Source organism: Myxocyprinus asiaticus, chromosome 41 (assembly GCF_019703515.2).
Source record: "Myxocyprinus asiaticus isolate MX2 ecotype Aquarium Trade chromosome 41, UBuf_Myxa_2, whole genome shotgun sequence".
In the NCBI taxonomy this organism is placed as follows: Eukaryota; Metazoa; Chordata; class Actinopteri; order Cypriniformes; family Catostomidae; genus Myxocyprinus; species Myxocyprinus asiaticus.
Genome location: NC_059384.1, coordinates 12,624,961 through 12,893,124, shown reverse-complemented (window position 1 = coordinate 12,893,124; position 268,164 = coordinate 12,624,961). Strand labels below are relative to the sequence as shown.

Below are 268,164 nucleotides of genomic sequence, written 5' to 3'. Positions count from 1 at the left end.
TGTGGCATGATTGTTGGTGTCAGACGGGCTGGTTTGAGTATTTCTGTAACTGCTGATCTCCTGCGATTTTCACACAAAACAGTCTCTAGGGTTTACTCAGAATGGTGCCAAAAATGTTGCCCAGGGTTGAGCCTGGTCAGTACCTGGATGGGAGATCTCCTGGGGGAAACTGAGGTTGCTGCTGGAAGAAGAAGTAGGGAGGCGAGCAGGGGGTGCTCACCCTGCAGTCTGTGTGGGTCCTAATGACCCAGTATAGTGACGGGGTCCCTATACTGTAAAAAGGCACCATCCTTAGGACTAGGGGGTAACCCCGGTGTCCTGGACAAATTCCCCCTGTTGGCCCTCATAAATCATGGCCTCCTAATAATACCCCATACATTAATTGGCTCTATAACTCTACTCTCCACCAACAGCTGGTGTGTAGTGAGCGCACTGGCACACTATGGCTGCCATCACATCATCCAGGTGGATGCTGCACACTGGTGGTAGTTAAGGAGAGTCCCCTGTTCACTGTGTATAGCGCTTTGAGTGTAGTGTTAGAAAAGCACTATATAAATGAAACATTCATTCATTCATTCATTCAAAAACAAAAAACATCCATTGAGCGGCAGTTTTGCAGATGGAAACACTTTGTTGATGAGAGAGGAAAACAAAGAATGGCCAGACTGGTTCGAGCTGACAGAAAGACTACGGTATCTCAGATTACCCCTCTGTACAATTTTAGTGAGCAGAATAGCATCTCAGAATGCACAACACATCAAACCTTGAGGCAGATGGGCTATAACAGCAGAAGAACACGTTGGGAAGTTTATTAGGACCATAGTGTTTTTAATAAAAGTGCTCAGTGAGTGTATCTTTATCATTCAGTTGTTTAAGTGCTGGCATGAGGTGCTATTTGCATGAAAAAATATTAAACATTTGCAATTGAAAAAGGTTGTAACAACTTTCAAGGATTGCATTGTATTAAAATATTTTTGTATTACAGTCTTCCATGTATCTTACAGACCAGATCTAAATAAATGAATAAACCACATATAATGATAAAATTAACAGATTTTGTTTTAAAATAAATATAAAATTTTGAACAATTGATTTGGTAGTGTGCTTTCCACATAACTATCACAAAATCCCAAAAATTATGACAATATTACCATGTTTTTTTGGACAAGGTACAGTACCATGGTATTCTCTAAAGTTCTATGTAAATAGTACATGGAAATTGAGATCATTAAGTGCCATGGTATATTTAGCATTACCATCTAATGCCATCATTGTACCATGGCACTGACACACTATTTGTATTTTAATATTTTTGTAAGGGTGTCCTGCTAAATACAAAAGTACAAAACAGATTTATTATATTTTGTAATCATTTTAAAGCAGTATTTTAGTGTTTAAGACCTTAATTTCCAGTGTTTCAAGGAAGAGTATGGGTTTAATACAAGTTAAGCTCAATCAACAGAATTTGTGGCATAATGTTGATTACCACAAAAATGAATTTCGACTCGTCCTTCCATTACTTAAAAAAAACAAAACAATTGTTGCTTTTTTTTAAAAAAAGGAGGGTCGAGTCGAAATTGATTTTTGTGGTAAATAGGTTTCTTACCTGATGTATTTTTGTTGCCGTTTTCCAAACACAAACTCCTCTGTGATCGATGCCATATTGTTTGATCACGACTCGTGCGTTTAACCCTTTACTGACAGTCCAGAGTCTCCTGAACTGAGAGCAGTCGGTTTAAATTAAATTAAATTATGTGTTGCGTATAGTGAAGCCAAAATGTAATGTCCACGCATGTGGACGTGGGGTCTCAGGAGGTTAAGCCAATATCATGTGAATAATCACTCTGAAGCCACAAGAAAATTACGTCATCGCAATGTTAATTCGGCTAAAAGCACTACAAGGACGTGCACAGTCACACTGCCTTCACTAGCGACTATCCTGAGCAGTGTCTCGAAAGGCGACAGACAAGTTCATTTCACACTTTGGTGGCACTAAAGCTACTTCACCAACCAGCATAAACACCAGCTGAAGAAGTCGCACAATTACCTGACTACAAAGCAGTGTAGTCAGCTTTGTTGATTTACAACAGAAACGTTCTAGTTGTAACATGACGTTGTGGTTTTGTGTTAGTTATGTTTTTTCAAAACCTTTGCTGGGACATTTTCTCTCTCTCTTTTTATTAGAAGACTCTAAACCAGTGGCCAATCACAGAATGAGAATTATGTGGAACATGTCAACAAAGACATAAAAAGACAACTTATCACAAGTGACTCACCCCTAATTGACATTTAAATTTCAGATGGCTTAACTTCCATGAATAACCCTGGAAGGATGTGAAATAAAATAAATCTCTCAATGTCTTTGTATTTTCGGAAACATAAACACACAAAGACATTTCACCTAGTTCAGAGGAAAGCATGGAATTGTTCTGTTCTCTAAAAGTATGTGTAAATGTGTTCATTATTAGAAAAAATAACACATCCTATGGTTTTCTGTACACAAATACTAAATGACACATCATTTCACATAGGCTAAAGGGGGCAGAGGACAGTTCTTGTGTTTGTGTAATGAAACGCTCACCTTATTTTTCCTGACAGACAGATCTATAAAATACTTTCATGTAGACAATCCTATTGAGTCTCTTGATAGAACATCAGTAAAAGACTTCCTGAACTGATAGAGAGTTGCATCCTGTCACTCACCCTGAAGACTGAAAACCCTGATGTCAGGTTACACCTTATTGTAGCGTGTGGTTTGACTATCATTTGCAAAAAGAGGTGTTCCCTTTGCAAAGAGAGGCATTAAATGAGTTAGATGACAACTGCTGTGAAACAGCATGAATTCTTTTGACATAGCGAGAAGGCCTCACCACTCCCCTGCTTTTATTCCCTTTGCTCCAAAATGTCATGTCTACTGTTTTGGTAAGTTATATTTACTCACAAAGCAATTTTGGTTTGTGAGGGGGCGAAAGCTTCTTTTTACAGACATCATTATCCTGAGGGGCGGTATCGTATCTCATTATGTTGTTAGTGAACAGAAGGCCATGGCCAGGAAGACCAACTACACAGAGAGAGAGGGTCACATTCTCAGCATGGGATGGTTACAGATAAAACCACAATTTTAAGCAAAGACAAAGAGTCATTAGCTTAAACACTGGAGGTCGAGACATAGAAAATATGGAGACTGAAGGAGAAAAAGGAATCTAAACATGGAGAGGAAGGGTAAGGTAAGAGAATAAAGATAGCGGGGAAAGGGGTGCCTGACACATCTCGGGGCTCAACCTCATGCTGCGGCAGCTCTGTTTACAGCATACAGAGAAACAGCCTGACAGTGTGTCATTAGATAAGCACAAGCTGAGGCCTACATACAAACACACGCTCACAGTGTTCCTCAATTCATACAGATCTAAGAAATCACTTACAATTAAAGAATACTTGTTTATACACGTTAATTCCTTACAAAAATGTATCATGGCAAATAAATACCACCAAAAATACCAAATTTACCACAATTACTGTTACTACAGGTAAACTTACATTTAATTTAATTTAAAACCCAATGTAAATATTATTTTAATTTAGAACTAAAGTTAATTTAATACTGCCCCCCTCCTTCCATCTGTTTTTTCTTTTATTTCCCTTCTTTCCTTCTTTTCAGTGGTGCCTAAAATCAAGATCTCACATCTTTCGTAAACATTTTATTAATATTTATTTACACTTAAATACTTCACATTTCTGCGTAATTCATAATAATGTACTTTATTATGCACTTCAGTTTAATGTAAATTTGTCATACAATGCATAAATCTTAAAAGCAGACTGAAATATAGTATTATATATATATATATATATATATATATATATATATATATATATATCATGTATATATATCATGTATATATATATATAAGTAAGAATAACTGTATTAAGTATGGTATTTTGATGGAAACTATGGTTACCGTGGTCAATTTTTGTAAGCGATATCATGGCTGAACTCATCATCAGCCTGCCAATTGGCATATCCAAAGAACAATGGTGTCATTTGATTTTTCTAAACTGCTCATACACTGCTGAAAGTTGTGGCCCCAGTGCCTGCTTTAACAGGACAACCCTTCAATTTAGAGGTTTATGGGAGAAACAAGTAGCTCTATCAATCACACAGCTTAGCCTTTGCTCTTCTAAAGAAAAAGACAAAACAAAGATTTGACAGCATGAGATTTTTGGTCCCTCAGTCAACCACACATCCAAACACAAACTCTCAGAAAACATGTGTCATCACCTATACAGCATGTGGCTTCTACCAGCACTAAAAGAGTTGTCTAATGATATGTTTAATGTGTTTTGTGCTTTTCTGGGACAGACAAGTTACCTGAAATAGACACCTTTCCATTACACAAGCATCTGCAGGGACTGACATTTGAGTAACGCTTTTGACATTTGTTTCAGTCTAAAAGAAGACTTTTCAGTTTTACTCTGCCTGTGACTCATTTAGTCTAAGGCATATTCAACCTTGCAGTGGACAACAGCAAGTTTCTCTTACGTTTTTCCTGCACTGTGGTGCCAATAGATACATGCAGTACCAGTCAAAAGTTTGGATAGTAAAATCATCAAATTTAGAAAATAACACAAATGGTTGTATGGTAATTATGCAGTGAAAAAAAAAACAACAACATCTGTTTCACTTTATATTAGGTGTCTTTAACTACTATGTACTAACATTAAAATAAATACAATGCAGTGTATTTATTGTGTAACTACATGTTCACATTTGCTGCTACTGAGGTTGAGGTACGAGAAGGGTTAGGATTTATTTTAGGGTTAAGGGTAAGGTTAACAATGTAACTACAGATGTAATTAAATGCAAGTAGTTCAAATGTAACTACAATGCAACAACACAATGTACATAATAAGCACATTGTATCAAATGATTAAGTATAGTAGGCCAAGACACCTAATACAAAGTGGGTCCAAAAAATCTCTTTACAAATCTAATTTCATGCATTTAAGCATAAGCCTTCATATCAAAATGTCTTTTAGATCATGACAAGGGTGTAGCCAGGAAATTATTTTTGGGTGTGGCTCAATAAAACTGATGGGCCAAATTTTTCACCCCAATTTTTTTTCTCCAAATTTTCCTTAGCAACAGAAAGGCGGCTCATTCAAACATTTCTTTCACACTTTCAGAAAGCAGAATTTATGCATTTTTAACTATTTTATAAATATATATTTGAAGTCAAAAAATAATCTCTAATATTCTGGGTGGGCCTGGGTCGGCCCACCCTTGGCTACATCACTGGATCATGAATAACATACATGGTGTAATAGTGTGTGCAAAATTTGTCAGGTACCAACCACACATTAATATTCTCAACATTTGCGATACAAAAATTCAGGATATGAGAATATTCTGACATTAAAAAATAAAATAAAAAAAACTTTCAAACTAAACATGACCTTTTAAAAGCAAACAAAACTTAAAAAAACTAAAGAAGGATGAATGTAAGCTAATTTAAATCTCAAGGCGGTTTTAGATGGGACGCAGTCACCACACTTTCCCTAATAATTTTCAATGAGAGAGAGGCGGCAGGCGGCAAAATGGATGCGGCAGTTGAAGCGGCGCTGCTTTCCAAGCTTGTTCTTGAGAAACTTGCCACTTTGTTGTGCGCGACTTCTTGTGGCGCACACTGCACAAGATAAAATTATTTTATCTTTCCGCGGCTGCCACTTGTCACTGACTAACTAAAGCTGAATTTATTCACAACCTAACAAACGACACATGGCTTTTATGTAGTCAAAAACAAGATGGAGACGAACATACTTGCTGTTGCTGAATTTCCTGAGCTGTATAAGGTTTCTTCGTGCATTTATAGAGACATAAATAGGAAAACAACCTCATGGAAAGCTGTGAGTGGACGAGTCAGTGTACAAGGTGAAAACAGACTACGGAAACATGTATAGCTTATGTGCAATGTATACAAATGGGTCATGGACTGTATAATTTAATTTTCTCTTCTGCAACAGGTGTCTGAAACATCAACTTCAGATAAGCAGAAAATACAATTGCCCAGGTGGGTTATTGGCAGTGTTTTGTGGATTTTGAATGTTCATTTGAAGCCCTCCCATTTTATTTATTTATGTGATGTTATTTATACTATACCAATTTGCCAATAAAAATATGAAGTAACATGCTGTCTGTTTCTTTAGTCATTAAAAAAAAATGCGGAACTCATCAAATGTGGAGACAGGTTGCAAGACACCATCAATATTTACAATTACATTGTTTAGCCTTGTGTAGGGATGGGGGTGTGGTCGTGTGTCTGTCTGCGGGAGAGGGGTAAGGCTCGTCACCTGGGCTGTCATTATCATTAACACCTGTCTCTTGTTATAGTGATGGCGGAGGGGAGACCTGAAAAGGCAGACAAGCATATCAGTAGGGAGAAAGAGAAAGACTAGAGAGAGACTGTTCCTGTGTGTGCAACAAGAATTATTGTCTTGTTTGTGTGTGATTACTTGGCCACTGAGTGCCCTTTTATGAACGGGCACTGAACGATGCTGAAAAGTAATAAAAGACTCACGTTGACTCTTTCCGCTGCATCCTGACTCCTCCATTTGCCCTGAAAATACGAACTCTGTTATACTGGTGCCAAAACCCAGGTTCCCTCGCCAGCATCCAGCAGAACCAACATCAAGCCATCATGGATTTACGTCTGGACCAGGAACAGCGTTTCCAACTCCTGCTCCAGGCCCAAGTGGAGAATTGGCAGGCGTTCCAGAGCCTGATCACCAGAGGGGGGGCTGCAGCTGCAACCCCGGGGCCCACAACCCCTGTTACCCTCATCAGATGGGGCTGAGCGATGATCCCAAGGCCTACCTCGACTTATTTGAAAAGACGGACGAGGTGTGGAGATGGCCACCTGACCACTGGGCAGCCCACCTGTTACCTTTGCTCTCTGGGGAAGTGCAGCTAGCGGCCCAGCAACTTCCTGCCACCAGCCTCCTCAACTACAGAGACCTGAAGAAGGCGACCATGCAACGAGTTGGCTGTAGTCCTGAGCAGAACCGCCAGCACTTCAGGACCCTGAAGTTTGGGAAGCATGGCCACCCATTTGCTTTAGCGCAACTGCTCCGGGATGCCTGTTGAAGATGGCTGCTGGCTGAGGGAACCTGCAACGACGTGGATATCGTCGACCTGGTGACACTGGAGCAGTTCATCTCTCAACTCCCTCGGGGATGACTGAGTGGGTCAGTGCCACCGCCCCGGTGTCGCTTGAAGAGGCCGTCCAGCTGGCAGAAGACTACATAACAGCATTTCCAGAAGGCAGCGACCCAGAGGCTCTCTCTTCTCTCTCTTTCTCTCAGGGCCGTCTACATCTGCTCCACATCAAGATGATGCAAGAGAGGGAATTCCTGTCCTCAGGGGGTTCCCTGAGGGGGACTTCCCTCTAGAGCAATCACGTGACGAGTCCCGATGAACGAGTCTTCGATGGTCAACAGCTCCAGCCTGACAGCACACTCACATACCTATATTTTTCAATTATTAAAGACTGGTTGTATCAAGTGATGCAGGACACTCAAACAAAAGAAAATACAACCAATTATTAGTGTTGAAGAGCGGTCGGGAAACCACGGCTCATCCAATGGCTGGCCATTTAGGTCACGAGAAAACGCTTAACCGAATAATGGCCTGTTTTTTTTGGCCAGGCGTTCACGGGTACATTCGCAAGTGGTGTGTGGCATGCTGTGAATGTCAGTTGGTGAATCTACCGGCCACCCCAAAAGCGCCATTGCACCCTCTACCGTTAATAGAGGTCCCCTCCGAAAGAATTGGCATGGAACTCATCGGGCCATTAGAATGGACCGCACGCGGGCATCGCTTTGTATTCATTTTGGTGGACTATGCAACGCGATATCTGAAAGCAGTGCTCCTGCGCAACATCTCAGCACGTAGTGTTGCGGAGGCACTCTTCAGAATATTCTCCCGAGTGGGGATTCCAAAAGAAATCCTCACTGATCAAGGCACTATATTTATGTCACGAACTACGCGAACTGTAGGAATTGTTAGGTATTAAATTGGTTTGCACCAGTGTTTACCACCCACAAACAGATGGGTTTGTGGAACGATTTAATAAAACCTTAAAAAATATGATTCGTAAGTATGTTCACGAGGATGCTAGAAATTGGGATAAGTGGCTCGAACCCCTGTTATTTGCAGTACGAGAGGTCCCACAAGCCTCCACAGGGTTTTCCCCATTCGAGCTGCTGTATGGGCATCGGTCACGTGGCGTGCTTGAAATGATGCGGAAGCTTGGGAGAAGGGACCTTCAAACAGTAAAAATGAAATTCAGTATGTTCTTGATCTCAGAGCAAAACTCCACACTTTGGGTCAATTAACACAGGAGAATTTGCTCCAAGCTCAGGAACGTCAAAGCCAACTGTATGACAGGGGCACTCGACTATGGGAATTTGGGAGATAAAGTGTATTACTGCCCACCTCAATCTCTAAATTACTCGCCAAGTGACAAGGGCCCTTTGAGGTCACAAGGCGAGTCAGAGATCTCGATTATGAGGTTAGGCAAATGGAAATCACACATGCAACATCTAAGAGCTGTCCTGAAGTCGCTGCGATGGGTGGGACTCACGGCCAACCCGAAGAAGTGCACAATTGGGCGGGTGGAAGTTTGGTATCTGGGGTTCCACTAGGGTCACGGGCAGGTACGACCCCAGGTTAACAAAACCGCAGCGATCGCGGCCTGCCCGAGGCCCAAGACCAAAAAGTAGGTAAGGCAGTTTCTGGGGCTGGCTGGCTGGCTGGCTGGCAACTACTGAAGGTTTGTGCCTAGTTACTCTGATGTCACCAGCCTGTTGACTGATCTTACTAGAAAGGGTGCCCCTGATCCAGTCCAGTGGACGGAGTCGTGTCAACAGGCTTTCCTAAAAGTAAAGTCCATGCTTTGTGTGGGCCCACTTTTACATGCTCCTAACTTCTCTCTCCTCTTTATTTTGCAGACGGATGCATCCAACAGGGGGCGGGGGGTTGTGATCTCGCTGGAGGTAGGAGGGGAGGAACGGCCGGTACTGTTCGTAAGTCACAAGCTCTCCTTGAGGGAGACAAAATGCAGTACAATTGAGGAGTGTCTTGCGATCAAGTGGGCTGTCCTCACCCTCCGCTACTACCTGCTGGGGCGGGCCTTCACCCTCTGCTCAGATCATGCCCCACTCCAATGGCTCCACCGCATGAAAGATACTAATATGCGGATCACCAGTTGGTACCTGGCACTTCAGCCGTTTAAATTCGAGGTGATCCACAGACCGGGGGCGCAGATGGCTGTGGCTGACTTTCTCTCCAGAAATGGGGGGAGAGTAGGCAGGCCGGATGTTGCCAGCCTGAGTCGGGGGTATGTGGGGATGGAGGTGTGGTCATGTGTCTGTCTGCGGGAGAGGGAGAGCGGTAAGGCTCGTCACTTGGGCTGTCATTATCATTAACACTTGTCATTATAGTGATGGCGGAGGGAGACCTGAAAAGGCAGACAAACGCATCAGTCGGGAGAAAGAGAGAGACCAGAGAGAGAATGTTCCTGTGTGTGCGACAAGAATGAATGTCTCGTTTTTGTGTTACTTGGCCACCGAGTGCCCTTTTGTTTCAGTTTTGTGAACGACGCCGAAGAGTAATAAAATACTCACGTTGACTGTTTCTGCTGCCTTCTGACTCCTCCATTTGCCCTGAAAATACGAACTCTGTTACACCTTGATATTATAATTTTACATTAACATAAAATAGCTTATTACAATATTTATAGTTATAAAACATTTTATGAAAAAATAAGTGGCATTTTATTTAAGTGCAATCACTTTCATGAAAACTAATACAATATTTACAGTAATCGCCTCATAGACGCAGTAACTGAGCTGAAGCAGTGGGTGGCATTATTGCACTTCTACTTGCGTGTTTTGCACCGCTTCTCCTGTGAATGGAAAATGCCTGTACAAACAAGAAGAAGCAAGATCGTAAGCAAAGCCTGCCGCCCACTGTGTCCCATGTAAATCCACCTTCATTCACCAGACACTGTTCTGAAAATATATTTAAGCCAGTAATTAGTTCATCACCCTTAACTATGAGCAGACACATACATAAACAGTCCCGTGGTGTTCTGGGTGACGGTGAGTGGGGAGGAGTCTGGTCGCCCCATGCAGAACCACATCCATGTGTAATTACTATCCTTCTGAAATAGCAAAGACACACAGCCCTATATTTTCCCAGGGGGACACGTCCCGAATGCAACATCAACACGCCCTGCTTGGGAGGAAATGACCCCGCCTCCCACCCAATTTTTTTTTTAAATATGCAGTGAGGGACAGAATGAGAGCTGATTATAGCTGTGCATCTGGGACATATACAGCCAAATATTGCCATAAGCCTCTGAGGAGCCAGGGAGCATGGAGCCTGAAAGACAGATAGAATTATGAGCTCTACACTTTCATCAGTAAAGATTTAACAAAAAATTAACATGGGGCATGTCCCAAAAGGCAAGTAGTAACCAAAATAAAGATAAAGCAACCAAAAAAATTTAAAATAAATAAAAGCACTCAGAATACCTCAGCAACTGCATAGCAATGTCCTGGCAACCAACTACACCTTAGAATTAGTGCTGTGAGTTCTTTTAGTTTTATAGTTTTTATATCAGTCAACTGTTCTCTTCATTATTGCCCCCCTCCCCCTCTAGCTCCACCTCTGCCATGGAACGATTCCTCAAGAGAACTTTTAGTATGTTGGGCCATAAACTTAGAAAATTGTAGTGAAAGATTTAAAAATAAAAAAATGTATACAGCTCACATATACACAATGTTTTATAAGTAATCTATTCATAATCTATTCAGTTGGAGGATAAGAATAAAAGGACCACATCATTGCTAAAGTGGTCAGTTTCCCATAGTCTTGGCCACTGCATGTCTGGGGAAAAGAGACATGCAGAGGCCATTAGCGAGACCTTTATGAACATTTAATTACAAAAACTGATGTTCTTGAGAAATTTAATTGAGACACACACACACACACACAAACCATAAAGCGGTGTTCACCGGGCAACACACTTACTACACCCTTCTCTGTGATGTCTTTTCTTAAATCTGTTCGGCCAATACATAATATTTCCATAGCTGAATCAAAACTTCCATCTCCACCTCATGCAAGCTGAATAAAGATCTGACTGCAATCGGTTAACCACTGAGAATTTCATCACCTTCTACAACATGGCCATCATAATCCTCTCTGGTGTTTCTGACTTGTTTTGAGAACAATCACAGCCAGAAATACACACCAGCTTTGTGTCACCCATAATGCATCTTCCTGCCAGCTTTAACTAATTTTCTTCTGGAGATATCCTCTTATTTTCTACAGTAGCTCTCCTTTGCTGTCATTTCATTTTGGTTGGACTAAGTACATAACAGTAAATGCACTCAGTATTGTTTGCAGGTCCAATTTCTCCATATGACAAACTGTAATGGTTCCTGATGGAAATGTCCATCAGGTTTTTGATTTACATGTCCAGTCTAAGTCTTATCATTTTCTACAGTGATTTTGAGAAAGGGCAAATTTCAATACCAGATGGCTAATTTTGGACAATGCTGACATCCAGTGGTAGAATTTTTTCTACAACATTTCAACAATATATTTTTCCCCCCTCTGTGGGATGATCAGGATAGCCGCCAGATCAGTTATGACATTTGCTACCTTTATGTTCTACAAAACAACTCTATATTCTTCTATAGCTGCTTTTCCACAATGGCTACAGGAACTGTGTCTCACTATGTTAAGAACCATTCGGCCGATGCTGGAAAAGCACTTAGTGTTAATACCAAACTTCTAGTTTTGTAGTGTATGGGATGCATAATATGCACATTTTCTGTATGAACAGAATACCAGGATAACCTACTACATTTGCCTAAAACTGCAGTATACAACAGAGCTACAAGTACAGTTTTCCATAATTCAATGCACTCGAATTGACCTCATTAGTGTGATGAATGAACGATTTTAAACATTTCTCTCGACTCATTATTTGATCAAACTGATAAAGTTTGAAACATTTTTTTATTTTATTTACAGTACAAAAACGTGATGGCACTAGCTGAATTAAACATGCAACATAGTGAGGTCATTTGACAACAATGTGGCATACCACTGTAGGAATTTTTTTATTTTATTTTATTTTTTGCATATTGCATAGTCACATACTTAAAATCTAATTAGTTGACCTTACATTTTTTTTAAAGGCAAAACATTTACATGCTTTTTTAAGTAAACTTGCAGTATTTGGCAATTATTTAAATTGAGTTATAGCAAGTCTTACAAGGGAAATTATGACTGGAATCTTCGTTAGCCATTTGGCACAATAGATTCTTCTCAGTACTTCTTAATGAACATAAATGTGCACTTTTGTAAAGTACACCTGAGCAAGGGCGTAGATTCCAGGGGAGATGGGGAGGAGGAAACTCCCTCAATAATCAAAACAAGCAAGTACAACCCCCCCCCCATGAACTATCAACTAGCTACAACAAAACAATAACCACAGTCATAAGAATGAAAACGATATTCTTTTTTTTTAAATTATTATTATTTTTCTACATAAGTTCTAGTTTTAACAAAACATAATTTATTCAAGCACAAGGGCTTATGGGTATTCCACATAGATGCAATTTTGTATTTGATAATTTTGAGTTAATAGTACTCGAAACCAAAGTTTAGAGAACATATATATTTGTGTTATGATTCCAAAATGTGACATTTCAAGTACTGTTTAATTAGGACCACTTAAAGGTTTTATTATGATAACTTTAGGGTTTAGAGAGTAACGGTTAATTAAATCTAATAAGAGTAGTAAAAAATTCAGCTTAAGTTGAGTAAACAATTTTTTTTTAATATGAGGTAATTATTAGTATTTACAGTATACACTGTACAGTATGCACTAAACAGTTTGCTAGTATTCCATTCCAAACACAACCATTGTTTAACATCTTCCATTCTTCAGCTCAGGAACACATTTTCCTATCTGAGGGGGTAGAGTATGGAAAAAAGAATAGAACAGAATATCAAACAGAAGGAGAGTTACCAAACATCGGAGCAAGACCAACCTCTAGCTCCTCAAACAAATAAGCCAATGACATTAAAAGGCTTTTGTAAATGTCATTTATAAACTGTGTGTACAATGTTATCTTTGATGTCCTTCCTGACCCAAATAATAAAAGGAGATCAAAATACCTTTAAAATTGACCATATTCAACAAGTAATTCCTAGTTTAGTGCAGTTGTGACCAATAGTCTGGCTAATTGTTGTTGGGGTAATCCAAGCTTGTGCTAAAGGCTGCAGTTCTGATCTTCCAACAATGTCTTTGAATATTTCAGTAAAGTATACACATTAAAACAGATCATAACCAGTATTAACACTTCCCATCAGCTGCAATGTGAATACTATTCCACTCTGGAGCATGTTTAGCAACAGGCTTTTCATGCTATGGTGTATGTGTACAGTCAATATTATATATATATATATATTACACATTTATATTCCATTTACAGATGTGAGTTACATTTTTAAGATATAGCCTTTAGGCTGTTAGCACCTGCTGTCCAAGTCTTGCTGCTGTAATGCCCAAATTTCCCTCCAGGGGTTAATAAAGTTTTTAATGGCTTTATTTCTACAGTGCAGTGGAAATTGCTTGGGTGTGCGGAAAAAGTGAACTACATACACAGAACAGAAGGTACCACGTACCAATACAACCTACTATTTGTGAGAATATGAACTTCAGGAAGACAGAGATGTAAAACAGGCAGGAAATGCCTAAAAAGGCCTCCATATATTTGTATATGTTGATACATTGTCATTTGTGGGTTTACACAAAACAGTCACACTTTTGACTCAAATCACTCAATGTGCCTGTTTGAGTGTGTATTTATCAAAGAGGGCACAATTGGTGCAGTCCTGAGGTCTTGGTGTACAGTAAAAGCATGCAGCATCAAAATAATTTTCACAGCTTATTTTTGTTGCAATTCAGACCTAAGAACAAATCGATCAAGCAGTTTGCTGCACAAACTCATTTTGAGGTACAGCAGGTTTCGATCCCTCTGGCCCTTTCTTTGGTGAGTGGGAAAAATTGCCAATTGCAATTTCCACCACTACAAATTACACACCAAGACTATTCATCTGGTGGTACAAGCAGGTTCTTCAGTAAACACGCCCCCCAAGCAGTCTGATTGGAGGAGAAAGCGAACCGTTACCGAGCTGTGACCATCCACAGGCCCAGAGCCACGTTGGCTGCTAGAAGGGCACTGCCCCCGAGGAGAAAAAAGAAGCCAATCAGCTCTCGGTTCTTCCTCTCTGGAATCAGTGAGCTTAGTGTGGCCTCGAGAAACGCAGTCAGCATCCACTGGCCATCCAGAGCAAAGCATGGAACAGAGTTTACCACTGCCAGAGCCCCCGACAGTGATATCAGATATCTCAACACACAGGGTTAAGGCCCAATTCATAAAACATGGAGAAAACAGCCATACACTACTGTCTGATCGTATACCATCTGGTTAAAATTAATGAATAATGTAGTTTGAGGCACACACACCAATGTCTTAAAGGAATATTCCAGGTTCAATACAAGGTAAGCTCATGTAAGGGTAATGCTGATTACCACAAAAAATTATTTCGACTCATCCCTACAAAAATCGAGGTAAGAGAGGGACACTTACAATGGAAGTGAATGGGAGGGTTTAATGGCAGAAATGTGAAGCTTAGAAATTTATAAAAGCACTTATGTTAATTCTTCTGTTGAAACTCATGTATTATCTGAAGTGTAAAGTTGTTGAAATCGTCATTTTTAGTCATGGCAACGAAGTTGTGGCTATATCTTTACACAGAAATGATTAGTAAACTATTTTATCACACTAAAATCATGTAATCACCCATTTTGTTTATGTCTTGTGGCTATATATGAAATACTGAGTATTTTAACGTTTACTGATTGGCCCCATTCACGGCCATTGTAAGTGCCTCACTGGAACCCAGATTTTTGCTTTTTTTTGTAAAGAAAAGGAGGTGGAATCAAAATAAAGTTTTGTGGTAATCAAAATGATGTCACAAATGCTGTCGATTGAGCTTAACTTGTATTGAACCAAGAATATTCCTTTAAAGACCCCATTCAAATTAATTTAAGGTGTTTTGTTCATGTTCATGTCTATCATGTCTATTAAAAGGACACCTTTTTGCTAATGTACTCATAAAAATAGGCAAAATTAACAGAAATACACTTTCTTTTTTTTTTTACAATATTTTCTCCAGGAAATTTTATTGTTCCTTGATGACATGGATGACTATTGATGACATCATCTTCTGCTCGGTAGTGTTTACAAATTGTTGTCCAATAATACTACATGTAACTAAAGGCTACTGACTATTTTAAAAAGGACAAACCATATCATGGGGCTTTAAGAGCACCTGGAACCACAGAGAGATGCGAAAAGTGATTCTGTGAGAAGGATACTTGCAGAAAGTCTCCAGCATGACAGGCAGATCAGGGTAAAGAAAACCCAAACGAGGAACAAAATTGGTGAGACTCACTAAAAATATAAAGAAGTTAACAGTTTTATATGCAGGATCTGTAAAATAGAATAGAATTAAATTTAATAAACTTTTTTTTATAATATTACCATGAGCTGCATGACCCCAAAAAAATATAATATTAACATGACATATGACATACACTGATTAGCCACAACATTAAAACCACCTGCCTAACATTGTGTAGGTCCCACTCGTGCAGCCAAAACAGCGCCAACCCGCATTCCGAGATGATATTCTTCTCACCACAATTGTACAGAGTGGTTATCTGAGTTACCGTAGACTTTGTCAGTTCGAACCAGTCTGGCCATTTTCTGTTGACCTCTCTCATCAACAAGTCATTTCCGTCCACAGAACTGCCCCTCACTGGATGTTTTTTGTTTTTGGCACCATTTGGAGTAAATTCTAAAGACTGTTGTGTGTGCAAATCCCAGGAGATCAGCAGTTACAGAAATACTCAAACCAGCCTATCTGGCACCAACAATCATGCCACAGACCAAATCACTGAGATCAAATTTTTTCCCCATTCTGATGATTGAAGTGAACATTAACTGAAGCTCCTGATCCGTATCTGCATGATTTTATGCACTGCTGCCACATGATTGGCTGATTAGATAATCGCATGGATGATTGTTGGTGCCAGATGGGCTGGTTTGAGTATTTCTGTAACTGCTGATCTCCTGGGATTTTCACACACAACAGTCTCTAGAATTTACTCAGAATGGTGCCAAAAACAAAAACATCCAGTGAGTGGCAGTTCTACGGTAACTCAGATAACCGCACTGTACAATTGTGGTGAGAAGACCATTATCTCAGAATGCTGTTTTGGCGGCACAAGGGGGACCTACACAATATTAGGCAGGTGGTTTTAATGTTGTGGCTGATCGGTGTATATAATTAACCCTTCCATGGTCTTAACGATCACTACTTTGAACCTGCAGGGTCAAATTGACCCCTTCTTATCTTCAATTTCAAAAGCTTGTAATAAAGACTCTGTTTGCTCTCTCTCTCTCTCTCTCTCTCTCTACTTTTGGTCTTAAATCGTTCCTCTAGGTGGAAAACACTAGAAAAAATATATTTTCCTCTATCACCTTCTATCACAATATACAGATCTGAAAGGCAAGTGACACCCCAAAGCAACATAAAAAAATCTTGCAATAAAAAAGCTTCAACAGCTTGAAATAAAGGCTCTTTTTGCTCAGTCTCCCTACTTTTAGTCTTATCTCATTCCACTAGATGACAGCAAACACTACAAAAAAAGATCTGTATATTGTGATAGAGAAAAAATATTTTTTCTATTGTTTGCTGCCACCTAAAGGAACAATTTAAGACCAAAAGTAGAGAGATGGAGCAAACAGAGCCTTTATTACAAGCTTTTGAAATTGAAGATAAAAAGGGTCTATTTACTTTTTTTTTTTTTTTGTAGCTTTGTTTATAAATACATAACATTTAAAAAAAATTACATTGCCATGTTCAGAGGAGGATGTCATGAAGTTTCAGGCCAATGTAAATCAGTGTTAAAAATGGGTCAAATTGACCCATAAGACCATGGAAGGGTTATCATGAAAACTGGCAATTCTGTAAATGCAACAACAGAAGTGTGATTTACCAGCCCAACACATGGAACACATATCCACAGTTTTCCTGAGCAACCACTGGGCAGTGCCATTATGATTCTAATTGCCTGTTTTGTATTTCTGGTCTCGAGACACCAAGTAAAAACTGCCAAAACGAGCGATCCAGAGGAGAACAACAACCATTTAAGTGTCAATTGGTGTAAAAATGAATTTCAGGCTCAACTTGTGCCATTGTTGGCTGTCATAACAACTCAGAATAATTAATTATATCAACATAACTAACCTCTGACCATCTCTTCATGTCATCAAACACTCAGGTGAGGCACTGTCTATAAAAAAATGGTCATCTCGACTCTGTGAAGTATCAGCATGTTTTTTGACAAATTTTACAAATGTAATACCTTAAATATTACATTACCCACTAAGAATAAACACTGATGCGAAAGAAAACACTGGAGACCGGAAATTGAAAACAGTCAAATCATGGAAAACTTCCACGTTCAAGAAAAAAGTGAATAGTTTTAGTACTAAGTGACAGATGAATTTGCAACAAAATAGAGTTTGATTGATTTCACGTCAATAAAAGAAGCGTTTCTTCTCCCTTATAAAAACTGTTTGCTATTCTAACTGTGCATGATTATATGGGTAATTGCGTTTAATTATTGCCATTCAATATTGAGGCATGCCAGGCTACACCAGCTTACATCTCAATCTGTCAAATGAAACCAAATAAAATAATGACCTTTCATCTGACCTGAATACTGGAGGTGTGAAGGGTATCCAACGAACAGCATATCTGCCTGCGGCGGGTGTTTGACCCGAAACAGTCTAGTCTGGTTCTCCAGAGAAGGGATTAAACACAAGCTCGGGATGAAGTCTGTTTGACAGTCTGTGTTTGTACGGCATGTACGGCTTGCTTCAATGGTTTTTCTAACCAGCAGGCAGGCGAACTGGCAGGAGGAAAAGCAGAAATATTTTAAAATGTCAAAAATGCCAAGACTCTTTTTATGGCTGAGAGGGAAAAATATTTATTTTGTGAGGTATAATGGCCATAAGGGCGAATGGCCCATGTTTTCATTTCAATGACCATGCAAAGACTTAAGCCATCAGCACACTTTACATAACCAATTTTACTGGCCATATAATTGTCATTGACAAATTGTTTAGTGTGCTTAGCAATAGGGGTGCTGTTACCGTTTACCCAAATGTTAGTATAATTAGCCTAAAATGCAAATAGCTTTACATAAAATTCTACAGCTAAAGTAGCCGTCCGTAGTTTGATCCAGCATTCCAGATGTGTGAAACAGATGTTTAACATGTGTCTGTGTGCTGTCTTACCAGTTTGCTCTCTAGGTTATTACTGTAAGAGAAGCAGAGGTCTGTCATACTGTTGTTACTACAGCACTCCATAGTGCCATCAAGGCGTTTATATGCTGTGTGGAAGAAAGAAATCAGGAGTTAGAAGCATCATCTAACAAATATTACCTTACGTTCCAAGAGCACTGATGGTCTGACACCATCAGCACTCGGATGCTTCACTGTGTGTGTATCACTCCGCTTGTGTTCATGCCGTTCTAAACTAAAGTGTAAGAGCAGTGCATATGTGTTAAGAGCTACTGTTTGTCTTTTTTTTTTTACATTACATATGTTAGCCAGCAGGTGGTGGCAAAAGATCATTTTTGTGTGTAATATGAGCCAGTTGGTGACGTGAAGTGAATCCGCGTCAGCCACTGTTTACATACAACAGTGCTCCGTGATCGCTACTACACTACTAAAGCTAGGAAATAGCTTTAAACGAACAACTTCAGCATTACGGCTCATCACAGCTGAGAGACACAACAGACTGATTGATTACAGAACTCAAGGCGCTTACCTCTTACCGGAGTTTTCATATTGGATACGCACTGTTTAAAATGGCGGAGGACATTGCGGTTTCTATAGTGATCGACTCTTGCACACTGGCTACCGCGAAATAGATAGGAATTTTACCACTGAGAAAGCTCATCTTCAGAAAGCTGACAGCATCTCTGCTTGGGAGTGGCAACAGGTGATTGCACACGCTCCGTGTCTCTCTTTCTCTCACACACACTCACACACTCTCTCACACACACACACACACACACACACACACACACACACACGCACACACGCACACGCACACACGCACACGCACACACGCACACACGCACACATACCCTTTTTTATCCAATAACTTGTTAGAAACAGCACAAGCCGTGATACTGTTTCTGAAGTGACATTTTTGAATTACTAATGAAGGCTTGGACGCATCATTTGGTTTGAACCAGCAACGGCAGATTCTGATCCATGTAATAAAGTAGTTCCATGCACAAATGCGTTTTTATGACCGTACTCAGTTTTTCCTAATTTTTTTAAATTTACTTGTTCATTGATCTGTTGTATATAGGCAATATCACACTCGAAATCGTGCTATATGGCCCTACATCAGCACTGCTGTGACTCGGCCGCAGGCCGGGTGCCGTAGGTAATCACAGCAGTGCTGATGTAGGGCCATATCGCACTCTTGCTCATGTGATATTGCTTAAATAACGTACAGTCAGATGGTTATTGTCTAAAAATAAACCTTGATTTCTCCTATACACAAATCAAAGAATTTAATGGAATGTGTTGTTGGATTTGTTGTTGTAACAGTCTATTGTGATGTCTGTTTGTTTTTATATAATTAACAATGTAGTTTAATAACTGAAATTTACTTACATGTTTTATTTTATTTTTCCAATATACACTACCGGTCAAAAGTTTTGAAACACTCATTCTTTATTATAATTTTTTTCACATTTTAGAATAATAGTAAAGTCATTAAACTATGGAATAACATAAATGGAACTATGGGAATTATGTTGTGACTAAACAAAATCCAAAATAAATCAAAACTGTGTTATATTTTAGCATCTTCAAAGTAGTCACCCTTTGCCTAGAATTTGCAGACATGTACTCTTGACATTTTCTCAATCAGCTTCTTGAGGAATCACCCTGGGATGCTTTTTAAACAGTATTGAAGGAGTTCCCATCTATGTTGGGCACTTATTGGCTGCTTTTCTTAATTATTTAGTCCAAGTCATTAATTTCAAAAACTTTTTTTAAATTACATTTTAGTTTTATAATGAAATAAATTAATATGGTGGCACAATTATATTTTTGTCTACAAAACTAATTTCAAACATTTAAGCATACGCCTTCATATCAAAAGATTTTTAAGATCATGGGAAACATTTCGGTCAAGTGTTTCAAAACCTTTGACCGGTAGTGTATGTAAAAAATAAACTGTGTAAAAAAATGAAAGAAAAAACATATGTACAGAAAAAACCTTGAAGGGGTTTATTTTGCAATAATGACCAGCTGACTGTACATCATCCTGCTTATTACATGGATTATTAACAAATAAATGTAAAAAATGGACAAGAAAATGTACTTATACAATTTAACAGTCATTACACAAACACATTTAACCACAGAATGCAGCGACTGACCAATCAGAATCAAGTACTCCAAAGTGCTGTGTTATAATTAGGAATATTTAACCTAAGCAATGAATTATCTTTATTTATTAGGCTAGTCAATACCTCTCCCTGCCATCCAGCTGAGTTGTAGCTTGGCAGTATGGACGCAGTAGCCTGTCTGAGGATTATGGGACAGATGTTGAACACAGTTGTGCCAGTCTTGCACACCCCTAACAGTGCAATCTTCCAGCTGGGTGACTAGATCTCCTAAAAACAGCCCACGAGGTCCACTCGAGGGAGAGCCCTATGGCAGAGAGTGACGTCAAACACGGAGAATACAGTCGGATCATAAGAGTGACGAAATTGTGTGATAAATGAGGAGTGTTCTGACCTCCACCACATCAGTGACCAGTGCTCCTGCTCCAGTGTAGTAGAAGGGAAACAGGATGATGGGCAGCAGGAACAGGAAGCTGAGGGCCATGACACATAGCATGAAGTTGTGCCACACACCTATACAAAGATGGGCAACATAGGAGCTAAATTTACACATTATCAAAATCAATTTCTTTTCAGTTCAGTTGTTTAAATTTTTTGGTGAATTCAAATTATTATTTTTTTAGTCATGTAGTGGACAAAAAAAAAAAAACAAACAAAAAAAAAACATGTTCTATAATAGAGTGTGCTGCCATCCAGTGGAAGTTCTATAAAACATTGTGGACAGTCTCACCTGCACAGAATATTCTTAACTGCTGTACCGGGGAGATGAGGTTCAAATGTGTGGTGAAGAGATCAACAAACGCTCCAGGGTAAACCACAAACATGAACATGCCAAAACCATTCAACCTCACCTGCTCTCTAAGAAAGAAAAAAAACAAAAAGGATAAATAAATATTTACAGTCCACATAAAACTAAAATAAGCGATTTTCAAACAGAATACACAACCTTTGTATGATTTTCAGGTATATGTTATTATGGCACAAGCCTTTAGTTATATAAAACACAAACTTCAGCTAAATTTACTAGTCAAATGGATTGAGGTTTGAGCTTGTAATGGAGTGGCCCAACCTAAACACAGTTGACACTCACTTTATCTTTCTTTCCCTCTTTAACGCACATGCTCACAAAAACACATTTTCTTCTGCTATGAAACCTTTTGTCCATTTTATACTTCCGAAGAACTCTAGTATATCATGCTTTATTATGCTTTTGACATACAATTATAAACCATAAAGTACAATTGACTTCAAGTTTGCAATTACATTGCAATTATATGTTGGAAGCATTTATACAATTGAGATATTCCAGTCCTTTTCATGACTAAAGTATAATCCTACCTCAGTGCTGCCACCCCATGGCCAAACTCATGTATAACGCCACTGACCAAGATGGCAATGAAGAAATAAGCCAGCTGACTGACAGGCAGGTTCACACCAGGCACCTGATGATAATAAAACAACACAAATTTATGCAGTCAGAATTATCACTGGAGTGGTAAGCTGAATACAGAGCCAATCCTCTTCTAATCTCACCACCACTTGCAAGATTTGTTGGTGGGATCCCTCCGGCGTCTCTGCCAACATCTGACTCAGAGTCTGCAGTAAAGTTTTGCTCAGCAGAACCACAGACACAAACATCGAAAGAACTCCAAACACCATACCAGCACTGAACCTGAAACGACACGTGTGCAACACACTGAGTAATCAAAGGTGATTTACAGAAGTCTGAGCATGTTTAATGAATTTGCCTGGGTTATACTGAGGTTGCACAGAAAAGTTGGTTTTGATGAATACCTCAGCCAATGGTAAGCTATGCCGCATTTCCATGACAACATACAAACAGAGCAAGAAAGTAGTTCGAAAACATTAAAAGAGTAGAAATAAGTTTTTTTTTTTTTTTTTTTACATTCTTTATATTGAAATAATATACACTGGCAGCCAAAAGTTTAGAATAATAAAACAGAACATCCTTGTAATATGAACACAAAGTTATTGATCTGAGGTCAATAATGATGAACAATCATACCAAATGTACAGAAAGCGAGGGTTAAGATGGGCACATCTGGCAAAGAGACGGTTGAAGATGCCGGTGTGCCATCTGATGTGGAAGGGAGACAGAGTAAATCCATTAGATGACAACCACGATTCATAGCGGTTCTTCACCAAGCTGGACGACTGCAGGAGAAACAGAGTAAAAGATGAATTTTTAAGGACTTTATGATCACCTTTACAAAAAACATCTTATGGTATAGCTTCCTCCAAAATACTATAGTTACCCCAAAAAGTGTTACTATTGTAAAATTGTAATAAATATAAGAGTTCCTTTAAACAATACAGAAATTTTTCACAGCCTTTTTTGCTTATTTTTATTTATTGTAACAATAACTTGTAAATACGCTGTTGTGGCAAAGACTGTTTCCCATTGTAAAAGTTTAGCTTGACCATAAAGCCATTTTCAACGTTTTACATTATTTTATATTAAAAATGCCTTTAAAGATAACTTAATTTTGTAAATTGTGTAGAATGAACAGAAATAAGCTATCTTCAAAGGGGTCATGACATGCATTTAAAAAAAATATATTTTTAATATATTCCTTGTGGTTCACTTATAATATTAGTAAAGTTTTTTTTGCACAAAAACAGTCATATATTTGTAAAACATGATCATTTTCCACTCTCATTCTGACCCTCTGTAAGAAACGCTTGGTTTTGGTGCTGCTTCTCCTTTAAGACTTGACAGAAAACGCCCACTGTTATGATTGGCTCTCTGCTCTTGACTGACCTGCACTCTCTTCTTGCCATCTCACTGATTACCGCTACTGGGTGGACTACAGAAGTGATAAGATAAAGTAGGCATTGATGTGTTGTTGTGGAGGTGGTCAGATGCAAATGTCTACCACAGTGTGACATCACAATGTGGAATAAGTAGAGAACAAGTCGTTTTGGCAGCTTGGTTTCAACAAATGCTGTTTTTGCAGTGAGGAGAAAGTTTTGAGTTCTGAAACTTACAGTATGTTTTTATAGTACAATGACTTTTTATATATCAAAAAATTAAGGAAATTTTGATTCACGTCATGACCGCTTTAAAGCCATTTTATATATAATGCAACTTGAGACTGCATAAAAATGACATTGTAAGTAAGGGTGACTACATTAATTAAATCATACAGTAATAACGTTAACAAAAAAGTACCATATTGTTGTTTTTTTTGTTGTTTTTGTTTTTTTTGGACACTGGCAACCATTGTTAAGGCTTTTTCCATGTAGTGCCATGTTATTTCTTGAAGTGTAATCAAAGTGCTTTGCTATCACCATCTTATACCATTAATGTACCATGCAGGTTTTTATATCATATAATCTCCTCGACAAATGAATCACACTCGATATAAAAAAAAGCATGGATCAATTGCGATCGATTTCATAATTTAAGCAGTACATCTGTGTGTGCTAGGCTATGAATTCACCCTCCACCGGTGTTATGGATCAACTGGGGATTGTGTTAACTGGGGATGTGCACGTGCACGTGAATAATTTTACTTGCATTTTCAGCAGATTCGTTCAATGTGAATTGCCAAGGAGCCAAGAAAAGGCATTCTACACATCATAATTTTTTCTGATATCATTATTAACCCACTTTCTATGATCAATGTCTGTTCTAATTAATTTGACACAGATTAAGAGTGATTTTAACATGGTTTCACAGGGTAACGTGGTTGCCCATGTTAACGTGGGACATTGGTTTGAATGGGAACTGGTGATTACACTTGTCAGAGCAGTAAATCGCATGTGGAAATCTTTTATTTGCAACACTAAAGCATCAAAGGCTTATATGTGTAAACAATAGGCCTACACTCTTAAATTTATATATATATATATATATATATATATATATATATATATATATATATATATATATATATATATAAACAATAGCTTGATAAAGTTGATAAAACAATTGTTATTGTTCACATAGAAGGTCTGTTGGTTTAGGGGTAGTGTGTTTGCTAACCATGCATACAGGCCTGGGTTCAATTCCCTGTGAGTATCTGCATTGTTGTATTGTTATGACTAACCATGACACTGCCAAAAGATCTATCAGAACAGTGCAATATTTTTGGTGGAGAGCAAGTACCAAAGGCCAAATTGACCAATGGGAAAGATTAAATGGTACTCTGAGAAAGCATGAGAAAATTCTTCATAAACATAATGATTTTAAGCAAAATATTAAGATTTTCAATCTTTAACCTTAAAATAGTTTGACAATTTTTAAAAGCCTGTAAACTTTAGAAAATGTACTTTAGGTTTTTTTTTCTTTTTTTTTTTCTCTCAGTCATATTCATCCTTTCTCGGAAAATTCAGTAGTATTTATTTAAAACAATATAATAACTCGTGTATGTGATTTACAAACTTGTTTTCAATAGACCTGTTAAAAATACATAATCTGCAGGAAAGCTACAAATTTGTCCTGATTGATCGGGATTTGAATACAGGTCGCTATGTTTACTCCCAGTATGGATTACCACTGGACCACTGTCCCATCTATAATTATTTGAAATTATTAATTATTGAAAGCATATTACTGACACATATCGGCATATAATGCTTTAGTGTTGCAATTAAAAGACATCCACATGCGATTTAATACACTTTACGACAAATGTAATCACCAGTTCCAATTCAAACCAATGTCCCACGTTAACATGGGCAACCATGTTACCCTGCGAAACGGTTAAAATCGCTCTTAAACTGTATCAAATTCATTATAACAGACATCGATGGAAAAACCTGGTTTAATAATGATACCAAATTGTTTTATAATGTGCAAAACGTATTTTCTTTGCTCCTTGACAGTTCACATTAAACGAATCTGCTGAAACAGTAAATACAATTATTCACGTGCACATGATCCCCAGTTTATCCATAACACCGGTAAACACAAGTTATAATGGGTTGTAATGCTGAGATCCGCCTACCCGTAGCAGTGTGTCCGTCAGATACACCGTACACCACCCGCCCATCACACACACCACAACCGCTATTGGAATCATGGCACACAGGGCTGCATGCGTCTCAATAGCGTTTGATATCCGCGTCAAATGAACGACTTTAATTCCCGATTGTCACTGTGTACGAAACACTGTCTACCTGTGGAACCCTCCACTTCCGCGTTAGTGTGCACTGTGACGTCAAAGCGCAGTACTACAAGTCGAGTCAGATTGTTTACTTTTGTCAGACCATGTAGTGGCTCACAGTCTCGGAGCAATCGAGCACCTTGCCTTGTCATTTCGTAATGCAAACTACCTGTGCTTTTCATTTGCATTCGCTGAAGCATCAGATCTCATTTGCACCTCAGGGGACCATACAAATTATATTTAAACAAAAGGTCAATGCATTATGACTACACAATAATATTTAGCAGGGTAAAGACTGAATTTAAATTAAACTTTATTAATTATTCGCTTATGAGGCAAAAGTGGCCGTCTGAATAGTCCACACACTGTGCTAAAACGTAACTGGTATCCAATTGTTCAACACTACCTTGCCTGTTCTGACTTAAACACTTTTATTTAAAAACATAAAAACAAAACATGAACACATTCTAAAGATTGTAAATTGTATGTATATCTTACACTTTATTTGAACGAATACATGAATACTTAGACATCGCAGACGTTTTAGTGCTGTGGATGGATTTTTTAGATGGTCCCTTACAAGCGCTAGTCCATGAAAGCCCATAGGAGCATGAATGGTATAGTCATATATTCTTTAACCTAACTGTGCTAATGATGTTGTTGTAAAATTGTCGGCTCCAGAGAGGTTGGAGAAATCGAATGTCAAACGAATAACCACAACTGCTGGATATACGGTAGAAGTTCAGCGTTAGTTTTGCATTTTTGGACCTGCCAGCTCCATCCAGTTTCAGTTCTTAATGTAGATTCTGCATGCTGGTGTAAATGGAAGTGTACGTTAAGTTACTTTTACAGCGCAACTTTCCACTTTATTATCACGAAACCCTACCCGATTGAATGCACCTGAGCCCAACACGATTGAGATCGCTCTTATTTTGCAAGCATTCATTATAAAATATTTTTAGTATGTATCTGTTGGGTTTTAATTTCTTGAACAACAGACAGTACACACATGTTATTTATAACAAGGTTTTTCCACTGTCTTTCATTCAGTTCTTTTCATTCAGTGTTTTGCAGAAACAAATGTGTGTGCAACAAGTTAGGCAAAACAAATGACTCTGATGAAACCGCACGCTGAAACAGATGTGAAGCAGAATGAAGAAACAGCAGGTAGCGTTATACGGGGCCTATAATGGCAAATTTATTATGAATACACTTAAAATTGGAACCCTTTATAAACCACCCCACTAAAGCCCAAATAGATAACTTAACTTACAGTGAGAAAGGCTCTTACCATACACTATCAACACACTTCAACCTAATAATATATAATATTAGTAGTGTTTGGGTACAGGTGCAGGAATAAAAAGCAAACGCGCAACTAACCGGGAGAGAGAGAACAAAGCTGTAGAGTTGATCCCGCTGCTTCTCTTGCAAACGAAATGCAAGAGAAGCACTCAACATTTGACAGAGAAGATAACAAACGCAATGTCCTCTTTATGACCACCATTTATCAATCAAATACTTAACACGCGGCGCACCAATCACAAGGGAGAGGCACAAGTGTGCTCAACAGTTGAGCTTAATATTAGCAACAGCATTCTTTAATAAGAGGCGCACACCAATTGCGCTTAATACGGAATGCACATAGACACTGACAGACATAATAATGATACAATTTAAAAAAAAAAACACACATTAAAGCCATCTTATTGGTCACATATAATTACTATGCATGCAACTTTTTTTAAACTCAGTAACTGATATAGATACATTAAAAATGCACTTGTTGCACTGGACCATTTAAAATGAACTAGTGAATTTAAAAATGATCTTAAAAATTCTTAAAAGAATCTTAAAGAAAATAGTGACCATTTACAAGACATGTAGCTACATGCTGATTATAGCCTACAGCTTAAATTCTTGATGTGTTGCCTATCACTCATTTTACCCAATTAGGAATTTTACTGCATTAGTCATTCTAAAGAACAGCATGGCAACATGGCTTAAAGTTTGTGGGTAAAACCAGAATGTTAGTGTGTACTGACTCATTGAAACATTTGTCATGAGCCTATTTGCTTATATATTTTCAAAATGTTTACCCAAATTTGGTGAATCTTTGGTTGTCTTTAAAAAATTGCATGTCCGCAAATATTAAAACAGCTTGTTTTATATGTGTACAGGGGACATTTAAGTTATTATACAGTTGGCCCCCAACAGGCACACCTGAAATATGTATCAATACATGAAATACCTTGTATACTTCTTATATCCCTTACTTTTTAGTGGTGTGAATAGAAAAGGTGGTTTCTAACAATGACCACTGTACCTGAAAGGGTTAATAGAGTTATATCAGGCAGTTGACCTATAAGCAAATGATGCCAGGCAATTAAAACATTTGTTCATTATGCCAGATGCAATGTAGGGGAAAAAGCAGTAAAGCACATAGGAACAAATTATGGTTTCAGAACTGTTAGTCACAATTTTTCATACCACCCAGCGGTAAACCCGCACATATTTTTCCACACATGGTGTTTTCTGGGTAGGAGTGATCTCGTCTGCATGAACTGTATTACCCCTGGGCTCCTTTAGGCTTTATGAAAAGATTTGTTATCTGAAATGAGTGGTCTAGATAGACTACAATTATGGAAGTTTTTCACGCAACCGTGAGAGAGGAGACAGCTAGTTTAATAAAGCCATGTGCCCACAGAGACAGATTAATGTGAAATAGACAACAGACACTGAAAGGAGAGAATCATGCTACTCATTATAATATGCCACTCACCTTTTATGACCTTCTAATGAAATTCAACATTATTTGCATCGGACTGCTGTATTTTCCCCCCACTTTCAAGTTCCACTGTAATGGGATCTTTGCAAATGATTGTTACACCCACATTAGACCCACATAAAATGATTCCAATGGGCCTCAAATGTTCAACTGCAAGATAATCAAGAAAGATAGTCCCTTATGTCAAAAGTATAGAGAGAGCCCCCCCATCTTACTGATGTGATTGTGTTCTGTTTGATGGACTGGTGTCAGTGAACCTGTATGCTAACTGCCAGAATAAACAGAAAGTGTGTGATGCCAGGTGGAGGAAGGAGAGTACAGGTGAGTATTTGCATAGCTCTGCTGAATGTAGAAGACACCTGCCCCATCAGCTGTGAGCTCCAGTAGAAATTAAGTCCTCGGCAGTAGAAGTGCTGTGAGCAGGGTCACAAACCAAGTCCTAGTGGCACCTCCAGGTAAGGAAGGAAATGTGATTTTCAAAACTGCTTTTTCCATTGGATGATTGAAATTTGATGCCTACCCTTTCATGTGTTTAGTTTAGGAATAATTGAGTATTCCAGGAATCTGTCTGAACATGGATGTTGAATGTTATACATTTGTGCATATTGCAAATACAAGGCAACAGTTTGTTAGAGTTCATATTTTATCAGTATATGCATGTCCTGGGAATTGAACCCATGACCTTGGCATTGCTATCCTGCTGAAAAGAACTTCTTATCCCGCATGGGAATTCCAATGCTTGTTAGTAGTGGTTTGGCACTGGTTAGCTGGTAGACCAGCATAGCCGTGTTGTTCACCAGCAAATTTTTTTGACTAGTATGTTTTTTGTTTTGTTTTTGGTCCAAGAAAGTCTTGGCTATTAAGCTAATCAAAAAGCCTTGTTGGAACATCATTATACCAGCATCCTGCGTTGTGGACCAGCATTCAAAACTCAAAATATGTTGTGACCCGCTATGCTGTTTTTTTATTTTTTTGGTTGTAATTTGATGCTTAGCATTTGAAATATTCAGTTTAGTTTAGCTAAAGGGATATTTTCCCCAGAAATTATAATTCTCCTAACATATACTCACCCTCATGCCGACTACAACTCATTTGACTTTTTTTCTTTTGCGGAACACAAGACAGGCATCTTCTAGCTTCAGAAGACATGACTTAAAACACTTCAGTTATATGGATTACTTATATGCTGCCTTTATGTCCTTTTTGGAGCTTGAAAATTTTTGACCTGATTGACTTACATTGTATGGACAAAAAGACCTCATATTGTACATCCTTCATAATATATTTGGTCGTGTTCTGCAGAAAAAGTAAATCATATGAGTTTGAGATGGCATGAGGGTGAGTAAATGATTAACTATTCCTTTAAGCTTATTAAGTTCATTTTCCATTTATGCGTTTAGCTGACGCTTTTACACAAAGCAACTTCCAGTCCATTCAGGGTGCACATTTTATCTATACATTCCTTTTTAAAGAGACAATCTGTGCTGCTTCCATGGTTTGTTTATACCTGTCCAGCTGTCATTCAAAATCAGCTTAGTTTAGGCTTTGAAATGCCCCCAGATTGGCAGTGCTGCTTCCACTGGGAATGGATCGTCGTGTCAAACCGTGGGCCAATCAGAGGACTCCCTGGGCTCTGAATGCTGGAACCTTAATTAGGTCATGATCTTAATAATTATTGTCACTCTGCAATTCTCTGACTGTGTCTCTGAGAGCAGAAGAGGACCTCACAGAGAACAGGCAGGGCTTCTTTTTTTTTTTTACTAGCCTTCATAGGAGAATACAAAGCAGTGAGGGGGTGTGGACCTCACGCTAGCAGCTGAGCAGGTAAGGGCTTGGAGAGGTCATGAGATCAGGGTACGGTTAGTCCTGTGTCTTAGAAATGTCAAGAGTGTACTCCTATCACTATTCTATTCTTGTCTCCTCTCGTTTTCCATCATTCTCATCCTCACCTTGAAGCACTGATGCAGAATACACATTCAAGATCGTGGCTAGTGTAATGCTCTAGTTTGTCCATACTCGCTTACGTTAAAGAATATTTAGGACATTTTGATCTAGGTTATAATCTCCTAAATATACCCACTTAGCACACATTTAAGTATATATGCGGTATGTGCATCCTGCACAGGTATGGTGCCCAGTGTGAAAATGTACATGTTTCCATTGATCATGGTATAAATATTGAGGGGGCTGTACTTGCTTGTTTTGAACATTGGGGGGGATAGATTCCCCATCCCCCCGGAATCAATGCCCCTGATTTTTATGCATGCTGTGCTCATATTAATTGATAGACTGCATGGAATATTTGTTCTTTTAAAATTTGTTATCACATAATTTAAAATGATCTAATGATGGCAAAGTTTGGTGCTCCTTAATTATAAAATTTCCCTTATACATTAATGTAAATGTTAACCTCAATTCTTCGTGTTGCTAAAAAAATAAAGCTCATGGACATGTTATGCGTCACGTCAACTACCCAAAAGGGAATGCAGTGTCACAAATTAGATTATGCTTGTTTTCATATGTGCATTACCTACACTATTCAGTAATGAAACAGTATTAAAATGTGGATTTCTGGTGTGAATATGCTTATATATGGTGACATGGTTGTGCATGGGGCTTCTGAGTAACAGCAAGGGTGAGCATATAGTTATATGTAACATATGTTTTGTAAACGGCTATAATGTGCACAAAGCATACAGTACATACTAAAAAGGCCCTCTGCAAAGTGATGGACGGTGAGCATGGACAGAAAGCGGGTCCCCTCTGTGTATCACACTGCTATTTATAGTGTGAACAAATCCCAGATATGAGTGGAATCCTCTGCTCCTCCATAGCCAGGAGTGAGTGAGAGACAGAGGCAGAGAAAAAAGAGAGAGGGGAACTAGTACCAAACCACAAAAGTCCAGTTTGCTTTGGACCAAATTGAGATAGACAGAGCCAGAAGACAGAAGAAAGAGAGAGATCAGCACTTGTCCTGCCTATCTCACAACGGAGAACAGCAGTTTACTGTTACGGCAGCAGGTATGCAATTTTTGAGGTCAGAAGGAGGACGTGTGCATGATTGATTCTGTTTTTTACTATAACAGTGTTAAAGGGATAGTTCACCCAAAAATGACACCTCAGGTCACTCCAAAACTGTATAACTTTATTTTGTTCTGTGCAACACTAAAGGAGATGTTTTGGCCGAATGGCTGGTCACCATGCAATGAAAGTGGAAGGGGACCAGGGGCTGTCAAGCACTTTAAAGGACAAAAATAGTACAATTAAAGCATCATTAAAGTAGTTCATACAACTTTTGCACTATATTCCAAGTCCTCTGAAGTCATACGATAGCTTTGTATGAGAAACAGATTTAAGTTGAAGTCGTTATTCACTGAAAATCTTACTTGACAGTGGTTGTCACCTAATTTTTTTATTGTATTGAAAAGAGCACCTAAGATATTCTGCTATAAAGAACTCCTTTTGTGTTCCACAGAAGAAGGAAAAGTCATACAGGTTAGGAACAACATGAGGGTCAGTAAATTTTCATTGCTAGTGTACTACTATTTCTTTAAATTTCACAGTGGATATAGAAGATGGAGTAGCAGTTTTCTTTAGGTACAGTACATTTTTCAGATCAGGCCAGGTAACAATATGATTAAATCAGTCCAATAAAAATGTATTTAAATTAGAACAGTTCAAACTTGCACCTCTTTAGATTAGAGGTCTACTCCTCTTAGCCTCTTAATTTCTATATTTGTTTTTCTTCCGTAAATTTTAATCTCTAGAAGTTCACCGCTTTTCTAACTAATTTCATGAGAAAGTATGATATATTAATATGGTTTGTTTGCGGGGCTTTGTAATGACTAAGGCTTCTGGTAGGATATGGACCTATGTAAAACACTATAGACAAAGGAAGGTTTATTTAGAACTACTGTTCACACTTACATGTAGCATTAGCATTGTTTGTTAATGCACATGTAAATTTGACTTTTCCTCTTTCTATCTTGTGGTTTTAGTGCTGGAGCATCAGATTGCATAGAAGTCTGTTGAAATATTTGATGATTTGCATAATAAACTGTGTTTATGCTATTCTACAATTCCCAATAATTCCGTTAATCTGTTTAAGGAGCCACCTGGCACAGGGCAGTTTTGTTGAATATCAACCTCAAATGTCGTGGCATCAAAATACATTTGCTATTGATTTGAATAAAAGAGAAAATCATGTCAGGGTCTTGAACTTCTGAGAGGGTTCCAGTAATAGTGGCCATGTAATGCAAAAATATTGTGCCTGTGAATGAATTGTGGGAGGTTTTGAAAATGTTATATTTAGTGTGAGATATCAGTGTCTGGCTAGATTTGTGGTGGTGAAATTTATAGTTTAAGATGGTGTCGAAAAGAAGATAATTTTATGTGAACCTAGTAATAGTGTTTTCATGGCCATTGGAAACTTGGAAATACTAAGCAGTTTTAAAATTGTTATTTTCAGGCCTGGAAATGTCATGGAAATTTCTATATTGAATGTATTTTTTTCTAGTTATGCTCAGCTCTTAAATATTTGAGAATATTCTATATGAAATTGCTCTTTCTGGGTGGAATCTCTTCAAAATTATTTTTAAAAAGGCAGAAGCTAAGTGTAAATAGCAACAAAACGCATCTTCTTTGCGCTGTCCAAATAGTGGCAGACACTATTTGCACCCCTAATTAAATACTAACATACAGTATAGTGGCATAACTGCATCATGTTTATTCTGTATATTTAGAGTCCCACAGACACCCTACACTAACCCCTACCCCTAAACCAAACCCTACCCTTCCCATACAAATTCTTGTAACCACCAAATTAAACATGGTTACTACATTAAAAACAAATTACTGTAGTAACACCATGGTTAATTGCATTAAAACTATAGCTTCTCTAAAAACATGGTTACTACCATATTACTATAGTAAAACCGTGGTACTGGGATCAGACCAAATCACTGCGAGTAAATCAACAGAAGGTCTTATGCTTCTACTGGATATTGACACAAAGCAGAACACTGAGCACATGGTGTGAGGTGGTTGTATTTTGGACACTGAGGGATTTTATGGTTGTGGCAGTATTTTGGAGCATGTGCTGAGAAGTTTCAGACAGCTGCCGTAGTCTCGTTCTCTGCTGCTCTCTTTGAAAGGTAAATTTAGCTCAGCTCTGGTCCGCAGTCACTCCACACCACTTAAAGTACTAATGCGCCACTGTTGATGTGGACATCCTTGGCTACTGTTGCTAAGGCTGTGAACAACCTCTCTGTGTGCATCTCAACATCTCAACATGAGTTTGGCTTGATCCTTGCTATCCTAATTAGGTCTGTTTCAAAAGGAGAAAAAGTAAGGGAAAGAAAATTTAAACCAGAGAAAAAAGAGAGACTGATTGACCAGAAGAGCACTATAAAACATTGCTCTGTTAGCTTGAGCATGCCGACCAGCCCAAAAGAACAACATTTGCTAAACCAGTGGTGTTAGCTTGGGGCAGTACTGTGTTTTTATCGACTAATGGAAGATGGGGGGTGTATTTAGTAAATGTGTTTGATTATTGTTTTTTGTGATTCTATTTAGTGGCAGTACTGGTGCAGAAATAACACACTTCATCCTTAAATCAGAAAGTATTGATATAAATATTGGAGACACATTACCATAGTGGCTGTAACACACAGGAGGATTCCCCTTATATCACAGGTTCTCTCAGCAGGATATTACATCAGCAGCAGAACTGAGCAAACTACAGCCAGAAACCTTCCCGCAATCACACATAGCTAAAGCGCATCCCATCTGCCTACAGCTGTGGTAATTATGGCACTACATATTTGTGAACAGATTCCTGTCTGAGACACAAAATGAGTATGATGTAACATTCTTACCTCTCCATTGGAAATGTGAAGGTGAAATATTAAATGTCTTCTTTGTACATTTCTAGAAAGTTCCACCCATGGATCATTCTCAGGAAACAGTCCCATTTGCCTTTTCATCTGAATAACTAATTTGCATGCCAATACATTTTAATGAGTTATATAGAATAATAAAACTTAATTCTACCTACATTTTGCTTGCAAAATATCATGCTTTTATTGTCTGTGTAATTTTTTTTCTTAAATGCTTTCTGAGAAAATGCACAATTTGTTACATTTATATTGGCCTCATCATTCGTCAAGCTCCATATTCCATCTCTAATGGAAAAAAATCAGAGTGATTTTGCAGTAGTATACAGTTTCAACAGTTCAAAGTTGCACTTTTGTTTATGCTCATAACTTCTGAACTGTAAGGCTTAGAATCGAAATTATTTTTTGCTCTGAGTCCTTGGCTGATGCCGAATCGAATTCTCCTGCCTACCCCCCCCCCCCCCCCCCCCCAAAAAAAAACTTTTTCAGACTCCTCCTAAGCCATATGTCCGATATGCACAGATTTGTACACTGCTCTCATATACTGCATCAACGAATTTGACGGCAAGCACGCCAAAATAGACGAGAGGCTGTTTCTTCGTAACGCTTTAGTGTATTGACACGAAACGTGGTATATGTCATCACAATCATGGCCCGAGGGTACCTGCACAGTTTTGGCACAGCACCACCTAGTGGTCAAGAAATATGAAAATGGCTATTTTTGCTTATAAGTTCTAAATTGTTTAGCCTAAAAATTATAAGACTGGTCTCTTTACATTCCTTGGGGCATTCCGAGTCAAATGATACCCAATTTTCCTATGCTGGCCATACTGGGCATCGGACATGTTACATTTTGCCTTAAATTGCTGTATATTACAAACGCATTGGCGTATCATTTTCAAATTTAGTATGTGTCATTGGGCCATGCCCTGAGGTACCTGTGAAGTTCGGGGCCAGTGCCACCTTGTGGTCAAAAGTTATAACAAAATGTGTAAAATCACTTATAACATTTGATTAATTTTGCCTGTCGTTCTGTTACTGCTCTCTTTCTGCTCTTCATGCCGATTACGATGATTCCTAATTTGGAATTTCAGCCATACTTCCTGTCCACCATTTTGAATTTTATTGAAAACATACTTCTTCTAACTCCTCCTAAGCTGTAAGTCAGTTTTGCAGAAAAATGTGCATGTATCATTTAGGGACACTCATGACATAATGTTATGAAAAACGTTTTGATAATCCAAATCATTCTCATGTAACACATTAATAAATTTAATGGCAACACACCAATAATGATCTGAGGCTATATCTCTGCAATGCTTTGCCATACTGAAGTGAAAATGTATATGTGTCAATGTGACCGCACACTGACAGCATCACATAAATGTGGTGACAGCGCCACCTACTGGTCAAAAGTTATAAATTATATTATTGTAACATTAGCAATTCTTCCTATGTTTTTTAATGTTGCTTTTCCTAAAGTCATAACCAGTGATGTCCAGTGACACTTCCTTACTCGCCATTGGTGTGCTTGGCCCGTAATTTCATATTATGAATATTTTGCTAGTTAAGGTCTTTGTTAGCCATTTTTGCACAGATCTTCAACCCTGTAACATTCAACAGTAGAACATTTTAAATGTAACATGTTTTGAAAGAGAAAAGGCATGGTTTACATATTTTTTATTTATCACAAGGCACACTGAAACTGAGTGATACCATCTGATTTTGCTCAGTTTACTAAATCTATTCAAATTAAATAAACTCCAAATGTACTGAGATCAGTGGTTAAAATAGTGTTGCATTTTAGAGCTAGGCTTTGGGTTATTAACTACTGTACAGCAACAAGGCTGTAACCACAAATTTTGGATTGGGGGAAAAAAGTTTAAAAAACAGCCATTGAAAACCCCATATTTATTGACCACAGACATTATCAGGCATTGTTTCCTGAAAATGATCTGGTTGCTTATGAAATTTTCTCTGTGCAAGTCTGATCTGCCCTTTAATGTCCATCAAAATTGAACAAATAAACTGCTGAACTTTCAGAATGAGAAACTATGGAGAGATTAAATTGAAATATCAGTGTATACATATCCCACCCTGTGTCCCATATATAATGTGTGGGTTAGTGTGTCCTGTCCTCTCACTCCCTGTTAACATAAATGATTCAGGGGTAACCGCTACTACCCTCTCCTCGCTGCAGGAGTCACTAAGCAACCGAAAGAATATCCACAGGTACCTGAGAGCTGCAGGGGAGCTTCACTTTTCCCAGTCTCTCTTGTTCTCCCTCTCCGTAACATACATACACATAGTCACACACTAAATACATGTATTCACACCCACACTGGGTCACTCTGGCCATCTGATCAATGCATTCAGTCTCTTTCTGTCTTTTCAACAGTTGGAACGTGGGCATAACTGCACAGAATGTCTAAACAGCCATCGACCAATGTAAAAGCCCTGCAGGTGAGTATAATACCAGTGGTGTGTGTGTGTGTGTGTGTGTACAGTACATGTCTTTTTCCTTTACATACAGTAATCTAAGAAAAGTGCACAGTGTATTTTATTAGAGTGTGTGAATTTGCTTTTGTGGTGATTTTCTATGCTTTTGGGTACCTTGTTGTGGTTTTCTCATTCAAAAACACACCTGGGCATGTCAACATTAATAATTTAATCTGAAAAGCCAGTTCCCTATTTTAAACATTAAGTTCTACCTGTAAAAACACATTTCAATGCACATTGCATTACAGTGCCACAACTCATAGCAAGGCCATTGACAAGTACATGAAATATGTGATGTTGTTGTATTAGTAATCCATTTCCAGCTTTTCATCCAAACTGAAACAATGTATATAAAAATAGACTTGTACGCTTTAATTAAAGTCCCTACAACCATTTCCTTATTGCCAACCGGTATGTATATCTGCCTGGGAGAAGAGATTATAACATAGACAGAAAAGAAAGAGGGAAAAGATAGAGAGATATTTTCACAACAGAGCAGAAATATGGCATAGAGAACAATTTACAAACACTGAACACTTCAGCCAAAACAGACACCTTTATCTTTTCATAAAAACTCTCCACGTACAGATGAATCCATGAAAAGTCTGAACATACACAGAAGATCCAAGACCCATCATAGAGCACACAGAGAAAGGAAGACTGGCCATACATGCAAAGACAGGAACACATGGTTACTACTGCACAGCTTAGGACGGCAGCCAACAATCAGCGGTTTCATCCAGCAGTTTACCAGAGAGAGATTAAATTGGTGGAAGAAAAAAGGATTGGTGAACTCAAGGGTTTGATGTAGTGGACCTTGAAGTACATGCAAAACTGCCTGGAGCCAAATCTTTAAAAGTGTTTGTGATTGGTCGAGGCATCTCACATGCTCTGATTGCAACACTGAATGATAAAATTGTAAATTTAAGTAAGACTCTTTGACCATCTGTGGTTAAAACAGCAAAACAACAAGGTATAAAGATGCATAAAATGAGAGGGAAAGCAGTTGATGGTTCTACATGAGTGAATCGTAAAAAGCCTTTCAAGAAAAGTCCAGGTCACATTTTAACCCATAACAAAGAAAATAAATTAGAAATTATAGTTTGCTTAAAGAAAAAGAAGCCAATATTAGGATCATAAATTTTATGCACTGTTTTTTCATTATAATTAAGCACAGTTTCCCCCCAGATTCCTATTATCGTAATTCTTATTCACAGCAATGTGAAAATAATCTTTAAACAGTTAAGTATTTATTAAGGCTGTGAAATTAATTCAGTGCAATTAATTATTTAAAAATAATGTGTTAAAAATTAACACAATTAATCATAATCCTGACCTTTCATAAATTCCCTAATAAGGAATTTTCCAACTATCGCAACAATTCAAGTTTGAAGAACTTTTTTGCTAGTAGCAGTCAGCAGTCAGCACAGGGCTGTTTACCGAGCCCTAGTCAGCTCAGCTCTACTATTAGTACAAGCACACTTAAGTCTCAGGTACTTGAGTAACTTTTTGGAGAAAATATACTTTTAAGAGTAGATTTAATGGTGGGTACTTTTTGAAATTCGAATGAAATAGTTTTTACTCTTCGTTACAATGGGAGACGTTACTGTCATTACATTACTGGTTTAATTAAATAAGTGTAAATAAATGCGTAATTTGAGAGATTTTTTTAATGGACTTTTACGGCACCAGAATTTTACAGCGCCGCTCTGTCACTCGACTCAAGTTCATCACTGCAGCAACAGCAGTAAGCACTCAAAACAAACACTTTCTTTATTTCACACAGTGAAAGTTAAAAGTTACATTTATGTGATGCCTTCATTCAACACCAAAACAAGCGGGAATTTCAGGATACAGAATTACGGATTCAACTAAGAAAACACGTTGCGGTAACGCCGGGTTCACACATCCTCCTCGAGCAGCGCGTTTTCGTTTCGCCGCCCATATTAACAGATGACACCATTTACACTGCAAGTGTGAGTCACAAGTTGACACGTCCCAGATGTGGCAGTGAGCAGAAAGTTTCGGCAATGAGCCTATTTTTGCCACGTGGCTCACACTGAGCTCAATGGCTCTGGTTGCAGTACAACAGTTAAATAATCAGGAGATTATTGAAAAGACACACACACAAAGAAAAAAATCAAAATTATTCAAACCGAACCTAGAGTACACTACAATATATATGTCTGCATGCAAGTAAACTCAATAAAATAACTTAATAAAGTAAAGAATTAATAAACTGCCAGATCTTTTGCCATCCTGTATATATAGGTTTACAGACACAACATTAACCAATCAGAACCAAGTGTGCTGATAAAGATGAAGTGCACATGACTGCCCACTATTGTCCTTGAAGGTGCAATAACCTCAGCTTATTATGACCTTATTAAAGAAAACATATATATATATATATATATATATATATACAGTTGTGCTCAAAAGTTTGCATACCCTTGGAGAATTGGTAATATATGTACCATTTTTAAAGAAAACATGAGTGAGCAGGCAAAACACATTTCTTTTATTTCTTATGGGATTCATATTCAACTGTAGGTTATAAAAGAATGGAACAATCATAAAACAAAACATGGCAACAAAGAACAGTGTGCAGTCTTTTGTAATAGTTGTCTATGAGGCCCCAAATTCTTGCAGGTGGTATAGCTGCCCATTCGTCTTGGCAAAATGCATCCAGGTCATGCAGAGTCTTTGGTCGTCTTGCATGAACCGCACGTTTGAGATCTCCCCAGAGTGGCTCGATGATATTAAGGTCAGGAGACTGTGATGGCCACTCCAGAACCTTCACCTTTTTCTGCTGTAACCACTGGAGGGTCAACTTGGCATTGTGCTTAGGGTCATTGTCGTGCTGGAAAGTCCAAGAGCATCCCATGCGCAGCTTTCGTGCAGAAGAATGCAAATTGTCTGCCAGTATTTTCTGATAACATGCTGCATTCATCTTGCCATCAATTTTCACAAGATTCCCCGTACCTTTAGAGCTCACACACCCCCAAAACATCAGTGAGCCACCACCATGCTTCACAGTGGTGATGGTATTCTTTTTACTATAGGCCTTGTTGACCCCTCTCCAAACACAGCGCTTATGGTTGTGACGATAAAGCTCTATTTTGGTCTCGTCACTCTAAATTACAGTGTGCCAGAAGCTGTGAGGCGTGTCAAGGTGTTGTCGGGCATATTGTAACCGGGCTTTTTTGTGGCATTGGTGCAGTAAAGGCTTCTTTCTGGCAACTCGACCATGCAGCTAATTTCTGTTCAAGTATCGTCGTATTGTGCTCCTTGAAACAACCACACCATCTTTTTCCAGAGCAGCCTGTATTTCTCCTGAGGTTACCTGTGGGTTTTTCTTTGTATCCTGAACAATTCTTCTGGCAGTTGTGGCTGAAATCTTTCTTGGTCTACCTGACCATGGCTTGGTATCAAGAGATCCCCGAATTTTACACTTCTTAATAAGTGACTGAACAGTACTGACTGGCATTTTCAAGGCTTTGGATATCTTTTTATATCCTTTTCCATCTTTATAAAGTTCCATTACCTTGTTACGCAGGTCTTTTGACAGTTCTTTTCTGCTCCCCATGGCTCAGTATCTAGCCTGCTCAGTGCATCCACGTGAGAACTAACAAACTCATTGACTATTTATACACAGACACTAATTGCAATTTAAAAAGGCACAGGTGTGGAAAATTAACCTTTAATTGCTATTTAAACCTGTGTATGTCACCTTGTGTGTCTGTAACAAGGCCAAACATTCAAGGGTATGTACATTTTTGATCAGGGCCATTTGGGTGATTTCTGTTATCATTATGATTTAAAAAGGAGCCAAACAACTATGTAATAATAAATGGTAATAAAAGACAGTTTTTTTTTTTTTTTTTTTGCATGATCAGTCATATTTTCAAAATCTGAAACAAAAAAAATTTCTGCCAGGCTATGCAAACTTTTGAGCACAACTGTATGTATATGTGTGTGTGTGTGTGTGTGTGTGTGTGTGTATATATATATATATATATATATATATATATATATAGTACTGTTCTCTTAGGCACATAAGATGTTTCACAAAAGCATTTGTCTTAAGATGGTTATTTATATCTTCAGCTTTAGTGTGTCAATAGGAAATATAAATGTTAGACTCCCAAGCATTACTTTTGCAAATAGAAAAGATTAGAATAGAAGAACAGGGAGCCCTGCAACAGATGTCATGGCCCCCACAAAGCCCCCCACTGAACATTGTGTCAGTCTGAGATTACATAAAGAGACAGAAGCAATTGAGACAGCCTAAATAGATAGAAGTTCTCCAAGAATCTTGGAACATCCTATCTGCAAACAATCAAGAAAAACTGTGTCCAGGTGTACCTAGGGAATTGGTGCTGTTTTAAAAGCAAAGGTGGTCACACCGAATATTGATTTAGCTTTTTATGTTTATATATATATATATATATATATATATATATATATATATATATATATATATATATATATATATAAAATACTTTTTTATTTTATTCTGGGGTGAAATGTGACCTGGACATGTTTTTGTGAGATATATATATATATATATATATAAAAAAAGAGAGATAAAAAAAATACAACAGAGGAGATGTGGCAAAAATACAGACACTTTCACTTTTAGCTTCCTTGTGTAAACTTGTGAACATATTTACATTTTCGCATTTGGATGCTTTTTTCATAATACATGCTGCGTCAAGACCACCAAATATAGACCAGACTAAAAGAGACAGGCAGTCCATTTCAGGCCTTAGGCAAACAAAGCAATCTTTGTCATCTCCCCCAGTTTTATCTGTGTTAACTGCAGCTCATTTCCATACAGGCACTTTGCTCTTTATGAAATACAAACACTAGCAGGAAGACACGTCCAGCAGGTTTTGTGGAAAGGCTTCAAAACTACACTTGGCCACTGTACATTACGTGAACTAGACTTTGGTACTGTGGGGATTAGATTATTGGCATGGTTACAGGAGCAGGTCAGAAATGTCTGTGAGGGTGTGGCAGCCATGGCAGCATCTCACTTGTGCTTTTTCTTGTCTGTCTCAAAGGCCAACCTCAATATTCCGATGGGGGCTTTGCGTCCTGGGGCGGGACTTCCTGTGAAGAGGAGAGAGGATGCAGTAGAAACAGAGGAGGTTAGATTCTGCTGGAAAAACATATCCATATCTATTTACACTAATTCATTTAAAAATGTACATTATTTACACACAATAACATTTGACTTTTGGTAGCTCTGGAAGTGAAGCCAATAGTAGCACCTCATGAAAACAAATGTCCCGGCCACATTTCTACCCATAATCAAAATAAAAAAATAATAAATAAAGTACAATGCTTTTTACAATATTTTTATTTTATTCAAATCAGCATAAAAAGCAGGCAATACAACATATACTATCATGATGTATAATTACTTTACAAATTAAATAATGCATATATATCTTTTGCTCTACAGAATTTTTTTCCACTTTATGGGGTTAATGTGCTTAAATATAGTCACAATGCAAAAAAATATTAATGGTCCTAAAAATAGGCTTCATTTTCATTAATATATAATTTCTTCTTTATTTCTTTGATTTTGGGTTGAAGAATGACCCCAACATGTTCTTGACAAGTTTTGCGAGATCACACAGTATTTTATCACAATAACAATTATTAATTTTTAATAATGAATTATTTTTAGCAATTAATAAATACTTATTGAATGTCTTTATGTGTTTAATGTGTTCAATAGGGATCCCCAGCCACTCCAGATGACAAAAAGCCCCTGCCTGGTGCTGTGAAACTACCGGGCCCTGCCGTCAACCTCTCTGAGATCCAAAATGTTAAGAGTGAGCTCAAATGGGTCACAAAAGACTAAACAACAGGTAAATCTTACAGTCAAATATACACAAACACACCCATTTTGCTCTTTTCACTATATTTGGTTAGTCAACCATCATTGGTGGTTGGTAAGCGCTTTATCACATTCTTAAGTACACACACACACACACACACATGCACGCACGCACGCACGCACGCACATGCAAACACACACGCACACGCAAACACACACACACACACACACACACACACACACACACACACACACACACACAGACAGACACACACACACACACACACAAACATATATCTTAGGAGGCAGGAATACTTCTTCTAGGCCACATGCAGTGTTCACAAATAACCACATGGTGTCAGTAGCTGTAACAAAGTAGTTTGCATGTTTATGAGTGTGCATCTTTCAGTGGTAGAGCATGTGAGTTTATGTGTGTATTAAGGGGTATGAGGGTGAGTGAGGCTCTATTAATACCCCACAGAGAGCTTGCCCAATCACTGGGATAGTGAAAGTATGTCTGTTGTGTGACAGTCTCAGCATGCCTCCCTATTATAGAGCAAAACATGCGCTCTGTGACCCACTCTATCCATCTATAGCATACATGTGAGTGTGTGTGTCAGAAAAGAGACAGAAAATGAGAGCAAATGTGTTTATGTATGTTCAGGCCAGAGTTGTCATGCACCTTTTTTTAAGGTGCACCAGTAACAGTCCTGGTTCACTATGGGAGATAAGACAACTATAGGAAAATAAAAACACAAGCAATTGAGCAGCTTATGACGCAAGATAATTAGTCCAGTGATAAAGTTTTTATTTAGAATGCAAAAGCTAAAGTTCAGATTATCCTGGATAAATCATAAAGCTTAAAGGGATTAGTTCACCCAAAAATGAAAATACTCTGATCATTTACTTACCCACATCCCAAATGAAGCTTTTTAGAAGAATATCTCAGCTCTGTAGGTCCACACAATGCAAGTGAATGGTGACCAAAACTTTGAAGCTCTGAAAAGCACACAGATGCATCATAAAAGTAATCCATAAGAGTCCAATGGTTTAATCCCTGTTTTCTGAAGCGATTCAATTGGTTTTGGGTGAGAACAGACCAAACTGTAATGAATTTTTCACAAAATATTTTGACAACTGCAGTATCCTTGGCGACTTTCAAGCTTGATTACCATCTAGCACTCTGCGAATCTAATAGAGCTTGAAATCATGACTGTGTCTAGAGGTAGCAATGGCAAGATGTACAGTAAAAATGGAGTTAAATTTTAGCCTATTCTGACCCAAAACCGGCTGGATCACTTCAGAAGACATGGACCACTGGAGCCTTATGGATTACTTTTATGCTGCCTTTTTTGAGCTTTAAAGTTTCACCTGCATTGTATGGACCTATAGAGCTGAGATATTCTTCAAAAAATCTTAATTTGTGTTCTGTAGAAGAAAGTAAGTCATAAACATCTGGGATGGCATGAGGGTGAGTAAATGATGAGAGAATTTTCATTTTTGGGCAAACTATTCCTATAAATACAAGCGTAGTAGCTTACTTAACATACTTAAAAAAACAAACTTTTGTTTTTCTAAGCTGAAGCAAATATGATCTGCAGGTATCAGAGTATCGCATTTCAAGAAATAATGTGACAGTGAAGGAATTTGCCAAGCAAACTACTTTGAGAACATACAGTACATACAATATGTAGATGTAAGCATGTTTTTGAATGCTCTTAAACTCATTAAGCTAATGTTTCTCATATTCACAGGTGACTCCATCCCCAGCCCCTTTGCATCCCAGGCATTGGTTACTCTCTCCATCCAATCAGATTAAAGCATTTACCATAAACTCCCTGAGCATCAATTACAACAGAATCAATGACAAGCCTTAATGACGACACCACTGATCCGAGAATACGAGGGGGTGGATTTTAGCAGAGAAAAGACTGATGACAATTTACCAGTTAGAAGCTCTGGCTCAAGACCATGTCTTTCTAAAATAGGTCTTCTCTGTTTAAACCTCCCTGTATGCTATCCTGTTCTGTATTTTGTGTTTTTAAATTTACTGTGTGTATAGTATAGGAATACTGTATTCTACTACTATAATGTATAGAGTTATATAGTGCTTTTTATCTTGAATCATAGACAATTTATAAGGCTACTGGCATTGAATGGAACAATAATATAATGCCGTAATTCATCCATGCTTCAAGAAAATCACATAAAATGTCTTGAATTATTCATCTTGATCAAATGTGACACTGAAAAATCTATTTTCTTTATAGTTTTCTCTTAAATCAACTCATCTTTTTCCATTCCCTCTCTGTCTCCATCTTTGGCTTTGTCCTCGTGTATTGCAGTATATGAGTAGGCTGTTGCATAATAAAACACGATTTAGCGTTCTCTCCAGTGCAAGCCTGTAGGAGGATGAAGCCAGCACTTGTTTTCCTTGAACAAAAAGAACTGGATTTCAAATGGCGCACCATCAGTTTGTTATGTACATAAACCAGGAGTTGTTTAACAGTGTAAAGCTCCTCTTTTCCTCCCCTGTAAATCACATCGCTTGTGTCTATACTGCTTAAACAGCTCCTAGCAGTTGAAGGTGTCCTGTACTTTGAAAGTGTCCTTATTAAAGATCATGCATTCATCCTTAGATCAGAGTAACTCTGCATTTTGAGCTACAGTTATAGTATCAGTCAAAGGTCTGCAAACAAGCCTGTTGAAAAAGCATCACAGGTGACACTTCATGAAGTTGGTTGAAAGAATGCCAAGAGTGTGCAAAGCGGTAAATGTAATCTAGGTAAAGGGTGGCTGGTTACTTTAAAGACGCTAAAATATTTTTAATTTTTGTTTGTACGTTTTTTGGTCACTGCATAATTCCCATAATTCCACTGTGTTATTTAATAATTTTGATGCCTTTACTATTAAATGCACAAAATAGTAAAAATAAAGAATAAGTGTGTCCAAACATTTGAATGGTACTACATATGGCAAATATGTAATGAGGGACCATTAGTCCAACCAAGGTGTAAAAAAAAAACAAAAAAAACAAATCAAGGCAATAAAGTGCAAATGCTTTAGCTCTTAAGTTGCAGTGGAGTGCAGTCAGCCCCTTTCAAACCCTTCAGAGGGTTTACATAAATGAAAACTGAAAAGTTATTTAAATTATGAAACGTTATTTCCCCTGTTTATTAAAAAAAATAAAATAAAATGCATTCAAGAAATAAATGGAGTGGTGAAGGGGTACCCGTTTTATGCACTGCACTTCCACTGTTAAGGTGTAGTCTGTTATGACTGTCAGGATGATGCTGCAACAGCAAGTCTAAACTAGATAGGCAATGTTTATCAAAACTTTATTATTGCCTGAAAGTTTTAAATAGTTTTAAAAGCTTTATGTTTGAAGGTGATAGATAGACAGACAGACAGACAGATAGTAAATGCATACTTGTATTTGTTTGCAAAGATTAGGGTACATATAAACAGTTCTACAATCAAATTACATTTTTCGGACTAACGAAAATGAGTGCATGTAAAAATACTCAGTGAGGAGTTCAGAAATGATTCAACTCCTTGTGGAAAAGACCAGCATAATGCTGATGCTGGATAGTCTTCAGCACAGGATTCTGATGCGCTGGTGTTCCCAGCAGGCTTCTTAACTTGGTTAATCCAACAAGACTTCCTAGGCCAACCTGCCTCACAAGAAAGACTATATTGGTTGACCAGCATCACCAGCTAAGCTTTGCTCGTCACCCAGCTAGACCAGTACCAAAATAGAAATTCATGCTGGCTTAAGCTGTTTTTTCAGTAGATTTATTGGGAATCAGAGTGCACCAATCATTAAAAAAGACAATGTAATCAATGTAACAATGTAAAGACAACGATGGAACAGGACCTGATCAGGATTAAGCACCTGGCAGGAACGCTGGCACACAGGGAGGGCCAGCTAATCAACAAAGCCTTCATAATTCCACCAATACCCATAATGCAATTCCAGAGAGAGAGAGAGAGAGAGAGAGAGAGAGAGAGAGAGAGAGAGAGAGAGACTATAGCGTAAAACTTCTCACCAACAGGCTTAGCACACTTAAACTTCCATCCATTCCTTAACACATCTTCTTTCAATGCCTTCAAACCTTCACACCAGTTTCTGCCATCATGCATTTAAAACTGTATATATTTATACTGTATTTGCATGCTTACATGCTTACCAGAGAACATCAAACTAATTCACCATGACCACCAGGGTCAACAAAATCCCAAACAGAAAGAACAGACAGTGTTATATTTAGAACGCCTCTCAGGTCTGTCAGCATTCTGGACCAAAGGGTCGAAACTGCGACACCAGAGAACACAGACACACACTTGGACAGTGCCTGGGTGCATAAATCAGTTGTATCACCAATTACATTTTCTAATATACCGACCAAGTGTAAAATGTTCAATACAGAGCTCATCTGTTTTACAAAGATTTTATAGAGGTGAGGAAAAGGCAAGTTCCTGTGAAACTTGAACATACACACTGAACTGGAGTTGGGTTTAGTTGATGACATAAAAAATGTGTAACATAACTAGTGCATCTAATTTAAAGTTGTGATGTGCAAAGAAATGGACCTGCTAATGCAGTGATGCCAGCTAGGCAGAGAGGAAGACAGGGTAGAGATTCTGTGGTCTCTAAAAGACCAAAACTCAAAGGTGTTGCAAGATGAGCCCAACAATTGACATTGTAAACTAGGAGTCTACAAATTGTAAATGATTTCCTTGCGAGACATGTAGCACACACACCCCTTATGATTCATCACACGTCCTTACACTCCTTGCAGAGTGCTAGTGATTTTACAGGTGACTCCAGTTACCAATTAGTTTGTAGATGTGTTGTACTGCAAATGCTCTAGACAGTGGAGAAACCACTGGAAGGAGTGTGATCAGTAGAAGAGGGTGTGAATATGTAACCAGAAGCTCCATCATAATTGCCCCTCGCTCATATACAAAATACCCCCCTTTGCAATCCAGCCTGGTGCTGCCCTGTCTAAGCTCTGAGCCAGCTGCTATTTGGGGAGGATGATGGGTACGGTATTCACGAGGTTGGGATGTGTCCTTTTTGCTGTGGATCCCACTTACACAGACTAATACAGCTCTATAAATCTCCCTCACTCATTTGTAATCTATCCAACATAAACAAGCCCATCCCACGTGGTCATTTCTCTCCTTTTTGTCACACTTCTACACTTCTTGTTTACAAACTTTATTTCCTTGTTGTTTGAATCTCCCTATGGTTCTTGTCTTCCTCTGGGCTGCCTTTGTTCCCTTTGTCAATACTCTCTTTCTCTTCTCTGTCCTGACTCTTTGTCTGATCAACCTCGTGCTCTATTCCTGTCATCTCAGTGATGTGTGTTGAGATATGGCTTCTGGTGGTGACAGACAGAAGTCCTCAGTGCTGACTAACTCTTTTATTTATCAAGTGATGACTTCAGATCTGCTGATCATAATAAAGCCCCAGCCTGATCCCCCCACTCTGTGTTCCTATCTGAACTAAAGGGAAAGGGCAGAAAGCTTGGGGTGGGCAGGCTGTTTACTCCCCCCTGGCACCATAATGTCAAGCCTGCCCTTGCCTCCTCTCTTTGAGAGAGGTAGTAGAACCCATATGGCTATCTTGTTAAAAACATATGGGTGGTTTGAATCGCCAAATGGTTTGTGGGCTGTCCACTGGGTGTTGGAGCAATGGTCAACCCTCCCCTTTTCTCTCCCAAGTTTACGCATTTGATGCCTGCAGAAGACATGAACTACATCCCAACCTTTTTTCTCTTTTGTTCTTTTTTAATTTTAAAGATTCTGAAAGAGGACTAAGCCTTTTCTCTTCATTCCTTTCCTCTAATCCCCTTTTCCTATTCTATGACTTTCTTTGAGACCTGACCTCAGTTTTTTCTGCACCCTCTCCCTTCCTCTTTAAGTGATGAATTATTTCCTGATGCTCAGCAACAGTCATGGAGATGGCATTCTGTCTCGGTACCAGACCTTGCGTCTGGAGGGTCGAATGTGCGATGTTGTTTTGGAGGCAGAGGGCGTGGAGTTCCTCGCTCATCGCACATTGCTAGCCTGTTCTAGCGACTACTTCTGGTCCTTGTTCCAGGACTACACACTGGAGTCTAGAGCCCACACTATTAGCTTGCCAGCCTTGTCTTCAAAGGGCCTGGAGCAGATCCTGGACTTCATCTATACGTCATGGATTGCATTGTCACCTTCCACTCTGGAGGTCACACTTCAGGCTGCCTGCTATCTGCAAGTCACACCTGCTGTGGATCTCTGCACTGAGTACATCTCTGAAAGCATTGCTCTTGACAACTGCTGCTTTTTTGCTAACGTAGCAGCTTGCTATAGCCTTTCTGAGGCATTCACTGTCAGCAATTCTTTCATTGCCAGAAACATGTGCAGAATACTTGCAGCTGAGCAATACAAAGCCGAGCTATTGGAGTTAAACCTTGATTCTCTGCAAGAGGTGCTTGCAGCCAAGGAAATGCAAGGAGTAAAAGAGATGGCTCTTCTACAGCTCGCTTTGGATTGGCTGGAGTACAACCCTCAGTCTGCCCTGCAAAGCAATGCTTTGCTTTGTCATATCCGATTCGGTTTGGTTCCCCCTGATGAGCTGTCTCGACTTAGTGCAATCAAACCTGCCCTACGCACACCCTTCATCCGCAGTGTAGTGCAGAAAGCCCTTAACTACCACCTTCAGGGTCCCCTCCAACCTCTACTTCAAAGTGTCCACACCAGCCTAAGGACCACAAACAGCAAAATCCTGCTGGTGGGGGGAGGACCAGAGGCAGACCGACCTCAGAATCAGATCTTGGCCTACGAACCACGCACTAGGAAGTTCCGCCCACTTTCCACTACATTACTAACTAAGCTCCAGCACCAGGGAGTATGTGTGGTGGGCAACTTCCTGTTTGTGCTGGGTGGTGAGGTGGTGGAGGTGGATGAGGATAATGAGAAGTCAGCTGTGATGACAGTCACTGACCAAGTGTGGCGCTATGACCCACGGTTTGACCATTGGGAGGAGATGGAACCGCTCTTGCAGAAGAGGGCGCACTTTGCCTGCTGTGTGGTTGAAGGTGTTATTTTTGCCATAGGTGGGCGGGGCCAGAGGGGTGAGCCTGCTTTGTCGTCTGTCGAGAGATACACTATGAATGCAGGATGCTGGCGCAGTGGCGTGTCCCTTCCACATCCAGTCCACGGGCAAGCCTGTGCCACTATAGGAACAGGAATTTACATCTCTGGAGGCAACAATGGCAACAGCCCAGAGAGCAGTAAGGAGGTGCTGTTTCTGCATGCCTTTGAGGGTAATGCCTGGCAGAGACGCACAAGCATGTCCATTGCCAGATTTGGCCACCAGATGGTGACAGTGAGGGGCAGAATTTATGCCTTTTTGGGAATGTATGAGCCATTCTGTGACATTGAATGCTACAATCCCGTGCAAGACCTGTGGACCCGTCTGAGGCCCCTACTAAATGATCGCTTCTGTTATGGTTTGATGGCAACAGGAGGAAAACATGTGCTTGTGTTCGGAGGCAGGAAATGGCAAGAAGGACAAGAAGTGTGCACCACTAATGTGTTGGAGTACGACACTGAATGTGACACCTGGAGGGAAGTGTGTAAACTACCATGGCCCTTGTGTGAAACACAGTGTGCCATTATGACTATTCAAGACCCTACAGAGACGTAAAAGCCCAATAGAAGCACCATCCCACTTACACACAGACAAATAGATGGCTGTCACTCTTTATTAAAGGAGAAAGGAGAGTCAAAAGACAAGCGGATCTTTGCATCACTCTGGATCGTAAAGTGAAGTGGCATGGACAACAGGATTTCCAGATGGACTTTGCACAGCAAAAATCATCCTCTTAATCAGTAATTATTAGTCTGTTTTCCAGTAAAAAAGTATCTGAACATCCTTAAAACAAGATAATTTACTTGAGAAGTAAAATTGCATAAAATATTAAGATTTGTTTTCAGGGAATATATTTTAAATTACGCTTATCTTCCCTACCCCATTGGCAAATTGTTTTTTAACCATACATTTCACAAAAACAAAAAACATGCCAGTGGGATGAGAAAAATAAACTTAATTCAATAATTCAATAAATACGACAAGTCTTCTTATCTTACACAATATTGCTTCAAGTAATGTTTTTCTAGATTTAATGATGTTTAGATATTTTGTTTATAAAAATAAGAAAATAATTTTTTTGCAATGTGGTGCTCTCAATAATGATTTACAGCAAGTAATAAGGAGCTCCTGAAAGTGGGTCACTATGAATAGGTAGTGAAAGCCTTGACATTGACAGATGACTTGTCATAATGATGTAGGACCTGAGAAATGGCAGAAAGTTCCTGCATGGACACTAAAGCAAAGGACAGAACTATGAAATATTAGACCACTGTACACTCTGATCACTCTATCTTGAAAGTCACAAAGAATAGGCTGTACTACAACAGAATACAAAAGAAAAGATATTCTAGACAACGAGAGTGGTAAACATAGATGTAAAGTATATTGTTTGAAGCCCGGTTTTTGAAAAGAGTTGAATATTCGGTAAATATCAAACATGATCATCATAATGTGTTATGATGGAGGGACAGCTGCCATAAATGTCATAGACAGACTGTGGATAGTAAAAGACAGCAGTGAAATGGAAGGAAGGTGCACTCACAGACGATGAGATAAAAAGCCAAATTAGACAAAAGTTCATTCTAAAGGTTACATGGAAAGACAAATGGGTAAGGACATGTAGACCACTGAGTGTGTGTGGGATGCAGATAAGCCAAAGCCATTTTGCTTAACAAAACCGCATTGACACATTTAAATCAGACAGCTAAAAAGTCTGGTCCTGCATGGATGTGAAAAATGAGGTCTAAAGTTCTTTCCACAGATAATATTGTGTGATTAAAAAAAACCTTTGAGGTGAATTACAATAGCTGAGCAGACAACTAGTAAAACTGATGTGAAATGCTTTGAAATACCACTCACATCAGTAGTAGTAACTATTTCTGTGTTATGTTTTTTTTTTTTTAAAGCAACATCAATCAGTCTGTACAATTAATATTGTAAACAAATTTTAAAAACAAATTGTTGCAATTCAACAGCAAAAAGAAAATGCATGAATAAAGATCTGAGTGAGCATAAGTTTTCCGGGTTTCTTTGAAAAAATATTTCATTTTCTAGTTGTTGAAATGAGCCAGAATAAGTTTAGTGATTAATGAGAAATGTTAAAAGTGGTAGATGAGATGCTCAAGGGACTGAACAGACCAAGGTGTGATAATTAAGGCAAATGAGAGCGATGAGCTTGTTTGACTTAGGTGGGTTGACAGAAAGAAAGACAGAGAAACAGAGAGGCTTCAGTATGTTTGGAATGGAAGTTTACTACTTACTGGATACTGTACATTATACACTGTATGCTGCCTTCTTCTTTTTTTTTTAAGTAAAACAGTAAACATTATTCCATGATAAACATATCAAACATTATGCACACGTCGTTTCGGAATTACAAGATGGCAACTCAGCGATTCTACTCGGAGTGGTTCAGGTCCAAGGTTTAGGGTTAGGGTTAGGTTAACATCCATGGCATATCAACAAAATGGCATATCAAACAGAAATATATGTAAACTACCTATGTTGAAGCATTGAAGCCCCTGCCATATTGGTTCTTTTTTTACATTTTACGAATGTCAAGTTGGGGCTTTCATAGAATTCTGAGTTCACAACTTGTTACAACGAGTTGAACGAAGACGTAAACGCTTTTTACTAGTCGGAATTTCGTAATTACAGTAAGTCCGACATGATGTAAACACACCATTTGTACGCTACCGTGTTGTCCCAACATGAACTCATTACATTGCATTTTTAATCAATCCAACAACGCCAAAACATACAGTGTATTTAGCTTTTTTTTAATAAAATGACTTGACTATTCTACGGATGTAGAAAATTTGCATACTGTGAACCGTAAACTGCACATACTGTACTATACAGTAGGCACGATTCAATCAACCCCTAGTTAAGCAGTCAGGACACTGACCAGGAAGTCGGTAATTTCTAGGGGTGTCCCAGTCACAAAATCGCTCCAGTACACTGAAACGTTCGCTACCTAAAAATTCCCAGAGTGCAACATAAAAACCAGTGAGCATTGTTGCTCAATATGTACCATACCAAAAAGTTATCATGTCTTCTGAAGTCTCTCAAATCGTTAGAGGATGACCGCAAGTGTAAATATTTGAAGTCAAGGCTTTATTTTGTCTATAAAACAGATTTTGCCTGTAAAACATTTAATCCATAATGTTCATGAAAGGGAAACAAACATTTAAATATTAAATTAGCTAAAGAAGATTTAAAATACACTCCATTGTATTTTTATTTCTTTATGTAATTTATCTTTCATAATAATACTGTAAGTTTTAATATCTACAATGAAAATGTCTGAAGCATATTTGATATAGTTACACTATATTGCCAGAAGTATTCGCTCACCCATCCAAATAATTGAATTCAGGTGTTCCAATCACTTCCATGGCCACAGGTGTATAAAATGAAGCACCTAGGCATGCAGACTGCTTCTACAAACATTTGTGAAAGAATGGGCCGCTCTCAGGAGCTCAGTGAATTCCAGTGTGGTACTGTGATAGGATGCCACCTGTGCAACAATTCCAGTCATGAAATTTCCTTGCTACTAAATATTCCACAGTCAACTGTCAGTGGTATTATAACAAAATGGAAGCGATTGGGAATGACAGCAACTCAGCCACGAAGTGGTAGGCCACGTAAAATGACAGAGCGGGGTCAGCGGATGCTGAGGCGCATAGTGCGCAGAGGTCGCCAACTTTCTGCAGAGTCAATAGCTACAGACCTCCAAAGTTCATGTGGCCTTCAGATTAGCTCAAGAACAGTGCGTAGAGAGCTTCATGGAATGGGTTTCCATGGCCGAGCAGCTGCATCCAAGCCATACATCACCAAGTGCAATGCAAAGCGTTGGATGCAGTGGTGTAAAGCACGCCGCCACTGGACTCTAGAGCAGTGGAGACGCATTCTCTGGAGTGACGAATCACACTTCTCCATCTGGCAACCTGATGGACGAGTCTGGGTTTGGCGGTTGCCAGGAGAACGGTACTTGTCTGACTGCATTGTGCCAATTGTGAAATTTGGTGGAGTGGGGATTATGGTGTGGGGTTGTTTTTCAGGAGCTGGGCTTGGCCCCTTAGTTCCAGTGAAAGGAACTCTGAATGCTTCAGCATACCAAGAGATTTTGGACAATTCCATGCTCCCAACTTTGTGGGAACAGTTTGGGGATGGCACCTTCCTGTTCCAACATGACTGCGCACCAGTGCACAAAGCAAGGTCCATAAAGACATGGATGAGAGAGTTTGGTGTGGAAGAACTTGACTGGCCTGCACAGAGTCCTGACCTCAACCCGATAGAGCACCTTTGGGATGAATTAGAGTGAAGACTGCGAGCCAGGCCTTCTCGTCCAACATCAGTGTCTGACCTCACAAATGCGCTTCTGGAAGAATGGTCAAAAATTCCCATAAACACACTCCTAAACCTTGTGGAAAGCCTTCCCAGAAGAGCTGAAGCTGTTATAGCTGCAAAGGGTGGGCCGACGTCATATTAAACCCTATGGATTAAGAATGGGATGTCTCTTAAATTCATATGCGTCTAAAGGCAGATGAGCGAATACTTTTGGCAATATAGTGTATGTTGTTGGTTAATACCAGCCGCGTTTAACCTCATTATAGTGCCGCTGGTAACTGAGTCACAAATGTCCCCATGTTCAATGGATGAACACCCTTGCCAGTGCCTGAATTCTTGTTCACGGTGTGCTGATTCATGACATAGGGAGCTAGACGAGATCCTGGAGAGAGAGAGAGAGTGATGGGGACAAAGTAAAGGAGATTAAGTGAAGAGTAGGAGAGAAGTACTGAGGAATGAATAGGAATTGATTCCCATTAGAACTTTGTGCCCACAGGAAAATATTCTGATCTTTCTCATCCACAGAACCAGAGCAAACTCAACAGTTCACTTCTATGCTCCATTAATTTTGTAGCTGAGTCCATTACCATAGTTGAACATACTGGAAACCTGCAAGCTGCTGGAAAAAAAGAAAACAGCCTTCTGGGGAATTGATATGGGCCTCCATTCTAACTGCCTATTGGAGAAAGTTGCCCTGCATTTTGCCTGACAGGCTTCTGAGCTCCTACCCCTTCCCCTACATTTAGCATCCTAAAAGGTTGGGCCACCTGTCAGGCAATGAGCTAGGCATCTTTCTCCAATGTGCATTCACACTGGCCTTGGTTAAGTTTTAATATGTTTGACATTTAACATAAATACACACAGAAGCAATAAATAAAGCCTGCTTTTAAAGTTACATCCATAAAAGTTTATTGACTCTAGGTATAACCACATTTAACTCTGGAGAAAGCAAAAACGCTCTTTTTAAATAATGAAATAAATAAGGTTTACCAGGTTGAATGCTAAAACACAACACATAGAATCTGCACTGCCCGTATTACATGCCCTATTTATAATAAAGACAGGCAGCAGCACAGACCAACTAGATTGTTTACAACAACTTTGTGTTAAAAAATATGGCTGCTAAGTAAACAACATGATTTGCACTAAATTAGGAATAAAATGTATATATTAGTAAAGTAAAATATCAATAGACAATCTGATCTAGTAACTATATTTCCACTGTTAATCATTTCCACGCTGTCTTTCCTCTGAGAGCTAATGAAATCACATGGACACATTAGCACCAGCGTCACTCAATGATTATAATAAAGCAAACACTCTCTTAAGTAACATATAGAATGAAATGTGCTCTAATACAGTATATCAAGAGTCATACCTGAAATTTCAATGTACATCATATTATACATATCTTATATTGTACAATAAACTCTCATCTGAACATTCAGTGTTCTTAAAAATCTCACATAAAAAGTCTTCTTTGTGTCCACAGAAAGCCTGAGTGCTTCTTGGTCTTGAACAGCCTTCCAGACTCAAACAGTTCAAATAATGACGTTGAATCATTTTGCAGCTTCGGTTTAGAAAACAAAAAATGTGACTGTGTTGTATCTACAAGCCATGCAGCTAGAGAAGTTTGTGCTCGACTACTTAAATAAATGGATCACCTCCCGAACTTTGTCATTCATTTAATATCAGCAGTTGATTTGCTGCTTCTAAAGATATTGGGTCGAGTTTAGGGCAGCAGCTTTGCTCGGCAGAGCCATGCGTTGAGTCCCTGGGCTGAGACCTGCGATTGTCTTGACCTCGGCTGTCATAAAATCTCAATGTTATTCTGAGACAAATGTTCCCATATTGTCCACATTGAGCAGAACGATTCCATGACAGCTTGTAGAATGGAAAACGCAAGAAGCATGAAAAGAGGTATACAATACTAAACCGTAATACTGTTCTTTTCATTCTCCTGAAATAGCTGAATTAAACACAGTAGTCCATAATCCAAAAAAGTCTTTGCGATGAACAGCAAGTTTTGTGTGTGTAACAGGCACACAATTATTAACATAAGGGTGTACATTTTTGCTAGGAGTACCACCTTTACATCTGAATGCAAAGAGATGCAATTCCGCCTCATAATATCAGGGGATTGAAGCGGAGAGAGAACTTCCTCAATCCATCTCGAGTTACAGAGATAATGCTGCTTCTAGATAATGAAGCATACGCAATTTTCTACCAATCAAACCCCACACATTCTCTGGAAACTCATTTGTTATCAGAGGCTTAGTTTGAGAGCGGTGCATTCAGGTCAGAAAAGTGTTCACGGAAATGCCTGATCTTAAAGGAGTATTCCAATTTCAAAACAATGTGCGATCTGTGAAATGCTCTTGATTGCCACATAAAATAATTTTGACTCGTTCCACAGATTTTTTGTTTTGTTTTTCAGTAATGCATTTAAATTGGAAGACTACAGGGCAAATAATTGCAAAGCCACATGATTTTATGTGTTCACATATTGCCTGTGCAAAGTTACATCCAGTCTTTACACGACAAACACCTCTTATGATGGCGTAAAGTCAGCATACCCTGTAAATTTTGCATGATTTATGCAAGAATACAAGAAAGGGACTGTCTACTGTACATAGAGAAAAATTCACTTTCGTTCATCCACCTAGAAAAGTAGTAAACAAAAATAAAAGCTGCAACTTTCTGTTTTTAAACCCTCCAGCATGCTTTCCCCATAAACTTCCACTGTCAGTGCGTTACCGTAAAAACTTTTCTTTGTTTTTTCAAACTGAGGGATGAGTCAAATTATTGCTGGTGGTAATTGACAACATTTCACAGATGCTGTCGACAAAGCTTTTGTTTTGAACCGGGAATATTACTTTAAATACTTATCACTATGTCCACACACTCTGCAGGAATTCTGGTGAGATAAACAAATTTGTGTTTCACATACGCGCGCACACACACACACCTTCCACACAAATGTACAAATGCTATAAGTCGGGGCCAGCCGATGTATAACAGCAGTTCATAAATATATTGTATAATGCTGCAGTAGAGTGTTTAGTATGGTAAAGTGGCATATAAACATGGTAGCTAACCGCTAAGAGATTTAATTCTTAATGACAGCCAAACAAAAACACTGGTACAGCAGCACAAGAGTTAGAGTCAGTGTGTGTTTCAGTGTTCAAATGCCTCAGGCTTGTATTTGCTCTCCATGTAATCTTAGTGTCCAGTCCGTAGGTTCCATTTCCCAGTCCAAGTTCTTGTCTAACTGTGGAGCCAGGTTTGTCTTGGTGTGACGGCACCATCTTTCCTTGTCTGAGCCATAGGGAGGACTGGTAACCATGGCAACCCTGTGTGCAGAAGTGGTATACACTGAAGTCTGTGGGTAGTGCCTTGGGCCACTGAGAGTTCTTTGTGCAGCTAATCTTTGCTTGCGTAAACAATGTTTTTTCAAGTGTTTAAAAAGCGTAGACTGTTAGTCTGCAATTATAGTCAGGATGTGAAAGTTCAAGCAAAAGTGAGACGTGAATTGGTGCTTGTAGACCTTATTCAGTGTATAGTGGATGCAATATATTACATTTGACTCAAATGAAAATGAAGCTGTAGGGATAGAAGTACAATCAGTGTAAATCAGTGTACTTTTGTGTTCATTGTTCAGCCAAAAACACTGAAAATAAAGTGAGGTGCAAAAGTCTGAGACCCCATTGAAAATCTGGGATTCAAAATCTTATTTAAACCTAGAAATATGTGTGACCTTATTTTATGGTCACAAATCAAATAAGCAAACTTGTGACATTCACCATGTTAACTCCAAAAGCTAAGATTTTCTTGTGTGCATTGAAGCACACAAAACATTGGAACATTCTCAAATCATGCTTGGATAACATGGATTATCGGGTTTTGGACAAACTTGTGGAGTCATTGCCAGCTAGAATGCATGCTGTCATTAATGCAAATGGGGGACATACTGTACCAAATACTGACATTCTGAAATTTTCAATTCAACATTCAACTAAAATTGTTGTGCTGATAATAAAATGCATAATGAAAACACATTTTATTAAAAGAGAAATATGCAAAAGGGAATCATTAATTAGCAGTGGTCTCAAACATTTGGAAACCACTGTATCTCATAGCCTCGTTTTCATTTGTGTCAAATTAAACATGCCGTCTATCCAAACTTCATTTTTTCTGGAACTTTTATGCCATTATTATATTGTCGGTGACAACTACTTCATACAATGTGGCGATATTTTTGTGAAAAGTAACTGACGAAATCAAGGGAAAGTGTGCATTTGTGTATGTCAGACATGAGTCTCGATGTAGGAGTGTGTGTGTGAGAGGGAGGGTGTGCGGGGGGCAGGTTCTGGTGTGGCAGCAGGACTGAGCTCAGAGACGGGGCTGGGCTGATGGTCCCGCTGGGGCTCCCCTGAAAACAGCTCCATGTAAACTTTCTTCCATTCCTGGAACTCTGAGGATGTGAGCTTAGGATTGGCCAGCAGCTTGTCAATCAGTGCTACCTCGCCCTCCCTGTCCTATGGGAGTGAAGAAAGAGAGCAGGAGAGGGTGGGCATTATAGATACAGTCTCTTTCACACAGAAGTTAGGATGTCATACTCAAAGCACGCCACAGGCTGATAGCTCAGACGTAAGGCGATGCGGACTCACCTAGATGAGTAGAGCGGCACACACACACAGATAGCATGCTCATACTTGACTGGAGTCCTCTGGCACTGTGGGCTTCGTGCCCCCAATTAACCTTTCATTCAAGTCTGAGTGATAGGGGATGTTTACAATACCCACAATGCAACAGGAGTCTATGCCCCAACACAACAAGCACAGGGCAGCAGCATGGAAAGTGACACAGGGTCACAGCAGAGGCACAGACCGACTGACCTGACCACAGAAAGATACAATTGTGCACCAGGCAGAGTCTAAACTAGACTAAACCAGACAGAAAAGCAGGGTTCTCAGCAAAGGAGTCAGGAATTTTGGCCACACCCTCCTCCCACACCAGGCAGAGAAGTCCGTCTAACATAAATGGGATTCTGGAACAGCAGTTTGGCTTGAAAACATAAACAAACCTTAATGTCTTCATGTCAACAAACCTAAAGTCTTTTGTGACTATTGGCCTGTCCCAAATGCCACAATTGATGTATACTTGCATTCTTGTGGACTTGTAGTGGCTGTCGTGTGCCTGTGAAGTCCGTAAGACCGCAACGTGTCTCATTTGTCTTTTTAGGTTGCACCCTCATTGCACACTTTTGCCACAGTGGACTACTACCTGACAGTCTTTGTGGCATAACATCACCAAAGTGTAGACTCAGAGGAGGACTGCAAGGCCTTAGGGTGCATATGGGATAGGTCAAATTTCTACTACAAAAATCTTGACAATTTCTGCTGTCCTCAGAAACCCAAAGACATCAGACAGACGGAGGGGAATGGACAGATGGATAGACTGGACAGATGAGACAAAAAGGGACACACGGTGCAATGGGACCCATGCAGCAGCAAAGGTCAAGTACCTTGAGCGTGCTCTGCAGGATGCGGAGATGATGCAGTTTGTCATTTAATTGTGGATCGTTGCAACGCCGGATGAAAAGGTGTTTGTACTCCAGACGGGTGGAAAGGCGGTGCTCACCAATGGGAGACAGGCTGGCACGCTCCAGCGCCCGGTACAAATCACCAAGAGAATCCGCCTGTCCGTGGCACTCCTGCTCCCCGCCTGTGGGAGTCGCCACAAAAAGCCAGTGTTAAAGAGGGATGGCTTTAAAAGTAGCAGACCACATCACAGTGTGTGATTGCACAACAAACAGACAAACAGGTCACAATATTCTGGCTGTTATTTGTCTCTATTGAGTTTCTATTGAGGAGAAAAATGACGTAAAACGAGCACAAGAATTATTTCCTTCTGGCTGGCACGGCTAAATGCTTAATTAATGCTCAGGTTTTCTCTCATCCTTCATTCTAGTTCAAAGAAATGGGTGCTTGTTTTCTTTGTGCCAACAAAATATTTCCCTCCATGTCTGTATGTCTGCAATGTAAAAAGGGTTAGTTTGCCCAAAAATGTTAAACTGTTTATTATTTTCTCCATGGAACACAAAAGTAGAAGAATGAGAGGCTTTGTCACCATTCACTTTCATTGTATTGGAAAAAGATAAAATGACAGTGAATTGTGACTGAGGCTCTGTTCCTTATATTCTGCCTTTTGAATTCCATGGAAGAAAGAAAGTCAGGAGTTTAGAAAAACATGAGGGTGAGTCAATGATGACAGAATTTAAATTTTTTGAGTGAACTATCCCATTAATAATGACACACACCGGCCCTCTCACTGTCTCTGTGTTTAGCACGTAAAAACACACAAAATGGAAACAATTCACAATCTTGTTACAGAACATCAAGGGTTGAGTAAATGGGGACTGCTGCTGTCAGACACCTCAAGAGTGACTTAAACTAGACGGATTTCAGCCCAGTTTAAAATTAATAACCACAAGAGGGCAGCAGTCCCACACAGCGTCTCTTAGCATATGCTGCATATGGAGGGTAGAGTAGAATATTTTTTTTGTTGCATGTAGCAGGGGAATTATGTTTTAATAAATAGAGCAGAATGGCTCTAGATGGAAATCAGTTTAGTACTAAAAATCTCTAAATCATTATCCACACACACACCAAGGACTCCAAAGACATGGGCTGTCTGTCTGCAGCAGTATTTCTAACTCAAATAGCAATTTATGTTTTTTGTGTCAGTGTGGTAACTTGTGGATGGCTGACACTGCTATCAGGATCTGCATTTGTTACGCACTTGAAATAGAATATGTATGTTGCTATATTGGTAAGTTAAAATAATTCTAGAGTGTTTTTTCTACATTGCTTTGCAGTTGCTAAGGTGTTCTGGATGGATGTTTGCTGGTCCAGGTCAAAATTGCCCACTCCAAGTGTATATGATAAATCTGGTCCCTAGATATGTCTTGAGTCCCTCCAATTCAAGTGTATGGAATTTTTTCATCAGTTCTATAATTCAACAGGCATAAAGTTCAATCGCTTAGAAAAGTAATAGCACATCTCTCCTAAACAAGCCACATGATTTGATGGTCAGTATTATTCATGCACAAACAGTGGGACAAGTTATGCTCCAAAGTTTAATATTTAAGGTAAGGGGTTTTGAAAAAACCCTACAACTAATAAAGCTAATACGATTTTAAAGGTCTTTGTGATACTTCTATAAATTATTATATGGATAGTTCACCCAAAAATGAAAATTCTCTCATCATTTACTCACCCTCATGCCATCCCAGATGTGTATAACTTTCTTTCTTCTGCAGAACAAAAACAAAGATTTTTAGATGAATATTTCAGCTCTGTAGGTCCTTTCAATGCAAGTGAATGTTGGCCAGAACTTTGTAGCTGCAAAAATCACAAAGGGAACATAAAAGTATATTATATGACTTCAGAGGTTAAATCTATATCTTCAGAAGCAATGATAGGTGTGGGTGAGAAACAGATCAATAATTAAGTCCTTTTTTTACTATCAGTTCTCCTCCCTGCCCTGTAGGTGGTGATATGAATATGAATAGCCAAAAATAAAAGAAGTGAAGTGAAAGTGGAGATTGATAGTAAAAACGGACTAAAATATTGATCTGTTTCTCACCTACACCTATATCACTTCTGAAGATATAGATTTAACCACTGGAGTCATATGAATTACTTTTATGTTGCCTTTATGTACTTTTGAAGCTTAAAAAGTTTGGTACCCATTCACTTGCATTCTATGGACCTACAGAAATGAGATATTCATCTAAAAATCTGTGTTCAGCAGAAGAAAGAAAGTCATACATCTGTGATGGCATGAGGATGAGTAAATGATGAGAGAATTTTCATTTTTAGGTGAACTATTCCTTTAAATGGCACAGTTCTCACTAGAACTCTCTAGAAGTGCAGCAAAACTCTCCTATTCTGTAAAACAGTCTCTCTCTCCTATTCTGCCGGGAAACACACGATTGAGAGTCACAATCGATAGGCCGTGCCTTTCTTTTCTCTTCAGTATGTGGTACAGCACACATGGGCTCTTTGGATGACTAACAGATGCCCTCAACTCCTCCAGAGAGAGACAGAAACAAGAGCAAGACAAAAGACACACAGATAAGAGGGATACTCATTAAAAGCCACTGGGATTATTTATAGACTGCTGCTGGAGTTCCGTCTGACATGACGAAAAGAAATAAAGGGGAATATTAAAAGAAAAAGCGAAACGGTATGAGAGGGGGCTGATGGGATGTGAGGCGTTGAGATAGTGGACATTGGCTGAGTCGGGAGGGCAGTGAGATGAAGAATATACTGTAGATAGTGAGATAAAGGAAGATGGAAGTGAGCCATGGCATGATCAGTGAGATGGGGTTAGACGAAAAGTAATATGGGTAAGATAAACAGAGTTGTAAGCGAACAGCAAATGGGCAACTTCCTGTGGGTAGAAGAGAGAAGTGTGTCTAACTTGACAGCATGACATCAGATCAAACAGAAAAAAAGGACAGAATATCTTATTCTGATAAGAGACTGTAAAGCATACCGCTCATTCACTGCTAACTGCTGTACATGGTTAAAGCAATAAGCCTGGAGAGCCAGAGCGTTACAATTATTCAAGGGTTAAGGTGTGCTCCTAGGCACGACATAAAGCGGCAACAGCATTTTGATAAAAGACACCAATATCCAAATAGATTTGCATTTCCTAAATCAAATACAAGTACCAAAGAATGGTGGTAAAGTTTTAGGTAAGCTTATGTTTTAAGTTTGGTTCTGGTTTAATGAAATGCCACATCACAGCCATTTTACTGATGTCGTGAAACTGAGCATCATTTCATTTTCAGTTGGCTGTGCACAGAAATCAACACAATGAAAACAGTCAATGTGCAAAGGGATAAATAAATTAAATGGATAGATATATTCAAGGAAAACAAGACCAATCACAATTCAGTATGCAAACTGAATGCAAGAAATAATACAAATGGGAATCAAGTATGCAAATATTATGATGATGTCATCACTGCTGATTAGATTTTGAATGCCAACTATTCTATTAATGTTAGTCAATGAGAGATTTTAAAAATGTAATCTTATTAAGAACACAAACGAAGATTGTTAGAAGAAAATCTCAGCTCTGTTGGTCCACATAATGCAAGTGAACGGTGAACAAATCTTTGAAGCTTCAAAAAGCACATAAAGGCAGCAAAAAAGTAATCCATAAGACTCCAGAGGTTTAATCCATGTCTACTGAAGCGATCTAATTGATTTTGGGTGAAAACAGACCAAAATGTATCTCCTTTTTCACTGTACATCTTGCCATTGCAGTCTCTAGGCACAATCATGATTTAAAGTTCAATTATACCTCCTAGTGCTTGATGCATACAAGCGCTAGATTGCGCTAGGAAGCGTAATCGAGCTTGAAATCATGATCGCCAAGCAGATATGGATGTCAAGATTTAAGGTGGAAAGGTTTTCACATTTTGGTCTGTTCTCACCCAAAACCGATTAGATTGCTTCAGAAGACATTTATTAAACCACACAAGTCTTATGGATTACTTTTATGCTGCCTTTTTGTGCTTGTTGGGGCTTCAAAGTTTTTGTCATCATTCACTTGCATTGTATGGACCTACAAAGCTGAGATATTCTTCTAAAAATCTTTGTTTGTATTCTGCAGAAGAAAGAAAGAGAATTTTCATTTTAGGGTGAACTATTCCTTTAAGAACCAGAATGTTTAAGGAATAACAACACAGTGCAGACTTGTAAACACTATAATGAATATTTACATTTTGGAATAATGATAAGCAGAATCAGGGAATGAAAACGTCCTAAGGAACGAAAACGAAAACCGAAAATGAACAAAAATCTTTGCAGAACGTAACCGAAAATTGGGAACAAAGTCCCTTTCACATTATTTATTAGTTGGTAACCAGTTAATAATAAATGGTTTATTACAGTACATTTTCAGAATTACACCACTTCCCGTTGCCCCAAAAATGCTCTCTTTTTAGTTGACCATGATAACCATTTGCTTTGATTCTGATGGAAACTGCAGCATCACACATTTCCTTGCCTTAATGCACATTGTGGATGTAGCCTTCTGTGACATGCTGAAGACCTTATAGACAACTATATATAATTATTAAAAAGTACATTTCTCAGTTGTTTCCAAGTCTTCACTGAATTATTGTTAGATATAATGCATTAATACAGATTTGATGCTGCCGGGTTCTGACCAAGAAGTAGATCTGTAATTAAAACAAATAATTAAAATAAAATAAAATATTCAATAATTATTACGTTTAAAATAAAATAATTCAGACCGGATAAGATGACGTTTAGTCCAAAAGCGCGCAAGCAGTGTGCATGCATGCAGGAGAAAGTTTGGCACTTAATTGATTTTAGATAGCCAGATGTATTTTTGAAATACTTTAAATATTTTTGGGGATATTTTGTATATTAAGAGTACATTTATTGAAAAGACATTATTTATATAGGCTACTGTATACTTTGCTTGTCATGATTCCTATGCTGATAATTCCCCCACATGGGGAAAAAATGACTTGCTTATTATCACTTATTTTGTTTGAGGCAAGTCCCTTATTTTGAGCGTGTTTTTTCAGACCAGGTCCCTTTACTTCCTTAAAAGATCTGGTAACACTGCAACTGGTACATCACCCACCCTTAGCACAGAGTACTGTAATTTAAAAAAAGGAAGAACTTTAACCTTCAGAACCAGTTACCAAAAAGAAAAGCATTTCGTTTTTAATATCTTAGAAGAATAAACAATTATCCATCAAATAATGTAATTCATTAGCCTAATTGAAGGCTGTTTATTGTTGCCAAGCAACGTTGCAACTTGGCGCAATAATATAGAATTCAACTGATGTGCAATTTCAAAATGACTTTGAATGCGGCTCATCCAATAAGATTCTAGAGTTGGACTTATTCATTTTTAAATTATGGTTAAAAAATGATGAAAACTGTGGTTATGCTGTATTATTTCCTCCAGCTTACAACAAACATAACAATAACTTTATTTGTATGAAACTTGCCTTACTCTTATGGGATTCTCTGTTTTTAGTTATACCTGTCCAGAGACTATAGCTGATAGTCTTTACAAAAATGTATATTAATATGCACTGTTCTTGTAAATCAAACACAAGTGAGGTAATGTAAAGTAGGTCAGGAGTGACAGAACCCCACCTGTGCTTTAGGTTTAAAATGAGATTCATGTAATAGAGCATGCAGCTATTTCTGGAAGAAAATGCCTGCATGTGTATGCGTGTTTGTGTGTGTGTGTGTGTGTGCGTGCACGTGTATGATAGAAAGTGAGTGGACAGATCTCAGTGGGGGACCTAACAGCACAGCTAAAAAAATCCTGCAGCTCAGACACTGTTTATGCTTCCTACAGCATCAACACAAAAAATAACAAGTAAAGAGAGAGAGAGAGATACAGAGGGTATGAAAACACAAGAAGATATACAGACAGAAAAATAAATAAAATAATCTTCTGTGTCTGTATCTGACAAAATGGTATTCCTGCAAAGCTTTATTCCCTGCACTTGTCCCTCTGTGAGAGTGCTGCTCTTAACCATTTAATATTGAGGCTCATTGAATAATTTCACATATGCATTTAAATAACTCTGCTCTGCCTATAGATTTAATAATGTTTAAAACATTTTTATTAAAATCTAATATAGTTGCCTGATTTGAGCTGATCATGTCTGTAGAACCATTTATTTCCTCTCAAGCATGACCACACATTGCAAAGTAAAAAAAACAAGGTTTGATCCAGCAGAATTTGTTTTGTTGCATCCATTGTTTGTAATTTAATTACAATGCATTTGCAGTGGTATCACAATAGATGTTACTGAAAGTACAAAATGTTACTTGAATAAGAATAATACTTATATGTTCAATTAACTTTAAAGTGGAATTGGTTTGCGAACTTGGTCAGTGGTTGTGTAAAACCTAGTGCTTAAAAATTTTAATTACAATGTTATTACATTGTCATTACCAAATTATTAGAAATGTATGTCTAAATATATAAATTAAGCACTGTGGACCCACCATTATTAATGCAGTGACTGCGGCTGAGTTCCCTGCGGCTGGGGTCCCGCTGTTCTGCCATGCTAGCTGAGGGCGTGAGGAGGGCTTGCAGGCTGCTGTCCCGTGGCAGGGTGAAGCTGCGAGGTTTCCCGACCACGTTAGCAGGGTCTCGGTGCCTCACCCCCTCAACCATGGGGAAGGGACCATAATGGTCCTGCATCAGTGTACGCTGAGCAGGCAGAGTTGACTGGCGAAGGTATTCCGGAGACAGACCTGCCCCCGGCTCGCAGAACACGGCGTCCTCTAGGGGCAGGGTTTGTAGGTAGTGGAGGCCTGAGCTGGTCAGGGGAGTCTCAATCAGGTCCTGCCACGAGCGCCGCTGGCTTGCGGACTTCCGAGCAGGAGAACCCCCTCCGCTGCTACTGCCCCCTTGTGGTTCGGAGCGGTACTCCTCGTGAGAGGACCGAGACTGTGAGGTTTCAGTGGACGAGAGGCGGCTGTGCTTCGGTTCCAGGTAAGGACTGGCACAACTTACTTGGTTCTGTGTGAGAGAGAAAAAAAATGATATAAAGGAAGAGAGTGAACAAAAGGTCAGTTAGGGTCCACCCAGGAGCATCCCTTGTTTCTAAAATATCCTCGATTACAATTCAGGCTGTTTTTGCACAGTGCCACTCTCATTCTCCATGTCTTGCCTTTAAGCAAAAAGGCAAGAATAAAGTGTGCTAATGAACAGACTCAAAGAATAGACCAGGCCCCAGATTACCCTCTCTCCTTACTGAGACAGGCAGATGAATAATGAAGAAGAGAGAGAGAGAGAGCTCTTGTTTCTGTGAAAAGTGCAGAATATAGAAAAATGGAGGGATATGGGACGGAGGAGTGAATAAAGAACCTGAAGCTGTGCGGTACAATTAGTGTGAATTGCTTTTTCTGCTTTCACAGAATTGGCAACATTTAAAAATAACAAGTTTGGATGGATGGACGGATGGATGGATGGACAGATAGAAAAGGAAGAAAGACAGATAGAAAAGGGAAGAAAAACAGTCTGTTTCCTACAAGGGAGATTTCAACCTTTTTTTAATGGGCTCCTTCTCTGTAATCTTGTGAAAAACAAGCAAACCACTCTGGAGGTCTTCAGGTTAATGTCAATCTCCCCTCTAATTTGTTTTTCTCTGGGAACAAAGTGTGCCTGTGTGTGCATAAGTGTAGGACGAATGTGTGTGTGTGTGTGTGTGTGTGTGTGTGTGTGTGTGTGTGTGTGTGTGTGTGGAAATGAAAAGAAACTAAACTAAAGAAAAGAAAATCATTTAAATTATATGTCTTTGTTTGCTTTTAAATAAAGCCATGCAACTGTGTTTGGCCCCTGGCTGACCTGCCCATCAGCACTGCACCGAAGAACACACACAAAACATGGTCACTGCTAACCAAAGCCACCCACACACAGACAGACACAAACAGACTACAATTAAACCACACACATTCAGAAATGCACAAACACCAGATCTTAATTGGAGAGACACACACACACGGGGATACAAGGAAGACACACTATATAAGAATTAGCTACTTTCATCTCAGCAGGGGTGTGAAAGCTTTAAGAATTCATGCCTGTTGTTTTTCCTGTCTTTACATTTCATTCAACTTGAGCCCCTTTCACACAGAGATCCTGGGATGAATCCCGGAAAAGTTGTTCTGGAACTGTTTTGGGAGTGCAAGATTTTGTTAATTTACACTGCCTGAGCTTTCCCGTAATCTGAGATTGCACTAACATCCCGGAAAAAATCCTATAGAAACAAAAGTGATATCACGGTGTGACGTCTAATGTACAATGTCTTGAGTTCACTGATAACCGCGTCTTTTCTCTCGAGAAGCCCGCTCTTTCATCCTCTTCTAAACAAATAAATCACAGTACCACTAAACTGATGGTTAATTTCATCTTTTGCACAGATGGCTAGTAGCACCTTAGTCCCTGTATGAGATTTTCATGATACATTTGATTGATTTTATTCCGGCATTTAGGCCTAATTTCATAAATAGCTCATGAGATAATTTTTGTATTGTTCTACCTACTGAACTGCCTCCCAAAGACAATACAGTTTGAAAGTGAAAACGGAAAAAAAAAAGCAAAAAAAAAAAAAAAAAAAAAAGCAAGCATGGTGTCAAGGTGCATTGCAATAATATTAAATAATAGAAAAATAATATTTAAAAAAAATATATAATAATAATTTTCCCTGCAACAGTTAAGTTGTGCATTCGATTCAGTAATTGCTTTTGTAAATTAAGTTTGCTTCTAAACGTCAAATGACATCTTTTCGATCATGATTTCTACAAGTTATACAATTTAAAATAAAAGCTATATTTGGGAGAAAAACACAAATGTATTATTTGGGACCTAATGTGTTGGGAAATAGATATAAATAAATTCTCTTTATCATTATGTTCTTGCCCTTTTTAGGGTTAATAAAATAAATGGATGAACAAACAGGTGGCCTGTCGTAATGCTGCCAGCGCTACCTAAAAATGTATACTGAGTCATTACAAATCTTTAAAAGTGTACTGTATCTGGTTGTGTTTCATACGTACAGTAAGGTGGTCTATAATTTATTAGCTGTATTTTCACTTACATGTATCTTCGCAAATTCTGTGGGATGATGCTCACAGAAATTGTACTTCGAGTTTGGCGTGTTCCCTGCATGACACGGCACTTTTTTCGTCACAATTTACAAACTGGGTAACCATCATCAACATTTTACCCAAATCATTCCTACATCGCAGACTTCAACTGCACTATATACGAGGGGGAATTAAAGTTCAGGCTCCGACATTCGGTATGCTGCACTCTGAATGAGAAATTAGGTTTGTGATGCTGTAAATGTAGCAGATTGTTTCTTAACTGAACTGATATTTACAATATGGAAACGATAATTCCTTTACTTGTATATAAAAAAAATACAAAATCTGAAAAAAAATCCTGACTTTATATAGCCCACATAATGCCGTGAATGAGAAAATGGCAACAGTATGAAAGCTGTATATTTTTTAAACCGCGGTACAAGTGAAACTGTTGATTATTCTGCATACAAACTTTCTCGCGTGATAAACACGTCATCACTACGACACACACCCTTCATGGTATCGGCTCTGCTTTTGTTCACACAGACACGTTCCGGGATAGGTCCCGGCAATGTAACTAGGGTCTGATCCCAGGAACAAATTTTTTGGCATTCCGGCTCTGGCTTGCTTTCACGCAGAAGGCTCCCAGGATCAGTGCTAAGTGTGAATGAGGTTTTGGAAAGTTGGAAATTACAACTCCCAATTTAGAAAAATGCAACAGAATGCTTTGACATCAGACATTTAACTTGGAAACTTGTGCCGAAATCTACAACCCCTCACCCAAACTAAAACGGCAAAAATTATGTAATGCAAAGATTTTTTATTTATTTATTGTTTTTATTAAATCAGCATAAATTAAAGGCAGTACAACAAATGCTACAATGATGTATAATAATATATAATAAACCTCATTTAAAAACATGAGCAGAACAAATGTCTGTGTAAAGGTTTCATAATCCATTGTCATAAATTGTATTCAATTCAATGCAACAATTCACACAAGAATGGTTTTACAAAAATTGTAGGGACATTTGTTATGCTTGTCTTTCATGAATGAGGACCATTATTTTATTTTTTTTGGCAATATAGTACTGAGAATTTGTTTGGGGGAGGGTGGGGTGCTTAATTGTCATGAAAATAATGTAACAATGAAAACAATCTGAATTGTCCTAGGCTACATTTTCTTTATGCAAAACATAATTTCTTTTCTTTTCTTTTTTTATTTTGGGGTGAAAAATAAATAAAAAAGTGAAAAAAAAACAGTAGAAACAAAGACCCACACATATACTTTTCGAGAGCACAGAGTGAATAGTACAGTGACTCACAAAGATCAAGAGATACGGAGAAAGAGAGACATGAGGCGAAGGACTCAGTCTGGTAGCATATCTACAGTGGCCTCTGTACCAGAGAAAGGTGGTCTGACTCATTCACACACACACACACACACACACAGACACACACACACACACACACACACACACACACACATTTAGTGATGTAGTAAGGCCAGGTCTGGGGTACAGCACTTCAAAACAGCTCTTTTACCAATGCCAAATGTCAGGCATTATAAAGCAGTGCCACTGTGTGGGATTACACACTGAGAGAGCCGTGCATGTGTGTGTTAGTGTGGTGGTTAGCATGTTGACTCACTGATGGTGGCCGTGGATATGTGTCATAAGGGGGTGGGGGGCTGTCCTGCTTGGGCGTAGAGGGCGTCTCATTGTCTTCGTGATCACTCTCACTCCAGTAATCTGCTGAAAGAAAGAGAAAGAGAGAGTGTGAGAGAGGGGCATGCAGGGAGTCATTAGCTTGTTGAGAAACATTTCCATAAAGTAAACAATAATTATATTAAAGCCTCTGAGATCATGTGAGGCATACAGGCATATAAAGGTTTTCCCAAGAGGTCACCCAGTAAAATGTGTGGATCTTGTCCAAGAGAAACAGTGGACACACACTTACACACACACACAATGGGTTCTGCCACTGGTCGATGTTTTGCACCAACTGTGGATCACATAACTTCAGTTGCACTCTCTCTATACATTGTGACAGTAGAAGGAGAATTCCTCTGTCCCCAAACTGCGTCCCATTAAACTGTTTACATACTGTCACGTTTTGCAGGCAGAACAGGAGATGATGACGTAGATAGGTTCCTATCCAAGTTCAGTTTTATCAGAGTAAATGCAAAAACAAACTACAAATCAAAACAAGGAACAGGAATATAACGATAACTAAACTAGACTGACACAGACTTCAACTAAGATGTAACAAACTAAGCAGCAAACAGGAAACACGTGACTAAGACAACCAATGACAAAACTAACGTAACAAGATAACAAGACTACTAAAACATGAACCAATGACAAAACAGCACTGATAACAAGTTAATAAGACAATAAACCAATGAGAGCAAAACACATGAAACAAGGGGGTCACATGACAAGGAAGTCCAAGTGAACAGGAAGCAGTGAACTAAACTTCAAAATAAAAAGCAAGAACTAAATAGTGCAATACGGTAAACTAGATAAACCCACATAGTTTTACATAAACATAAACAGACATAACGTTACCCATACAAGCCAAAATTATTGCAACTACAGTAGTCAACTAACACATGCAGGCAGACAGTGTGAATGGAAGTGACGGATGGGGTCCAGACAGTGATGAAAGGAAGTGACTGACTGAGAGCGTTGTGGAGGAGTATGTAAGCTTGTGCGATCAGCATCAGACTCTGCCAGCATTCAGACTCATCATCAGTAAAAACAAAGCTAGTGAATTAAACACAATCTCTGTCCCCATCTCTCTGCTGGGCCCTTAATTTGTCTCCGTGAGTGTCTGAGAGGTAATGAGGTTTGTCTATGAATTTGTGAACCATGTCCATTGATATGTGTTTATTCTCATTGGTTGTTAGGAGAGAGCGCCTGATGCTCTAAGATTTTATAAGGAAGAGGAAGAGATGGAGTAGAAGAAAAGAGTAAGATAAAGAGAGAAGAATGTAGAGAGCATCATAAGATCTGTTTATTAATTAGAAACTTGATCTGAGCTGAGATGAATTCTGATCAACCAATTGTGTTGAACCCCTTAAGAACAAACCAGTTATCTCATTAGATGAAAACACACTGTCAAAATCTCACTTTCTGCCAGGTTCTTCCATCTGTGGGCAATTCTAAGACATATCCTAACTTCCCAAGAGGACTCAAACATGTTTGGGCATGGAAACTGAGCATATTTGTTGGGTGGGTCCACACACAAATAACAGTTAATCTGAACATGCATAAAAACTCAATAGAATTTAGTCAGTATGCAAGATTATAATTAGTGCATCCCAAATCATAATATGCTGAAAATTGTTTGCAAAAGGTGGAATACTACTCCTGGTAGATTTTTTATGTGTATCCATGCATGCTTTTTCAGCTAATACTGCCCACAAGTACTTGCACAATGGAAGGGAAGGAGTTTGTGACCATTCTTGTTAGATATTTCATTTGTAGAAAAACTTCAATTTAAACTTAGTTAACCCTTTAAGCTCTGATGGTGTTTTTAAATATTTCCTGTTTAAGTGGCATACCCACAATTAAAGGCTTATAACTCGGCAAAAACAAGGTGGGTCAAGTGCTTGGTATCATTTTAAAGAAAACTTATTTTTTTAATGATATAGATTATGATACACTCTGAGACTCTCAGCCTAAGAAACATAAAAAACTTTTTTTTCTGATTTGACATTATATATCTCAGGGTGTAAATAAGGTAGTTCCAAAAAACTGCTTTTGTTTTGTTCCCAGTCATGTCACCTGTAACTGAGTACAATTTTGTGTTGATAGGACAAAGCAATCAAAAGTTATAGCATAACAAATATAATTTATCCTAGTGTCCAAAACCGTCTCCAAGTGTCGAAAAGCATATCCAAACAAATAAAACATTGTTAATTTTACATAAGAACTAATTACACAACAACCACTAAAGGTATGCTCTCTCTCTCCGAAGCATACAGGCATGAATAATGAGATCTCATTCAGTTCATTCTGTGTCATTTGAGCCATCACTGAATCTTTGTCATGTACTTGCGGCCATCTCTTGGTAGCCATATGTAATTAGAGTGAACGATCCTCTCTGCCCGTATTTGGATGACTTTAACCTCTTTAGCTTTCCATGACGTTGGACAACATACTACATCATTTCCGATGAAGTCATCTGATCCAGGAAAGCTGACGTGTTTTTAGCCGGATAGCACATTATGTGCTGTGTGCACATTGTGCTTTGTGTGGATTATGTAATGATTTATGCATCCCATTATGCTGTGTGTGGGCTAATTTGAAAGATAATCACCTCCTCTAAAGTAATTGTATGATATTTATGTTCAGTTTATTTTTTGTGAAGTTATTAGCAAAAACATGGCATATAAGCAACACCTGTTTACATGTAACATGTATATCAAAGACATATACTTAGCTATTTATTGCTATATTTTTGTCTGTGAGTAAAACAAATAGGCTGGTTGACATATGACACATGGCTATTTGATCAGTTTGATGTTTTTACCGATTACAATAAAATGTGCAGTGCAAAATTATTAATAAATTATGAAAAACTGTAAAAAATGAAAAAAAAAAATGTTTTTCTTTTGTCAGCAAATTTCAAAGCACTTATTTAGTTTTGGTCATAATGCCTACATGCATTGTAAAGTAAAGCTTCTAAGCTTTAAAACGATACATATTTTGTGTTGGTCAAGACTGTAGTTATTCATATTTTGATATTTTAATATATGATATTATTAATATTTAATCATATTTTTCTCGATGGGCCTGCCAGCGAGAGCTTAAAGGGTTAGTTCACCCAAAAATGAAAGTTCTCTCATGATTTACTTAACTTTAAGCCATCCCAGATGTGCATGACTTTCCTTGTGAACGCGCCATTGCGCTTACATCACTGATGCATCGACTGCAGGCAGGAAGCGATTTTTTAAAGTTAATAAAGTTTTAATTATCAATTTATTTTTTACACAAACCTATCGATTTTCTTCTATAGACATTAATTGATTGACTGGAGTCATGTGGATTACTTTTATGCTGCCGAAATATGCCTTTTAGACTGTCAAACAGCCAGCAGCCTGATGGCACCTATTTACTTGCATTGTATGGACAAACAGAGCTGAAATCTGCTTATAAAAATCTTCACTTCGGTTCTGCTGAAAAAGGAAATTCAAACACATCTGGGATGGCTTAAAGGTAAGTTAATCATGAGAGGATTTTCATTTTTGGGTGAACTAACCCTTTAAAGTGTAAACTATTCATTATTTTTAAGATAATTCATTTAGCTAGATGCTGAGGTATCAAAGAACAATTTCAGGACAGTTTTATCACAAATGCAGGGATAGTGTCTTTCCACATACTCAAAAGTACAGTATGTACTTTTCCTATTAATACTGAAGTATAGAGTTTTTATACCTTTAATGTGTAGTAAGTGTGTGAAATTGGGCCATGTCTATTCTGAACTTTTTTTTGCCTCTCCCACTAAGTGTTGTTTCTTCTCACCCTGTTCCTGACGGATCCTCTCTCTTTCTGTGTAGCCGGCGGCTGCCATGTTGAGGCGACTTAACCACCTGTTCATATCGTCCACACTGTCCGCAGCGAAGTAGAAGCTCTTGATTTTGGGATGGCATGCTTTAAATGCACTGTGAAGAGAGTAAAAAAAAAAAAAAAAAAAAAAAGTAAAAATTCCTCTGGTTTCACATTTACAGTGGCCCCAAAATAGTTTTTCGAATGTCGTCATGTTTGATTGCCAACTATCAAATCAAGTGGCATTTATTTTAACTTTTTAAGCAAAATATTTACAAAAGACGCTTGTTAGACCTTTAATTACAAAATAATATATGTACTGTTTAAAATTAAGATTAAAACTTTTTTGGACACATTCTGGTTGTCAAATATATGTGGAACTTGTCCATAGTTAATGTGATGAACTACACCTATGGTTACTCTGGTAGGATACCTGAACTTAAGTGGAACTGACTTCATACATCCACTAAAAATGACACTGGCACCAGCTGGTTAAAAGTAATGACCAAGAAAACTAATGCATAAAGCATTCTAAATTGTAAATTTTATGTGTGGTTTAAATGTTCAAATACTTATTTTGGCCACTGTGTTACTGCATGCAAAGGTACAAACCAGCACTCTCGACACACACACACACACACACACACACACACACACACACACACACACACACACACAACATATGTGTTTTAAAGGTACTCACTACTTCTTGCGACATTCACTAGCTCTGTCGATCTTGAACTCTGGAAGGCTAACAAATCCTTCAGCCTTTTCATCCTAAATGATGAAGAGAAAAAAGAAAGAAAGAAAGAATAAGCATGTCACGACACTTTACCCCACTTACACACAACTGTAGTGTCATTACATTCTCATTAGTAGTTACACCTCCTCATTCCTTCCCTCCCTTCTCTTTTTTTTCGTTTTCTCGGTTCCATTTTTCTTCTCACATTAAATTGTAGCAGTGCCACTAAAGCCTGCTGACAGGAACTTCACATAAATAAATAAAAAGCATAAATAGTTGCGGCTCTCGGTAAGCCTGCCTGTGTTTACAAAACCAACACAGTAGAAGATCATCAATTATACTAGAACCAGACTATGTTGCAAGTGTCTCAATGGACCAAAACCCAGCCGAGAGGAACCCTCCCTCCCACTTCTTCCTCTGAATCCCCAGAACGGCAGCCAAATGCAGCGGCCCTGGTCGTGATAAAAAAAAGAAGACGTGGAGGGTAATTAATCAAAAGCAAGGGAGAGCGAGAGTTAACGAGAACGAGAGAGGAAAGAGTGTTCGGAGGAGTTCCTTATCTTCATTACAGCAACGCTGTGCGCAGAACACTGTTTTGTTGGGGTAGACCAGCATTAATCTTATTTCCACACAAGAGGGTAAAGCCAGCACCAATTAAAGTCACATCTCTAGATCAATGCAATTTCTGCTGTGCTGTTGGATACGAGAAACAACAAAGAAACTGTATTGGCCAAACATACACTTGCTCACTCACCTCCTCATTCATGTACCAGTATAAGCAGGCATCCTTTAGAACAAACCAGTACTTCTTCCATTTCTGGGAGAAATAGCTCTTTGCGTCCTTCTTCTTCCACAGCCAGCCCTCACAGTCTCCACGGCCCAAGTCCTTACAGGAGATCCTTCGCTTACTGATGGAGGACAGTGGAGCTGCTGGATGCCAAAAAAGTGGACATTATGTGTTAATAATTGTCATTACATAGCTCTCTGGAATAGTTCAATCTGATTTGTTAATTGCAGCATTCTGTGGTTCAACATTTTTCGAAACCCATTTCCAACATATGGTAGTGCTACACTGTAAGCCCTAATAAGTTAGCAGAACTCTAACAAAATTTAGGCAATCAGTTACAACACATTTTTAAGTTAATTAACTCCCAATTTTAAGTTAATAGATCTGTAAGATTTTTATTTTGTGCTACGCATGCATGTTAATTGCTCTTGACTCGAAATACTGAGTAAGCCAACTCAAACATTTTAATGGTACCTAACTTTAAACTGAACTCTTTGGCTGAACTTAAAGTTACCATGTAAGCTCATGTTAAACAACTATACCTAAAAAACAAGTATCCCCTTTACATTCATCTTGCACAAAGACATTATATAACACTTAATTTTAACGTTTCAGTTCAATTTAAGTTCCTGTAAATTTAAAGAGGCAAGTTCAAAACAATAAATCAATTCAGGTTACATAAAAAGTGTAAGTTTAATGAACTCAAAAGAAAGAGAAAGTTCTTAATACTCATCTAGGTTAATTTATTTGAACTAATTTGTATGACTGAATTTTTCCCTACTAAAAACAATTATTTTTTTTGAGCATTAGGGTTTACAGTGTAGTTTTGTATCTTTTCATCACACTGCAGTGTCTTTCTTCTCACATGATAACATTATTTAAAAATGTGTAAAAAGTAGCATCATGTAAAATAAGATGTTATTATAGCAAAATAAACATCTTCAGAGTATTTTGCAATAGTGACCAACTGACTTGACTGTACATCATCCCTTATAAAATGGACAGTTCCAACTCTGATTTTCATTGGACAAGCTCTGTCCAAAGTCATTGTAGAATAGCCAATACATGCACACATGTGAGCACATATCAGCTGAATCCTATATTAATGTGATAGGTTGCAATGCTTGGCAACCTTAAACAACCTCCACTTTGCACCATTCAACACCCATTACTTGAGTTGAAACTATTTGTAATACATAGCATGGCTTATTTTTTTATTCAATTTTAAATGCAAATGAGTGAATGAACACACAGTCTTAGACTAATTTGAAATGGGAAACTTTCCTATATTATACTGAGATGGCTATTAAGGGAGTACACTGAACTATCATTAGACTGCAATTTTCATGGTTCCTGAATGAAAAATCTGAGTTAATCTGTGTGCTGTGTACTTTATGGTGGAAATGCAATGTACTTTCATAATGGTGTTGCAACTTTGGAGGCCTTTCCACTGTTAAATCTAAGGAATGCAAAAAGCAACTTCTAAAAAGTGTCAGAATGCATTTTAAGTAAGAAATTGTTATTTTAACTTCTAGGTGTCTTTTAGGTTTATGTTGGTGACCTATTTTTTGTCTTTGAGTGAAAATATGCAGGCAGTAAACGCATAAAGATACTGTTACCAAACATGAGAATAAGAAAGAAAATTAATCACCTTTATTCTTCTTCTTGGTCTTGGATAGCAGAGAGGATCCCTGAAATGTCTGTAAAGCATAAGACACAACATGTCAGCTTTTGAGTTTATATGAATATCAGTCAGATTGGACCAGCACTGCAATGAGAATAGAATAGAATCATTATTTAGAGCCACACAACTTTAAGACAATGTAATGATAGAATTACAGGGACAATCCTTTTATGGAAATTCCACATATATAATTTTCCTATATCACAGCAATATCTGTCCTGAGATATCACACCTTTCTCTGTGACAGTCCTAACTTTATTTTTACCAGCTAAACAATCAGAAACTATCTGTTTGTGAATCATTTTGCACATTCAGATTTGCTGACAAATCGTTGGAAGCAACTTCTGATTACCAACACTGAGCCTTAACCACTACACTACCACCCTGCAATATCTCCCCTGTTAGAGGCCACAGCTTTTCTTCAGTAATTACATAGTCTACTATAAACTAATTCTCAGAAACCAACTCTTAAGATAATAGCCTGCTGTTAAGCAAGCTACAGCATTTCATGTCTCTTGTGCCTTGAAATCAGTTGCAGTGTTGCACAGCTGAGTGGTCCCTATTAAGGTTTGGCCATATTTTGGAGTGGCTTAATTTCAGACTTACAGGCAGGTTGCTATTGCCCCAAATAAGTCTGGATATTTGAACAAAATTAAGACATTATATCCATTATGGATGCATAGAGACAACCATAAAGACAGACTATAAGAAATCCAGGAAAATCAAGAGGCAGAGAATTAGGAAAAATTAGGCATAGCTGGAAATAAACTTGCATAAGAGGGAGTTATGGAGTGAGAAATGGAAGAAAATATAGGAGGAGGAAGTGAAATGAGGCAAAAATGTCTAGACCATGTCATCGGTCAACACGTCCCATTCTCCCATGTGGAACCACATGGAGGAAATGTGTAAGCAAAACAATCTCTGAGCATCAATCCATCATACGACAAATTAAAATCAGAGGTGACACTAGAGCAGATGAAGGAGTGAGAGACCAAAAAAACGCCTGAGAGAAGGAAGGCATGAAGAGGGATAGAGAGAAAATACAATTTCTAGCATCCTTGGCCCGTGTGTTTATGAAGCAGTATGTCTTCGATGTGCACGCCCAGACTGAGTACACATTTATGATCCGAGCCCTGTGGCAATTCTCCTCTGTGCAGAAACTTCCTATGAGCTTGGGCATTAAATTAGAGCTAAACATGTGTTGCCATGCATCTATTAGCAACAGTATCACTGACCGAAGGAAAACGCAAACTAACACCAAGCTAATCAATTTATTGTTCTGTACCTCAGGATGCAATCTACCCTGCAGCCTAAGAGCAATAGTTGAATTTTAAAGTACATTCTGGACACATTTTCCGTTTTAATGAAAGTAAATGGGGACTGGATCTGTCAAGTTCCAAAACAGCTATAAAAACACACACACACACACACACACACACACACACACACACACACACACCATAATAGTAGTCCATACGACTCCTGTGCTTAATTCCAAGTCTTTTGTAGTCATACGATAACATTGTGTGAGGAACAGCCTGAAATTAACAGTGTCATTTTTTACTGAAAATCTTCCCCGACACAGTAGCTTTCAAATCAAATATGGTGCCATGTCAATGTCAATAACAACTGGTCAAGAGACATACAAAAACCAATGGTGTTTGGCATTAATGGCATCAACAAAAGTACTCCATATGACTTCTGTAGTCCATTTCAGAGCTTTGGCATAGGGCAAGATCAGTTGACAACTTACACTTTGGTCCGATCCTAACACAATGCTATCGTATGGCTTCAAAAGACTTTGAATAACGTGTTTGAGTCATATGGAATAATTGTATGACTCTTTTTTATTTTTATTTTGGAGCGTGACAGATCCAGTCCCCTTTCACTTTTATTACATGGAAAAATTATTTACTCAACATTAGTGTGAGTAAATAATGACATAATTTTCATATTTGGGCAAACTGTTCCATTAAAAATGCTGTTCAAGTGGCCCGTATTTGTAGCAGAATGGAAGTGATTCCCCTGCATTTCACCTCATCACACATCAATGTCAACAAGACAAAGCGCAGTGGGAATTGCCTCCCTGATGGTGTGATTCGCAATCGCTGTGTGAATTGGAGTGAGTTGTGATAAACACTTAGACACAGCAAGACAAACTTCCCCAAGGATTCTACACCTAGACATGAATATAGCAACTTGGCACAATATAGAATGGCAGGACATATGAACTTATAGCAAAGAGACAAAACAGCCATACTGTACTATAAAATGATGACTCAATGTACAAGGGTAAAGATTAAGTACAAGGCACATGGTTCAAGAGAGGAATCAAGTAGGGCACCTCTGAAAATGTAGGGGGTAGTAGTGAAGGGTAACTCCTACAGTGATTGGTAAGTCTTACAAGACCTTAGGGAATCTCAAACATTCTGCAACTGAAGAAGCCACTTTGATGTTAAACAGAAAAGTGCACCCAGATACTCCTTTACTAGAATTCTACAAGACATCAAGATGAGATCTGCATCAATGGTCCAAAGATCTTCAAAAATGCATGACTTTTGCCTCAGGAGTCATTATCCTCAGAGAAATATGGCAATATGAAAAGACTACGAACCATCTGAGTAAACAAGGTGGCTACATCTCAGGACGTGGCATGGACATAAATGTGCACTTTTACTTTACCTGCATCTCTTGTTATTACTGTATAGCTCTCCATTCAGCGTAGCACTTTCTTTCTATCTTTTATATATAGTATGTCCCTTGCTTTTTGAGCCACTGTTTCCTAATTTCTTTCTATTTTGTCCACTGCTTTATCCATCTCTTGTTCTTACACCATGTTTTCTTCTGAAATGGCTCTGTCTATCCATTCTCATCCTTGTTGCACCAAATCAGGACCAGCCAGCATAAACCAGCCTGAAACCAACCACTGGTTTCTCTTTTTCTCTGTCTCTGATGTGGGTAATACAAATTGCTCCAGGTCTCTTGGCATCATTAAAGAAGTGAATTACTTCTCTGAACTATTGTTCTCCAATCACATTACTCTTGGAGGAAGCATGCTGGGACCATCAGGCAACAGCTTAATGCCACATGGCGACAGGCTCTGGGTTCACAAGACATATGATGCAGACGTCTTCTGCTGTGACAGCTGACATATGCTGGCATATGCTTTCCATGATTGCCACAAAGCATGTGCATTTATCACTTTTGTAAAGGTGTTTTCAAATTAAACCTGTAGGTAATTGTCACTTTTGATAGCTTTCTGTCTCAAGGGGTCTGTTTCTGACTGTGGTTTTCTTATAATGGGAATTGATGAAGTCAGGGAGGTTGCACAAATATTGTATCCGGCACTGGGCTATGTTTAAAGTGTTGTGACAGGCTATGCTTTTGTGTGTGTGTCCAGTGGTCAGAGTGCATGAGCATTCTCCTTGAGAGTGAGGTCAGGGTGCTGGCACTGATTAAGGAAACTTAATTTCAGACTGCAACGTAGGCAATAAAGCTCCACTGTCAACAACAGCAACTGATGCATCTCCAGACCACATACCAACAGAACTTTTCTTACCACTTCTTGTCTCCTCACGTCTTTTCTCTTGGTCTGATCTCACCACTTCTCGTCTCCTCTCTTATCTTATCTTCTCTTCTCATCTCACTCACCACTTCTTGTTTCGTCACATCTTGTCTCTTCTCATCTCACCACTTCTTGTCTCATATTGTCTTGTCTTTTCTCATCTCATCTCATCTCTTCTCTTTTCTCTTCGACATCTACAGGGAGGGCAATAGCAAGACTGCTAGATTGCTGAAACCAGCACTATGATTCTGGTACTGGTCCAATACCACGTTGATGGAGTGGTCAGCAGAGTTCTCGAGCACACCCATGCCTCCCCCCACTCCCAGCAAATCAAATGAGGCAGGACACCGTGGTGAAGTGTCTACAAACAGAAGCTGCAGGTGAGATACACTGTGAAAGTCACCCTTATGCAAGACTGTGACACCCCAGCTGGGACCTTAGAGTGGCATCACATTATATGTTTCTATATTTAGACTTGAGAGAAAGAACCAAACCAACACAATCCCTTCTGATGCAGTTGGTGTGCATCAGGATTTTAAGCATATTTCAAAATATTAACATGAAGAAAGCACATGGCTGAGTCCTGGATCAATCACAGCACTGTAAAAACACTCATGCATGCAGCTGCATATGTTTCAGATGGAGCTTAGCCAATCACGACACTCCATGCCCTATGACAGATGATACTATGACAGAGCCCCACCCACCCCTGCAGAACCACCATCTGCATACTCAGCCTCCAAATGCACACTGTGACACACCACAGCAAGTCACTTTTTCCCAAAACTATTAGTTTTACCTGAATATCTATTTTAATATTTCTTGTTTTTGCTTGTGTGGGTATGGTTATGGCTTTGTGTGTACAGGTTTGACGAAACTTGTGAGGACCACATTTTTGAATATATACTAACAAATATAGTGAACATTTGAAATGGTCCTTACTTATTGAAAGGCTCATAGATCAGCCAAATCATGTTTTGCTTTAAAAATACTGATATTAACAGTTTGTTATGAGAGCTAGTGTTAGCGGTAGGGTTAGGGTATAGTAAATATCATTACCTTCATTTAAAAACCATTGCATCTTTGAGATCTTTGTGTGTGTTGTGTGTGAGCGATTATGAAGTAAGAACATCCGCTGCAGCCTTCCCTCCTAAATACAGCCAGATACAGCCAGATCTCACATCCACTCTTAATAACTTCACACACAGGAAGTCCAGTCTCACTGAGTAAGCCCACAAACCACAATCAAGTAATTTTCATGAGATCAGACTACAAAATTACATGAATGCTCTATCAAACAGCTGCAAATAGGGAATCGTTGGAAAATAGTCTGAGATTGCTCATATGGCATTTAATTATTCAGCTAAATCTATTTTTTAATAAAAAAATATGACTAAAAAATATAATTTTACATTCCAAATTCGTTATAGGTTTCTGTCAATTTCCCATGATGGCCACACAGTGAACTGACTTGCCTTTAAAGGACAACTCACATGGTAAAGAGAGCTGGAGTCTGGATTTGGTGTGTTCATGGATTCTTGACGGAGTACCTCCATTTGGAGGGTGGGGAGGAGAGCGTAGTGGGTGGGGCTTCCACTCTTTTCGCTCTTTTTCTTGCCTCGTTTCCCAGTGTCTCTCTTCATGCTCCGAGCTGCCATATCCGCAGCCTTCTCCTCACTTATGTACCGCAACAGAGAGTTTTCTGTGACAAGGAGAAAGAGGAAAAATGAAAAAACATTTTCAAAATGATTTGTCATGTAGCAGGCACTTTTATTACAAAGCAACGTAAACTTACTACAAGTGTTATTATTATCTCAGGAGTAATGTTGGGTTAAGCGTCTTGCTCAAGGGCAAAATGGTGATAGTTAATGTATCACCATATGCTGAGTTTAAGCCTGCAATTTTTCAGTTACCAGATAACATTTTAACCATTAAGCTACACCATCCCTCATGCAGTGAAGATGTTTTTTCTAAAAAATTACCATTATGCACAGTTTTTCAGCCATAAACAAACTTGTAAATGGTCTAATGGTTGGCATTTGTTGAGCATTTCAGTAAAACTATATTCTTATGTAGCCAATCCTTTCCTAACAGTATTAAATTGTTTCTCACTCTAGTCACTGCAGTGTCAAATCCCTAAATGGTCTGGCATCAGTATTCCTATCAATCAACCAAACCAAACCCCTCTCATAATACTCAAACCTCAAATCACAATGATTAATTCCATTTAAAGAGGCCTATCATTAGCACTATTTAAGCCTGTACACTCTTCCCAAATCAGTCGAAACCAATCAAACCTCTATAGGCTTATTCTTGTCTAATGGGCATAACAAGCTGATTGGTCACAGCCATATTAAAGAGCCAAAAGAACAGGCTCCCAGTAGCCCTGATTTGTGCTTGCCTATTCATTGAGGAACCACCACAGCCATTGTTGGGCTTCCCTGCTCCCACGCCCAAGTCCACCGTTGCCCGGCAGCAGCCAATGGGACATGAAACACTCATGAGAGCTCCTGTGAGTCTCCATGGCAACATCATGCTTCCAGAAGAAGTTCCCTCTTGTTCCCCTTGCTTTCCTTCTCACTGATGGTTAAGTTAAAGCAGTGGTAGGTTTATATTTTTACATGTCTAGCTAGACTGGTTATACAACTTTGTAGAGTCACAATAAATCATAATTTGGATAAAACCCTAAACCTAACCCTCACACTTTGTAATAAGGGTAAATTAATAATCATGATTTGATACCAGAATTAATACTTCAGAATTGATTAATGATGAGTAAAGGAACGGACTAATCAAAACTAATGAAGAACTAACCTTAATTATGACTGGAGTCATATGGATTCATGCTTGAATAATGGCCACCCTTAATTTCCATTAACATATTGGAATGAACTCAATCAAACAGGCTTTATAAGAAATAATGTAAAGTACTTCAACCTTGAATTAAACAGAAAGTGAATTGAGTGGTAGGCTGAGTATGAAGTGAAAGGGACAGAGAATCAAACAAAATGGGTTGAGATCAAATTATTGGTGGTAGTTATTGGTGTTTTTCTACATTTTATAAAATCCTGAGCCATCCAAATTTATAGAAATATTTAAATTATGACAATATTAAATTATGTACATTTAATTAAAGGTTGAAGTACTTCAAATTTTTTCTTATAAAGCTTGCATTAACTATCAAACATGTATGTAATTAAGGTGGTCGTTATTCATGCATGAATCCATATGACTCCAGCTGTAGTTGAGGTTAGCTCTTCATTAGTTCCTGATTAGTCCTTAACTCATAATTAATAAGTAAATATTAATTCAGGTATTAATTCACGACTATTAATGTACCTTTATTATAATGTTACTATCATTTCTACTATATTCTACTATTTCTACTATAATTGTATTAATTGTAAGTTCATGAGTTATTACAATTAATTTACCTTCTGCATTAAACTCATTAAAACGGACAAGAAGTGAATGCATCTTAAGAAACCAGTTGCAATATGCAGACAAATCCATCAATAACAATGTTGGTTTATGTTTCTTCAAACCAATTTTGGGGAGTCATAAATAAATGTAGTGATGCTACTAATCTAACTTAATTTTTTAGAAGCGTGACCACAGCTCAGGTGTTTTCACCAGTTATTTTCCAGCAACAAGCTAGCAGTTTAGCATGACAAAATGCAACTTGCAATTATTTTTGGTCATATTGTTTTGCACATGCAGCTTTTACAGCAGAACAAACTGAGGTTGTAAACATGCTTGTCGAAAATGTCCACTTTTTCTCTCATATCTGATTCAAGTCAGATTCCTTTTAGTGAATCGGTTCGTTTGTTGGTTCATCTCAATGCACCAGTTCAAAAAATATAATTCACTGATTTATTTCTAAACGTGTGCAGGCATCTACACCACTTTTTAAAGTTTTTGTAGAGATATACATTTTAATTACAAAAATATCACAATTTATTATAATGTTTATATAAATGCTGATATTGGTCACTGTGTTATGAGTTGTACAAATTATGATATGGTATGTTTTATGGTATAAGTTTTATTGGTGATATTTAGTGTACATTTTGGGGACATTGTGCATTCTTATGTATCTTTTAGAGATGTCTACTGTTCTATGTTGTCTGTTTGTTTGTCTTATTGTCAAAATGGCCTCATTAGAAACTCATTGAAACAAAATTTCCCAACAGGTATAAATAAAGACTACTACTACTACAAAAAAGGTTTATTTGTGGTATTTAGTTGTGGTATAAATAAATCTGTTCAAATGCTGTTTAATACTGTTTACCTAATTGAGATCCTCATTGTTTTAAGCCAGATAAATACTGCTCTGATAGCAAAATAATAAATACATTAATAATATATTAAGATGGGTTTATTAAAGAAGATATATAGTTTCAGTATTGTTAGTTGCTGCTTTTTAGTAACTTATAGAATATAGAGTAACTTTTTTTCAGAAGGGTAGCTTTACTAAATCACAGTCAACTTCAATTAACTTTTTTCAACTATGAGCAATTAGCAGCTTGACGAGCTACAGCTTTAAAATAGCTTCCCCAACACTGCTTCAAACTTTGTGGAAAGAAATGTCTCAAAACTGACATTTTGAATGCAAAGCATGCATTTCAGAGATTGCCTTTGGTAGGACGACTGTAAAAAAAAATTCACCATTACTGGGAATAATGAATCACCCAGAGTCCCAAGCAAAAACGACAAGCTCGTTTTTGTGTGGGTAACCTTAGTACATCTTTATCCTTACTGACCCTCCTTCAGATCTCTCACTCTCTCATTCTATCACATTCTTTTCCAACATCACTCTATCCCTGCTCTCACAATCTCCTTCGAGTGCCTCTTTCTTTTTTAATCATCCTTCTTCCTCTAAACACCATCTGGCAGACTTATCACCTGCATTTTCACCCGGAGTTTTTAAGGAAAAGAGAGAGTTAGAGAAAGAGAGGGCATAAGAGAGCTATCAAGATGCTAATCTCTACACAATACAGAGAAACAGAGCTGCTTAACAGGATCAAATAGCAGCTAGGAGACACAGCCAGGTGATCAGAGCATCCACCCCCTCACTCAAACACATAAACACATATAAAAGACACACAAATGGCACAAAGGAAAGAGAAGACCACCGAAAGAAAACAAACACTTTAGCGTGGGAAAGCAGTAAGACACGACATGAGTGAGTCAAAACAAAGGCTACTGCCCACATAATAACCACATAGCAAATGATGAGGAAGACTTTGACATAATGATAAGGAAGTGATGAAGATGTCTATGGGACTGACTGATGTCAAAACCTCAAAACAACTAAAAAATAATTAAAGTTAATCTGAATCACCATTCGCAACCCATTTTACTTCTGTAATGTGATGCATTTACAAGTAAACAAGAAAAAACGTAGGACAGGACTTGATTTTATCCACCAGAAATTGATTGGATTCTGAGATTTTTATTGGAATATCAATGTAATATAAATATAAATATAAATGTTCATAATTTAGAATTTTCATTTTTGGGTTAACTATTTCTTTAATGCATGGTCTTGGTTTTAGAGAAGTTTGTTCACAGTGGCTCGTGTGTTTATGTGAGAACTTTTCACTGTGATTTTCACCGAAAAATTACTTAAATTACAGGTTGTTTCTTACCAAAAACTATCATATGCCTTCAGAAATTTGGATTATTTGGATGAGTCAAATTGACTATTTTAATGAGCCTTCTGGCTACTTTTTTAAGCTTTAAAGTAAGGCACTACATTCCTTTAAGAAAGTAAATATTCAGATTTCTTGTTGAATTTAAAATTAAAGAAAAAGCTGGCTTTGAAACAAAATCATGAGGTCACCATAATCTGAAGGTGTACTATCTTGCAGTCCAATCATTTCTGTTGGGTGTTGTGAACTGTACTTTAAATCAGATGCCAATTGAGACAGTGTTGGCCCTACTACACACTGGCTCTGTTTTAGTGTTCAGAGACTGCCACTGTTATCCTGGCACTGCATGTAGTGCTGCCACAGGAAGTCATCAGAGATTCCCAGCACAGTCCAGAGCCACCGTGCAGCGAGGAGAATTGGATCCATGGAAAAGAGCTCAGCTGAACATCACTGCTGAATAAGAGCCATGAGAATGTAATAACAAAGAAACACTCTGAGTGTCTGAGTGGAAATCCAAAAGAATGTGACAAAAGAGGAGAAAGACGTATCGATCCACAAAGATCAATTTGAAAATGATGATTAAATATTAAACAAGAATATTTCCCAGATATTGACTTGAAAGACAAAATGCATTTAAAATTGATGTTAATAATTATCTAAATGGGTTTTACTGTGCACATTATTCTAAAAATAATTTTACATAAAAAATCTACTCTCTCCTTTAATGTCCATTATTTTGTCTGTTTCATTGTCCACCCAGAGAAAATCCTTACTTTCATGTTCCAATCCCGGAAAATTTTTAAAATTGAGCACAACTCTCCTCGATAATCCATAAAACCATAGCTTACCACTAACAACACCATAGCTTACATTTTACAATCCAATCAAATTCCAATAGTTAAAAACAAGCCCATTACATATTTTCCCTCTCAATATTCAGTTTAAGTTCTCATAAATATGAACAAGAATATGGATGTCCCTGTGGTTCAACTGGTAGAGCATGGTGCTATCAAGACCAAGGCCACAGGTTATTTTCCCAAGTAATGCACATACTGATAAAATGTATAGCATGAATAGACTGTAAGTTGCTTTTGAAATAAAGTGTCTGCCATGTGCATAATTGTATATATATAAAATATATATAACAAATAAAAACAGGACCCCTATTATGGATTATTCTTTATGGCTGCTGATCTACATGTCCATAATAACTTGTGGAATAAGTTAAATGGAAAAAACTGGATAAAAAAATAAATTCTGCAGCCTTTGACACAGTCAACCATCAGATCCTACTCTCCACCCGCTCTACTCTGGGCATCACAAGAACTGTGCTTGACTTATTTAATTCCTATCTCTCAGGTAGGTCCTTCAAGGTAGCCTGGAGAGGTGAGGTGTCCATGTCACAACAGCTACTTACTGGGGTACCTCAGGGCTCAGTGCTTGGGCCACGTTTCTTCTCTATATACACAACATCACTGAGACCCATCATTCAGGCACATGGTTTCTCTTACCACTGCTACACCAATGATACACAGCTGTACTTGTCTTTCCAGCCCAACGACACCACTGTGACTGCTCGAATCTCTGACTGTTTGGCAGACATCTCGGCCTGGATGAAGGTACACCACCTGCAACTTAACCCAGCCAAGACTGAGCTCCTTGTCTTTCCAGCCAACCCTGCTGTTGAACACAACATCACCGTGCAGCTGGGTTCTACTACAGTAACATCTTCCAAAATGGTAAGAAAGGGTAACCATCGATAACCAACTCAGTTTTACAGACCACATCTAAAAACAGCACGATCATTTAGATTTATTTCTACAATATCAGGAAGATAAGACCCTTCCTCTCTGAACATGCCACACAACTGCTTGTCCAGTCACTTGTCATAACTAGACTGGACTACTGTAACGCTCTCATTGCAGGCTTCCCACAATTAGACCCCAGCAAATGATCCAGAATGCAGCAGCACGTCTGGTCTTTAATGAACCAAAGAGAGCACATGTTACACCACTCCTTGTCTCTCTTCACTGGCTGCTGGTTGATGCACGTATCAAATTCAATAATAAATTGAAGCTGATGCTGGCATACAGAACAGTCACTGGGTCTGCTCCAGCACACCTAAAATCATTTCTGCAGAGCTATGTTCCCACCAGAAGCCTGCGGTCGGCTAAGGAACAGCGCCTTGTTGTACCAACACAAAGAGGCACCAAAACACTTTCCCAGTCTTTCGGTTTCATCGTACCACTTTGGTGGAATGACCTTCCCAACTCCATCCGTAAAGCTGACTCACTTTCTGTCTTCAAAAAATGGCTAAAAACATCTTTTCAATGAGCACTTAACCAGTCACAAAAAAACAAAAAACAAAAAAAAAAAACATTTATTGTTGCACTTTAATCTGTCTTGAATACTGCTATTCTGATGCTAATGAAATTTAGTAATACAGCACTTTTCGTACCACTGTCTCCTTAAGATGATTCGCTTATAATGTATTCCTCTTTTGTAAGTCGCTTTAGATAAAAGCGTCTGCCAAATGAATAAATGTAAATATATAAATATTTGCTTCGAAAGCCCCTCAAATAACAATAATTCAATAAATAATGATTAAATACTTATAAATAGTTATATTTAAATCATTATCAATAAAAATATATTTTATAAAAAAGAATAATATAGATAATTAAAATGTATTACATCATTGTGGCACACGAGTAAATCATTAAAAAGACGGTAACACTTTACAAATAGTTTCTATTTGTTAACATTAGTTAACAACATTAGTTAACATGAACTAACAATGCACAATAATTTTACAGCTTTTATTAATCATAGTTAATTTCAACATATACTAATACATTTCTCAAATCAAAAGTTGTGTTTGTTAACATTAGTAAATGCATTATGAACTAACATGAACTTACAATCAACAATTGTATTTTTATGAACTAATATTAACAAAGATTAGCAAATGCTGTAAACAATATATTGTTAACTGTTTGTTCATGACACCTAATGTATTAACTAATGTTAACGAATGAAACCTTATTGCAAAGTGTTCCCAAAAAGACAATTCAAAAAGTGGCTTTAGTATGCAATATTTTGCTTATTTCCATATTACGGAACTTATGTCATCTGCCTATCATTGGCCTACAGTTCACACAATCCATTTTGCAACTGAATTCGTCAATCAGTCCGAGATATATTTATTATGAGGGCTTTTCTAAGGACCCATCAATGTACACCTGTGTCAGACTTTTTTGGAGCGTCTAGTTTGCGTCGCGTCATAAAAATGCAGTTTTTAGGTTGCTGTGTCAAGTTAAACATAGTTTGAAGCTTAGAAAAACACGTCTTAAGATTCCTGCATTTGTATTTGCGCTCCATCAAGCTGTGTTTGAACGCAAGAACGTGTTCTCATCTTGTTTTGTCTGCTGTCGGTGAGTGTGGTTTGTTCTCTGTATAAGCACGTTGCCCAAACAGCTGAAGTTTCGCTTCCCTGGAAAACAGGTGGAAAACTAATCGCACTGAATTAACAGCCTTAATATTTATATATATAGAGAGAGAGAGAGAGAGAGAGAGAGAGGTCATATGACGCCATGCGAGGATCGGACGTGTGAACGGCGAGCTCTGCGCACTTTGCTAGTTTTAACACTTTTAATGACATAAACCGGTTAGATTCGATACACCCTGTTCCATAACTGTTCTAAGAGGCCAATATGTCAAACAGTTCAATAGAAAGGAGGAGGCGGGAGCTGGCTTGAAAATATAAATGATAATTTAATGATAAACTTTACCAAAAAGACAAACACACACACAGGTGTCGGACAGCTGTCCGTAACTCTCTCTCTGTCGCACTGCCATCTCCAGTCAGCCTTATCCCTCTCAGGCTTAATCAGCCTTATTAGGGGCCAGGTGTGCGGAATCATGACCCGGCCCCGCCCTTCACCCTGCCACAAACTCGGTATGGACAAAAGTGTCCAAAGTGTTTAAGTTTATTTCTTGCACTCCTTGAATCGAATGTTAATATGAGTGGATTGTCTCTCTCCATGTGGAATGTGAATTGTGTGGGCACCCCATAAAAAGAAGGAAGGTTATTTCTCTTCTTAAGCGTAAGAAGTATGATATAGTTATTCTTCAAGAAACGCATCTTTCTCCGCAGGAAGCTGAAAAATTTGGAAAGATATGGGGAGGGCCTTTTTTTATAGTGCTGGCTCGAGTAAGAGCCATTACACTGATAAGCAAACATCTACAATTCAATGTCTCAAACAGAGTAAAGATAAATTAGGAAGAGTCATCACTGTTTTAGCTAAAATTCAGAGACAAAGTCTTATATTCGCTAATATTTATGCACCTAAAGTTGATGATCAGGGCTTTTTTATAGATCATGAAGGGATGTTGCAAGCCGCTGGCACCCCTCATGCTATCATATTGGGAGGAGACTTTAAGACTCTAAGTCCCTCTTTTCATCTGTCGTTGATTGCTCAATTGGAAACATTTTAATCTCAGATCACACCCTGATGTGTTTAGAGGTGTTGCCACATATGAAGAAAAGGAAATCAAATAGTTGGCACTTTAATGTATCCCTCTTGCAAAATCCTGAATTCCAACAAATGCTAAAGGCTGAAATCAGTGTCTATATGGAGACCAACTGGTCCACAGTATCCTCTGTGGGCGTGGCTTGGGAGGCACTTAAGGTAGTTCTTAGGGGCTGTATCATACAGTACGCCGCATTCACCAAAAAATCCAAAGCACAAGAACTCGTGAAATTGGAAGGGAATATCAAAAGTGCCGAAGCAGAGCTGAAGCTCCTAATGTCATCTAATGGCCTCAGAGAATTGACCCGATTGAAATACAGATATAATACTATCTTGTCACGGAAGGTGGTGTTTTGGCTATTCAGGGCAAGACAGTCATACTTTGAATTGGGGGACAAAGCAGGGAAGAGAGAGAGTCTTTTTCTACCATTCCCTCTGTGAAATCTGCTGTTAAGAATTGCTTTTAAAGAATTCTATATTGATCTTTATTGTTCCACATCTTCGTCTACTGAAGAGGATATTAGAAACTTTGTATAACCATTAATACTTCCTAAACTGTCGGCTGAGCAAAAAAATTCTCTTGATTCTGAGATAACCTTGGAGGAGCTTGGTGAGGTAATTAAGGCCTTGCCTACAGGCAAGGCTCCGGTGCCAGATGGCTTTGCCGCTGAAATTTTTTAGATCTTATGCTACAGAACTGGCTCCACGTTTGCTAGAAGTTCATATGGAATCATTAAAGAATGGAAAGCTTCCGCCAACCATGACACAAGTCCGGATCAGTCTGATTCTTAAAAAGGACAAAGATCCAAGCGAGTGTAAGAGTTACAGTCCAATTTCCCTGATCCAGCTAGACATTAAAATATTGTCAAAAATTTTGGCTAACCGATTAAGTAAAGTTATGACATCTCTTACACATATAGATCAGGTGGGGTTTATTCGGGCCGTAGCTCTTCTGAAAACATTAGGCGTTTCATCAATATCATGTGGTCAGTGGCACATGATCAGACTCCAGTCGCTGCCATCTCACTTGACGCCGAAAAGGCGTTTGATATGGTAGAATGGGATTATCTTTTTAAGATTTTGGAAATGTATGGGTTCAGGAATACTTTTATTGGATGGATTAAGTTACTTTACAGACACCCGGTATTGGCGGTACAAACAAATGGATTAATTTCAGATTATTTTACTCTGGATGGGGCACCCGGCAGGTTTGCCCTCTTTCCCCATTATTGTTATGTCTTGCCCTGGAACCATTAGCAGCCACGATAAGGAAGGAGGATGATTTTCCAACAATGTGAGGTGATGGCAGGAGGTGATGGTGGGAGGTGTGGCGCATAAGCTTTTGCTTTATGCAGATGATATTTTATTATTCGTCTCCAACCCCACTAGATCTATGCTTTGCCTCCACAGAATTATTAATTATTTTTGTAAGTTCTCAGGATACAGAGTTAATTGGTCTAAATCCGAAAATTTGGCTCTGACAGCGTACTGCCCGGTAACGGCTTTTCAGCCAGGCCCAAACAGGTCATTAATATTTAGGTATTTTATTCACAGCAAATTTGTGTGATTTAGTTAGAGTTAATTTTGAGCCTTTAATAAAAAGGTTTTCGAGCGATGTGGGCAGGTGGGCTTCATTACATTTATCTATGATTGGGAAGGTTAATGTTATTAAAATGAATAGTAAAATGAACCGGAGAAGTTAAGTTATACCCCGTTATCTCGCATTTGCACTCTGTAACACAGTTCAATGGAAAGGAGGAGGCGAAAACTGGCTTGACAATATAAATGATAGTTTAATGATAAACTTAACCAAAAAGACAAACACACACACAGGTGTCGGACAGCTGTCCATAACTCTCTCTCTGTCGCACTGCCATCTCTGGTCGGCTTTAATTAGCCTTATTAGGGGCCGGGTGTGTGGAATCACGACCCGGCCCCGCCCTCCGCCCTGCCACACACTCGGTATGGACAAAAGTGTCCAGAGTGTTTAATTCGGATATTTATTTAAATGTAGCCTCGAGCATATGGCTGAACCCAAAATTATGTATTAAAAAGTCCCCTTTTTGCTGGACAGAGTGGATTGAGAGGGAGGTTAATACGCTCAGTGACCTATATGAGAGTGGAGTGTTGAGATCCATTGAAAATATGGTTCAACATTTTGGGATTCCCAGATCTCAATTCTATAGGTATTTACAGCTGTGCCACCTGCTCTGTACTATTTTTGGGAGTAGCATACCCCCCACCCTAAAGCGGCAGATACTCTGGGAGTGGTGATCACTGCTTTTGCAAAAGGTCATGAGGCATCAGTGAATTACTCCCTGCTAATTCAGAGTCTGGGGGGTCGGAGCTTCGGGTTCTCTCAAGAGATTATGGGAGAAAGATCTAAACTTGGTATTGGAGGAGGGAGTGTGGGCTAGTATTCTAAAAAACATCAAGTCTACATCTAGAGATGCAAGGGTGCGACTTATGCAAATTAAGATTTTACATAGATTCTATTGGACCCTCTCTAGATTGTATAGGCTTGGTCTTAAAGACACACCCAAATGCTGGCGATGCCAATCAGAAGATGGGGACACAACCCATGTTTTTTGGTGGTGTGTTAAGATCCAAGAATTTTGGTTTAGGGTTCAGAGTTTTATGTGCGACGTTCTGGGCACTCAAATTTCATTTTGCCCCAGACTCTGTACTTTAGGCGATGGAGCGGTCATTAATATAGGGGATAATTATATAAAAAATTGGGTCCTAGCCAGTGTTATGATCGGCAGAAAGATTGTTCTTAGGGGATGGAAGTCGCCTGGAGCGCCCTCATTTCAAGAGTTGTGCACAGAGATGGAGTGGGTTGCGGCATTCGAGGAAAAGTCATATAGAAGGCTAGGCAACTTAGATTCATTTAATAAAAATTGGAACAGCTATACGGCCTTCTTGGAGGGCTCTCGGGAAGGGGCAGTGGAGAGAGAAGTGTAGTTTTAAATGTGTGTGTTTATATATATTTTATTTGTGTGTGTATACTCAAGTGTGACCACATGGATATTTGTTGAGGGTCAGGGTGGGGTTGGGGATTGGGAGGGGGAAAGGGAATAATGGGGGTTAAATGTTGATTCTGTGAATATATGTTCCCTGTCTGTCACTCATTCGACATTGTGTCGATGTAGTGACACTAGGGGTTCGATCTTGAGAGCCCCAATCACCTTTGCTTAAATAGAAAAGGCCAATGAAAATTGGCATGCCACTCTCCGCCCCGGACATACGAGTATAAAAGGGGATGGCATGCATCACTCATTCAGATTTTTTCTTTGGAGCCGAATGCATGTGTGTTCGTCCTCTCACTCTTTGCTACGCTTCTGGATTCTTACGGCGCATATCAGCGGTCACCCTCATATGGTTGAGTGCTGTGTTTCCCCTGGGTGCTTCGGCAGCCTGAGTCTGCAGGTGCTAAAAGAGTATATTAGAAAGAGTATATTTCCTTCTAAAAGAGCTCGCGCAAACGCTTGGCATCTTTTTAAAGATGTCCTTCTGCGTTTATGCTACTGGATGTGGCCGTTATCTCTCCCCTCCGGATACCCATGAAATCTGCCTCGAGTGTCTGCTGATTTGGGAGAGATTCAGGGAGGCACAGGTAGACCTGTTTGCCTCCCAAGACTCCTCTCACTGCCCCCTGTGGTACTCCCTGTCCGAGGCCCCCCTCGGCGCAGATGCTTTGGCACACAGCTGGCCTCGGGAGCTACGCAAGTATGCATTTCCTCCTGTGAGCCTCATTGCACAGACTCTGTGCAAAGTCAGGGAGGACGAGCAGCAAGTTCTGTTCGTTGCGCCATACTGGCCCAACCGGACTTGGTTCTTGGATCTGATGCTCCTGACAGTAGCACCTCCCTGGTGCATTCCCCTGACACTGTCTTCCTCTACCCTGAAAGTGTACATGGCTGCCATAGCAGCTCACCACGATACACTGGACGGCAGTCCCTCACAACAGCGCGACCTGATCAACAGGTTCCTCAAAGGCGTGAGGAGACTGAATCCTCCTAGACCGCTCCTGATCCCCTCTTGGGATCTCTCTGTGGTCCTACCTGCCCTACAGAGAGCCCCATTTGAGCCCCTGGAGCAGGCCGAGCTCTGCATTCTGTTTCTGAAGACGGCCCTCCTGGTGGCGCTACCTTCCATCAAGAGGGTGGGGGACCTGCTGGCGCTCTCTGTTACCAGCGAATGCCTGGAGTTCGGGCCGGCACACTCTCACGTGATCTTGAGGCCCCAGCCCAGTTACGTGCCCAAAGTTCCCACCACTCCTTTTTGGGACCAGGTGGTGAAACTGTAGGTGCACCCTTCAGAGGAGGAAGACCCGGCCTTGTCGTTGCTGTGTCCAGTTCACGCCCTGCACATCTATCTGGACCGCGTGCAGAGCTTTAGATGCTCGGAGCAGCTCTTTGTCTGTTTTGGAGGACAGTAAAAGGGGAAAACTGTCTCCAAGCAGAGGTTGGCCCATTGGATTGTGGATGCCATTTCCCTCGCATACCAGTCTCAGGACTTGCAGTGCTCCTTGGGGGTCCGGGCGCATTCCACTAGAGGTGTTGCGTCCTCCTGGGCACTGGCAATGGGGGCCTCTCTAGCAGACATATGCAGAGCTGCGGGTTGGGCTATGCCCAATACCTTTGCGAGGTTTTATTACCTACGCATAGACACGGTTTCGACCCGAGTGTTATGCGGTAACAGTAGGTAGACTGGGTGGCCGGTTGGGTGTACCGCTTGCATTGCATCTTTCCCCTTTTCGAAGGTGATAATGTGTGCTTTTTGTCCAAAACAGTTCCCCGTACTGGTGAACTCCAGATGCCTCTTTAATTCTTTAGCACTGTCCGGTGATGAACTCGGCGGAGGAGTATTGCCACCAGGCACAGTACTCATGGTATTCCCCTTTTCATGTGAGCCCGTATGCTTGGGCTCAGTGCTCCATGTGTGGTGATTCCCCTTTGGTAATCCTGTGTGATGAGTTTCCACTGTTCGGTTTCCCCCTTAGGTGAAACCTGTGTTTCCCCTCGTCAGAGCTTTCTCTGTCTCGGCCACTGTGCTGCATACCCTCTCTGTAGATAGGGTCCTCCTGTGGTATCATTCCATATGTGTACTTCCCCGTTGGTAAGTCCATGTGAGGTGTGCTCCACATGTTAACCTCCCTCTGGCTGGATGTGGTCTCCGTAGTACTCTTCCTCCTGGAGAGGGAAGAGCACTTCCCAGTGCTATTCTAGAAAGTGCTCTGTGGGAGATTGCTTAACAGCAAATTAAGAAAGGCTCCACCGGTAGCCTACTTGTGTAAGTGCCTTCTACCCCCTTAAAGGGACTAGGGAGACGCCTTACAAAACTGACTGGAAGGTCACGACATGGTTGAGCGCTCACTGTGAGGCACGCAGCAGCTTGCCCGTGTCCACTCTTCCATGCCTCGTGACACGGTTCAGCGCCTGCAGCGTTTCCTATAGGAACCCCTAGTGTCACTACATCGACACAACGTCGAATGAGTGACAGACAGGGAATGTCTTGGTTACTGATGTAACCTCTGTTCCCTGATGGAGGGAATGAGACATTGTGTCCCTCCTGCCGTGGCGCTGAACCGGCCGCTGACATGGCCAGGACTCTCTATCGGCTCCTGAGCATAAATCTGAATGAGTTATGCACGCCATCTCCTTTTATACCCGTATGTCCGGGGCGGAGAGTAGCATGCAAATTCCACTTGCCAATTTTCATTGGCCTTTTCTATTTTAAGCAAAGGTTATTGGGGCTCTCAAGATCGAACCCCTAGTGTCACTACATCGACACAATGTCTTGTTCCCTCCGTCAGGGAACAGAGGTTACATCAGTAACCAAGACGTTTTGCTTTTCTTTGTCAATTGTGTGATTCAAGAAAAAGAGTTAATCAGAAAATGTATATATATATATATATATATATATATATATATATCATGCCACGGTCCAAATCACTGAGATAAAATTTTTTCCCCATTCTGATGGTTGATGTGAACATTAACTAAAGCTCCTGACCTGTATCTGCATGATTTTATGCACTGCACTGCTGCCACATGATTGACTGATTCGAAAATCGCATGGATGATTGTTGGTGCCAGACGGGCTGTTTGAGTATTTCTGTAACTGCTGATCTCCTGGGCTTTTCACGCACAACAGTCTTGGAATTTACTCTGAATGGTGCCAAAAACAAAAACATCCAGCGAGGGGCAGTTCTGCAGTTGGAAACACCTTGTTGTCGAGAGAGGTCAACGGAGAATGGCCAGACTGGTTCGAACTTACAAAGTCTATGGTAACTCAGATAACCGCTTTGTACAACTGTGGTGAGAAGAATAGCATCTCAGAATGCTATTCTGAGATGTGGGTTGGCGCTGTTTTGGCAGCATGGGGGGGGACCAACACAATATTAGGCAGGTGGTTTTAATGTTGTGGCTGATCGGTGTCTATATAACTGTGTGTTTTTTCACTGTAACTGACAGAAACTCACCTCTCCGTCCTTCTCGCTTCAGTCTACCTGGATCTTCATAGTCAGGAACCCAGTTATACTGTACAGGCATAGAGATGGGCCTTAGACGACCTGAAAATACAAACAACATGTACATGTCACAGGCTGTTTGTGTGTGTGAAATGGAAGTAAAATGACAGTGCACAATCCATTTTCCCAACGGAACCAGAGGTAAGTCTGTGTGAGTGTGTTTGTGTGAGACAAACTGTCACAGTTAATGTGTCCTCTCATTTTCTGTAGAAGCAGTGGGCACAGAGTGTGTCAGCAGTTCTGTGCCACTGCAGAGCTTCATGCTGGTATTTAATGACTATAGCCGAGATCTCTAGTTCTGGATATATTGTAAAAATACACACACACATACATACAGAACAAAGTGCAGCCCAGCTCCCTAGGGTTTAATTACAAATCTGATATCAACTCCCCTATGCAGGAAACTTGTTATCGATACACTCTCTTTATAAACCCTCTCAAAAATATACAGTCACGCAAAACCACACAAAACATGTTCGCTAATTTATTGCAGTGATTCTCAGTGTTGAGTAAGTTAATCAAAATAGGTAATCCACTACAAACTACTGATTACTTCATCTAAAAGTAATCACCTTACTTATTATTTTTAATTTACTTTCACTCTTCCTGGAAAAGTTTTTGGTTTTCTGCTCAAATTCAAAATATTTATATTTCCTCATCATTTATTGTTGCACACCCTTCACCTGTCACAGAAACGCAAACAGACCTACATATGAATTAATTTTTTTAATATATTATACATATTACTTTAGCGCAAGTAATGTACTAAAAAGTCATTACTTAAATTGAAAGTCAGTAACTGTAATCTGATTACAAGAATTTAAAATATAATGTATTACACTACTTTTTTGACTAAAAAGTAATAAGATTACAATAACTAATTACTTTGTAATCGGATACACCCAGCACTGGTGGTTCTCAACTGGTGGGTCACGACCCAACAATGGGTCGCAGTTTTGTTCTGATAGGGTCGCAGAAATCAGAAAATAGGGTTGCAAATAATAACATGCTACTAACCATAAAATCAAGCATAGTTGGGATAACAAAATAAAAAGACTTATTGGCTTATAATTGTATTTAATTTATCGGCAGAGAGCATGAAACCATCAAAATCCAAAAGACATGTACAAAACAAATTGTCAATTTTTCTATTCAGCCTATGCAACGTTAATAATTATGCGTATAACTGAGCCTATGCCGTTCATGGTAATTTTAAGACATTTCAAATTATGATTTTAAGGACATTTTTGTCTATGCTTGTACAATAAATAATGCTGGTACTTTGGGTTACTCTATGTCCAATGTAATGCTTAGATCCTGAAGCAAAACCAGTTGGGAACCACTGCTTTATAGAACACATCTAGAAAATGATTAGAAGATCCATAGAGAAAGTCAGTTCCTTTGGCTGCAGTTCTAACCAATCAATTCAATCAATATAATAAAAGCCATCAATCATCTAAAAATCATTTTTAAAAACTGAATTTAAGATTATTCAATATAATTGAACATTGCTTCACTTGTTTTAGAGTATTATTTATTGCTAAAGTGCAGCATAATTTATTTGCGGTGTACAGAAGTCGCGTTTTTTCCCGCGCTCGTCACCTCGTGCGACCCTTAGTTTCGGTTGACCACATGACTAGCTTTGTTGTGCTAAGTATCATTAAGGCGTGTCCTGCTTTTTTTCATTGAACGGCTCGTTATCATCGTGTATATATTTTACTTGAATGCTGACGCAGAAGCGGCAGCTGAAGTGGTAGCCCTCGTGTAAAGCCCTCCTCGTGGAAGTACCTACTTGGGTAAAGACCAGCGAGTCTACCTGTGCGAGTCCATCGAGCAAGGACACCGACAAGGCGCCACTCACCATAGCACTTAAGTATCTTGTATTGTATCTCTTTTCTTATTTTCCATCTATAAACTAACATGTCTACTTCACGAATAACACATGCCTTTAAGCACATCCCTGTTATCTGTTACAGACCATTTACACGATATCGATGCAAGACCAAACGCAACCCACACAACCTATGGCCACTTTGCACTTCAGCACCTTCTCCGCTCTCTTTCTCAGTGGAACTCTGGAACTGCCAGTCAGCTGTGAACAAAGCTGAGTTCATTCCAACCTTTGCCACACAGTCCACCCTCAGCATCCTGGCACTGACAGAAACATGGATACGTCCAGAGGATACAGCAACACCTGCTGCTCTCTCCAACAACTTCTCCTTCTCTCACACCCCTCGACACATCGGTAGGGGTGGGGGAACAGGTTTGCTCATTCAAAGCAACTGGACTTTTTCACCACACTCTTCACTATGTAACAATACTAGTTTTGAATTCCATGCTATAACTACAATGCAACCTACAAAAATACATGTTGTTGTCATCTATCGCCCTCCAGGTCAGCTGACAAACTTTCTCGAGGAGTTGGATGTCCTGCTGTCCTCCTTGTCGGAGGATGGTAGGCCACTTGTGGTTCTTGGTGATTTCAACAAACACCAAGACAAGCCCCAGGCCACTGAACTGAATACTCTCCTGGCCTCATTTGACTTGGAAAGACTACACACCACAGCAACTCACAGATCGGGCAACCAGCTGGACCTCATTTTTACACGTAACTGTACCAATTCAAATATTCTTGTTACTCCTTTACATGTCTCTGATCACTACTTTGTTCAATTCAACATGACTCTCCCATCTACATTAAAACAGTCTCCACCTTTGGTTTCCTTTCGCCGTAACCTCCGTTCTCTTTCACCCTCATGCCTTTCCACTGCTGTCTCTACCTCTCTTCCCACACTAAATGTATTTACCATGCTTAATGTAAACACTGCCACAGACACAATCCCCCTCCACCACCTGACACATCACTGACAGCAGATGTCTTCGCCACATTTTTTACTAATAAGGTTACAACCATCAGCAATACATTCTCAGCATCACACCCTGTCAAACACCCATCTCCTGTATGCAACTCTTCTGTCTCTATGTTCTCTCCTCTGACTGACACTGAGGTCTCTTAACTCCTCCTCTCCAACCACCCCACCACCTGTTCCCTTGAGCCCATTTCTTCTCACCTTCTCCAGGCCATGTCTCCATCCATCCTACCTGCACTCACACACATAATTAACACATCTCTACTTACAGGCACTTTTCCCACTACATTCAAGCAGGCTTGAGTAACCCTGCTGCTGAAGAAACCCTCACTTAACCCCACACAAATAGAACACTACAGACCAGTCTCTCTCATCCCATTCATGGCAAAAACACTTAAAAGGGCAGTTTTCAATCAAACCTCTGCCTATCTCTCACAGAACAAGCTGCTGGATGACAATCAGTCAGGTTTCAAAAGCAGACACTCCACCGAGACTGCCCTGCTGTCTGTCACTGAGTTGCTGAGATGGGCAAAAGCTGAATCCAGATCATCAGTCCTGATTCTGCTGGACCTTTCTGCAGCCTTTGACACAGTCAACCATCAGATCTTACTCTCTACCCTCTCCTCGCTGGGCATCACAGGAACTATGCTTGACTGGTTTAACTCCTATCTCTCAGGTAGGTCCTTCAAGGTAGCCTGGAGAGGTGAGGTATCCAAGCCACATCAGCTACTTACTGGGGTACCTCAGGGATCAGTGCTTGGGCCACTTCTCTTCTCTATATACACAACATCACTGGGACCCATCATTCAGACACATGATTTCTCTTACCACTGCTACGCTGATGACACGCAACTCTACTTATCTTTCCAGCCCAACGACTCCACAGAGACTGCTCAACTTTCTGCCTGCCTGGCAGACATCTCGGCCTGAATGAAGGTACACCACCTGCAACTCAACCCAGCCAAGACTGAACTCCTTGTCTTTCCAGCCAATCCTGCTGTTGAACACAACATCACCGTGCAGCTGGGTGCAACTACAGTAACGCCTTCCAAATCGGTCAGAAATCTAGGGGTGACCATCGATAACAGACTGAATTTCACAGACCACATCTCAAAGACCGCAAGATCATGTAGATTTACACTCTACAATATCAGGAAGATAAGACCCTTCCTCTCTGAACATGCCACACAACTGCTTGTCCAGTCACTTGTCATAACTAGACTAGACTACTGTAACGCTCTCACTGCAGGCCTCCCTGCATGTGCAATTACACCCCTCCAAATGATCCAGATTGCAGCAGCACGTCTGGTCTTTAATGAACCAAAGAGAGCACATGTTACACCACTCCTTGTCTCTCTCCACTGGCTGCCGGTTGATGCACGTATCAAATTCAAGGCTCTGATGCTGGCATACGGAACAGTCACTGGGTCTGCTCCAGCATACCTAAAATCATTTATGCAGAGCTACACGCCCACTAGAAGCCTGCAGTAGGCTAAGGAATGTCGCCTTGTTGTACCAAGACAAAGAGGCACCAAAACACTTTCCCGGACTTTCGGCTTCATCATACCACGTTGGTGGAACGACCTTCCCAACTCCATCCGTGAAGCTGACTCACTCTCTATCTTCCAAAAAATGACTAAAAACACAACTTTTCCATGAGCACTTAACCAGTCATTAAAGAAAAAAGAAAAAAAGACAAAAAAAAATTCCTGTTGCACTTTATTCTGTTTTGAATACTATTCTGATGCTAGTGAAACTTTGTAATACAGCACTTTTCGTAGCACTGTCTCCTTAAGATGATACGCTTATGTTTTTCTCTTTTGTAAGTCGCTTTGGATAAAAGCGTCTGCCAAATGAATAAATGTAAAATGTAAATGTAATTGTCCAGATTTAGTGTACTGGGTGTTTAAAAAGAAATTTTTTTTAAATCATTATGTACTGTTCTACAACTAGTTTGTAGAAGTATATTGAGGGAATATCCTTAATTGCGCTTGTGGCATGTCAAATTATTAAAGAATGTTTGGGTCAATATTCATTCCCTGAGGCAACTGCTGTAAAAGCCTGTGAAAAAACGAATCATTTTATGGTGTGCAGACAGGCACAAACCAAACTTCCAATCCGAAAATAAATATATTATAATATCTTTTCTCTATTTTTAAAAAAAATATCTGTTTCACTGCATGAGAGATGGTGTAGCCTAGTGGTTAAAAATGTTGTCTGGTAACAGAAAATTTGCAGGTTTAAACCCAGCATATGGTGATACATTAACTATCACCATTTTGCCCTTGAGCAAGATGCTTAACCCAACATTACTCCTGAGCTAATAATAATCCTTGTAATAAGTTTACTTTACGTTGCTTTGGAATAAAAGTGTCTGCTACAGAGGGGGGTGTTTACATACCGTAAGTGGGAGTGCTGTCTCGACGGGACGATGTAGGGCCATGATTGTGGTCATATTCGTAGCAGTAGAGGATGGACTCCTCTTCCATTAGAGGAAATCGGCGTCGGTACTCTTGATCCAGGTATGAGTTTGGTGATTCTGACCCTTTTGCCACTGGCACCCCTCCCTCACCATGGATACTCCCCTTTTCATCTCTAAACACAGAACATAACACAATTTAATCAGACATTTGCGGTCCACTGACATCATTATTTGAAATGAATCTTAATCAATAAATTTTTTTTTTGTTTTTTTGACACGTCACATAGGTCTCATAAACTACAACACATAGAGACAGTATCACCTAGATATCACATAGAGACTGTGTCTGTTCCCCGAACTACCAAACACAAAACTCTCACTAAATCATTTAGAAAAAATTTGATTAAGGTCAAACTTGAACAAAACAAAAAAAAAAAATATTAAATATATTTAAAATATTAAAGATAAACATCATATGAAGGTAGGGCTATTAAATATTAGATATTTTTCTACCAAAGCACTAATTGTAAATGAAATTATTACAGATCATAGTTTGGATGCGCTCTGTTTGACTGAAACCTGGCTTAAACTGGATGAATATATTAGTTTATATGAATCTACTCCCCTAGGTTATTGTTATAAACATGAACCTCATCTGAAGGGTTGAGGAGGAGGTGTTGCTACAATTTACAGTGAAGTTTTTGGTGTTACTCAGAGGACAGGATATAAGTTTAAGTCTTTTGAACTAATGACTTTGCCATGCTTGATGTGACACCGTCAGATATAAATAAAAAAACTCTGTCATCTTTTGCCCTTGCTACAGTATATAGATCATCCGGGCCTTATTCTGATTTCCTTTTTATCAGATCTTGTAGTTACTGTAGATAGAGATTTAATTGTTGGTGACTTTAACATTCACATAGATAATGAAAATGACACATTGGGATTAGCATTTATCGATATTCTCAACTCTCTTGGAGTCAGACAAAATGTGACAGGACCAACTCATCACCATAATCTTACGCTAGATTTAATTCTGTCATATGAAGTTGATGTTGATACTATAGATAATCTACCGCAGAGCGATGACATCTCAGATCATTACCTCGTCTCTTGTATGCTGTGATCAGCTAATGTTACTTAATCTACACCACACTATCATTCAGGTAGAACTATTCTTTCGACCACTAAAGATAGCTTCACTAATAATCTTCCAGATCTATCTCATACACTCAGTAAGCCCCAAAGCCTAGAATAACTTGATGAAATAACAGAAAATATAAATACAGTCTTCTCTAGCACTCTTGATAGTGTCACCCCCCTTCGATTAAAGAAAATTAAAGAAAAAAGCCCTACACCATGGTACAATGATCACACTCATACTCTCAAGAGAGCAGCTCAGAAAACGGAGCGCAAGTGGAAGAATACAAAATTAGAGGTATTTCGTGGTGCACTGAAGGATAGTGTCTGTAGCTACAGAGAGGCACTAAAAGCTGCCAGGTCAGAATATTTTAGCAAACTCATAGAAAATAACCAAAACAATCCTAGGTGTTTATTCAGTACTGTGGCTAAATTGGTTAGGAATAAAGCCTCAACTGAACCAGATATTCCATTGCAGCACAATAGTAATGACTTCATAAATTTCTTTACTGATAAAATTGAAATAATTAGAAATAAAATTGGAATTATGCAATCATCTGTCACAGTACCTCAGAAAACAGTGTCTCATAATTTTTCTCACGTGCAACTTCAATCCTTTGCTGTCATAGGTCATGAAGAGCTAACAAAACTTATTGAAACATCAAAAGCCACAACATGTATATTAGATCCAATACCAACAAGCTCTTAAAAGAGGTATTCCCTGTAATCTCAGAACCTCTTCTTAATATTATTAACTCCTCGCTATCCTTAGGACATGTCCCAAGAAACTTTAAAATGGCAGTTATCAAACCACTTATTAAGAAGTCACAACTTGATCCTGGAGAACTGGCTAACTATAGACCGATTTCAAATCTCCCATTTATGGCGAAAATACTAGAAAATGTAGTATCATCCCAACTATGTTAATTTCTACAGAGAAATAGTATAAATTAACAATTTCAGTCAGGAAGAATATCCTAGAATATCAAAATCCACAAAAGGAGGTATATCCTTTCCATATTTGGCTCCTAAACTATGGAATAGTCTCTCTAACACTGTTCAGACACGCTCACTCAGTTTAAGTCTAGACTAAACACTCATCTATTTAGCCAGGCATACACCTCATTTATCTTTCAACTCAAAATTAGGCTGCTTTAGTTAGGTCTGCTGGAACCAGAAACCAGAAACACTGATCATGATCTATAACTCTGCAATAAATTGAATGGCATCTATGCTAATATAATTCTATTTGTTTCCCTGTCTCAACCTCGGGACTCCTATCCTGAGGTCACCAGAACCGGCTGGATCCAGCTCCATTTCTGCTTCGTGTTGGACTCCACTGCTACGTGTCTCTGAGTGATGATGACTAAATGCAGCCGGTGCCAGCCAGACATCACTTCAGTCTATTACGATGGACTTCAGAGCATGAACTGATGCCAACTCCAACCATAAGACATGGGATATATCATATGCCATTGCCTGAACCCTGGATTTAGGATAGACCTCACCGAAATTACTGGCCGGTTGAACTGTGATGCACCTCACTGATCTCTGCCTGCATCACCTCGGTCTAATGATGGACTACACTCTTATAATGGAATACATAGACTATCAATTAATTGCCAACAAAACCCTTCATCATCCAACTAACAAGGACAATGCATCTATGTGAACTTCTGCAGTTAATCCAGGATGGACTTCAAAGACGTTAGTCATTAATCTTACAGTTCATACAAAATCTTTGTTTAAACACTGACCCTTAACACTTACTTAGTTTAATAATTTGAAACCATGACTTGCACTATACATAAGTAATATTGGCATTATATTCATGATGTTAGCCAGAGAGGAACTGGCCCCCACAGTGAGCATGGTTTCTCCCAAGGTTATTTTTCTCCATTAACCAACATCTAATTGAGTTTTGTGTTCCTTGCCACGGTCGCCTTCGGCTTGCTCACTGGGTTTCTAAATACAATTATTATTTAATTACTCGTATTTTATCAAACTACACAATGATGACTCTAAGACATTATAGATATTACAGTTTCATTTTCTGTTAATGCATGATTTTCTGTAAAGCTGCTTTGAAACGATGTGTGTTTTGAAAGGCACTATACAAATAAAAATGACTTGATTTGACTTGACAAGGCAGCCAAGTACAAAAAGATTATCAATAGACAGAATATTATGCTGATACTTACTAAAGTTATCTAGTTTCTTTGTAAATTTGCTCTTCGGCTTATTCATATAACCATGGCAGCAAAGGGATTGAAGGAAATGGGTGAAAACATTAAAAGGGGGCATATCAGGGAAACAGGATATGCTCTTTAAAAAAAAGAGTTTGATAAACTGTGTAAATATACTAACATTCACAACACAAAGTTCCTTCTCCAGTAGGGCTGCAACTAATGATTATTTTGATAATCAACTAATCTAACGATTATTAGAACGATTATTTGACTATTCGGGCGATTATTGCAAAGATTAATCATTAGCTCTAAACCGACTATTCAGCTTGTGCCCCGACTTAAAAGGTTGTATTAAACATTCTTGCTAACAATAAAGAGGACAAAATCATCTTTTAAAAATACCTCTAAATGACATTCACTGAATTAAAGGGATAAAATACTTTTTATTATGTTTAATTCTGTATAAAATTCACTACAAAAAAATCCTATTGTTATCAAGTGTATTTGTCTTTTTTTCCATTTAAAATTGTCTAAAAATCCTTAAAACAAGATGCATTTACTTGAGAAGTAACATATAATATATTTAGACTTGCTTTAAGAGAATGTATCTTAAATATAAGTGTATTTTGTATATGTGTATTTTTTCACTTGGTTATTCTTCTGCGAGTGCAGTAAAGACAAAATACACTTATATTCAAGATCTATTCTTTAAAAGCAAGTCTAAATATCTTATATGCTGCTTCTCAGGTGAATGCATCTTTTTAAAGGATTTTTAGATATTTTAAAATATTTGTATTTTTAATATTATATTCAACATTCTCAGATAAAATTTAAAAAAAATTCTTCTGCAGTATAGCTGCTAAAGTAAATGTACGTTGTTTTAAAGGAGTTTTAGATATTTATATTGGAAAACAAGCCAAAACAAAAACAAATAAAAAATTTATTTTTTTGCAGTTTATAATGGGGCAAAGACTACCCTCTCTCACCTTTTTGTTCACTTCAATCCATCTTTAACTCACAAAAAAAAAAACTCTCTCTTATTAATAAAGCTGTGTATTGCCAATTTTCTTCACGATAAGAAATGCACAGTGACGTATATTATGATTCAATAAATTGCCATCGCGTTATAATCTAGCTGCATTAAGCGCGCGCACTCGAGGGATGAGCGTCCCCGCGACAGAGTGTACATCAGCCGGGTGCAGTTTAAATCTCTCCCTTAGATCGGGACACTTCGCACAACTCATAGAAGAGGCGCTGACAGCACAGAGAAATGCCAGTTTCCTTATTATTTTAACTTTAATAAAGTTATAACGCATTAAATAGAACTGCATTGAAGATGTAACGCCAGGGTGTTTCCTTTAAAGACACTCGAAACACAAGTTTTGCTTAAGCTGAGCGTCAGCTCCAGCTCTGCTTATTCCACAACAAGAGTGCTTCCGTATTTACTTATTTTGTTTTTGCATTATAATTCCCTCATGCTTTGCGATCTACATCACCTGAAGCTGTTTGGAAAGTTTAGAGTGAGTCCTGACTGTGAGATGTGTTTTCTTCCTCTCCTCAGTCGGGCGCGAGCTGCAGTGCTGCTCTTGTGTGCAATCATTAGAGTTTCATATGATCTTATGTTACATTAAGATCAAACGACTATTCGAAAACGAAAATTTTTGTCGACAATTTTTTATTGTCGACGTTGTCGATAACGTCGACTAACCGTTTCAGCCCTATTCTCCAGTCCACCCTGATCATTGAAGAAAACTATGATGCAAAAATGGGTCATTCAGAAATTCCCACTGTATTGTCATCACATTCATGAGCACATGATTTCAATACGTTCAATACGAACATGATTTCAATACGTTAACATTTTTGGTCTATCCTGATGAATGATAGAGCTTATTTACATAAAGATGTCATAAAGGTACAGTGGCAAAAATAGGCGTTTTAATAATAAATGTTAGAGATTCTGTAGGGGTGTAAAAATACATTGATGCATCTGAAATTTAAGAATCGATTATCATTACTAAATTAATATCCAATGTGACACAGATACCATCTCAGATTACACAAGCCTTCTCACAACAGACGCGGAGCACACGAGTTTGAAGATTTCATAATGCATCATAATAATTAGGTAAAGAACCAAAATCAAACTGAATCGTTTTCAGAGTAAATATTTACACCTGTAGTTAGAGAGAGAGTGATGGTCATATAAAACTAAATTACGACTGTTTTGGTGCATGAACCCTTGATTAATATTACAAGTACACTTTAAGACAAAAAAAGGTAACAGTAGTGTAGAATATGACCCCTCTGTTTACCTGGGCGTGTATGGCTCCGATGGAGGGGGCGGGATGTATAGGTCTTGGAGGGCGGAGCTTTCATGCTTTGAAGGTGTGCTGATGGTACTAGTAGGTGTAGCCGAGCTGCTGGTGGGACTCCTGGGAACAATAGGCTGCTGGGCAGACAAAATCATTTGATTAAAGATCAGAGTTCATACAGACTATAAAGCTCAAAACACTAGTAGACATATCCGACGGCACCGTTAACAGTAATAATAAAGCACTGTTTCTCAGACATGGCCCAGACACTAATATCTGTAGACAGTCACAAGGGCAGAGATAGAGATTAATAGGTCTCTCAGCAGAGAGATGGTGCAGTCACTCTGCAGTGCTGTCTGCAGTAAACAGAGCATTGGGATCTCTGGGTCAGGATGCTTTGTAATAATAACTGGGAGTCTATGGAAATTCTCCTAAAAGAGTGACTAATCAAATCGCAAAGTGCTATCAACAGATGATAAACAATACAATAATTTATCTAATTATAATTATATTATCACCTAAGTATAGAGAAACTCCCCTCCGTTTTGCCAAATTTAGATATGGTCTTGTTTTAATAACTTGTTTTAAGATCCTTCAATACTGTAATTTGGTCTTCTTTGATAGTTTAACAAATTTTGAAGTTCTCTTCACCTGTTGCATTCACCACAAGCAGCCGTGTTGACTCACTTAAAGGAATATTCCAGGTTCAATATGAATAAAGCTCAGTTGACAGCATTTGTGGCATAATGTTGATAACCACATACATTAATTTCGACTCGTTTCTCCTTTTCTTTAAAAAAAAGCAAAAATCAAGGCTACAGTGTGGCACGCGATTAGCAAGCGATTTTATCACACAATCACACTTTCTTTTCTTTTTTTAAAGAAAATGAGGGACGAGACAAAAATACATTTTTGTGATAATCAACATTATGCCACAAATGCTGTCCTGGAATATTCCTTTAAGTGATACTGAAAGCTAATTGCTACCTTGGGTAATGACTCTTCATTTATGCCTTTTTACAGCTGCATTTTGAACTCAAGCAAATGACGTTGCGTCATTTGAATATCCATTCTTATTTGTCACTTAACTTCAGAGAGGAGCCTCTTTTCTGTCAGCCTCCTCTGGCATTTAGGCAGTGAATAAAACTTGCCTGGATTAGTTTTACATATACAGTACATACCGTAAATATACAACATTATTTACATTAAATGCATTAGAGTTTTGCACATTGATAGGTAAATTGATTAAACGCCTAAATTTTAAAAGTAATTTACATTTAGAATACATTTTTGAGGAGGCCCAGCCTCCCTTGCCTTCTTTGATGGACCACCACTGCTACTGTACATAGATGAAAGGACAGGGGTTATGACATGAACTGTATAGTTAAATGAACTGTATGGACATGACATCCCCAAAGAGGTAAGTGCAAATAATGAAAGTAAAATGAGCATACAAGAGGACAACTGCCAAGACACACATATATGCAGATCTGTTATTGGAGTGCCTGGGGAAAAGAGCTAAAAGTTTAGTCCAGAATCACCAGTCTAGAAACAAACTTGAATCCTCCACCAAAAGACGATTTAAAGCTAATCTGCTCTTAGTGGTGCAGACACACAAATGTCTGTACACACTTACTACAAAAAGTCCTCTGAAAAAGCAGTTTGCAGATATGGTATTGTGAATAATTTAAAAAGCATTCAAAACAACCAGTGCAACTCATTTAGCCTGCAGCCCTGTCCTAATGAACTGTGTATTCTATAAGCAGGCAGGTGCATCATGGGAAATGGAGTCAAAGTGTTAGTTTGCCCTGTCTGAGATGAGGTCAGGGGTGGGTGGGTGGCTCTAGGGACAGAGAAAAGCTCTATCTGGTAAATTTCCTGCAGAAAAGATAATGTTAGATCTGCATGAATTTCCATGCTGGTCCAAATTTGTGAAAGCCAGTTAGTGCTGGTTTGGTACGAGTCTAGCTGGTGAACCAGCATAACCATGTTGTTCTCAAGCAAAAAATGGTAAAAAAAAAAAAGGAGGGTTGCCGGATTAGCAGGATCCCATGCTGGGGACCAGCACCCAAATAACAACATATGTTGGTCTTTTCAGCAGGGAAGCTTAGGGCCAGGTGGTTAGCATCCTACCTGAAGGGCCAGGGGCTTCCATCTCATGTTCTTTAGTAGGGCTGGGGCGGAGGTGAGCGTGCTCTGGGGACGCTTTTTCAGGGTCAATGTCACACCAGCTGGGTCCCCACGCAGAGAGCTTACCAAGTTTTTCAACTGCCAGCCCACCTACAGCAACAAACATAGGGTCAACATACATAAGACTCCACAAAAACGGCACACAGAGACAACGTGTTCTACCAGAAAACACTAACATTTGTCTCTCTATATTCGCCTATGGTGAATATGGAGAGAATGTAACTCAACGTACTACACACACACATGCACTCCAACACATACTGAAAAGTGCAAGATCATTAAGTTCATTAATTTATTATGTGGAATGAGTGTTCACTAATGAGGCCTGATGTTTGATAATCTGTCAATTGATTTCACATTAAATTCTACAGATGAGCTTGACATTCCCTGTAAATATTCATATTTGAAGTGAGATTAATTGCAAAATCACGACATTATGAAATTGTACACTGCAGAAGCAAAAGTCATAATGTAAATGCACAGAATGCCCAATGATATTTCTGAAATTATTGTATTAATTATTTTATAAATAATTTTTGCACGGGTAAATAAATGTTAAAATAAATTGCAAATGTAAATATGTATATTAAAAAAAATTATTTACTGTTTAATTTTTTATGACATATTTTTCAAATTTGTTTATGAAATAATGTAATATATGTGCTTCATATTAATATTTTGTTATTTTAAAATGTTTTTATTTATGATTATTATTTATTTGTTATTATATTAATATATACAATAGCTATCTATGTTTTATGACATAGATTATTAACTGTTTGTCACGGATTATTTATTAAATTAAGTTAAATGTTAGTTTAATTACCACAATAATTTTGTAACCACAATAACCACAATTTAAGTAAAAGTGAAAAATAAAAATTTCAAATGAATATGCTGCCCTGCTGTATCTATCAGAGGACAAATTAAACAACTACTCGAACACATGCATGTATATTTTAAACTAAACATGCTCTTCACAGACACCATGACCCACAACTATACAGAGACTCTCTAACATGCACTCATACAAGGTCCACGCATGCATGCTGTACAAACACAGATACATAAACACACGCACACACACACACACACACACACACACACACACTGAGACAGGCTGGATGTACAGGGCCTCTAAACTGATCCTATAGGACATGGGGACTTATCATCACTGAGGTTACTATGTATAGAGCAGCTCCCACAATGCACCATTCTTTAACGCCTGCTGTGGCTGTTCCCAAGCATGAACCGTTCATTCTTACGATAATTTTTTTTTTTTTTTTGCGAGCTGTGCTTGCTGTGTTTCCCTACAAGCCGAATTTTTCGCTTATCACACATTAGAGGCGCTTTTATCCAATTATGAAGGTAACAACAATCTAATTACTGGAAGATTAATGAGGCCTTAGTGTTACTGATCTTTTATCATGAAAAGAGAATGACACCCCTATCCACAACAACAAGTGATTGAAGATGTGTGAGTACAAGAAAAGAACTGATAAAGAAGTTGAATTCTAAAACTTAAGAGGTAAAATGGCAGAAAAAGATCATCCTAAAGGAATGGTTCACCCAAAAATTATAATTCTCTCATCATTTACTCACCCTTATGCCATTTTAAACTCATGCGTCAAGCACCAGAAAGTGTAATTAAGCATCTCTCATGAGCGTGCCAAGGAGACTGCAGATGTCAAGATTTATAGTGAAAAAGGAATTACATTTTGGTCTGTTTCTCCTTCAAAACCGATCATATCACATAAGAAGACATCAATTAAACCACTCGAGTTATATGTCATTTATGCTGCCTTTATGTCCTTTTTGGACCTTGAAAGTTTTGATCCCCACTGACTTGCATTATATAGACAAACAGACATCATTTATCCTTAAAACATCTTTGTGCTCAGTAGAAGAAAGAAAAACATACGTGTTTAAGATGGCATAAGGGTGAGTAAATGATGAGAGAATTATTATTTTGGGGTGAACTATCTTTTTAAATCAGCTTCTGTTAGCCTCAAAACAGGTCAAAGTAAACATGCAGAAAAATGAAAAAAGAACATATAGCTTTCTTTTTTTTATAACTTATTAAACCAGTGGTTCTTAACTGTTTTTGCATCAGGACCGTGATTTTACAGTGGATATCAGGTGGCATCCCACACAGAACTAAAACTGTTTATAAAAATCGTTGAAATTGAACAAAATGTCAACAAAAATGTAAAATACTGAAATTTATGAACTGCATAGGACCAACAATATCCAAAATTATTAACATGATTACTGAATAGGAAAACTGACAATTTTGTAAATGCATAAACAACAGCCTAATACAAGGAAAGCATGGAGCAAAATATTTTATCAATATTAGCCACATTATCAAACGACAGATAAATTTGCACCAAAATACCACCTGATAGGACACATGGCCTTTGACATCAACAAACAAAAATATGGGAAGCATTTTCTCCCTTGTAAAGGTTACCAAGTATATTTATTTTGCTATCCTAACAATGCACGGTAATATGGTTATTTATATTTCGCTATTTACCTTTATCATTGTTTTTTTTTCATGCCTTCCACGACCCTATCAGAACAGACCTGTGACCCTGTCAAACACCACTCTATTTCCAGAGTTAAATTCAAATATTCAAAGAATTATTTAGCCCCTCATACACATCAAACACTGGAACCCTTCAAACAGAATTGATTTCACAAGCTAACTCCTTGAGCAAGTACTTGTAGACACACACACACACACACACACACACATACACACACACACACACACACACACACACATATATATATATATATATATATATAAACAGCTAGAAACAGCTCTTTATCAATTATTTGAAGGCAAACCCACAGGGTACAGTCACAAGAGTACCCATTGACGCACTCCATATGCACACACAGTAGCGCAAAAGTCACTCAGACACACTAAATTTCGAATAAACCACCACTCTTAAAAATACACTCCACTCCTGTTCATTAACAGACTCTTAAAGCTTTCAAACACCCTTCACTCTCACTCAGATACGCTTTTTAAAGTGTAACACACTCAATCAGCATTGTGAAGGGACTAAATTTAGTGAAATTGAAATATGGTCATTCTAGTCCCAAAATGAGTTATAAATACATCAAGTGATTCTTGAAATACAACGTTTCAATTTCTATGCTTTAACAAGGACACATTTAAGTCCTTAAATGCAAATATTCCTCGTTTTCAGTCCTGCATTTCCATGCATACACACACAGGAATGAGAGACCTCTGATAGGTGGATGGATGGATGGATGGATGGACGGATAAATGGATTAATGTTTGGATGATAACATAAAGGTGAAGTAGAATGAGCAAGATGGACTGAGGGCAAATTCACTTAACAGTTGCACCACTTATGATATTTCAGCGCAAACACTCTATTCTTTTTCACTACCATCAATCCAATTTAACCAGGCGCAATCTGCCTGAGAATTACCGCCGAACCATTAGTATAAAACACTGTAATTCTTTTCAGCACAAACATGCCTACTTTTTATGCAAATTAGGCATAATGTATTACTGACTGCACTTTATTCACAATGAGTGGGCACTGTGTATTCTTAGCGAATTCCACCCCAAGTGACAGAGTGAGTGACACTCACCACAGTCTGATGGTTCACCTGGATGACCTCATCCCCTGCATGGATCTTTTTACAGCGGTCTGCCGGTGACTGAGAGAGAGAGAGAGATGTTAAATGGAGATATACTGTATAAAGAATGATAGGGGATAAGGCAGCAAGTCTTTAACAGCAATGTCAAACAAAAAAGATGTATTGCAATATTCTTTGTATTGCATCATGTAAAACCTATGTGCCATAAAATGCAATATATCGTAATTCAGGTATACAGATTATATTGTAACATGATTATACTGCATCATATAATAAGTGATTATATCTTATTCTGATTACCCAGAGGGAAATTTTATTGCTCTGAGGTTATTCTTTCATAGTTATAAAGACTTCATTGTGTTATTTATTAATTTTTTTTTAATATTTTTCATTCAAGTATCGACTTTGATAGATAACATACTGTAGCTCAGATAATTTGGCCTTGCAAGAGTTTGATGAGAAATGTTTGAGTTCATATTGAAGTCTCAGAATCTGAAGACTTTGGTATCTTGGCAAATTTGAGCACAGTGACATTTAGCAATACTTTCTGAAACTCTACAGGAGACATATGTAAAATTACAGGGGTCTTTCTTCCCCCCTTTTTTTTAGATAACTGTCCAACTCCTGTCTGTATTGCTTTCTTTCCCTCTCTCTATCTTTGATTTTAGAGTCAGCGCTAATGGCTGAATGGTGAGGGATCATTTACTGAGATTCATTCCTTTTATCTGCAGCCTATTTGACATTATAAAGAAATGAATTTGAGCACACACAAACACACACACACACACACACAAAAGCTGGATCTTACCCCTTCTGTGGTTCCTGTGATTACATGAAGTCCATCATATGTAGATTTAATGTACATTCCCTTTAAGAAATAATAGACACACAGGCAAAAATTAATGACACTGATTTATAGTATCTAATTAATAATCTCTACCTCTCTGTCATACATGAATGAAAAAAAAATACTTCAAAGCAGGTTCTAGCCCCTCTACTCTAGTCTTCTGTGCTTGGAGAAGTGACATTACTTCTAATAACAGACACTTTTGATCATACAGTATTTAAACAAATGAATGGAAATTACACACATATACACATTCATCATGAGGACACATGCACAGACAAATAGAAACACACTCACTATCTCTTTTGCTATAATCCTCAGAGAGAGGAAATTTTTTTATCTGCTTTCAGTCTAGTCTACATTTCAGCTCTATCACATTTCTGCTTAGCCATTGGAAGTGTGTAACACCAGCTTTCTGTTCCTTTCAAACACACACACACACACACACACACACACACACACACACTGTACTTTATACTGTACCTCACTTACACTACACGATCAGTAGCACAATATCATAGTCAAATATAAATGTATGTTGTGTGGGTTACTTAACTACAGTACTATGGGGACTATGTCAAAGGTAGAAATGATTCATAATTAAAACCTTTTCAATTCTAAAAATGGATGGGTTAGGGTAAGTCTGTATAATAGCATATATAGCTTTATATAAAAACAATAGAAGTCTATGCTGCTCTAGAAAGCCAGAACGTGGTAACTATGGCAACACTGGTAAAAAAAATGTTGTCTGGTCAAAAGTGTACTATAAATTAGATTTACTCCATTTTCTCTAAATCTGAGCTTAACAGAGCCAAACCCATCAATCACATAACAGGTCATAATCCATTAGACCAGATTCCTCAATTTTAAAATTGTGTAGTTATTGCATTTTGACTTTGCAGGACAGTATGGTATGTCCTCATTTACAGTATGCAGCTGGGTCATGTGAGTCTGTGTGAGATCTTACCAGACCCTCCGTAGGTTTAATGTTAGGCAGCTGAACCACCTCCAGATGTGCAGACTGGGAGACCAGGGGGTCTGATGACAGTGAGATGATGTGGTCACACACTCCAGACAAAGTCTTACACTTTGAGAGAATGAGTAAGAGACCACAGAAGAGTGATGAGATTGTAGACTATTATATATTTGCTACACTGGGCAATCATTTCAGCAAACATTCATTAGAAATAATTCTGAATCAAAGTTATGATCAAGCCCAGTAAACATCTTATAGCTGAAGTCTGTGTTCAGCTGTTGTGCGGCAAAGTTTGAGTAAACAGGTGCTGTGGAAATTGTGTAGTGAAGTCATTCCCATTGGGAAGGACTGTGTTATGCTTAAGATTAAAGCTGTGTGTTAATGTGGGACAAGGGGTATTGTGCTGGTCAGGGATAATTATGGTAAGTTGATGATAAGTTGGTTTGGAGAGGGTTTTGTATTAGTTGGCACAAAGTTGATTGTTTAGTGGTTGAGTACTGGTTTGGGAATAGCTGGGTTCTTAGGCTGTTGTTTCTGCCCGTGCATATTGTGGCTTTAGTCTTGCCACAACCATCTAAACACTGACTCTAAAAATGTTTTCTGTTTTTCTGTGTTTGTCAGCCTTCTGTCAATTCTCATCCTTTTTTATACTGTATATACAGTTTATTCACAATATATTTGCAATATCTATCTATCTATCTATCTAACTATCTATAGTGGATTTTGCCGATACGATAACTAAGGTGATAGGAAAGGCAGATAACTGATTATTCGGTTAATAATAGATAATTTTTTTAATCAATTTATAGGATGTTTAAAACATCTTACAATGGTGGGAACAGACACAGAAGCTACGAGAAACCAAAATAAATAAAGTCCCACATGAGTTTATTGGCCCCTTTTTCGGGACTTTTATTATAGCCTATATATTTCATCAGATGAGTTTTTAATTAGGAATAAGGTTTATTATTATTCACAAGATATTAAGTTGGAGACACATTGTATGTGCACTTTTCTATATAGTCGTATTTTTCTTTGCACACGCTCGCTTCAATTTAGAACACTTCATTATCTAATTAAAATATGCATTGAAGTGAGGATAAAAAAAGTGGATGAATATTGTCATTGATAAAAGATTAAAATTTAGTAAATCCCCACGAGGTCTCAGTGATTGTTTTATTTAAAATCTAGAAGCCACTGTTATACTGTAGAATCAAACGTTTTAACTGTAGAACCCTTCAGCGCCAGCTACAGAGGAATAATAAAACAAAACACAAAACTATTGGCTACTATCGGCATAGATTTTTGCCGAGATCCGATAGTTTCAAAAAGTAACTATCGGCACGGATTAATCGGTAAAACCGATATATCGGTCTACCTCTAGTTTGGTTAGCAGGTGGTGATTTGGTACTTTTTGTCATCTGAAACTTGAATTAAATTTTTCAAGTATACATTATAAACATATAATTTTGGGTGTCTTTCACTTTGAGTAAAAACCACAGATATGCAAATAGTATACCTGGATTTGTCTGTCTGGTATTTCTGACAGTACCTTGCCGAATCATATTCCCTTTTCAGGGTCCTGTAGCATTTTAATTAACTTTTTTGTTTTGGTTTCATCTCTCCATCTGCTTCTCCTTTCATCTGGTCTCATTGGTGTGTTTGTTTCTCCTCCTATAGTCAATAGTCGAGGTGGGGTGGTGCTGGGGAATGAAATCTGCTGCTCGCAGGCGCAATGTGAAGGTATTTATAGCTGTGGGACTCAGTGAGAATGACAGCTGTGCCCAGCCCAGCTGTCTGTGGTGACAACAGGACCTGCCACACACTCACTGGTCTCTGTGTTAGTGTATACGAGAGGGGAAACTCACAAGAGTGAGAGTCTAGCTGTTGGTCTCCTGTGACTGTGAAGGGAACTTTATCTGAGAGCATTAACTAGTATAATAAGCTTTTAAGCTCACTAAAAGCTTACCTGAGGATTTTAAAGGGATAGTTCACCCAAAAATTTAAATTCTCATCATTTACCCAGATGTGTATGACTTTCTTTCTTCTGGAGAACACAAAGATTTTTAGTAATACATTTTAGCTCTGTTGGTCCTTACAATGCAAGTAAATGGTGACCAGACCTTTGAAGCTCCAAAAATCACATAAAGGCAGCATAAAAGTAATCCATAAATCTATATCAATAAGACTTATAATCAATCTCCACTTTCAATTCCACTTTCAAAATGTGAAAGAAAGTGAATGTGGAGATTGATAGTAAAAAAAGGACTTAAATATTGATCTTTTTCCCACCCACACTTATGATATCACTTCTTAAGACATAGATTAAACCACTGGAGTCTTATAGATTACATTTATGTAGCCTTTATGTGATTTTTTGGAGCTTCAAAGTCTGGTCACCATTCACTTGCAAGGACCAACAGAGTTGAAATATTCTTCTAAAAATCTTTGTTTGTGTTCTGCAGCATGAGGGTGTGTAAATGATGAGAGGCTTTTCATTTTTAGGTGAACTATCCCTTTAACACTGTAAAACACTGACAAGAGGAATTACTTTTTTAAAGTATATTTACCAAAAAATATACAAAAGTCACCATGCAATTAACTTCAATGTTGCATTCAAAGGCTGAGGTCCCTGGACAAATTAACCAGACTTTTGATCAAAGGTAATGTCCAATTTTTGAACGAATCATCGACTAATTTTTAAGCTAGCTCTTTTTAATGATTCAGACAAAGCGCTTTGTCAAGTGTTTGTAAGTCACTGGACTGAGAACTTTGTTTGGGACAGGGTTCGTACAGATGCTTCAAGGTTAAATTCAAGGACTTTCAACAACTTTTCAAGCACATTTGTATTTGTTTTCAAGGACTATGCTCGAGATGTCATTAAAACAAATTCTTTATTTGTTAATTTAAAATAAGAATATTTTATTCATTCAGTTAATTTATTTTTATAAAACACCATGTATTACAAGTACAACATATCTCAGTGTGCATCTTTAACTACATATTCTCACAGTAACAATTCTTGGTTCATTCATGACGAAATTGATGTGCAATTGTAGTGTGCTCCCTTAAAACGCACTTCGCTTTCCAACAAAAGTGAATAACTGGGTCCGTAAACAGTAGTCCATATGACTCATGTGCTGTGTTCCATGTTTTGTAAAGTCACACATCAGATTTATGTGAGGAAATTTTCCGCTCAGTTCAGTTTTTGCCTATAAACGCTGAGGGTAAACATTTTGTAACATGTTGACATTCATTTTTATTCATAAAGGTCAACTTGGCTGTTGTTCTTTCTTTTATTATTTAATTTTGTTTCACGAATGAAGCAAGTTAACACTAATGAGGGTTAAACGGGTTACAACACCACATTTTGTGGGTTCAATGGGTTACAACACCAAGGATATTTTTGCAGGCAAATGACAATTTCTAATATATTTTCTACAATATTTGCAAATCAGAGTCAAGCCAATTCATATGATTAAAGGTTAGGTTATAGAATGATACCTTTATTTTTATTTTATTTTTTGCTATTTGAATGCTTTTTCATGACTAAAAAAAGTCATACTTGTTAAATCCGCCACAGCAGTATCTCTCTCTCTCTCTCTCTCTCTCTCTCTCTCTCTCTCTCTCTCTCTCTCTCTCTCTCTCTCATATATATATATATATATATATATATATATACATATACAGTTGTGCTCAAAAGTTTGCATACCCAGGCAGAAATTGTGAAATTTTGGCATTGATTTTGAAAATATGACTGATCATGCAAAAAAAACCTGTCTTTTATTTTAGGATAGTGATCATATGAAGCCATTTATCATCACATAGTTGTTTGGCTCCTTTTTAAATCATAATGATAACAGAAATCACCCAAATGGCCCTGATCAAAAGTTTACATACTCTTGAATGTTTGGCCTTGTTACAGACACACAAGGTGACACACTAGTTTAAATGGCAATTAAAGGTTAATTTCCCACACCTGTGGCTTTTTAAATTGCAATTAGTGTCTGTGTATAAATAGTCAATGAGTTTGTTAGCTCTCACGTGGATGCACTAAGCGGGCTAGATACTGAGCCATGGGAAGCAGAAAAGAACTGTCAAAAGACCTGCGTAACAAGGTAATGGAACTTTATAAAGATGGAAAAGGATATAAAAAGATATCCAAAGCCTTGAAAATGCCAGTCAGTACTGTTCAATCACTTATTAAGAAGTGGAAAATTCAGGGATCTCTTGATACCAAGCCAAGGCCAGGTAGACCAAGAAATATTTCAGCTATAACTGCCAGAAGAATTGTTCGAGATACAAAGAAAAACCCACAGGTAACCTCAGAAGAAATACAGGCTGCTCTGGAAAAAGACGGTGTGGTTGTTTCAAGGAGCACAATACGACGATACTTAAAAATGAGCTACATGGTCGAGTTGCCAGAAAGAAGCCAATGCCACAAAAAAGCCCGGTTACAATATGCCCGACAACACCTTGACATGCCTCACAGCTTCTGGCACACTGTCATTTGGAGTGACGACACCAAAATAGAGCTTTATGGTCACAACCATAAGCGCTATGTTTGGAGAGGGGTCAACAAGGCCTATAGTGAAAAGAATACCATCCCCACTGTGAAGTAGGGTGGTGGCTCACTGATGTTTTGGGGGTGTGTGAGCTCTAAAGGCACGGGGAATCTTGTGAAAATTGATGGCAAGATGAATGCAGCATGTTATCAGAAAATACTGGCAGACAATTTGCATTCTTCTGCACGAAAGCTGCACATGGGACGCTCTTGGACTTTCCAGCACGACAATGACCCTAAGCACAAGGCCAAGTTGACCTTCCAGTGGTTACAGCAGAAAAAGGTGAAGGTTCTGGAGTGGCCATCACAGTCTCCTGACCTTAATATCATCGAGCCACTCTGGGGAGATCTCAAATGTGCGGTTCATGCAAGACGACCAAAGACTTTGCATGACCTGGAGGCATTTTGCCAAGACGAATGGGCAGCTATACCACCTGCAAGAATTTGAGGCCTCAAAGACAACTATTACAAAAGACTGCACGCTGTCATTGATGCTAAAGGGGGCAATACACAGTATTAAGAACTAAGGGTATGCAGACTTTTGATTTTTTCTTTGTTGCCACGTTTTGTTTTATGATTGTGCCATTCTGTTATAACCTACAGTTGAATATGAATCCCATAAGAAATAAAAGAAATGTGTTTTGCCTGTTCACTCACAAAAATGGTACATATATTACCAATTCTCCAAGGGCATGTAAACTTTTGAGCACAATATATATATATATATATATATATATATATATATATATATATATATATATATACATACACACATTTTAAATCCTCCAGTGACAATTGATTGTGATTGGCCCATTCTAAACAGCGCTGCCAAAAGTAACAGGTGCCATGTGACAGCGCCGTCTATGTGCTGCCTGCTTCAGTAGTGGTCTATCGTCGTGTTTTTCCGAAAATAAATAAATACATTTCATTTATTAAATGATTTAAGCAATGTATTTTATGATTTTCTATGATTCAAGAAATTTTTAAGCACCTCTTGGTAAAAGTGGCTATTTTCAAGGGTTTTCCAGGACTTAAATTTGAAAAAGCAAATTCAAGTACTTCAAGCACCTTGTACGAACCCTGTTGGGAGTAAAACGATAAGGTGAGCGATATGTTGGAGCCATAAGCAATACAATCTTATATTTTCTTTAACAGGTCTTGAATAATGGTTCTTATCCGGAACAAACACAATTATGACCTTAATTAGGGTGACAGCTCAAATTAACATTAAAGGGGTAGTACACACAGAAATTAAAATTCTGTCATCATTTAATCCAAACCCGTATAATTTCTTTCTTACGATGAATAATACAAAGGGAGATGTTAGGCAGAATATCAGGAACTGACTGTCTCAGTCACCATTCACTTTCATTGGAAGAAAGATGTAATTGTGTTTCACGGATGAAAGAAAGCCATACAGGTTTGGAACAACATGATAGATGAGTAAATTATGACAGAATTGTCATTTTCGGCTGAGCTATCCCTTTAAATACAACTAAGAAACACCCTAATGTGTATTGTAATTAATTAGTTATAGATAACTTGATTGATAATAGAGATTAACAGCAATATTAAACAAAATACTATATTTCATTACAAAAATTTTTTAAGTAAAATGCGTGGGGCAAAAATACAGGGACATTTAGGAACTGTAATTGATGACTCAAACAGATCAGTGAATCAATTTCTTGAGCTTGTCCATTGAAACGAACCCATTGATAAGAACTCTTGCTATCAACATTCAAATTCATCTATTCACGTCACTGTGTGGTCGTAAACTCAGTCAGGAGTTTAGATTTTGTCTACCACACAGAAATAACCGCTAGAGTGAGTGTGTGTATGAACTGCAGAGAGTATCCTCGCAGATCTTCCTGTAAATGAGGGACGGGGGCAGAGCTCACCGGAGCAACATTAGGGCTCACATTGCAGTATTAATTAAAACAGAAATGCTTACCACATGGAGGATCTTATTTTCTGTTTCATAGACGGTGCAGTCCTGCAAGAGGAGAGAGTAAGATATTACCATTATTTTATTCACTTTAGGCCTACAAAGACACACACACACTGAGCAGTTGAGAAAACATTTACTGTGCAAAGTATCTCTGCGGATAAGATAATCATCCAAACATCTGGGTCACTATTTTCAAAAGACTACTGAGACCACCACCCCTCTCTCTCTCTCTCTCTCTCTCTCTCTCAGATGCTGATCTAATATAAGAAGGTTGAACAGAGGACAGCCCCGGGCTCAATTTAACATTCAAGCTCTGATGGAGAGATTTAAAGGAGATCCCCAAGTTCCCGCTGGAGGCCAGAGCTCCTGTGAAAGTTCATGGAGAAACAGCAGGAAAGGTGTGTGTAAGTGTTTGTGTGTGTGTTTGTGCAGGTGACACTCTGGCCTCATAAAGTAAGACAAATACATGGAGTGTATACATACAAACACACCCACACATATGGGTGACCAATATTTATTGGTCATACATACGCACATTGACTTCTACTGATCTTATATTGAACTAATTATAATGACCATACTCTGACACTGTGTCTATACTAGAAGCAGCCAATGGCTTGAGGTGGCCTACACCTCAAGTGCTGAGGCTGAAAGCCTATAGACCAATCAGATGTAGCTCTAGGTGAAATGGAAGAATAACTGGGATAACTTTGTATCCCATTTTCTTCAATGCAAATCCATTGGTATAAAATATGTCTTTGAATGGGCTATTTTAGAATAGTTAAATGATTTTTACACTTGTGTTATAAAGTTAATAATGTTATTTTAATACTTAATGTACTGCTACAACTGCCCATAAATATGGTTAGAAACCATATTGTCAGAAAGTAATATGGTCATAAATTAAACAGATATATAACATATATTGTAAAATTAAAACAATTTATAAAGGTAAAAAAGCAATTTATAAATAAAATTATTTAATTTTATCTGAACTGGGAAAGTTAAGCGGCAATAATACTTGTGTAGCACATCAAAAATAGGTCTGTCAACTGAAGGCGTAATATGACGCACCACAACAGGCTCTTCCAGTGCACACAGCTTTATTGATTATTATAGGAGTCATCTGATTTTGTTGCAAAGTGACGAGCTGTTCTTAGGTTTATTAATAACAAGGTCTATTTATTGTTTATAAGAAAAAAAATTATTCCCTTTATAAGGCTTTTTACTTGGTAAAACACAAGATAAAGCTGAAGTATGTAACTTTTTCAGTGTTATAATACTTTCTTATACTGCCGGTCTGTTGAATGCTTGATTCTGATTGGTTCACGGACGTTCTAAGGTGTGCAATTATTTTTCAAGTAAACGCACGGCTATAAATTAGTTCCAAGTCTTGGCCGCATAACGGTTCCATATCACTTCGCCTATTTATTTCAGTTATTTCAAAGAGCCCTACAGGCTACCAAAACAAAATAACCATATAAACAAAGTCATTGGTTAAAGTAAATCGGTTAAAAACGTCAAATAATGTCTAAACTATCCAACATATATTTCAATTTCGGTTAAAAAGAACCCTCGCACTCCCTCGTCTCCCCCGCACTTACACACGCTCTCACACACACACACACACACACACACGCGCGCGCGCGCGCGCGCACACATGCGAACACTGAGACTCCAGTCACAGCTGACAAATAGAGCCACACCTCCACGACTTGATCAATACAACAATTTATATTATCCAAAATAACTTTTAATGTTTCAATATATTTGGCCCTAAAGCGAACCCCCCCGTTTCGCTTACACACACACACACACACAGAGAGAGAGAGAAAGAGAGAGAGAGAAGCAGCGCATCCTCCATTGCTGGTTCTAACATGACGTTTTCGAATTAGCAATGAAGGCTTGAGCTGTATCAGAGCAAAATACACTTGATCATTACAACAGTTTCTATATGATCTGAGATATCTGTGGTAAAAACCCTCGCGCTCCCCTTCTCTCTCTCACACACACACACACACACTCCCACACTCGTGGATACACATTATATGCGTAACGCTCCTGCATCTCAGTGGGGATGAAAAAAAGTTAAGGTTTATAATGGGAATATGCCGATTTTTTAAGCGATGTTACTTCTGACGAGAGCTGCAACAAAAAAGGTAATCCCAGAAGCGATCTCTCTCATTTTCTGAGTTTCTCTCTTTCGATCCCTCAAATGCAAACACTCACACACACACGCACAAATGCACTAACTTGTTTCTCCAGTAAGTCCTCGAGTAAAGCAGCACAAGCCTCCATTGCTAGTTGAAACGTGACGTTTTCGAATTAGCAACGAAGGCTCTGACTGTATTAAAGCAAGACACTGAATCTGTGGCGGAAGAAAGTAGTTCCACTCACAAGAGCGTTTTAGGGACGAAAACCAGAAAATATCTTAAGATAAAACCCTGAACGATGTCTTAAACTCCGCTCTGCGTCGTGACCGCATTACCACCTCGGGTGTGCATTATTTTTAAACAATTCAATGGTCCGTCGTCAATTATTCCTTACTTCTATCCCAGCTTAACATGCAGATACAACTAGTGGTGAGCCATTCATAAAAAATGGCACTATAAAAAATTCCTCTGTCTGTTTTGAGTGACATGTTTAGACCTGTCCCAACACAATTACTCAACCAATGGTGTGAGTTGGGGGCAGAACTATCTCTTTGTTTGACCAACGGCAGGCGGAGGGCATATTCAGAAAGATGTTTCGAAAACAATGTTTATTTTTGCAATTCCATTCAGTGGCGCTAGTATTGCAGAAATGACATACTTCAGCTTGAAGTCTCAACAATATATTTTTTTATTTTTTATTTTACTATGTAACAAATCCCTTGGTTCCAGGGAATGAGGAAGCGGGAGACAGCATACTTCGTTCAAATAATATTTCTTTATTGTTCCTTTTACTCGTTTTCAGCGGAACACCTCTTTAAAAACACACACAGCTCTGAAGCTCGGCTCTCTCTCCCGTCTGCTGCCGTCACCTCCCATTTTATCTCCGATCACAGCTCACTGGGAATACAAAACAGGTGTTAGCACAGGTATAAATCCTTAACCACACAGCTTTCCCAGACCTCACTCTCCACAGATCAACACTCGATCGCACCCCCGCCTCCACATACTATCATTGTAGACAAACAAGATAATGCCCTTTCATAGAATGTCAATGTAGGATGACCAACCAGTGTATGTCGTACACTGACCATCTATGAAATATTAAAGATTCAAGAGACTGATCAAAGGCCAGTCTGGTCATCATCCATCACCATGGAAATCATTCCTCTGCCTTCTATATCCATTACTGACCCCAAACTCAATGTCCACTAGCAGATGACTCTCTTTTTGGTTGGTCATCAATACTATTTTTCTTTGTTCCTCCAGTATCATGGAGAGTGAGAGAGCTTATTTCATGCCATCTTCTTTTATTCTCTCCTCTCTTGATCTCTGCCTCTTTTCTGTTGCAGCTGCTGTGCTGATTTGAGCAGATCTCAGCTCTCACCTGCACCTCTTCCCCCTCATCACTATGAAGTCATAAACTGCCCTCCCACCTGAGACACTCACACATTGCCAAAGACCTGAGAGCCAGCCAGACACACAGAGAGAGTGCAAAAGAAAAGAGTGTTACCAGGAAATGAAACCACATTGATTTATTCTCCTCTTTCCTTTTGAGTACCCCTGAGCATCTCCACACCCATTCTCATGAGCTGTCACTCAACCCATGGATCACTACGCAGGATGCCAGTGTGCACATTTTGTGTGTATGTGTGTGCATATGTGTGATAAGGACTGGAGGCGCAAAATTTGACACATGCATTTTCATGTCACAGCATGGTGTTTAAATCATGAGAAAATAACACACAGAGAGAGAAAGAGAGAAGGGGAGAGAGAGACCCCTTCACATACATACAGTATATACCTACAGATACACATTTTATATTGAGTTCCAATGTAAATGTCCTCTATAAACTCATATGAGCTCAGACTGTGAGAACAAAACTCTTCCTGTGCTCAGATATTTGCATGACAAAATATTAGTGTCTTATGTGTATGTGTGCATGAGATCCCTGCTGGAAAATACATATAAAACAAATGTTTTATGGCAATATCTGTTGTTGCACAACTATAAGACTGCAACAATAATCTGCATTGCATTATGAATTGTTTGACTCATTCCGGGATGCAATAATGCATGAAATTGATCTTAGCTGAAAGTGTTTGCAATCATATACTTGCGCACACTTGTGTTGCATTATGAATTGCAATATCTGACTCATTTCAGAATGCAACAACACATGAAATTGATCTTGCATAGCTAAAAGTGTTTGTGTTCACGTACTTGCGCAAACCTGCGTTACATTATGAATTTCAATGTCTAGAACACATGAAACTGATGTTGCATAGCTAAAAGTACTTGCGTTCATGTACTTGCGCAATCCTGCGTTGCATTATGAATTGCAATGTCTAGAACACAACAACACATGAAACTGATTTTGCATAGCTAAAAGTACTTGCGCAATCCTGCGTTGCATTATGAATTGCAATGTCTGACACATTTCGGAATGCAACAACGCATGAAATTGATCTTGCATAGCTAAAAGTGTTTGCGTTCATGCACTTGCGCAAACATGCCTTGCATTATGAATTGCAATGTCTAGAACACAACAGCACATTAATTTTATCTTGCATAGCTAAAAGTACTTGTATTCGTGTACTTGCACAATGCTGAATGAGAAACACATTAATTGATCTTTTATAGATAAAAGTGCTTGTGTTCACATACTTGTGCAAACTATATTTTGGGCCTCAGGTGGTAGCTATGTTTTTACCATGGTAGCATCTTAGCAGGATTCTAGTTGGTCCAAGCTAGTTTACGTTGTTGATAAGCCACCAGCGGTGGATTACCAAGAGTGGGGACCTGGCTGAGCTGATAAACCATCTTGATCAAGGGCCCTGCTGGAAAAAAACAGTTCCTCATCTTAAAACTGGAGTATGTAATTTCTGTGACACTAGTGCCACCGAACGGAATTTCAAAAATAAACGTTGTTTTTAAAAGAGCTTTCTGAATACACCCCTTGCCTTCAGTTGTTCAAACAGTCAGATAGTCCCGCCCCCAACTCACACCATTTAGTGCATGGGCAGAGTGCGCAGATGTAGGCCGTTATATAGTTAGGCAGATAGGCCATCCAATCATTGCATTCGGGCCGAATTAAATGATTGGATGGGCCTTTTACAGGCCTGTGACTGCCACAGATTTTTGTTTTTTGTATCAGAGCACTTGATTTAGTGATTTCTGTCAGGATGCAAAGAGACTTTCAACCAATATAACAAAAAATGCTACAGGTATAAATTGCATACTCTAGCTTTAAGGTGGTCCAGCAGGTTTTACCAACTCAGTCAAGTACCAAGCAGCTGGTATTCCAGCTGGTCAACCATCTAAACCTGCCTGGATCATCTTAGAACAGCTAATGACCGGCTGTTGGATATTCTAGAAGAACAAAAAAAGAGAGAGACAAAAAGTAAAAAAGAGAGAGATCTGGCCCATTTTGACCTCACGTCATAAGGTCTGATCTGGGAACAAGACCCCTGCTGGCCGAGACCGCACAAAACCACTGGTATTAGCTAAGCTTAGACTGACATTTCTTCCTTCAATGCTGCATTCTGTCCTGGATTAAGTGAAAGATTTAGCATGGTGTTCAGGTTGAGCTGGCTGTGACTGACTCATCCATTTAATGCCACTCTTGCTGGCCATGATCTTCTGTCCTAACCAGAAATAATCTGCAGGGTACACATACTGTAAACATTAACACACACGTGTCAACACTGCAGGGGCCTTGAATTGTTTACCTCTCTTGAATTGTTCTATCTTTCTGTTGTCTCAAACATGGTTAATAAACACACACTGATAGTGTTTAAAAATGTCTCAAAATTTGAATGCGGCCCCGTGGAGGATTTGGCTCCCAAGGCCAGTAAATGCCACCATTGAAGAAGACCCTTTTATATCTCATAAGGCACAGTTATTTACCGATAGCATTTGCCGCCCAATAGTTTGATTCCAATGGGCTGAACTGTAGACCGATAATAAGTTTGACCTATTTATCAAGTTATGTTGGTTCTAGTTAATGCTGTTACCTGTTGTACTATGGTAGTGAGTTCCAAGCACAGCTGGATCACGTTGTTCCGGGTCTCGGAATAGTCCGTCACAGCAGCAAATGGTGACCTGCAAAAAAAGTAACACCTGAAATTAACCATTAGATTATTCTTACAGCCAGACCAACAAGATGGACAATTTGAGTGTATGTAGTCTATATACAGTATGGGTGCATGTCAAATTATACACCCTTTCCCTGAAAGTATGAGTGCTTGTAAACTTAAAGTGTGTGTTTGTGTGTGTTGTGGTACTGTATGTTATCCCTGTTGGCTGAGAGTGTACTTTAGACCCAGTTTCGCTCTTCCTGTGAGTGACGGAGTGAATGTGGGTCGTGTGTATTGAGGCTGTGAGCTATATATATACATGGCTGTAGGAACATTGGTTCATCGTTTCCATCCTGTATCTAAATATTCCTCTCAGACCGTTGGGAACACCAGATGACACACACCCAGAAGCCCCTCATGATTTAAGAAACTCTAACAATCCATCACCACTGGGCTAAAATTCATTCATTCACTTCATTCAAAGACCCCACGATCACTCTTACACAATACATATATGCATTCTGGAGTTAAAGATTTGAGGTATTATTCATGTCCGTAGCAAAAATTTAGGATGAGTTTAATACTAAAGATTAGTTTGTTCAAGTCCCTTATCCTAAGCAAGCTCCACTAACAGGAATGAAAAAGACAAGTTCACAACAAAGTCCTGTAGTAAAGTGGTAAAAGTGAGAGGTTTGGGCCAGAGCAAGATTGAGAGACATGAACAAGAGGCAAAAATCTATGCAGAACACTCAGTTCTCTCCAGGATTGAACTAGCCTTCATTACATCCAACCCTTGGTCTTTCTGCATATTTAAGCCCTGAGCGCCATCTGGATGAAAAAGCTTCAGGCTGGCAAGAAATGAGAAGGCAAAAAGGCAAGTGGGACCACTACCATCTCCTCAAAGGCAGGCTCAAAGTTTCTTAACCTTTTCCTGCTCCAGTTTTTCGATGCTTGAGAGTCTGGAAGCTGCAATGAGCTTGTAGTTACTAATACACTGCTGTATGTTATAATTTCTAGACTCCATTCAAGATCTTTTTCCCCTCAGAGAGAGGAATCAAACACTTATAGCTCCCATTAGAACAAGTCAGTGAAATGCAATGAAAATGGCAAGGTCTTCAACAGATATCTGACTTAAAAAATTAGAATTCCAATACAGGTAAATTGATGGGCAACCTTGAAAAAACAAGTAGACTGAGTACATCTTTAGATACTGAACTTAATCGTAGTGTAAAATCAACTTTTAGATGACAAATCAATTCTGAAAGAATCAAAGCTGGGTGTAGAATCATGATCTTTCAAAAAAGAAGATGTCACATTTAATTTAACGCGAATGAAAAAAATGCTGAGGGAGGTTGAATAAAGGAAGTATACTCTGTTCAATATGCTGTACAGTTGTGTACCTGTGTGTTAAAAGTTATTTTGTTGAAACACTAAAAAAACATCTTTCCACAAATTTCAAGAGATCAAAAAACACATACAGTAGTTCTGTCAGCTGAACAATCAACAATCAATATGGCATCTACTTGACTAAGTTCTATTGAGCTGCTTAATGAAACAGAAATAAACTATTCATTGAAACTGACACAACTCCCTCAGTGTTACTTATAAGTAATCTCTAAGTCCATAAGCCCCCCATCCAGGGCCACACCCACATACACAATAAATAATAAGAATGAGGGGAAAGCCCACACCCATAAGCATTCCATCATCAGCTTGGCAAGTGGCAGAGCAGAGCCACTGTCCGTCTGGATGGATATCAACAAATAACACTTAAGGGACTGAGACACTCAAAGTCAGTCATAATGTCTTTTGGCTTCAAATCCATTCACCTGCGTCTGAGTATCTCTTTTATTCCCTCTCTCTCAGAATTCCTTCTGTTCTTTCACTATGTCTTTAGGGGAGACGACAGCTCTATTGGGGACTATTTTGGCAGGAATGAGAAGCCGGGGAGCGTAATTAGGCCAGCATTAATGAAAGAGGGAAACGAGGCACCACCCCCTCCCAACCAGTGGCCTTGTTCTTGTGGTGTGCGTTCTAGGGATGTGCAAAATGACATATTTTCAAAATAATCTAGTCGGTGGGTTGCCTGAATGACTTGTCAGTTAATCAGTCTTAAGGAAGACCGGTATTATTAGGCTTGTTTCGGGTTCACTTGACCCAAAAAAACAGTTTGATGGAATGGAATAGAATACAGGGGTCTCAAAATGCATTTTAAAAGTTGGAGTATTTTTAAGTATTTGACACAGCGTCTTAAAAAATATTACATTTGAGGCAGGAATCAAATCCCATACATACAGGATTATTGGATTAGATGAATCCATATCTAATAAGTTCTTCTATAAACAGATGTTTCTCATTTCTCATCTGTTTCTATCTTGCACTGTTAATATCTTGTACTATTATTTTTCCTCATCATACACTCACAGAGCACTTTATTAGGAACACTGTGGTATCCGAGATTACATTTTTTCCCATTCTGATGGTTGATGTGAACATTAACTGAAGTTTCTGAACCGTATCTGCATGATTTTATGCATTGCACTGCTGCCACATAATTGGCTGATTAGATAATCACATGAATAAGTAGGTGTACAGGTGTTCCTAATAAAGTGTTCAGTGAGTGTATTTTCATCAACATTATGCTTTAATAAAATGTATTAATTATCATCATGATACCTCTTTTTGGACTCGTATTTGTTATCATAGTAGAAAACAAAAAACCCTTTGTCATCGAACATTGGCTGTAGCGGTGTTAGGGGTGTTCGGACCAGGGATAATATTGGACCTGATTAACAGGGGCCCTCACTGGAGGGGGCCCACAGAAAGGCTTTATTAATATCCCTTGAAATTATCATGAAGACATTAGATATAGTAATAACATGCTGTTAGTAGGAATAAAATGTCATAAGACTCCTTTTTCCATCAGTAAAAATGGCCATTTCCCCTAATCTGCCTTGTCTCCCTACTGTGTTAGCGACACCCTACCCACTCTCAACAAAAACAAAAAGTGGTCTGGTCCTCAAGTTTAGGCAGCACGCAGTGCAAACTGGGCACATGTCATGTACATTACTTAGTCTGTTAATCTTTGTTAATGTTAATTTATCAAAATAATATTGTTCATTATTTGTTCACGTTAGTTCATATTGCTTTAGCTAATCTTAACATACACAACTTTTCACATAAAAATTTAAATGTAAAAATTAACAATAAACAAGACTAATAAATGCTGTAAAAGCATTGTCCATTATTATTTCAAGTTAAAGGAATATTCCGGGTTCAATACAAGTTAAGCTCAATCGACAGCATTTGTGGCATAATGTTTATTTCCACAAGAAAAAAAGTCCAAGCCTCTCCCTGACTGTCCAGTGCTGTCTTGCCTTGTTCTATGTTGTGTCAGGGTTCTGACACTTCTGTTGGTAGTGTTTATTATCTGGTGGTCGAGCTCTGACTCACCTAGTCAGGTCGGCTTGCCCTGCCAAGTCACCAAGCCCAGCCAAGTCACCAAGCTCAGCCGAGTCACCAAGCTCAGCCGAGTCACCAAGCCCAGCCAAGTCACCTGGTCAAGCCCAGTCACCACACCAAGCCTAGTCAAGCCACCTAGTCAAGTCACCAAGCCCAGTTTAGGTGCTCCATCCTGGCCTGCTCCGCCAGTGCCACCCTGGCTTGTCCTGGTCTGATCCACCGGCTCCACCCTGGTCTGTTCTGCTGGCTTTTCTGCTGCACTGACTTCTTGTCTGAACTTGTGTTTTTCTTGTCTGTTTGCTTTATCCCATTTCTGCCATCCGCCTGATTTCCCCCACCATCCTGCCACTTTGGTCTTGCCTTGTTCTATGTTGTGTCAGGGTTCAGCCACTTCTGTTGGTAGTGTTTATTATCTGGTGGCCGAGCTCTGACACATTTTGTGTCTTATTTTGTGGCTGGGTGGGCATTGCATTGTTTGTTTACTTTGCAGTGGGCACTCAGGTTTTGTCTAGTCCTGTGTTTGTGTGAGAATGCATGGCATTGCTTTATTGGCATTGTCATGTATTCTCTTGTCCTGTCATTGTCTGTTGACATGAGCGCATGTTGCTTGTGTTTTCCTGGCGGCATGTGCTCATGTCAATTGTCTGTGTAGGTCATGCATGAGTGTGTGGCTTTGTTTGGTTTCTTCATTGCCACATGCTTTTCTGTCTTGAGTGATACTCCCTATTGTTTGCCTTGTTAATTGTTATCTGTTTCACCTGTTCTCCCTTGTTAGTCTGCTTATTTAAACTCCTCTTGTGTTCAATCTTGTGGTGGATTATTTTGTATGAATTCCTGTCAGTCTGTTCCCCGTTTTGCTCAGTTGGTTTTTAATTTGTTTCTTTGAGTTTCAGTTCTCTGTTCTTGTTTATCTCCGTTGTGAGTTTTTGTTTGTATTTTGTTTGGTTTGTAATTAAACTTAGCGAAACTACCTCCTGCGTTTGGGTCCTTCCTTGCAAACTGTGACAGTGTGACCACAACTTTACCTTAGTTAGCAAGCCGTGACCCTCTAGGATAGCTGCTTTGGATCGGCCCTTTCAGCTTGGACTTTGAATCCAAATCCAGGCTAGACCAATTTGAATTATCAAGCCAGGAGGTTCAATTGAGGCCCGTGTGTGTGTGTGTGTGTGTGTGTGTGTGTGTGTGTGTGTGTGTGTGAATATGGACTCCTCTCAGGTCCAGTATGAGAGAGTGGGGCAGCGAGTGCCTGGGAAAAGCAACAGCGAACTAGGTAGGGAGAGGGTGAGATGAAATCAAACAGTATCTGATGGAAAGGTTCCTACTGAGCAGTGCTGTTCCAGTCCAGAGCTTTAAGCTGGGCTCAGTATGCAGTACCAAAGGGAGTTGGTTGGAGCCAAGCAGCTGGGTGCCAAATGGATTGTTCAGCACAAACTACCTGCCTGATTTACCTTCGTTTCATAGTTAGTGAAAAAGTAGAAGTACAGTAGCAGTAGAGTCTAAACCTAACAAGTGTTTCAGACTCCCATTATTATCAACAAAATTGAGTGTGTTTAGATGCACAATCTTACACTGAGTGTTATTTAAAGGGATACTCACCCTCATGTCATTACAAATCTGACTTTTTTTCATATGTGAAACACAAAAGGAGATGTTGGGCAGAATGTTAGGGATGGATTACATTCATTGTATGGGAAAAAAGAAAAACATTAATGGTGACTAAAGATACCAATCATCCTAACATCTCCTTTTGTGTTTCACAGAAGAAAATCAGGCTTGGGACAAAATGAGGGTTAGTAAATGATGGAATTTTAATTTTTGGGTAAACTAACCCTTTAATCCATCGATTGACACCTAGATTTTTGTCCTTTACCCTGATTTTCTCTGCACGGAAATCTCAAAACAAAGAGGAATTTGGTGAGAAAGAATCTTTGTTGTATAAGACCTCTTCAATCATCCTTGTACCTGATTGCTAAGGGGTGGAACACAATCAACATGATTGAATTTAAGCAGACAAAGACTGACCCTATGCACACTAGACAAGAGACCCAAGGCCTGTGATTTCTGCACACCTGCCCACCCAATGACACCAAATGTCACTCTAATTCTGAGTGCCGTCACTTGGCTAGAAGGACGACCATGCAAGCACAATATGATGTACTCAAAAGGACATGTTCCTTGAATAACATTCACTTAACCCTATAATCACCATTGATTGTTTGAAGGCCACTGATTGGTTGATGTGAAAGGATATTGATCCAGGCCCACATGAATCATGGTAAAAGTGTTGCGTTTAATATTTATATAGATGTGAAAATACTTTCTCCCATCCCATATTAATGTGTAGAGACCACTATAAGTAAGCTACTCATAGGCTGATTTCCCTGAGATGCATAAACACTGTTGTTCTGTGGCGCTTTCAACATTGCAACAGTGACTCTAACATATCAACATTGGCTCCATCAATGGTTTGAGTTTGTGGTTGAACTACCTGTTTGTCCGAACAAAGGCAGATAGGGGAAATGTTTGGGAAACATGCTTGAAATTAGTCAGTGTTTTTGCAATGCTGTTTATTGCCACTGATACCACAAAAACTTCACACTACATTACTGCCCTATAAAGCTAAAACACAGTAAATATGTCTACGCTGAAATTGGCTTCAGAGTTTTTTGATCTGTAAAATGTGGACTGTAAAATGGTCCCAATCCATTTTCTGAATCCGAGTATAAATGAGCCAAAACTGTCTGTCACAAGATATATCTATATATATAAGATTATAATCTAAGGCAGTGATTCTTAACTGGTGGGTAATCAGAGCAAAAATTAAAATAGAAATAACATTTGCAAAGTAAAAGAAAAAATACAACCCAGACTGCTGTACATGCAGGTGCATTAAATATGGGTTCACAAGTATAAGCTTGGTTTGTGTTAACCACAATGTGCTTTATTGGCTGTCAATAAACATTTTTGGTACTGTATAGGGTCTCCACTTGATGTCCAATGTGAATGTGGGTCCTGAAATGAAACCAGTTCAGAACCACTGGTCAAAGGGACCGTTAAGACCAAAAGCTTGTGCTAAAAAAGCTGAATGCAGCATGTGTTTTTAAAATTGTAACTTCATTTTGCTTAGACACAGCACGAGATGCTGAAAAAAAAAGAAAAGTGAGATGACCAAAGACGTCTGTCTAGCACGTTTACTTAAAAAAAGCAATGTAAAAACAGTGCAAATGGACACAAAAGCATGTTCGATGTGAACATCCCCTAAAAGACCAAATTTTGGTTATAACTCAGTTTTGACAAAATGTGTAGTTACTGTGTTTTGCATTTGCAGGGCAGTATAGTGATCTTAAACAATCAAGTCACCTGAAATAAGACATATAATTGAAACTGAAAACAATCACTACCCAAGTCAGTTCCTCAATTCACAACTGCATTCTGACTAGCAACAGAAAGTTGGTTGGTGAAAAACCCCAGAGCTCAGCTAAAGATACAGTAGTTTCCCCTCACCATTTATCCTTAAGGTCATAATTTGTATCTTTATATGATATCACATATTTTCTCTGGTGTTTCTCAGGAGCTCACCTCTAAAGTAGAGGAAATTGATTTAGCTCAGCAACACTCCAACAAGTGAAGGCTATATAAACTTGATACATCAATATGGTTCAAAGATCAATTACATTGAATCTGTGCATGTATATTAAGTATATATTAATTCTTGTATTGATTTTTGTATTAATATGCAGCTCTTAGCAGAACTAACCTATCAAGCCAGGCAAGGAGGCTTTTAGCAGCAGCGATGAGGTCCACCACGGAGGTGAGGAAATCATTGGGCAGCTTGCGGGTTGTCCGGCCGTCATAATGTCCGCTGCGGCGGCGGCATGTGATGAAGTTCTGGAGGTTCTTGGCAGAGGCATTGAGCTTGTGAGAGAGAGTTTTCAGGTTTTCAGTCTCCAGCCCATAATTCTGTCAAATGGAGATGAAGACGATAAAGGGCTGTAGTGATAAATGAGCTCTTAAGTGTTGCCAGATGTGACAAAGACTGACTAGCAAACAATTGTAGGAATGACTCAATAAGATTTGTTTTTCTTTTTTTTTTTTGTTCTCTCTTTTTACTGATGTCCTCTCTCTCTCTCTCTCCATTTCAAATTTCATTTTAGCATGCTTTATTGGCATGACAAAAACTGTACATTTTTATTGTCAAAGCATTTTCAGCATTACTGAGTACAATAAGAAATTGTGCAAAATAAGTACAATAATGTAAAATAACAAGAGCAAATAAACAAGTAATATTAACAATTAAAATAAACCACTCACTTAAATTAACTATAATTAAATACTATCAATTATATAAAATATAATATACAATTTTAAAATAGTGCAATATAAAATAAAGTAAAATAAATGAGTGAAATAAAATTCGAATAATGCTGTATATTAAGAAAGTAGCAATTAACATATTTAACAAAGGAATAAATTAAGCAAATAATTAGGAATGACAAACTAAAGATGAAGAGTAAAACTCAAAAGCCAAGAATGTGCTCTCTTTCTCGACTGTCATACACACACATCCTCTCAAATGAATATTCAGTACCTGGAAGAAAGAGAGAGAGAGAGAGAGAGAGAGAGAGAGAGAGAGAGAGAGAGAGAGAGAGAATATTCGGTACCTGGAAGAAAGAGAGAGCGAGAGAGAGAGAGAGAGAGAGAGAGAGCTCTTCATTATGCAGAGGTGCATTGAGTGGATGGAGACAGAACTTTATGTCAGCCGAGCATAAAGTTCGAGGTATAAATAACCCACAGAGGGTCTCTGCTGTCAGCCGATAGACGCTTACACACTCCATGCTTTTCTGTGAGATAATGTAATCTGCATCTCTAAATCAGACAAAACAACATGTTTGAACAAAGTCAAAATGCATACTTTCATCTTCATGTATGCATCATTTCATTTAAATGCATAGGGGTCTTTGCCATCTTTCAAAACCGCTGATGTGCATGTGTATGTGTGTGTGTGTGTTAGACAAAGGTTGTGCCAGGTGTCGGGGCACTTTTGGCAGGGTAACAAATTACCATATCACTGCATAAACAGGCTTGATCAAGGGGCTGAGACTGATCAAAAGCAGCATTATACACATACATTCAGGAGCATCGACACACACACACACACACACACATACACACACACAAACTGATACATACGCTGCCTTGCTGCCCGGTCCATGACATCTCTGCTAAAAAGACCAGCTTAGACCAGAATGGATTTCTCTGCTGGTCCAAGATGATTTAAGATGGTTTAGTGTGTCCAAAACCTAAGCTGCCTTGCTGTTTAGTTAGTCAATTGACTTCCCTGCCAAAAAAAGACCAGCTTAGAATTTGGTTAATGCTTGTTAGTGCTGGTTTAGTTCTGGTCTAACTGATGTACCAGCATAGCCATATTGTTCACCGTAAAAAAAAAATGCTGCTTAATCAGCATTGTCTTTTTGATGAAACTGGTTGACCAAAGGAGGCTTGCTAGTTTAGCTAGGTAAGACGCCTGATAGGAACCATAGCACACCAGCATCAAATCCTGTGTGTGTGCGTGTGTGTGTGTGTGTGTGTGTGTGTGTGTGTGTGTGTGTGTGTTCAGATGAGCATCAATTTCAGTATCTGTTCTCACATCAGTAGGATATCGATCAGAGAGTAATGTGTTCTGTCTGGTCTGAAGAACAAATCACACACACACTCTCTCACACCAAAACACACACACACAAATTACAAATATAGGTAATAAACACAACTGCACACAAAGGCTTGTAAAAACACACACATACATCCACAAAAAATGCATTATTTAGTTTGTGAGTGGAGGGAGACAATGGGGAGGAGATGCTAAGAATCCTCCATGCTAATCTGTTTAGAAGCTCTCTGCATGAGTGCAGCACTGCACCAGATAACACACATAGGGCACAATGAGAGAAAGATAAAGGAACATGAGGTAAAGAACGAGAAAAAACAAACAAATAAGTGTGAGAAAGACAGACTTAGAGAGTTAGAGAGAAGGAAAGGGAAAGAGCTCTGTGCCTCTGAGGTCAAAGTGCTTTCAAATAATAAAGACTGAACAGTTCCCTAGATTCCTTTATTATTTGTGTGCGAGTTTATGCTTGTGACAGATCAGGTGTCTCGAGTAATTTCTTTTAAATTTCACATTCTTTTTAACTTGACACAGCATCTAAAAAACACGTCCCTCCTGCAAGAGATGCTGAAAAAACAGTGAGTCATGGCACAACAGACATTCAAACCTTCTCCAAAATATCAACTTTTGTGTTCCAAATAAAATCATATAGGTTTGAAACAACATGAGGGTGAGTAAATAATACGGATGGGAAAATATATCAAATTTCGGAATATTGTGAACCTAAATAAATGCTGAACCATATCAAAACAAAATTTGATATTTCGAAAGTTGCAACATTGTTTACTGTCCATGTGATCATAAATGAAATGACCAGTTAAACATCAAAATCTCTGTCGCTTTTTTCAGACACTATTAATAGGGTTTGCATAAGGTTCTTGAAGTGCTTACAGGGATAGTTCACCAAAAACAAAAATTATCTCATGATTTACCCTCATGCCATCCCCTATGTGTATGCAAAACACAAACAAAGAGTTTTAGAAGAATATCTCAGCTCTATTGGTCCTTACAATGCAAGTGAATGGTGACCAGACCTATGAAGCTTCAAAAATCACATAAAGGCCACATAAAAGTAATCCATATTCCAGACTCCATTTCTTCAGAAGCGATATATGTATAAGAAACAGATCCATGTTTAAGTCCTATTTTACAATCAATCTCCACTTTATCTTTCACATATTTTCATATTTTGTAAGTTTAAGAAGTTATTATTTTAGAAGTTATCCTCCAAAAAATATGTGATTGTGTTCTGCAGAATAAAGAAAGTCATGCATATCTGGGATGGCATGAGGGTGAGTGAATGATGAGAGAATTTTCATTTTTGGGTGAACTATCCCTTTAAAGTGCTTGAGTTTAGCTTTTAAAAATTTTAGTATTGGAATACCTGGAAGTCTCCTTGTTTTGTAAAAAAGTGCTTAAAAGTGCTTGAAATTAAAGCGGAACATTTCTTCCGTGTAATGTGTGTCCATCAAAGATGAGATCCATGCACTCCACTTTCATTAAATAATGTGTCTTTTAATATCCTTTCTGTTCTCTGTCAAAAAGTAAAAAGAAACATTCATTTGAATCACACATAACATGGATGAAGAAAATGAGATTATATTGAATCAAGAATCTCATATCATACATCGAACCGAATTGAAAATAAACCTATCGTCCAACCCCTAGTAAATGATGATAGAATTTTCATTTTTGGCTGAACTACTCCTTTGAATTTAAAAGTGACTTTCGAATCCTACAGTTGAAGCAGGAAGTGCATGGGTGAAATCCATCACATTCAGAGTCCATGGTTAATTTCATACACACATGCAGCAGGTTGACATTCACACACATGGTGTTCCTTAGTGTGAATATCAGCAGCTCTGATTTGAGATCAGTGTTCAGAGGAGATAGAGAAGACAGCAAAGTCGTCTTTTTGTGATTAACGCTCTCCTAAATGTCAGTCGTACAGGTCAGTGGTTCACAGTCACTCAGACAAACCACAGACTCATTATAGTTAACCTTGTTTTAGAAATCTTACAGCTCAAACTCTAAACCTCAACAAAAAAACATGTCTTTCAGAAAGGGACAGGTGGGGTAAAGACAGTGAAAAAGAGCAAAATAAAGGGATAAAAGGACAAAGACTGAGGATGGAGGGCACGAGAGGCAGCTCATACAGACGTGATAAACACTCGTCCTGTCATCTGTTCCCTCCCGTCATGGTGCTGACATTCTAAAAATGCGTGGGCTGGTAAGTCATTGTTTTAATACCACAACTGAGAGAAGCCAGATAGAGAGAGGGAATTAGAGGGAAAACTAGTTATTAAATGTTAGATAATGTAAAAGGCTCAAGCAGTGCAGAGCTAATTTCAACCTAAATTCTTTCTGTCTCCCTCACTGTCTGTCCTCTTGGTACCTTTTTGAAAAGCAGTTATCAGTCATAGAACATCTATCAGACACCTCAATAATAATTTGTTAAGAGACACACACATACACACAGTGCAGATACAGACTGAGGACACCAAGATAAACCCACCCAGCAAAAAGCCACATTTCAACACTGATTGACTGACATGTTTGAGCACAAAGTGGGGTGAAACACCAGCCATTATGTTTTCCAGAAGCACAGAATTGTTTAGTCTTGACATGAGACTTAAAAGTGAACATGAACAGCATTTGCAATGTACTGTATGTATCTTCCATAATGTTGTTTTTTGTCTTTGTAATTACATGCACTGATGAACTGTGACCAATAAGACCAGGTGCGGGTTCAAGAAAATCTCCTTAAGAGAAAAATTCAGAAAGTTCTTAGGATAAATTATAAGTTCATAAAAAGGTATCTAGCTATAAATATTGAAGGTTTAAGAAAAAAGATAAGAACATTCTTAATTTTCTTCAAAGTTAGAAAATAAGAAGCAAATAGTTGTTAAAGGAATAGTTCACCCAAAAATGTAAATTCTCTCACTATTCACTTACCCTGATGCCATCCCAGATGTGTATGACTGTCTTTCTTCACAAGAACACAAATTAGGATTTTTAGAAGATGATAGAGCTCTGTCAGGTACTTATAATGTAAGTAAATGGGTGCCAGCACTTTGATGGTCCAAAAGTCACATTTAGGCAGCATAAAAGTAATCCATGCAACTCCAGTCGATTAATGAATGTCTTCTGAAGCAAATCGATAGGTTTATGTAAGTTTCTGATACAGAAATCTCGCGTGACATTCATTCTTTTGTTGTAAATAAGCACCGCTTCCGAATTCTGGCGTGAACTCAACACGCTTACGTCACGCAACAGCAACATGATGTGTCAACTGCTGGCAGGAAGTGCATTTTAAAAGATAATAACATTTTAATTGTCGATTTCTTTTTTACATAAATATATTGATTTGCTTCAGAAGACATTCATTGATCGACTGGAGTTGCATGGATTACTTTTATGCTGCCTAAATGTGACTTTTGGACCATCAAAGTGCTGGCACCTGTTTACTTGCATTATAAGGAACTGACAGACCTCTATAATCTTCTAAAAATCCTCATTTGTGTTCTGCTGAAGAAAGACGGTCATACACAGGGTATCTGGCATCAGGGTAAGTGAATAATGAGAGAATTTTTATTTTTGGGTGAACTATTCCTTTAAGAAAAATGTTTTGTGAATCCAGTCCCAGGAATATTTATAAAGTTTTAATGTCAGTAGGAAAATTAAAGCAACCTATATTTAAAGTAGGGCTGTCAATCCTTAAAAATCTTAATCAAATTAATTACATGGTATGCCGATTATTTAATTGAATTAATCGCAATTAATTGCACATATAAATATTTGCTGAGAAAGCCCCTCAAATAACAATAATTTTATATATAATGATGAAATAAATATAAATAGTTATGTTTAAATAATTACAAATAAAAACAAATTATAAATAAAAAAATTCAGATAATTAAAATGTATTATATTATTATGGCAGATGAGTAAAGCATTGATAAGACAAAAGTGGCTTTAGAATCCAATATATTGTTTATTTTCATATTACTGAACAGAAGCCTATCATTGGCCTATAGTTCACAGCAATAAATTTTGCAATTTAATTTGTCAATCAGTGCAATATTTATTATAAGGGCTTTCTTTTCTAAGGGTGCGTCAATATACACCTGCGTCAGATGAACGCTTTTGGAGAGTCTTACTTTGGTTGCGTCTAGGGTTGCCACCCATCACGTAAAATATGTAATTTAAGCTGGTCAGATGGCATCACGGCAAAATCGTTCAAGATCGTTAATTTAATCTTGATATTCATTGTAAATGTTGCCGTATGCGGGTAAGAGACTATCTAAAAAGTCCACACAAATGACAACTGCCATCACAACAACACCACCCCCCCATTGGAGAAAACAGGTGGTACTTCAAGCTTGAATTGCTCCAATGGAAGGAATGTTCCTACCAACCGAACATTCATTCATTCATTAATTCATTCATTCATTCATTATCATGAACATTCAAGTCCACTACCAGATGCTGTGATGAACAGCAGATACAGGATCAGGTGTATACAGAAATGTGAAGACTCTCACCAGAGCGCAAAGCAAGTCTACAGCTTCCAGGATCAGCTCCTGGTGTCCGATGCGGGACACCCCCAGATCCTCCAGCTCCTGATGGGTGATCCTCAGCAGCTGGTCACCTCCAACCTTCTCTCTCTCAAAGTTCTTTATATACTGCTGCAGACAGTCATCCAGACCTGTAGATGGAGAGAAGGATAAAGGAAAAATCAGGGACCTATGCTTAGTTCCATTTTTCATACTATCTGTCCTATACAGTATGCAAGTTCAAGATTAGTGTGTCTCAATCATATAGCATTAATAATAGTATCTTAAAAGTGGCTAGATGGTATACTATTTCCAGTGGACTTTTAAAGTATGCATCAATGCATGTTTTTGATGCATTTGTATGATGTATACTTAATACTGATGTTTTACCACATCCTCAAAAGTATGTTCTTTGGCATCACCAGCAAAGTACTTTTCATACTTTGTAGAACTTACAAGTATGCAAACTGGGATTCAGCCTTACTTTGGTGTAAAATGCATTAAAAAATATGTTTAAAGAAGCTGCAGAAGTTCTCCATCCCATCCCAAACAAGCACAAAAATGAATTCTTAGATCTCGTACCTGCCTTAAGGCCTTTACACACCAACCACAAATTTTCGGGCGCAATTTCTTGCCACGATCAACATGTTGAATCGAAGCAATCGATTATTAACGAGCCATTCTCACCTGGAGCGAACATTCGTGCCGAATCGTGCAGCCTATGAATTTCATCACGTTTAATTTGTAACATGCAGGGTTTTGAGCAAATATAACACAAGTAGATGTACATGGCAATAAGATACAGTCAAACATTTGTTTTAAGCATTTGTTTTAACAGTCATTATGAGTGTGCATTATGCAGTGATTTTAAACAAATGCACTTAACACAAGTATATAGAGTATGCATGACAGTTGATTATAAATAATACTGTTACAAATGATAACGTTTTAACCGTTGATATTATTTTTTACACTCGATTCTTTCTAATTACTACTCAGACTGTGTAAACATGATAAATCTGTCAGACAACTTGTCCAGCAGGTCTCGAAAGTTCCCTATCTGTCACTCACTCGACGCTGGTGTCGATGTAGTGACAATAGGGGTCACTCTTGGGAGCCCGAGACACCTCTGGTCTTTGATAAAAGGTCAATGAAAACTGGCGAGTAGTATTTGCATGCCACTCCCCCGGACATATGGGTATAAAAGGAGCTGGTATGCAACCACTCATTCAGATTTTCTCTTCGGAGCCGAACGGTCATGCTCATTGAGCTGAATAGCAGTGTTCATTCACCTCTGCTGGGTCTGACGGCGCATTTCAGCGGCTTCTCCCTCCTCTGCACTGGTGCACTGCAGAGAACGCCCCTGGTATATTTTCTGAAAGAGCGTTTTTCCCCTCTAAAAGAGTATATTTCTCTAAAAGAGCGCACACACGGAATGTCTTTTTAAAGACGCGTCTTTCTAAAGATGCCTTTCCGATCGTGTGTTATTCCTGGTTGCGGTCGTTTTCTCTCAACTTCGGATGGTCATGATCGCTGTCTTTCGTGTCTGGGCGCGACCCACACGGAGGCAGCATTTGTGAATGGTTCATGTTCTCACTGCGAGAACATGACCATGGCAACGTTGCCCCAGCGGCTCCCCGCCTCGGTCCTCCTACCTACGGGTATGAGATCAGCGTGGCTAGCACTGGGGGCGATTTGGGGATCTCAATGGGATCGCCTCCGCCGGGTATCCCCCCGCGGACCTCCCATTCCCCAGCACGCTTGTCTGCCCCAATCGGGCTTCCGGATGAGTTCGCCGGCTCATCGCACGGCAAATCTGGCTTCTTGTTCGGGGCCCGTGAAGATGATGAGCTCTCGAGCGCAAAATCGGAGAGCGGGCTTGTCCAGTCGGACGCAGAAGCCTCAGCTGGGCTTCCCCCTTCGGGGACGGTCGCCCAGTCACAGGCCGATGCCGAAATGATGGACATGCTTTCCCGGGCGGCCGCGAGCGTCGGGCTAGAGTGGAACCCTCCGCTCTCCCCTGAACCCTTGCGGCTTGATGATTGGTTTCTGGGCTCGCAGCGCCGCTCAAAACAGCCGCGCCCCGCTCCAGTGCCATTCTTCCCGGAGGTGCATGAGGAGCTGACGAAGTCGTGGGAGGCACCTTTTACTGCCCGGCCCCGACTCCGCAGCTCCCCCGCTCTCACTACCCTCGATGGCGGGGCTATACGGCGATTCCCCCGGTGGATAAGGTGCTCGTGGTGCACTTATGCCCGCAGAGCGCCGCCACCTGGTGTGGATGCCCTAAGCTCCCGTCCAAGGCCTGTAGGCTCACATCGTCCCTGACAGCTAAGGCCTAAAGCGCTGCTGGACAAGCTGCCTCTGCCCTGCACGCCATGGCTCTCCTGCAAGTCCACCAAGTCAAGGCGCTGAAAGAACTGCACGAGGGTAGTTCCACCCCAGATTTGATGCAGGAACTGCGCTCGGCGACCGACCTCGCCTTCCGGGCGACGAAGGTCACGGCACGGTCTCTCGGGCGGACGATGGCCACACTAGTGGTCCAGGAGCGCCACCTGTGGCTCAAACTGGTCAAGATGGGCGAGGCCGACAAGACACGGTTCCTTGCTGGCCTCATTTCCCAGGTGGGCCTATTCGGCGACACCGTTGAAGACTTTGCCCAGCAGTTCTCGACGGTAAAGCAGCAGACGGAAGCAATTCGGCACATCTTGCCCCGGCCTGGCTCAAGATCCCGCACCCCGTCTGCTCGTCGCCAAGGGCGTCCCCCTGTGGTGACTGCACAGGCTCCACCGCAGCCCGCCCCTCCGGCCCGGCCCCGGCGTGGAGCCCACCGCAGGAAGCCGACGCCACCCGTCTCACAGCTGGCGCCGAAGAACCCACAGAGGTCCTCGAAGCGCCCCTGAGACAGGCAACCCAGGGATGAGGGAACCCACTCACGTGGAGCTGGTAGAAAGACCACTCTATCCCCCGGTGGAGGGCCGGGTGGAAAATCTTTTGTTGCCTTTTTGTTTGATTTCGCCGCACGCCCAAGTGGCTGCGGTACCCAACAGTTCAGCAAAAGAGCGGCTTCCTTCCTCCCTGGGTCACATACCCGGTGTGTACAGTCGTCACCACGACTACCGTCCACGGGCTTTTTCTTGCAGGATTGGTGCTCCAGCGGTGCCCTTTCCGCCCCTGAGCGCCCAGCTGTGGCACACAGCCGCCCCCGATGTGGCAGCCTCCACGGGTTACGAGGACAGGCCTCTTCCTCCCCCATCTCAGGCTGTTCCGGGGGTGGTCACAAGGAGCCAGGTAAGTGCTTCGATGTCCCTAAACTCAGCACGGCCACGACGTGCTGTGGCACCTCGCGCTGCGCCCCGCCGCGAGGCCCCACCTGCCGGTACGTCCGACGATGTTGTCCCCTTGGTCCCCCTCGCGCAGAATTTGGATCGCAGTGGCTGGTCTGGACCGTCCGACTTGGCTACGCGATTCAGTTCGCCAGGCACCCGCCCAGGTTCAGCGGTATTCACTTCACCTTGGTCAAGGGCGAAAACACTGTCACCCTGCACGCGGAGATCGCTACCCTCCTACGGAAGGGCGCGATAGAACCTGTCCCTCCAGCCGAGATGAAGAAAGGGTTTTACAGCCCCTACTTCATCGTACCGAAAAAAGGCGGTGGGTTGCGGCCAATTTTGGACCTGCGAGTACTGAACCGGGCTTTACACAGACTCCTGTTCAAGATGCTGACGCAAAGACGCATTCTAGCGAGCGTCCGGCATCAAGATTGGTTCGCGGCGGTAGACCTGAAGGATGCGTACTTTCACATCTCGATCCTTCCTCAACACAGACACTTCCTGCAGTTCGCGTTCGAGGGTCAGGCGTATCAGTACTCGGACTGTCCCTGTCTCCTCGCATCTACGACGATCGCAGAGGCTGCCCTTGCCCCGTTAAGGGAGGTGGGCATTCACATTCTCAACTATCTCGACGACTGGATAATCTTAGCTTACTCTCGAGACGTGTTATGCGCACACAGGGACCTGGTGCTCTCACAGCTCAGCTGACTAGGGCATCGGGTCAACTGGGAAAAGAGCAAGCTCCTCTCGGTTCAGAGCATCTCTTTTCTCGGTTTGGAGTTGGACTCAGTCTCCTTGACGGCGCGCCTTACGAACGAGCGCGCCCAGTCAGTGCTGGCCTGTTTGAAGGCATTCAAACAGAAAACAGCAGTTCCACTGAAACTTTTTCAGAGGCTCCTGGGGCATATGGCATCCTCGGCGGTGGCCACCCCACTCGGGTTGATGCATATGAGGCCAATTCAGCACTGGCTCCAGACTCGAGTCCCAAGACGGGCATGGCGCCACGGGACACACCGCGTGGCCATTACGTCGGTCTGTCACCGTCTTTTCAGCCCTTGGTCCGACCTCTCGTTTCTACGAGCAGGTGTTCCCCTAGAACTGGTCTCCAGGCACGTCGTGGTGACAACAGATGCCTCCAAAATGGGCTGGGGCGCTGTTTGCAACGGGCACGCATCCGTCGGCCTCTGGACGGGTCCGCAACTGCATTGGCACATCAACTGCCTCGAGTTACTGGCAATTCTGCTCGCCCTGCGGAGGTTCTGGCCGTTGATCCAGGGCAAGCACGTGCTAGTTCGGACGGACAGCACAGCAGCGGTAGCATATGTCAACAGCCAAGGCGGTCTGCGCTCTCGCTGTATGTCACAACTCACCCGCCGTCTCCTCCTCCGGAGTCGGCGGCACCTCAAGTCGCTGCGAGCCACTCACATCCCGGGCAACCTCAACACTACAGCGGACGCGCTGTCACGGCAGGTTTCCCTCAGAGCAGAGGTGAACCTATTCGCCTCCCAAGAATCCTCCCACTGCCCGCTCTGTTACGCCCTCACCGAGGCTCCCCTCGGCACAGACGCGCTGGCACACAGCTGGCCCCCTGGCATTCGCAAGTATGCGTTTCCTCCAGTGAGCCTGCTTGCACAGACCCTGTGCAAGGTCAGAGAGGACGAGGAGCAGGTTGTCCTGGTAGCACCCTACTGGCCCACCCAGACATGGTTCTCGGACCTCACGCTCCTCGCGACAGCTCCCCCCTGGCGAATTCCCCTGAGGAAGGACCTTCTTTCTCAGGGATGGGGCACCCTCTGGCACCCGCGCCCAGACCTCTGGAATCTCCATGTCTGGTACCTGGACGGGACGTGGAAGACCTAAGTGGCCTACCACCCACGGTGGTAGACACGATCACTCAGGCTAGGGCCCCCTCTACGAGGCGCCTGTATGCCTTTAAGTGGGGTCTATTCGCTAAGTGGTGTTCTTCTCGACACGAAGACCCCCAGAGATACGCAGTCGGATCAGTGCTTTCCTTCCTGCAGGAGAGGCTGGAAGGGAGGCTGTCCCCTTCCACCTTGAAGGTGTACGTTGCTGCCATAGCAGCACACCACGACGCAGTTGACGGTAAGTCCTTAGGGAAGCACGACCTGATCATCAGGTTCCTAAGAGGCGCCAGGAGGCTGTATCCCTCCAGACCGCGCCTCGTTCCCTCATGGGATCTCTCCGTAGTTCTTCAGGGTCTACAGAGAGCCCCCTTTGAGCCTTTGCAGTCAGCCGAGCTTAAGGCACTCTCCTTGAAGACTGCCCTCCTGACAGCGCTCACTTCCATCAAGAGGATAGGTGACCTGCAAGGGTTCTCTGTCAGCGAAACGTGCCTGGAGTTCGGTCCGGGCTATTTTCACATGATCCTGAGACCCCGACCAGGCTATGTGCCCAAGGTTCCCACCACCCCTTTTAGGGACCAGGTGGTGAACCTGCAAGCGCTGCCCCAGGAGGAGGCAGACCCAGCCCTGTCGTTGCTGTGTCCGGTGTGCGCTTTACGCATCTATTTAGATCGTATGCAGAGCTTTAGAGTCTCTGAGCAGCTCTTTGTCTGCTTTGGTGCACAGCGGAAAGGAAGCGCTGTCTCCAAACAGAGGATCGCCACTGGCTCGTTGACGCCATAACCATGGCATATCTCGCCCAAAACATGCCGCCCCCAGTAGGGCTACGAGCCCATTCTACCCGTGGTGTAGCGGCTTCTTGGGCCCTGGCCAGAGGTGCCTCTCTAACAGACATTTGCAGAGCAGCGGGCTGGGCAACACCCAACACCTTTGCACGGTTCTACAACCTCCGGGTGGAACCAGTTTCGTCCCAGGTAGTGGCACGCAACACAAGCGGATAAGCCCGGGATAGCCGGCCGGGTGTATCACTTGCACATGGCGCCTTCCACCTCCCTTTGAGCTGAAGACATGCGCCATTAATTCCCAGTAGTGTTCAAAAAATTTTGTTCCCTGGTTGACTTCCTCCAAGCCCTGTGGTAGTCGAGTTTTCGGAGAGACTCACTGCCGGCCCAGTACACTCGCTAAGAGCCCTGTTCTGGGGTAGGTGCTCCGCATGTGGTGGTTCCCTGTAAGGCTAACCCCATGCGATCTATATCTTCCGCTAATCCGTTTCCCTGCTGGCAAACTGCGTCTTCCTTGGGCAGAGCCCCTCTGCCCCAGTCTCCATGTTTGTAGTAACTCCTCCCCCATTGGGCAGGATCTACCTTGAAGGCTCTCCACATGGTTGGAAAGACCATGTGACGTGTTCTTCCACTTAAATATCCCCCCCTCTCTTTGGGCGAGGTGTGGTCTCCGCGGTGTCTTCCCCTTGGGAGGGACACCCCCCGACTAGACCTGGCGGCCCAGTCGGATAATCCTCCTTCTTTTTTAGGGAGTGGAAAAAGAGAAGGGGAAAAGAGGCCACACGACTGGGTTAAGCCTGTCTCTATCTTTGGGTAGTCGACTTGTCCCCAAAAAGGGCCGTTCGACACTCATAACTGTGTCAGGGGAGGTTACGTGTCGACCTGGTGTGCTGGCTATGAGGCACACAGCAAGTCTGCCCACCACACACTGCCAGTTCACGTAACACCGTTCAGCCTTTTGACGTTTTGTATAGGGACCCCTAGTGTCACTACATCGACACCAACGTCGAGTGAGTGACAGATAGGGAACGTCATGGTTACTGGTGTAACCTCCTTTCCCTGATGGAGGGAACGAGACATTGGTCCCTCCTGCCACAACGCTGAACTACCCGCTGAAATGGCCGGACCTTATATCGGCTCCTCAGCGTAAAACCTGAATGAGTGGTTGCATACCAGCTCCTTTTATACCTGTATGTCCGGGGGAGTGGCATGCAAATATCACTTGCCAATTTTCATTGGCCTTTTATCAAAGACCAGAGGTGTCTCGGGCTCCCAAGAGTGACCCCTAGTGTCACTACATCGACACCAACATCTCGTTCCCTCCATCAGGGAACGGAGGTTACACCAGTAACCATGAAATTTTCTTTCTCGTTGAGCAAATCAACAACATACTTGTCATCGCTGATGCAGCTTGTGGAGAGATGCATTTTATTTTTTCAATCTGCTTGCTAGAGAATAATTTGCTTTTTTTGTTATATATTCTTGTTTGTTTTGCATACTTGTGAAGTGGTTAATTCTTCTCATCCGGTGATGAGCGGAGGGCAGACCAGCTCAAAGGTGCATTGAGCCACCTACCGTACCAAGGTAAAATTGCTTGTCGAATAGTGCCACCTTTGTAAAGGTGTATGTGCTAACGGCAAACGTTCGCCTTGCTTTCTATGGGAAAGGACCATTTGTCGGTGATTCGTCTCTCCTATTTGCGCTGCCTTTTGGTGTGCAAAGGCCTTTAGAGTCACTGTGGTCTGTTTAACACAAGATCAGAAATGACAAGGACATACATGTGGTGCTGCACTTGTACTTGATGACTGAAAACATGTATTCCACCCTAACTATGTCACACATCCATCAAACTGACAGTGAATGACAGCCATCATCATCTCTAAGCCTTCCCATGGTTGAGAGAGAGGTAAGCTCAGTTTTTCTTGGAAGACTGATCAAACATCAAGTTCCAAAAATGTGCACATAAACATAATTTGTGATGTGCAGATATGATGTTTGTTCATGCTGAAACTCTGAGTCACCAATTATTCACTAATTCAAATGAGATCATTCTGTGTCTCAATTTCAGCCATTTTGAGATCTATTTCAGTCTAGCACGCTCCATATGCATGCTCAAAAACATCCTAAATCCAATGATTTCTACAGTTCTGTCTTCACTGTCTATCGTTATGGCTCTGAAAACCAATATGATGCAGGCATGCATAAATGAAACTAACAAAGCTACTACCGGCTGTACAGAATGGATGCAGCTATGAAGGGTATAAGACAAATGGACAAATAATTAGAAATTGGGAGAGTGAAAGGTGAAAGGGAAACAAAGAGTACGAGATTTTGATTTGGCTGAAAGCTTCATTAACATCACAACCAACTGTTTTCATCAAACAGGTGACAACATACAGACTCACCATAGTGACACACACTTGTTGAACAGCATATGTTAGTCTTGGACATTCTGTTGTCCAATGGCACATCTCATAGCAATCACATTTTTTGAACAGCTGTTCAACAAAATGTTCAGCATAACTCCAGGACTTGCAGGTTTTGCTAACAGCACAGCACTCTTCCAAAACCTAGAGAATTGCTATGCTGCCTACTGTCCTGCACAGGCAGCTTCCTAACATGGAACCTTACAAGTGACTTCTTTGGAATACCGGCAGCAACTCAAAAATAGTGCTTCTTGCTTTAAGCACATAAGAAACTAAACTCAGACAGACTTTGTTGTAACTGTATCAGCTTTGGCTTTTTTGAAGTAAACATTTTTTGTCAGACTTTTATTTTGTCATGTATTTTGGAAATATATTGTGTTTCCTGTCCTTGGGTTTCCTATTCCTCTTGTTCCTGTTTCCTGTCTTGATCTTTTGTCATAAGCATAGTTAACGTGTGTATGTGTTTCCTTTGTCTGTGTTAAGTGGTGAATGTTAATATGTTCTTTCCAGCCATGTTGAGCAAAATTATTAAAATAGGGTATTAAAATTAGCATCCGCCACCCATCATTTTTGCTCATCTACCCGCCACTGTGTCAGGCGACCTGTAAGACGTCTCGGAGTGACAAATGAAAAGAAATGCTGATAAACACAAAGACATACACTGTAAAAAACACACTTTTATTATTTTGAAGAACAGACAAAAGAAAAGCCATTGATCTGCGTGACTGATTCGCTGTTTGTTCAGAGGTTCAACGGTGCGCTGCCCCTCAAGCGTGCAGCGCAAGCGTGTCATTGGAATACGTGCATTAAAGAGTTCTCACTCTTCTTTTTCAGTCATCTGAAAACAGTTTGCAAAAATAGTGTCATCTATAAGAATGCTGTAAATGACCTTAGACCATCTCAGGAGGTGCTCTGGGTTTAGTTCAATTTACTTGCAAGGAGCATTTCACACTTAACTTGCATTGTGAAGGCAACTCTGCAGGTTCACTTTATATATATAACAAATCTGGAGAAAGGTCACAATTTGAATCGCATCAGCAAAACCATCAACATCCAGCTCATTAACAGGATGGTCCACCACTCACCGGCCAAGACAGCAAAAATAACAATAGCTGTCATTACTGCTCATAAACAATATGAGACTCATTAATGAGTGTCTGTTTCACTTGTTACATAATTAATTTAGTGATCCAATGTCTGAATGTAATGCAGAAGGGACTGCTGAGAATGTGAATTTCAAAATGAGGGCGATGACTAACTTCTGCTGATGCCATGACTCTGAATCATCGACTGGGCAGGTGCAGTGAACAGGTAATTGTTAGTTAATTAGTTGTTAATCATGATGTAAGGGCAACAGGATGAAGTGATTTAAAAAGGGAAAGAAAAAGACTGTGAAAACCCACTGTACATCTAAGGGATGCACCAATATATAGAGATTTTGGCTGATACCAATACTTAATAATTACTTTTATACAACAGTTAGTTCCGGTCCTCGAATCTGATTGGAATCTGATTAAAGCATCGTGAATGTACTTGTGCTGTAATTTCTGATTCGAATTTGTCATTACAATACTTCATGGGAAGAGTAATTTTTCCCTCACAAAATAATTTAAGTACAGTTTTTGCTTCAAAACAAAGTTTTTAATGCTGTGATTCACCTTAGAGCTAGTTGACTTTGTTTCATGGCTTAGAATATTTTTAAATATCTATGGAGAAAATGAATGGGAAAAACACTTTCAAATCAAAGACTGCTAAAATAGTGGGTAGTCAAATTATAGTTAATCACTAGCTAATTTTCATCACAAGTTGTGCACAGTGTTATACCGGCAAACGGGGTTGAACCGAAAGAAAAGGCGAGAAAAAGCAAATACAAATACACATGCTGGCTCACACACATGTAGCAGTTGGAACACACACTGCCATGAGAGAACAGAGGTGCACCCTGCTTGCATGCAGGCAGTGTGAGATTAATTCATCACTTTAGTGCAGGGGTGTCAAACTCGGTTCCTGGAGGGCCACAGTCCAGCAGAGTTTAGCTCCAACCCTAATTAAACACACCTGAAGCAGCTAATCAAGGTCTTGAAGATTACAAGGAGGCATTTTGGAGCAGGGCTGGAACTAAACTCTGCAAGGCTGCGGCCCTCCAGGAACTGAGTTTGACACCCCTGCTTTAGTGCATTTATTAATGAACCTGAGAGATTATTTACAGATCATACATTTTGTACAATTCAGAACCCCTATCTCGCTCTCTCTCACCACACAGGCACACACACCCAGGAGTATTAAACCAGCAGCACTCTGTTATGGTGCATTATTCATAGCACATGCCCTACTCCTGTGACAGGTAGCATTGCAAGAATGCAAAGAGAGAGCAGGCAAAAATGCCAAAAAAGGGGTAAAAGGGATGTAAATAAAAAAGTGTAGCCCGCGCACTTAAAACATGACACATGTTAAACACCTACCCAGCTTCCCATCGTTATATGTTAGATAAAATGGTCTGCTGGTAAAAAGCTCTAGAGTTACAGATATACCGAACCTCCCTCCTAGATGCAGTCTAAGTAACATTATTTAATGGCACTCTACCCTCAGTATTCTATCAATCGTCATCCTTTACCTCATTTCTGGCAGGCATGCTGTGCATTATGCAGACCTGGTGACCATTGAAAGGGTTGTCGTGACAACCATTCAAGGGCACAAAGTGCTCAGGGGTTATGGAAACTCATAGCGTTTTGCTGAATCTTTTAAGGCTGTTATGTTGATTCTAATGATTGAAATGTTACGCACAAACACAAAAATGTGTAACATTCCTGCACAGACACACAAACACACACAGATTGCACATGGAGAGGATAAGAATACCCATTAATCAGCTGTGAACTCCTACACATACAGGCTTTTTGCCGTTCTGTCATGACACCACCTGCAATGAGGCTCTAAAAGTGTGTGTGTGTGTGTGTGTGTGAGTTCGTGCATGTCCATCACGGATTCCTCTGATACTGCCTAATCTCAAACCCATGGGGGACTTATTGGAGATGAGAAATTCATCAGTTGGATAAACTCTGTCTCAAAATGAGCCGTCCAGCTGTGATGAGCTGGGCCTCCAAGCCTCTGCTAAAAAGGGGGATCTGGATGAGGGCTGGTTTTGATTTCAAACTACAGTAGATAGACAACAGACAGCTAATAGACACTATTGACTGGTTTCTTAATTGTGTCAGCGAAGAGAAAATGGTTCTAGTGTGAACACTCAATAGTTCTAGTATTCATCAACAGTTCTTTGTTGCACCTTAGATTCGGTAAAGAGCATTTTTCTTACTGAGAACTGTTTGCTGTAACCACCATAGAAACTTCAGTTGGTTATATGTTTTTTTTAGAGATTAAGATATTAAAGATTCTAAATGTTGCATTATATGTTTTGCATATTGGGTCTAGGTATCATAATTTAATCTGTTAAAAAAGTAAAAGTAAAGGCCACCTGGGTTCTTATAAAACACCAGTACATAGATTGTTTTCTTAAAATCCATGGAGCTTATAAGCTGTAAAGCCTTTTTTTTTTTTCATTTTAAGAGTGTAGGTCTTGGGGCCTGGGTAGCTCAGCAAGTAAAGACGCTGACGACCACACCTGGAGTCGCAAGTTCGAATCCAGGGCATGCTGAGTGACTCCAGTCAGGCTTCCTAAGCAACCAATTGGCCCGGTTGCTAGGGTGGGTAGGGTAACGTTGGGTTAACCTCCTCATGGTCAGTATAATGTGGTTCTCGCTCTCGGTGGGGTGCATGGTGAATTGTGTGTGGATGCCGTGGAGAAGAGTGTGAGCCTCCACACGCGCTACGTCTCCGCAGTAATGCACTCAACAAGCCACATGATAAGATGTGCGGATTGACAGTCTCAGACGTGGAGGCAACTGAGATTCGTCCTCCACCACCCGGATTGAGGCGAGTCACTATGCCACCATGAGGACTTAGAGTGCACTGGGAATAGGGCATTCCAAATAAAAAAAAAATGTAAAAAAAGAGTGTTGGTCTTAAAGCATGGGAAGGATATTCTCCTCTCATTGCAAGATATCAAGTGATATCAAGTTGTTATGGCATCTCACTGTAGACCAAGGTTCTTCAACAGCCCGCAGGCCAAATCCAGCCGGTCAATCATTTTTGTCTAGCCCTCCAATTGATTTTTTAAATCACTGCACTGCCTGTTACATTAGAGTCCTAAGGAGGCCATTTGTGGCAGAATAATCACAAATTTTATATTGACCTGATCTTCCTAGTTGACAATGATTTTTTATTTATTTATTTATTTGCAAAATAACTGCATAGGATTGTCCATTTAGTGGATTTTCTGGAAATATTGTGAACCTCTGTAAAATGGAAACTTAAATTTTACATTTGTAAGTCTATAAAGCCAGGCCCTACCACAGACATAGACAATCAGTTAATATCAGGGAATGTTTCTACTCATGTCTTTTAGGATGTTATAGAGTAGTCAAAAACATATGTTAAAATCATGGAAAGGTCTTGAAAATTCATGGGTCAAAATCTGTGTGTTGGGCCTCATGTAGTCAGATAGAAGACAAAGGCAGGCCTAACACAGTCGTAAAACCTAACTCAGGCCCCCACATAAGTCATAAATTATACTGATAAAAATCGCGCCAAAATCAAACAAAGGGCGTCCAAAACAGACTACAAATCCCATGAAGCCTTGTTCACTAAAGGATCGAACTCTCAACTCCTATTGGATGAGGCACACGACAGAACGCACCTCAACCATGACATCATCAGGAGTAGAAATACCTCTGAAATGCTTCCGGGATTTGCTTCCAGCAACTTTGCTCGCTGTGTGTAGATGCAGCTCATCGCTGCTCTCAGGTGCAGTCTCGTGGCACAAGGAAGTAACGTCCGACTCGAAACTGTGGCCATACAATCTCCATCTCGCTGGACGAGTTGAGATTACTCTGTGTTCAACCGAACACTCTAACGGATCCGAAGGAGACCGCCAAGCATTCCGCATCTTCATCCGTTTGCCTGCAGAAGTGAAGAGATTAAAGATTTCTCTTCCATATTCAATCAAGTCGATGTTTCTGATTTCTCCGCCAGCCCGCCGAGAATCAGCAGCCGTACCGCCCGCCGACAGAGCGTGGAAACGGCCTCCCGTCATCACCCAAGCCTCAAGGAACCGAGTCTGAGTTAAAGGACAGATGAACACACATTCCACCTGCATCTCATGCGATTCAAGTAAGAGGTTTACGTCTGGGCAGAGATAGAATATTATAATGTGTTATTCTTGTGTACCAAGTTTTTTGCTTGTACAGTTTACGGACCGCCATGTCCGCTCATTATTAATACTCAGGGTATTAATTATCACAAATTTGATTTGCTGTATTGTGGTCCAACCAAATTGGGCTGTTGTGCATTTCCGCCATCGCAGGTGAGACCGGCAAACTGAGTTTATCCATTAAAGAATCAAAGAACGCAGGACTGTTTACGAGCTGTCCACCGCATCTCTGAGTGATAAACTAACAGCTGCTTTCTCTCCCACGATCACGAAATCAGCTTTGGGGCCGTCACTTAATTCTCTCTCTCTCTCTCGTACTAACCACACACACACATGACCCATCACAAACATTCTGGCACACATTTTTGGCTAGTAGATAGCTTCGTGATAAAGCTCAGCTTTGTCCCTAAGCTACCATTGACTGGTTTCTCTCCGCCCACATTCGCGGTCATATTCCCTGGCCGGAAGTCTCGCGTGACATACTCTCCACGAGAGTCACGTCCGCCATTTTGTGCGCGTCCCTCCTTACACACACACACACACTCTCACACACACACCCTCATGTGTTATAGGATTATTTTGATTTCCATATCTAATCATATCACTGTTTAGTTTGTAGTTGTAAGTCGGAAGTATATTGACTGCATTGTATTAATTATTAATTGATATTATTGCATAAAGAAACTTTGTTATATTACAAAGAGAAGTGTTTTGGTTTGTTTTGCATACACCTGTGTCATGCTGACGGGATGACAGTGCTCGGATTCAAGCCTTCATTCATTGTTTTTTTTCCCGAAAATCGATATTCTTCGGATGTCGATTTTCCAAAGAAAACAATCTAATATTGAGACTGTTATACTATCTGGTTATTAGTCCCTGATTCCAGGGTGGTGCCCCATCAATGTTAATCCTTATTAATATTCTGTTGATTTTTGATAATTGATAATTATCTTTGATGATTGTTGAATTTGAATGATCAATAAGCTAGTGTTAATTTTAATTAATGTTTCATCGATGTTAACAATTAACGATTATCTTTGATAATTGTTGATTTAAAGGATTAAAAAAGCTAACATTGATTCTCATCAATGTTCTATTGATTTGAATAATTAATCATTATCTTTGATAATGATTAATTATTGCTAATAACCAAACCCACTCCTAAACATGGCGCACTACATTTACTGGAGCCCCATATGAGGTTTTAATGAGTTAGATTCAATTAATTAATTTAAATATTAATTAACAACTAAAGAAATAATTACCAATTATTTCTGATAGTAACACTGATCTAAACAACCAGTAAAGCCCTACATGTGGAAACTTTGTAAGGCTAAGCACTATGAACTTCATATTGTTGCATCTACTGAGCATGCCCACTGGAGAAGCATTGTGGTTGAAGGCAATACCCTTCATTGCGCTTGAATTGTTTTAAGTGTGTTTGGTGAAAGCAAGCCAACTTATGAGGGCATGTAAATAATTTGTAAATAATCTATTTTGAATTAATAGATGCTTTAGCTCTATGTGTGCTTTTAATTATGTTTTGCTGTGTTTAAAGTCACCATCAGGGTGATTAGTGTTCGATTCGATGAAGATTCTTTAGTTACTGAATTAAATTGAATTAACTTCTAAAAGTTTGAAGTATTTGTTTCCAAAACCACCTTTTAAGTTTGACCAACTGTTTGGTATCTTGGTGGGGCTGACATGTGATCTTATGTAGAAACTTAGATCTGCTTAATAAATATATATTTTTATATTATTTTCAAGAATACTGAAAATTATGGGCAGCTGTACTTAAAAGTTTATTGAACTTAATCATTTATATTTTTTTAGTTTGCTGAACTTATTGTGTTGGGTTCATGGAACTTTCAATCAAACTTGAATTAATAAGTTGGTAAAACAAATTTCCTTGAAGTTGAGTAAGCTCAAAATGCAGACTTTACAGAAACTTTTTTTTTTTTTTTACAGAGTACCCTGCTACTCACCAGTGAATTTAACTACACTCAGCAGTGAAACTAACAACACACAGTGTTCAGTTTGAGAGCAGGTCTTCCTAAGTCTCCTAACAGATGCTCCCTTCCCTACAGATATGGCACAACTGTTCAAAAAGACTGTGAGCGTCACTGTTGTCCTCCCATCTGTAAAACTACAGCCCCTGGCCTGTCTGATTCATGAGTTTTTGGAGTGTTTGTTGTTGTGGTTTCATTCCTTTTAAAAGTACTGACAATCTCTAAATCATTGTCGACAGTCTGTGAATTTGGAGGAAACACTGCAGTGTTGTTAGTCTCGTACTGTGTACCTTTTGTATTGGTACCTTTCTGAAGTGTTTTTGCTGAATATTTCTCTCTATACTGCAGTTCTTCAGTTCTATAAAGTGATTCAGAGATGACTCACACCCTTTACACCCACTGACAGCACACAAACATACTTTTACACTTTTTCACAGGAGGGAAGAGTCGCCCCAAGCCAAGCCACGCACCCACACACCCACCCCTCAAAGCTGTAGACCAGGACACAGTGCTAAAGCTCTGCATGTGTGTGTATTATTATTCAAAGGTCTCTTAACCTTACTCTCTTTCTTTCTTTCTCTTTCTTTACCATCTCAATATTTCTGTCACATACACGCATTCAATCCTCACAAGCTCTGCCACATGTCATATGAAATACAATATTCATGTGTTCCTTTGGACACACCCTGGAGACAGTCCTGGAATCCCCAAAATGCCTTGGCTTGGAAAAAAGAGAGCCTGGTATGTGTGTGTTTATGTGCATATGCTCTGGCGACCTCCATAAGCTAGAGCTACGCATGCTCCTCTCCAATAAACCATCATTAGCCCCATAATCACCAGAAAACCATTGGAGAAAGAAGCAAACCTAATCATTCTTTGCTCAACTGCACTAACAGGCAGCGTCTAATTTCAGGCAAATGCCTCACAAGGCAGATAATGCACCTTCCTGCATGACAATCAATTATGACAGTGCGGAGTGGAGAGAAAGTGCTGATGTAACACGGCCTTTCATCTTTCTGTCAAGATATTTCAGCTGAAGCTGTGACTCTTCTGCTGCTTGTTCGGAAAAAAAATAAAAATAAAATATGTTTAAGCAGAAAAAGCCAAAAAAGGGATTGAATGGGTTGAAATTCTTTAAGCTTTTAAATTATAGTTGTTTTTTTTTGTTGTTTTTTTTATCTTTGTGCATGCAGAAGCCCATAGGTTAGAAACTTCCAAATGAGATCCCTATAATATCTACATTTTTTCTCATAGACAGCTATGACAATAAATGGAGAGCAGATAGATACTTTTGCATAAGTTTCCAGCTTCTCAGCTAAACTAGTAGTCTCACATGTGTCTCTTCTCTCAGAGAAGATCTCAATGATATCACAAACAGTGCTTAGATCTGTCAAGATACCAAAGTTTGTAAAGTCAAACATTTCATTTGGAGGTGGGTTTTTTTGACTTGACATAGTAAGCAACACCCCACAACACCTTAGCATCCACATAGCAATATGCTGGCAACTTGGTGGCAAGTTTTGCATATGCAAGCACCACATACTTTTTTAAGAAAATGTAAAAATCTAGTCTGTGCTACGCTATCCACATTCATGTTATAGCTCTATACCCTTATTGTATGTCAAAAATTGTTTAGTTTGTTTCTCTTTTTATTTCTCCACAGGAATTTTAGGAGAAACATCTGATACTAGGGCTCGGTATCAATACAGATTTCCCAATTTGATTCAAGTCTGATTCTCAAGCTTAAATTATACAGGGAACATTTTTTTATCTTAGAACATTAACCAGCACAACTAAAGAAGCCTGATCCCATGAAAATTACTTGACTATGTACTTGACATACCATTCCAGATGAGTAGGACTTTCTTTCTTCTAACTGAACACAAACGAAGATTTTTAGAAGAATATATTAGCTCTGTAGGTTCATACAATACAAGTGAATAGTGGCCACAACTTTGAAGGTCCAAAAAGCATTTAAAGACAGCATAAAAGTAATCCATAATACTCCCGGGTTAAATCCATTTCTTCAGAAGCGGTATGATATGAATGTGGGTGTGAAACAGAACAATATTTATGTCCTTTTTTTTTTTTTTTTTTTTTTTTTACAATAAATCTCATTTTCACTTTCACTTTCACATTTTTCTTCTTTTTATTTATTTATTTATAAATAAGTGAATTTCTCCCAATTAGGAATGCCCAATTCCCACTGCTTAGTAGGTCCTCATGGTGGCGCGGTTACTCACCTCAATCTGGGTGGCAGAGGACAAGTCTCGGTTGCCTCTGCTTCTGAGATAGTCAATACACGCATCTTATCACGTGGCTCATCATGCACGACAACGTGGAGAATAGCATAATCCATGCACAACTTACCACACGCCTCATTGAGAGCGAGAACCACTAATCGCGACCATGAGGAGGTTATCACATGTGACTCTACCCTCCCTAGCAACCGGGCCAATTTTATTGCTTAGGAAACCTGGCTGGAGTCACTCAGCACACCCTTGATTCGAACTTGCAACTCCAGGGGTGGTAGTCAGCGTCAATACTTGCTGAGCTACCCAGGCCCTTCTTCTTTTGTTTTTTGGCAATTCACATTCTTCATGAATATCGCCAACTACTGGGCAAGGAGGAGAATTTATATTAAAAAGGACTTCAATATTGACCTGTTTCTCACCCACACCTATCATTTCAGTAGTTTGCAGTTAATGTAATCCTGTATTAAGGATAATTTAAACATATGTTGCTCGCTGTCCGGGGTGAAGGGCTCGAGGCTCGAGACTTGACCCGAGCTCGAGTATCCCCCGGACTGGATTAGTATTGATGGAACTGATAGGAGGAGATGGGGAGGTGGTGGGATGCTGGAAATCCTCAATGCTACATAGAGGTAAGCAGCTGTTTATATACTCTTACTCTGGCTGTGTGATTGGATGGATTCAACGAAATTGCTCCTCCCAAACCTTGTTAATAAAACTACATTTCAGTAGTTCACAATTAATGTAATCCTGTATTAAGGATAGTGTAAACATGTGTGGCTCACTGTCCGGGATGAAACTGGGAGATGTAGGATAGGAGAGGGCATGCAAGTTGAAACAGTGAAGGGACAGTGGCGGTAGAGCTGTTGTGCGTAGGAGGGATCGTTACGCACTAATGCGGGAGCACCCCTGTGAAAGGGCAGGGTTGCCCTCAATGGATGCGTGAATCCTGACCGCCCAGGCCGACCTTAAGTCTCCCTCCTGGCTTGGTTCAACGGATGAGCTCATGCGGCGAATGGTGCGAGCCCTGTGGGAGACTCTTTTGATGGTTCCTGAATGGAGGTTTTTTTGATTGATTGAGGTGTAAGGCAAAGGAGGATGTGGAGAGAAGGGAAAAATCTGGGAATGGTAGGTTGTAGATATGGTGAAAATGTTTTAAAGCATTTCCACGCAGTCCAGTAGGTTTGAAGAATTTGAGGGCAAACAGCATGAAGGATGGAGTCTAAGGAAACTTGGTGGAGGAGTCTGTGAGAGTGGTTTATAGAAATTTCGAATCTGAACAGGGAGGGAATGGGGTTGGTGTTGGGTTCGCTTCAGGGGCCAAAACTCTGAATCTCTGCAAGGTTTTGAGAGTGGAGGTGGTTGGAGACAGGTGGAGGTTCTGAGACTAAAGCATTTGAGGGAATGGTGAGAGGTATAGCTGTAGAGTGAAGTTGGGAAGGCGAGCTGGAAAGTCTGGATTGGCTGAGAAAGGATTCGGAACCGGATTCAATTGCTGAGGCAGCCTCGCGCAAGGAACGGCTCCGGAGTGGGGGAGATTAGGATGATAGAAGGAAGAGGGGTACAGTTGGGGAGGGAATGAGTTTGGGGCAGAGTTCTCCAGCGGAGGCAGCCTCACGTGGAAGTCCGCTCCCATAGCCCATGGATAGAGGGGGAGAGAGGGATGGAAATTATCTGAATGGATAGAACGAAGGAAACGGCCCATTTGACCGGTGGAAATTTCAGAGGATGGATGGTGGGCTTGCTGCATGTAGGGAGATAGGATTTTTGAGAGATCTGTTATTGAGTGGAGATTTTTTGAGGTGATGTACCCTTTAATAGTATCGGGGTGGAGGTTTTTTGTTTTATTGAGTTGTGAGGTGAAGGAGGATACAGAAAGGAGAGAAAAATCGGGAAATGACAGATTGTAATTTAGGTGGAAATCTTTGAGGCATTTCCAAGCTGTCTGATATGTTTATACGTTAGGGATCGGGGGGCATGGAGAAGGAGTCTGAGAGGGTGATTTCTTGGAATTTCAGTTCTGAACGGGGAGGAACTGGGGTTGGTGTCAGGTTCACTTTAATGGCAAAGGCTCTGGATCTCTGAAAGAAAGAAGCTTTAATTATGGTTAGCTGAGGAGGGATTTGGGGAGAAGTTCACTTGTGGAGGCAGCCTCACGCAGGGAATGGTTCCGGAGTATGAGAGATTAAAATGGTAGAAGGGAGGGGGATAAAGTGAAAAGAGACAGAGTAAGAATATAACACTTAACGTGCTAGTGGCTGAATAACGAGATTGTTTGGATGGAAGAACTGTTCTGGTGAAGGCAAATGCTTTGCAGCGAAGTTGTATCCGATGATCCAAGTCATTTGCATGGGTCTGTTCATGGGCAATGGGTGGGGCCAAATGTCGGAAACTATCAGTGCTACGTAGAGGTAAGCAGCTGTTTATATACTCTTACTCTGGCTGTGTGATTGGTCGGAATAAATGAACTTGCTCCTCCCGAACCTTGTTAATAAAACTACATATCACTTCAGAAGATATGGATTAAACCACTGGAGTCATATGGATTACTTTTATGCTGCCTTTATATGCTTTTTGGACCTTCAGAGTTCTGGCCCCATTCACTTGCACTGAATGGACCAACAGAGCTGAAATATTCATTTGTGTTCTGCAGAAGAAAGTAAGTCACATCTGGGATGGCAAGAGGGTGAGTAAATGATGAGAGAATTTTCATTTTTATGTGAACTATTCCTTTAAGGTGAATGCTATGTTCACGAGTTTTAAATCAACAAAAAAAGTGACACGAAAAATGCAAATACTGAAGTAACCATGTAATTTTGCTTTTATGACACTTTCTGCTTACGTTTCAAATCGAGTACTCTTTAGCACTTGCACACCTGTCCTTTGAATTACAAGTGCAAAACGTTGTCAGTTGAGCTACTTTGCAATTTGATTGTACTTGAACAAGCTTCAAATTGTAGTTGGTTATGTAATGCAAACATTAAAATCTATCGAATTAATGTACAAGTCATGCACTAAAGTAAAAGTGTTTTGATGTCATAAGATAGCATTGTGTGAGGAACAGGGTAAAAAGTATGTTTTTATGAACATTTAATGAGCATGATAATCTGCTCTTTTACTCATGATTTATTTGTGTGAAAGGGAATAAAAGTCATTGTTATTTTATTACCTCTACTGTTCATTTCACCAGGAAACAGCCACGACATGTACAATGAGCAACATAAAAACCATTTTGCAAAAATGTAGGCATTGACACATAATTCCATGAGGCCAGATAGACCAAAAATTAAGTAAACTTCAAAGTAAAGAAAAATTGATCTTGAGGTTTTTAGAATAGATATTGGGATCATTCAAATAATGATTGAAAATAATTGGAAAATCAATATTTTTACCCAGCCCTATCGGAGACTAAAGTTATTTTAAATGAGCAAAAATGAGAATTCCTATTAAAAAAAGAGCTGTTACAGAGCATCTGAGCAACAACTTGGAGGGTTTGTTAACACATCCTGTGTACTTTCTTTGTGATCCTTTTCATTAGCTCTTGCTCAGTTATCTACAGCAATTCTCAGCTAATTTGATCTTGATACCAAAATATCTCAGTAACAGTTTCAGGACTTGAATGGTCAGTCAGCACATTTATAGGATCTACTCCCCAGCACCCAGCTCAGTAGCAGCCTAGACCATTATTGAACACTCCCTCTGAGGCAATGTCTCTATCTGAGGCAAGCCACAAAAGCACAGCAGGACCAAGACCAAAGTCTAACTGGGATCCCAGAGACGCTGGTGCTATTTCAGCCACAGAGCACCACCCTAATTTTTACAGAGATGGAGGCACTGGCATCAGAGTTAGGCTTCCAATCAGAGGCTGAGATGTTTACTTCTTCATTCTGTGCAATGTGTTGGGCAGCAGTGCAGATATACACTGGCAGGTGGTAGAGAAGATTATGCACAGCACTTATTGGAAGGAACGAGAACAGAAAGTAAGAGAGACAGGGATGGAGAGAGTTTGCGAGGCTGCAGTGATGTGACAGAAGTTGATTAGATCTAAAGCCCTGCAGTCCCAAAGCTAATCAAGAGGAAGAAGCAATCATACACACACCCACAGAAAGCCTGCAGCCATGTTTCCAGCTGTTGCATACTGAATTGTATAAGATCAATGCATATTTTTGTGCATATATTCATATAGCCTCCTAAAATTTCTTGCTAATGGTCTGAGTAACTAAAAACAAACAGACGTTGTTATAAATGACTTTGGAACTTTGTGTGTGTGTGTGTGTGTGTGTGTGTGTGTGCTAGTGTGCAACATCTGCTGATAGTAGCTGTTGATTTTTTAAAGGAATAGTTCACCCAAAATGAAAATGTACTCTTAGATATATCTTTGTGTCATTGCAAACATGTATGAGTTTTTTTCTTCCATGTAACACAAAAGAGGAATGTACTGCCCCCCCCCCCTTTTTTTTTTTTTTACATATAATAAAACAAGTCTTAAATTGTTGAGCTCCAAAATGACCAAAAAGCCACATAAAAGTTTAATTTAAGTAGTTAAAATGTATTCACTGTCATTATGTTCTGAAAATCTTGCCCTCCGCGGTCCACTTTCATTAAAATATGGCACCTTCATATGTGTCACATGAGGTTTGACATCAACGATCACATAAAACCTGATGTGATTTAGTGGCTCTATATTTGATTTGAGAGTAGGGCTGGGGGATATGGCCAAAAAAATTATCACATTTTTTTTTTCATATCGTTCGATATTGATATGTGATCATGATGTACATTTCATGTCATTAATGGGGCGGAACTGCATTCCACATGTTTGTTAGACCTTAAGCATTAATTAAACATAACCTGTTTGTGTACAAGTAAACTCCAGAGGGCAAGCTACCTTTAAAGTATATTCAGTTTAGGATTTATTCCTAAATAAGGTGTGTGTGACCTCTTTTCGATGAAATTTTGGCAATTTCATCTTCAGCTGACGTTTGACTCAAATGAAAGTCTTTCTTGTGACACTCCACAGTCCAGGGCTGCGTCTCCCAAAAGCTTCGCATGCCTAAGTTGATTGTAGAGACCATTGGCGCCAATGGTTTCTACGTTCTACTAGAGGTCTACAACCTGACCCGGGCCTGACGGGACCTGAGAACCTGACAGATTTTGAGCCAGTTTTTCAAGTAGGACTTCAGGTTCAGGTCGGGTTCGGGTTTATAATTAATGAAATAAAACAGGCCTACCAAACTTAGTTAGGGGCCGTTCACACCAAATGTGTTTTTACGCGTGTCTGTTCTGTCTTTTCATTGTTTAAACACATGCTGGACGAATGTCTTTGACATATGCACCACGTCTCACTTTTTCTTCAGCATCTCAGGCAGGACCGGCATATTTTGAACACCATGTCAAGTTCAAAAGAACTTCAAATTGTCAAAAACACATGTTGAAACACCTGCGCTCTGTTTCATTCTTTGCGCTGCGTCTAGATTGCTTTTAGCGCAGGTGTCACAAAGATTCAACAATCTAAACAAGTTCAGGCTGTAAAGAGGGGACTGTTGCATTGTTTCATTTTATTCCAGATTGTTCTGCACCAAGTGAAGTTTCAGCAAATAAACGGTAAGGCAATGCTTTTTTCCCCCCTTCTGCTCTAGTGTACTAAGGGGCTGCCGTGCCTTGTTAAAACTGTATGTTTACTGTTTCAGTACTGTTACGAATGTTGCCTATATGCTTACATAAAATACAGCCTATTGCAACAGTACTTGCTAGGAGAAGAAATTAGATAGTAAGCAATTTCAGGTTCGGCCTTAAAATCTGACGGTATTGTTCAGGCCGGTTAGGGTTTCATTTTAAGGCCCGTGCAGACCTCTACGATCTACTAAGGCTTACAATGCTTTTGGGAAACGCAGCCCAGCTCAGTAGGTGGCGGTAATGTACCATGAGCTGGACTGCCAACTGACAATAAACATCACAAGAAGAAGAAATACTTTCTTGCCTTTGACAGCGCTATGGATCATGTTTTTTTTTTTTTTTAACTAAATAGTACATACTGTAAATAAACAGCATTGATGTTGATGTCGGAGTTGTTGTGTTCAGTCGACAGCTGTATTGCATTGTCAGTGCTGTCTTGTTCGGTACACAACGAAATCATATTAGCCGGATAACTAGCTGCTAGCTAGCATCTGGCCTCATTACCGGTTTTCATGACAGCAGGGCTGCCTGCTAACAGGCGTTATACTTCCTAATCAGCTGATTTCATGACTGTGATTCAATTAGCTATTTGTGTGTATAACTTTGCCGAACTGTTTGCGTCTTTAGCGACACGTAATTTATTATCTCGTCTAGATGTATAACATAGGGTAAAAATTTTAAATTACTCAAATGTTTATCATCGATATCGAAAATGTATTTTTTTTTTCGATAAATATCGATATTGTTATTTGAGAGTTGTAGCGGAGGGCAAGATTTTCATTGAAAATCAACTTAATTTTCAGTCTGTCACAAGAAGCTACTATATCAGAAGCCTTGGAATATAGCACGTGAGTCTTTCTTTTTTTTAATTTTTAATTTTAATTTTAATTTTTTTTTGGAGCTCAACAGTCCAAGTCCCCTTTCACTTCCATTATATGGAAAAGACTAGAGTGGTCACTGGTCAGTACATTCTGCAAAATGTTCCTTTTGTTTTTCAAGGAGGAAAGAAATTCATATTGTTGTGGAATGACAAGAGGGTTAATAAATGATAACAGATTTTTCATTTTTGGGTGAACAATTACTTTAACAGAGGCACTGGGGCCATGCTTTTTCAGAACAGATCAAATCGTTCTGTTAAATCTTGTAGGTCCCCAGGGTGCAGGCCAATGTACCACTACTACTTTTACTATCTTTTCGAAGTGCTATATATTAAATGGCCCTTCTGCAGCAGAGGATAGCTCAAAAACTCTACAACAAATGCACAGAGAAAAGTAATGTATTAATTCATGAGCATTAAAAATGGAAGTCTTAGGAACCCTCCATTTTACAATAATCAGTCTGAGCGCTACTTCTCCCTCCCTTGCTCGAATCTTTATCTTCATCTTTCTTTCTCTCTGTTTTTCCAGCTGCACACCTCTCATTAGACACATATAAATCACAGTCTGATCTCGCTGACCCCAGACAGCTTCCACATTTCTGGGGCTAATCAGAATACGCCACGCTTTTCTCCTCTTTCCTTATACATTAATATCAACACTTTTCCTTATGTATTAATATCAATTAAAACCTAAATTCTTGATGTTATTAATTAGCATAGAAGATGCCCCCGCCACTTTTAAATCGTTTGTGTGGCAGCATTTTAGGTACCCGGTGGAAAAAATAAACAGCGACAGAGTGACAGACAAGACACGAACAAAGGCTGTGTCTCGTTTGGAAGGCTGCGTCCTCCAGAGGTCGCATTTATTGGCCGCATACATCATCGAGGCTGTCTCGTTTAATTATTTTTTTTATTTTTATTTTTATTTTTTATCTATTGTCAATGCCTTTTATGTATATGCACTTACATTTATACAATTGTTAACCTTTTTTGCATTCCCAATAATAAAATAAAATAAAAATGAAAGGAGTCAGCCTCGATGACGTATACGGCCGACAAATGCAACCTCCGGAGGACGCAGCCTTCCAAACGAGACACAGCCAATATGTAAGCACTGTAAGAAAATAGTGCCGTACACCGCAGCTAACACAAGCACTATGCAAAGACACCTACAGAACCACCGCAGTTCTCAACTAAAATCAACCAGGTCTGACGAGACTCATGTGAAATCATACAGGAGAGAAGCCAGTCAGTTAAGTTTGTGGCAAAACTGTTACAGTGCTTGCATATTGTTCTGTCTTTTACTGCATATGATAATTCATACTCAGAAAGTAGAACTGAAATGACATTCATTACAAGATGATTAGTTAAAACATTTCAAAATGCATCTGCATTGTTTTGCATTTTGTGACTTTCAGTGGAATAAAAACTATTTTTCCAGTCATATACACTACCGGTCAAAAGTTTTGAAACACTTGACTGAAATGTTTCTCATGATCTTAAAAATCTTTTGATCTGAAGGCGTATGCTTAAATGTTTGAAATTAGTTTTGTAGACAAAAATATCATTGTGCCACCATATTAATTTATTTCAATACAAAACTAAAATTTATTTAAAAAAAAAAGTTTTTGAAATTGATGACTTGGATCAAATAATAAAGAAAAGCAGCCAATAAGTGCCCAACATAGATGGGAACTCCTTCAGTACTGTTTAAAAAGCATCCCAGGGTGATACCTCAAGAAGTTGGTTGAGAAAATGTCAAGAGTACATGTCTGCAAATTCTAGGCAAAGGGTGACCACTTTGAAGAGCTAAAATATAACACAGTTATGATTTATTTCAGATTTTGTTTAGTCACAACATAATTCCCATAGTTCCATTTATGTTATTCCATAGTTTTGATGACTTTACTATTATTATAAAATGTGAAGAAATAAAATTATAATAAAGAATGAGTAAGAGTTTCAAAACTTTTGACCGGTAGTGTATATAGTGTTAAAATATCGTCTCGTCTCGTTCTCGTGAACCCAGTATCGTGTATCGTCTCCTCTCGTGAGCTAAGTGTATCGTCACACCCCTACTAACTAATATGTTAATTATGGAAGAATGGCTTCAAGTTCTTAAGTAATTATTCAAGACTAGTAAACAGTTAGCAATAAAATAACAATAAAAAACAGCAATGAATAGAAATAGATTAAAAATAATAGAAAAAAATGCAAATTAAAAAAATTCAGTGTGTTTTTAACAGCTTTAAACATTTTCAACAGCAGTATCAAGTATTCAAGGAAACATTCAGAATGAAATGCAACATAAAAAATCTACTGGTCTTCACTGTATGATTATAATACATGAATCCGTTTTAAAGCTACTAAAGTTACCCAGTCTAAAGCAGTGAGTGTTTTCTCATTTTCTTGTTATGGATGTTTGAATATTATAATGACACTAGACAGCAGCAGGTCTATTAGCTTACGTTTATACTTACAAGTCTGACATTTTAATACAAATCTGCTTTTTTCTCCGCTGTTTACGTTCACTTTAGACATCACTCTCTGTGTTTACATGAATACCTCACCAAGATCATTTTGGAAGAATTTTGAAATCTATTTGTCCGTTCAGGTGCGCATTAGTGCGAGCATTTTCCAAATATGCGCATGTTCAGCACACACACATATGCCGCATGTAAATCAAACAGGGCGCAGCTGTTACTAGATCACTAGCGAATTATAAAATTACATGCTCTTGATTATTTTCAACAGCAGAATAAGAATATAAACTTTCTAATAAGTGACACGGGCCTAAGCTATCACAAATATAGCTGGTTATTTTTTTGTTATTGATGTTTTAATCAGTCTGCTTTCTGGTCGGGCAAGTAAAATTCTCATTCACTTGCCTCTTCAAAAATCCACTTGTCCTGGACAAGCATTAATGTCGAGCCCTGTGAGCCATCAAAGAAATGAAGCAAAAGTGGTTACCTGTCTTGATCTTGCTCCTTAGGGGCCGGTTGCACCAGCTATACATAAGTTACAACTTAGCCTAGTTGTGGCGTAAATCGGCACTAAGTCACAATTTAGGCACTACTAAATATTTGAGCGTTGCACCATTAAACTTAGGTAGAACGTAACCCTACGTATGAACTAAATATTTACGGAAGCCAGGAGTAATGGAATAAAAAAGGAGACTGATATTTTATGACATCAGTGAGCTCATGTTTTGCGTGACAGGCTTCAATCCTTTCGACATACAGTATGATGTTGACATTTACACTCGTTCACATTTACGAGAGAGAAACTTACTTTTAAGTGGCTCTTCAGCATGAAACCATTCAAATGGTGCAGTTTTCAGGGTGTCAAGTTTCAACACATTCAAAATATATATAGGTTATTAAAATTAATAAATGTATATTTTTCCAGCCTGTTGTTTATCACCTCTTATTTATTTTAGAAACAGTTCCTATATATTGTTATTTACACAGGGCAAATATACTATTTATCAAATCTACTTTTATTACATATTGTATTTTAATGGGGGTATAATTTATTACAGCTGACAGCAAACAAAGTTTGAACATCAACCGTAACAAGATCAAACTGAAATTCACATCTTTTTAACACTTCTGTGTACAGATTTGAAGGCTGTTTATTTGATAATACAGGTAAATGTCATATTATGCGCATTACTACGCATTACTTTACAGAGAGCTAACGACCTACTAGGTAAGTCTTGCCTTAAGAACAGGTGGTGCAACCAAATTAAGCACTGACTTAGTTACAAACTAACTAGTAGTTACTAAGCCCTTAGTGTGAACTTTACGTCCCAACTTATGTGAGACCTTACGCACAGCTGGTACAACCCTACCCAAATGCTGAAAATAGTTACGTTGTCAGAGACACTGGTAATAATGTTAATGTTAGATAATTGGTTCCAATGTGTGTGTGTGAGCATGCGCTAGGTAATTAATGGGAAACACTGTAATGGCATTTAAAGAGGGCCATTGAGGGGGTGTACTGATTGTAAAATGTAAGCCTGGCAGTGTACGCAGCATGTACAGGCATCGATCAGAACACTCACTGCCTCTCTGAGTCAGAAACTGAAAAATAGATTTTCTGTAAGTCACAGATGCAGCTTGACCCAAAGCTCATGTATCCCCTCCAACACAGACACACCAGAGCCTTCACTTCAATTCAGCTCAAACCGGACTGATTCAGCTACATCCTGTCTCAGTGTGAGCTGCATTAGCAGTGCTATTAAATTAATCGGCTCTTCGCAGGCAGGTGAAACTGCAGCTCTATATTTTTCAGGTTATGTGCTTGTAATTGTGGTAACTGGGACAATGACTATGGTGGTTCCTCAGGGCCACAACCATCATAGACATTTAGAGGGAAACGTTTCCCCCAATATTTAGATTCAGATGGATGTTTCATTGGCTGAATCTTAAATCATTACATCTGTCCCCACACCAAGCCACTAATTGATCTAGTTGGCTTTTATGCCATGGACGCATATGCCTGCATAGATAAATTATGAGAGCAATTGTTAAAAAGTATGTCAATAAACAATACACCCCTTTAAAAATGTACTGTGGCAAGACCATGGTATAGTAATGGTAACATATGGTAATATTCAGTGTCAGAAATGAACTTTTCCTCACATTAAAACCTAAAGATGTCATTACTGGATGACATCTATCAAGTTTTCTTAATTAAGTATTACTTGAAATTTCAGGTTTTGGGCTCATAACTCAAATATTTAAGTTCATTGAACTTATTTATCTTTAAAATCCATAGACTCAAGATTTTAAGTGTTAATAACTAAAACTTCTGAGTACAAAATTGAGGCTATTGGGAATACCAATAATGCTTGTGTTTGAATTATTTAATTATGTTTTGTTGGTCAAAGGGAAGTTATTGGTGCATTTAAATAGTTGTAATTAAGAATGTATAGAGGTTTTAGCATTTTTGTAGTATTATTTATGTTTTTTGTTGAAAATAGTTGTTTCGTGTGATGTCACCATTAGGGTGATCAGTGTCCCATTTGGTCAAGTTGGACCCTGTTGACTAATAATTGTGCATGTGCAGTTAAGGTGCAGGTATATGCATTTCTTTGGAGAATTAAGTTTATTTAATGACTGATCTAGAATCAGTCATGGTCTTTATTCCACCTGTGCTATTGTTTGATCTAAAATTGAATCAATTCAATTAAAATTATTAACAGCAGTAGAAACAACAATATTTATAGAGCAAATCAAGTTATATAAGAGTTAAGTCCACTTGCATCTAGTTAACTTAACCTAAATAGTTAAGTTCATTCTATATGAACACCAAGTTAACTGAACTTAATTACAAAAGTTTTGAAGATGCCTTTATTCAGTTCAATTGAGGGAACAAGTTTACTCAATCAAATAAGAAGAGTCAACTTATTAGAGTTTTCATTGCACGAAGGGGCAATATTTGACTCCTGGAATAGCACTTTTCCCCTTTAATATGGCAGTTTTTTCTAACCTGATGAAATGACCCTGTGTCATCCTTTTATGTCAAATACTTCAATTAAATCAGTTAATTAAAGATGATATTATATTGTATGCCATTACCAATCATATTACATGAACATACTGTATATTAATAGTTGTAGTGGTATTGCCACCGATTTCCCAATTTGACTCAATTCAATTATATTCCAAGTACAATTTGATTAAATATCGATTAATTTTGAAATATGTCAGTTACAATGTCAACAGGCATGTTTCAATAATTACATACATTTTCCCTGATCTCTCTACACTGAAAAAAGTGCATAGTGATGGCAAAACATTCTGGGTTCTCTTTTTTTCTCATTCACATATTTCCAGAATATGTTTATTAAGTTAAAACTAATATAATGTACTCAAAAAAAATATATTGGTAATTATTATTTTTAAATAATTTATAGAAATCCTTAAAGGTGCAGTATGTAATAATTTTCATGTAATATTCGCCTTTTTATTGCCAATGTGTGAATGGCTTGTAACGCAACTTAAAAAATTAGTCCTTCCCTGACTTTCTAGGTTGCCTATTAAAGCCTGTATACTGATTTTCATGCGAAGGGAGCAGGTTGGTTTTGCCGGAAAATACAAAGGATGTGACGTTTATGCGCGCTCACGAGAGCCTTTCCTCAGATAGTAATAGCTTCTCTTCCGCTATTCAACAGCAACAACAAACTGCAACACTAGGTAATGTTATCTTAGAGACGGAATCCAGCAAACGTCCGGCTCCCAGCACAACACCGACTCCTACACAAACTCCGAGTAAGCCAAAAAACAAAACGAAAAAAACATTTATCTACTGAATCCCGTCTGGCTAATCGGGAACGTGATCGTGGTCGAGCGAAAACTAGAGTGAACATCGGCAAGGCATTTGATTCCTGGAGGGACCTTCGTTCGGTTTGGCTCTGACCCTGAATTGGCATTTTTCTTATTGGATAGGTAAGCTTACATAACTGCAAAGCATGTGAAATATACTTCCATAAGGATTGATCTGTGTAATTTTAGCTTTAACTTGCCTGCTAACGCTGACGAATTGCAAGCTACCTTGCTTTGTAACTTTCAAATAATTTCAACGATCTCTTTTCAGGTATGCTGATTCACAGTAACTGACATAAACAATGATAATCTGTAATTATTCAGCAAGGTAAACTACAATAACCCATGAAATGAATGTTAGACAATGTTCAAGATAATGCAAAATGCTCCATTCATTAGTGTAACGTAACTTGATTAAACAGAAAATATATGCATTCTATTGTTATAAAACAATAGCGCATCGATATATCAAAATTACGTTTGTGATGGAATCACATCACTACTGAATTGTGTCAACATATTTATAATATACAGGCTATTTTATAAACAGTTACTGTTATCATCCACCAAATTTAGCTAACAGCTATTGATAAAGCTGCCTAGCTAGCTAACACCAACATAGGCTATCGTATAAATGCAGTCAAAGTATCATGCAAAGAAAAGTGATTACTTCAAACTGCAGTCTCGCATAGCCAGACCTATATCCACACTTTGTTTTAGCCCTGTTGCAGCACTGGAGAGTCAAATATAATATACAAAGTTTGTAGTAAAACAATCATAACTGTGTAATTTTAATTATGCTACCTCATCTGTCAGCATAATGTCGGTGAATCACGTTCAGTCTCTTTGTAAGTTACGTCATTGTTTTGGTCGATGCTCGCTCGCTCGCATCCCTATGGAGTGTGTGCACAAGCATGAGCATGAGCACGAGCAACAGGTAGCTGGCTGCAGTTCACTTAATGGCCACAGGTGTCATTAATAACAAGGGTTTCTGAATCCTGTATTCTGAATGAATGCATACTGCACCTTGAATATTTTAAGTTGTATTAATTTAATTTTGTTAAACTACATAATTCAATTTGATGGAATTTTGTTATGAAATTAAAATGTGTAAATCTTAAAAATAGGCTAATATATATATATATATATATATATATATATATATATATATATATATATATATATATATATATATACACACACACACACACACACACACACACACACACACACATATTGTTGTTGTTTTTTTTTTTGGAGTGTGCAAACACACAGGAAGAGATATCAACATTTCTCCAGATTTGGAATGAGGAGCATATTAAACAAAACTCCATGTCAATTGAATAAAATAGGTAAAAATAAAAAATGTTTTTATTTTTACCTGTTATTAAAACACAGAAAAGCAAAACATAAATACACAGAATCAAATTTTAACACCCACTACCACCCCTCCCCATCCCCAACCCCACCCTAAAAAACACCGATGTGGTCATGCATGAGCATTCAGTGAAACATTCCGAGTCAAACGATACCCAATTTTCCCATGTCGGCCATTTTGGGCGTCAGACATTTTGAATTTTGTTGCAAAATGCTGTATTTTATTAACGCATTGGCGTATCATTACGAAACTTTGTATGTGTCATCGGGACCATGCCCTGAAGGTGCCCAAGAAGCCACCTAGTGGTGGAAAAGTTTTTTTTTTTTACTTTGTGAGCTTATAACTTTTAGTGATGTTGGTCTATTTTCACAAGACTGGTCTCGTTAAGTTCGGGAGGACTTGCCGAGCACAAAGATACCATATTTGCTATGGTTCACCTTATGGCCTGTTGCCACTTCGAAAATAGTTCCGAAATTACTTTAGTGAATTGCTTCAAAGCCGTTCGTCCGATCGGAATGAAACCACCAAAATAAGAAGCGTCATTAGTAAATGTCTTAACTTGAAAAAGAACATGGCAAAATTTTGCTCGGAAATGCCAAAAACAGGCCGATTAATTTTAAAAGTGGTGCCTGCTTTTATGTAAATTGATATAACTCTTAAGTGAAATTAGATATTTTCACCAAACTTGACACAATTATATAAGGGCTCAACCTGAGAACACACAGAAAAAGTTGCGGGGTTTGGCCATTTGGTGTCGCTATAACAGGGAACAATATTAAAATGGCTCTAAATATAGAAATATTGGTCCGATTAATTTCAAAATTTGCATGCAGTGTCTTTGCATTCAGTGTCCATCACTGATCATGAGGACAGTTGCATATGTTGAGAAACATGGCAGCCATTGGCCAATCATCAACAAATTTGACATTGTAAAAATCCTACAAAGTGCTCGAGAATAAACAAAACATTGTATAGTGTGCAATGTTGCACTTAACACCCTCTGCACAACCTTGAGTAAACGCTCTTTATCAATGTACTAATAGCCAAAAGAGCAAGCACTTTTGTTCTGCCGATGATAGAGATTTTAATATGCAACTAGTACAAAATAGAACAGTAGTGTATCTTGAGAAACATGGCCATAGATGTCTACAGCATTCTTCAGAATTCTAACTTAAAATGCGTTACGATGCTTCTTTCACTGCTCATACTGCCGATAATTGGCTTGAACCCGGTATTGCTGCTTGCAGCTATATTTCGGTTTATTATTTTAATATAATTATTTATTATGGAGTTATATTATTTATTCTATTTATTTTATTTATTTTCAAAAGGGAGGCTTTTTTTTACACATACTTCCATTAAAAAAAAATGGTTTCAAGTTTCAATTAGAATAAAGCGTTTGTTTTAAAGGTCATTGTAACTGATAGCAATAATTGTGTAATACTGTATACCGTGATACCGTGATATTTTCTGAGACGGTTATCGTACCGTGACAATCTCATACTGTTGCAACCCTAGTTAGGACCCAATCCTCCACATGTTTATTCCCCACATTGATGACCGTCCCATCTCCCAAAATACAGAGTCTGGGGCAAAACGAAACCCGAGTGCCCAAGACATCACATACAAAATTCTGAACCCTCAACCAAAACTCTTGGATCTTAACACACCCCCAAAAAACATGGGTTGTGTCTCCATCCTCCGACTGGCATTGCCAACAGGTGGGTGTGTCTTTAAGACCAAGCCTGTACAATCTTGAGGGGGTCCAATAGAATTTATGTCAAATCTTGAACTGCATAAGACAAACCCTTGCATCTCTAGATACAGACTTGACATTTTTTAGAATCCTAGCCCACACTCCCTCCTCCAGTATCAAGTTTAAATCTTTCTCCCATAATCTCTTGATAGAAGTTAGAGCTCTGTCCCCCAAACTCTGAATTAACAGGGAGTAATACACTGTTGCCTCCTGACCTTTTCCAAAAGCAGTAATCACCTCTCCCAGAGCATCTGCCGCTTTAAGGGGTGTATGCTACTCCCAAAAACAATACAGGACAGATGGCGCAGCTGTAAATACCTATAGAACTGAGATCTGGGAATCCCAAAATGTTGAACCAAATTTTCAAATGATCTCAACACTCCACTCTCATATAGGTCACCGAGTGTAGTAACCCCCCTCACAATCCACTCTGACCAGCAGAAAGGGGACTTATCAATACATAATTTTGGGTTCAGCCATATGCTTGAGGTAACATTAAAATAAATGTCCGAATTAAACACTCTGGACACTTTTGTCCATACCGAGTGCAAATGCGAGATAACAGGGTGTAACTTAACCTCTCCGATTAGTTTGATAGAAAGGCTTTGCATTGGCAAAATAGGGGCAAGAACCTCCTGATCAATACAAAACCAGGGAGGGGTTCTCTCAGGTGGAAGCGACCAATGAGCCAAGTTTCTAAGACTGAATGCATAATAATAAAACAAAATCTTGGGTAGGCCTAGCCCACCTTTGTCAGTCAGCCTATGTAACTTATTAAAATGTAATACAGGACACTTACCATTCCAAATGAAGGTCTTCGCTATGCTATCAAATTGCTTGAAATAAGAGAGGGGGACATCTACAGGGAGAGATTGTAGCAGGTAGTCAAATTTTGGAATACAATTCATTTTAATAACATTAACCATCCTAATCATAGATAAATGTAATGAAGCCCACCTGCCCACATCGCTCGAAAACCTTTTTATTAAGGGATCAAAATTAACTCGAACTAAATCAGACAAATTTGCTGGGAATAAAATGCCCAAATACTTAATGCCTTGTTTGGGCCATTGGAAGGCGCCCGGCTGGAAAGGCATTACTGGGCAGTATGCTGTCAGAGCCAAAGCTTCGGACTTAGACCAATTGACTCTGTATCCTGAGAACTTAGAAAAGGAATTAATAATTCTGTGGAGGCAAGGCATAGACCTAGTGGGGTCGGAGACGAATAATAAAATATCATCTGTGAAAAGCAAAAGTTTATGCGCCACACCTCCCATCACCACCCCTGGAAAATCATCTTCCCTTCTTATCACGGCTGCTAATGGTTCCAGGGCAAGCCAGAACAATAATGGGGAAAGAGGGCAACCCGGCCTGGTGCCCCATCCAGAGTAAAATAATCTGAAATTAATCCATTTGTTTGTACCGCTGCTACCGGGTGTCTATAAAGTAACTTAATCCATCCAATAAAAGTATTCCCAAACCCATATATTTCCAAAATCTTAAAAAGATAATCCCATTCTACCATATCAAATGCCTTTTCAGCGTCAAGTGAGATGGCCGCGACCGGAGACTGATCATTCGCCACTGACCACATAATATTGATGAGATGCCTAATGTTATCAGAAGAGCTGCGGCCCAGAGTAAACCCCACCTGATCTATATGTATAAGAGATGTCATAACTTTACTTAATCAGTTAGCCAAAATTTTTGACAATATTTTAATATCTAGCTGGATCAGGGAAATTGGACGATAACTCTTACACTCGCTTGGATCTTTGTCTTTTTTAAGAATCAGACTGATCCAGGCTTGTGTTATGGTTGGCAGAAGTTTCCATTCTTTAATATTTCCATATAAACTTCTAACAAAAGTGGAGCCAGTTCTGTAGCATAAGATCTAAAAAATTTAGCAGCAAAGCCGTCTGGCCCTGGAGCCTTACCAGTAGGCAAGTCCTTAATTACCTCGCTAAGCTCCTCCAAGTTTATCTCAGAATCAAGATAATTTTTTTGTTCAGTCATCAGTTTAGGGAGTTCTAATGGTTCCACAAAATGTCTAATATCCTCATCAGTAGACAAAGACGTGGAACTATAGAGATCAAGATAGAATTCTTTAAAAGCATTATTAATATCAATGGCCGAGGTAAAAATTTCACCACCAGCAGATTTCACTGAGGGAATCGTAGAAAAAGACTCTCTCTGCTTTATATATCTAGCCAAAAGCTTCCCTGCTTTGTCCCCTGACTCAAAGTATGACTGTCTTGCCCTGAATAACCAAAACTCCACCTTCCGTGACAAAATAGTATTATATCTGTATTTCAATCGGGTCAATTCTCTGAGGCCATCAGATGACATTCGGCGCTTCAGCTCTGCCTCCACACTTTTAATATTCCCTTCCAACTCCACAAGTTCTCGTGCTTTGGATTTTTTGATGAATGAGGCATACTGTATGATCCGACCCCTACGAACCACCTTAAGTGCCTCACAAGCCACGCCCACAGAGGATACTGAGGACCAGTTGGTCTCCATATAAACACTGATTTCAGCCTTTAACATTTGTTGGAAATCAGGATTTTGCAAAAGGGACACATTAAGGCGCCAAGTATATGATTTCTTTTTCTCTATATGTGGCATCACCTCTAAACTCACCAGGGCGTGATCTGAGACTAAAATGTTTCCAATTGAGCTATCCACAACAGATGAAATAAGGGATTTGGATATAAAAAAAAAAAAATCTATTCTAGAATAAATCTTATGGACTGATGAAAAAATGTATAGTCTCTACCAGATGGGTTTAAAAGTCTCCAAATATCTGTAAGACCAAGATTTTTACAAATCCTGTGAAGCGTCAATGTTGCGCTAGGGGGCTTGCACACTTTTGCTTCACTATGATCAAGGACTGAATCCATCAATAGATTAAAGTCTCCTCCCAATATATCATGAGAGGTGCCAGCAGCTTGCAACATCCCTTCCAGATCTATAAAAAAGCCCTGATTATCAGCGTTAGGTGTGTAAATATAAGCCAAAATCAATCTTTTCCCCTGAATTTCTGCTAAAACTATTATGACATTTCCTAATTTATCTTTAATCTGATTGAGACATTTGAATTGTAGATGTTTACTTATCAATGTAATGACTCCCCTGCTCTTACTCGAGCCAGCACTAAAAAAACATGTCCACTCCATGTCTTCCCAAATTTTTCAGTGTCCTGCGGGGAAAGATGCTTTTCTTGAAGAAACACTATAACACATTTCTTACGTTTAAGAAAAGAAATAACCTTCCTTCTTTTTATGGGGTGCCCCAACCCATTCACATTCCACATGGAGAGAGACAATCCACTCATATTAACATTTGACATTATAACATGTGAGAAAAAATTGATTGTGTGTCAAAAATAAAATTATAAAGATCACATTCCAACATTAGTGCAACAGTCAAACGGAAAAAAAAAAACGTGCACACGACAGCGCCAACTGGCGTCCATCCCTCTAAACTTAAACCATGTACGCCTACGAGAGTCCCCGCGACAACTTTGTCATCGGATTGTTCAAATCCGGTGTTTCCAACTCCAGCCAATAGACGGGATAAACACAAAGAACATGCAGATTCATCCACAAATGTCCCGAAGGAGTGTTATACCGCAAAACAAACTCCAGCCGCTAGGCGGAACCAGCACAAAAAGAAAACAAAACAGGATCCTACTCTCCACCCTCTCAACTCTGGGCATCACAGGAACTGTGCTTGACTGGTTTAATTCCTATCTCTCACTTCAAGGTAGCCTGGAGAGTTGAGGTGTCCAAGTCACATCAGCTACTTTCTGGGGTACCTCAGGGCTCAGTGCTTGGGCCACTTCCCTTCTCTATATACACAAAATAACTGGGACCCATCATTCAGGCACATGGTTTCTCTTACCACTGCTACGCCGATGACAAACAGCTCTACTTCTCTTTCCAGCCCAACAACACCATGGTGACTGCTCGAATCTCGGCCTGTTTGGCAGACATCTCGGCCTAGATGAAGGAACACCACCTGCAACTTAACCCAGCAAAGACTGAGCTCCTCGTCTTTCCAGCCAACCCTGCTGTCAAACACAACATCACCGTGCAGCTGGGTTCAACTACAGTAACGCCTTCCAAAACGGTCAGAAATCTAGGGATAACCATCAATAACAAACTCAATTTCACAGACCACATCACAAAGACAGCACTATCTGGGGGGCCTGGATAGCTCAGTGAGTATGACGCTGACTACCACCCCTGGAGTCACGAGTTCAAATCCAGGGCATGCTGAGTGACTCCAGCCAGGTCTCCTAAGCAGCCAAATTGGCCCAGTTGCTAGGGAGGGTAGAGTCACATGGGGTAACCTCCTCGTGGTTGCAATCATGTGGTACGCTGTCGGTGGGGCGCGTGGTGAGTTGTGCGTGGATGCTGCGGGGAATAGGATGCAGCCTCCACATGCGCTATGTCTCCGCGGTAATGCGCTCAAGTTGATGATCTAAGACACAGAGGCAACTGAGATTTGTCCTCTGCCACCCGGATTGAGGCGAGTCACTACGTCACCACAAGGACTTAGACTTATTGGGCATTCCAAATTGGGGAGAAAAAGGGGAGAGAAAAAAAGACAGCACGATCATGTAGATTTACACTCTACAATATCAGCAAAATAAGACCCTTCCTCTCTGAACATGCCACACAACTTCTTGTTCAGTCACTTGTTATAACTAGACTGGACTACTTTAACGTTCTCATTGCAGGCCTCCCTGCATGCACAATTAGGCCCCTGCAAATTATCCAGAATGCAGCAGCACGTTTGGTCTTTAATGAACCAAAGAGAGCGCATGTTACACCACTCTCTTCACTGGCTGCTGGTTGATGCACATATCAAATTCAAGTCTCTGATGCTGGCATACAGAACAGTCACTGGGTCTGCTCCAGCATACCTAAAATCATTTATGCAAAGCTACATTCTCACCAGAAGCCTGCGGTCAGCTAATGAGCGGCACCTTGTTGTACCAACACAAAGATGCACCAAAACACTTTCCCGGACTTTCGGTTTCACTGTACCATGTTGGTGGAATTACCTTCCCAACTCCAACCGTGAGGCAAACTCACTCTCTGTCTTCAAAAAACGGCTAAAACACATCTTTTCCATGAGCACTTAACCATTCACTCATAAAAAAATAAATTAAAAAAAATTTCATTATATATATATTCTTGTTGCACTCTAATCTGTCTTGGATACTACTATTCTGATGCTAGTGAAACTTTTTAAAGCAGTACTTTTCATAGCACTGTCTCCTTAAAATAAATAACTTATGATGTATTCCTCTTTTGTAAGTCGCTCTGGATAAAAGCGTCTGCCAAATGAATAAATGTAAATGTAAATGTAAACTACAGAAAAGCACCAGACAAGGCTGTTACCTCATATTTAGGCTTACCAAATGTAATAATTTAAGAATCAACCACTGATAAACCCATATGGGTCGACCACTAATCTGAATATTGGGTGAGGACACCTATGACCCTGGTTCCAGGTTAACCAAGTCATTTTCATCTTTCTAAATTATTATTCTTTTTAAATCTCCTACATTGACATGATCTGCTGCCTTCAAAATCTTCGTTTTCATAACAATCCTTAAATCACAGATCAGTGAATCATTATCCTACAGGAACACGCTCGAATCCTGTGATACAACCTCGATAACTCACTGCTAAATTTGTTATTGTGATGACGAATCTGGACACACCGCCCTCGCCCACGAGAGCAGGGAAGGTGCGTAATTGCCACCTCCGCCTCCGCGCGAGGTGCATTTTCACCAAAGATGCTGCCTGTCTTCATCAACTATACATGAGGATGCCTCATTTACACAACCTCTACGTTATATTCACATATACTGTCCTTAAAACGTATCCAATTTTAGAATTGCAGAATCTGATTATTAATGGTCAGGAATCCTTTTGTTTTTAGTGTGTAGCTATGTAATCTCGATTCTGAGTTTAAAATCATTTATTTACAAATTGAAATTGTATTACGCTATTAAAGAAGTCTTCGGTTGGCCCATTTCGCCATCATTGACAACAGACGCCTGTTCGCTCCTGTACTTGAAATAAAACCATTAAGACTTAAGAGAAATTGTTTCAGCAGTTGCAACTCAGTTTTAAAATACCTGAAAGATAATTTTAAAATGTAAGACGTTGCCATGCCTGTTCTTTCTTGACCTCATCTGCGCTATTAGATTAGGTTTTGCGGTTAAGGAGCAAAAGCGCATCACGTACCTTTCATCCAGTCCACAACTTGACTGGGACTCCATTTGCTAACAGGTTCCATGACGAGAGCCATCCTGAGACTTTCTGTAGTTTCCCCCTCAACACGGGTGCGAGAGGTTGCAGATTTGGTTTAACGCAGCCCTGGGGAGCTCAGATCGGTGGTCCCACGTTAAGCGCCTATATTAGGCACCCGGTTATGCGATTTCATCCCATCCAGCAACGCGTCACACCAAAGGACATCCACCACCACATTCCCTAACACACACACACCAGGAATGTGCGTCCCAATCGTTTACTTCAGCAAACTCAACCGTTTCTCATTCGTTATACCTATTGACATCCTAAACCCGTTCCCCGTTTCAGTTCAGATCCTGGCATACTGTGCCATGCTAAGTCTTCACCGGGTCCCCAATAGCCGCGTCTTCATGCTTTGCAGAAGCAGCAGTCTTTTCTGTCTCCCCTCCTTTCTTATTCTCCTCTTCTGAGGTCTGTGCCTTTCAGAGGTGGACTTAGCGGGAATATGGAGTACGACAGCGAGAAATGAAATGAGCGGTGTACCCACGCGGGACTAAAGTGAAAGTCGCTTCCAAAAAAATAAATAAAAAAGCGGCAAGCATTGATTCAATTGGGCGCGCGCTCCTCCTGTGGGTGGCGCGGCAAAGTGAATTTGACTCCGCGCGCTCGATTTATTCCCGCGAGGATAAAAGGCTTTCGCCCGTGTTCATTTTAATGAGGGCACGCTAGTTCGCACTGCTTCAGAAACTGTAAAAGCAGCGCGCGCAAGTATTTGTCTGTAATATGTAATGATGTTAACAGATGGGCTATATAGGAAATGTATAGTCACGGACCCAGCCATGCTTGAAAAAATATTCATATCCTTGTCCACACCAAAATTGTACTCTGTTGATATAAACCATAAGAGTGACAAATATAGCTCAAGGATTCATGTAAAACTTATAATGCGAGAGAGACATTTGGCCAATTGCACTTTTTTTTTTACATACAGCATCTATAATTTACACACAGAGCTCTGAAAGGAGTAGGGGAGACCTAGCGGGAATATGGGAAGTTGTCACAGTTACTATATATCATTAAATGTATAGCTTTGAGTCAGAGGCACAATTACATAAATGCTTTTATTATATATATATATATATATATATATATAGTTATAGACATACAGTACTTAGTACTTTATGTTGTTTTTAAACAGTTCAAAACTGTCATATAATTCTATTCTCTAAATTAAATTTCAATATCATATTTTTCTTATAGCTGTTGAGATAAAGAAACATACTAGCATCTGTTAAGCCAAGGTACAATTACACTCACTGAGCACTTTATTAGGAACACTATGGACTCTAGAGACAGTTACAGAAATACTCAAACCAGCCCATCTGGCACCAACAATCGTGCCACGGTCGAAATCACTGAGATCCAATTTTGTTTCCCCCCCATTCTTTTGTTTGATGTGAACATAAACTGAAGCGCCTGACCTGTATCTGCATGATTTTATGCATTGCACTGCTGCCACATGATTGGCTTATTAGATAATCACATGAGGTGTAGGTGTACAGGTGTTCCTAATAAAGTGCTCAGTGAGTCTATTTTATGAATGTAGATTTTAACTGTGTAAACTGTGTTTGCAGGATAATTGTATTTTAATGTCAGGTTGGACATGGTTTGCTTTTTCATGCATTGCTTTGTGCTTCATGACTTTTAATGATTACATTCAGCTAAAAGTCAAAGCATCTTTCTAATTTAATGGCAGGTTCCCTTTAGAAAAACTTACTGTACTCAGTGTGATAAGTTGCCCCACTACTGGGTCAATGTAATTAATTATATCTTGTTCCTGGACAATAACATTGCAAATACTCATAGATTTTTTTTTTATTATTTATTTATTTGTAGCCAAGACTTTAAAGTATGCACCTATACAGTGCTTAACTTTCACAAATAAATCTTGAGAAATATTGACTGGAATTAACATTGTGACAACTAGCCCCGTTCCCCCCATAGCTCAAAAATACACATATGACTCATAAAAGGAGAGAGAGATTTGGCCAAAGGCATTTATTTTTACATATGAGAATTATAAGGCAGCACTGAAAAGTATCAACAACCAACTCAAAATCACATCCCTAATGGTAAAATAAACAGTTACAACATGAATTATTCACAGACAGAGGAATAGGCCTATACTTTTTTGGCATAATAATTAGAAACACAAAGTTTGTTTAATGTTAATATAGTCTATTAATGTTGGCAGCCTTTGTTTCCTATAACACTGTGCAAAGTCAAAAATAAGATATTTGCTTCAAGAATTTTGCCGTTAGACATCTGTAACTGGTTCACTGAAACACAAATATACAAAATTAAGGGCTTGGTTGTAAATATTTCTGTGAAATAATGGCATTCCTGAGAAAATATGGCATGGTTTGTCATTAACAGTATATATGACAATGAACAGAACAGTTTTAAGAGAAAGTGTTTTCTACGTATATGAACTGAGTGGTGTAGCAAACCCATCCAACATGGACAGTTTCGCAAGTTCACCATCATCTCTGGCCTTCATCCTGACTGCCTATTGATTCTGTTCCAACTCATCCTAACTTCAGAACCCGAGCAGATGGAGCCAGAAGGCTGGAGCTAGGCCCAGATCAGGCCCCAGTATGTCAGCATGAATCATACAAGAACCTCACCACAGAGATTGAATGATTAGTGGGCTCTGCCCCACAAACATGCACTCTTAATCGCACAGGGAAAGTAGAATCAGAGCAGGGAATACTGGAGCTGTCGGATTAATTTGCAGCCAATTGCTGGACAGAGCTCTGTTTTTAGCCCATGATTTCATATTTGTCCCCTAATTGTGTACTTTTATGAGAGCTGTGTGTGGCTAAACCTCCTTTGATTCAGAGATAATTGTCAAATCATTTTTTTACAGATCTAGGGTAGTGTGCCACCTGCTGGCCATGTTTTTAACCTTTTCAGGATATGCTAATAAGAGCTAAGAAATGCATGCTAATACCCAGACAATTAAAAATAATAAATAAGGTTACGCAGGATAAACATATACTGATACATAAAATACATAAACTTCACCTCGCCATATTTAGTGTGACAGTTGAGTCCATTTCTGAGACCAAATCGCACTAATCCGTGGTTCGATACACGACGCAGCTAGTCATAAATCATCCTCCACTATACATGACCGGTACTTGCTTTTAATGCGAGTGGCATGGAAAATGTGGCTTCTCTCTGTGGTTTGTCAACCCGGAACTCAACCCAACCAGGTTAGGGTCAGTTTCTGTGCTGTTTTTTATTGTTTTTCTATGTAAACATTTGCTAGACATCTTTTATCATTTGAATGCGTTCAGTCTGAATAGCCCCTCTTTGAACCTCGGTTTCATAGGTTTTAAACTTATATTTAGCATGATGCGTGTGAATCATTTTATGCACTGTTCGTCGTACTTCTGTAATTTTGTCCTATCTGTTTCGCCTCACTTAAAGGTCCTGTAAGCGATTTCAGCCGCTCTACTTCCACGAGACTGAGACTACATCTGCATTCATCTGGATAAATTTTAAAACGCGTTTTCATTTTCGAAACGCTCTATGTCCACACTGCCGTTTTCAAACATTCTAAAAGTTGTATGAAACTAATGAAAACTCGCCGTTCCATGTACGAGCTGAAATGCTGGACAGCAAGTCTGAGTGAAATTCGTGTCGCCTTTGAAGGAATGGAATGTGAAGGCTATACAAAGTAACATTAGTCTTTAACAATGCTCTTAAAGTGAACAACAGGCGCAATAACATCGCTACAATGTGGGCTGCCATCTTAATTGTTTTGGGTTAAATGGATCACATGACTGTGTCACATGACTTCAAATACCTCATAGTTTTCGGATATCTCCATCTTCCCTGTCCACACTACAATGCAAAGTCGGCATTTAATTTATAAACTTGGGAAAGCGTTTTCAAAAAGCTCAGTTTTCGCTGACAAAAACGCCATCTCAGTGTGGACGGAAGGCCAAAACGTGGAGAAAAAGAGTCGTTTTCAAATGAAAACGTATTAGGATTAGCCACGACCTCCCTTCCAAAACCCTGAACTCAAAAGATAACAAAATGAGTTTTATTGAGAGCAGATTTAACAGTTGTTAAAAACAACAGCTGCAAAATAGCACCCTCAACTGACAACTGTTATGAACAACATAACGTAGTCATGTGCATTATGCCTCAGTATTTCGCTGCAACTAAAATACTATGAAAACGTGCAAAATTATTGACAGGCAGAAAGCATCATTGTCTGTGGACACATTTTTGTTTGCTGTTTATAGAGTCTAGAGCTGTCACAGGGACCGGTGAGATATCTCAGGACACTTATTTCATGAATAACTTTCAGGGAGTAGGAACATTTTTTGCATACATTCCCATGAAAAAAAATCGCTCACCGGTAAGCGGTTTTTAGCCGTTCTAGAATTTCCACAAGCAGAGCTGTTGGATTAGCCATGCCCCCTCTTTCCAAAACCCCGCACTCCAAAGATACCAAATGAGCTTTGTTGAGACCGACATTGAGCAGAAACGGTTGTCAAAAACAACAGCAGCAAAATTGCGCCCTCAACTGACAACTGTTATGTACAACATGGCATAAAAATGGCATTAAGCCTCAATAATTCACTGCAACTACAATACTATGAGAAATTACAAATGACTGATGCAAAACTACGCAAAATGATTGACAGACAGTAAACATCAGAGATCGCGGTCCACGGACACATTTTTTGTTGTTGTTGCTGTGTACAGAGTCTAGTGCTGACACAGAGACACGTGAGATATCTCACAATACTTATTTCATTAATATTTTTTAGAGAGTAGTAAAAAAAATGTCATACCTTTCCATGAAAAAATAACTTACAGCACCTTTAAGTGAAAAATGGCTAGTACCGTGTCATTCATGAAACGGTGTTTTTGAATGAATTTCGTAAGAGAACGAATTGTTCTCATTTACTTTGTATCAGTTGTGAACGATCAATGATTTAATGACTCACTGACTATAACACATAACACAAATTTGTTGCCACCTACTGGTGTTAAGCACCGAATGTGCAAAAATGCAGACTTAAGTAATCTTTTTGGTGATCCGATTCAGAGACGACCCCACTGGTTTAAAACTACAGACACAGGCCATCTCTGGCAGCTATAAGAATAAACAAACTTTTTAAATTTTTTAATCAAAGATTTGCACAGTTTAACACAATAGGGTATGTGCAGTTTATGAATATTGTCTTACATGTTACTAGTAAGTTGTGCATATTGAGTTGTGATCTAGCAGTATTCACATGCTTAGAGTGATATTTGGGTATCATAGTATTAAATATATTTTTTTTAAAAATTATTGTCTTCGTTCTGGGACAAGTGCAGTGACAAGCGGGGAAAGCACTATTTCCCATGGGGTGAGGGAATGACAGATAGAAAGATTCTGACAGCTCTGTTTCCTTATGCTGTTTTTACTGTGCAAACAGGGTGGTAAACAAACACCTCCAGATGGATGGAGGGGGGCTCAGCTTCAGAGTGCAATGCTGCTTTTGAGTGGGAGAAACTAGGGATTTTTTTATTTCCTGCCAGCCTAGATGTTGTGGAGACGTTACATTTATTCCCCCGTCCATGCTGCTCCTACTCTTCTAGAATGGCAAAAAAGGAACGTATGCTGTTTTGGAAAATGAAGTGGGTTAGCAGTGCTGTCTGACAGCTACCACGAGGCTCCTTATCCACAATAAACAGAGCTGGGTGCATGTTTGTATGACATATGTGTGTTTTCCTCTGCTGAACCAAGAGGTTTCAGGGAACACACTCAACGCTCCTTTTTGCAATTCCAGAACAGTTAATTTTATGAAGCATTCTGAGCATGGATCAGAAATAGATGGAGATTTACAGTAAAAAATTACTTAAATATTGATCTGTTTCTCACCCACACCTACCAAATCGCTTCTAAAGACATAGATTTAACCACTGGAGTCATATGGATGTGAGTTTTTATGTGAGTTTTGGAGTTTCAAAGTTCTGTCCACCATTCACTTGCACTGTATTGACCTACAGAGCTGAAATATTCTTCTAAAAATCTTTGTGTTCTGCAGAAGAAAGTCATACACATCTGGGGTTGCATGAGGGTGAGTAGATGATCAGAGAAATTTAATTTTTGGGTGAACTTTCCCTTTAAAGGAATTATGAAATTATTTACTCCCCCTAATCTTTCCATATGCATATACTGTTATTTTTTCAGTGGAATATAAAATATTTCAAGAATCATCATGCTTTTGCCATATGAGATTATAGTGATCAAGTGCTGTCCGGCTTGAAAAGGACAAAAAGGCAAGTAATGGCTTACCGTCTATTTCTCATACAAAGCTGTCATATGGCTTCAAAAGACTTGGAATATTGTGCATAAGTCATATGAACTACATTTATTAAACCTTTATGGTACTTTATGCCTTTTTTTTTTTTTTTTTTTTTTTTTAACTTGAGAGTCCTTGGTCACTGAACTTGTTTATTGCAAGAGCTGCGTAAACATTATACAGGAATTTAAACATTTGTGTTCCAAAGAAAAAAATAACTGCATATGGGTTTGGCCATACAGTGGAAATACAAAGCTTGATTAAAATCTGTGCAGTATCCTGCAAGAGAAGTTATGGCACATACAGTAGTCTTACATCAGTGCTAGTCAGCCACAGATTGATAAATTGCTTTGCTTTACTGTTACAATGGCTGTTTGATGAGTCTCATTGCTAAATCTTTTGGTCCTGCTGGTACTGTATGAGCCATCTCTCACTATAATGGCATAACCGCTCTGCTGATGGATGGCCATTTCCACAAAGCAAAACAAACACTCTCAGACAGAGCGATTGCAGGCCATTAAGCCATTCTATCAAGACCAGTGTCTAGAGGAGGTGGGGTTCCTATGTTAGAAACATAGATCCATCCCTCAGCTCACCCACCCCACCGTCTACAACTCAGAATTAATCTCCAGTTTAGATTTCAGATCCAATCTCAGAGCCAATTTGTGCGGACCACTTTACAAAGTTCTTAAGAGGCAATCGATCAAAGTTACAACCAACCTCCAGATCATTTGCCCAACACATCAGAGAACCAAGTTATTTTCATTTAATAACCCAAGGCATTTGGACTATTAATTATTCACTTTACTACTTCAGTGAGGGTTGAGGTGGAGGGAAGCATCTTGGACTCTAATGGTGTGAAAATACTCTTTTCATCTAAATGGGACAAAGACACACTAGAGACTATCTGGCCACCTATCTGAGGCTTAGTCTTGGAATCCCCCTCTTGTTGCAACTGTGAGATGTTATATTCAAATAACAACAAATTAATTACACAAATCACAAATATGAGAAATAAAGTTGCAAGATATGACTTTTACTTGTATGTGTGCGTTTTTTCCCCACCAAGTTTTATGTACTTACATAATGGGATGTAATTTAGACCTAAACACTGCATAAAAAAAATTGTTTCCTGGATAAAACTAACATGGTAAGGTTGACTGAACCAGCTGCGGCACATCACATCCTGTATATTCAAATCACTATTTTTTCACTGAGGTCGCCTCTCTCCCTCTCTACTCCCTGTGGTGTGGTGTGGTATAATATCTCAGCCAGTGGTATAAATTAGGCAGGGTTAAGGTTGATAGACGGGCTGATTTTGGGTGTAATACTATACCCTAGTGGTGAAACGTTGCAGCACAGTATTTATGATTTATTAATACAATAATTGCGTAACAAACATTTTTAGGTTGGTTTGTGAGCTGTACCATTTATAACTCTATTTATTATTTAAAGTAGTCGGTTACACTTTCCTTGCATGTCCAGAATGCTCAGGGTGGGGTATATTCTGTCTGTTTTTAACACATCCCTGTGTGATTATTCATTGCAAACAAAACATCAGAAATGGCTGTATATATGAATTTTAGATTATTTACCCAGTGAAACAACAATTACACCAGGAAGGAACAGGCAAGCAATATTATTTTGTATCCCTTTCTCAGAGAAGTTTATTTAGCACACTTATTAAAGAACATACATAATGTTAGTAATCAAACCTGCATAAACAGCCTAAATGGAGATACATTTATGCAAAAACTAGTCTCATGCTTTATATTGCGGTCAGAATACCATTATATTTCTCTGAGTACTGCAGCTATCATTGAAAAACTACCACAGCTACTGTATATGGTGTAAAGTGGTCATGAAAAGCGTTTGTTTTCTACTTTGTAGGTGAAGGTGTCACCCTGGAAGGGCAGCGCTGGTGGCTGGTTTAGGTTCCCCATCAAGAAGATGCAGATGGTTCCTAATGTCATGACTGGAGTCACCAAATAGAAGCAGAGTCGGTCCACAGTCCTTGCAATACCACTCCAGTTGTCCTTTTCCTGAAGTAGAAATGTATGGTTGGAGTTTTTCCCAGACAAATAAATATTCTTCTCAAAAACATTAAAGGGGACACAGCATGTCAAAAAGGATTCCCTTTATAATTTTCATTATCAATCTCCACTTTCACTTTTTTCTTCTTTTGTTTTTGGCGATTTGTATTCTTCTTGCATATCGCCATTGGGAGGAGAATTTATAGTAAAAAAGGACTTAAATATTGATCTGTTTCTCACCCACACCTATCACATCGCTTCTGAAGATATAGATTTAACAACTGGAGTCATATGGATTACTTTTATGCTGCCTTTATGTGCTTTTTGGAGCTTCAAAATTTTGAAGTCACCATTCACTTGCATTGTATGGACCCACAGAGCTGAGACATTCTCCTAAAAATCTTCATTTGTGTTCTGCAGAAGAAAGAAAGTCATACACATCTGGGATGGCATGAAAGTAGGTAAATGATGAGAGAATTTTCATTTTTGGGTGAATTATCCCTTTAAATATCTTCTGTTTGGCTGAGATTGTGTCACATCGTGCAGCAGTTTTGCATTCAGTGTGGACAGAAAATTGCATGTCACTGGACACTTGTATTCACATCGCACCTGGTTAGGAGACGGGTCAGTGCAGGTACAGAGTTACAAAAATGGGCTGTTTAATTGTAGAGGTAAATTGAGAAGGTGGAATATGGTCAGTGTTTTTGGTGCAAGAAATCTTAAGTAACATGAGTGAATTATGGCCCCTTTACATAACATTAGCATTTTGTGCAGTTTCTTTTGAGTTCACATGGGAGAATGCAGCTGTTGCTCATCTTTAAAAGTGGAAAACTCTATCTCCTGCAAAGTGGTTATTGGACTTAATTGTCTTCTTACCTCATTATAGTCGTTTTTGTCGTGCATGTGCTTAACGATATAATTGGCTCCCTCCACAGCTGGCTTCATCTCATTATACAGCTGTTCATTCACCTCAGAGTCGTTACTGGATGTGTAAGCTGGAAATAATTTTTTTTTTTAATGGTATCAAACTGTGATAACACTAAATAAAACAAGATTTTAACAGTGTCATGCGGGTCATGTGGAACTGACTGGCTTTGGGGGTGGGACGGGTGCTTAGGCCATGCCTCTCCGACTGTTTCTCAAACATCAGCTCACTGCGGGATTTAACGCTGTAGTATTCCTCGGCCTGAGCGATATAACCCAGGGAGCTGGAACGCCGTGGTAATGCTCCCTCCAGTTTGGGCTTGTCATCTGCCGGACGGGACATGTGCAGAAGACGTGGCAGACGCTCCAAAAAGAACTAAGAAAGACACAATAAGTATTCGTTAAAGACCTCATAAAATGGATTGACAAACACATCTGTCTTTAAGTATTCCTATTTTAAGTGTTGAACAGAGAGTTTGGGCAGGACATTTCAAAGGGCTCATTCATAAAAAAAAGAAAAAAAAAAGCCATATAATAAGCTATAATTACATCACAGCCTTGAACTATGATTTGAACCATGACTACTTGCTAGTCAGTTGCAGGGGAGAGAATTTGATTGGAAATAAATCTGTGCAGTGCAATATAAGTCATCCCTATTTTTGGTTCAAAAGAGAAAGACTGCAAACTTTAAAATGCATACATCTGCTAAAAGTTACTTTTAGGAGTACATAAACACATACTGTAGATGGCCTCAAATCAGCATAAGAGCCTAAAAAAATAATATTTTATGGGATCTTTAAATGATTCAAACTTGTGTATCAACAGAACCAGTTGCTTCTGTAAATGTTAGTATAAGAAACCGATATCTGATCAACCAAACTGTGCAATATTATGTTTCAGTATACTGTCTGATCAGATCAAACAGTGGGATGCCTAGGCTGCAAGCTTATCACAGAAACACTATAAAAGTCAATCAAAAAGTAATATTTTAAGGGAGATGATTGGCAAAGTTCTGCAAGGTTCTGAAAAGTAGTCAAAGTTTGTGCCTTGTGCCCTTAAGGTCACCACATGGCAAAAATTTCTAATCGTGGGACTGACCTCTTTGGTCCATTCTGTCATGACATGGGTGCTCGGAGTCCGGAAGTGAAGGTTCAGAACAATGACACAATTTAACACTACCACAGTGACCAGTACCATGATAAACATCAGATACCTGTACAATCCAAAAAACATAAACTTAGTTCCATTACTACAGTTTTACTGCTACTTAAAGGATTATTCCAGAATTATTACAAGTTTAGCTCTATCGACAGCATTTGTGGCATACTGTTGATTGAAATAAAAAAAACAAATTTAAAAAATCAAGGATACAATCAAAAATCGAGGATACACACTGACTACCACCCTTGGAGTCCTGAGTTCTAATCCAGGACGTGCTGAGTGATTCCAGCCAGGTCTCCTAAGCAACCAAATTGGCCTGGTTGCTAGGGAGGGTAGAGTCACAGGGGTAACCTCCTCGTGGTTGCTCGTGGGCACGTGGTGAGTTGTGCGTGGATGCCGCAGAGAATAGCGTGAAGCCTCCACACGTGCTATGTCTCCGCAGTGATGCACTCAACAAGCCACGTGATAAAATGTGCAGATTGACGGTCTTAGACGCGGAGGTAACTGAGATTCGTCCTCTGCCACCCAGATTGAGGCGAGTCACTACGCCACCACGAGGACTTAGAGTGCATTGGGAATTGGGCATTCCAAATTGGGGAGAAAAAAGGGGAGAAAAAAAATTACAAAATCAAGGATACAATGAGGCACTTACAATGGAAGTGAATGGTAAAATTTTAAGTCTTTAAACCCTCAGAAAATTGATCCCATTCACTTCCATTGTAAGTGCTTCACTGTAACCTCGATAACCTTTGCTCTTTAAAAAAAAGAGGGACGAGACTAAATAAATATTTGTGTTAATCAACATTATGCCACAAATTTGTCAAATGTGTTTAACTTGTATTGAACCTGGAAATGTTTCTTTAAGTATAGTTGTTTAACTAACAATTAGAGATAAATATTATAGTTATGTGTTTTAGTATACATTATTTTGGTAACACTTCACAATAAGGTTGTATTTGTGAACTGAAGGTAATTACATACATTAACATGAACTAACAAACAATAATTTTACAGCAGTTATTAATCTTGGTTAATGTTAATTTCAGCATATACTAATACATTTTAATATTATGAAAATTAGAAGAAAAGTCCAAGGTACTTCTAGTACAAAAGTTAAAAAAGCACATTAGGACATAAAAAAAAAAAAATATTTACTGTACTGTTTTTTTTAAGTGCCGTGGACTTTTTTTCTAATTTTCATGATTGAAAATCTAACCAAAGAGCACATTCTGGGATTTTACACCACGCATTATGAACTAACAATGAACAACTGTACAGTATATTCATAAATTAACATTAACTAAGATTAATAAATGCTGTAAAATATTGTTCAATTACAAATTAGTTCATGATACCTAATGCATTCATTTATATTCACAAACACAACCTTATTGTAAAGTGTATATCTGTGTGGTATTGGCATACTTGACAATTAAGGGAACTGCCATAGAGGTCTCAGGCAGACGCTGTGAAATCAGCAGCAGAAACACAGATTGAGCCAGAAGCACAGAGATGGACAGTGTCATCTTTTCACCACCTGGAGCACAAATCAGTCAGGATAAATTGTATTGCAATGTTTAAAATCTTATATAAATGTACTTATAAAATCACCTTTCCAAAATGGAAGATGCACCCAATTCATTCAATGACCCTTAGCTCATATTACAATAGCACTGTAAAGTGTTGTTGATTTATTCAGAGTTCATGTGTTGGTTTGTTTGGTCATACTGTGAATTTGATCTTTGCATTCATCTAAATGCAGGAAACAGCAGGATCACTCACTGTCTGCAGGCAGGTAGTAGACGAGCGAAGCCAAAAAGGAGATGAGCACGCAAGGAATGATTATGTTTACAACGTAGAACAGCGGTTTTCGTTTAATGATGAGGTAAAAGGTGATATCCTGGTGCTTGTTGCTCTCCATTGGGATGTTTTTATAAGTGTTTCTCTTGGCAGGCATGTGAACAATCTCCCACTCGCCATTTTCTGCAAAAGAGAGAAAAAAATACTGAAGCCAATACTGAAGCAGCAAAAAAAATCTAGCTTACCACTTACTGAATACTGCAGCATGTACACAGCATACTGCCTACTATTTTCTAAGAATAGTAAGTTAAACAGTAGGCATTATTACATAATTAATATTTGAAACAGTACTGCCATGCAAAGGCAAAACACAGTAACTTCACATTGTCAAAATTGAGATACAATATGACTGAAATCGGGTCTCTTAGGATCTTCCGTACTTTGACAGATGGGGTTGGTTCAACTATAATCAGATTCATAGGAAAATGAGTATGAAATTTGTAGTAACTACATAATCCAAAGTAAAACCAATCAGTTCTGTAAACATAGTTACATCGTTGTGCATAGTAGTGCAGTATGTCACATTGTTGTTACATGACCTAACCATGTTACATGTAAGGGGCGTTCTGTTTTCATTTTGGAAATATATATATATATATATTTCACTTATAATTTTAAAGGTCACATTGATCACATTTCACTATATGATTCAGTATTTTTTGTAGTGTTCTCAGTTGTATACTGAACATTTAAACAAATGTGGTAGATCCTTTTATTCTAAGCATACAGAAAATTAACAAAGTATATACTGCAAAAACAGGAAGAGTAGTATTTTAGTATGGTTCTCCAAACATAGCCCTAATGTGTGAATACTCACCTGTGAATCCCTCAGGATCAATAATGATCCATTCAACCTTGTAGGACTTGCCATCCTCTTCCTCCTCTTTCAGATGTAAACTAATCTCCTTGGCATTGTAAGTTAATGAGCTGATTGAGACAGAGTGAGTGTTGTGAGAAATTGGTCATATGAAGGCACTGAGTTAATGACAATGTACTGTATAGATAAGCTTAGAAATAAAACAACATATACCTGAACTTCAGAGAGCAGTTCTGCCAATCAAATGGAAAGTAGTTGACGTTTATCGAACAGGAGCTCCGAAATATAGCTGGAGGTAACCAGTACACACTTCCACTGGGGTAGATCAACACATTACAGTAGTAGGCGACCTTGAACTGGGCATCATTGCTGTTATGAAGCACCAAAAAAACAAAACAAGTTAATGTTAATTATTTAATAAGAGAAATATCATGGAATTGAACATGGTCCTTCTGTTCTGAGGCAGGTACTGTAGCATACTTGTTTTCAAGAACAATCTCTGGCAACCACACCATACTGGGGGGCAGGCGCAGGACAGGAATGTTATCAAACTCAGATTTGTTCCATGCAAGTCTATAATCGGTCCAGCCCTGAACAAACCGAGAAGAGATATTTGTCCATTAGAGTCCATGTATACTGTGCAATAATGAAGCAATTAAAATAATTATCTTACATGTTCCATCCACACATTTGTTAGTAATGTTTCTTCAACTTCTTTCTGTTGAGGAAAAACATGTTGGTCAGACAGGCTGGCACAATATTGAACTACCAGCACAAAAAGTGATTTCTGCACATTAATTAAATGTGTTTACATAGCCTACCCCATTGCATAAAATAGTATATACTAATTACTCCTTGTCCATAACATGTTCATTCTACCAATGTTATGCACTCACCAAGGAAATGAGATTAGAGAGCATCAATGACAAGTAAATATCTACAGTTTCGTCTTTATGTTGTACTGGTCGAAGCTCTTTGTTATAGCCACGCTCCTTGAATAGATGGTTGATGAGACGCTCCTCTTCATTCCTGCCCAAACATTCTGCAAACATGTTTTGAAATTCAGACACACTTCCTCTGGATGAACTACCAGTGGTTTAAAGGGATAGTTCACCCAAAACTGAAGATTCTCTCATCATTTACTCACCCTCATGCCACCCCAGATGTCCACATTTCGTCAATCAGAATATCTATCAATATGAACTACCCTTACAAAAAATACTGTGGCATACCAGTGATGGTATCAGATAATATTAATACCAAGGTACTATCATTGTACATGGTACTAAATTTGTATTAGTGTATCACCTTAATATAGTATTAAAAAGAACATTTAAGATTGACAACTCATTGCGCATGTGCATTAATTTTGAGTAGTAGGTTTAGGTTTTCAGAGCAAAATAACAGTGTTTCCTTTTCTATAGCTATACTTATGCCATTGCTTGTAAATTACATTTTTAAAATAATTGATTTCATGGTTAATTCTCAAATTCACCTGAATCTTTATACTTCCTTACATAACAGCATTTGGCCAAGACTGTGAGTGAGTAAAGCTGTATATGTATAAGATGACTGCGAACTGAAATCTTCTTATAACCAACCATTCAAAAGTTGTTCTAATATATAAATATGATAAAACATCGGCTAACAAATTAGAGGGAAAACCACTCATTAATATTTCGGAATAAGCAGTTGAATGTTCGTTTAGTTTGTCCTACCTTGAGAAAATAAAATAATAAACGACACCGTCAAAAGATGTATTACACTTCCCATCGTGTCATGCCGTTGTATGACTTCCTATCACTGTTATTGTCATACCCGTCTAAAGTTCTGCATAACTTGTCCTTTGACTGACACAAACAGGTGTGTGGAATCAGTGCAGATAACTCTGCCTACTTTCTGCCTACAGTAAAGAGATATCAACTGTAGGGGGTGTTCATGAATATAAGGGCTCAGACTGAGCAAACGGAGTATGATGAAAAACGTCTGTCATCTTCCCAATACGTTCATTAATTTAATTTTACCAACACTTTCATTGTCTCATTTTATCTAAACCATGAAGTCCACCAAAACCAGCTGCGAGATGCCAACTGCATTCTACTTTTATCTGCACTGCCAGTCTAAAAATAGTTCAACAGCATTCCAGTAGTCCTACAGTGGGCCACCTGTTACTGAAACAGAATGTGTTTACTATGACCACAAGTCTAAGGCAAAAGTCAGATTTTTTGAAAGCCATCAGACTGTGTTGGCTGCCGTGACTTGGGTAGTCCTGATCCATAAGATTTTTGCATGTAATGTCTAAAGTTGGATTTTAAGGCAATTGTCCTTTATATATATATATATATATATATATATATATATATATATATATATATATATATATATATATATATATATATATATATATATAATTGTTTTGTTTTGTTGTTTTTTTTTTGTTTGTTTGTTTTTCAAAATGTTACAGAATTATATAGGTAAAGAAACTTCCTGAAGTTATCACATTTATTTTGAGACAAAATACTTATTTATCATTTTCAGTTTTATTTAAGGTCATTAAATCAAAGTTTTTTTAATAGCTGTCCAGTAAGTGAAAGGATAGTATTTGGGGGTTAAAAAAAAAAAAAAAATTGCATTGTTTTATTAAATGGGGGAATAGATTTGTCCTGAAACATGTTCAAAGAGGGTTAATTTTCCTTAAGGTGTGCCTTTAGCCCCGTTGTACCCTACTGGAAGGGGCCAGCAGGGGGAGCCAAAAGATAATTCAAGATTTCTAAACGGCTCTCTGGCTGTGTCTCGTTTGGAAGGCTGCGTCCTCCGGAGGTCGCATTTGTCGGCCGCATACGTCATCGAGGCTGTCTCGTTTCAGAAAAGCGAGTAGGACACTTCGAATGCAGCCCTCGAATGTGACCTTCTTTCACGAGAATTCGGCGGATGCATGAGGTGTACACAATTATTTGCTTCAACGGAAATGTCTAAAAAAAATAAATAAAATAAAAATAAAAAATTGACGCCAATTTGCCCGTAAATATGATGTTCAAACGCAAGTAATGTTAATTCCCAAGCTGAAGTACCTCAGTAGATGGGTGCAGAGTATATAATATGTGTAATGATATTAATATATAATTAAAATAAAGTATTAGACTAAAAGTGCACCTGTAAAATCTATTGTCTTTTCTCTTTACATCATTATAACTTTCCTAAAATGTACCTCATACATTCCCTTCTAAAGGGACTTTAGGATTCGAAGCGCTCGCGCTTGTTAATGAGTGGCGTGCTGTCTTAGCAACCATGTTACATTCCGTGTTTGTCCTACGAAGGCCGTCTCGTTTAAACGAGATTTGTTTAAGGGAGGACGCTCAGTATACTGCAGCCTTCAAAGGACGCGTCCTACCTAGCATGCAGCCTTCCAAACGAGACACAGCCTCTGGGAATATGCAGCATGAGGCTTTTTTCTTTCTTCTTAGTCTTTTTAAAAACATATTTAAAGGAATATTCCTGTTCAATACAAGTTTCGCTCAATCGACAGCGTTTGTGACATTGTGATGATTACCACAAAAATTTATTTTGACTCATCCCTCGTTTTCTTTAAATAAAAAGCAAAAATAGAGGTTACAGTGAGGCATTTACAATGGAAGTGAATGGGGACAATCCGTAAACGTAAAAATATGCAGTTTAAAAAGTATAGCCACAAAAGTAAACAATGTGTGTATTAACAAGATTTTTGTGTAATAAAATCGCTTACTAACTTTTTCTGCGTAAATAAAAAAATGATATCCAATTTTACATCTTCATTCCCATAACAATGTCAACGAACCCTAAAAAGACTATAAAAATGTCAATTTAAACAGCTTTACAGCTCAAATAATACATGAGTTTTAACAGAAGAATTAATGTAAGTGCTTTTATAAAATTATAAGCTTCACATTTCTGCCTTTTAACCCCACAAAAGTTGGCCCCATTCACTTCCATTGAAAGTGCTTCACTGTAACCTCGATTTTTGCTTGATATATATATAAAGAAGACGAGGCTAAATTAATTTTTGTGGTAATCAACATTATGCCACAAATACTGTTGATTAAGCTTAACTCTTAATGAACCTGGAATATTTCTTTAACATTCCTTTTGTTTTTTTATTATTATTATTTAAGTACTTTGGCATTAGGGTCTGCAGTAGGTCTAAACTATATTAAAGCATAGCCTAAACCACAAAAGTAAGAATGTAACTCGAGGATTGTCGTTTTTGTAATGAGTTTATTATTTATTATTTATAAAAATGTTAATAAGCTACCAAATTGGCCCGGTTGCTAGGGAGGGTGGAGTCACATGGGGTAACCTCCTTGTGGTTGCTATAATGTGGTTCGTTCGCATGGTGAGTTGAGCATGGATGCCAAAGTGGGTGGTGTGAAGCCTCCACACACGCTGTCTCCATGGCAACATGCTCAACAAGCCACGTGATAAGATGCAGGGGTTGATGGTTTCAGACACAGAGGCAGCTGGGATTCGTCCTCCACCACCCAGACTGAGGCGAATCACTACGTGACCACAAGGACTTAAAAGTGCATTGGGAATTGAGCATTACAAATTGGGTGAAAATGTGGAAAAATCCACAAAAAATAAAAAAATAAATAAAATAAAAAGGTGAAATAAACTGGTAGGCCTTACCATATGTGATGTACATGGTTCTGAATTTTACCTCGTAAAGTGTAAACTTAAAAAAGCATAGGCTAAAGCACCCCTGGATTAAAAGTCTCTTTTGATTTTATTTTCTCCCAAAACACTAAACACACATACCACAGTATTTTCCTTAACACCTGTTTGTCACTATACACTGAAAAACATTCCTGATCCATCAGGTCATTGCATGCAGTGTCTAAGTTTTGATTTTGTAATTTAATCTAATATTTAAGAATGTTTAAAATGTTGTAAATTTGTGTTGCTAATGAGACTCCCTGAAATTATCACATTTCATTTGAGAAAAAATACTTATTTGTCATTTTTTTATTCATGGTGATTAAATCAAAAATTTCCATAACTGTTCAATAAGTGAAAGGATAGCATTTGGAGTTAAAAAAAAAAAAAAACATTGTTTTTCTTAAATTGGGAGAAATATTTGTTATAAAAAATGTTCAAAGTGGGCTCACATTGACTGATCCAATCACAATGGAGATTAATTTGTTTATAAAATACTTGAGGTGTTATGAAATGCCAAATGTGATTGAAATTAACAGAAAATGGTTAACCCATTTCAGAAGTGGTTATTTTGAAGAAGCATTATCTTAATTTGTTACTCAAAAAAGCATCTTGCTGTCTCAAAAGTATTTGCCAAAGATGACAAATGCTGCCCTATAACTACTGTCCCTATATTTACACCATATCACTTTTACCTCCAGGGAGCCTTTTACCCCAAATGTGGGGGCCATTTATCCCAAGTGGGGGGTATCTTTCTTTATATCAATCTTTTTTTAAATAAATAAATAAAAATAATAATTTCAATCAAAACAACCTTCCGTTATTATTTCTTTTTACACAAATTATGTTGCTCCACCAACATTCAATGAAAAGAAATTTGAATAATGACTATCATTTAATACACTGAAATGTCAGTGGATTAAAATGAAAAACTCCTAAAGACATGAATTTTAATTTTGCAACATATGTACTGTAGGAAAGCATGACCACTCACATTAAAATGAAGACTCCAGTCATATCCGTAACCTTATAAAAGCTGTTTTATTCAACATGGAGAGGGTCCGCACATGGGGGCTGCCATGTCAGAATCACATGACCAGCCGAATACTACTCGCATAATCTCAGTAACCGTCCTGTTATTTGACACTTTCACTCATTGATTAAAGTAATCATGGCTGACTTTGAATACTAAATTTCTTCAATGTCATCTAAAACTGAAAATTATCAATTTTAAACGATGCTGCATCCAAGCTGCTAGGTGTCAGTGTAAGTCCAACATGATACAAATACAAAAGTTACTGAGTGCACCTTTAAGGTGTGCCTTTAGCCTTGTTGTACCTTATCTTTATTTGCAACCAGTGGCCAAACGGTTTCCAGAATAAGGGTACGTTTACACGACAACAATGTACTAAAAACGGAAAAGTTTTACCTTTGCATTTTTGAAAAGTTTCGCGTACAGACGACAACGTTGTCAAAAGGATCCCGTTCACACGGATCCGCGAAAACGACTAAAAACGCTGTATTATGCATGCCAGGCCAGTAGTTGGCGATGTCACTTTGTAAAGAAACACTACGCGCCTGCGCACATAAGCATTCTACCACAGAGCGAATACAAACAATGCAGATGGCGATCTCTGGTCGTAGTAGTGATGCAGTAAATCTACACTTTGTTGGAGAAGCATCAATAAACTCAAAATCTTGAGCAGCACAAACACAGTCCTGTAGACCGCCATTGTAGTTTTGAATGTCTCGCGCCTCGTTTTGAAGCACTCGCGCGCATGCCTATAGACTGAACACGTAATGCGCGTGCGCATGAACTTCAAAAACTTGCATTTTGAAACCCGTTTTCAAATGTTTGCGTTTTCAGGCCCCAAAACGCGGTTGACGTGTAAACGAACAGCCAAAACGCATAAAATGTTTTCCGTTTTTAGTTGAAAACGTTGCCGTGTAAATGGCCCCTAATCTCCAAACAACAGAATCAGTTTTTCTACACTTTGGTTCTGCAAGAGAAACTTATATGTATTCAAATTTTTACTTCTTCTTCTTTTTTCTTTTTCTTTTTTCTTTTTTTTTTTTTTTAAATACTGCATGTCAACGAGAAAGAGTGACAATGTAGGCTATTGTTTTGGTTTTGCTTTATTTATTTATTTTTCTGCACCCTCCCCTTCAAACCCGGATGGATGACTTCATTTTTCCGTCTGGGTTTCCTTTATGGTCTCGGGATCTCCCTGCATTTCTCACACGAGCTCATATCGGGCACACAAGCGGACACAGCACTCCTCTCTCCGATACAACACACGGTCGGTTCGGCCAGGAGAGCAGTGCAATTGGACTTGCAGACAGTGTCATTCCAGGGTCTTAGCTAGACTTTATTCTTAGAAATCGAGATAATAATTGTCATATAAAATCTTTATCAATAACCATCTCCAAACATTAATTATTTGTTACTGAAACTTTTGAGTTGAAAAAGCAATGTCCGAAGTGCTGCCATACACCGAGGGGAAGATGAGCGGCTACGGGGCGGACAGTGAAGTCAGTCAGATATCCTTCAGCTGTCGACTGCAAGACACGAACTCGTTCTTCGGAACCTCACAGTCCAAACGACCACCGAAACTCGGGCAGATTGGCAGGGCAAAACACGGTAGGTATCTACAGCGAGACGGTAAACTTTGCGGTGTTTTATTTTTTCGATAAAAAAATACATAAAAAAAAAAAAAAGCTTTCAAGAACGGATTTAAATTTTTTTTTTAAAAATTATTTATTTATTTATTTATTTATTTTTTTACTGTACTATTTAAAAGCACTAATTATTTGTTTTCTTTACAGTGGTCATTGAAGATGACCGAATTGACGAAGTTCTCAAAGGGATGACAGACAAGTCATCTCCCGGCGTGTAAACATGAACGATTATACCTCGTCAACCTTTTCTTTTAATTACCGGTTTGAAGCACTTTGTCGACTGTGCATGTGAAAAGTGAACGAGAGGTAAAGATGATGGTTCGGAGTACGGGTATGCAGGACAGGATGAAGAAGAGCGAAGGAGTATAACTCGACTGTGGGTTGATACAGCGAGATTTGAAGATGCTGGCAATTGTCACACTGAAACCCATCCCAAACCGCCGCTATAAGAAGAAAGTCACGACAAAATGAAGCCCCGTTTCATCGGCATCTATCACACTGTTGAGAGCTGCCTGTTCAGTGGAGCTGTCCATTTCAGCACCTGAAGCACAACTTGACTGCTTCTAGCTAGTAGTTTACCGTCCTTCCAGAGAAATAAACCATATTTATAGGCCTATCTTGCATGGAAATAGGTTGATGTATGTAAACGAGCACATCTAAATCCATTACATTTGCAACCCTTGGCTGATGAAATGCAGGTGCACTAAATAGTAGCTAATACCCGACAAAAGGAAACACGTTCAACAAGGAAGATCTGAAGAAACACACGGAGTGCTGGCAGCAATCACGAAGGAAAATGAGGAGTATATCTTCCTTTTAATTTATTTATTGCGTCTTTTTATGACTGTTTTTTGTTTGGCGTCGTGTATAGATTCATATACTGTATATACGGTTCTCCTTGCATGAACTTTCTCTTGTGCCATTGCGGGTCGCTTAAAACCCAGGCACGCTTATTTTTACCAAGATCAATATTTGTATTTTTTATATCTCAATATTTGTTACTCAGAGCCCGAACTTCAACACATAGTCCATCATCACAGACAGGGTGTGTCGAAACAGACATAAAATAATATCATAAAAGGACAGACTGAATGTTAATTTGGAGAGAGGATGCTAACATCAGTATTAACACACTTTTCATTGCAATAAGCGATCACGCCTTCGTTGATAATGAAATTGTAAGACAATATAATTTCGAAAGTAATTTTCCAAAGCACTTTATTTTAACATCTCGGTTGTTGATTTATTTGTTTGTTTATTTATTTATTATTTTTAAAATGTTCAGTGTATGGTTTATTGTGCATGATACCTTAATATGTTTCATGCTTATGAACAGTTTATGAAGCAAAAAAATGTATAGAAATGTCACAAAATTCTACGAATGATGTGAATGAATAAATTAATTCAGAGGATCCATACATCATGAGGTTTTCTCCATTTTTTTATTCAAATATGATGCACATAAGCACTGAGGAATGAAACAGCATCAGCCATCCGTTAGTGTACACAATGAATAATCTGATGAATGGGAGGAGTATGGTCTTAATGCAGGAATGAGACACTGGCAAACTACCAGGGATGAGATGTTTTTTAGATGTCAGAAATTAGAATGCACCTTCAGCTAAGCTGACAGCATGAGCGCTAATCAGCAAACAAACAAACTTAATAGCCCACACAGTCTGCCAACCATACTGTGCCACATATGCTCTTCATGCAAACCATCAGAAGTATACATAATTTCACAAGTATGCACCCTTTAATCACTTATTGCTTATGCATGCAACCTGTGCATGGGGTTGCAGATAAAATAGCCTATTTAAGACCAGCAACACTTCAAATTGTCTACTGTAGAGCATGCAAGTCTGACATTTGTACATTCAATATCAAAAAGTTTAGAAATATCTTAAATTTGAGTCTGCCCTTTTCATTACTTCCTTGGGGGAAATGAAGAAAAAAAAAATGGTGTGTTAAATGAACCCAGTATTTCCCATGGAAAGCCATTCTGTAAATGTATAAACTCTGTAACACATCAGTTTTGTGAATCTGTTCATCTATAGATTTTGCCTAATACAACTTGAAATCCACTGACATTTCAGTGTATTAAATGATAGTCATTATTCAATCTACTACTAATAAAAACATGAATGAATGCTTATCACTACTACCTTTACTGTCAGTAAATTTAAATTGAGAATTCCCCTATCTCCCCATATAAGTCAACACATTAATCAATGTAATTATATACTATTATACATCATAACCAGACACTAATTAACAAGTTAAGTATAATTAGCTTATTTGACAAATGTTGCAGGTTTTAGCTAAACACATCTGTCAGGGTACATCCACAATATTAAAATGTGAGCTGTTTTTCATAGTATTGCCTAATCTCTTCTGGCTCAAATGAGTGACAAATCAGTTATCACAGAACAGGCAGGTTATTAAGGTGACAGGTCACTTCACTGGACACCTAAACAATACACAACACAGCAAACCATATAGAGCTAGCAGTCATTCTGTCCAGTGTTCCCATCTCTCCACTCACCTGAAAGAGACTGACAGAGACCAGAGAGACTGTCTGACAAATCCATACACCCCTCGGAAATAAACATTCCCCTAAACAACTAGAGCAGATGAGCCATTATTGAGTGTTCCTTCCACCAGCCTTAAAACATCCAAAAGCAGGAAGGTGCCATTTGTTTCAATATGACAATGTGTTTTACCTTGTTCAAACTGACAACAGAATTACTTCGTCAATTTCAGAAGTTACAAGTTTTTGGTCTTTTACTAGATCCAAAACACATCACTTAAATGGGAGGTCAAATGGGAGGCAAAATAACAGAGGGCAGGCAGATAGACCCCATCAGTTATTTTGTGTATGTATGCAAAAATTGAATTGATCAGTTAACGTGAAATGCCATTCTCAACTCATTTTGCTTATGTAATGATGTATTTCTGAGTCAAATGCGATATTCATCGAGACAAAATGTAGGGAGTGACTTGTTTTATCAATCGGCATTGATAGGATCATAGAAAGTGATTGTAGAAAGTGGCTGTTACATATCAAAATGGAGGTTTGAGGGGAGGAGTTAAAAAGTAAGAGGGATTTGTAACGTCATCCAAAAAGGATAGCCGTTTCAGAGTTGTTTCATTTAGTTCATTATGACAAAAGATTAAAACGACAAACTTTTTTTTAGGAATATGCACCAATTAATTGTACACTATAAGACTACAAACGTCCATTAAATAAGTACATCAACTATCTTCCCATGCCCAGGCTGCTATTATGATGTCATCTGAAATGAAATGTTGTTTCTGTGGTGGAGTAAGTTATTACATTATGATTATAGATTATTAAGACCAACATTTATTTTCCTTTGGAACAATATGCACCAATGAATCATTCACAATAAGACCAGGAACATGCATTAAATGAGTAAATAGGGTCCATTTTGATTTCATGTAAATGTGCCTTTGCCTATGTTCCAACCAAACACTTTTGCATCACATGTAAGAGATTTCAAAAATCCTAACCCAAGAAGGTTCAGTTTTAGCTCAAAAGATTTATTTCCCATGATGACCCAAACCAGCACCTGCTATAATGTGCCATAAAGCAAGATGCCAGCAGTGACTCAAACTATCTAAACAACCCTCAATCTCCTGTTCTTCTCAGGCTCCAAAATAGACAGAAATTACATTTCAGCAAAGAATTAAAGATGAATGATTACTGGTTTATTAATGCATGCCTCTGAAGAGTTTGTGCTCTACTGGTGTGCCTTTGCGGCACATTGCAGCATTTGATGTTTCTCTGCAACAAACACAGAGAAGAGGCGTTGGAGCATGACAAGAGATGCCACCACGCCTCCATACTCCACAGGCAAGGCACCCAGTTCTCTGCAGGGACTCAGAACCCTGCTTTGCTGATCTGCATATGGCGCTTCTCTCTGCTGACTCACACAGTAGACACCAACAGAAGCTATTTATGAAAAAGCTGATCAATATACAAATTTAAAGACCACACAAAATCGCTTGACAAGCACAGTTTTCTTCCAGGTGTTGACACATTTCCTTTTGAAACAGGAAGTTTGGGTGGGACATATCGGAGGGATTTTTAAATAGCCAATAGGCTGTAGTTAGCCTATGTCACAGCCATAAATCAGGGGGAGTAACTTTCTCATTCTTGAGAGCATTTAATTGGACAAAAATCTCTGTAGTGTAGGATGATTTATCAATATTTTTGGTCCAGTTTCCCTCAAGAGAATTGCTGCGCTCAATTCAACTCGGAAAGTAGGAATTTGCAGTGCAGTGGAACACCACTTGAAGTCGGATTGCAACATGGAAACTTGTGTGGAAATCTTCAACTCCAAGGTTTGCCAAGATACAGGTGCACGATGTTACTCAAACATGTTTGCAGAGACAGGTGTGTAAAATATGGTAAATTATACCCTCTTCTGATAATTATACACATGTAGAGCAAATGTTTGCATTGTAGCAGTTTGGTTGCTTGGAGTCCTCTCTGCTAACAATCGAATACCTTATTTACTAACGGGAGCTTTGAAGTTTTGTTTGCTTATATGTAATCTTTCAAGCATCAGGCAATGGAATGCCAAAATTAATAAATGCTGTAAATGTATTGTTCATTGTAAGTTCATGTTATCTAATGTTGTTGACTAATGTTAACAAATGGAACCTTATTGTAAAGTGTTACCTTGTAAAGTTACTGAATATCCCACATCTGACTTTGAATAAAATGACAGTTTTAAATTTAAGTTGTATATCTGATACAGATGAATTTTGTCAACTTTTAAGAGTACACTAGCAAATAGATGGCCTCAAAGCTACATGGATTAAAAACCACAAAACTCACATTTTGATTTGATGGGGTCTTAAATCACTCTCCTAAAATTGCAAGTCATCACATTATCACAATGTGTATGAATTTGAATCCTAACCCTACCCTAATACTTTCTCTTATCCCAGCTTATTATGCAGAGACAACTTTAAGCAAGCCATTTGCGTGTTAATTTTCTCAAAAATTGTAAACACTGTGTCTCTGTGGCAATTTAAAAGTTTATTTTGAGCAACCCATCCATACTGACATTGACTCAACCAATGGCATGATTTGGGGGCGGGACTATCGTCTCAAAAGATTTCACATTCTTTCACATTTTTTTAAGTGAATTTGTAGATTTATAGCAAAACAGGACTTACTGTAAATATCGATCTCTTTCTCACCCACACCTATCACATAATTTCTGAAGAATTGGATTTAACCGCTGGAGTCTTCTGGATTACTTTTATGTGGACTTTATGCGATTTTTGGGGCTTTGAAGGTCTGGTTGCCATTCACTTGCATTGTGAGGACCTACAGAGCTGAGATATTCTTCTAAAAATCTTTGTTTGTGTTCAGCAGAAGAAAAAAATTCATACACATCTGGGATGGCATGAGGGTGAGTAAATGATGAAAGAATTTTCATTTTTGGGTGAACTATCCATATAATTGATAAATAAAAAATATTCCTGGCATTATATTTAAAACACCCTACTATACAACATTTATTACAACTTCCTAAAACTTTTGTACAGTACTGAATATTGTTCATTCCTGCTTCACACCTGCTTTCATTTGTTGAACTGAATGCAACAATTTACATAAGAATGATTTTACATACCAAAAATGTGTTTAATATTTTCACAAAAATGAGTTCAGCTTGTTTTTCATGAAGAAGTCCACGGTGATTAAGAAAATTGCCTCACCCTTCCTCAACATTTTTCTTTGTTCATTCACATTATTACTCAATCTCTTTATTTCTCTTTAACACTAGGGATGTTCTCACAGCGATTTCCAGCAACAAAGCAACCTGAAGTCATTAATTTTCAATGAGAGTTGCGATTTCCAGCAACATGAGCACATTTAAACTTTATGCAAATGAGCTGCAACCCAGATTTGAATTTAACATTGTCTATAAACATTGTAATGACAGGAAGCTTTTAATGTATGTTTCATGAATTCACATGTTTATATAATCCTTGAGCATGCTGCCATCAATGGAGGCGTGAGGTCATAGGAGTGATGTACTGTAAGTGGCTGTTTATATCCTCAGCTTTTTGATGAACACACTTCTTCAAACTTTTGCACCATTATGCAAACAGCACTTCACTCCCATTCATTTGTAGACCTTGACAAGTGTCATTTTCTATTAGAGAATCACCATTAACAGAGAATGTTACTTTAGGACAAGATTTAGCATCTGTCCATGAACATTTCTCAAATTGCTTTATAACTTTTTTTTTCTCTCTAAAATTTTATTTTTTCTGCCATGACTGCTGAGATACAATGTAGAGCCATTTATGTAGATGAACATCAGAACAGTAAATATAAATAGATAATATGGCATGTAAATCTAGAAAATCCTATTTGTAAATTATATACAGTAATGCTGTATATAATACACACTTACACACAAGAACCCTTTATATGTTCACTTAATTTTTCTCTGAGTATACTTAAGGTATATTAATGAGACTATGGGATAAAAAGAGATCCCACTCCTCTCACTATATATTATTTATAGTAACACTGCACAGTGTTTTGAATATACCATTGTACGCTGTAGCTGATCTGTATTGTTTATTTGTCCTCACAAAGCTAAAACTAAATCACTTGATGTTGCTCTCCTGATAACTGTAACAAGAGCACAACAGATATAAACAGAGCACTGTAACTGCTGACTTAGAACTCACAGCAAAAATAAACTCAAATTTGGAGACAAATGTGGGAGAAACATTCTGTCTGGAGAATAGTGGATCATGGTAATAAAATGTCACCCTCTGAATTGCCCAGCAAACCGATGGCACTTAACATCTGATTATGCTCGTATTCTGACGTGATATACAGTGTCGATCATATATGGTTTTAGAGGGATACATTTAGATTGGTACCTAAATTAATCAGCAATTGAATAAAATCAACATTAAAATTTTTTTATAAAAATCAAGCCTAAATACAGTACATAAAAAAGACAAAACAAACAAATAAATGCTTGCTGTATGTTTAGAACAACGTTTACTAGAGCGATTTCAAATTTCCAAATGAGATGCCTGTTTGGCTTACTTGTCCATACATACCAATAAACTCTAGACCAAGTTTTGATATATTTGTGATCAAACCATGCCTTTGGATGTGAGTGACATTTTAGTTATGACTCACTGTATGTGTGAAAGTGACCCATAATTCACTCTTTATTAGCTCACTGAGGGACTTGGGCTCAGTGGCGGATCTACTGGGGTGGTAAACGGTGGCAATGCCACCCTTAGAAAAGGCATTGCCACACCATCTGCCACCCCAGTATAAGTATACAAATGTATAAAATATAAATGTAAGATGTTGACATTGAAAAAAATTCTAGATCCGCCCCTGCTTGGGCTTCCCTAAAACAGCAGCTACTAGAGGGTGTCCAAGCACTGTGTCTCTTGACCATGAGTCTGTGTGTGTTTGTGTGTGTGTGTGTGTGTGTCTAAGGGGGTTTCCAATGATAGTATAATCACATGAAATTATGAAGATTACATCATCATATCATGATGTATTATCATTATCATCAAGTCCATCAACACAATGAAAACCTCTGAAACAAATTTGTAAGTAGTGCCAGATTGTATATACTATAGGTTAGATGTTAATGTTTCGACTGTTACAAGAGTCTTCTTCAGAGCAGACTGCATATAAAACAGGTTTTTATATAAGACATATACAAATGCTTAAACTCTTCTTAAACTTCTGCGGAAGGAAAGAAGTCATGCATATCTGGGGTGGCATGAGGGTGAGTAAATGATGTAAATGATGAGAGAATTTTCATTTTTGTGTGAACTATCCCTTTAAATACCAAAGATTAACACGGTACTACCATGGAACACGTACTTAGAAACATGGAATTGCCATGGCACATGGACAGAAAAGATTATAATAGCTTGGTACCTTTTTTTAGTGTAATGATTTCAGGAGTGTAAAAAGGAAAATTGAAACTTGACAAGAAAGAGACCTTCATCTAAATATAAATATCTATATATTGTACATACACACAAATGTGAAACAGATCACATTTCCTTTTCATTTTAATTTAAATTAAATTAAATGACAAATACAGCTCAGCCACATTTATTCTAGGTACAGTATCTCTCTTTTTAGTAAATTGAAAATAGTGTGGAGAGTAGTCAGTAAATCACATGTAAATCAGTTTAGTATTTTAAAGGGTTAGTTCACCAAAAAATGAAAATTAACTAATAATTTACTCACCCTCATGCCATCCCAGATGTGTATGCCTTTCTTCCTTCTGCTGAACACAAACAAAGGTTTTTAGAAGAATATCTCAGCTCTGTTAATCCAAAGTGAATGGTGACCAGAACTCCAAAATCTCCAAAACGAATATAAAGTCAGCATAAAAGTAATCAATAAGACTCAAGTGGTTTAATCAATGTGAAGTGATTCTATTGGGTTTGGGTGAGCAAAATATAACTTCTTTTTTACTGTACATCTTGACAGCAGTCTCCTTGGCAATCATAATTTCAAGATCGATTACACTTCCTATTGTGCCATCTTGCACTCTGTGCGTGCGTCAAGCACTAGGAAGTGTAATCGAGCTTGAAATCATAATCGTGCCTACAGACTGTGATGACAAGATGTAGCTAAAGTGAAAAAGGAGATACATTTTGGTCTGTTCTCACCCAAAACCAATGGGATTGCTTCAGATTACATGGATTAAACCAGTGGGGTTTTATGGATTATTTTAATGCTGACTTTATCTCCTTTTTGGAGCTTTTGGAGTTCTGGTCAACATTCATTTGCATTGTATGGACCTACAGACATGAGATATTGTTCTAAAAAGCTTTGTTTGTTGCTAGCAAAAGAAAGAAATTCATACACATCTGGGATGGCATGAGGGTGAGTAAATAATGAGAGAATTAATTTTTTTGGGTAAACTATCCCTTTAAGTAGAGGCCAAATAATAAATCCACAATTTGCAAGCTTACAAACCATTTCTCTAATTTCCTACAAAACTCAGTTCACACAAAGGGCTCAAATGGCAGTTCCTCAAGTAGAGAAAAAGACAAGTCATTTAGTTCTGCTTGAGAATGAGCCTGTTTGTAGCCTAGCATCTGTAGTGTGTGTTTACACTTGTCTTGCAAATGTTTAATGGCTACAAACGACAATCTGGATCTCCAGTTGTATGCTGTTTCAGAAGCGTTCCTCTTGGTTTCATACTGATTCATGAATGTGTGCTTGATTTCAGCCTGAGTGTTGTTTTTTATCCAATCCAACATGGTATCTTCCATTTGAATGTTCACATAATCATATATTTCCTGAGCCTTTTGAAATGGGTTCAAGGTTAAGTCCTTGTACCTCAATAGCATGTACCGTCCACGGAGCCAGTAGGGTTTGCTCAGAGCCAAGATCACTGACATCTGGAATTCTTCACATTCCACCAAGTCAGGAACATCAGTTGTACTTCCACCTTTGTTCAGGATGCCCCATGACCGGTAAGGTTTTAAAGAAGGACGGATTTCAAGCTCACGGTGCACCTATGCCCAAAGCTCCCATCCAAGGCCTGTAGGTTTACATCGTCTCTGACAGCCAAAGCCTACAGTGCCGCTGGACAAGCCACCTCCGCCCTGCACGCCATGGCACTCCTGCAAGTCCACCAAGCCAAGGTGCTAAAGGAACTGCATGAGGGTAGTTCCGCCCCGGGATTGATACAGGAGCTACGCTCGGCAACTGACCTCGCTCTCCGGGCGACGAAGGTCATGGCGCGGTCTCTCGGGCGGGCGATGTCCACCTTGGTGGTCCAGGAGCGCCACCTTAGTCTCAACCTGGTCGAGATGGGAGAGGCCGACAAGGCACGGTTCCTTGGTGCCCCCATTTCCCAGGTTGGCCTGTTCGGCAACACTGTCGAGGACTTTGCTCAGCAGTTCTCGCCGGTGAAGCAGCAGATGGAGGCTATCCGGCACATCCTGCCCCAGCGCGGCTCAAGATCCCGCACCCTGCCTGCTCGTCGCCAAAGGCGTCCCCCTGCGGTGACTGCACCGGCTCCGCCGCAGCCCGCCCCTGCAGCCCGGCCCTGGCGTGGAGCCCACCGCAGGAAGCAGACGCCACACGTCTCACGGCCGGCTGCCAAGAACCCATGAAAGGCTTTGAAGCGTCCCTGAGATGGGCGACCCAGGGACAACGAAACCCACTGCTCTGGAGCTGGTAACAGACCACTCCATCCCCTGGTAGAGGGCAGGGAGGAGAATCTTTTGTTGCCTTTTCATTTAATTTCGCCGCATGCCCAAGTGGCTGCGGTACCCAAGAGTTCAGCAAAAGAGCGGTTTCCTTGTTCCCTGCGTCACATACCCGGTGCGCACAGGCCGTCATCACGACCACCGTCCACCATTCCATATTGGAAGGCTTCAGCGGCGGTCTCCCCAGCCCTGCGCATCCAGCTGTGGCACAAATCCGCCCCCAAAATGACGGTCACCAGGGGTCACGAGGACAGGCCTCTTCCTCCCCCGTCCCAGGCTGATCCGGGGGTGGTCATAAGGAGCCAGGTAAGTGCTTCGATGTCCCTGAACTCAGCATGGCCTCCACCCCGCCGTGAGGCCCCATCCGCCAGTACGTCCATTGAGATTGTCCCCTTGGTCCCCCTTGCCCAGAGCTTGGATGCGTGGCTTGCACTTTCCAACCCGTCGCGATGACTGGTCCAGACCGTTCGACTCGGCTACGCGATTCAGCCTGCAGCCACCGGCTCCTGGACGGGCCCGCAGCTGCTTTGGCACATGAATTGCCTCGAGTTGCTGGCAATTCTGCTTGCCCTGTGGAGGTTTCGGCCATTGATCCAGGGCAAGCATGTGTCAGTTTGGACAGACAACACAGCAACGGTAGCATATATAAACAGTCAAGGCGATGTACGCTCCCATTGTATGTCACAACTCGCCCGCCATCTCCTCCTCTGGAGTCAGCAGCACCTCAAGTCTCTGTAAGCCACTCACATCCCGGGCGACATCAACACTGCAGCGGACGCACTGTCACGGCAGGTTACCCTCAGGGGAGAGTGGAGACTCCACCCTCAGGTGGTCCAGCTGATTTGGAGTTGATTCGGGCTGGCACAGGTGGACCTGTTCGCTTCCCAAGAATCCTCCCACTGCCCATTCTGGTACACCCTGACCGAGGCACCTCTCGGTATAGATGCGCTGGCACACAGCTGACCCCCTGGACTTATCCTGTGCAAGGTCAGGGAGGACGAGGAGCAGGTCATCCTGGTAGCACCCTACTGGCCCACCCAGACATGGTTCTCGGACCTCACGCTCCTCGTGACAGGGGCATCATCCCCCCCCCCACCCCCCGTGAATTCCCTTGAGGAAAGACCTTCTTTCTCAGGGATGGGGCACCATCTGGCACCCGCGACCAGACCTCTGGAATCTCCATGTCTGGCCCCTGGACGGGACGTGGAAGACTTAAGCGGCCTACCACCCGCGGTGGTAGACACGATCACTCAGGCGAGGGCCCCCTCTACGAGGTGCCTGTATGCCTTGAAGTGGCATCTGTTCGCTAAGTGGTGTTCTTCCCGACGTGAAGACCCCCAGAGATGCGCAGTCGGATTGGTGCTTTCCTTCCTGCAGGACAGGTTGGAAGGGCGGCTGTCCCCCTCCACCTTGAAGGTGTATGTAGCTGCTATAGCGGCACACCATGACACAGTGGACGGTAAGTTCTTAGGGAAGCACGACCTGATCATCAGGTTCCTGAGAGGCACCATGAGGTTGAATCCCTTCAGACTGCGCCTCATTCCCTCATGGGACATCTCTGTAGTTCTTCAGGGTCTACGGAGAACCCCCTTTGAGCCCCTGCAGTCAGCTGAGCTTAAGGCACTCTCTTTGAAGACTGCCCTACAGACTGCGCTCACTTCCATCAAGAGGGTAGGAGACCTGCAAGCATTCTCTGTCAGCGAAACGTGCCTGGAGTTTGGTCCGGGCTACTCTCACATGATCCTGAGACCCCAACCAGCTATGTGCCCAAGGTTCCCACAACCCCTTTTAGGGACCAGGTGGTGAACCTGCAAGCGCTGTCCCAGGAGGAGGCAGACCCAGCCCTGACATTGCTGTGTCCGGTGCGTGCTTTACATGGATCGCACACAGAGCTTTAGCATCTCTGAGCAGCTCTTTGTCTGCTTTGGTGGACAGCGGAAAGGAAGCGCTGTCTCCAAGCAGAGGAATACCCACTGGCTCATTGACGCCATAACAATGACATATCACGCCCAGGACGTGCCGCCCCGTCAGGGCTAGGAGCCCATTCTACCAGGAGTGTGGCGGCATCCTGGGCCTTGACCAGTGACACCTCTCTAACAGACATTTGCAGAGCAGTGGGCTGGGCAACACCCAACACTTTGAGAGGTTCTACAATCTCCGGGTGGAACCAGTTTCGTCCCGTGTAGTGGCAGGCACAAGCAGGTAAGTCCAGGACAGCTGGCCAGGTGTATCACTTGCGGATAGTGCCTTTCACCTCCCCTGAGCTGAAGATGTGCGCTGTTGACTCCCAGTAGTGTTCACAAACTGTGTTCCCTGGATGATTTCCTCCGAGACCTGTGGCAGATGAATTAGCAGAGAAACTCACTGCCGGCTCAGTACATGTGGTAACTAAGCCCTGTACTGGGGTAGGTGCTCCGCATGTGTTGGTTCCCCATAGGTGGTTACCTATGGGGAACCAACACATGCGACCTATATCTTCCACTAATTCGTTTCCCTGTTGGTAAACTGCATCTTCCTTGGGCAGAGGCCCCTCTGCCCTGGTCACCATGTTTGTAGAAACTCCTCCCCCATAGGGTAGGACCTACCATGGGAATTCTCCACATGACATACTTCCGACAAACCTCGGCAAGACCATGTGACGTATTTCCACTCAAAATACCCCCTCCTCCTCTTTGGGCGGGGTGTGGTCTCCACGGTGTCTTCCCCTTGGGATGGACACCCCCCGACTTAGACCTGGTGGCCCCAGTCGGTTAACTCCTTTTTTTTGGAGAGAGGGAAAAAAGAGGATAAGAGGCCACGACTGGGCTAGCCTGTCTCTATCTTTTGGGCAGTCGACTTGTCCCCGAAGTGCCGTTCGACACTCATAACAGCGTTGGGGTAGGTTACGTGTCGGCCTGGTGCGCTGGCTACAAGGCACACAGTGGTCTGCCCATCACACACTGCCAGTTCAAGTAACACAGTTCAGCCAGTTGTGGTGTTTCGTATAGGGACCCCTAGTGTCACTACATCGACACAACGTCGAGTGAGTGACAGACAGGGAACATCCTGGTTACTTGAGTAACCTCTGTTCCTGATGGAGGGAACGAGACATTGTGTCCCTTCTGCCACAACGTTGGACTACCCGCTGAAATGGCCGGGACCTTGTCTCGGCTCCTCAGCACAAAACCTGAATGAGTGGTTGCATACCAGCTCCTTTTATACCCGTATGTTCGGGGGAGTGGTATGCAAATACCACTCGCCAATTTTCATTGACCATTTATCAAAGACCAGAGGTGTTTTGGGCTCCAAAGAGTGACCCCTAGTGTCACTACATCGACACAACGTCTCGTTCCCTCCATCAGGGAACGGAGGTTACGCAAGTAACCAGGACAATAATAAATGCTAATGGATTGTTGGAAGTGAATGTACACTAAAATAATGTCAAATAAAATCTAAAATTAAGGTGGAAATGTGGTGGAGGAGAGATGCCTGAAGAATTGTCACTAGAGAGAGTTATGTGAGCTCCATATACTGTATATTCTTGTGGTGATTGTGAGATTAACTGAAGGTGCTCCTCCCGAACTTTCGTTTAGAACTCCAATAATGATTGCTCTCTGGATAGCAAATGAACATTCAGTATGTTTAAAAATATAAAATGTATGATTTTATGAATTTATGATTAAACAAAAATAATAACTGCTTTGTGAGCACAACCGAGAACTAATTTCCCCATTGCTACACTGTAGTAACAATAAATCTCACCATAAAGCTATAGTTTACATGTAAAACGATTATGTGTAAGAACAATGTGCTTGTTGCCAAGGTAAAAAAAAATATTGCCACAGTGCCATATTGCCAATCATACTACTGAAAGTTATTACAAGTATAAAGCAAGACTATTTCTTGGAAACACGTGAGAAATAAGGACCCAAATGAGACGCTAATTAATGGATTTAAAAACTCATGTATGGATACAGACAAGGCTGGCTGATAAATATCATAAGTCGTAATGAAAGGGAACTTCTATAAAGGAAGAAACACAGAATCGATTTACAACAAATACTGTAATTTTGTCTTTTTTTTCTTTTATTTTCTTCAGCAATTAAACATCAGGTGAAGTCCTTTTCATGGTTTTAGTGGATACCTTTGAGTAGGCAGATTTAATTGAAAGTGTTTAATGATTACTTTATAATAAATGATTTATATTGAATATCTTTTTGAATTCAGATTTATTTTTTACTGTCACAGTGTAAGGCATCTTTCTTTGATACATGCACACCTAACAGCTGTGAAAAAAAAAAAAAAAAAAAAAAAAAATATATATATATATATATATATATATATATATATATATATATATATATATATATTTAATCGTTATTATTATTATTATTTATTGCATAGAACTTTTTTGCTGATATAGACTCATCACATTTACCATAAAAAATCATTAAATGTAAGGTTTAAGTGCAAAGTGTTTTCCTGTCTCATCACAAACTGCTGATTTATTTAGTAAATATGTAGAATTTTGATGATATACACAGCAGCAAAATATGAAAAATAACTTACTGTATGGCTGGAAATGTAAATGGCAAAGAATACAATTGAACAGCTAGACTGTTTGCCTTGTGACGGAAAGTTTTGAAGTTGAATCTTTGAAGTGCTTGTCGCATGACCTTGTAGATAATAATATTTTATCTCTCAGTGGATGCCATAAACTTTTTTCAACACATCAATCCTGGCTCATTATTGCCTGATCTAGCCAATAAAGGTATAAAATGTACTGATGCAAATATCTAATCAACAGCAACTAGGGAAGAAATGTAAAGTGGTTCCAGATGGTAGCTATTCAGATTATCTCAGGTAAAAGCCCCGAGAGGTTACAAAAGGGCTTTTACACTTGAAATTGTCAACCCAGGGTCATTACTAGCAGAATCCTGCGTTATCTTGTTTCATGTTTCACACTGTTCATTCTTTACCCTGGGTTAGCAATTGATCCTGGGTATTCAGGTTGAGAGGTTTCACACTGTACATTTGTAAACCCTGGGCTAATGTTCTTATTAGCATATTTATGAGGTTGATAACAATAATTGGACAAATACAGCTTGCACTGTTTATGTTGTGTCTTCTGAAACATAAAAAGAAAACACGCAAAAGAAAATAATGTCTCTCCATCACATAAGTTATTCCGTTTGCCATCACTGTTCGAAATTTTACCAGTTTCCTATAGAAGGTAAACAGTGTTTGAATGTTTCTGCGACTGTACAAAACATGTGAATATTAAATGAGATAAGATCTGAGGGATTGTTTGGCTGTTGCTAAAAATTTTTCTGTGACAACTAAAGCCCAAAGTATACTTCAGTTTTTAATGTGAACACGTAATTTCAAAGTATACTCCATTTAACTATGCTTGCATACACAGCTGACGCATGCACGCTGCTATGAAATAATGGACTGTTTCTCTTCAGCAGTTTAGACCCATAAAGATGTTTTTATAGTCCTTCAGACTCAAGTTATACAAATGCAGGTATCTCCTGACCTCCTAACACACGCTCTTGCCGTGCACATCCGCTGTTTTTGTTTCCACCTTCATCTCTTGTTCACTGCCGTTTACATTGTCTTCTTGCACTTCTTCATTGATGCAACAGCCCAACGGTGACTGTTGCCACCTTGTGGACCCACTAATTTGTGCAAATAATTCCAGGCACATGTGCAGACTATGCATTCAGAGTCGTAGTTAGTAAAAAATCGGGCCTCACACATACAGTGCTGGAGCACTCTGTTGATGATGAAATGTATGTAATTCACCCTGTAAGCATACACTTAGCATTCTTGCAAAAGCAGGGGTTTGGGTTTCATTACCTAGTGTTAAAAGCAATGCAAACCCCCTTTCAAAATTACAAATGTGAAATGTTGCTTACTTGGGGTTCAAAGCAGGGTTTAAAACCCAGGGTTAAACACAGTGTGAAAAGCCATAAAGAATAGTGTGAAAAAACAAAAAACACCTAGTAAGCAGCAGTTCTGTTGGTAAAAAACTTCTTGATAATGAGAAAGGTTGTAGAGAATGGCCAGACTGAAGGCCCATTGATAGGAAGGCGACAGTAAATGAAAATAGATTATAGATTTTTACTTTTTCTGAGGAAAATGTGTAAACTCACCATGATTGAAGGTTCATCTGGGTAGTTGCCAGGGCTTTGCTATGCTGTTGCTAGGATGTTGCTGTGTGATGTTTATTTCTTAAGCTTAGGGACTAAATACTGTATGAGTACAAGTAACAGTGCTGCTTGCCTTAGCAAGTGAGTATGCAGCACCAGGAACAATAAACAAAATGTGCAGGATACATAACTGCAAAATGACATCACCCACTCAGTACACAAAGTTTGTTTGTCCCTGGTGCCTCTACATCCTTATACACTCTGTTATGTCACACCTAAATGTCGGTACAAAATTACAGACAGACACAAAGAAGAGAGTACAAATTCTTTCAGCTGAAAAAACAAAAAAATGTTTGGTCAGAGCCGTAGCACAGTGGTTAGTTTATGAGTGTGTGACAGATAAAAGAGCTATTGTGTTCATAGGGAAACAGGTTCAAATCTTGTCTATGTCATATGCCACTTTCTCTCATAAATTCCACCATATGCAGGGGCATCGCACCAAATTTTGGGCCCCTGGCACAGAACTATTTTAGGGCCCCCTTAACAATTTGGGTTTGTGGTGGAGATAATATCAAGTATAAACATTTTAGATGGACATTTAACAGTGCTAATTCATGAGTAATTCACAACTTATTATTTTCAAATGCAAATATTATTTAAATCAAGCAATATATATATATATAAACAAAGCCTACTGACAAAAGTATTTATACATGTATAAATTCATGAGTTTTCTTGTTGGCAAAATCACCATAAAATTTTTGAAATGAGATGAGTGCCAAGTCGTTCAGCCTATCCTAAGACATTACTGCTTGCAAAATAATATTTACACAGGGTCCAAAATTAACTTAGAATTAACCCAGGGTATTGTTATAGATTTCCAGATTCAATTTGATTCTGATTTACAAGCTCTCGATTCGATTCTGATTTTGATTTTATTCTATATGGATTCATACAAGTATGTTTTGATTAATGTCCATTTAACTTAAATTAAATATGAAATTATTTCTTAGCTCATGCTTTAATTATGAAGGGACCTTCTAACCTTCTAGATAACCCTTCTAGGTACAATTTGAAAAAATAATTAAAAAAAGTTTTTCATCATATTGGTTGCATTTTAGCTTTTGAAAAAGGGTCAGATTCATTACAAATGTCTTTAAACTGCATTTATTATTGTGCATATATATATTTATTACATGTTTATTATTTGCAAGCACAAAATGTTCTTTTTAAAATGATTTACATTGATACTCAGCCGTGGCAGTCTCTATAGGTGAGATCCGACGTGGCACCCCACTTTTCTCAAGACCACTGAATCGATCCTGTCATGGTGTACCTATACTATTGATTATGGTTATCTTATGTTTGTTCAGATTGTAAGAATGCATTATGAACAACTATAATCCTAGTAATTTAGAGCCTTTTAGGCCGAGTAGCATGTCAGGAACAACTCGGGGCACCTCCATCGCGATCTTGCTAGCTTGGGGCGTGGTGGCACAATTTGGGGCACCTTTCTCTCATCGCGATCTTGCAAGCTCTGTGCTGGGGCAATCGATCAGGCACCCTGTCGTGCTGCCCTAGGTGCCTGCCTATATCACTTATGCCAGGATCCGCTACTGATACTCAGAACACATGCTAAATCGGTACTGTCTCTTTAAATAGACAACAACATCTTTGTGCAAGGACAGTTGATTTTCTTCCTCACATATTCTTTTGGTGCTTAATGTGAGGACAATTTAATATGTATCTCATGGAGTTCTGGAGAAAAAGAACATTTAGGCATCATAGATAAACATCTGATTGTAAATTTAGCAGTGAAGTAAAATACAGTATGTTTATACACTAGATCAGCAGCGTCTCTACATTAAGGGCAAGTGGGGCTAATCCCCGCCAGAGGTGGCGCTGTTGTGCAAATTGCATGGCATCGTCCTAAATTTATTTTAAGATATAATATATTTTCCGCAATTTAAACATGTTCTATGTCCATTATACAAGAAAAAAGTATATATTCTTTTGAGAAATTCTATTATTATTAAGGTATGTTGCGTAAAAGCCATTTAATCGTTCTCATTTGCTATGTGTGGGACTAGCCCTTCATCCTCAATGTTAATCAACGGAGATCTGGAGAACGTCATGCGCATGTGCAACGAGCATTCAGCATGGCCTGAGGGGCTAGTTTGCCTTTGCCTCTGAGCCACTCAAAAGCTTCGATCATATTTATGTCAAGCTGTTGACATGAGCATCAAAAGTTACCGCTCTTGACTGCAGACCTGCGTAGTGAATTTCATTGGTAAGTTTTAAAAGTAACTTTTTTGTGCTGCTGGTTGGATTAGTTAAAGTGCACCGCTCATCATTTCAATGAATTGTATGCCATTGCGTTGAGTGTGTTTTGTGTTTTTTTCAACACAAAAATTTGAAATAAATGAGTTGGTGTTTTATGGTGTGGTGTGTTGCGGGCCAGGTTTGGTGGGCCACTCTGGGCCAGAAAGTCCAGGGCCACTTTTAGTCCCAGTCTGCCCCTGGTGGAAACCCTACATGAAAAGCGCATCTGTGAAGCTCAGATAACGGACAATTCTGCTCTAAACGTGATGTTTGTGCTTATATTAAATGCATGCATAACTGGCTGAAATGATGCATTGTATTTTTTGTTTTTTTTTGTGTGTGTGTTTTTTTTTTGTTATTATGCAGTTTGCGCTTTATTAATATGCATTAACACACTCAAAGTAATGATTGATGTATGCAGTTATGAAATCAGATACCCTCTACTAAAAATCCAAACACAAAAGAGACGCACAATACCAGGTGTTAATGATGATGGTACCAGTTAATAAAGTTAATAATATCTAATACACATATTAATACCAAGGAATAAACAGGGCACATGCACAGCGGGAATGTGAGGGACAAAGAGTGAAGTCAAAACTGTTGCACTAGGTTAAAATGCTTTTCTTGTTTCTTTTTTATCTGTAAAAATGACAGACAGAATTTGGAATTATTCGTCAATGTTTCAAAGATTGGTCAAATAATTGATTCTTAAGTGATTGTTTGATGTGACATGCACAATTGACACGCTAAATAACACTACCCCACACTAAATAATGACCCTGAGAAGCCACTGCACTAGATGCGTGAGTAACGGCAGATGTTGAAAGTTTTATTTGAATTGTGCACGTCAGTTTATTAGCAAGCATATAATTGTTGTTAACTGTAGTGAAAAGGATGTTATGATGCAGTTGCTAAAAATGTTACCTATCAATTGCTGAATATTTCTGCTTTGTTTTCTCACATTTGGCACGTGCCGAGTGTTAATTTTTGACCATGTTTACATGGATGGATATCAAATATTCACTTAAGTAGCTGCGTTGACTGGTATGGGTCATTATTTATTTTTTTCTGTAAAAAACTCATAAATTGCCTGCTACCTCCCGCTCTTTCTCTGCTCCTTTTTCTTTTGAATGTCCGATGTTGAATTAATTTCAACGGACATGTACTCAGTTTGGACAGAGTGCTGGCTTATGGACTAGACCACTTTTGCTTTTGTTGAGGGGGGTGGGGGTTGCTAACATGGGAGGAGACAAAACAGATCATAGGAGTCTTGCGAACTTTTATTCCCCCTAATAGAATGTTATTACTATATATACATATATCTATATATATATATATATATATATATATATGTATAGTTAAACAAATAATAATATAATGGAATATCAATGTAGCCAGTGAGGGCCCCTGTTACTCAGGTCCATCATTACCCACGGTCCTACACCCCTGACCATATGATTTATCTCTAATTGCTCTGTCCATTAAAAAAACCCATGAAGTCAAAAGTTTTGTGACTTTTAGTCTGTGTGTTAGCTTCGAGGTCATCTGTGTGCACGACATGATCACAAAAAAAATTACATGTTGATTCTGAAAGTTCACATATTCTGAAATCAACCACCTTCAGCTGAATTACTGACAAGAGGCATTCCACATTAGACATTTTTTGCATCCACTGAACTATGAATACATTCCCTCCAGGGCAACTGATGGTGTGTTGCATGAACAACCCCTATGACATGGGTTCTGTTCCCATGGGAACCAGGAAGTAATTGCGTTTTCATAAACAATGGCTAGAGAGATTCAGAGGTTACATTTTCTCTCGAAGATTACATTTTTACACCTTTGCTGGTTCGGTTTAGGGTTGGGTTTTTGGTTATGGGCTAGAGTTAATAAAATATGCATTCTTGTTGACTGTATTACATCATTTACAACTAAAAATCACTTTTGGCACCACACTGTGGACACTTCACCCCGAAACTGGAGATCACATGTGCCTATATGTTCAACAACTGTCAGGATAGGGAGTAAAGAGGCAAGGACTCAAATGCAGAGTATAAGTTAATGGGCTTTATTAATACAAAACAAAACAAACAGAAACTACCCCGTAGGGAAAACTTCTCAGTCTAGGGCAGACGAATGAAAAGACTGGCTGGGCTGGACGGACAGAACAGGACACCGACCGACTGGCACAAACAGGCAGACACCTAACAAGGAGAATATCCACATGAAACTTCACGAACTGCATTGGACAGAGAACACAGGGAGATTAAATAGGGAATGAAATGAGGAGGGTTTCAAGGGAAGGCAGGTGAAACTGATAAACTAATAACAAGGCAAGTGAGGGGGGGGTATCACTTTTCACCCCGAAACTGGAGATCACATGTGCCTATATGTTCAACAACTGTCAGGATAGGGAGTAAAGAGGCAAGGACTCAAATGCAGAGTATAAGTTAATGGGCTTTATTAATACAAAACAAAACAAACAGAAACTACCCCGTAGGGAAAACTTCTCAGTCTAGGGCAGACGAATGAAAAGACTGGCTGGGCTGGACGGACAGAACAGGACACCGACCGACTGGCACAAACAGGCAGACACCTAACAAGGAGAATATCCACATGAAACTTCACGAACTGCACTGGACAGAGAACACAGGGAGATTAAATAGGGAATGAAATGAGGAGGGTTTCAAGGGAAGGCAGGTGAAACTGATAAACTAATAACAAGGCAAGTGGGGGGGGGGGGGTATCACTTAAGACAGAACTGACACGAGTGCACACGGCAATAAGAAAACACAACAAAGTCAAGTGCACTCACACAACACTAGTGTCAGGATCCAGCCACAAATCTATAAACAAGATCAACCGAAGTGGCAGATCCTGACATTAGATACACAAGACAGAACAAACACAAAACACAAGTGCCAGGTCCTGACACTAAAGAAAACACTTAACTGGAGTGTCGGGAGCCTGAAACAACACTTCCAGCTTTGGCCTCTGGGGTGCAGTGATTCAGATTTGGTATGCACAGACAAATTCAGCAGCAAAACATTCAACCTACTGTTCCCAAATTTACAGTGTGATCAATCTGATATGCTAGGGAAGCCTTCCTAAACAAAATTAACTGAGCAGATATGCACATTAAAATGACTCATTCTCTTCCGGGAAAATAGACCAAAAATATTGTTGACTCATGTTCCTGAAATGATGAGTCAACGGAGTTGGGATCCATGTGCAGCTTTATTAACAGTAAACGTAGTAATGTAGACAAGCAGGGGTCAGTCACCAGCAATAGTAATATCCAAGGTAAATCAGAGAGATAGTCACAAAACAGGCAGGAGTCAGGGCAGGCGGCAGGCAATCACAGGTAATATCCAGGTAAACAAAGCAGTAACAGTAGGCAGGTAGCAAAGGGTCAAAACAGGGTAAACAATCCAGGATCATACACAGGTTAGGCAGTAAATACAGATAACGCTCAGAAATGTTAGCCAGGGCAAAACAAGACTTTGCAATGATAGAGAGTGAGAGTGAGTCTTAAATAGCTAAGTAGATAAGCAACAGGTGAGGAGGTAATCAGTGCCAGGTATGGGGATTATGGGAAATGGAGTCAGGAGAGTTAAAGTCAATACTCATGTGATGGAGCCCTCTGGTGGTGAGCGGGAGGAACTACAGAGGCGGGATTTGTGACAGTTCCACTCGAAAACTGCACTCGTCAAGCGATTTCATGGGGTCTTTAAAAGCAAATGCCAATTCAAAACTCTAATAAAAAAACTGTAGTAAAAAATTACTCTAAAATAATTTATCATTGGAGTAACATGATTCTTTAGGTTGTTTGTCCATATCTCATAAAAAAATTCTGTGCACACTTTTGAAATTGAACCTTTTCTTAAATAACTTCACACTGGTCATTTCACACTGGTTATTTAAGGCATTTGTTTAATGAAACAATTAGTGATTATTATTCCTGCTGTTAAAATCTTAAACCAAACACATTTATCACAGGTGACCTTCTCACATTTTAATGTTTGAGCACATCAGTCCTGGCATTTCTTAAGCATGAGTCAGACAATCTTTGTTGAAGCATGCACTGTCATCTAGTTCGCACAGAGGCCCATCGTCATGGCAACCTTTCCTAGACTCAGCGGTAGAATGTATTAAAAGAGAGAGAAAGAGAATCTTTCTGCAAGTGAGAAACATCCATTCATCACGGCACAATGTCTAGCCTATCAAAATTCTAAAATGAAGGAGAAGTGGAAAATGTGAAATACTGAATAAATAGTGTAACAGACGCATTGAACATAATTTAGCTGATTCACTGTTCCACTTCAGCTTAGAGAGGTTTTTGATCACACTGCTTTCTCCCCTGCTGAGTGTTTCTGGTGACATGTTTGATATTTGACTCTTGCTTTGCCATTTTCTCCACACTTATTAACCTAAAATGTTCCCTTTTGACAGTATTAAACCAGTCGCTGAAATTCCTTCCCAGGTCATTCCACGAAACTTTTTCCAATTTATACCTAATAAATGTAGAAAATAAAGGTAACACTTTATATGAAGCCCATATTTATAATGCATTGTAAAGGCATTAAACTGAATTAGTAATGTCTCATAATACACCTTATAATATGTTATAACTTCTCATAAATAATTGTAATTACAATTATAATACATTATAATACTTAACTATTCATATTTATACCTTAGAGTATAATGCATTATAACACAAGCAACATACAATTTTATCTGCAGAAGTTATAATGTATTATATATATTTGTAATGTATATAATAGGTGTGCTTTAAGTAAAGTGACAAAAGCAATGTCTTCTTATAAGCATCCATATAATAATTTTAAGTGGTTATAAGTCATCACAAGTCATGCTGGAAGTTATATACAGTTGTGCTCAAAAGTTTGCATACCCTTGGAGAATTGGTAATATATGTACCATTTTAAAGAAAACATGAGTAAGCAGGCAAAACACATTTCTTTTATTTCTTATGGGATTCATATTCAACTGCAGATTATAACAGAATGGCACAATCATAAAACAAAACATGGCAACAAAGAAAAACATTAAATGACCCCTGTTCAAAAGTCTGCATACCCTTAGTTGTTAATACTGTATATTGCCCCCTTTAGCATCAATGACAGCATGCAGTCTTTTGTAATAGTTGTCTATGAGGCCCCAAATTCTTGCAGGTGGTATAGCTGCCCATTTGTCTTGGCAAAATGCCTCCAGGTCATGCAAAGTCTTTGGTCATCTTGCATGAACTGCACATTTGAGATCTCCCCAGAGTGGCTTGATGATATTAAGGTCAGGAGACTGTGATGGCCACTCCAGAACCTTAATCCTTTTCTGCTGTAACCACTGGAGGGTCAACTTGGCCTTGTGCTTAGGGTCATTGTCGTGCTGGAAAGTCCAAGAGCGTCCCATGCGCAGCTTTCATGCAGAAGAATGCAAATTGTCTGCCAGTATTTTCTGATAACATGCTGCATTCATCTTGCCATCAATTTTTACAAGATTCCTCGTGCCTTTAGAGCTCACATCCCCCCAAAACATCAGTGAGCTACCACCATGCTTCACAGTGGTGATGGTATTCTTTTCACTATAGGCCTTGTTGACCCCTCTCCAAACATAGCACTTATGGTTGTGAACATAAAGCTCTATTTTGGTCTCGTCACTCCAAATTACAGTGTGCCAGAAGCTGTGAGGCGTGTCAAGGTGTTGTCGGGCATATTGTAACTGGGCTTTTTTGTGGCATTGGCACAGTAAAGGCTTCTTTCTGGCAACTCGACCATGCAGCTAATTTTTGTTCAAGTATCGTCATATTGTTCTCCTTGAAACAACCACACCGTCTTTCTCCAGAGCAGCCTGTATTTCTCCTGAAGTTACCTGTGGGTTTTTCTTTGTATCCCAAACAATTCTTCTGGCAGTTGTGGCTGAAATCTTTCTTGGTCTACCTGACCTTGGCTTGGTATCAAGAGATCCCAGAATTTTCCACTTCTTAATAAGTGATTGAACAGTACTGACTGGCCTTTTCAAGGCTTTGGATATCTTTTTATATCCTTTTCCATCTTTATAAAGTTCCATTACCTTGTTACGCAGGTCTTTTGACAGTTCTTTTCTGCTCCCCATGGCTCAGTATCTAGCCTGCTCAGTGCATCCACGTGAGAACTAACAAACTCATTGACTATTTATACACAGACACTAATTGCAATTTAAAAAGCCACAGGTGTGGGAAATTAACCTTTAATTGCCATTTAAACCTGTGTGTGTCACCTTGTGTGTCTGTAACAAGGCCAAACATTCAAGGGTATGTAAACTTTTGATCAGGGCCATTTGGGTGATTTCTGTTATCATTATGATTTAAAAAGGAGCCAAACAACTATATGATAATAAATGGCTTCATATGATCACTATCCTTAAATAATAGACAGTTTTTTTTGCATGATCAGTCACATTTTCATAATCAATGCCAAAATTTCACAATTTCTGCCAGGGTATGCAAATGTTTGAGCACAACTGTACATTACACATGCACAAAATACAAAATAACACATATTCAATGCATATTTTGAGAAATTACGGAAAACACTTTTAAAGCTACAAGGTTAAAATATATCAGAAAAAAAATATGTATGTTGATCCCACATGTAGCCGATGGTCTTAAACACACCCAAGAATAAAAAAATAAAAATAAAAATAAAAATCTAACTACACTGGGCTCTATTCAATAAACTTTAATGTTTGTGCTTCTTATTTGAAGACTTATTTTATAAATAACTTCCATTATATAAGATTGACTTGTAATTTATTGTATGTTACAAGTTTATGTTATGGCTATTTATAAGAAGAAATTGCTTTTGTAACTTTACAAAAAAGCAGGCAAAGACCACTTCTAATATGATCACATCATAAAGACTTTTGACTGTTTACACTATACGGCACTTATACGATAAACTTTATTTCTGCTGTGTTGAAATTGTATGTTGCCTGTGTTATAATGCATTATACTCCTAAGTATAACTATGAATAGGGGAAGTCTTATAATGTATTACAACTGTAGTTCTAATTATTTGTGATAAGTTATAACTTATTATAAGGTATATTATAAGGCATTATGATTGCAGTATAATGCATGTTTAATGCCTTTACAATGCATTATAAATATGGGCTTCATAGAAAGTGTTACCAAAAGAAATAATAAATATTATAAAATGGATAGTTCCAGTCCTAAATGCTGATTGGTCTATAGCTGTGATTTATTCATGATAAAGCACAGCTAGACCTCTTCACCAAACTTTTGTTTGTATCACTGCGCTGCAACAAAGTCTTTCTAGCAAGTAAGTCCATTGTCGGTCATCTTCGGAAAGCTCTCGGGAGGCTGTTTCCAGTCATGAGAGTGTAGCTCCTATCTACTTGAATGGGTAAACACCAAAATCTCAAAAACGGTTGGCAAGATTACGATCAAAGAACATATTTCAAATCAGCAATAAAATCTGTGCTTCATTACCTCAGATAACATTAAAAAATGAATTTTCCCCGGCTTGTATAGCTTATACGCTTACGTGTTCTCAAGTTGATTGGCAGGCAATGTCTGTATCTAAAAGGTGATTAGCTCTTTTACCTGTAAGGTGGGATTTCCTTTCTACATCCATTGACCGTTGGGCATTCACATTTCTCTCATTCGTTTTAATAGATGTGCCCCATCTCTGCTAAATAGTCTCTAGCTGCACCATAGCGGACAGTTATGTTTGTTGCATAGCAACATTCTGTTTACTGTCAGGGACTATTGGTGCATTCACATCATGTGGGAATTACAATAATTTTTTTAGATTACGACTTTTCACGTCTTCTTAGAACTTGTAATTACTTAACGCTTCTGTTATGTTTAAAAATATGACCAATGACCAATATAGACCATTTCAAGGGCTATTAGTCGGTTTAAGGAAGTGACTTCTTTGTCCCTTGAACATATCCGGCTACTTGTCAAACTCATTCAAAACAACAGCAGGAGGCTCTTCATTCATTGTGATTTTAACACAATTAACGTTAATGATGTAAATACGATTGTTATAGAATGTTATTACTAAAACATGGACCATGTTGTTCGGTGGCTGGATGGTCCCTGGATGCCTGGAACTAACGGAAATCAAAGTGTTTCGATTTCCAGAAAAGCAACCACAAATGGACACATGAACTGCTGCAGTGAAACAAAAGTCAAAATTCAACAATATCTGCAGTATTGCACTGGTAAGTTCTCAGAGTAGCTGGAGTAGTATATAAGCTACCCCAGAAGAAAGACTGACCTTTTTTTTTTTTACAATTAAAAAGAAAATCCTTACCCTGTCTGCAGGTCACGTGCTTGCAGTGTTAATAACTTAATTGATTATAACAGGAGCGATCAAATATTCCCGACCTTTCCACTGAGGAAATAACTGTGAGTATCTAAACTACGATATCCTTTCATTGCCTCTCTCACATAGATGCGCTCAGTATCAAAAACATGTCTGGATAAGTCACTACAGGTAAATGTTTCGTGTTCTTTGAGAAAATTTGTTGACTCAGATACTTATTTAAATGATCTGGTAATGACACCTCATTGTTTATTTTTAGTTTTTGCACATATCTCATTTGTTCTGTATTAGCTCTAAAAGTATGCACTAGTCATTTTATTTTGACAGTTCTGGGAAATAAAAATGCCGCTACCGGTAATGCTTCAGGGTCAGACATAGTAGCAGTAGCCTTCTAATTCCTTTGTTATTGTTTACATCCTTGAAAAAGTCCTATAGAGTTCAATAGATTTTCGTGGATTTACAGCACTTATTTATGAATATGAAAATTTGCATAGGCTTACCTACATGCATTCACATTGAACACAGGTGTATATAGTAGCATTTTAACTGGAAAGACTGTACCTACTGTATATGTCAGATGTGGTACTACACCTGTACAGAAGATATACAGTAAATCCTTACCTTTACTGTAATTATTTACAGTACTTAAAATAAGCTAATACAGATTCCTTAGAAATCATATTTGTTTGAAAGAAGAACAGAATCATGATTTATATTCTGCAACATTACAACCATACAAATATTGCAAAAAAGAGCATACTATATATTATTGTACAACAAATACCTAAAAACTTTTTTTTAACATATTAATTTAGTCAGTGTTGAGGATAGCCCAAAGGCATTTTGACCAAATTCAAGATTAAGATTAGTTTTTCACTGTTGGTTTATACTCTTAAACAGGTTAAAAAATGTCCCAAACATAACAGGAGGGTTAATTATTAAAACTGTAAACTGGGAATTCTATGAAAGCCCTTCAGTGGTGACTATATGTACAATATAGCATGGCCTCTCATACCTTATTGCTTAAATAAATACTAGCTTTTATTTCTATATAATTTTTTCCAATCACAATGTGTATATTTGTATTAGCAAATAAGGAGAAGTTGGAAACTTTGATCTGGCCTGGCTGTGGACAAACCAAAAGGCATCCTCATGAATGAATGAATGAATGAACGTTACATTTACATAGCGCTTTTCTGACACTACACTCAAAACACTTTACACAGAGAACAGGGGACTCTCCTCAACCACCACCAGTGGTTCTCATAAAGAAAGAAGATAAAAAAATCTTATGAAACAATCTTATTAGTGCTTCATACCTTATAGTCAGACTATGATCAGATCTACTGCGGTCTCTTTCAACCAAGCTAGAGTTAGAAATCTCTTCCATTGGGCTTTGTTAAATCATGCTCCTTTCTTTTCCTGATTGGGTCTGTGAGGCCTTTGAGCAAACCATTGGAATTATTGTAGAGAGAAGCAAACAGACTTGTTTTCATTCCAGTCATCCACTGGCTTCTTGCTGCCTGTAATGTACGTTTTATGTGCTTGCTGCTGATTAGAGTGAAAAATTTATGCAAGAAGGCATTTAAAACTTCAATATAGAGATTAAAGTTGGCTAGATCAAATTAGCATCATAGTTTGCATCTAGTTGCAAGAATTTACATTTGAAATCTGGCCAACGTGATAACTCGTTTACAATAACACATTGGAGCTCTGCTCTATCCTGCTCCGAAATTAGTTTTTATTCAAAGCACTCTCATGCTTGTTCGTGGTCTGAAAGTGTGTCTGCTGGTTTATCTGCACAATCAATCTAAAGCAGGAGTTGTTTTGGGTGAAAAGGAGTTGTTGTTTTTTTCTGTACAGCAGTTTTTATTTGGAAGGTTTCAGGAAAAGTAGGGCACACGGTCTGCCTCTCGTGCCACCTCTGCAAGCCCCTGGGATATGATTGCTCTCTGTGAGCATGAGGAAGATCCTTTTACGAATGCTAGAAATGTTCATTTTTGGATGGATCTGCAGTCTGCAAACCATTCACACCTGTGACACATTAATGTGCCTCTAATTATTATTCTTTTGTCAACTGACTAATCCTTCTATCTGTATGCCTTAGTAGCACTGTACATACATGTAAACACTGATATTTGCAGTAGCAATAAATGTCTTTCCTTAATAAAACAAGTATAAATAATGTTTTCATGATCTTACACGGACTATTTTCACACATTTTCACACATCATAAGATACAATAAAGTGTGTAACTAATGCATACTATGGCCAAGGTTAGCATGCTTACATTAGCGTCATATACACTTGTAAACATTAAAAATTATACATTATTTACTGAATATATCTAAATTTTAATTATCATCGAGTGGTTATAACAGCTACTTTTACTGATCTCATGTGGATTTCATTTATAGAATGAGGCAGAAATTATGATATTAATTGAATATGCAGCCTGAAGCAAATGACAGGCACAGATGAAGAACTGTCCAATACAAACAACAAACATACTGTATAAAAATACCAGCGATCGCTTCTTTAGGCTGCTGGGTGGCATGCTTGTCTGGATCAATGAGCATAAGTAGCAGCCTGTTACCAACTAACTTTTATATAAACAAAGCACGACTAAAGAAACTGAAGAGTAAAGTTGAGACAAAGCAAGTTTGTCTCTATGCATTTAATAATATGTGTGTGATGGGGTCAGGTTTTGCCTACATTGTGGGGATCAAATGACCAAATACACAAGGATAGTAAAACCTGAAATCGTCTACATTGTGAAAAATGAGAAAACAGCTTAATGAACTTTCTAAATCATTTCTTAATAAAAATGTGAAAGTGCAAAAAGGTTTGTGTGAGGGTTAGGCTTAGGGGATAGAAAATATAATTAGCTTAGTTATAATAACAGTAACTTTACAAGAAGGTGTGTGTGTGTGTGTGTGTGTGTGTGTGTGTGTAATTGTAATTTTGGGTTAGTGTTTGTCTATAGTAATTATAATTAGTTGAAAACGATTTACAATAAAGTTTTATCTGTTAGTATGAATGAACTAAATTAGATAACATGAACATGTTAATTTCAACATATACTCACACAAATGTGTTTCTGCAACAGCCAGATATGTTACAAGATGCTATATTCAAATTGGCTTTCGCGTCGACTCAAACTGCCCTGGTCAAGCGTCTGTTATTTATATTAGCTCAAACAGTTACCCATACAGTCTTTTAAACCACAGAAGGTTGTTTTATATACATACATCCAATTCGTCACCAACGTACCATGATAAAAAGTTTACAGATCTTATACGCACAGTCAATGCATCAAACGCGATCTTCCTCTGATGCATGCCGCCGTTTGTTTACGTAAGTAGCGGTTGTCATTCGTCAAACTAACAGCTACACAAACAGTCTTTTCAAGCACATAATATGTTTATTTTATGTAACAAACAGCCAAATTGTCACCAAAGTACCACGATAACAGTTCTCAGCTTGTATATGCATAGTCATCATATCTAAATGCAATCTTCCCATGCACAAAGCCACATCTGCTGATTAGGTGCAGATGCGGTTTTCATTCACACAAACAGCATCTAAAACAATCTTTTCAGGCATATAATACATTTGTTTTCTGCCAAACATCACAAAAGCACCACAATAACCGTTTAAAACTCATATACTCACAGTGAAAACATGCTGAACAAGCGTGATTATCCGATGCATGCAGCCAAGTCTGTTTACATTAGCGCTTGACACACACACACACACACACACACACACACATGTTGGTGCAGCTATCTTTATGAGGACTCTCCATAGACATAATGATTTTTATACTGTACGAACTATAGATTCTATCCCCTAACCCTAACCCTACCCCTAAACCTAACCCTCACAAAACATTTTTTGCATTTTTACATTTTCAATAAAACATTGTTTAGTATGTTTTTTAAGCGAATGTCCTTGAAATGTCCTCATAAACCACATTTATAGCATAATACCCTTGTAATAACCAGTTTGTAACCTAAAAAAAAGTCCTCGTAAACCACTTAAACCTGCCACACACACACACACACACACACACACACACACACACACACTGTCTGAGATGTCAAAATGCATAGGCAAGCTGCTGATATTATTTGTTAATTAGTTTTTTACAGCTATAAAAACAAAATAAAACAAAAACAGAACAGCAGACATAACCCATTGTTCACATGTTTACTATATTATATACAGTATTTTTTTATGACATAGAAATCAAAAATTAATATAATAATCTACACTCTGCCCCTTCTACCAGCTGTGCAGTGTCACGTGCAAAAATGACTCACTCCGGGGGTACTACAGAGGAATTTAGGCCCTTCTCATGAAAAGGTTCAAAGTTATATGTTAACATTAATTAATGCATTATGAACTTACATAAACTAACAGTAAACAACTGTATTTTTTGTCGACTGAACCAAGAAACATAAACCAAGTACAGCGTTACCAATTAACTTTATATAAAAACAATAGAAGTGGTGGGGATTTTTATACATCCCAGTGAATTAATCCGTTCACCAAAAAGATTTTTTCACTGATTCATTCAGTGATTTATTTCTCCAGATTACATCTTTATGCCAGTAGGTGACGCATATTTTATGTGTCATGAGTGAGTCATTGAATCATTGATTCGTTATTAAGCACCCCAGTGGTGGCTGCAGCTGTATGGCCATATATGCACTGTGTGTACCATGAGTGCTCCGACTGACCTGAGAAACATTTGCACTCAGAATATTTCATCAATCATGAATTGTGTCCCGTATTTCTGTTGGCTGTTTAAAAGAATTAGCAATGCCCAATTTGCTAATGAATAATTCTTTTGAGTTGGTTCTTTTCAGTGAATTGGCAAAACGGGCTTGCAAAACTGTCTGAATCAATTCGTGATTCAGTACAATTCATTCGGACCGCTCTCTCACTGAATCATTTGGAGCGGTTTCTCACACAGTAAAACAGTATTGGGATATTTACGAATATAGAGAATATAGAGAACAAACAGCACTGGATACAGTGTAAATTTACCTACAATCAACTGAAACAAAAGGCTGTCTTTTTGAGAGGTAACTTTGAGAAACTTCAGCTAGTGCTGTGGACTCATTGACCGCCTCAAGATGGCGCTGAGTATGGCTGCTGCATTGCGAGCTCCGACACAACATAGTAGTGTTTTGTTTGTTTTGTTCACAATTCTTATGTTTTTTGTCTTGGATGTTGTCTGCCTTATTGTCTACGACAGACAAACACTTTTGGACATTGGTTCAGCAATTTCACACCGTAAACCGGACTTCAAATTCCTCAATGCCGACCCGCTGCTTACAAACACGCAAGCGGAGCCCTTTGTTTGGGTTGCCCGGCCGCGGAAACGCAGGAGGAAAAGGGGAAACAGAGCCGGCGTTCTCATCAGAGTAAGATGCCGTGCAAATCGACCCCCACTACCCACTATTCTACTGGCAAATGTTCAGTCTCTGGATAACAAGCTCTGCGAGCTGAAAGCGCGGATCTCTTTCCAACGAGAGACGAGGGACTGCTGCATTATCTGCCTTACGGAAACTTGGATGTCTGTGGAGATTCCAGACTCAGCCATTGAACCCGCGGGGTTCTCCGTGCACCGCGTGGACAGAGCGAAAGAGCTCTCTCAGGTAAAAGCAGAGGTGGTGGTGTATGTTTTATGATCAACAAATCCTGGTGTGATCTAAGAAACATACATTCTTTCAAGTCTTTCTGCTCTCCTGATCTGGAATTTCTCATGCTTCTGTGTCGACCATTCTGGCTACCGAGGGAATTCACAGCGGTCATTATCACTGCTGTGTATATCCCGCCACAAGCCGACACAGACCAGGCACTCAAGGAACTGTATGGGAGTATAAGTGAGCAGGAAACCGTGCACCCTGAGGCCGCGTTCATTGTGACCGGGGACTTTAATAAAACCAGTTTAAAATCAGTCGCACCAAAATACCACCAGCACATTAGTTTCAATACATGAGGGGACCAGGTTTTGGACCATTGCTACTCTCCCTTCCGGGATGGCTACAAATCCCTCCCCCGCCCACCATTTGGCAAATCGGACCACTCTTCCATTCTGCTTCTGCCCGCTTACAGGCAGAAACTGAAACAGGAAGCACCCACCCTCAGAACGATCCAGTGCTGGTCGGACCAATCAGATTCTACGCTACAGGACTGTTTTGATCACACAGACTGGGAGATGTTCCGGTCCGCCTCTGATGACGACATTGAGCTTTACGCTGATAGCGTAATGTGTTTCATCAAAAAGTGCGTGGCGGACGTGGTTCCGACCAGAACAATACGGATCTATCCGAATCAGAAACCATGGATAAATAACGATGTTCGCGCGGCACTTAATGTGCGGACCTCCGCTTTTAATTCCGGGAACGCGGAGGAGCATAAACAAGCCAGTTATCAGAACTGCAAAACACCAGTACAGGAGCAAGATTGAAGGACAGTTTAACACCACCAACTCTAGAAGCATGTGGCAGGGAATTAACATCATCACAGACTTTAAAGGGAATAAAAACTCCGCCATGAACACCGCTGCCTCTCTCCCGGATGAGCTAAATACTTTTTATGCTCGTTTTGAGGGAAATAACACCGCCCTCGCGGAGAGAGCTCTTGCGGCCGAAGCTACAGAGGTTAGTTCACTCTCCGTCTCTGTAGTGGATGTAACCCGATCCTTCCGACGGGTGAATATCCGCAAAGCCGCGTCATCAGAGCGTGCGCAAACCAGCTGGCTGGTGTTTTTACGGACATTTTCAACCTTTCCCTCTCTTTGTCTGTAGTCCCCACATGCTTTAAAACATCCACCATTGTGCCTGTTCCAAAGCAATCAAAAATAACTTGCTTAAATGACTGGCATCCTGTTGCTCTGACCCCCATCATCAGCAAATGCTTTGAGAGACTAATCAGAGATTACATCTGCTCTGTGCTGCCTCTCTCTCTTGACCTGTTGCAGTTTGCTTACCGCAACAACTGCTCCACTGATGATGCCATTGCATCTACAATACACACTGCTCTCTCCCACCTGGAAAAAAAGAACACTTATGCGAGAATGCTGTTTGTAGACTACAGCTCAGCATTCAATACCATAGTGCCCTCCAAGCTAGATGAGAAACTCAGGGCTCTGGGCTTAAACAGCTCGCTGTGCAGCTGGATCCTGGACTTCCTGTCAAGCAGACGCCAGGTGGTTAGAATAGGCAGCAACATCTCCTCATCACTAACCCTCAACACTTGAGCCCCACAGGGCTGTGTTCTCAGCCCACTACTGTATTCCTTGTACACACATGACTATGTGGCAACACATAGCTCCAATGCCATCATTAAGTTTGCTGATGACACGACGGTGGTAGGTCTGATCACTGACAATGATGAAACAGCCTACAGAGAGAAGGTGCACACTCTGACACACTGGTGTCAGGAACACAACTTCTCCCTCAACGTCAGTAAGACAAAGGAGCTTGTGGTGGACTTCAGAAGAAAAGACAGAGAACACAGTCCCATCACCATCAATGGAGCACCAGTGGAGATAGTCAGCAGCTTCAAGTTCCTGGATGTCCACATCACTGAGGAACTCACATGGTCCAACCACACTGAAGTCGTTGTGAAGAAGGCTCATCAGTGCCTCTTCTTCCTGAGATGGCAGAGGACGTTTGGAATGAACCGCCACATCCTCACACAGTTCTACACCTGCACTGTAGAGAGCATCCTGACTGGCTGCATCTCCGCCTGGTACGGCAATAGCACCGCCTACAACCGCAAAGCACTGCAAAGGGTGGTGCGAACTGCCAGACACATCATCGGAGGTGAGCTTCCCTCCCTCCAGGAAATATATACAAGGCGGTGTGTGAAAAAAGCTCAGTGGATCATCAGAGACTCCAGCCACCCGAGCCATGGGCTGTTCTCACTGCTACCATCAGGCAGGCGGTATCGCAGCATCAGGACCCACACCAGCCGACTCCATGACAGCTTCTTCCCCCAAGCAATCAGACTTCTGAACTCTTGATCTCCCACGATCATAATACATCAGCACTGCACTTTATTACCCTTACTCTTATATCTCACACCGGACTGTCATAAATTATATTATTATTATATTATATTCTCTCTTAACAACTGACTATCAACCGACAGCCTGAATGTCAATACAGTACAGTACTGTACATTCTATATATACTACTATATATATTTTTTATATATTTTTATTTTTTATATTTATTGAATAATGTGTATCTCTATAGTGCATATTGTATACTGTACAGTGTATGTTATTATTTGTATATTGTTGAGTGTAATCTGTGTATATTAGATGTTTAAATTGTGCTGTGTTAATTTGATGTTATTGTAAATTGGTACTGTCTCATCACTGTCACGAATGCTATGTTGATCGGAACTGCACCCAAGAATTTCACACACCATTGTACTTGTGTATATGGTTGTGTGACAATAAAGTGATTTGATTTGATTGATTTTCATGTGAACAAGGGGCTGTTCAAACCTTTGCGTCTGCTCGCACTGTTTTTCAATCATTTTCCATGTAAACATTCACTAAACGGATGTCTTTTGACAGCTGCGTCACGTTTCACTGTGTTTTTAGCATCTCTCATGGGAGCGCTGCATTTTTAGATGCCATGACAAGTTGAAAAGAACTTCAACTGATAAAATGTGTGCATTCTGCTCTATTTGTTGTTATGCATTTCGCTTTTGTTTTTGGAATGAGGATACATTTGTTCTGAACAGTTACTGGAAGATATGCTTTAGACAATAGTTACATGAATGCTACTCATACTCGAGAAACAATTCTTCTCTCAAAGTCACCAGAATTGAATACTTTGGTGTTGTTTTTGCAAAACAAAATCTCCCAAGGGTGCATGCCCCCGGACCCCCCTAGATATAACGTTGTATTGGTAAGATTTCTGTGCGTACCCTCAGATGAAATCCTGCAGGCGCACTTGAAGCACCTAATCGTTCATGGCTGAAACAAGTCTTATTATACTTTATTAAAATGTTCGAGTCTACAATCTACTAATAATTCAGAATTCATCCGGCCTATTTTTTCTTTGTTGTGAACAAGACTGACTCACATTCCCCCTCTTGTTCAGTTGGTCAGTAGATCCTAAAAATTTGCTTAGTAAGAGGCATATTCTTTCAACTGACTTGCGCTTGACCAGTGAGCGTGAACGATTTGTTCACTTAAAAAATTAGTTCAAAAACACAGATTCAACAACAAATGAAACACCACTGACTGTATGGCCTCATTTAAAAAGCTAAATATGTTTCTGTATGTGCATGTGTGTTTTTATGTGTGCTAACTGAAAAGAAAGAACTAAATAAAAGAGGGACAATTTGGATCCCAAAAGCCCAAATATATCCGTGTATGTATACTTATGTATTAGTCAAATTACCTCAAAACTTTTCAGAAATTAAAGGGTACTTAGATCAGCATTAAATGTTTGCTCAAGGGAAGTACTAACCTTCCTGTATCTCAGAATTTAGTGGGTCCTTCAGCTACTGGCAGTGAGCCATATGTTGATTTTGCCCCAGATGTCATTGACGTGTGAGGCAGAATGGAGTTGTTGTCCATGTCCTGTCCAATGATGCCTGTGTGAGCAGACCTGCAGTTTACAATCGCTACAGTAATAAATCAACGTGTCCTTCCACCGAGCCAAGGAAAATGTCCTGTTGTCTAAATGACTTGATATGGGAACAGTGATAGAATCAAACTACCATGAGGGAATAATCAATAATACTGCAGAGAGTTTGTGTGAGTTGATGAACCGTGAAAACTTTTGTCGAAAGTGACAACTATGTCAAATGTCATTGATCAGTGAATGGAAGTCTGGCGCACAAACATATACACACATATGCATTCATATAAGTCTAGAATCATTACTGTGGATCCCAGGGGAGCACCAGCTCTCTGCCCGGAGACATGAAAACAGGTAAAGGCTTTGAAGGACAGTGTGAGAGGAACTAAGATATATATATATATATATATATATATATATATATATATATATATATATATATATTTTTTTTTTTACATTTTTACATTATAACCGCAAGTTTTCAGTTATCTCTGCTTTACTCTTTTCCCCTTTTCCCCAGTGGAGAGGTGCATGAGGGAAGCACAATCTAATTATCAAAGTTTCTGTCTGAAACTCTGAGAAACCAACTTTCGAGTTGGAAGTTTTCACCTCGTCAGACAGGGAAACCCAGTTATCTTTCCAGACATACATAAAAATAAAAATGGGTACATTTCAGTGGTGTGTGGTAAACTTTAAAAATGAGGAGGCAGAGTGCAACCTAAGGGTTGTTGTTTTTATTTTTAGTCCAATGTAAATTTGTATTTCAGTCCCATTTGATGTTTACAATTTTTTTAGCTGAAACCCACACAGAAATCTGATACCTGTATATCATAATATACTGTATGTAAAGCACATATGTATGCTCATGTATGGTTTTCACTGCTATAAAAAGTCACATACTCATGCATGTATGGAACATTAATTACAAAAATTGCTGTTTTCATATATGTAACAAATATTTTCCCAAACCAGTGTGGAATTTGAATATGTGTTACCAGTCCTGCTCGACCCGCTCCGAGCGGGATTTGAAACGGTGTCTCCGGCATGGGAGGCAGCCGCACTCCGCCCGCTCCTCCTCCAGTAGCTCCGCCCGCTCTGCCTCCGGCTCCTCCTCCCGAGAGTCAAATCTCTGCTCTTCCTGCGGCTCCGCCTGCTCCACTTACAGCTTCTTCCCCTGAGTCTCAAATTCCTGATCCTTTAGCGGCTCCTCCCGCTTCGCCTCCGGCTCCTCTACCCGAAATGCAAACCTCTGCTCCTCCTGCGGCTCTGCCCACTCCACCTCCGGCTCCTCCTCCTGGAACTCAAATTCCAGCTCCTCCTATGGCTCCGCCTGCTCCACCTCCGGAACCTCCTCCTGGAACTCAAATCCCTGCTCCTGTGGCTCTGCCCACTCCACCTTCTGCTCCACCTCCTGAGACTCAACTCCCCGAACCAACGGTGGCTCCGCCCCCTGTGGCTCCGCCCCCTGACCCTGCCCCTGCCTTGTGGCTGCCTCCCAGGCCTCCTGACCCTGTTCCTGCCCTGTGGCCGCCTCCCAGGCCTCCTGACCCTGTCCCTGCCCTGTGGCCACCTCCCAGGCCTCCTGACCCTGTCCATGCCCTGTGGTCACCCCCCTGGCCTCCCGATCGTCCGCTGGCTCCTCCCTGGCCTCCTGATCACCCGCAGGCTCCTCCTTGGCCTCCTGACCATCTGCCAGCTCCTCCATGGTCTCTTGGACTTCCCATGGTGCCCCGGCCGCCTGCCTGGGATCTCTTGGACCTCTTCATTTTGGGGCATCCTGTCTTCTACAGACTCTTATTTTGAAATCACCTTCTTCACTACGTTTCCCAAGATGCACCATTATCATCCTCACCTGTCTTCCCTCATCATTGTCTTCAGCTGTTTTGCATTTATCTTCATTTGCTCCCCTATTTAGACTGTCATGTTTAGTTATTCCTTGTCTAGTCTTGTCCATAATAGCATAGAAGCTAAGTAGTTCTTTTGTTCATCAAGCCTTGTGTTATTTGAATTGGTATATTCATCTTCTTCATTAAATACTGCATTTAGGTTCACTAATTTCTCTCTCTCCTGGCTCATTGCTGACAGGTAAGGGACTGCGAGTACCACAGATGCATATCAAAAGGAAAAACATGTAAATGTGAATAATGATGTGATGTTTGATGCAGAAGCTTTGATGAAGCCCATGCTGAACCAAAAAAACGTATGATGGTCCATTATGTGTGAAGCTTGAGTCGACTGAATATTCAGTATCTGCTATGAAATAAGTGCTAATCCAGCACTGTTCTTATCCCCATAAAGTAATACAAATACCTTACTTACCTGCTACTAAATGTTTCTGCATTGGCACGAGCACATATACAGTGTAAGGGGCAAAATAACCAAATTGCATAGATAACTTAAAATAATGTAATGTTGTTAAACTAACGTAGAGAGCATTAATGGGGAGCTTATGTTTTGACAACAGATGCAGAAAACGAACTGTATGCAGAAACTTGAGTGATGAAGCATGGAATTTCAAACATTTTGATCAAGCCCCATTGTTTGAAGGCACCATTGTTTAGTAAGCTTCATAGTCCTATCACTTATAAAAGAATGAATAGTTTACAGGAACCCATGAAAGCAAAATCTCTACAGTGTAATGATGCCAAAAATACTAGAATAAAAAGAAACATGTAACATAACTGTGTTATAAGAATCTGTACCCTCAGTTTGATATGATTATATGCAGTAGCAGTTCTAGCTTGTATGGCGCTGTGGGCGAAACCCCTTTCTGCACCCACCCCTCACCCGCGAACAAAAGTTGTTCAAGGTGGCTGGGGGTTGTGGTTGGTTGGAGATGAGATGGCTGGTGGACTTCAGGAAGCCCACTTTTTTGTGCGGGCACCCCGTGCCGCCCCCGGCAAGATGCCGCCCGGGGCAGCTGCCCATATTGCCCATACCTAAATCTGCCCCTGATTATTTGTATAAGAGCAGCCAAATGCATTGTTCTGTTAATGAAATACTGAGTGTAATGAGCAATGCCTACTGCTAGGTGTCAGTGGGCATGCAGTACAGGTGTTACTTCCATTTAAGGAGAATGCGGAAATAGACATATTAAGTCGCGATAAGCATCATCTTAACTTATGGATGTAATCACACCCCGTATAATGAGCTTATTTAGAGAATGCAAAGTCCTTGACCCAAGCAGTTGCCTCCTGATCTGCAGTTGCCTCCTGATCTGCTGTATGGAGGGTGACTAATCCTCCTTTTTATCTTTGGAGAGGGAAAGCTTCAATGATGTGTTCCATTGTTTGCTGCTCTCCACATGCACACAGTGGGCTTGGGCTGCTACCCCACCTGTGAAGGCTGACCAAGCAGGGGCTGTGGCTGGTCCTGAATCTGTTGAGGATTCACCACTGTCTCCTTGGGTGGTTGGTGCCAGGGACCTGTTGAGTGGGATCTGACACCAGATGTTTGTTTGGGGGATCCTTGGACTCCCATTCCTTTTCCCAAGCAGATTGAGTGATAAAGTCAGCTGGTGGGTTTTCTTCCAAATTGGTTGTCTAGATGGGAGACAGGCAGTAGGTGGATTGAAGATGTCTGCGTGGATTGGTAGATGGGGGTAATCTTTGACCTTTTGATATGCTGGATAGGACAGGGAGCCCAATAGTACCACTTAGCGTTCAACCAGCGGTAATACCAGTGTTAGTTGGTTCTAACGTGAACACCGCACCGGTGTGAAAATGATGATACCGTGGCAAGTCTACTCCCAGATAAGTTGGGTTGGGGGCATGCTTCAGCTTGAGTCCGCTCAGTTGGATATGTAAGCGCAGCGTAGTTCTAGCGGGAAGACTAGCAGCTGTACATCATCGCAACATTAGCTAGGTAACTCCTAGCAAATCACATGAAAGCCATTGCTTTATAAGTCTGCTCAGATTCTATCACATTGCTGTTTCAGTTGTGCCAACACGGCAACCTCCACCACCCCACCAGCACCAGTCGAGTCCCGTCCTGCACAGGGGTAGGCTCCTCGCCCCTTCCTCCTATCTCCGGCAGGATATGACAGTTCCGAGTACAACTTCTTCTTTTGGCTTACGCCAAAGAGAGACATTACATTTTCTGTTTTATATTCATCAAATAAATGTCATCTTGAATTTCACTCAAGTCTGCAAGTCTTCCTGATAGAAGTTTAGTTCTTTGGCAGCATTTGCATTTTGAAGGTGGAATACACTGGAGACTGTTTTTGCTGGGCTTGGTTTTAGGTGCCAGGTTTTGCAGTATTGGTCCAGTTTTGAGATGTCTTCAGTGAGGACCAGCAACAATTGACAGTTTGCCACAAAGCTCATTTACATGTGAAAATTATCAGTGGGGTGAATTTGCAGCAAGTTTAATGTATAAAGAGTACTTATACATGATGACGTGCATGAATAATGACATGCAAGTATAACGAGTACTTATGTATAATGACGTGGATGAATAATGAATCTTGATTCCCTGATAGGGGTACACTATGGCATCCAAACATCGAGTAAACAGATAAATATTTGTGACGTTAGGCCTCATGTGCTCAGATAGGAGACAAAGGCAGGCCTACACATGGCCATAAAGCCTGACTAAGGCCTGTAGGAACACTCAAAGCCTGATAAAAAGCCAAAATAAAACAAGGTGTAACACTGTCACAAAAATTATTTGCATCACTTTCGGGAAAGTCAAAGAACTCTGCGAGAACCAATGTCATAAAACTCTCACACAGAGGAGCATCTCCACCTGAGAAAACACACCCCACTGATTGGGGACCATAAAACGCAAATCACACTCACATCTGCTCTCTCTCTCTCACCTTAGGTCACTTTAAGGACACTAAAAACTAAGTTATGACTTATCCTGTTCTTTAATGTAAAAGGTTTTCTGATCATATATGTTTGGTATCATTCAAGAGGTCTCAGTGCAACTGGTAAAACGGTCTCATTCCCTTTCAGCAAAGTCAAATCACAAGTAAGATTTAAGAACTTAATAAAATACAGTATTCTATCCGGGGCATGCCCCTCCCAAGTCTCACACAGAGACCAGATGCTGTATGCAGATTAGGTGTATTCTTTGTAAACATCAAACAACCTACTCAAAGTTTGACTACAACTCCCTAAATTGTTAACCAAATCCTAAATAACTTCAAACACACACATCTGAAATAACAATGGAATCGTTTGGTACTTAAGGAAGGATGGCAGAGAAGCTCGGGGAATCTGTAAATCAGATCTCCATGCTTCGTCGTTTGCATGTAGTTTTTTCTCTACCAGGTATTTCTTATTATTGATAAATGTTTGAAGGAATCCGTAATTCAGATCTCCCATGCTTCGTCGTTTGCATGTAGTTTTTTCACTACCAGGTAATTGCAATTTGTATTTCTTATGTTTGGTAAATGTTTGAATGGAATACAACTTTAATTATATTAGTATGCTTGGTTCACTGATAGCTTTGAGTTTGATTAATTATTTTAATTGGATTGTTTGAATGTATTACTATTACCTGGTAAATAAATTGTTATTATGATTCATTCTGAAGGACTATTTTCTAGTATATTTCTTGTTAACTACAAATCTATGGTCAGAGTTGGCTTAATTAAGCTACTTCAGAAGTAACCCATTAGTTAAGTATGTAAGAGGCTAAACGGTAAACCGAGAATCTATAACAGAACTTAGCCAAGTAGAATTAAATGGGAATACTAAATGTAGGACCGAGAACCTGTAAAACAGGACTTAATTGACTGGGGTTAAACGGTAAACCGAGAATCTATAATAGAACTTAGCCAAGTAGAATTAAATGGGAATACAAAATGTAGGACCGAGAACCTGTAAAACAGGACTTAATTGACTGGGGTTAAACGGTAAACCGAGTATCTATAATAGAACTTAGCCAAGTAGAATTAAATGGATAAAGCCGAGAACCTATAAGGACTTAGTCTAAAACTTACTAATATCTGAAACTGATGAATTTGTAGTTAAAAGACCTGTGTCTGACCAGCACAGGACCCAAATAACATTGAAGTAACAAATGCAGTCTAGAAGAGAGAATTACTAAAATTCAGAGCATAGATACATCAACGAGGTTTTTCATAATTGGAGTCAGATGAAATAAAGAGAAGAATTAATGATAAGATTAATAAAACTTGGAACTCAAATCAAATAATCAAAGTATTATTTAATGTCGCGCACAATAAGACAGAACATGCAGGAGACCTTCAGCCATGCCATTGGATACCGTCCTTGGGCCAGTGGGTGACTTCCCCCTTACAAAGGGGAGTCCAAACAGACTACAGATCCCATCAAGCCTTGCTCATTTTACACCTAGGTGTGAAATTCTGAAGGATCGAACTCAAGCGTGTCAGTCTCTCTGTCTTCTCTGGTGTCTGGATTCCTTTTAAACTCTCCTGCACCCACACTAGAACAAGAAACAGGTGTTAGACTCATTATAAAAAGGTGACAATCCTTACCGTTCTCATCTCCTGATCTCGCTCTCCATTCACACACTAACGCTCTACCCCCCCCCCCCACCACCACATACCCCCATCAACTGACTCAGGTCGGGGCCTGCCCACTACACCCCCCCATTTCTGAAGAGAAAGTTCACAACAGTCATCTGTGCCCCTGACCTGTGGACCACCTCAAACTTAACAGGCTGAAGAGCCTTTTAAGTGTGAGTACTTGAGTACTTTGAGTAGCTCTCTGTAAGAGTACTTTGCCTCTCTTACAGAGAGCTTCCGACTGATGTACAGCATTGGGTGAAACTCCCCCTCGACCCACTGAGACAACATGGCTCCCAACCCTTTGTCCAACGTGTCAGTCTGTAACACATAAGGGAGAGAGAAATCAGGAGCATTTCACCTGCATTAAAGCCTGTTGGCACAGCTCCATCCACTTGACCGGGTCAGGGGCTCCCTTTCTGGTGAGATCAGTCAGTGGGCTGGTGACATCTGAATAATTAGGCACAAATCTTCAATAGTAGCCAGCCAGACCCATGAACTGCCTCACCTCCTTTTTGGTCTTGGGTCTTGGGCAGGCTGTGATCACTGCGGTCTTATCAATTTGGGGACACACCTGCCCTTGACCCAAGTGGAACCCCAGATACCGTACCTCCACCCGTCCAATTGCACACTTCTTGGGGTTTGCTGTGAGTCCCACCCGCCACAGCGACCTCAGGACTACCTTCAGATGCTACATGTGATGCTGCCAATCATTACTGTAAATAATGATGTCATCCAGATAGGCAGCGGCATACACAGAGTGCAGTCTGAGGACCCGGTCCATAAGGCGCTGAAACGTAGCCGGGGCCCCAATCAAACCGAATGGAAGGGTCACAAATTGGTGTAAGCCAAACGGTGTGGAGAAGGCCATTTTCTCACAGGACATAGGCGTTAAGGTGATCTGCCAACATCCCTTTGTCAAATCCAGTGTCGAATAAAAGCGAGCTGCTCCCAACCGATCGAGAACTTCGTCAATACGAGGCATTGGATTCGCATAAAATTTAGACACCGTGTTGACCTTTCTATAATACACACAGAACCGGACTGAGTCGTCGCTCTTCAGAACCAGAACCACTGGGCTGGCCCAGTCACTGTGGGATTCTTCTATTACCCCCATATCGTGCATGGTTTTTAATTCTTCCCGCACCACTTTTTTTTGTGCTCGGGTAACCGGTAGGGACGACCACGAACCACTACCCCTGGGGTTGTTTCGATATGGTGTTCTATGAGGTTCGCACAACCAGGAAGGGGAGAGAACACTTCGGAGAATTCTCTTTGTAACCGGGCCACATCTGTGACTTACACCAGTGAGAGATGTTCTCCACAAGTGACCGGGTTGCTTCGATTAACTTTTGCATTCACCTCCGGCCAGAGCTCCTCCCTCTCCAGTACCACCGTCACCAAAGATGTGGGGATCACCTCCCTCCCCTTGTTTTAAGAGATTGAGGTGGTAAATTTGCCTTGCTCCAACCCTGTCCATTCATATAACCTCATAATCAACTTCCCGACCCACCTTGTGACCTCAAAGGGCCCTTGCCACTTTGCAAGTAATTTAGAACTTGATGTGGGTAGTAATACAAGGACTTTATCTCGCTGTGTAAATTCCCGTAGTTGAGCTCCCCTGTTATACAGCCAGGATTGACGTTCTTGAGCCTGTAGCAAATTCTCCTGTGATAGCTGCTCCAATGTGTGGAGTTTTGCTCTCAGGTCAAGAAGCTTACGCCCATACAATAATTCAAATGGGGAGAGCCCGGTGGAGGCTTGCAGGACCTCTCGTACTGCGAATAACAGAGGTTCAAGCCACTTATCCCAATTCCGAGCATCTTCGTGCACAAACTTATGAATCATGTTTTTCAGGGTTTTATTAAACTGTTTGACCAAGCCGTCCGTTTGTGGATGGTACACATTTGTGGATGTTACATGCTTGTCCGAAATTATTTAATTCCCAATCATTTGTACAGCTCGCGTAGTGTACATTACATGAAAATAGTGCCTTGATCAGTGAGGATTTATTTCGGAATCCCCACTTGCGAGATAATTTTGAAGAGTGCCTCCGCAACACTATGTACTGAAATGTTGCGCAGGGGTACTGCTTCTGGATATCGCATTGCGTAGTCCACCCGAACCAATGCAAAGCGATGTCTGCATGCTGTCTGCTTTAATGGCCCGATGAGGTCCATCCCAATTTCAAATGGGACCTCAATTAAAGGAAGCGGGCGCAAAAGCACTCTTGTGGTGGCCGGCAGATTCACCAGCTGACATTCACAGCATGCCGCACACCATCTGCGAACATCCCCGTGAATACCCGGGCAATAAAACAAGGCCATTAGATGGTTTAGTGTTTTTTCTAAGTGACCAGCCATCGGATTATAATGAGCCATCTGGAATAACATTTCCCGACTGCTCTTCGGTATTAATAAATGGGTTGTATCTTCTTTTGTCTGAGCGCCGCATTGACACTATGCTTCTGACCACAAAATTGAATGTTCACAGTCACTACAGGGTAATCGTGGATATGCCATGCACACACAGTACCTTCACCCTGTGACTAGCACCCAAAGCCTCATCTTGAACCAGGCATTGATGGATGGTGGTTTGGCTGCAACCTGAATCCACCAAGGCCTGGTATGTACCCCCCTTAATACTCACAGGTATGCGGTACGCCCCAGCTTGATCGGGGGTGGCCTGAGGTGCGTTGGGGACCTGGACCAATGTCCCCACCTCCATCACCGAGCAGTGGTCCCAGAAATGCCCGGGCTCCCCGCAGCGCCAACAGACCGGCCCAGGCTTCATGCCCTCACCTGCGGCGAATCTGTCGTCCTAGTGGTGAGAGATGGGAGACTGGCGAGTGGTGCTGTCCCCAAAGCCAGGGAGCCGGTGTAGGATAGAAAATTCCCTGTTTCCGGGGAGGGGGAACAGGACGAGGGGAAGGGGCAAGGGATGAGAGAGAGGGGAGAGAGAGAGTGGTGACAATACAGGCTTGCTGCTCCCTGGACAGGCCGCCATGTTGTCCTCTGCCAACTGGACTGCCTCCTCCACTGACACAGGGTGATGGCACTGGACCCATTCTGCAGTTTTCTTTGGCAGGTGTGAAGTGAACTGCTCCAGAACCATCAGATTAACCATCGCCTCGGCATCAGGCTTCCCATCTGCAAGCATCCACCTCTGATAGACATCGTGGAGCAGCTGGGTGTACACAAACGGGCAGCCGGCCTCGCCAAGCGTGTGGGAACAGAACCGCTGGCGGTGTTGTTCAGGTGTGCGGCCGACCTATTCGTGGGTGAGACCGGCACACTGAGTTTTTCCATTAAAGAACCAACGACTGTGGCAGACTGATTACGAGCCATCTCTGAGTGATTAATGCCTGCCATTTTGTGCACTCCTTCTCTCCTTACACACACACACACACACACCTACCCTCCTCTCATATTATAGGCTGATCTGTTACCATATCTAATCATGTTACTGTTTAGTTTGTAGTTGGCTGTCGGAAGTTTATTGACTGCATTGTATTGATTATTAATTGAAATTACTGCATCAATAAACTTTGTTATACTTTAAAGAGAAGTGTTTTGTTATTGTTCTGCATGCACCTGTGCCAAGGGCTGGCAGGGGATGTCAGTGCTCGGATTCAAGCCTTCATTGTTTTCCTTTTGAATGATGATGTTCTCCGGACATTGTCTTTTTTAAGAGAACAATCCTATATTGAGACTGCTATACTGTCTGGTTATTAGTCCCCGATTCCAGGGTGGTGCCACGGCAATGTTAATCCTTATTAATATTCTATTGATTTTGATAATTGATATTTATCTTTGATGATTGTTGATTTGAAGGATTATTAAGTTTATGTTGATTCTAATCAATGTTCTATTGATTTTAATAATTAATTATCTTAGTTGTTGATTTGAAGGATTAATAAGCTAATGTTGATTCTAATTAATGTTCTATTGATTCAATTTCAAATCAATTAATTTGTCTTTGATAATTATTAATTATTGATAATAAACAAACCCGCTCCTGAATGACGACCCAACAGTGAACTTGAACTCAGTTGCTCGCGTGACGCGGCCGCCACGGTAATTTCCTGATGGACACCAAGCAGTGCTGAGGAGTACGAACATCACTATGAGTAATAATCCAACATGAAATGACTGTTGCTTGGAAAAGCGAGGCATAGTGTGTGCTGTCCTTTTCTGCATATCGCGGCACCGTTTTGTGGATGGTTCTGCATAACGCGCCGGCTCATTTCAGCTTATCGCGGCCCATCTGGCCCGTTTCGCAGCCGGCCCGGTTCTCCCGATGGCCAGTCCGCCCCTGATTGGCCCCAAAGTGCGTCGGCCCACCAGGAAAATGCCCAGTATGCCAGATTACCAATCCAGCCCTGTTTACACTTCAGAATGGTGTAGAATAGTGCAGAACTGTGCGGTTGGGGACAGACCTTCTGTAATTGACTCTTTGCTAAACTCTGCCCCCCTTGGTTACCATTTCTTGCTCTGACAATCTTTGAAGAGTGACATTTTAAAGCATATTTATCTGACATTTTTTGTAAAAAAAAAAAAAAAAACAATTTTTTTTTTAATTACACAGTAATTTGATTGAAAACTGTGGAGATTGTGAATCAGAATTGAGGCAAATGATTATCACAGTCACTTGAAAAGAGAAAAGCATAATTTGATAGTGATTACACACCTAATATCATTCGTGTAAGCAAACATAACTGCTCCTAATGTCTCATAACACACTTACTATGATGCTGTGAACTCTTTATTTACTATCACCTTTACTAAGACCTGAATAATACATAAATAAATTAATGTTAAATTATAAGCTTTAATTTACCTTGGAGCAAATGTAGGTGTCCTTGATGATGTTATACATGTGGGGAATGAGGGCTGACACAATTTTATCTATAGCATGCTCTTCTCAAGATTTTTTTAAAGATTTGAAAATAGGAAATAAAAAACACTGCATGTATCCTCTCTAGGTACCTTGTGTTACTATTACAAGCAAAGGCACGGGCAAGGGGTACTGCAGTTTTGGCGGACGATTTACACATCATGCACGTGCAACGAGGGCATCAGAGAACCATGTGTCTCCCTATCACTGTACACCGATTGTACAAAGGGGTCTCAGTTTGTTCCTGGGAGGCAGCAGATGCCCTAGCCCAACCCCCACTGTAATCGTAACCATATGTAGCCTGTAAGGCTGAGTACCGTGCAAGGAACAACCAGAGGCACCTTTCTCCCATCGCGATCACTGTACATACACACACACACACACACACACAAAACGCAATGGAACGTTTTCATTGAATAAGCCAGCCAATGCATTAGTTACATTCTACCACGTTCAAAACTGTTTTTGTGTCAGTGTGAATGAGAAATAAGCATAAAACACAATATAATTGTTCAGACAAAACAGCTATTAAAATGAACCCATATGCTAAAATATTAAGCTATTAAGAAATGTCCTACCTGTTACTTGAAGACCCCAAATGTGGCCATGCGCTCAGGGGCAGGGCTGTAACTAGTGGGGTGAAAGGTGGTAATGATCTTGGGCCCACAATTCCAGGGGAGCCACACAACAAATTCTAAACTATATTTTTTATTAGGAAAGGGGCCCAGAGTAATATACAGTCAGGGGGCCCAGAACACCATGCTAACCAGGGGTGTTGCTAATAAATGTCTTGATGAGATTTTTAATATTCAAGAGATTCAAGTTAAACACAAACAAACACCAGAAGATGAAGTTTTTGCTCAGCTGAGGTTTTAGCACCTTCCGCAGGTAGACGAATCACAAGAACACAAAAGCTCTAAACTTAACTTTTTTTTTTTTTAACATAAATTATTATTATTTCAAAGGATGAGCTTAAACATGAGTAAAGCCCAATATTCTCCTGAAGAAAAAACTTAATATTGAGGATTGATTAATTTGTTTGTATTCATAATCTAATATAACACTGCAATATGTATTATTAAACAACAGTTATGATACAATAACACAATTTAATCGTAATTTATAGTCAAATTACTGTTTCATTGTTAACGCTATTTTTGCTTTTGTGCAAATAAAAGGATAAAAGGAGAATAAAAAGTTCACTAGTATCTATCACCATCACAAAGGCTCTCTTCAGTTCGGCAGAGCCCTGCCCACAAGCAAATCTTGTGCGGGATGCCATTTTTATTAACATAAATCATACACTGAAAATGAAAACTGAATTATATATACTGCATAAATATAATGAAATATATGACATTTCTTTGAAACTTTTTTCCAGTCTTGCTCACTAGGAGGTGCTTCAGCACCCTCAGCACCCCCCATCCCACGCCTTTGATTACAAGTGAGCCAGCAACAACGGTTTTTAAATTTTTTGGATATTTTCCATAAAACTTTGCTTAAAACTACTCAAACACACATTACTACCATAGACTCTCATTGGAAAAAAGCAAAGCTTGTCAGAGAAATGGTGGAAAGCAACAGCTGCTAAGATAGCAGGGCAGGGTATTATTGCATTGATGAATGAATGACAGGGCAATGACCAATCAAATCAAAGTGGAGACATTGCCTCCTCATGTGACTTTTCGCCTATATTGCGCGGTTACCCCACTTCTCATTCACGCCACGCTTTTAGCGGCAGGCACACTTGAATTTTTTTTGGACAGTTCAACGGACTAGGATATGATGATGTGTGGGAGGGCTTCTGGTTTTGGAAAATAACATTTCCCAAATAACAAATAATATTATATTCGAAATGTTAGAAATACCACTTCTACTCACTTTGCAGCAAAAAACATGCAGCTTTGAAATACAGCACATTCAGAAAGTATTCAGACTTAATTTTTTTTACATTTTGTTATGTTGCAGCCTTCAATCTACACTCCATATCGCATAATGACAAAGCAAAACACAGATTTTTGATGCCGTTGCAAATTTATTAAAAAGAAAAAACTGAAATATGACACTTACATAGGTATTCAGACCCTTTGTTATGACACTTGAAATTTAGCTCAGGTGCATCCCATTTCTCTGGATCATTTTTTAGATGTTTCTACACTTTGCTTGGAGTCCACCGGTGGCAAATTAAATTGACTGGACATGATTTGGAAAGGCACACACCTGTCTATATAAGGTCTCACAGGTGAAAATGCATATCAGAGCGAAAACCAAGTCATGGGGTCAAAGGAACTGCCTGCAGAGCTCAAAGACAGGATTGTGTCGAGGCACAGAAAGCTACAAAAAAGTTTCAGCTGCATTGAAGTTTCCCAAGAGCACAGTGGCCTCCATAATTCTTAAATGGAAAAAGTTTGGAAAAACCAGGACTCTTCCTAGAGGTGGCCGATAAATTGGGGAGAAGGGCCTTGGTAAGAGAGGTGACCAAGAACCCGATGGTCACTCTGGTTGAGCTTCAGAGATCATTTGTGGAGATGGGAGAAACCTTGCATAAGGACAACCATCACTGCAACGCTCCACCGATCTGAGCTTTATCACAGAGTGACCAGACAGAAGCCTCTCCTCAGTGCAAGACACATAAAGCACCAAAAGGACTCTGAATATGAGAAACAAGATTCTCGGGTCTGATGAAACGAAGACTGAACTGTTTGGCCTCAATACCAAGGGTCATGTCTTGAGGAAACCAGGCACCGCTCATTACCTGCGCATCCCAACGATGAAGCAAGGTAGCATCATGCTGTGGGGGTGTTATTCAGTGGCAGGGACTGGGGGACTGGTCAAGGTTGAAGGAAAGCTGAACGCAGCAAAATACAGCGATATCTTTAATGAAAACCTGGTCCAGAGTGTTCAGACTGGGCCGAAGGTTCACCTTCCAACAGGACAATGACCCTAAGCACACAGCCAAGACAATAAAAGAGTGGCTTAGGGACAACTCTGCGAATGTCCTTGAGTGGCCCAGCCAGAGCCCGAACTTGAAACCAATTGAACATCTCTGGAGGGACCTGAAAGTGGCTGTCCATTGACGGTCCTCATTCAACCTGATAGAGCTTGAGAGGATCTGCAGAGAAGAATGGCAGAAAATCCCCAAATCAAGGTATGCAAAGCTTGTCACATCATACCCACAAAGTTTCGAGGCTGTAATCGCTGCCAAAGGTGCTTCAACTAAGTACTGAGTTAAGGGTCTAAATACTTATGTCAATGTGATATTTAAGTTTTTTCTTTTTAATAAATTTGGAAATCTGGTATTTGGTTTGTCATTATGGAGTATGGAGTGTAGATTGATGTGAAATAAATAATAATTTAAAGCATTTTAGCATAAGGCAAAAATATACAACATAACAAAATGTGAAAAAAATTAAGGGGGTTGAATACTTTCTTAATGCAATATATGTATCCTTTGATTTGAGCCAAGAGGTCAGTGTGAGAAGTTTTGATCTTCTATTGGTCACAAGTCCTCTCGTCATCCAGATTCGCAGTTCAAAGTTCACCAAGCTTTGGTACGCAGCGTCGTGCAAAATTTCTTCTCATGAGCTTGCTTTGCCAGTCTCCCGTGTTCGGAAGCGTTTGAATGGGAGTGAACGGAGTACAAAGTGTAGTTCGAATGCCCCTTTAGGAGTTCAATTAGCAGAAGGAAGCGATGCCTCTCTCTGAAACTTTATCCGCTGGGATAAATTGAAGAAGAAAAAAACCTGTGCATTCTGAATCCCAGAAATTGCATACAAGTCAGTCAATGATTTAAACTTGACTGGACACTGACTAGACCCTGCTGTTTAGGCTGTGAGATGGGAACAGTGAATAATCGAGAATCATGGGGGGGAAACATGGAATAAAAATGCATTAACGTTGACAGTAACATTTGTATCAAAACACTCTGATTGAAAATAGTTCCATGAACTAAGCTGATGAGGTCATCTTGGCACATAGGCACCTGATGAGGTTCCTCCCTGTTATTGTTTCTGTCACTCTCAAGTGACCTACATTTAGAATCTGCCATGAGTCTGGATTCCCCCCTTTTCTGAGGAGAAAAAAAAGAGAAAGAGAGAAAATGAAGAAGATCAAGGCAGATTAAAGCTGTTCTGTTATGTATTTATACAACTGAGCAGGGGTTTATTGACACCTCACGATGTTCTCTATCTGTCATGTTGCTAATAATATCTGTAGTTAGTGCTTTGAGCAATGCTTTCAAAAAAAGAAAAGAAAGATAATACAACATCAGTAGGAATTTAATGTCTGAGTAAATTATTTAAAAGGAATTTTTATTCTACATTATTTAGTTTTTTACACAGCGTAATGTCATTTATAGCACGAGAAGATATCAGAATGGTATCATGTTGTTCCGACCTCATATTTTCTTTCTTCAGTAAAACACATAAAGAGTCAGGTAGAATGTCTGAGCTGCTCTTTTCCAAATGAGGAAAGTGGATGGTGATTTGTACTGTCAAGCTCCAAAAATGACCAAAAAGCAAAATAAAAGTAACATAAAAGTCCATACATCCTGTGAGCTGTATTTCAACCCTTCTATAGCCGTACGATAGATTTGCATGAGGTACAGACTGATTTTCAAGTCATTGTTAACTGATAATTTTCACCTCCGCTGAAGCTAGGAAATCTCATTCACACGTGTGCTCAATTAAAAAATGGTGCATTTAGATTCATCATGTCAGGTTCGAAGTCAATGATGCCTAACAGCATACGTTCTCGCATGTAATAATGTGGGAAATTTGAATGAACGCTATGAGTTTCATAGAAAAGTAGATATGGAAAAAGTTGTACAATAAGACCCACCCTTATTTATTTATATGCACTACATTCAGACTAGTTTATGTCAAGTTTTTTTAATTTATTTTTTTGCCACAAACAAATATACACATGCACAGGCAGCGGAATTAACTGCTTCTTCTGTCAGTCTTTTTTAACTGTGTATTTGTAAGTTTTAACTAACCTAAACTAGAAAAGCATGTATAACAATAAAGTCAAGAATAATGATAATAAGATATGTAGATAACAGAAACAAAAGAAGACTGTATACATGTAAATCTATGTAAGAATATGTGTATAGTGCAAATAAGCAATGTGCAAATATGCGAACTTCCTAATTTTATAGCAGTGTGGCTGGTGAAATAACAATAAAAAACAATGCATCAAATTGAATTAGAACTATTTCTATTAAAAATCTTTTAAAAACATCTACTGAGAATCTTTTAAATGCATATTACATTAAACAAATAACGCAATAGGCTGCAATATAATCAAACTAGCTATTCGACAATGAGAGAGTAGTCACCATGGAATATTTGTGAAAGGTAAGATGCTGTTTCTAATGTAGTATGTGGACCTAGCTACTGTGTATGTATGTGCGTTCTTGTGTGTGTCCTGTGGGTAAAAGCAGTATGTTATGGATGGTTGGTTCTCTTGTTAACGGGGTCCACGTGGGCATTCCTTGTTGGTTTGGATGACTGACCCAATTAAAACTAGCTGTATTTGATGGTGGTGGAAGTCACTTCTGCATGAGATAATCCCAGTGCTCATTAACAGTACTGTGTGCATGTGTTTGTGTGTTAACTGTAGGTGTGTGTATGTGTATATGTGTGTGTGTGTGTGTGTGTGTGTGTGTGTGCATGAAAGTGGCAGCACGTGCAGTGGATTCACGTGGTGAAGCTGTGGAGGATCCGGGCTCTGCTGTTGCCTAGTAACCAGATTAAACCCACAGCCCCCTAAACAGGATCTTTTCAAATTGTTTTGTTTCCTTTCTCATCCCTGCAACAAACTCAAATTCTGAAAGTTAAAGAATTAGAAGCATATTTTATTTCAAACAACAGAAGAAAATAAATTGGCAATTTGTAGCACAGTGTATAAAAGGTAATTCATAGTGACAGGTATGTCAGTTGTAGATATCTATAGCTTGACCCAGAAAAACATAGAATTATCTGATAAAACTGGAGAGAGAGTGGGATTACGAGAGAACAGAGGGTGAAAATGGCTGGTTTTACTGAGGATCTGTTATGAACAGAAGTGACATTTGCAATCATTGATTTTCACATCCCAAAGCTCTTCTCTGGTTGCTGTGGCTTTAGGTGTTTAATACAGGTCTGACTCATCAAGAATCCTGAAAATAAGTTCAGGATTTCAACTTTTAACCATTAAAACTTTGTATGAAAATAAATGCACTGTAAAAAGTGAAAGTGTGCAATTGTCACAGGAGCTCTTTACCTGATCGAAACCTTGAAAATTACTTTAGTTAATGTAACCTTCGTTAATTTTCAGGTTGATTCGGTATTGAATAATTTCTTTGACTTGAATTAAATTTGTATCTCGACACTGCAATCTTGTATCTACATATACTCTCTATTAGTGCAGAAAGTCAGTTACATTTTTTAATTGCGATTAATCGCATAATACGTTTTATAGTTGATCGTGATTAATCACAGATTTTGAAAGTTCTAAAATTTGACTCTTTATATAATTATTTTCTTGTCAAAATGCATTTATTTCCTTTTTATGAAAGAAAGCAAAATAATATGTATCAATATAATGCTTAATTGACTTTTTCCAAACAAAGCCTTCCACAGTATGAAGATCGAAATGTATTAAAATAGCACCAATTCAAGTAACATTACATGTTTTGATAACTTACTATATAGAGTTTGAATATCTGCCCTTGATTGATCTTGTTGAGAACTCAATTAACCAAGTTTTTTGTTGGCTGAACTTGTGATGTTATTGAACTTAGAAAAACTATTTATCTGAAATCAAAAATATACATCAAGAGAACTATGCACAGCACGCTCACGTATTCGATTACCAGCATGCACTCTGGCATAAATAAATTATGCATTTTTCAGTGTTACTGTCTTTTCATTTTCTTTACTGTTTGCTAATTTTATTTATGCTGTTGGTTGTTGTGTTTGTTGTCACTTTCAGTTATAATAATTCAAGGATGTGTTTGATTATTGTTACCATCAGGGGCGTGTCCAGATGGGGGGCATGGGGTGGCCCTGCACATCCATAACAGTTAATGACCCACAGTTAAAGGTGTTTTAATTATTTTTTTATTTTATTTATTATTATTATCTAGTACCTGGTTGATAAGGGCACAAGGTCAGTAATGTTTATTTTATGTGTTAATATTTTGCATATTCTTTGTCTTCATGTCAGTTACTTTGGTTTATGTTCAGTTTTATATTGTTTATGTTTAGATGTTAGGTTAAATGTGTAATTTTGTTGTAAAATATCCACTTGTGTTGTCTCTGGTTTGTTTAAATCAATTTTCCCCTGCAAATTCCCATGCAATTTTATTTGCTTGTTTTAGCTTTTACGGTGTGCTGTGGAGAACATGTGAAAGGAATGAAAGGAAGACAATCACAAACATCGGTGAAAGAGAGCAAATGTGTTTTATTAAATTGGGCTGCTACACATCGTTGGTTTAAATCGGAGCGAAAAGCAGTGTCAGGAAATGATAGTTATCCGAGTAGACTCAGGGTAACACTGCGTACAGTCATTCGAAATTAAATATGACTTGCACGTGCACTGTAGACAGCGGCGGACTGGCCATCTGGAGAAACCGGTACTTTTCTCGATGGGCCGGCCACGAAACGGGGCTGAATGGGCCGCAATAAGCTGAAATGGACTGCCGCATTATGCAGAACAGGCCACAAAACAGCGCCGTGATATGCCGAAGGGGGCAGCGATATGCAGAAAAGAACAGCGAAAAAATGGAGATCAGGAAAACAGTTTTAATATCAAATTAAGTTGTTTTTAAAGCACTGTTTAATTAAATAATCAAATTACCTTTGGCAGTCCCAGTATATGGCTAAATTGACTAGCTTACACAAAACTGAATGCGCATTCACACTGTACATTGCACATTTTTTATGTGTAGGCCCTTGATAAGATTAAGAAACATCTTCAATATCTTCTTAATTGCCTCAAAATAAACTATAGCCTACATGATAGTATTACAAAACGCCATGGTAGCGTCATCTCTCCAACTCCAAAACTCCAAAAAATTGCACAGAACTACCATGTATTCAATGATGCGCTGTCCTTAGTTTGTTCATATTAGCAGTGTCCATAACATTTAACCAGTTTTAAGAGACTATTTAAAATTATACAAAAAAAAAAAAACTAAATTAAAAAAAATAAATGCTATTTGGAGTCTGCTGTGTTTTGCAGTATTAATAAAAATTAATCAATTATTTAGCCAAGTAACATTCGACTATTAAAAATTTCTGAAAATGTACATATCATCTTCTTCTTCTTCTTCTTCTTCTTCTTCTTAATATCAGGGATGTTGAGTTACACTTCATGCCACCCTTAAATGAGTCTGTATCCCACATGGGCAACCCCAGTCAAAAAAGTCTGGACATGCCACTGGTCACCATCATTGTGATTTGCATGTAAATTGTTGAGGCCCATGCATGTCTCCTTAACAAGCTTAAATCTGAATATTTAAGAGAAATCAAACATTAGTCTCTGATCACCAACTGGCCATTTCCCATGAAATGGTAGTTTATTTTACCTCTGACAATGGGAAGGCGCTAACTACTTCTATAGTTATCAATAATATTACATGATAATATAAGTAATTTAACTTCTATATTCAGTTTAAATTGAATTAAAAAGTTGATTGAACTAAGAAAGTCAAGTTTTCTTAAAAAGACATTGTCATTTAACAAGGTATATTAATTTAAGTCAACTTTTTGTTATTGTTTAAACAACTTTTCCTCTTAAAGGTGCACTCAGTAACTTTTGTCTTTGTGTCATCTTGGGCTTACACTGACACCTAGTGGCTTGGATGCAGCATCATTTAAAATAAATAGTTTTCAGATGCCATTATAGTATTCAAAGTCAGCCATGATTACTTTAATCAATGAGTGAAAGTGTCAAATAACAGGACAGTTACTGAGATTAAGCAAGTAGTATTCAGCTGGTCATGTGATTCTAACATGGCAGCCCCTTGTGTGGACTCTCTCCATGTAGAATAAAACAGCTTTTTTAAGGTTACTGATATGACTGGAGTCTTCATTTTAATGTGAGTGGTCATGATTTCCTACATATATTGCAAAATTACAATTCATGTCTTTTAGGAGTTAAATGAGGAAAAAATTACTGAGAGCACCTTTAAGTTGACACAACTTAAAAATTTAAGGCAGCACGAACACTTACTAATAAAGTTGAAACAACAAGATGTTTTACAGTGTATGCATACTGAATCTTGTTTTGCAGTAAAAATGTCTAAACATCTTTAAAACAAGACAAATATGCCTACTTGGCTAGCAAAATTTTGTATGTTTATAAGACTTGTTTTTTGAGAATAAATATTGAATGAAGTTTATTTTTCTTACCCCGCTGGCAAATTAAACTAATTTTTAACCTTGCTAAATTATGTTACATTTAAAAAAATTACAAAATTATTTGCCAGTGAAGTATGAACTGAAATGAACTTATGTCAAGATATATGATCTGAAAACAAGTGTTAATATTGAATGCAAGTTTTTGCTTCTCAAGTAAATTTGTTGTTTTATGTATGCATTTTTACTGGAAAACAAGACAAACAATTTGCTGAAACAATTTGCCAAAAAAGTAAGAATGAAATGGACTTATCTCAAGATATATTATCTAATGACAAGTTGATTACAATTTTGAATGCAATTTTGCTTCTCAAGTAAATGTTTATATATTTGATAAAGAAAATAATTTGTCAATGTAGCCTTTAAAATAACCTTTAAAATTAAACAATATTTCTGATTATGTATGACATGATGTAAAAAACCAAAGAAACAACAAAAAGCCTTCCAAAGTTCTCAATAAACTACTTGATTTGCGTGTTTACTTGTACCTTCAACTGAGCATATCTTTCAGACATATCTGAAATGAACATATCTTAAGTCCTTTGCTGGCTGACACAGTTTGGCCTGAGCCAAAACACATCTCTACCTCTCTTTTACCTCTTTTCTTTTTCTTTTCTCTCCCTGACCATTTCACACCCACACACACATCCATCTGTGGCTCTGAGTTACCCATGTGGAAAATAAGCTCTCAACTACAGAGATTAACCACAAAAAAAAAAAAAGCATTTTTCCCAGCCATCAAGAAATACTCTGCACCACGGAAGAAAGTGGCTGCCACTGTCATTCCTGCCAATTACCTCCGGCCCCCTCAGGCATCTCCAGTTTCCACGGTAACTTGTGGCACCCGCTCTGGCTGGGATGCGCATCTCCATGGCAACCAGAATCAAAACCTGGTACCCCTGTGTCCGTAACTTGTCTTTGCTGTGACAGTGCGGACTACCCTCATTACTGAAAGGCTCATGCCGAGTCTATGAGAACCGTTTGATCACATGACCCAATTATGGCAATATCCAGTATGTGTGACAACACTAGACAGACAAGTTTCCGCTAGCTTATTCCTGCTGTGCACAGATAACTTTCAACACACAGCCTTGAATTCAGACCATGAACACTGCTGAGCTTTTATTGTTTGAAAATGGCACAACTGTTTTAATCTTTTTTCTGGAAAGAACTCCTTATCTCCATTCTGATTATTCAAAGAAGAATCTAACTAATGTGCATAGAATGTTAGCCTCAGTCACCATTCACTTTCATTGTATGGAACAAAAGATGCAATGAAAGTGAATGGTGACTGAGGCTACCATACTGCCTAAAATCTTTTGTGTCCCACACAAGAAAGGAAAGTCAAACAGATTTGTGTGAACTATCCCTAACTATTACTGTAAAGAATATAATATTTGATAAATGCTATGTCCAAGAGGAGTCAGCAAAAGCAGGCTTAGCTTATTAATACAATTTGTGTAACAGGTAAGTGAACAAACATATGCTAAACTGAATTTCAAGTAGAGAAACCACACAAAACTTTTATATTTATAGATTTTATATATACTAGCCTACGTATAAGAAATTGAGTGTGATGTAAATATAGCAGGAACAGTCAACTTTTAAAAAGTAACCCAGTAATCTCAAAATGTTAGCCTGTTGTGCTTCTTATATATAAAACAATTGAGATACACATGAGACAACTTGGGTATGCAAAAAGAAAATAAAGAGCAACTCTGGCAAACTGTGTCAAAAATACACAAAATATGCCATCCAGCCCATTCTCTTTCTCTTTGTTAAAATTGTTACCATGTTGCAAGCATATATCAAAATGGGCTCAGGTACAGCTTTCAAGCATGGTATATTGTAGCTAGCATGTTAGCTACAGCTTTCAAAACTCTGTTTCACAATAGTTCTTTAAAAAAAATAAAAAATAGAACCTATTGACATGTAAGCAAGGTATATTGTAGCTAACATGTTACCAGAATTTGCATTATGCTAGTGTTGTGTGCAGAAACTGTACATAGCACACTACTCACTATTAGCTAAACATGACACTAAGCAGTCAGTTCACTGGAGAAGACTTCATCACTTGCTGTATCCACTGTTAAAATGTGGGAATTTATATTTCCTTATTGGGCAAGTAACCAATACCAATATTAGGCCTATTAAAACAGAGATTTAAAAGGGATTTATAGTTCTTAGCTTTATTGCTAACTCTTTTAACTATTTTTCCATGGCCATGTGACCTTGAAGGTTAACATCATAACATTTAATCTGTCCATTTGGCAACTACACTTCTTAGTAATTTCCCGTGTAGTGATTTGTGTCTATGGCTTAGTTTTAGCTCAGTGGATTAAGTATTAGCTAAGATGCTTAGAAACTCCAGAGTATAGTTGGAGGCAGTGGCAACCTCCACTAAAATCCACCTGATATGAAATAAGATTCTCTTCTGTTCTCAGTAGGAGCCACAGTAAAACACCTGGAAACATACATACTCATTTCATGGTGATATAATATTCCTTTAAAAGCTCATATTGTACAGAAAGAGACATTTTGCCACAAATATTAAGAAGTGTATTGTAGTTTCCAAAGTATTAGGTTTATAAAAATTATATTTATTTCACATAAGCTATCTATAACAACAAAGAAACCATGCAAGTACTAACTATGTTTTACATGCAGAACGCTGAAATAGCAACGTGTGTGTGTGTGTGTGTGTGTGTGTGTGTGTGTGTGTGTGTGTGTGTACGTACATGTAGCTTAAAGGGATAGTTAACCCAAAAATGAAAATTCCCTCATATATCATATACTCACCCTCAAGCCATGCCAGATCTGTATGACTTTCGATCTTCTGCTGTACACAAATTAAGATTTTTAAAGAATATTTTAGCTCTGTAGGTCCTCACAATGCAAGTGAATTTTATCGTAAACTGTGGGAAGAAAAGTCGTACTAAGAATTTCACTACATGTCGTACTGTGTATGGTTATGTATGTGACCTATAAAACTTGAAACTTGAAAATTGAAACTTTTATTGTATGTGGTCAGATGAAGGATATTATTAGTAACCGAAGGAAATGCATTTATTCTTTTTTATCCTCATTAGCTTCCATAAAGTGTTCGCTAGTCTTTCTGGGGTTTGCATAAAATAATATTACAAAAGTGCAGATAAAGCTGCTGCAAACCTCTTTTTCACAACCATTTAAAAAATTCTACATACTGTAGAAATAAAAATGACATTTCCAAAAGAAAATAGAATCTAGATACAGAAAACCAAAACATACTGATGATCACATAAACATCCAAATATTAGAGCATGTCTGAAGGAAGTTCCCTGCTATAAGCCGAAACATGAAGAGAAGTGGAAAAGGATAGAGAGAGTGCATATAGCTATTTTTGATCACATGATGAAATATTCACTGAGCTCCTCATGATGAAATAGCTTTCATATCTTCTCTCGTCTGCTCCAGTGTCTCTCATTTTCTCCCTCACTCTTTTTATCTCTTCTTCTTTCCCACCTACTCTCTCCCCCATCTTCCTTCAGCTTCCACTCTCTTTTGAAAATTGGGTTTCTGTCTCAAGGTTTCAAAGTTTCACTCATGGCCTCATGAAAACTACTTAAATTAGTTGATCTTGTGTGTACAGGTCTAATCACTGGGCTTAGATTTCTAAAATTATGGAAGGGCTACAAATCCATGGATACTGTTTGAAAAATCGTGGGTACGGTTTACGAATCTGTGGTTATGGATAGCAAAATGAATGGTACGGTTTATATATCTGCGAGTACAGATTAGTACATTGAGAGCAAAGTTTATAAAACCACTGGCACGAATTTTGACTCGAGTTAAACAAATGCAGGTATCCTCAGATCTCCTCACACACTCGTCCTTGACTTGCACATCCACTGTTGTTATTTTTACCTTCATCTCCTGATGTTTAGCAGCAATTACATCTTCTTCTAGCACTTCTTCATAACAGCAACTCCAGTCCCTCAAACTGAGAGGACAAAAAAACAAAACAAAAAACATCATAACACTCCAGTAAAATAATCGATATGACTCATGCACTATATTCCATGTCTTTTAAAGCCATATGATCACTTTGAGTGATGAACAGAATTAAATTTAATTATTCACACTCAAATCAAAATACTGAGAAATCAATATCAGAAGAATCAGATGAGTGAATAAAATAGTTCATTGTCATTATAAATGCATTATATTAACCAATATTTGTGTGCCTTCTACAGTATATTTATGTTTATTAGAGTATCATGTATAACTCATTGCGCAACCTCTATTGCAAAAAATTAAGAAGAGCATATGAAGAGCGTTACAAATCACTTATAGGATGCTGCCTTTGAAGGCAGTGGGCAGCTAACTAGGTTTGTAGAGCTTGTATCTATATTGTATCTATATGTGTTTGTGTTCAAGTAAGAACTCAGCAACTGTGGTTATTTGAATGGGCGCAAAGACAGAGCAATTCATCACGCTCTGACCTCCACCATCACACAGGCCAATATCATCTGCCATGTAAGTTGGCGGATGAAAGAGTTGCCATCCAGAGACCCTCACGGATGAATCACCTTCAAAAAATGCCCTATAGATTTATAGGCCACAGTCACACTCCATGCACTTCCCACAATTCCACTCTGCCTTATGTGTGTCTAATGGAGACATTATATTGATCATTAAAGCAGTATCTCACATACATTGCAAAAATAATTTTCTTTTTCAGTTTTTTTGTTTTGTTTCCCAGTAAAAGATCTAAACATTCTAAAAAAAAATAAAAATAAATTTACTTTAAAAGCAAAATTTCATAAGATATTGATCTTGAATTAAAGGTTTAGTTCACCCAAGAATTATAATCCTTTCATGATTTACTTACCTTTAAACCATCCCAGATGTGTATGACTTTCCTTCTTCAGCAGAACCGAAGTGAAGATTTTTGTAAGCACATTTCAGCTCTGTTTGTCCATACAATGCAAGTAAACAGGTGCCATCAATCTACTGGCTATATGATGGTCCAAAAGGCATATTTAGGCAGCATAAAAGTAATCCACATCCACGACTCCAGTCGATCAATTAATTTCCTCAGAAGCAAATCAATAGTTTGTGTAAAAAATAAATCGATAATTAAAACACTTCCTGCCAGCAGTTGACGCATCATAGAATTGTCACGTGACGTAAATGTGATGCCGTGAAGGCTTATAAAAATCTTCACTTCGGTTCTGCTGAAGAAGGAAAGTCATACACATCTGGGATCATGAGATCATTTTCAATTTTGGATGAACTAACCCTTTAAGTAGATTTGTTTTTTTTTTACATTTATTGGCAAATAATTTTTTCTTGTTTTAGGCATAAATCTAAATAAATCTATAAAACAAGCAAACATTAACTTAATTCAACAAGATATATTCACTGAAAACAAGTCTTACTGTAATATCTGACACAATTTGACATCTTGAGCAAATTTGTCTGATTTTAAGAAAAAAAAATCTGAAAACAAGACAAAAAAATATATTTTGAAAACGATTTTTTGCTGTGTATTTCTACATTGCGACAGTATACACACAGACAGCGATTGATATTATGTCTGAGCCTTGCTGTGTCTGTCAATTAAATTTGATTGCATAAAGACATATACATACCATACACACATAGGTGAGCAGCTGTACAGCACTTTTATGAATTCATCAGACACACACGCCCACAGTTCGCTTTAGACAGCAGGTTTTTACTCAAGAGAGTAGGAGGCTTTTGTGCTAAACTAAAAAAGATATGAGGGTGGAAGAGAGGATAACGATGAATTGAGATGAAGAGGAGGAAAGGAAGGAGGTGTGTAGAGATCTGGTGGAAAGTTTATTGTTTCTGAACATTGTTGGCTGTGAAAAGACCTGTCAATGATCATGGTGAAAGCGCAGCGTTTGTGTGGGTTCATCTGTGTTTGTAAGTAATGGCTGAGAGAAGGCAGAATCACAGGTTTACATAATCTCATTAGGCCATAAATTACTTGGCATTACGCCATTCTACTAAAGTATATCCGTCTATCATTTTGGCTCAGACAAAAAAAAATGTCATCTTAGGGATGAGGGATTTCATTCCAAAGAACCACGTTCAATGGCCAGGCTATTATCTCTCATACAGCCGTCAAAGTACTGAGCTGGAATCAGAAGCTGTGATCTTAGAACACACAGACAGAGCAGAAATTATGTGATTCTACCCAGCCATGTGTGTTCTTAGAAACAGCTTGCCGCTTCCATGGACTACACTAAGTATTTATCATGTTAGCCAAAATTTTAGAGGAACAACAAATCTCTGCAGCCAAAATATAAATCAGCCCATCTGTACCATCTTTGTCGATTTTCATTAAAACTGTTGCTTGGCAAGCTACAAGCTTCTAATAATCTAAAGTAAATATACATCAGTCAAGCTACACTTTTGAAAAGGTTATTAGCTACACTATAGTTAAAAAGAACAAATAAACACTGTTTTAAACTTGAACCGTTAAAAATGCACTAAATATTAGGGATGTCATAAAATATCAATTTTTGATTGGCACATTATTTTATATATATATTTTTGAGTCATCGATATATTCAAATTAACCGACATTTAAAACCACAAAAAGACATTCAGTGCATTCAGAAAGTATTCAGACCCCTTCATTTTTGTCACATTTTGTTATATTGCAGCTTTATGCTAAAATGCTTTAAAATGTTATTATAATTTTTTTCACATCTACACTCCATACCCCATAATAACAAAGCAAAAACCAGATTTTTGATAACTTTGCAAATTCATTAAAAATAAAAAAGTTCTATAAAAAAAAAAAAAAAAAAA

The 268,164-nt window shown here is 39.2% G+C and overlaps 6 protein-coding genes across 28 annotated transcripts; 3 read left to right on the top strand and 3 right to left on the bottom strand.

Moving 5' to 3' along the window:
* Nucleotides 1-12,877: 12,877 nt before the first annotated feature.
* Nucleotides 12,878-25,821, bottom strand: mbtps2 (membrane-bound transcription factor peptidase, site 2). Its single transcript, XM_051681910.1, has 11 exons — nt 25,628-25,821; nt 22,681-22,829; nt 22,188-22,326; nt 21,993-22,096; nt 21,385-21,512; nt 21,049-21,167; nt 20,781-20,961; nt 18,517-18,611; nt 17,933-18,128; nt 15,525-15,600; nt 12,878-14,490 (listed from the first exon to the last, which is right to left on the bottom strand). The coding sequence occupies exons 1-11, from the start codon at nt 25,700-25,702 to the stop codon at nt 14,268-14,270; spliced, it is 1,485 nt and encodes a 494-aa protein (XP_051537870.1). The 5' UTR covers nt 25,703-25,821; the 3' UTR covers nt 12,878-14,267.
* A 3,127-nt stretch (nt 25,822-28,948) lies between these two features.
* Nucleotides 28,949-45,459, top strand: smpx (small muscle protein X-linked). 6 transcript variants are annotated; one of them, XM_051681922.1, is made up of 6 exons: nt 28,979-29,029; nt 34,269-34,376; nt 36,867-36,931; nt 42,037-42,123; nt 42,720-42,852; nt 44,576-45,459. In XM_051681922.1, the coding sequence occupies exons 3-5, from the start codon at nt 36,893-36,895 to the stop codon at nt 42,843-42,845; spliced, it is 252 nt and encodes an 83-aa protein (XP_051537882.1). In that variant the 5' UTR covers nt 28,979-29,029; nt 34,269-34,376; nt 36,867-36,892; the 3' UTR covers nt 42,846-42,852; nt 44,576-45,459. The 6 variants fall into 6 exon arrangements, with proteins under 6 accessions (XP_051537885.1, XP_051537882.1, XP_051537883.1 ...); XM_051681923.1 differs by lacking the exon at nt 28,979-29,029 and adding an exon at nt 31,405-31,595 and having other exon boundaries at nt 34,282-34,376; XM_051681924.1 differs by lacking the exon at nt 28,979-29,029 and adding an exon at nt 31,405-31,595 and having other exon boundaries at nt 34,279-34,376.
* A 2,967-nt stretch (nt 45,460-48,426) lies between these two features.
* Nucleotides 48,427-51,978, top strand: LOC127431480 (kelch-like protein 34). Its single transcript, XM_051681909.1, has one exon. It carries the CDS (start codon nt 48,754-48,756, stop codon nt 50,515-50,517), a length of 1,764 nt encoding a protein of 587 aa, XP_051537869.1. The 5' UTR covers nt 48,427-48,753; the 3' UTR covers nt 50,518-51,978.
* A 3,227-nt stretch (nt 51,979-55,205) lies between these two features.
* On the bottom strand, nt 55,206-183,819 carry LOC127431471 (connector enhancer of kinase suppressor of ras 2-like). 18 transcript variants are annotated; one of them, XM_051681883.1, is made up of 22 exons: nt 183,284-183,819; nt 177,814-177,873; nt 143,058-143,221; nt 136,609-136,811; nt 129,327-129,432; nt 123,163-123,204; nt 116,636-116,755; nt 115,630-115,689; nt 114,813-114,881; nt 111,117-111,263; nt 108,984-109,120; nt 103,319-103,512; nt 98,000-98,089; nt 82,820-83,028; nt 77,729-77,777; nt 76,045-76,220; nt 75,252-75,325; nt 74,525-74,664; nt 70,644-70,747; nt 66,405-66,924; nt 59,843-60,042; nt 55,206-58,853 (listed from the first exon to the last, which is right to left on the bottom strand). In XM_051681883.1, exons 1-22 carry the CDS (start codon nt 183,345-183,347, stop codon nt 58,623-58,625), a joined length of 3,159 nt encoding a protein of 1,052 aa, XP_051537843.1. In that variant the 5' UTR covers nt 183,348-183,819; the 3' UTR covers nt 55,206-58,622. The 18 variants fall into 18 exon arrangements, with proteins under 18 accessions (XP_051537843.1, XP_051537844.1, XP_051537846.1 ...); XM_051681884.1 differs by having other exon boundaries at nt 70,644-70,744; XM_051681886.1 differs by having other exon boundaries at nt 76,045-76,217.
* A 7,483-nt stretch (nt 183,820-191,302) lies between these two features.
* Nucleotides 191,303-198,341, bottom strand: chrnd (cholinergic receptor, nicotinic, delta (muscle)). Its single transcript, XM_051682532.1, has 12 exons — nt 198,177-198,341; nt 197,355-197,500; nt 197,132-197,176; nt 196,939-197,048; nt 196,672-196,827; nt 196,459-196,568; nt 195,564-195,764; nt 195,207-195,318; nt 193,719-193,833; nt 192,786-192,996; nt 192,573-192,691; nt 191,303-191,705 (listed from the first exon to the last, which is right to left on the bottom strand). The coding sequence occupies exons 1-12, from the start codon at nt 198,229-198,231 to the stop codon at nt 191,523-191,525; spliced, it is 1,563 nt and encodes a 520-aa protein (XP_051538492.1). The 5' UTR covers nt 198,232-198,341; the 3' UTR covers nt 191,303-191,522.
* A 5,065-nt stretch (nt 198,342-203,406) lies between these two features.
* Nucleotides 203,407-205,238, top strand: LOC127431956 (calcium/calmodulin-dependent protein kinase II inhibitor 2-like). Its single transcript, XM_051682629.1, has 2 exons — nt 203,407-203,788; nt 203,974-205,238. Exons 1-2 carry the CDS (start codon nt 203,620-203,622, stop codon nt 204,042-204,044), a joined length of 240 nt encoding a protein of 79 aa, XP_051538589.1. The 5' UTR covers nt 203,407-203,619; the 3' UTR covers nt 204,045-205,238.
* The last annotated feature ends 62,926 nt before the right edge of the window (nt 205,239-268,164 follow it).

Coding starts and splice junctions, on each gene's coding strand:
- smpx (XM_051681925.1), top strand. CDS start 36,893: ATGTCTAAACAGCCATCGACCAATGTAAAAGCCCTGCAG. Junction 36,932..42,036: donor CCAATGTAAAAGCCCTGCAG/GTGAGTATAATA, acceptor TCTGTCTCAAAG/GCCAACCTCAATATTCCGAT. Junction 42,124..42,719: donor ATGCAGTAGAAACAGAGGAG/GTTAGATTCTGC, acceptor TGTGTTCAATAG/GGATCCCCAGCCACTCCAGA.
- mbtps2 (XM_051681910.1), bottom strand. CDS start 25,702: ATGATTCCAATAGCGGTTGTGGTGTGTGTGATGGGCGGGTGGTGTACG. Junction 22,097..22,187: donor AACAAATCTTGCAAGTGGTG/GTGAGATTAGAA, acceptor TATTATCATCAG/GTGCCTGGTGTGAACCTGCC. Junction 15,601..17,932: donor TTCACACCTCCAGTATTCAG/GTCAGATGAAAG, acceptor TTATATTTTTAG/TGAGTCTCACCAATTTTGTT.
- LOC127431471 (XM_051681883.1), bottom strand. CDS start 183,347: ATGGCTCTCGTCATGGAACCTGTTAGCAAATGGAGTCCCAGTCAAGTT. Junction 76,221..77,728: donor GACCAAGAAGAAGAATAAAG/GTGATTAATTTT, acceptor TTTGGCATCCAG/CAGCTCCACTGTCCTCCATC. Junction 74,665..75,251: donor AGTGAATGTCGCAAGAAGTA/GTGAGTACCTTT, acceptor CTCTCTTCACAG/TGCATTTAAAGCATGCCATC.
- chrnd (XM_051682532.1), bottom strand. CDS start 198,231: ATGGGAAGTGTAATACATCTTTTGACGGTGTCGTTTATTATTTTATTT. Junction 197,501..198,176: donor TATTATTTTATTTTCTCAAG/GTAGGACAAACT, acceptor ACATGTTTGCAG/AATGTTTGGGCAGGAATGAA. Junction 193,834..195,206: donor GCAGTTCCCTTAATTGTCAA/GTATGCCAATAC, acceptor TGGATTGTACAG/GTATCTGATGTTTATCATGG.
- LOC127431480 (XM_051681909.1), top strand. CDS start 48,754: ATGAATTATTTCCTGATGCTCAGCAACAGTCATGGAGATGGCATTCTG.
- LOC127431956 (XM_051682629.1), top strand. CDS start 203,620: ATGTCCGAAGTGCTGCCATACACCGAGGGGAAGATGAGCGGCTACGGG. Junction 203,789..203,973: donor GATTGGCAGGGCAAAACACG/GTAGGTATCTAC, acceptor TTTTCTTTACAG/TGGTCATTGAAGATGACCGA.